The 288,358-nt window shown below is 38.1% G+C and overlaps 1 protein-coding gene across 13 annotated transcripts; it reads right to left on the bottom strand.

Annotated features, from left to right (window-relative positions):
- Positions 1–75,817: 75,817 nt before the first annotated feature.
- On the bottom strand, positions 75,818–264,226 carry KIF21A (kinesin family member 21A). Of its 13 annotated transcripts, XM_055396517.2 has the most exons (38): positions 263,784–264,226; positions 159,529–159,751; positions 159,218–159,400; positions 157,729–157,878; positions 156,456–156,590; positions 155,822–155,989; positions 153,961–154,076; positions 145,073–145,268; positions 144,215–144,404; positions 143,519–143,582; positions 133,619–133,822; positions 128,814–128,852; positions 124,558–124,648; positions 122,215–122,332; positions 121,680–121,868; positions 121,048–121,247; positions 119,612–119,719; positions 116,314–116,382; positions 116,008–116,222; positions 115,711–115,864; positions 115,010–115,204; positions 114,489–114,590; positions 113,577–113,742; positions 113,089–113,109; positions 107,901–107,961; positions 107,465–107,519; positions 104,832–105,043; positions 102,389–102,496; positions 101,055–101,183; positions 98,610–98,648; positions 97,946–97,960; positions 94,264–94,400; positions 92,467–92,647; positions 90,415–90,579; positions 87,015–87,132; positions 85,417–85,587; positions 83,511–83,710; positions 75,818–77,072 (listed from the first exon to the last, which is right to left on the bottom strand). In XM_055396517.2, the coding sequence occupies exons 1-38, from the start codon at positions 263,825–263,827 to the stop codon at positions 76,979–76,981; spliced, it is 5,025 nt and encodes a 1,674-aa protein (XP_055252492.2). In that variant the 5' UTR covers positions 263,828–264,226; the 3' UTR covers positions 75,818–76,978. The 13 variants fall into 13 exon arrangements, with proteins under 13 accessions (XP_055252492.2, XP_055252500.2, XP_055252493.2 ...); XM_055396525.2 differs by lacking the exon at positions 101,055–101,183; XM_055396518.2 differs by lacking the exon at positions 97,946–97,960 and having other exon boundaries at positions 263,784–264,225.
- Between the last annotated feature and the right edge of the window lie 24,132 nt (positions 264,227–288,358).

The following is a 288,358-nucleotide window of genomic DNA, read 5'->3' as shown; positions in this document are numbered from 1 at the left end:
GACCACATTTTGTTAGAAATCTCCACCGTGACCCGTCTGTCTTGGGTGCTGCACAGTGTGGCTCGCTTCCTTGAGTTACACAAAGCTGTGATCCACGTGGTCATTTTGGTTAGCTTTCTTTGATTGTAGTTTTCACCCTTTAAGCTGTGGAATTATAGGTCTATTTCCTGATGGGAGGGACTGGCTGTGGGGAAAACTGGGTCTTACTCTGGTGGGCAGAACCATGCTTAGTAAATCTTTAATCCAATTGTCTGCTGATGGGTAGGGCTGTGCTCCCTCCCTGTTAGTTGTTTGGCCTGGGCAACTCAGTCCTGTAGTCTGTGGGTTCTATGATATGGCTACTGGTGACCTCCAAAAAGGACTATGCCAACACCTGTCTCCAGGATTGCTGCTTCTAGTGCCCTTGTCCCTGAAGCAGGTCACTGCCAACCCAGGCCACCAAAAGAGATCCTCAAGCACTCACAAGCAGATCTGGCTCAGTCTCGTGTGGAATTACTGCTCCTTCGTCCTACCTGGTGCACACAAGGTTTTGTTTGTGCCTCTAAGTCTCTGTTTCCCTCAGTCCTGTGGAAGTTTTGTAATGAATTCCCACTGTCCTTTAAAGTCAGATTCCTGAGGATTTCCAGTCCCTTTGCCAGATCGCCAGGTTGGGAGGCCTGATGTGGGGTCTAATGTGCTTGCATCAGTGGAAGAACTTCTTTGGTATTATTGTGCTCCAGTTTGGAACAACTAGTGCTAACTTTTAGGGAAATTCATGATTTGCCACCAGGGAAGTGGCAATTCCTAGACAATGAGTCTTTAAAAATATGAAAAGCTTTTGAACCTTTAGGGTTGTTTCAAAATTTGTGAAGTTTACACACCACTAGGGCATATTTGAAAGGTTCTAAAGGTTTTTGCCAACTTCTCCTCACCTGTTAAGGTCGCTCTCAGCTGTGACTAGCAGGGACATGACCCTCAAAGTCTCCACATAGCTGGATGACACATGCCCAGTGCCCCAGTTGTCCCACTGCTGTTCCTTGTTGAATGTGTAAACTTTACTCACTGCTGAGTACCAGTCAACATGCCACCTGGTGTCCAGGGCTAAGGCCCTGCTGGAGTTGCCAGGAAGGGGTCCTGGGGAAGGCTGGAGCTGAGGTTGGAAGAGGCCCAGGAGTGGAGGGTTCCCTGGCTTCATTGCTGCTGCTGGCCACCCTGGGGCCATTCTGCCACCTGCAAGGCCCAACACCAGGCTGAACTCTGGCCCTAGCCTTTCCCTGCTTCAGGCTTCTCAGCATTATTGTCCTGGTCTGGTGAGCTCAGTGGCCTTGAGGGTGGTGCACAGTGCTTAGCAGCCTCCCATGCTGCCTCACTAGGAACTAAGGGCATGGGTCACTACCCTGCTCCCGCCTCTGCATCTGCCATAATCTCCATGAAGCTGCTTCCTGTGCAGTCACCACCTCCTCAGGCTCCACTGCCTCCTATGTATACATATGTGCATATATATAGCATATATATATTATAAAAAATTTATAAAAAGTTAATATATAGAACTCTGTTGCATATCCATACATTAATAATGAGTTCTAAGACAGGGAAATTGAGAAATAATCCCATTTACAAAGGCATCAAATAAAACAAAATACCTTAAGAATAAATTTAACCAAGGAGGTAACAGACCTGTATTCAGAAATCTATGACATTGCTGAAAAAAACTGAAGAAGATATAAACAAATGAGAAGATATACCAGACTCTGTATCACTAGTTATCAGGTAAATGCAAATCAAAACCACACTGAGATATCTCCTCACTTCTGAATGAATGTTATCAAGATAACAAATAACAAGTGTTGGGAAAGATGTAGAGAAAGGAAACCTTTATGCACTGTTGGTGAACTCAAATTGGTGCCAGCAAATTTGGAAAACTCAGCAGAGGCCACAGAACTGGAAAATGTCAGTTTTCATTCCAATCCCAAAGAAGGGCAATGCCAAAGAATGTTCAAACTACTGCACAATTGCACTCATTTCACACTTTAGCAAGGTAATACTTAAAATCCTTCAAGCTAGGCTTCAGTAATACATGAACCAAGAACTTCCAGATGTACAAGCTGGATTTAGAAAAGGAGAGGAACCAAAGATCAAATTGTCAACATCCAATGGATCATAGAAAAAGCAAGAGAATTCCAGATAAACATTTACTACTGCTTCATTGACTAGGCTAAAGCCTTTGACTCTGTGGATCACAACAAACTATGGAAAACTCTTAAAGAAATGGGATTACCAAACCACCTTACCCCCTGAGAAACCTGTATGCAGGACTAGAAGCAACAGTTAGAACAGGACATGGAACAATGGACTGGTTACAAATTGGGAAAGGATTATGTCAAGCGTGTATATTGTCACCCTGTTTATTTAATTTGTATGCAGACTATATCGTGCAAAATGCTGGACTGGATGAAGCACAAGCTGGAATCAAGATTACTGGGAGAAATATCAACAACCTCAGATATACAGAAGACATTTGACCTAATGGCAGAAAGTGAAGAGGAACTAAAGAGCCTCTTGATGAAGATAAAAGAGGAGAGTGGCTTAAAACTCTACATTAGGAAAACTAAGATCATGACATCTGGTCCCATCACTTCATGACAAATAGATGGGGAAAAAATGGAAACATTGATAAACTTTATTTTCTCCAAAATCACTGCAGATGATGACTGAAGCCATGAAATTAAAAGACGCTTGCTGCTTGTAAGAAAAGCTAGAACAAATCTAGACAGTGTATCAAAAAGCAGAGACATCACATTGCCCAAAAAGGTCTGTACAGTCAAAGTTTGGTTTTTCCAGTAGTCATGTACAGATGTGAGAGTTGGACCATAAAGAAGACTGAGTGCTGAAGAATTGATGCTTTTGAACTTTGGTGTTGGAGAAGACTCTTGAGAGTTCCTTGGACTGCAAGTAGATCAAACCAGAGAATTCTAAAGGAAATGAGTCCTGAATACTCACTGGAGGACTCAGTGAGTCCTCCTAAGTAGAAGCTCCAATACTTTGGCTACCTGATGCAGAGATGATTCATGGGAAATGACTGACTGAGGGCATCAGGAGAAGTGGGTGACAGAGGATGAGATGGTTTGATGGCATCATCTACTCAATTAACTTGAATTTGAGCAAAATCTGGGAGATAGTGAAGGACAGAGAAGCCTGGGGTGCTGCTGTTCATAGGGTTGCAAAGAGTTGGACCCCACATAGCAACTGAAAAGCAACAATCATTAAGAAAGTCAATCTGACTTTGACGATAAGTGACTTGTTTTGCCTTATAAGTCAAGCAAGCCCCCATTGTTTCAGAATTTTCCTATTACTTTCTTGAGCGATCATTAGACTTATTGTGGTCTCCCAAGTCCCCCTAAAGTTCCCTCTCTATCTACAATTCCTTATTCTGTCCCTATCATATTCCCTCAAACAAAAACAAAAGAGATCAGAAAGCCAAACTCTGACCAGGTAGACTCATGTGTGCACACAGTGTTCATAAAAGGAAACAAAGGAAATCTTGTCCTAAAGATGAGGGAGCTCTTTTATTGCATATACAGTTAATTTTAAAAATCTGGTTTGTTAAAATCATCTTTTCAGAATTCTGATCTGAAAGAAAGAAAATCTTTCTAAGAGAAACTTGCATTTCTCTTCCTTCATCTTTGAAATGTAAATGTTCTGCCTGATCTGGTCTGCTTAGGACATTCTGTGTGTGTGTGTGTGTGTGTGTGTGTGTGTGTGTTTTGAAAACTTGAACTCTGCCATACTCCTTTTGGAAGTGAACTTTCTGGATCTTATTTAGATGCCATCCTCCTCTGTCTCTTATTTTATTTAATTGCCATCCTCCTCTCTTTCTTATTGGGAAGCCTCTTTGCTGCAAGAAGAGGTGACCTTTCCAGGGCCCAAATGGGGCTCTTGTCTAACACTTGGAAATGAATTCTCTGAAGAGACATGGATACTGACAAAGCAAGAGATTTTATTGGAAAGGGCACCCAGGTAGAGAGCAGTAGGGTAACTGAACCCAGGAGAACTACTCTGCTTCGTGGCTGGCAATCTCAGGTTTTATGGTAATGGGATTAGTTTCTGGGTTGTCTTTGGCCAATCATTTTGACTCAGAGTCCTTCCTGGTGGTACACACTTTGCTCAGCCAAGATGGATGCCAGAGAGGATTCTGGGAAGTGGTTAGACACATGGTGTCTCCTTTTGACCTTTTTCTAACTCTTCTGGATGGTGTTGGCTTATTAGTTCCATGTTCCTTACCAGGACCTCCTGTCATAAAATAATTCATGCAAATAGTTGCTATGGTGCCTGGCCAGGATGGGCAATTTTAGTCAGTGTGTGTCCCCTAAAATCTACCCCCTGAGAGACTTCATATTTAAGACATTTTGGGAAACTGGGGCAGAGGTCTCTTTCTTTTGTAATTTCTTTCTGCTGTGCATGGACGTAGTCCTGCCTGGAAGAGCAGAAGTCTCTCTTTACCTGATCTAAGTTGAGGTATTCCATATCTGAAACTGGCTTCCACCTTTGTATTAACAGCAATTTAGCCTCAAACTTTCGGACCCTGTCAGAGATGAAACAGACAGTGGCCAAACAGGAGACCTAATAGAATTTTTATCATCAGTCCCCAGAAACAGAAGGCAGCATTTGGAATGAGCTCTACAGGATATGTGACTTTTTCTGATTGGTTGGTGGTGAAGTAACAGGGAGGTGTTCCAAGAATCTTGTGTTTAGCCTGAAGTTACTATCCTCCACCTAGGTGGGGGCCCCAGTTCTGCAGAAAAACTCAAAGACATTGTTAGATATATTTCTTGAGTAGGAACCAGGACACTGTCCCAAGAACACTTGACTGTTCTTCCCCTGTTTTTGTATCCCCTTCATTCCTTGATCAGCACCTATTTGAATTTTCTCTTTGAAACTTAGCAGTTTCCTGGTGGCTCAGTTGGTAAAGAGTCTGCCCACAATGTGACAGACCCAGGGTCTTCAATCCCTGGGTCAAGAACATTCCCCTGGAGAAGGAAGTGGCAACCCACTCCAGTATTCTTGCCTGGAGAATTCCACGGACCGAGGAACTTGGTTGGTCTACAGTCCATGGGGTCACAAAGAGTCAGATATGACTGAGAGACTAACAATTTTTGGAACTCAGGGAAGGTCATGGAGCCTGAATGAAACCTATATCTTACAAACAAGAAACAGGGAACACAGAAAGGATCTGTGCTTCAGAGCCCCAGAGAGTCCTGCTGAGTTTTAATTCAGAGAACTGGGCAACTATGGTTCTGCAACTTCCTGTCAAATGGGATATAATGTTACCTCAATTTTGAGAACAGACCCTGAATCAAAAGTGTTTTTGAATTTCAAGTCCTGGATCTGAGCCTTATATGATCAAAATCAGAATTCTTTGGTCTGCCATTTTGGTTTTAACAGACCCAATTAGAAGTAGTTAGAGGAGTGACAACTGGAATTTTAATAGACAAAATAAATCTCATTTCTTTTTAGAAGAAATGAGGGGAGACTTATACAGGTATATACCTAGTTTTATAAAAAGTAAGGTTGCAGTTACCAGCTGCCAGCAGACATTGTTTTGAGAATGTCCAGTGACATCCAAGTTTGTCACAATTCAGAAAGCTCAAGTTTTTAGCAGTATAAGAACTAGTCTGATATTACACCCATAGTATCATGTAGCTATTTCCTTGGATGTCTGAACCGTAGCTACTTTATTCTGACTTTTCAGTGTAATATTCCCTTTAGAGGCAAAGGAGACGTCATCATTAACAATGTTAGTGTTTTTCTAGGTATGAGAAGATGCAAGGATTGGGACTCACAAAATCTTTTTCTGAAAATATCTAACTATTTGAAGGCCTGTTCTGTCAGTTTTTCCCAGAGCACAGAGTGTCTCATTTTTTGATTTCCACTCTGAACTGCTTTCAGGGGTGTTGAAGATCAGCATCTTCAGTGGCCATGATATAATCTTTGCAGAAGTAAGTGGCAAGTGATGGTCTTCAGTTGGTATGGCACCTTCATAATCATAAGCTTGACCGTGATTTGGGAGGATGCATTTCATGACCATTTTGTCTCACAGTGCTGAGAATACTCCTTCTCAAGTCTGGCAAAGATTTTGCTGTTAGGCCACTCAATGTGCTATTACTAGACTGGGCCATAAAACAGTAACTCAAATTCTCTGGACCACCTGTCTTAGGAGCCTCTTGGTCCAAGAAAATATTATCTCTTGTTGCTTCCTCCCATATTTACAGTTACATTGTCACAATCATTGATCTAATATAGAACTATATATTACTTTATCAGAGACAGAGCCACACATTTGGCAATGTAAGAAACAGCAATTTTGTAAAACAGATGAAATACAAATAACATAGTGAATAGTATTACTAAAGTCATAAGTAAGAATTAAGCCAAGAACTCCATTAGGTGCAGCCCAGTAGTATCCCAGGTCATCTGAATTAGTCTATATTGTACCAATCCTTATCTTCCAGGGAAATTTTATATTGGCACTGTTTATAAGACACATAGCCCAGTTTCCTAGTGTTACTAGTAATGGTTATTCTTCAGTTCAGTTCAGTTGCTCAGTCGTGCCTGACTATTTGCGACCCCATTAATCACAGCATGCCAGATCTCCCTGTCCATTACCAACTCCCGGAGTTCACTCAAACTCATGTCCATCGAGTCGGTGATGCCATCCAGCCATCTCATTCTCTGTGGTCCCCTTCTCCTCCCGACTCCAATCCCTCCCAGCATCAAAGTCTTTTCCAGTGAGTCAACTCGTCGCATGAGGTGGCCAAAGTATTGGAGCTTCAGCTTTAGCATCAGTCCTTCCAATGAACACCCAGGATTGATTTCCTTTAGAATGGACTGGTTGGATCTCCTTGCAGTCCAAGGGACTCTCAAGAGTCTTCTCCAACACTACAGTTCAAAAGCAGCTATTCTTCGGCCATCAGCTTTCTTCACAGTCCAACTCTCACATCCATACATGACCACGGGAAAAACCATAGCCTTGACTAGATGGACCTTGGTTGGCAAAGTAATGTCTCTGTTTTTTAATATGCTATCTAGGTTGATCATAACTTTCCTTCCAAGGAGCAAGCGTCTTTTAATTTCCTGGCTGCGATCAGCATCCGCAGTGATTTTGGAGACCAAAAATATAAAGTCTGACACTGTTGCCACTGTTTCCCCATCTATTTCCCATGATGTGATGGGACCAGATGCCATGACCTTTGTTTTCTGAATGTTGAGCTTCAAGCCAACCTTTTCACTCTCCTCTTTCACTTTCATCAAGAGGCTTTTGAGTTCCTCTTCACTTTCTGCCATAAGGGTAGTGTCATCTGCATATCTGAGGTTATTGTTATTTCTCCCTGCGATCTTGATTCCAGCTTGTGCTTCTTCCAGCCCAGCGTTCCTCATGATGTACTCTGCATATAAGTTAAATAAGCAAGGTGACAATATACAACCTTGACGCACTCCTTTTCCTATTTGGAACCAGTCTGTTGTTCCATGTCCAGTTCTAACTGTTGCTTCCTGACCTGCATACAGGTTTCTCAAGAGGCAGGTCAGGTGGCCTGGCATTCCCATGTCTTTCAGAATTTTCCACAGTTTATTGTGATCCACACAGTCAAAGGCTTTGGCATAGTCAATGAAGCAGAAATAGATGTTTTTCTGGAACTCTCTTGCTTTCTCCATGATCCAGCAGATGTTGGCAATTTGATCTCTGGTGCCTCTGCCTTTTCTAAAACCTGCTTGAACATATGGAAGTTCACAGTTCACATCTGCTGAAGCCTGGCTTGGAGAATTTTGAGCATGATTTTACTAGCGTGTGAGATGAGCGCAATTGTGCGGTAGTTTGAGCATTCTTTGGCATTGCCTTTCTTTGGGATTGGTATGAAGATTGACCTTTTCCAGTCCTGTGGCCACTGCTGAGTTTTCCAAATTTGCTGGCATATTGAGTGCAGTACTTTAACAGTGAAAGTGAGCAGGAAGTGAAGAGGAAAATTTTAAATTTACAATAACTTCTTGCTCATTCTGCTTCTGTAGCTCAGCTTGCTCTTTCCAAAGTCACAGAAGTCATGTAACATGGAGAAAATGGAGACTTACAATAATGCTAGGAACTCAAGCTTATCTCATTCACCCTTGCTCTGCTTTTTCAGTTGCCCAGCCCCTGTAATCCTATTTAGCCATGCTTGTCTGTATAAAGGTCAGGCATTCTCCCACCCTGTCTTAACTGCTGTTCCCACGTGTGCAGAACCCCTAGTTTAAACCAGCCTATTAACAGCATTGCCCACTGTAGTCTAATGTCATGCACTGTCTATAAACCTTTGTAATCCCTCTGTTTGGCGCTCAGAGCTTGGCGCGTTAACTCCTCTTGGCCTGCTGGTGTAATAAAACAGTTTTCCAACTCTCCAAGCTCAGTGCTTCATTTCTTGACGGTCCAACTTCTGCAAAGTTTCTGGAGGCCCCAGAAAGATTCCAACCATGCCAGCCCCTTGCGCTGCTGGACCAGTGGCTTGGCTGAGCCTGAGCAGAGGAACTTTGAGACAATCGAGGAGGTGTGCCACATGATGGTTTCCCGGTTTCTCTTTCAGACTTGCATTCTGACTCTGACAGCCAAGCCCCAACCGGACTCATTGGAGGGATGGACCAACTCACCAGGAATGGCCACAGTTTAAGGTAAGGGCCCCAGGGTACAGAACCCAGTCAGGTGCCAGAACCCAGTCAGGTCCCGGCTCTAGACGGAAGAGGAGTTTGATCACCTCCTACAGTCTTCAGCAAGAAGACCACCAGTCAGGGACCTTCCCAGAGGGGAGAGGCACTGTGATAAACTCTGGTCTGAATGTGTGTGAATGAGCACCCTGGTTCATACTCAATTGTGTGGCTCCATGGCCTTCGTGGCTACAGAGTCTGCATGGGCCCTAACTTGCGGTTCCATGGAGACCTCATACAGCTCAAAGTGGTGTCTGTCTCTCGGGGACTCAGTCCATCCCTGTGAGTCAGATCCAGATCAGGGGATTATACTGACCCACCAGGGCTAAGAGACACCTAAGTTCCTCATAGGGATGTGGCCAGGTGGGCACTTGAATGGTCTCCTCTTTTCAGGGGGCAACCACCCTTGTTTGCCTTTGCACCACTGACATAGGACAGGATACACAGGAAGAGGGACAATTGGTTACTGATTTGATTTAATAGTTGTGTATGTCCAAATGGCCCTTTTGCCCTAGGGCCCGCCGCCAAAATTATTTTCTTAAAATTTTTAAGGCTCACTTTCCCCTCTGTCAGCTGACTCCTTGAGTCACCTTATTGAGAAATTAGGTTTTCTTCAGAAAACTTGCCACTTTTGCCAGGAAGATCTGTATCTCCCTCTCTCTTGGTACTCTGAGCCAGCCTGTGTGGACTGGCATACTCTGACATGCTCCTGCATACTTTTAGAATCTCATTATGAGGCTGCTTTCCTCTGTCACCGTTTTCTTCATAATCCCCTGATTCCCCGAGCATTTCAGACCCTTTACCCAGGTGAAGAGTATGTATACTGCTCTCTCTGCCTGCTTAGTGTTCTTGAGAGGGTCAATCACCCTAGACCCCTTCTGGAGGCCTACCTGAAGCTATTCCTCTGCAAACCCCATTACAAGGGAACACCTCCTTCAGTTCCCTCTCCCTGGGACATTTAGCAATTAGGGCCATCTTCAAGGAGGCATGTAATCATGCTGTCTAGGAATACTGGGCCTTCCAGAAGTGGCAACATCAGTGTTACCTAGGTTATAAGGCTCCCTCCTGTGCATGCCCCTCTTATTTCTGGTCAAAGAGGTAGATTACATTTGTCAGCATGGGGGAAGTTTCTCTAGGCCAACAATTTTAGATTGCATGGTAACTTTGAAAAGGGCTTTATAGGAGATTACAGAATCAAGATGACGCCCTGGAAGCTCCATAATCATTGTGAGTTTGAATAACCATCCTTTGATGTTGGGTGGCCACCAGAGGGCACCATCGACCTGCCCACCATCCTAGCAGTGTACTGGGTAGTTATCAGGGCACCAGGACATCCAGATCAATTTCTGTACATAGACTCTTGGCTCCTAATAGCACAGACCCTACCCCCATAGGCAAGATTTTGCATAAATGGACTGTACAGAGTTGGGTATTTATGGCTCAAGTGCTCAAAAAGAAGAAGGAAGAAGAAGAAAAAACATATATTCCAAGGAGACCCAGTGGAAAATCTGCCGCTGCCCTTGCCATATATTCCCATGCTCCACAGGTTTCAGCACAACCAGTGTTAGATACTTTTCTGGTCAGTCCCCCACCTCCATGTCCCCTGTGCCACCTCATGAGCAAGACTCCAGCCCAGAACCATTAAGGAGGACAGGGATCCCTGATTCTGGGACCCGGGGAGCCTACAGTCACGTTGAAAGTAGGGGGCCCAGTCAATGAATTTTATAGCAGACACCAGAGCTGAACACTCCGTGGTAACCACACCTGTGACTCCCCTCACAGGCCAAAGAGCAACTATCACTGGAGCCACAGGGGCTATGGCTATCCTCTCATTTTGCAAGGTACACTCATGCCAGTTAGGGGGCCAAATGGCGAATTATTAAATTCTGTACTCATCAGAATGCCCCTTTCCCCTGCTTGGCAGAGACTTACTGACAAAACTGGGAGCACAGATCATCTTCTCCCCCAGGAAGCCTGCAAGCTCACCCTGGGGCGCCATCAGCTCTGAGGATGGCTGTGACCATGCCCAGGGAAGATGAATGGGACCTCTGTTCTTCAGAAAGAGAACAAATAAATCCAACCAGCCTGCTAAAAGAATTCCTTGCTATCTAGGCAGAAAAGGGGCCCTCAGGTTTGGCCAAAACCATGCACCCGTTGTGGTGGACCTGAGGCCAGGACCTGTGCTGTAGGCAGAGACCATATCCAGTACCACGGGAAGCATACCTGGGAATTCAGGACCACATCCAGTGCCTGTGAGATGCCAAAATCCTAATTGAGTGTCAGTCTCCCTGGAACACTCAGCTCTTACCAGTCAAGAAGCCTGGAGGAAATGACTACTGCCCTGTCCAGGGCCTCCACGCCATCAACAACACAGTGATCACCAGCCATCCAGTTGTCCCGAACCCTTACACTCCTGAGTCTTTTAGTCACTCAAGCAAGCTGGTTCACCTGCCTCGATCTCAAATGCTCATTCATCTGCCTCCAGCTATCACTGGGCAGCCAGCCATTGTTCACATTTGAGTGGGAAGACTCCCACACAGGGAGAAAGACACAGCTGACTTGGACCTGACTACGACAAGGCTTCAAGAACTCACCTACCCTGTTTGGTGAAGTCCTGGCTACAGATCTTTCTGCCTTTCCCGGAGAAACCTTGAGCTGCACCGTACTCTGGTATGTGTATGACCTGTTGCTAGCTAGTCTCACCCAAGAGGACTGCTGGAAAGGCACTCAAATCCTACTGGCTCTACTCTCTACCATGGGGTGCAAGGTGTCATGGAAAAGGGCTCAAATCTTAAGATAGGAGGTGAAGTACCTAAGATCCGTCATCTCAAAATGGCATCAGGCACTTGAACACGAGAGAAAACAAGCCATCTGCTCAACACCTCATCCAAGCACCAAGAAAGATGTCCGTGAGTGTCTCAGAGCTGCCAGATTCTGCCAGGTCTGGATACTGGGTTTTTCTGACATTGCCAAGCCATTGTATGAAGCCAAGCAGGGTCTGGTAAGGACCCCCTAGAGTGGGAGCCTAAAAAAGAAAAAGCCTTCAGCGATATAAAGAGCCTCTTGACCAGTGCTCCAGCATTAGGGCTGCCAGATGTGACATGGGACTTTAATCTCTTTGTACATGAGAAAAATCACACTGCACTGCAGGTCCTCACACAAACAGTCGTGCAATGGCAGCGCCCAATTGCATACCTGTCCAAACGACTGGATCCTGTGGCTGCAGGATGGCTGCCATGTCTCCGGACCTTAGTTTCCACTGTGGTCCTGGTCAGGGAAGCTGATAAGCTTATGCTAGGACAAAATATAAAAGTTCCCCATGCTGTTACTGCCCTGATGAACAGCCAGGGGCATAAGTGGCTGACCAACACCAGGATGACACGCTATCAGGGACTGCTTTGCGAAAAATCCATGGATCCACCTTGAGACTGTACAGACGCTGAACCCCACCACCTTATCACCTATGGAGGTGGGAACCCCCAATCATAACTGCCAGGAGGTCATAGTTGAAATTTACTCCAGCAGACCAGACCTGACAGACATTTCCCTCCAGAACCCAGAACTGGGACTGTTCACTGATGGAAGCAGTTTCATCTAACATGGACAACGCAAGGTAGACTGTGCCATAACAACAACCAACGAGACAGTGAAGGCTGATGCCTTGCCTTGGTCAGCCCAACAGCTGAGCTGTGGGCACTTATCCAGGTGCTAAGGTCTGCTGAAGCAAAGTGAGTCAACATCTACACTGACCTGAGGTATGCCTTTGCTACTTTACATGTTCATGGAGCAATTTATGAAGAAAGGGGACTACTGACAGCAGGGAGAAAAGAGATCAAAAACAAAGAAGAAATCCTTCAGCTGTTAGAGGCAGCCTGGAAGCCTTCCCAAGTGGCAGTCATCCATTGCAAAGACCATCAAATAGGAACTGATCCAGTCAGCAAAGAGAATCGATTGGCTGATCAGGCAGCCAAGGAGGCAGCAACCCAACAGAGCCCCACAGTGGGCCCTGAGCCAATCCTTAAGGTCCTCTTGGTACCAGAATTGCCTCCATCTTCGAGATATACCAAGGGAAAAGATCAGTGGGGGAGAAGGAACAAGATGACAGAGGAATAGGATGGTGAGACCACTCTCTCCCCCACAAATTCATCAAAAGAACATTTGAACGCGGAGTAAAGTCCACAAAACAACTTCTGAATGCTGGCAGAGGACGTCAGGCACCCAGAAAAGCAGCCCATTGTCTTCGAAAGGAGGTAGGAAAAAACATAAAAGATAAAAAGCGAGACAAAAGAAGTAAGGACGGAGCTCCGGGGCTTTAAAAAGAGAGAACTTTCCAAACACCAGGAAACACTCTCACTGGCGAATCTGTGGTGAGCCTTGGAAGCTCAGAGGGACACATAACCCTCTTTTTTTTTTTAAGATTTTTCAAAAACCCACAGACTACCCGCCAAACGGTAACTCCCAGCGGAGAAGCAGCACAGATGCCTGCATACGCCATTAACAAGCGGGGGCTGGGCAGGGAGGAGCCGGCTGAACTGCTTAGAGAGAGGACTGGGCTTGAATGCCGCGAGAACAATTTGAGAGAACCAGGGAGAGCAAAGCAGACTGTGGGATAGCTTCCCCACGAAAAGGCGGAAAGCTCTAACCTACGACTCGGCCAGCCCCGCTCACAGAATAAAGGACTGAGCAGAATGAGCCGGCTGGGGCTGGCCCATCCCCCATCCCCCGCCGAGACAGGCAGGGAGCGCAGCCAGAGCCAGAGCGGGCAACCGCGGCCCCAGAAAGGCATCCGATACAAACTTCAGACAGGCTTGTTGCTAGTCAGGACTTCTTGGGCTCGGGCCGGTCGATATCCCCCTGAGAAGGTGCGCCGGTTGTACACCCAGAAAACTGAGTGGCGGGGACTGGGGAGGCGATAAGTCGCAGAGACCGCGCTTGCCAAACACCTGGTCCCCTGAGCTGCTCGGATCAGGGAAGGCACAAAACGCAGGCCCAACCAAGTCTGTGCCTTTGTGGAGTACCTGAGAACCTGAACTTGAGCCGCTCAGACCTGGGAAGTGCATACAACCCGGCGCTGGCCTCAGACAGCTCCCGGCAGAGCAACCTAGAGCCTGTGCAGTATAGACTGGGACAGCATACGTGCTGTGAGCGGGGGCAAACCCAGTGTGGCCGAGACGCTGCGAGCACTCCCCACAGACGCCAGAGATATTCGACTGCAGCTTTCCTCCCTTCCCAGAATAGGACTGAACAACTGAGCCTTAAAAAGTGTCCACCCACCCCCTAGTATCAGGGCGGAAATTAGACACTGAAGAGACCAGCAAACAGAAGCTAAAACAGAGGGAACCACCTTGGAAATGACAGATAGAGACGTCTAGAGGCTACTCCAAGAATAAGACCAAAAACCAGAGGCAAGAGGCTTAAGGCCGAATCCTGAGAACACCAGAGAACTCCTGACTCCAGGGAACATTAATCGATAGGAGCTCATCAAACGTCTCCATACCTACACTAAAACCAAGCACCACCCAAGGGTCAACAAGTTCCAGAGCAAGACATACCACGCAAATTCTCCAGTAACACAGGAAACTAGCCCTGAGCTTCAATATACAGGCTGCCCAAAGTCACTCCAAACCCACTGACATCTCATAACTCATTACTGGACACTTCATTGCACTCCAGAGAGAACAAATCCAGCTGCACCCACCAGAACATCGACACAAGCTTCCATAACCAGGGAACTTTGACAAGTCACCTATCCAACCCCACACACAGAGAGGAAACTACATAATAAAGAGATCTCCACAAACGGCCAGAAGAGGGAAAGGCCACCCTAAGCAAAGCATTATAAGCAAGATGAAGAGGCAGAGAAATACCCAGCAAGTAAAGGAACAAGATAAATGCCCACCAACACAAACAAAAGAGGAAGATATAGGGAATCTACCTGATAAAGAATTTCAAATTTTGGTGGTGAAAATGATTCAAAATCTTGAAAGCAAAATGGAGTTACAGATAAATAACCTGGAGAAAAGGATTGAGAAGATGGAAGAAAGGTTTAAGAAGGACTTAGAGGACATAAAAAAGAGTCAATATACAATGAATAATGCAATAGATGAGATCAGAAACACTCTGGAGGGAACAAACAGTAGAATAACAGAGGCAGAAGACAGGATAAGCGAGCTAGAAGATAGAATTGTAGAAATAAATGAAACAGAGAGGAAAAAAGAAAAACAAATTAAAAGAAATGAGAACAATATTAGAGACCTCTGGGACAATGTTAAATGCTCCAACATTCGAATCATAGGAGTCCCGGAAGAAGAAGACAAAAAGAAAGACCATGAAAGAATACTTGAGGAGATAATAGTTGAAAACTTCCCTAAAATAGGGAAAGAAATAATCACCCAAGTCCAAGAAACCCAGAGAGTCCCCAACAGGATAAACCCAAGGCGAAATACTCCAAGACACATATTAATCAAATTAACAAAGATCAAACACAAAGAACAAATATTAAAAGTAGCAAGGGAAAAACAGCAAATAACACACAAGGGGATTCCCATAAGGATAACAGCTGATCTTTCAACAGAAACTCTTCAGGCCAGGAGGGAATGGCAAGACATACTTAAAGTGATGAAAGAAAATAACCTACAGCCCAGACTACTGTACCCAGCAAGGATCTCATTCAAATATGAAGGAGAAATCAAAAGCTTTACAGGCAAGCAAAAGCTGAGAGAATTCAGCATTACCAAACCAGCTCTCCAACAAATGCTAAAGGATATTTTCTAGACAGGAAACACAGAAAGGGTGTATAAACTCGAACCCAAGGCAATAAAGAAAATGGCTACGGGATCGTACTTATCAATAATTACCTTAAATGTAAATGGGTTGAATGCCCCAACCAAAAGACAAAGGCTGGCTGAATGGATACAAAAACAAGACCCCCATATATGTTGTCTGCAAGAGACCCACCTCAAAACGAGGGACGCATACAGACTGAAAGTAAAGGGCTGGAAAAAGATATTCCATGCAAATAGAGACCAAAAGAAAGCAGGAGTAGCAATACTCATATCAGATAAAATAGACTTTAAAACAAAGGCTGTGAAAAGAGACAAAGAAGGAAACTACATAATGATCAAAGGATCAATCCAAGAAGAAGACATAACAATTATAAATATTTATGCACCCAACATAGGAGCACCACAATATGTAAGACAATTACTAACAAGTATGAAAGGGGAAATTAACCATAATGCAATAATAGTGGGAGATTTTAATACCCCACTTACATCTATGGATAGATCAACTAAACAGAAAATTAACAAGGAAACACAAACTTTAAATGATACAATAGACCAGTTAGACCTAATAGATATCTATAGGACATTTCACCCCAAAACAATGAATTTCACCTTTTTCTCAAGCGCACACGGAACCTTTTCCAAGATAGATCACATCCTGGGCATAAATCTAGCCTTGGTAAATTCAAAAAAGTTGAAATCATTCCATGCATCTTTTCTGACCACAATGCAGTAAGATTAGATCTCAATTACGGGAGAAAAACTATTAAAAATGCCAACATATGGAGGCTGAACAACACGTTGCTGAATAATGAACAAATCATAGAAGAAATCAAAAGAGAAATCAAAATATGCATAGAAATGAATGAAAATGAAAACACAACAACCCAAAACCTCTGGGACACTGTAAAAGCAGTGCTAAGGGGGAAGTTCATAGCAATACAGGCACACCTCAAGAAACAAGAAAAAAGTCAACTAAATAACCTAACTTTACATCTAAAGCAACTAGAAAAGGAAGAAATGAAGAACCCCAGGGTCAGTAGAAGGAAAGAAATCGTAAAAATTAGGGCAGAGATAAATGCAAAAGAAACAAAAGAGACCATAGCAAAAATCAACAAAGCCAAAAGCTGGTTCTTTGAGAAGGTAAATAAAATTGACAAACCACTAGCCAGACTCATCAAGAAACAAAGGGAGAAGAACCAAATCAATAAAATTGGAAATGAAAATGGAGAGATCACAACTGACAACACAGAAATACAAAGGATTATTAGAGAATACTATCAGCAATTATATGGCAATAAAATGAATAACCTGGAAGAAATGGACAAATTCCTAGAAAAGTACAACTTTCCAAAACTGAACCAGGAAGAAATAGAAAATCTAAACAGACCCATCACAAGCACGGAACTAGAGGCTGTAATCAAGAATCTTCCAGCAAACAAAAGCCCAGGTCCAGACGGCTTCACAGCCGAATTCTACCAAAAATTTAGAGAAGAGCTAACACCTATTCTACTCAAACTCTTTCAGAAAATTGCTGAGGAAGGGAAACTTCCAAACTCATTCTATGAGGCCACCATCACCCTAATCCCAAAACCTGGTAAAGACCCCACAAAAAAAGAAAATTACAGGCCAATATCACTGATGAACATAGATGCAAAAATACTTAACAAAATTCTAGCAATCAGAATCCAACAACATATTAAGAAGATCATACATCATGACCAAGTGGGCTTTATCCCAGGAATGCAAGGATTCTTCAATATCCGCAAATCAATCAACGTAATACACCACATTAACAAACTGAAAAATAAAAACCATATGATTATCTCAATAGATGCAGAGAAAGCCTTTGACAAAATACAACATCCATTTATGACAAAAACCCTCCAGAAAGTGGGAATAGAAGGGACATATCTCAACATAATAAAAGCTATATATGACAAACCCACAGCAAACATTATCCTCAATGGTGAAAAACTGAAAGCATTTCCCCTAAAGTCAGGAACAAGACAAGGGTGCCCACTCTCACCACTACTATTCAACATAGTTCTGGAAGTTTTGGCCACAGCAATCAGAGCAGAAAAAGACATAAAAGGAATCCAAATTGGAAAAGAAGAAGTAAAACTTTCACTGTTCGCTGATGACATGATCCTCTACACAGAAAACCCTAGAGACTCTACCAGAAAACTACTAGAGCTAATCAATGATTACAGTAACGTTGCAGGATATAAAATCAACACACAGAAATCCCTTGCATTCCTATACACTAATAATGAGAAAATAGAAAGAGAAATTAAGGAAACTATTCCATTCACTGTTGCAACGAAAAGAATTAAATACTTACGAATATATCTACTTAAGGAAACAAAAGACTTGTACATAGAAAACTATAAAACACTACTGAAAGCAATCAAAGAGGACACTAATAGATGGAGAAATATACCATGTTCATGGATTGGAAGAATAAATATTGTAAAAATGAGTATACTACCCAAAGTAATTTATACATTCAATGCAATCCCTATCAAGCTACCAACGATATTTTTCACAGAACTAGAACAAATAATCTCACAATTTATATGGAAATACAAAAAACCTCGAATAGCCAAAGCAATCTTGAGGAAGAAAAATGGAACTGGGGGAATTAACCTGCCGGACTTCAGGCTCTACTACAAAGCCACAATCATCAAGACAGTATGGTACTGGCATAAAGACAGAAATATAGATCAATGGAACAAAATAGAAAGCCCAGAGATAAATCCACGCACCTATGGACACCTCATCTTTGACAAAGGAGGCAAGAATATAAAATGGAGAAAAGACAGTCTCTTTAACAAGTGGTGCTGGGAAAACTGGTCAGCCACTTGTAAAAGAATGAAACTAGAACACTTTCTAACACCATACACAAAAATAAATTCAAAATGGATTGGAGAGCTAAATGTAAGACCAGAAATTATAAAACTCCTAGAGGAGAACGTAGGCAAAACACTCTCCGACATTAATCACAGCAGGATCCTCCATGACCCACCTCCCAGAATATTGGAAATAAAAGCAAAAATAACTAATGGGACCTAATTAAAAGCAAAAGCTTCTGCACAGCAAAGGAAACTATAAGTAAGGTGAAAAGAGAGCCTTCAGAATGGGAGAAAATAATAGCAAATGAAGCAACGGATAAAGGATTAATCTCCAAAATATACAAGCAGCTCCTGCAGCTCAATTCCAGAAAAATAAATGAGCCCATCAAAAAATGGGCCAAAGAACTAAACAGACATTTCTCCAAAGAAGACATAAAGATGGCTAACAAACACATGAAAAAATGCTCAACATCCCTCATAATCAGAGAGATGCAAATCAAAACCACAATGAGATACCATTTCACACCAGTCAGAATGGCTGCTATCCAAAAGTCTACATGCAATAAATGCTGGAGAGGGTGTGGAGAGAAGGGAACCCTCTTACACTGTTGGTGGGAATGCAAACTAGTACAGCCACTATGGAGAACAGTGTGGAGATTCCTCAAAAAACTGGAAATAGAAATGCCATATGATCCAGCAATCGCACTCCTGGGCATACACACCGAGGAAACCAGAATTGAAAGAGACACATGTACTCCAATGTTCATTGCAGCACTGTTTATAATAGCCAGGACGTGGAAGCAACCTAGATGTCCATCTGCAGACGAATGGATAAGAAAGCTTTGGTACATATACACAATGGAGTATTATTCAGCCATTAAAAAGAATACATTTGAATCAGTTCTAATGAGGTGGATGAAACTGGAGCCTATTATACAGAGTGAAGTAAGCCAGAAAGAAAAATACCAATACAGTATACTAACGCATATATATGGAATTTAGAAAGATGCAAATGATAACGCTGTATACGAAACAGCAAAAGAGACTCAGATGTATAAAACAGTCTTTGGGACTCTATGGGAGAGGGTGAGGGTGGGAGGAATTGGGAGAATGGCATTGAAACACGTATGTTGTCATATGTGAAACGAATCACTAGTTCAGGGTCAATGCATGTTATAGGATGCTCGGGGCTGGCATGCGGGGATGACCCAGAGGGAGGATAAAGGGAGGAGGGAGGTGGGAGGGGGGTTCAGGAGGGGGAACTTAATATAAACCCAGGGCGAATTCATGTCAATGTATGGCAAAACCAACCAATATAATATTGTAAAATAATTTGCCTCCAATAAAAAAAAAAAAATCAGTGGGCTTTAGAGGATGGAGGAACAAAAGGAAAAGAGGGCTGGTGGAAGCTCTCAGACCAAAGACTTTTTGTCCCCAGCAATATAGCAGTCGATCTGGTGAAACAGCATCATGAGACGACTCATTTAGGAAAAACTGCACTAAAAAGTTTACTGAGCCACTACTATTTCGTTCCTAAGCTCCCAACCATGTATACCCAGATCAGTGCTAGATGTGAGACTCATGCACAGAACAATGCCAGCCAAGGACCAAGACCCAACCCAAGGGAGCAGACAGTTGGGACATTGCCCTTTGAAGATTTATAAGTGAACTTTACTGAAGTCAGGCCCTATAGTATTTACTTGTGGTGCTGTGTGCTTCGTCGCTCAGTCATGTCCAACTCTTGCAAACCCATAGACTGCAGCCTGCCAGGCTCTTCTGTCCATAGGATTATCCAGGCAAGAATACTGGAGTGGTTTGCCATTTCCTTCTCCAGGGGATCTTCCTGACACAGGATTCGAACCCAGGGCTCCTGCATGGGCAGGCAGACTCTTTACCAACTGAGCTATGAGGGAAACCCTTTACTTGTGGTAGTCTGCACCTTCTTGGGACAGGTTAAGGCCTACTCCACATGCACTGAACGGGCATGAGAGGTAGTCAAGACGCTACTAAGAGACATAATCCTGAGATATGGGCTATCTCTCTCCATAGGGTCTGACAATGGGCCAGCCTTTGTGTTGGAGATAATCTGGACTTTGTCCAAGACACTGGGAGTTAAGTGGAAGTTCCACACTGCCTACATGCCATAAAGCTCAGGGAAAGCTAAGCACAAGAATCGGATCCTCAAGATTACGTTAGCTAAGCTCTGTTAGGAGACCCAGTTACCTTGGGTTGACATGCTACCCCTAACCTTGTTCCGAATCCAGTGCACCCCAAGGTCCTCAGGCTATTCTCCCTTTGAGATCTTACACAGGAGAACACTCCCAGTGACAGAAAAGCTCAACAGAGACCTCCAACAACTACCTGACTTGGAGATGTCGTGACACTTCCAGGCCCTGGGAAAAGTCTTCCACCTTATCACCCAAGAAGCCTTAGACAGGACACTCATTCCTTTCAGCAATTGGGTTCATCAGCCATGAGATGAGGTGTGGGTTAAAGATTGGAAAAAGGAACCACTTAAGCCAGTTTGGACAGGCCCTCTACGGTAGCCCTGGAGACCTCTACTGCTGTTAAAGTTACAGGTATCACCCCTGGACCCACCACACCAGAGTCAAGACAGCAGCATGACAAGGACATCTGGAAGGCAGTTCAAGACCCCAAGAACCCTCTCAAAGTCTGGATCCAAAAGCTATAGCCCTCACCTACAAAGGACTCTGAGCCCTGCTCTCGTCACTCCAGAAGTTGACTAGTCAACACACGGCAGAAGCTTGAGGATTCTTTGGCCCTGCTCCAGTCACATCCCTGTAGCTGGCTGGTTGATGCACAGCAGAAACTTGAGGATCTGGTTATCAGGATATTAATGGGCTACCATTGTCACCCCTGGACTCTTTCCTGATTGGTATTACTGCCATGCTCTTTGCTATAGGACTGGCCTCAGCTATACCCCAAAAATGGAGTTTGGGTCAGAGGCTGCTGTCAGCTATCTACTATCTCATCATAGTGGGAAGTATCATCCTTATTAGGTGCCTCTTGTAATCACTCTCCAGTCAGCCCCACCCTTGATGAGGGACATCAGAGAGTCAGGGTTATGATGAAACCCTGCCAAATGGATACTGGTTGCACCACTGGCCTTGATGCTTTCTGTGGGTCAGATACAAGAGGTCACTTTGACTACAATCCACCCAGAAGTAGTGGGATTGTTAAGTGGAATCAAATGTTTTGTGTAATAGCAGTTTATATCCTGCTGAGCTGTAGTGGATCAGGAAGTAAAATAGACCCCACATGAACTCCATGTATCCACGTGACTAGATCAGGTCAAGGGGTTACTTGGACCTTGCTTTACATACTCACTTCTTTGCCAAGGAGAGGTCAAGGAAACCTGCATACATAACAAAAAAACTTGTTCTATTTGTCAACAAAAAGGCCAATACATTTGTTTTGACCCCTGGTTCTTCCTAGTGAAAATTGGTTAGAAGTTCGCCACCTAGAAAGGGGCGTCTGTGGAAAGATCAATCTTAGCAACTATTGTCTACAGATAGATGATAAAGGCAAGTTTATAGAAGAAATAACCAGAAAGATGACTAACAGAGCTCATGTCTCAGTCCATACTTGGAAAGGATGCAATCCCAGAGAGCTATTTGGGGAATGGTTTTCTTATCCAGGAATATTCAAAACTCTAGTGGGATTAGTCCTGCTCTTCCTTGGGAACCTGTCTCCTCTTACCTTGCCTCTTGTCATTATTCATGAAAGCCATTTCCAGTCTAGCTGAGGCCATCAGGGACAGGAGGGCTACCACATACCTCCTAGCCCTGAAGGGTTATCAGCTTCTGAGACAAAAAGATCTAGAGTTTGATGCCTTATAAGATTTAATGAGCATCAGGGGGTGAGGGTGGGATGAAGAGGGAAAGTTAAAATTTACAATAACTTCCTGCTTGTTCTGCTTCTGTAACTCAGCTTGCTCCTTCCAAAGTCATGAAAGTCACATAACCTCAAGAAAATGGAGACTTACAACAATGCTAGGAACTGAAGCTTATCTGACTCACCCTTGCCCTACTTTTTCAATTGCCCAGCCCCTGTAATCCTGCCTAACTATGCTTGTCTGTATAAAGGTCAGGCATTCCCCGCCCTGTCCTAACTGCTGTTCCCGCACACACGAATCCCTTGGTTTAAACCAGCCTATTAACAATTAGCATTGCCCACTATAGTCTGATGTCATGCACTGTCTATAAAAACCTTGTAACCCCTTTGTCCGGGCTCAGAGCTTGGAGTGTTAATTCCTCTGGGCCTGCCAGCATAATAAACTTGAGTTCTCCAACTTTCCCGGTGCGGTGCTTTGTTTCTCGACTTCTGCAACAGCAGAACATTTGGAGCCCACACAGAATCAGACACTGACTATAATCCTAAAAATGATATAGCTATAGTAATGAGCTAAATTGACCCTAGACTTAAAAGCATCCTTCAGTTCAGTTCAGTTCAGTTCAGTCGCTCAGTCGTGTCCAACTCTTTGCGACCCCATGAATCACAGCATGCCAGGCCTCCCTGTCCATCACCAACTCACGGAATTCACTCAAACTCATGTCTATCGAGTCGGTGATACCATCCAGCCATCTCATTCTCTGTCGTCCCCGTCTCCTCCCACCCCCAATCCCTCCCAGCATCAGACTCTTTTCCAGTGAGTCAACTCATCGCATGAGGTGGCCAAAGTATTGGAGTTTCACTTAGGCTTATCTTAATAAAGCATAAAAGGCTTGAGAAGTTCTTTGCTGTTGTTTAGTTGCTAAGTCATGTCCACCTCTTTTGTGACCCCGTAGTCTATAGTCCACCGGGCTCCTCTGTCCTTGCAATTTTCCAGGGAAGAAGCGAGCGAGTTGCCATTTCCTTGTCCAGGGGATCTTCCCAACCCAGGGATCAAATCCATGTGTCCTGCATTGGCAGGCTGATACTTTACAAATGAGCCACCAGAGGAGCCCTGAGAAGATCTAACAGATTCTAATTAACTAAAATTTATGTCAGAAAGACATCCAACATCATATTTAAAATAATATAGTAAAATACAGCAATGAATACTGTGACACAATATCTACATGCAATAAAAAATAATTAATTGAATATAAAAATATGGCACATAAGTTGTGGGGGGAGAAGGAAACAATCAATAGAAATATATTCAGAATTTATAGCAATTATGAAACTAGTAAAGAAGGATGTTAAAACAGATATTATAAATATAATCCATATTTTCAAAAAAGTGAAGGAAAAATAAGCACAACTAAAACAGAAATGAAATCTAAAGAACTCTAACATCTCTTATTCTGAGTACAAGAAGAAATGTCTGTAGAAAGTGCTTAGCATAAAGCAGATCCTAAATGTTAGCCTATGGAAAAGGCTAGATGAAGTTCTCATTAATAGGCATAGAGATCCAGTAATTTGAAGTACAGGGAACAGAAAGAGTACTACTAGAACTAGCATTAAAATAAGAGTTGAGGAAACAAACTTAACTGTCACAAATGGACCCAATTCAATTAATGTAATCATTAGTTATTTTTATTGACAATATCCTAACATTAATGCTCTTTTTGAAGTAAATTCTATCAAGACCTAGAGAACAGAGGAATTCAGGCTCCCTGGGTTGGATACTAGTGATTCAGACACCAATCTCAACAACTGGTGTCTTTTAGTGAACTGGAGCCAAGGCTTTAGGATTTTTATACAGCCAGTTTCCCTAGAGTTGGAGGAGACATCATAAACAGGAGTTCACCTGAGGAGTATGACATTAAAACATCTGGGTGTTAGAACTAGTCATCATTTTTTCATTGAGTACCTCCTTCAAGGAAAATAAAGCCCTTTATTTCTCAGGAATAGACTAGTTCATGACCACAGTAGTTCACTAATAATTGTCCTCTATCAGAAAGATTTAAAATAATAATATAATTAATTAAAAGAATATATATTTTAGCCTCATCTCAATTATTTTGGACAGAAGTTTCAATTAAATGAAAAGTTTCTATATACTTTCAAATCACATCTCCTAGTGGAGTTATTTCTCCATCAGGCTCCCTAGTATTTTCCAGTTCAAATTACCAACATAGACTCTAAACATTTATAAAAATTTTTGATTCTAGATAATAATCCAAACTCCACACTTGATTTGAAACTAACATCCCTTTTTCAGCCCCTCCCTCCACAGCTGCCTGGGCATGTTTCTGACCCCATGGTCATGCTTGCTGCTTAAGAAGGGAGAAAGAGTAGCATAAAAGTTCTTACTTCATTTAAAATAAAAGAAGCCTTTGTTTTCAAAATCTCTGGGCAACCCATTTAATGCTAATGCTTACTCTGGGGGAAAATTATGACTGAAATTCCTATAAAGCTGTTGATGGATTCTATTCTTGCTTTTCTCTTATCAGTCCTCAGGTTTCCAATAGTCAACTCCATGGAACTCTCTCTACTGGAATCCCATTGCCCATCTTTTACCAAAATACTCTGGGAGAGCAGCAACTCTCCTTCACTTGGTCTTCAAGTGTGTTAGTGTTAGTAGCTCAGTCGTGTCTGACTCTTTGCGATCCCATGGACTGTAGCCTACCAGGCTTCTCTGTCCATGGAATTATCCAGGCAAGAATACTGGAGTGGGTTGCCATTTCCTTCTCCAGGGGATCTTCCCAACCCAGGGATCAAACTCGGGTCTCCCACATTGTAGGGAGACGCTTTACCGTCTGAGCCACCAGGGAAGCAAAAGGAACTTCTTTCTTGCCCATGAGATTCTCCAGGCGCAAATCAGACAACAGCCAAAGAGCCCTGAAGAATGGGAGGGAGGAAGGGAAGATCACACACAAAGCTTTTCAGGATTTCCACTGAAGCCCCATTCCCTACTGGGCTTGTTTGCAGGATTAGTCATTCTCTAAGACCCAGTGCTCACTCTTGTCCAACTCTTTGCAGTCCCATGGACTATATCCCACCAGGCTCCTCTGTCCACGGAATTTTCCAGGCAAGAATGAATACTGGAGTGGGTTTCCATGCCCTCCTCCAGGGAGTCTTCCCAATCCAAGGGTCAAACTTACATCTCTTGCATCCCTGCATTGGCAGGCAGATTCTTTACCACTGAGCCACCTGGAAAGCACTACCTTGTGCAACTCTCTCCAAAGTATTTCTTTTCAAGTCTCTCCTAAACTCCATCATCCTAACTGTCCAACCATTTTATTCACTTTGAATAGTCTATTGTTTCTAGAAATCTACTAGGAAATTTTTACATCATAGTCTGTCTTCCAAATCGCATTTAGACTATGATATGTATCATAGCTTGATTTTACATTTAACTCTTCCACTTTAACATGTTATTTAAAATTTTTGTTATTATAAAAGTATATTAATTAACTGTAACAAGAAAGCAGACCAAAAACATGGGGAAATTTTCCATTATCTTTAGTCTCTAGCCCAACACCACCTCGATTTCAATCTCCATGAAACAACTAATATTATCAGTTTGCTGTGTCTTGTTCTTTCTTTATTTTTTTTTTTGGCCATGTCACATGGTATGTGGGATCTTACTTCTTCAACCAGAGATTTAACCCATGCCATCTGCAATGGAAGTGTAAAATCTTAATCACTGAACTTCCAGGGAAGTCCCCACATTTACCTACCTTCTTTGTATATAAAGGATTCCATTCTAAGTTTTCTCTTTTGAGATTGTTTGTGGAATTTTTTGCCAACAAATATATGTGTTTTATGTGATCTGATATGTCTATATTTTTCCTTAGGGTTTTCCTTTGGCTCTCTTGCTTACAGATTCTGCCAATTATTTTATTATATTTTTAATTTATTTATTTTAATTGGAGGCTAATTACTTTACATTGTTGTATTTGTTTTGCCATACATTGACATGAATCTTCCCCCGGGTGTACATTTGTTCCCCATCTTGAACCCCCCTCCATCCTCCCTCCCCATCCCATCCCTCTGGTTCATCCCAGTATACCAGCCCCGAGCATCCTGTATCATGCATCGAATGTGGACTGGTGATTCGTTTCACATATGATAATATACATGTTTCAATACCATTCTCCCAAATCATCCCACCCTCGCCTTCTCCCACAGAGTCCAAAAGACTGTTCTATACATCTGTGTCTCTTTTGCTATCTCGTATACAGGATTATCGTTATCATCTTTCTAAATTCCATATATATTCATTAATATACTGTATTGGTGTTTTTCTTTCTGGCTTACTTCACTCTGTATAATAGGCTCCAGTTTCATCCACCTGATTAGATATGATTCAAATGTATTCTTTTTAATTGTCAAGAACTTACTTTAAGTGCTGTGTGATGCTGCCAAGAGAAAGAAAAGAAAAAAATGAAGAAAATAAATTAACTGAAAGAGTACTATGACTTTTCAAAAGATCCACAATATCTGAAAATGAGAATTCTTGCTGTGTTAATTTGGCTAGATATATAACATTAGGGGTGTGGTCGCTAAATTGTGAAATACTATAACAAACTACTATGGAAACTTCCTTTTACACACAAAGATATTATCACTTGTATAGAAAACGGTTATCTTACCTAGAAACAGGAAATGCAATCATTTCCTGGCGGTTCTTCTGTGAGTCTTTGGCAATGGTACATAAATATTAAAAAAGCTAGTATATCAGATATAATAAGAGCTCAGTGTTAAACACTTAAAACTCCTCTTAGTCTGTGGCTTGTTAATTGGGACCACAGAGCAACTTGGTAAGAAAGCTTTCCCATCAACTGCATCTTCTGAGATCATCAGCAATAAAACAAGAATTAAGGTTAAGGCATATAACCCTAAAATGTTGATGCATTTTAAAAATCCAGAGTAGAAAGTGTTACTTAAGCCTGCCAAACAATATCTATTCAGATGCTTGGTAGGAAGGTGATAGAAAGATAGAAAATGCTCAGTGGTGGCAGGAGATCACCACCAGGAGCTGACTTCCCTGAAATCACTGTCCGATAAATACTGACTGAGCCCTTTATTTCATATCTTAGCCCAATGTAATGGTCACTTTTTTTTTCTTTTTTCTTTTTTTTATTTTACAATATTATATTGGTTGGTTTTGCCATACATTGACATGAATTCGCCCCAGGTGTACATGAGTTCCCCCTCCTGAACCCCCCTCTCACCTCCCTCCTCCCTTTATCCTCCCTCTGGGTCATCCCCGAGTATCCTGTAACATGCATTGACCCTGAACTGCTGATTCGTTTCACATATGACAGCATACATGTTTCAATGTCATTCTCTCAAATCATCCCACTCTCACCCTCTCCCACAAAGTCCCAAAGACTGTTCGATACAACTGTGTCTCTTTTGCTGTCTCGTATACAGGGTTATATTTCCATCTTTCTAAATTCCATATATATGTGTTAGTATACTGTATTGGTGCGTTTCTTTCTGTCTTACTTCACTCTGTATAATAGGCTCCAGTTTCATCCACCTCATTAGAACTGATTCAAATGCATTATTTTTAATGGCTGAGTAATACTCCATTGTGTATATGTACCAAAGCTTTCTTATCCATTCGTCTGAAGATGGACATCTAGGTTGCTTCCACGTCCTGGCTATTATAAACAGTGCTGCAATGAACATTGGAGTACATGTGTCTCTTTCAATTCTGGTTTCCTCGGTGTGTATGCCCAGAAGTGCGATTGCTGGATCATATGGCATTTCTATTTCCAGTTTTTTGAGGAATCTCCACACTGTTCTCCATAGTGGCTGTACTAGTTTGCATTCCCACCAACAGTATAAGAGGGTTCCCTTCTCTCCACACCCTCTCCAGCATTTATTGCATGTAGACTTTTGGATAGCAGCCATTCTGACTGGTGTGAAATGGTATCTCATTGTGGTTTTGATTTGCATTTCTCTGATTATGAGGGATGTTGAGCATTTTTTCATGTGTTTGTTAGCCGTCTTTATATCTTCTTTGGAGAAATGTCTGTTTAGTTCTTTGGCCCATTTTTTGATTGGGTCATTTATTTTTCTGGAATTGAGCTGCAGGAGCTGCTTATATATTTTAGAGATTAATCCTTTATCAGTTGCTTCATTTGCTATTATTTTCTCCCATTCTGCAGGCTGTCTTTTCACCTTGCTTATAGTTTCCTTTGCTGTGCAGAAGCTTTTGATTTTAATTAGGTCCCTTTTGTTTGTTTTTGCTTTTATTTCCAATATTCTGGGAGGTGGGTCTTGGAGGATCCTGCTGTGATTAATGTCGGAGAGTGTTTTGCCTACGTTCTCCTCTAGGAGTTTTATAGTTTCTGGTCTTACATTTAGCTCTCTAATCCATTTTGAGTTTATTTTGGTGTATGGTGTTAGGAAGTGTTCTAGTTTCATTCTTTTACAAGTGGCTGACCAGTTTCCCCAGCACCACTTGTTAAAGAGACTGTCTTTTCTCCATTGTACATTCTTGCCTCCTTTGTCAAAGATAAGGTGTCCATAGGTGCGTGGATTTATCTCTGGGCTTTCTATTTTGTTCCATTGATCTATATTTCTGTCTTTATGCCAGTACCAGTTGTCTACAAGAGACCCACCTCAAAATGAGGGACGCATACAGACTGAAAGTGAAGGGCTGGAAAAAGATATTCCATGCAAATAGAGACCAAAAGAAAGCAGGAGTAACAATACTCATATCAGATAATGGTCACTTTTGAGACAATGTTTCTAAATACCACTTGTTGTTCCCCCATGCTGCTGTGATCACATTTCTTCAATTTTACTCTCCAAAGCAAAAAATATAAATTGTAGCTTTATGGAAACTACAGGAAAAGTTGAACAAACTTTTTCTCTATTTTTGCCCATTACTGACTGTTCTTCAATCCCAGTATACTTTGGGATTCTTCTTCAGAAAACTTGTTAGAAAGATGTTCATATGTATATCTTCAAACGTTGAACTCACCTAGCCTACTTATAAAATTTAATATAAGAGGGATTTTGGCAAAGCTTTTTCAAATTAAGGTGCATTTCCTAGCTTACAAAGTTTTAATAAATTTGGAGGGGAAATTATATCTCATTAGCATTACACTACCAACAAAACCACTTCACAAATATCAATCTGTCACAATTCTATTTCACTACTTCTCAGACTTGGCATTACATTGAAGTGATCTGGGACCTTTAAAAATTACTGGTGTCTGGGTCTCATCCCCAGAGCTTCTGATTTACTCTCACCTTGAGGGTATATAAATTTAAAAGTACTCTAAATGTTCAATATCACCTTCATCCAAGTCTACGCCCTGACCAGTAATGCTGAAGAAGCTGAAGTTGAACAATTCTATGAAGACCTACAAGACCTTTCAGAACTAACACCCAAAAAGGATGCCCTTTTCATTATAGGGAACTGGAATGAAAAAGTAGGAAGTCAAGAAACACCTGGAATAATGAGCAAATTTTTCCTTGGAGTACAGAATGAAGCAGGGGAGAGGCTAATAGAGTTTTGCCAAGAGAACACAATGGTCATAGCAAACACCCTCTTCCACAACACAAGAGAAGACTCTACACATGGACATCATCAGATGGCCAACACTGAAATCAGATTGATTATATTCTTTTCAGCCAAAGATGGAGAAGCTCCAAACAGTCAGCAAAAAACAAGACCGGGAGCTGACTATGGCTCAGATCATGAACTCCTTCTTGTCAAATTCAGACTTAAATTGAAGAAAGTAGGGAAAACCACTAGACCATTTAGGTATGACCTAAATCAAGTCCCTTACATTTATACAGTGGAAGTGAGAAATAGATTTATGGGACTAGATCTGATAGACAGAGTGCCTAGTGAACTATGGATGGAGGTTCATGACATTGTGCAGGAGACAGGGATCAAGATCATCTTCAAGAAAAAGAAATACAAAAAATCAAAATGGCTATCTCAGGAGGCCTTACAAATAGCTGTGAAAAGAAGAGAAGTGAAAAGCAAAGGAGAAAAAGAAAGATACATCCATTTGAATGCAGAGTGCCAAAGAATAGCAAGGAGACATAAGAAAGCCTTCCTCAGTGATCAGTGCGAAGAAATAGAGGAAAAACAATAGAATGGGAAAGACTAGAGATCTCTTCAAGAAAATTAGAGATACCAAGGGAACATCTCAAGCAAAGATGGGCTCAATTAAGGAGAGAAATGGTATGGCCCTAACAGAGGCAGAAGATATTAAGAAGAGGTAGTAAGAGTATACAGAAAAACTGTACAAAAAAGATCTTCACGACCAAGATAATCACGATGGTGTGATCACTCACCTAGACATCCTGGAATGTGAAGTCAAGTGGGCCTTAGGAAGCATCATCACTTTGAACAAAGTTAGTGGAGGTGATGGAATTCCACTGGAGCTATTTCAAATCCTAAAAGATGATGCTGTGCCAGTGCTGCACTCAATATGCCAGCAAATTTGGAAAACTCAGCAGTGACCACAGGACTGGAAAAGGTCAGTGTTCATCCAAATCCCAAAGAAAGGCAATGCCAAAGCATACTCAAACTACTGCACAATTCCACTCATCTCACAGGCTAGTAATGCTCAAAATTCTCCAAGACAGGCTTCAGGAATACATGAACCATGAACTTCCAGATGTTCAAGCTGGTTTTAGAAAAGGCAGAGGAACCATAGATCAAATTGCCAACATCCACTGGATCATGGAGAAAGCAAGAGAGTTCCAGAAAAACATCTCTTTCTGCTTCATTGACTATGTCAAAGCGTTTGACTGTATGGATCATAAGAAACTGGAAAATTCTTTAAGAGATGGGAATAGCAGACCACTGACCTGCCTCTTGAGAAATCTGTGCAGGTCAGGAAGAAACAATTAGAACTGGACATGGAACAACTAATTGGTTCTAAATTGGGAAAGGAGTACGTCAAGGCTGTATATTGTCACCCTGCTTATTTAACTTATATGCATAGTACATCGTAAGAAACACTGGGCTGGATGAAGCACAAGCTGGAATCAAGATTGCTGAGAGAAATAGCAATAACCTCAGATATGCAGATGACATCACCCTTATAGCAGAAAGCAAAGATGAACTAAAGAGCTTCTTGATGAAAGTGAAAGAGGAGAGTGAAAAAGTTGGCTTATAGCTCAACATTCAGAAAACTAAGATCATGTCATCTTATCCCATCACATCATGGCAAATAGATGGGAAAACAGTGTCAGACTTTATTTTGGGGGGCTCCAAAATCACTGCAGATGGTGACTGCAGCCCTGATATTAAAAGACACTTACTGCTTGGAAGGAAAGTTATGACCAACGTAGACAGCATATTAAAAAGCAGAGATATTACTTTGCCAACAAAGTTCTGTCTAGTCAAGGCTGTGGTTTTTCCAGTAGTCGTGTATGGATGTGAGAGTTGGGCTATAATGAAAGCTGAATGCAGGAGAATTGATGTTTTTGAACTGTGGTGTTGGAGAAGATTCTTGAGAGTCCCTTGGACTGCAAGGAGATATAACCAGTCAATCCTAAGGAGATCAGTCCTGAGTGTTCATGGAAGGACTGAGGTTGAAGCTGAAACTCCAATACTTTGGCAACCTGATAGAAGATTTGACTCATTTGAAAAGACCCTGATGCTGGGAAAGATTGAGGTCAGGAGGAGAAGGGGACGACTGATGATGAGATGGTTGGATGGCATCACTGACTCAATGGAGATGAGTTTGAGTAAACTCCGGGAGTTGGTGATGGACAGGGAGGCCTGGTGTGCTGTGTTCCATGGGGTCATGAAGAATCAGACATGGCTGAATGACTAAACTGAAGTGAACTGAATACTCAAAGAAATTATAATATAGTAGTCAAATTTATTCATGAGCCTCAGATGTGTAAAATCAAGAAGTTATGTTTGTTTCTAAACTTGATTTCATTTTGTTTTAGAGCTTAATTTCTACTGAAAAATTAACAAAGTTATTTCTGTCTCTCTGGCTTTAAATAATGTCTATGAGTAGGGGAGGATGCTTTGTTTTCTGAAGAAATGCTAAAAACTGTGAAAGTTTAAAATTTCTCACAAGATTTTTGTCTTTTCTCTCAAAGTTTATCCCTCATACCCCTGCTTCCCAAGATGGCTTCTAGTTTTGAAGGACTTATGTAGCTCACTTTGGGAACGGAGAAGAATGAGAGTGTGGTCTCTAGTCTCAGTATCTTCTTAGACATGAATATGATTATGAGTCCTGGTACCACAAATTGTACAAAGTAAATTTTAAAAATTTTTTTAAATACTGTGAAAGAGTTCAATAAATTTTCCAAGATATGTAGCAAAAAAGAAGTGACAGATAATATGAAGGAAAAAGATATAGGATTTGGCAATAAGTTCTGAACACTGATTAAAGCAAGTCCCTAAAATAAAGAACAAAGGGGAACAAAAAAGGCACTACAAAAAATCAAGGTCCAAATATAAAACAAAATTAAATGCAGCATTATTTTAAATAATTAGACCATGCCTTTGCAATAGAAGAGAAGAATTGTAATCAATACATCTGTTGGTGACAAATTAAATTTTACACATTTTGTTATAGTAATATCATTTTCTATACCATTGTCCATCATTTGATTTAACATATGGAAAAATCTTGGTAGATTTGGGTGTGGTTTCTGAACAGAAAATAAATTTTAACAACCTTTAGTATGCTCAGTCTCTCAGTCATGGCCTACTTTCTGCAACCCCAGGGACTGTAGTCCACCGGGCTCCTCTGTCCATGGAATTTTCCAGTCAAGAATACTGATGTGGGTTGCCGTTTCTCCTAATAACCTATATAACAATAAAGCAAAACCTTAATTGATTTTATGGTAGATGAGATCGAAGAGAGGAAGATCAGACAAAAGGAGAAAGATGCCAATATATGTATCTTACACAATGGGAAGTGAAAACACCTAATGGAAATAAAGAAAGTAAGAAACAGAATCAAAGCTTCTGTTTAAAATTACCAAGTTAAGTAATTGAGTAACATAAGAGTAATATAACCATTAGACATAGACAGGAAGAACTAGAAGGAAACAGGAGTCAGTGAAATCAAAGTCTCATCTTTCACAACAGAACTTCCATCAATGTTATCTATTTTACACTTCCATCTAAATTGGTAATTGTTTATTGGTGAAGTAAAAATAGAAAGATAGTCATATTTTCTGGTTCACTGAAGTAATCACCAAAAGGCAAAAGCAGAAATTACCTAAGAGTTTACTTCTAAAGTATGTGTTTGAAGAATAGGTAGGGGTAAACAAGAGTTTATTGCTTTTCATTGTTTACGGAATTAAATTTAAAATTTTAAATTAGTGAAAAGGAGAAAAGAAAATGGAAATGAATGAAGAAATAAAAAAGCAAACCAAGAGTAAATGCACTTTAAAAAATATCAGTTTCCTATAAAATGGATGATGCAACAATTTTGTGCTTTAATGCTAATTTATTCAAGAGTTTCCTGCTGATTCCTAGTGACTTTTTAAAAAATACCAGTGAAATGGAAAATGATGATGAAAATAAATCTTGCTTTCTTCCACTTCATGATATTTTAGGAATAAAGATGTAGGTTCTTTTGTCACTTGAAAGAATAAATCCATCTGTTCCACAGAATTAGTGACAACTTGTCTTCTACCATAAGGGTTTCATTTTATACAGAAGCATGAAATTGCAATTCTGAGGTCTAATTTTCTATCTTTTTATTTTCTTCTTCTTCCTTAAAAAAATACATGCTGACTCTTAGTCAAAAATTGAATTTTACTTGGGTTCACCTCTACTCTTAAGAAAGAAGTTTTTTTTTTTTTTATGAGGAATATAATGGGTTTCTATTATATTGAGCCACATTAATAAGCATTACAGCACAGCACCCACAGATAGGGTCTTACACATTCAAAAAATAAAAGAGAAAGCAAAAAAGGTAGTGAAGTGAAGTCGCTCAGTCATGTCCGACTCTGCGACCCTATGGAGTACAGCCCACCAGGCTCCTCTGACCATGGGATTTTCCAGGCAAGAGTACTGGAGTGGGTTGCCATTTCCTTCTCCAGGGGATCTATCTTCCCAACCCAGGGGTCGAACCTGTGTCTCCCACATTGCAGACAGACACTTTACTGTCTAAGCCACCAGGGAAGGCCCCAAAAAGATAAAAGTCAGTTAAATTCTGACATTTCTGAAAGCATTTTATAATATATTTTATATTTTTAATATAAAATATTTTATAATATTTTCTGACAAAAAATAATATAGACTGTAAAAGTAGTCTGATCTTATTTTTGTATGTATCTCAATACATCAAAGTTTAGAAAATGACTTTTAATGATTGATCTAGGGTGAAGAAAATATACTCTGGCACAAGAGATTAAAAGACAATTGTCAGTAAATAATGGATTTTATTTTTTTAAATTAAGTTTGTAATCAAACCAAGCCAGGTCCTTCAAATCAACAAAGAAGTCTAGCGGCAATTCACATAAGCTTTGACCAGGGAAAATACCGAAATAACATAAGTGGCTAACAGCATTATTGAAAAGATACTTGTATGTTGACAAAACTGGAAGATAATCAAAGATTAAATACTAATTGAACACAAACAAGCCTCAAAATACCTGGGACATTTGAAACTATTTCTGAAATATTCAAGAAGAGATAAGAGTGAGATGGGCCCTTGAAAGCACTTAACAATTCCACCCCACTTCATTTTACCACAGGTAAAAAAATGTTGAGAACGTGGGAAATTACAAAGTCTAGCACAATCAACGGAGAAGGCAATGGCACCCCACTCCAGTACTCTTGCCTGGAAAATCCCATGGACGGAGGAGCCTGGAAGGCTGCAGTCCATGGGGTCGCTGAGGGTCGGACATGACTGAGTGACTTCACTTTCACTTTTAATTTTCATGCATTGGAGAAGGAAATGGCAACCCACTCCAGTGTTCTTGCCTGGAGAATCCCAGGGATGGGGGAGCCTGGTGGGCTGCCATCTGTGGGGTGGCACAGAGTCGGACACAATTGAAGTGACTTAGCAGCAGCACAATCAAATCTGAGAGACATCTCACTACTATAAAGAAACACTAAGACCTCAAGTTTCTCTGTCCTCCCGTTCTATTCAACAACACTCTAGCTATTGCTCTAATTTCCCAGACTGATTCATGAGCAAGGTCTGCATACTTTACTGCTGCTTCCTCACCACTCTTTCTGGTTTGGTTCTTTGTAGCACTCTAACAACCTCCACTTCCTTTACTCTTTCTCACTAAAGTTACTGGTGGCCTCTAACTGGCCAAATATATAGCCTATCTTTCAGTTCTTATTGTTTCTGTACTTTGAGGATTATTATCCACTCTTTTCTTGAAAACGAATTTTCCTTGAAAGGATTTCTCTTTTGCTGGTTCCCTAACTCTGTGTTCTTTTATTTGAAAAATAATTATTGATATCCTATTATGTGCCAGATACTTACAAATTCTGTGAATACAATAGTAAATTAAACAGTCAATGCTTAATCTCACAGAATCTGCATTATAAAGAAGGACATAGAGAAATAAGTAAAACAGTATACTATAAAATGAGAACTGCTAAGAATAAGAAAAATAAAATGGGGAAACTGGGATAAAGAGTTCAAGCAGTTTGGAGTTGTAATTTTAAAGAAAATAGCCAGAAAATGTGATATTTGATACTGACTAAAAACATGAAAGAAGTAAACCATGTAGATTTCTGGGGGAAGATCAATCCTGGAAGAGAAAACATAACTTCAAAGCCCTGAGGCAGCAATGTGTGGGGTATATTAGAAGAACTTCAAGACCAGTGTGATTGGTGCCAAGCAAACACAGGGCAGAGAAATAGAAATTGAGTGAAGAGAGGCATTTGGGAACAGACTATATAAGGCCTTGTATGATCATTGGAGGGCTTCCCTGATAGCTGAGTTGGTAAAGAATCTGCCTGCAATGTGGGAGACCTGGTTTCAATCCCTGGTTTGGTAAGATACCCACTCCAGTATTCTGGCCTAGAGAATTCCGTGGACTGTATAGTCCATTGTGTTGCAAAGAATCAGACATGACTAACTCTCTTTTACTCCAACTGAGGCAAAGAACTCTTTGGGGGATTTTACCAGAGAAGTGACATGAGACGTATTTTAACAGGATAACTCTAGCTGCTCTTTTGGAATAGAATGAAGGAGTTCATGGATTGAAGGAAGAAGATCAGTTTGGATTGTCATATTCCAGATGATAAATATTATTAGTTTTCAGTCAAGGTAAGAGTGAGGTGATAAGAAGCAATTAGGTTCTGGATGTACATTTTAGGTAGAACTGACAGAGCTTACTGCTTTTCAGCCTAAGCAATTGGAAGAATGGAGTTGTCATTTGCTGAGAAGGAGAAGACTCAGATGAAGTAGGTTTTAGAAATGATGATAATAAAATGTCAGATGATGATAAAATATTTATATCTGTTGAAAGAATGAATATCAACCATTCACGGATGACTCCCTAGTATGTTATCCCAATTTAATTTCTTTTCTAAGCTTACAGATTCACCATAATGGCTATGAGATTTTCATTTAGATTCCTCAAACTCAACATACACAAAAATAACTATTCATATTGCTTTGTAAAATAGCATGGCCCTTCATTTCCTGTGAAATAACTGGAATGATCATTTGCTTAGCCATCCAGATCATAAATCTAAAAGTCATCTTGCATTCAATTCTCTTCAGTACGTATATCCCACTGGTTACCAATCTTGCCAATTCTAAATATATCTGAGCTTTATCCCTGCTACCTTGCTTTAGTTCAGCTTCTCAATTTTTATTTCAGAAGGATCGTAATTACTCTTCTTGACTCTATTCTAGCCTCCTTCAATTTATTCTGCTCATCATATTCAGAATAATCCTTCCACTAAGCAAATCTGATAACATTAACATGCCTTCTAATGTTTCGCATGCCCTTTCACTTCCCATTGGATCAATCAGAAACAAAAGATCAATTCAGTCAATGTTTAGTCAGTCACATACATTTGTTAAGTAAATTTGAAACTGTTTTCAACATTTAAAATTGGAATATTTGTTGTACAAAAGTTACAACTCCACTTGAAAAATTCAAGTGTCTCCGGGAGTTGGTGATGGACAGGGTGATGGACAGGTGATGGACAGGAGTGTTGCAGTTCATGGGGTCGCAAAGAGTCAGACATGACTGAGCGACTGAACTGAACTGTAACACTGGACACAAATTTCCACATAGCCACCACAAGGTACTGAACACCACCTACTTCCTATAGACTGGGAATGTCCTGAGCTCCAGCCCCAGCCCATGTCACTCACTTAGGTTATATAACGGTTATTTTATTTTTTGTAAAAAGCAAAATTTGAATACTTTAACATGGCATACAAAGTCATCTAACAGTTATGCATCTTCAGGGCAACCTTTCTGGAATCATCCTCTTCCAGATGCCCCCTCACCTCTGATGCCCATCTCCAACTGACCTCATACTGCATACTTCAATCATGACAAAATCCAAACACACCATGATCTCTTGTTTCCCTCTAGCTCCACATGCTGTTCCCTCTATCTGGAATGCCTTTGAGCACCTTGAAACTCCTACTCATCCATCCAAGAAGAGGCAGGTCCTGATGGGCCTGCAGGCTCATGTCTTCTGCCTTGGTTAGATTAGCAAAGAGTTGAGCCAGTAGGTCTGAATTCGCAAAATAAAAAACTCCTGGATGATACCAGCTGCTAATTTTCAGAGGTTCGGCCTTTCTAACAATGTTACAAATTGTTACATAGTGGCAGGCCACTCCTCTGACCCTATAAGTACAGAGTTACAGGGTTGGAATCTCTTTCAGTTGGAATGTTCACCAGCATATATGCAGCCCTTTGGTCTAAACTGTGGGTCAGTGAGAAATCAGCAGTTTGCATGTTCTCCACTAATGTTCTGCTTGTTAAGATTCCTCCCAATATCTCCCTTTAAAATAGCTGATCCATTCAGTGATCATGGTGTGTGTTTGTGATCCCTTGGCACAACAGCTTCGATTTCCTGCCCGTATTAATTCATAAAGCTTTTCCCAACCTCCCCAGGACGACTCAGATCTTTACTCAGATCAATGGCACTTTATTCATTCCCTAGAGTTCATCCTAACACTTAGAAGATTTATCAATTCCAATGTAACTCTTCTTGTGACTTCATGCTATATATATCTTTATAATACTAATCTAGGCACAAACCATAAATTCAATAAATGTTCATGTGAATTTACTGAATATCAAAGGAGTCACTCAGATAACAATACAGTAGTTATTCATAAGATAAGCAGTGAGTCTTTCCATCTAATTTATTAATAACTGAAATTTATCTGGGAGTACCTCAAGGTACAGCATCTTGAAGCAGAAATTTGTTCCCCGACTGGCAATTAAATCCTGGTTGGGATGGTGAAAGCACTGAATCCTATCCACTGGACCCCAAGGGTCAGCAGACTTGAAGCAGAACCTCTGTTCTTGTCTTCCTTGAGAAAGAATTCAGCAAAGAGGCTTCCCTGATGGCTCAGTGGTAAAGAATCCACCTGCATGCAGGAGATGCAAGAGACCTGGGGTCAATCCCTGGGTTGGGAAGAATCCCTGGAGGAGGAAACGGCAACTCACTCCAGTGTTCTTGCCTGGGAAATACCATGGACAGAGGAGCTTGGCGAGCTACAGTCAATGAGGTAGTTAAAATCATTTATAAGGGAGGGGGGCAGTTTTCCAGATCATCTCTGGCCAATTATCTGGCTTGTGTCCATATTTGATCTTACTCAAGGCCTTCCCTGTTGTGCATGTGCATCTTGTAGCCAAGATGGATTCCAGCACAAGGGTTTCTGGAAGGGTGGCAGGACATATTATGGGCTGGCATCCCTTCCATTCTCTGACCCCTCAAGATCCTTTCTGTGCATGTATGATCTGAGAGGTCTCCTTGACCCCAAGGATGATAATTATGTGGCCTCCTTATACTGAAACAGGGTCCAGCTCCTCTCTGCTCCTGCGTTATCTTTATATTGAAGTGTCTACAGGAGACAAATTTCAACTTCTCAGTCAGGGGCCCAGCTATCTCTTTTCTCAAAATCAATGGCATTAGGTTTCATTTCCTAGTATCATGTTTCTTTTTATTCTTTATGAAATAAGCTTATGGAGTTGTTATAAAAGTTACTTTCAATAAAACATCTAAAAAGTACCTAGCAAAGTGTGGGTACTCAGAAAAAGGATGCTCTTCAGGCAGGCAACATTTGAAGTAGTTGAATACAAATGCTTTAGAATTAATCAAGTTTCCAGACTTGGAGCTGAAACAATCCATAGTCCAGAACAGGCACTGTTGAGATGAATGGACAAGTGAATAGGCAAATCCTGGCTCTGCTTATTATTCTTGGGTTGCCACCAATCTTTTGCACTCACTGTCCACTCTACCTGAAACAATCTTTCCCCAGATGTATTCCCTAATAAATAATTAAATGTTAGTTGCTCAGTCATGTCTGAGTCTGTGATCCTATGGACTGTAGCCCACCAGGTTCCTCTGTCCATGAGATTCTTCAGGTAGGAATAATGGAGCAGGTTGCCTTTCCCTTCTCCAGGGGCTCTTCCTGACCCAGGGATTGAACCCACGTGTCCTGCATTGGCAGGCAGATTCTTTACTGTCTGAGCCACCAGGGAAGCCCATATTCCCAGGGCTCTGTTCAAATGTATTGAGGCCTTCCTGGACAACATAAATGAATTGGAAACCTGGCATTCCCTTTCCTCCTTACTCTACTTTTAACTTCCCCATTTCCCATCCTCCACAACACTATACAGGTAGTTCTCCTCCAAATGAGACTTAAGAGATCAGGGACTTTATGTCCTTTGTCTATTTCTCTATCTCCATTAACAACAGCTTCTGTATGAATGAATCTTGAAGAATTTCGTCATGAATCCTCTTCCTCATCTGTAAAGTAATGGGGAAGAAATAAAAGTACAAAAGCTTTCTAAATGAAACTGTGAGGTAGAGAGAATAGGGAAAAGGAGTCCAAAATGGTGGTGGCTAAAAGACAAGGAAGAGAAAAGCCTGCAAAAATAGAACAGAGGAAGGTTAAAGGAAGGTCCGAGGACCAGAGTGAGGACTGCAAGTAGAACAGCACTCCCGACTAAGCCCAATTTGAATAGGGCAGGCCCAGGGGAAGAAAACATATAAAGAAGGAGCCAAGCACTCTCTCCCTCTCTCTCTCCCACATGAATATGCTCTTTCTTTCTCTCTCTCTCTCTCCCGCGTGTGTATGCTTTTTCTCTCTTTCTCTCTTTCTTCCCCCCCACACACCCCCACATGTGCTAGTGCGCTCCTCCACTGTCTTCTCTTCATCAAGGATGGATTCTCCTGCTATCTTCTAAATAAAACAGAGCTGTAACACTGATTTGTCTAAGAGCAATGACACGGTTTGTTCAAGATCCAAGAGCTGTGACGCACCAAGGGCTTTAATGTCCGCTGCCCCAAATCATTGTTTTGATGAGACAAGAACCAAAAAACATACACTTGCCTGGCATCTATGGTGCCATAACTCAGATGTAACCTGGCTGAAACAACCTCCGTTCGGAAGAGGCCAAGCACAGCAGGAGCCCAACTCGGCAAAAGCTCCCGTGGTAGAAGCAAAACACGAAGAAAACCCAGAGCAAGGGAACTAACAAGAGGCCTATCATGCTGGAGACCAGGACAGCAAAAAACGAACTCAGCAGAAAGCTCACACAGCTCAGCCTCAGATTCCAGAAGACCTCCGGTTAAGGTAGGAGGTCCTCATACCTATGGCTGGAAGGGCATGCCTAACGAAATCATAATTCCTTTACAATCTCTCATTTCTTGTTTCCTTGAAGCCCCCGCGAACAGGTGGGCAGCAGCCGGTGCAACTGAGGGACTCTGGAGAGGCTACTCTTCGGTATGTCCCAAAGGCACCATCTGCTGGGCCCCAGTGGCTGTTACCCAAGCCAGTGGGATCTTCTGTCCTTACTCCTCTCTGTGCCAAGAATCAGGCCCATGAAAACTGTGAGCACCAGTCAGATATTTAGCAAATTTTCTGGCAGGCTATGAAGGGGATTCCTTGGCACGTTTTTCCCACTCCTTTTTCCTACTGTCCTTCAGATTTCTCCCAGAACTCAAGCCACCCAAAACCCATGAAGCTCAGGCCCTGATGCCTCATTGCAAAAATTCATTGAGAGACAAAGTGATAAGTAAGAGGTGGACTTGTTAGGATTCAGAGAGAAGCCACTCTTCAGGGTGTGAACCATTGCCAAGGGAAAGTGCTGGGGCCATGGAATTAGGCCTGGCTAGATTGCAGCCAGGAAATTAAAAGACGCTTCCTTCTTGGAAGGAAAGTTATGACTAACCTAGATAGCATATTAAAAAGCAGAGACGTTACTTTGCCAACCAAGGTCCGTCTAGTCAAGGCTATGGTTTTTTCCAGAGGTCATGTATGGATGTGAGAGTTGGACTGTGAAGAAAGCTGATCGCCGAAGAATTGATGCTTTTGAACTGTGGTGCTGGAGAAGACTCTTGAGAGTCCCTTGGACTGCAAGGAGATCCAACCAGTCCATTCCAAGGGAGATCGATCCTGGGTATTCATTGGAAGGACTGATGCTAAAGCTGAGACTGCAATACTTTGGCCACCTCATGCGATGAGTTGACTCACTGGAAAAGAGTCTGATGCTGGGAGGGATTGGGGGTGGGAGGAGACAGGGATGACAGAGAATAAGATGGCTGGATGGCATCACCGACTCGATGGACATGAGTTTGAGTGAACTCCGGGAGTTGGTGATGGACAGGGAGAACCTGGCATGCTGTGATTCATGGGGTCTCAAAGAGTCGGACACAACTGAGCGACTGAACTGAACTGAGGTTTTGCAAGTGGGGTGAATTCATATGCTAATGAGTGGGAGGATCATCCCAGCCATTGGGGAACCACCCACTCCTCCCTTTTTTGACAGTGTCTTAGAGCTTGAAGCTCAACATTCAGAAAACTAAGATCATGGCATCTGGTCTCATCACTTCATGGGAAATAGATGGGGAAACAGTGGAAACAGTGTCAGACTTTATTTTTGGGGGTTCCAAAATCACTGCGGATGCTGATTGCAGCCAGGAAATTAAAAGAGGCTTACTCCTTGGAAGGAAAGTTATGACCAACCTACATAGTATATTAAAAAGCAGAGACATTACTTTGCCAACCAAGGTCCGTCTAGTCAAGGCTACGGTTTTTCCCGAGGTCATGTATGGATGTGAGAGTTGGACTGTGAAGAAAGCTGATCGCTGAAGAATTGATGCTTTTGAACTGTGGTGCTGGAGAAGACTCTTGAGAGTCCCTTGGACTGCAAGGAGATCCAACCAGTCCATTCTAAAGGAGATTAATGTTCATTGGAAGGACTGATGCTAAAGCTGAAACTGCAATACTTTGGCCACCTCATGCAAAGGGTTGACTCACTGGGAAAGACTCTGATGCTGGGAGGGATTGGGGGAGGGAGGAGAAGGGGACGACAGAGAATGAGATGGCTGGATGGCATCACCGACTCGATGGACATGAGTTTGAGTGAACTCCAGGAGTTGGTGATGGCATGCTGTGATTCATGGGGTTGCAAAGAGTCGGACACGACTGAACGACTGAACTGAACTGAACTGAACTAGAGCTGTCCTGCTACCTCTGGGTGTGTCTGTTGGCTTATAGATTGGGGATTAAGGTTTACTTGAATTTGACTTGTCATCTTTGACCCAACTGATTTTAATTGGTTTCTGTTGTGCCCTTGTTCTAGGTCATTCTTTCAAAGGTTGTGCTCTGCCTCCTTTTCTCCTGTTTCATGATCCTTTCCTGAGCCCCGTCCAGGCCCACAATGTCGCCTCTACAATCTTCTGGAGGGACAACCAGAAAATAGCTGGCCCTTGGAAAGGAAATACTGTATAATATCCAACCCCTCTAGATATTCAGCCCTTCACCTTCCAGGTTTCCTACAACATGTACAACATCAGTATATCTCAGTGAACCCTCTAGGATGGGTGACAGGCACACAATGCCAGTTGGCATCCCTTCAAAGCAATTGGACTTCCAGGGATAATGTTTGCCACTTTGGGAGTAAGTGCTACAGGCCATTTGGGCCCAAACCCTACCACCCTTCTCCTAAAGTTAGAAACATACCCCTAGATCAAATCTCCACTCCACTTTTAAAAAAATTTTTATTTTTATTGGAGGCTAATTATTTTACAATATTATATTGGTTGGCTTTCCAATACATTGACATGAATCCGCCCCGGGTGTACATGAGTTCCCCCTCCCGAACCTCCCTCCCAACTCCCTTCTCCCCTTATCCTCCCTCTGGGTCATCCCCGAATACCAGCCCTGAGCATCCTGTAACATGCATCGACCCTGAACTGGCGATTCATTTCACATATGATAATATACATGTTTCACTGCCATTCTCCCAAACCATCCCACCCTCACCCTTTCCCACAGAGTCCCAAAGATTGTTCTATACATCTGTGTCTCTTTTGCTATCTCGTATACAGGGTTATCATTTGCACCTTTCTAAATTCCATATATATGCGCTAGTATATTGTATTGGTGTTTTTCTTTCTGGCTTATTTCACTCTGTATAATAGGCTCTAGTTTCATCCACCTCATTAGAACTGGTTCAAATGCATTCTTTTTAATGGCTGAGTAATAAGGAGATCCAACCAGTCCATTCTAAAGGAGATCAATCCTGGGTGTTCATTGGAAGGACTTATGCTAAAGCTGAAACTCCAATACTTTGGCCACCTCATACGATGAGTTGACTCACTGGAAAAGAGTCTGATGCTGGGAGGGATTGGGGGTGGGAAGAGACGGGGACGACAGAGAATGAGATGGCTGGATGACATCACCGACTCGATGGACATGAGTTTGAGTGAATTCTGGGAGTTGGTGATGGACAGGGAGGCCTGGCGTGCTGTGATTCATGGGGTCGCAAAGAGTCGGACACGACTGAGCGACTGAACTGAACTGAACTGAACTGAATACTCCATTGTGTATATGTACCAAAGCTTTCTTATCCATTCGTCTGAACAGTGTGGAGAGTCCTCAAAAAACTGGAAATAGAACTGCCATATGATCCAGCAATCACACTCCTGGGCATGCACACCGAGGAAACCAGAATGGATAAGAAAGCTTTGGTACATCTCCACTCTACTTTTATGGAACATTTGGTCTGTTGCCTCTAAACAAACTGTTTCTTAAGCCAATTACTAACTCCTATAATCAGGACCTTGCCCCTTGTAGGCAACACTACTCCACCCAGCCTATTATTAAACCACTTTAATGCCCTTAACAGGGTCAGATAACCCACTCCTTTGTCACTACTTCTGTTATTACCTAAAGTGAGTCTATGACAATGAAATGCTTACCAGGGGAGACACCCTAACCTGCTCTTAAGGAGGATTAGTGGAAAAAATCAGTGACTTACAATCCCTTAGAGTAAGAGGACAAGGCTTATGACTGTTTCACTGTTTCCCAGTCTCAGGGCACAGGCTTGGATTGTTTTACATCATGATATCTATTTCTATCTGTGGTGAACAAACTAGCAATGAGTTACAACCCCTTAATCCTACCTAGCACTGGTCATGCTGGAGACCTTGGGGATGCCCAAACTCCAGTCCAGGGGTCCCAGAAGGTCATCACGCCTCGACCTGCCTAGGGATCTGGTTCTCAAAAGGTTGTCATGCCTCAACTTGCTCGGGGATCCGCCAGTCCCAGGGGTCCCAAGAGGTCTCACGCCTCTACCTGCCCGGGGATTCGATTTCTAGGAGGCTGTCACACCTCAGCCTGCCTGGGGATCTGCATCCTGACCCGGGGACGCCTGGCTCTCAGGTTGCAACAGTGCTGGGTAGAATAAGCTTCAGAAAGACTCACCCCCTAAGGAAGTCCACCCATGGAAACAGAAGGAAGCCTATTACTCATGGGATTGTGCACAGTATCAGCAATAACTCAGGAGCCCAACAAGAACCCCATTGCCTTTCTGGAAAGGCTTAAAGAGGCCCTCCAAAAGTTTACCAATCTGGCCTTAGACTCTTATGAGGGACATGTGATTTTAAAGGACAAATTCCTGTCCCAATGTTCATCAGATATCAGAATTAAGTTACAACAGCTACAGCAGCAGGACCCTATTTAGATGAGATGGTCCAGACACTCACCAGTACTGTTTATAACAGAGAACAGGAAAAGGAGGCCAAGGCCCAGGAGAGGGAGAGAAGGAAAGAGACAATTCATGCCCAGATGCTGGCCGCCCTCCAGAGGAGCCCTATGGCAAACCCTGAGTCCTTGAAGGACAAGGTACTAGACAAATGCCTAATCTGTAGACTGGCGAGGCACTGGGCCAGAGAGTGTCCAAATCGTGACAAGTCTACTAGAATGGCTTGCCACAAATGCCATCAACTGGGACACTGGGCGGGACTCTGCCCTCAGGACCCAAGAGCCTCAAGGTCAAGCGCCAAGCCTTCCCTCACGATGGTTCAAGAGGACTGAAGTGGCCCGCTCCAGCCAGCCAGCCTGTCACAGATAACCATCATGGGGCTGGAGCCAAGGGTGCAACTGGATGTGGCAGGTAGGTCCAAGAATTTCTTGGTTGACACAGGGGCTACCTACTCTGTCTTGATCTCCTACTCTGGAGCCTTCTCCTCCCAAACCTGTACCATTCTGGGTGCTACAGGAAAAGCAACTACCAGAAGATTCACCTGAGCACTTCTTTGTTGCTGGGATGGACAAATATTTTCCCACCAATTTCTGGTGGTCCCTGAGTGTCCTACTCCCTTATTGGGAAGAGATATACTCACTAAATTGGGGGCCACCCTTGTGATGGGAAGTTTTTCAGCCCCTAGAGCCCTACAACTTCTGGTTACTACTGAAGAACCCATTACCCCTTCTCCAATAGAGAGGGACCAAAAACCATGGGAGGACAAAATTAACCCCCAGGTATGGGACCAGGAGATTCCTGGATGAGCCCACCAAGCTGAACCGGTCATCATTATCCTCCGAGATCCCACTTGGTTTCCTAACCGGAAACAACATCCCCTCAAAAGAGAGGCTCGGGAGGGACTACAGCCTTTAATCAATAAATTCTCAGTTCAGTTCAGTCGCTCAGTCTTGTCAGACTCTTTGCGACCCCATGAATCACAGCACGCCAGGCCTCCCTGCCCATCACCAACTCCCGGAGTTCACTCAAACTCATGTCCATCGAGTCGGTGATGCCATCCAGCCATCTCATCCACTGTCGTCCCCTTCTCCTCCTGCCCCCAATCCTTCCCAGCATCAGAGTCTTTTCCAGTGAGTCAACTCGTCACATGAGGTGGCCAAAGTATTGCAGTTTCAGCTTTAGCATCAGTCCTTCCAATGAACACCCAGGATTAATCTCCTTTAGAATGGACTGGTTGGATCTCCTTGCAGTCCAAGGGACTCTCAAGAGTCTTCTCCAGCACCACAGTTCAAAAGCATAAATTCTTCGGCGATCAGCTTTCTTCACAGTCCAACTCTCACATCCATACATGACCTCGGGAAAAACCATAGCCTTGACTAGACGGACCTTGGTTGGCAAAGTAATGTCTCTGCTTTTTAATATACTATCTAGGTTGGTCATAACTTTCCTTCCAAGGAGTAAGCGTCTTTTAATTTCCTGGCTGCAATCAGCATCTGCAGTGATTTTGGAGCCCCAAAAAATAAAGTCTGACACTATTTCCCCACCTATTTCCCATGAAGTGATGAGACCAGATGCCATGATCTTAGTTTTCTGAATATTGAGCTTCAAGCCAACCTTTTCACTCTCCTCTTTCACTTTCATCAAGAGGCTTTGGACTACTAGTCCCCACCCCAATCCTCTCAGTAAAGAAAAAGGACAGAATTTGGTGAATGGTTCAAGATCTCCAGATCATAAATAAAGCTGTAGTCCCCCTCCATCTCACAGTACCCAATTCCTATGTAATCTTGGGAGATATCCCACCCAATGCCAACTGGTTTACAGTCTTGGATATCAAAGATGCATTTTTTTGCATACCATTGGCTAAAGAATCCCAATCAGTGATAAAAAAGATAACCCAGGAGACCTCCCTGGGATGAAAGGAGGCTTTACCAATAGCCCTCCTCTGCACCCAAATCACCCCTAAGGAACAGGTTGGTCTTAGTCCTTATGAGACGTTATATGGGAGACCTTTTGTTTATGTCAATGACCTCTTCCTAGATCCAGAGGTTCAGACCCTCCAGTCTTATACCATGGCCATTGGGCAATTTCAACAGGATATACGCTTGTGGGGCATGAACTAGGACCCAAAAGATTCTAAAGAGTCACCACTATATGCTCCAGGGACTCAAATCCTAATTAAAGTCTGGAAAGATGGGTCCACAAAGGCTCAACGCCAGCCCACATGGAAGGGCCCCTACCCTGTAATACTTTCTACCCCCACAGCAGTCAAGGTACCAGGACATGACCCTTGGATTCACTACTCATGAGTCAAACCATGGAAGAAAAGAGAAGAGGACACTCAATACACCTGTGAGCCCCTGGGAGATCTCAGATACCTATTCAGAACTACTAATGAGTGCCATTCTAATGAACACCCCTAAAATCTGGTTTCTGGGGATAAGATATCTCAGGATAGTTCTAAAGAGACAACACAGCTTGGTAGAGATTGTACTCTGAAAGAGGCATGAGATAAATCTTCTGATCCCCGAACAGGGAAGGACTTGAGCCATCCTAGTGATGGGAATTTAGAATTGGAGTTGGTGATGGACAGGGAGGCCTGATGTGCTGTGATTCATGGGGTCGCAAAGAGTCGGATGCGACTGAGCAACTGAACTGAACTGAACTGAATGCCCCTACTAGTCCTTGTTACACCCTACTGATGCTGCTTATGATTGTTCCAAACATTATCAATTGTCTAACCTGTTTTGTCTCTACTCAGGTCAACAAGCAACAACATGCAGTGCCAGTTCAACAAAGATACAAAACTACAGCCAACCACGGAAAATACCACTCACCCTTAGATGGACACCACTATAAGGACTCTGAGGCTTGAGACTAGCAAGAGGGGGAGGCCCAATACCCCTCACCATCCCAGTTCAGCAGGAAGTAGCCAGAAAGTCCTCGACATCCCTATTTCCAAAGAATTGGGTCTCCCATCTTTTGAGGGGGGAATGTTAGGTAGATTAGGGAAAAAGAGTCCAAAATGATGGTAGCTGAAAGACAAGGAAGAGAAAAGCCCACAAAAATAGAACAGAGGAAGGTCAAAGGAAGGTCCGAGGACCAGAGTGAGGACTGCAAGTAGAACAGCTCTTCCGACTAAGCCCAATTTGCATAGGGCAGGCCCAGGGGAAGAAAACATATAAAAAAAGGAACAAAGCGCTCTCTCCCTCTCTCTCTCCCACATGAATATGCTCTTTCTTTCTCTCTCTCTCTCCCGCGTGCGTATGCTTTTTCTCTCTTTCTCTCTCTCGAACCCCCACCCTGGTCCCCATGCGCACTGGTGCGCTTCTCCACTGTCTTCTCTTCTTCGAGGATGGATTCTCCTGCTATCTTCTAAATAAAATAGAGCTGTAACACTGATTTGTCTAAGAGCTATGACATGGTTTGTTCAAGACCTGAGAGCTGTGACGTGCAGAGGGCTTTAATGTCCACTGCCCCAAATCATTGTTGTGACGAGACAAGAACCAAGAAACATATACTCGCCTGACAAAACTTTATATGATCCATTTCTCTGAGCTCTTAGCCCATTGAACTCAAGAAGGAGCCTTCCTCTTTTATGTTGCTGCTGCTGCTGCTAAGTCGCTTCAGTCGTGTCTGACCCTGTGTGACCCCATAGATGGCAGCCCACCAGGTTCCCCTGTCCCTGGGATTCTCCAGGCAAGAATACTGGAGTGGGTTGCCATTTCCTTCTCCAATGCATGAAAGTGAAAAGTGAAAGTGAAGTTGCTTGGTCATATCCGACTCTTAGCGACCCCATGGACTGCAGCCTACCAGGCTCCTCCCTCCATGAGATTTTCCAGGCAAGAGTACTGGAGTGGGGGTGCCATTGCCTTCTCCATTTTTGTTTATAATTGAGTTCAAATTCTGTGTTGCCAGATAAAACTAGTTTGACTCACCCTCCATATCATGCTGAAGAACCTCTTCTTCCAGACTTACTCCGAGCTGTTAAGCTGGTAGCTAAATCATACAGTGTGAATGATTTGTGTATTCATATAGTTAAGAATTTTATAATCATGATGAATCCAGAAGCTCACTTGAACCAAGTGACTCACTTTGCAGATAAGAGCTATAGAAGAGCAGAGGGCCCAAATGACTTAGGCAAGATGACACAGTTAGTGGCAAAGCCAGGAAAAAAGCTTGGATTGTGGGATCCTAAAGAAGAGAGGCGAAAAGCAAAGGAGAAAAGGAAAGATATAAGCATCTGAATGCAGAGTTCCAAAGAATAGCAAGGAGAGATAAGAAAGCCTTCCTCAGTGATCAATGCAAAGAAATAGAGGAAAACAACAGAATAGGAAAAACAAGAGAGCTCTTCAAGAAAATTAGAGATTCCAAGGGAACATTTCATGCAAAGATGGGCTTGATAAAGGACAGAAATGGTATGGACCTAACAGAAGCAGAAGATATTAAAAAGAGGTGGCAGGAATACACAGAAGAACTGTACAAAAAAGATCTTCACGACCAAGATAGTCACGATAACGTGATCACTGACCTAGAGCCAGACATCTTGGAATGTGAAGTCAAGTGGGCCTTAGAAAGCATCACTACGAACAAAGCTAGTGGAGGTGATGGAATTCCAGTTGAGCTATTTCAAGTCTTGAAAGATGATGCTGTGAAAGTGCTGCACGCAATATGCCAGCAGATTTGGAAAACTCATCAGTGGCCACAGGACTGGAAGAGGTCAGTCTTCATTCCAATCCCAAAGAAAGGCAATGCCAAAGAATGCTCAAACTACCGCACAATTGCACTCATCTCACACGCTAGTAAAGTCATGCTCAAAATTCTCCAAGCCAGGCTTCAGCAGTATATAAACCGTGAACTCCCAGATGTTCAAGCAGGTTTTAGAAAAGGCAGAGGCACCAGAGATCAAATTGCCAACATCCGCTGGATCATGGAGAAAGCAAGAGAGTTTCAGAAAAACATCTATTTCTGCTTTATTGACTATGCCAAAGCCTTTGACTGTGTGGATCACAATAAACTGTGGAACATTCTGAAAGAGATGGGAATCCCAGACCACCTGACCTGCCTCTTGAGAAACCTGTATGCAGGTCAGGAAGCAACTGTTAGAACTGGACATGGAACAGACTGGTTCCAAATAGGAAAAGGTGTACGTCAAGGTTGTATATTGTCACCTTGCTTATTTAACTTATATGCAGAGTACATCATGAGGAACGCTGGGCTGGAAGAAGCACAAGCTGGAATCAAGATTGCTGGGAGAAATATCAATAACCTCAGATATGCAGATGACACTACCCTTATGGCAGAAAGTGAAGAGGAACTCAAAAGCCTCTTGATGAAAGTGAAAGAGGAGAGTGAAAAGGTCGGCTTGAAGCTCAACATTCAGAAAACAAAGATCATGGCATCTGGTCCCATCACTTCATGGGAAATAGATGGAAAAACAGTGGAAACAGTGTCAGACTTTGTTTTTTTTGGGCTCCAAAATCACTGCAGATGCTGATTGCAGCCATGAAATTAAAAGACGCTTGCTCCTTGGAAGGAAAGTTATGACCAACCTTGATAGTATATTAAAAAGCAGAGACATTACTTTGCCAACCAAGGTCCGTCTAGTCAAGGCAATGGTTTTTCCCGTGGTCATGTATGGATGTGAGAGTTGGACTGTGAAGAAGGCTGACCGCCGAAGAATCGATGCTTTTGAACTGTGGTGTTGGAGAAGACTCTTGAGAGTCCCTTATACTGCAAGGAGATCCAACCAGTCCATTCTAGAGGAGATCAATCCTGGATGTTCATTGGAGGGACTGATGCTAAAGCTGAAACTGCAATACTTTGGCCACCTCATGCGACGAGTTGACTCACTGGAAAAGACTCTGATGCTGGGAAAGGTTGGGGGCGGGAGGAGAAGGGGACGACGGAGAATGAGATGGCTGGATGGCATCACCAACTCTGTGGACATGAGTTTGAGTGTACTCCGGGGGTTGGTGATGGACAGGGAGGCCTGGCGTGCTGTGATTCATGGGGTCGCGGAGAGTCGGACACGACTGAGCGACTGAACTGAACTGAACTCCATACCCATTATAGTTAAGTGATGGTTCTCTGTCATTAAAAGGGCTACACCAGGATTTAAATATCTTCCTCTAATTCTGAGTCTGCTCTTTTTCCTACCATAACATCTTCATGGCTACAGTCTTGCTAAGGGCCCTGACAAACCTACCTGAGTAGAAACATAGCTTATTCTTCCAGCAACCAAATATCTCCTGAAACCAAGCAGGACCTTGTGAGGCCTCCTGAGAACAAATCCTCTCCATAATCCCTTACTTCGTTTGTAGGAAAAAAATGCTTCAAGCTCCTCAACCTTCCCTGAATACCAAAGGCAGGTTTAAACAGTTGCTCATCAGGGAAGTAAGGAAAGGCAGAAACAAAAGAGGAGCAATCAAGAAACAATAGTGCAGTGATTAAAGCAGTATCTTAATTCCTCTTCAAGGGATATATATGTAACAATATCTTTGTGTTCTTCTGCTGACACTAAGGCTCCCACCCAGAAGGAGGATGGCAACTTCAGGCTGAGCATGAGATTCCAGGGCCACTGCCCTGTGACGTCACCACTAATTACTCAGAAGAAAGTCACACAGCAGGCAGTCCTCACCCCAAATTTTGTCTATAACACCCCACCCCCCTAAACCACTTGGGAGTTCAGGTATTTTGAGCACAGGCCACCTGTTGCTTTAATTGGCCCTGCAACGAATCTTTCTTTGCTCCAAACTCTAATGTATCAGTTTGTTTAGCCTCATTGTGTGTCAGACACATGAACTTGAGTTCAGTAACACCATAACTAGCTAAGATGGGATTAGTGACAAGATGCAGGCTGAATTCATTGAGTTTAGAAGTAATTCTCCCTTGCCATTTATTCTACAATTTTTGCTCCTTAGGGTTTCATAGAACACGTTGTTGTTGTTGTTGTTCTTAAGTCCCTAAGTCTTATCCAAATCTTTGTGACCTCATGAACTGCAGTGTGCCAGGGTTTCATGTCCTTCACTATCTCCCCATGTTTGCTTAAACTCATGTCTATTGAGTCAGTGATGCCATCCAACCATCTCATTCTCTGTCGGCCTTCTTTCTTTTGCTCTCAATCTTTCCCAACATCAGGATCTTTTCCAAAGAGTCAACTCTTCCCATCAGGTAGTCAAAGTATCGGAGCTTCTGCTTCAGCAGCAGTCCTTCCAAAGAATATTCAGAGTTGATTTCCTTTAAGACTGACTGGTTTGATCTCCTTGCTGTCCAAGGAACCCTCAAGAGTCTTCTCTAGCACCGCAGTTCAAAAGCATCAATTCTTTAGCACTCAGCCTTCTTTATGGTCCAATTCAAATATCCGTACACAACTACTGGAAAAAACCATAGCTTTGACTATACAGACCTTTGTTGGTAAAAATGATGTCTCTGCTTTAACACACTCTGTTTGTCATAGCTTTTCTTTCATGAAGCAACATTTATTTAATTTTGTGGCTGCTGTCACCATTCTCAGTGATTTTGGAGATCAGGAAAATGATATCTGACACCATTTCCAATTTTTTCCCATCTATTTGCCATGAAGTGATGAGACCAGATGCCATGATCTTCATTTTCTGAATGTAGAGTTGCAAGCCAGCTTTTTCACTCTCCTCTTTTTAACTTCATCAAGAAGGTCTTTAGTTCCTCTTTGCATTCTGACATTAAGGTGGTATCATCTGCATATCTGAGGTTGTTAATATTTCTCCTGCTGATACTGCTACTGCTGCTGCTGCTAAGTCGCTTCAGTCGTGTCTGACTCCATGTGATCCCATAGACGGCAGCCGACCAGGCTCCACCGTCCCTGGGATTCTCCAGGCAAGAACACTGGAGTGGGTTGCCATTTCCTTCTCCAAATATTTCTCCTAACAATCTTAATTCCAGCTTGCGCTTCATCCAGCCTGACATTTGCGCATGATTTCTCCATATAAGTTAAATAAGCAGGGTGACAATATGCAGATTGATGTACTCCTTTCCCAATTTTGAAGCAGTCTGTTGTTCCATGTAAGGTCCTAACTGTTGCTTCTTGACTTGCATGCAGGATTCTCAGGAGGCAGGTAGGGTGGTCTGGTGTTCCCATCTCTTTCAAAATTTTCCACAGTTTATTGTGATCAATACAGTCAAAGGCTTTAGCTTAGTCAATGAAGCAGAAGTAGATGTGTTTTTAATTCCCTAGCTTTTTCTATGATCCAACGGATGTTGACAATTTGGTGTCTGGTTCTTCTGCCTTTTCAAAATACAGCTTATACATCTGGAATTTCTCAGTTCACTGACTCCTGAAGCCTAACTTGAAGGCTTTTGAGCATTACCTTGCTAGCATGTGAAATGAACACAATTGTGAGATAGTTTGGACATCCTTTGCCATTGCCCTTCTTTGAAACTAGAATGAAAACTGACCTTTCCCAGTACTGTTGCCATTGCTGAGTTTTCCAAATTTGCTGGCATATTGAGTGCAGCACTTAACAGAATCATCTTTCAGGATTTTAAATAGCTCAGCTGGAATTCCATCACCTCCACTAGCTTTGTTCCTAGTAATGCTTTCTAAGACCCACTTGACTGCACATTCTAGGATGTCTGGCTCTAGGTGAGTGACCACAACATTGTGGTTATCTGGCTCATTAGGACATTTTTTGTACAGTTCTTCTGTGTATTCTTGCCACCTCTTCTTAATATCTTTTGCTTCTGTTAGGTCCTTGCTGTTTCTGTCCTTTATTGTGTCCATCTTTGCATGAAATATCCCCTTAGTATCTTTAATTTTCTTGAAGTGATCTTTATCTAATCTTTCCCTTTCTATTGTTTTCCTCTATTTATTTGCATTGATCACTGAGGAATGTTTTGTTACCTCTCCCTGATATCCTCTGGAACTCTGCATTCAGTTGGATATATCCTTCCCTTTGTCCTTTGCCTTTCTCTTCTCTTCTTTTCTCAGCTATTTGTAAGGCCTCCTCAGACAATCACTTTTCCTTCTTGCACTTCTTTTCCATGGGGATGGTTTTAGTCACCACCTTCTGTGTACAAAGGCATGAACTTCCATCAGTATTTCTTCAGGCACTCTGTCTACCAGATCTAGCCCCTTGAACCTATTTGTCACTTCCACTGTATAATCATAAGGGGTTTGATTTAGGTCATATCTGAATGGCCTAGTGGTTTTCCCTACTTTCTTCAGTTTGAGCTGAATTTTGCAATAAGGAGCTGATAATCTGAGACATAGTCAGCTCCTGGTCTTGTTTTTGGCGACTGTATTGAACTTCTCCATCTTTGGCTACAAAGAGTATAATCAATCTGATTTTGGTATTGAACATCTGATGATGTCCATATGTAGAGTCATCTCTTGTATTGTTGGAAGAGAGTGTTTGCTATGATCATTGTGTTCTCTTGACAAAACTCTGCTAACCTTTGTCCAGCTTCATTGTCTTCAAGGCAAACCCTCACTGTTACTCCAAGTATCTCTTGACTTCCTACTTTTGCATTCCAGTCCCCTATGATGAAAAGGACGTATATTTTTGGTGTTAGTTCTAGGATGTCTTGTAGGTCTTCATAGAATCCTTCAACTTCAGCTTCTTTAGCATTAGTGGTTGGGGCATAGACATGGATTACTGTGATGTTGAATGGTTTGCCTTGGAAACAAACGGAGATCATTCTGTCCTTTTTGAGATTGCACCCAAGTACCACATTTTGGACTCTTCTGTTGACTATGAGGGCTACTCCATTCCTTCTAAGGAATTCTTGCCCACAGTAGTAGATATAATCATTTAAATTAAGTTAGCTTATTCCTATCCATTTTAGCTTACTAATTCCTAAAATGTCAATGTTCACTCTTGCAATATCCTGTTTGACCACGTCCAATTTACCTTGATTCATGGATCTCACATTTCAGGTTTCTTTGCAGTACTGTTGTTTACAGTCTTATAAGACTTTGCTTTCACCACCAGTGAACCAGAGAAGTTGCTCAGTCCTGTCCAACTCTTTGCAATCCCATGGATTGTAGCCTGCCAGCTTCCTCCATCCATGGAATTTTCCAGGCAAGAGTACCGGCGTGGGTTGCCATTTCCTTCTCCAGGGGATCTTCCTGACCTGGGGATTGAACCCAGGTCTCCTGCACTGCAGGCAGACTCTTTACTGTCTGAGCTACCAGGGAAGCCACCAGACACATCCACAACTGGGTGTCGTTTCTGCTTTGGCTCAGCCTCTTCATTCTTTCTGGAGCTATTTCTCCACTCTTCCCCAGTAGTATATTGGACACCTACTGTCCTGGAGGGTCATATTCTACATCATATCTTTTTGCCTTTTCATAATGTTCATGAGTTTCTAAAAGCAAAAATACTGAAGTGGTTTGATAATTCCATTTCCAGTTGACCATATTTTGTCAGACCCTGACTAGCAGGGACATACCCGTCAGTCACTCCACAAAGCTGAATGAGAAGCCCAGTGCCCTGGTTGTCCCACTGCTGGTCCTATTTGGGGCCAAGGTAGAGGTCCTGCTGGAGTTGCCAGGAAGGGGGTCCTGGAAAGTCTGGATCCAATATTGAGGATGCCCATCAGTGGGAGGGCACTGCAGTCTCACTGCTGCCACTGGCTGCCCAGGACATGAGGGTATACAGTTCTTGCCAAATCAAAGTACTCAAATTTCCTATGGCTGCTAGATAGGAACTTCAAAAATTATGAATTTTCTGTCTCAAGATGGCTACTCAATTTAACCATAGCAATTGATTTAATCAAGTGGTAATTCTATTTTAAAAGATTCTAGTTCTACCAATGTTATTGTCAAGTTAAAAAAAAAAAAAAAAAGCACAACATGACAGTTGTGAGTTAAGTTTTATTTGGGGCAAAATGAAGATTGTAGCCCAGGAGAGCAGATGTCATCGCAAAGGAATTTAGTGCTCTTCGAGATATGAGGCAAGAAAGAATTGATCTAATAAAATTAGCTCCTGAAAATACTTAACTATCTGAAGACCTGTTCTGGTTTTCCAGAGCACGGTATAACTCATTCTTCATCTCTTCCCTAAACTCCATTCAGGGTGTATTGAAGGTCAGCAGCTGCAGCAGCACATGAGACAGATGGCTTTCCAGGTGGAGCTAATGGTAAAGAACCCACCTGCCAATGCAGTAGACATTAGAGACACGAATTCAATCCCTGGGTAGGGAAGATGCCTTGGAGAAGGGCATGGCAGCCCACTCTGGCATTCTTGCCTAGAGAATCCCAAGGACAGTGGAGTCTGGTGGGCTACAGTACATGGCGTCACAAAGACTTGGACGTGAATGAAGCGACTTAGCATGCACGTGCACAGAGGTAAATGGCAAGTGCCAATTTGCAGTTGACACAATTTAACCTTCCTCACTCTTATCTTCTGTTGGAATGCAGTTCCAAATCCACCCTAATGTTCGTGGGCAGCCAGAATTATTCAGTTTTTCCCACTCACACCAACTTCAAGTCAGAAAAAATAAATATTGCTCTTCACCATAATCACCAAATTGTAGAGGACATCACTGCCCCCTGGTGGAAAAACTAAAATTTGTTTCTGAGACTGTTCTCATAAAAATAAAAATCTAAGGACAAAAGCTCTGCAAGTTCAACAGGAAAAAAACTAACCCTTTAGAAACCTACAAGTTTAAAAGGTCGTAGGAGCTGGGTCACTATTATCCGATTTCTCTTTTTTCCCTCACTAACCTCTCAAGCACTGATTTAGCCTCTGTGTTGTGCGTTGTCACTCAGTCATGTCCAACTATTTGCAGCCCCATGGACTGCAGCCCTTCAAGTTCCTCAGACCTTGGTTCGATTCCCGGGTTTGGAAGATCTCCTGGAGTAGGGATAGGCTACCACTCCAGTACTCCTGAGCTTTCCATGTGGCTCAGTTAAGAATCTGCTTGCAATGTGAGTGACCTGGGTTCCATCCGTGAATTGGGAAGATCCCCTGGAGGAGGGCGTGGCAATCCACTCCATGTATTCTTGCCTGGAGAATCATACATTGTATCTATCTTGATTTAGCCTCAGTCACCTTAATTAATTCATGTTCAAATGGTCTCTACAATAAGAACCCTAAAAAAAATTTTAGTGTCTGAAAATGAAAATTTAGTGTCTGAATTGAGATGTGCTATCAGTGTTAAATTACCCTAGGTTTACAAAAACAGTGAAAAAAGAATATAAAATATCTCATCAGTTTTTTATATTGATTATATGCTGAGATAATATTTTGGATAGATTGTGCTAAATGAAATATGTTATTAAAAACAATTTTACCAAGACTTCCCTGGTGATCCAGTGGTTAAGACTCTGCCTTGCAGTGTGGGGGATGGCATGCGACAATGAAATATCCTGCATGCCACAATGAAGATCCTGCATGCTGCAACTAAGACCCAACAGAGCCAAATGAATAGATAGATTTGTTTTTATTTAATTAATTTCACTTATCCTTTTTACTTTATTTTAATGTAGCTGCTAAAAATTCTTAAATTACGTATGTTGCTCACATCATATTTCTATCTGACAACACTGGTTTAGAAGAATTCTCCATAAAATGAATGAGTTGAAACCCTGCTCGCATTTCACGTACTTCCTCACCTAACTCTAACCCAGCAGGAGACCTCTCCATGCAAAGGTCAGATCTGTATTCGGTCTGTTTCCCTTCAGGGTCATAGGGTTCTCCTAATATGTTTACACTTACAGTTAAGGTTATCATCTGGTATAAGCAGCAAGGCTACAAAAGGGAAAAGATGCCTCACATAGATTAACTAGCTCTGATAAATGTGTCTTGTCATAGTTCCCACAGATAAAATAATACAATGCCTAAATTATCTTAGCAGAATTTAACAAGCAAATACTGGGTATTCTCAAATAATAACATAAATAAGAGAATACACAAACCCAAAATTAATAATAGTGTTTGTCTTCTATACAGAGGTGCCACTGTATCACTCTAGTTATCTTGTGTCATAATCTTTATTCAGCAGCAAAACACCAGCATTCTTTCTTGTGTTAAATAACTACAAAATAGATGTAATTGGTATCTTTTGCTGTGGAGCTATTTAGTTTCGATAAAATGACAAATTGATAGGAATATATATTCTTTTCTGTGCTGGACAATTGTTAAGAGTATCAAAATTCACAGGTGAATGTCAAGTGTTATCTAGGCAACATTAATAGAGTATAACATTGATAATTTCCTTGCATGGTGACATTTTAATATTTTGAAGTTTTCATGAATCAAAGTTTTATTGTTTTCAATTCTGAATAGGCTTCTTGTTGTATAAGACAAGATTGTAAATTAACAAATTATTTAAAATTTTTGGTTTAATCAGAGTGTTTTCCTTACTGCCCAGTGGCACAGATATTATATGACTTTGTGTTTGTATCATCATTGGTGCAGATTATAGTAGGAAAATCCTATAAGAGAAGGAAGTCTCAACTCAGCTCCACAGATATGGAAGTGACCCTTGACTAGGGATCCTCTCTAAGCCAGAAACTGAAAAACTTAATTTCATCAGATGTATCATCAGTAATCTCTCTGATTAGGTTTCCTCTTGTCCCAGGTAGTTTGATATCTGTCTTAGTTCTATTCACAGTATCCTCTTGCCCAGAGTTTGACAAAAATTTTGATCATGACCCACTGTAAGAAATACCTTTAACATGTAACCAGGACTCAGAGGCAAAAAACCAAATATGTACTTCACCAAAAATATTACCCTTACCAATAAAGATGTTCTCATGTTTTCTATACTACTATTTGTTATCCATTAAAAATATAGTAAATTGGTTTCAAGCCACTGAACTTATTTCAGAACACACTAAGTGTTGGAACCCACTGTTAGAAAAACACAACATTAGTTTCTTTTGAAAATGGGAGGAAGAGAGCTCTCCAAAGAATATTTTTTTTAAAAAAACACCTTGTTCAGTCTTTGATACTATAATTAATCTTTTCAATCAATGAAAATTTTACTTCATGATATGGCAACTATTTATCAGATCTATTTGAAAATTTAAATGAGTTTTATTCTTAAGCTGCAAAGAAAGGAAATCAATCACATTAAAAAGGATAAATAACAGGGAGGGAACATAGCTCCACCCATCAACAGAAAATTAGATTAAAGATTTACTGATCATGTCCCCATCCATCAGAACAAGACCCAATTTCCCCCTCAGTCAGTCTCTCCCATCAGGAAGCTTCCATAAACCTCTTATCCTTCTCCATCAGAGGGCAGACAGGCTGAAAACCACAATCACAGAAAACTAACCAATCTGATCACATGGACCACAGCCTTGTCTAACTCAATGAAACTATGAGCCGTGCCATGTAGGCCCACCCAAGACAGACGGGTCATGGTGGAGAGTTCTGACAAAATGTGGTCCACTGCAGAAGGGAATGGCAAACCACTTCAGTATTCTTGCCTTGAGAACCCCATGAACAGTATGAAAAGGCAAAAAGATAGGACATTGAAAGATGAACTCCCTAGGTTGGTAGATGCCAAATATGCTACTGGAGATCAGTGGAGAAATAACTCCAGAAAGAGTGAAGAGATGGAGCTAAAGCAAAAACAACACCGAGTTGTGATGTAACAGGTGATGGATAAAGTCTGATGCCATAAAGAGCAATATTGCATAGGAACCTGGAATGTTAGGTCCATGAATGAAGGCAAATTGGAAGAGGTCAAACAGGAGATGGCAAAAGTGGACACTGGCATTTTAGGAATCAGTAAACTAAAATTGACTGGAATGGGTGAATTTAATTCAGATGACCACTATATCTACTACTGTGGGCAAGAATCCCTTAGAAGAAATGGAGTAGCCATCAAAGTCAACAAAAGAGTCCAAAACGCAGTACTTGGATGCAATCTCGAAAACAATCGAAAGATCTCTGTTCGTTTCCAAGGCAAATCATTCGATATCACAGTAATCCAAGCCTATTCCCAATCAGTAATGCTGAAGAAGCTGAAGTTGAATGGTTCTATGAAGACCTACAAGACCTTCTAGAAATAACACCCAAAAAAGATGTCCTGTTCAACAGAGGACTGGAAAATAAAAGTGGGAACTCAAGAAATACCTGGAATAACAGGCAAATTTGGCTTTGAAGTACAGAATGAAACAGGGCAAAGGCTAATAGAGTTTTGCCAAGAGACAACATTGGTCATAGCAAACACCTTCTTACAACAAAACAAGAGAAGACTCTACACATGGACATCACCAGATGGTCAATACCAAAATCAGATTGATTACATTCTTTGCAGCCAAAGATGGAGAAGCTCTATACAGTCAGAAAAAACAAGACCAGAACCTGACTGTGGCACAGACCATGAACTCCTTATTGCCAAATTCAGACTTAAATTGAAGAAAGTAGGGAAAACCACTAGACCATTCAGGTATGACCTAAATCAAATCCCTTACTATTATACAGTGGAAGTGAAAAATAAATTCAACTGATTAGAACATTTAGACAGAGTGCGTGAAGAACTGTGGATGGAAGTTCATGACATTACACAGGAGGCAGGGATCAAGACCATCATCAAGGAAAAGTAATGCAAAAAGGCAAAATGATTGTCTCAGGAGGCCTTACAAATAGCTGCAAAATAAGAGAAGCAAAAGGCAAAGAAGAAAAGGAAAGATACACCCATATGAATGCAGCATTCCAAAGAATGGTAAGGAGAGATAAGAAAGCCTTCCTCAGTGATCAATGCAAAGAAATAGAGGAAAACATTAGAATGGGAAAGACTAGATATAGGGCACATGGCTGAAAAAAGACACATGGCAAAGGCGCACCCATAAAGATGGCGCCTAGTGGATGTCAGGAGGGCGCTGCCCCAGATAATCACAAAAAATTGTGATTGGCCCCTGAACACTTCCCCTTGCATGAACAGTGCATGATCACCCTAGACCTTTGTTGTGACGTCAGTGCGTGATGACCTGACCTTTAATATGATTGGAGCCGACCACAGGAAGTCCCTTGCAAAATCCCCACGCTTGCCTTTATACAGGAGAGCTTGTAACAATAAAGAGGAACTGCCTTGACAGAACCCCCGCCGCATCTGAGTGTCCTTCTCCAGCGAGGAGGGCTGCAGGGCGGGCGGCCAGCTCAGCCTTCCCCTGGGGTTTCCTCCCCACCACTCCGGTGCGGGGAGGCAAAACGGGCTCCACATCTGAGGCTGAGGACTCGCCGACGCCTTGCTCTCCCCTGCGGCGCCACTGGGGGAGAAACAAGGGGACTCTACAACTAGAGATCTCTTAAAGAAAATCAGAGATACCAAGGGAATATTTCATGCAAAGATGGGCACGATAAAGGACAGAAATGGTATGGACCTAACAGAAGCAGAAGATATTAAGAAGAGGTGGCAAAAATATACAGAAGAAGTATACAAAAAAGATCTTCACTACCCAGATAACCATGGTGGTGTGATCACTCATCTAGAGCCAGACATCTTGGAATGTGAAGTCAAGTGGGCCTTAGAAAGCATCACTACAAACAAAGCTAGTGGAGGTGATGGAATTCCAGTTGAGCTATTTCAAATCCTGAAAGATGATGCTGTGCACTCAATATGCCAGAAAATTTGGAAAACTCAGTAGTGGCTACAGGACTGGAAAAGGTCAGTGTCCATTCCAATCCCTAAGAAAGGCAATGCCAAAGAATGCTCAAACTACCACACAATTGCACTCATCTCACACGCTAGTAAAGTCATGCTCAAAATTCTCCAAGCCAGGCTTCAATAGTACGTAACCCCTGAACTTCCTGAAGACCAAGCTGGATTTGGATAAGGCAGAAGAATCAGAGATTAAATTGCCAACAAATGTTGGATAATCGAAAAAACAAGAGAGTACCAGAAAAACATCTACTTCTGCTTTATTGACTATGCCAAAGTCTTTGACTCTGTAGACCACAGCAAACTCTGGAAAATTCTGAAAGAGATGGGAACACCTGACCTGCTTCTTGAGAAATCTGTGTGCAGGTCAGGAAACAACAGTTAGAACTGGACATGGAGCAACAGACTGGTTTCAAATAGGAAAAGGAGTACGTCAAGGCTGTATATTGTCACTCTGCTTATTTAACTTATATGCAGAGTACATCATGGCTGGATGAAGCACAAGCTAGAATCAAGATTGCTGAGAGAAATATCAATAACCTCAGATATGCAGATGACACCACCCTTATGGCAGAAAGTGAAGAAGAACTAAAGAGTTTCTTGATGTAAGTGAAAGAGGAAAGTAAGAAAGTTGGCTTAAAACTCAACATTCAGAAAACATTCAGAAGATCATGGTATCTGGTCCCATCACTTCATGGCAAATAGATGGGGAAACAGTGGAAATGGTGACAGACTTTATTTTGGGGGGCTCCAAAATCATGAAGATGGTGATGAAACCATGAATTTAAAAGATGCTTGCTCATTGGAAGAAAAGTTATGACAAACCTAGACAGCATATTAAAAAGCAAAGACATTACTTGCCAACAAAAGTCCATCTAGTCAAAGCTATAGTTTTTCCAGTAGTCATGTATGGTTGTGAGAGTTGGAATATAAAGAAAGCTGAGTGCAGAAGAATTGATGCTTTCGAACTGTGGTGCTGGAGAAGACTCTTGAGAGTCCCTTGGACTGCAAGGTGATCCAACCAGTCCATCGTAAAGGAAATTAGTCCTGAAAATTCATTGGAAGGACTGATGCTAAAGCTGAAACTCCAATACTTTGGCCACCTGATGTGAAGAGCTGACTCATTTGAAAAGACCCTGTTGTTAGGAAATATTGAAGGCAGGAGGAGAAGGGGATGACTGAGGATGAGATGGTTGGATGGCATCACTGACTCAATGGACATGAGTTTGAGTAAACTCCGGGAGTTGGCAATGGACAGGAAGGCCTGGGGTGCTGCAGTCCTTGAGGTTGCAGAGTCAGACACGACTGAGTGACTGAACTGAACCTTCATCATGGGATTCAGTGACATGTCAACATTTTGTATCATTAGTTTCTAAATCAAATTTTGTTTTAGTGGCTCTCATAGGCCAAGTCTGTCACATGCCATGCTGGCCATAGGAGGAGGTGGGGAAAATGAGTAATTGTCACCTAGAGTAAGAAATAAAATTTATAAGATGGAAATATCTCTAACATAGACAATTTTTCAAAGGTGCTAAGAAATCCAAAGGAGTGGCAAATGGTGGAGAGTGGTCAGAGTAGAAAGACCCTGAGCTCACCTTCTCCAGTGAGCATACCAAAATTGCAACTATTTACAGAGAGACCGTTGATGAGAAAGACCAGAAGATTAGCAGAAAGTATCTACAACTAAACGCATGAAGAAGGAACCACAATGAGACAGGTAAGAGGAGCAGAGATGTGGTACAGCCAAGATCCATTCCCCTGGGTGGGTGACCTATGAACCCAGGAGGATAAATACAATTGCAGAGGATCTCCCCAAGGAGTAAGTGGTCTGAGCCTCATATCAGTTTCCCCAGCCTGGGGGTCTTCAGCCAGTAATAAGAGTCCCTAGAACATTTGGCTTTGAAAGCCAGCAAGATATACTTTCAGGAGGTCCAGAAGACTCTTACAGGACACACACTCCAGGGCCCAGGGCAAAAGCAGTAACTTGATAAAAAAACCTGGGTCAGACCTACCTGCTGATCTTGAAGAGCTTTCCAGAGAGGCAGGAGGCAACCAGAGCTCACTCGGGACAAACACATAGGTGGCAGCCATTTTGGGGAACTTGTTCTACCATGTAGGTGCTGGCACCGTTAAGCACCATTTTGGAATCCTTCTCTATCTTATTAATGCTGGGACCCAGCCATGCCTTCCAGACTCTCAGCACCAGTACTTAAAGGCCTCAGACCAAGTGGGTAGCCAGTCATGAACACAGCTCCACTCACTAACAGGGCAACTGCTTTGAGACTTCCCATTCTCACAGCCACCCAGGGACACAACCTTGTCTTCCAGAGGACCTAAGACTTTGCCCCACCCACCAACATTCTGAAACCAGCTTCAGAACCCACAGAGCATTGCTTACAGAGACCCCAGGACATAGCTTCTCTCACTAGTGAGTCCAGAAATACCTCCTGGACTGGCTTTACACACCAGTGGGCAGGCATTAGCCATATGAATCCCTAAGCCCTTACCCTTCCCACCAGAGGCAAACACTAGCCCCCAGAACACCTGCAGCCCTGCACCTGCCATGTAAGAATCCATCCGACCCACCAGAAGGTCTACACCAGTTCTTGGACCCCAGGCCCTGCTGCCAGTTCTCCTAGGATCTGACTCTGACCACCACTGTGTCAACATCAACTGACAAGACCCCATCCAGGCCTTGACCCCACCCACCGACAGGCCAACACCAGTTCTGAAACACCATGGACTCTTTACTAGGTGCCCCAGGATCCAGCCCCACTCACCAGCAAGCCAAAACTAGCATTGAGATACCCCAGATTCTACACCCAGTAAGTTGGAAACTGGTCTCACTCACAAGCAGGCTGACACTGACCCAGGACACCCAGGCCTGCAGTCAACCACCCCAGACCATGTTTTCAGACACCACATGGCCAAGTGGTGGCCATGGTGGTAGTCCTAGACACAGGACCTTCTATGGCTCTACAGAAAGCCGCCTAATAACCAAGTCTTGCCAACCAGTGGCCAGAAGCCTCTGTAAAAGCTGGGCCTGGCAAACAACCAGATTGGAGGTTTCAGACTGGAAACAAGCAATGCCTACCAGAAGGTCAACAGTAGTTATCCCGCAAAAGAGAAGGACCCACCCAGCCCACAGAAGGAGCCCATGAAAAAACATATAGCTCTGGTAACCTGAGGAGAATGTGCTGCTGGCACATAGAAAGTCTCCTAATCCTAAAAAAATACTTTTTTTTTGGAAGACTTCTCCAAGGTCAGGAAACACAATCAACCCTGCCAAATACAGAGAAATAAAATCAGCAAATTAGGCAAATTGAGTAAACAGAAAAATAGGTTCCAAATGAAGGAAAAAGATAAAACTTCAGAATAACTAAGTGAAGGGGAGATAAGTGATCAACCCAATAAAGTGTTCAAGGTATAATCATGGATGCTCAAAGAACTAGGGAGAAGACTGGATGAACAGTGTGATGTTAAAGTTTAAATAATTAGAAAATATAAAGAAGAGGCAAGCAAAGTGGAAGAATATAATAAATGAAATAAAAAATATACTGGAAGGAATAAAAAGTATATTAGATGATACAAGCTTCAGCAAGCTGGAAGACATAGTCAAAATCAGTAAGCTGAACAGAAAAATGAATTAAAAGAAATGAGGACAGTTTAAGAGACCTGTGGGACAACATCAAGTGTACTAACAATCACAATATAGGGATTCCAGGAAGAAATGACAGACATAAAAGGACAGAGAACATAGTTGAATATAAATAACAGCTGATCACTTACCTAAATTGGAAAAGAAAACAGACATCCAGGTCCAGGTATCACAGAGAGTTCCAAACAAGATAAACCTAAAGAGCACACCAAGATACACTGTAATTAAAATGGAAAAACTTAAAGATACAGAGAGAATACTAACAGCAGCAAGGGAAAAGCAACAAGTTACATGAAAGGAAACTCCCATAAGGCAATCAGCTGACTTTTCAGCAGAAACAATTCAGACCAGAAGAGTTGTACTGCATAATACATTTAATGTACTGTATGATACATTTAAATGATGAAAGGGGAAAATGTACAACCAAGAGTACTCTACTTGGCAAGGCTTACATTCAGATTTGATAGGGAGATCAAAATTTTACAGACAAGCAAAAGCTAAAAGAGGTCAGCACCACCAAACCAGTTCTATGACAAATATTAAAGGGACTTCTCCAAGCCAAAAATACTATAAATGTGAAAATTATGAAAGGAAAAATCTCATTTGTAAAGGAAAATATATAATATAATAAAGGTAGTAGATCAAACATGTATAAAGCAAGTAGGAAGATTAAAAGGCAAAAGTAATTAAATTATCTATATTCACAATAAATAGTTGAGGGATACACAAAGAAAAAGAAGTAAAATATGTCAAACAGTAACTGTTGGAAGGGGTACAAACGCAGGGATGTTAAAATGTGCTTGAGCTCAAGAGGTCAACAACTTAAAGAAATATATATACATACACACCTCATGGTAACTACAAACCAAAAAACTATAGTAGATTGTAGAATATGCACAAAAATTAGGAATCCAAACATATCACTAAAGACAGTCATCAAATCACGAGAGAAAAAGAAGACGAAAAAAAGAAAAGAAACATAAAAACCACCTAAAAACAATGAACAAAATAGCAATAAGTATATACTTATCAATAATTACTTTAAATTTAAATGGACAAATTGCTACTATCAAAAGACACAGAATGGCTGAAATGATACAAAAAAAGACCCATCCATATGCTGCCTACAGAAGACATACTTCAGACTTAAAGACACACAAGAGACTGAAAATGAGGGGATGGGAAAAGTTATTTCATTCAAACAGAAATGAAAAATAGTCAGGGTAGTATTACTTATACAAGACAAAATAGACTTTAAAATAAAGACTGTAACAACAACAGCAACAAAACCCACAAAGAAGGCCATAACATAAACATAAAAGATAAATCCAAGAAGATAGAACTATTATTTCTATAAAAACATTCAAAAACTAAGATCATGGCATCTGGTCCCATCACTCATGGCAAATAGATGGGGAAACAACAGAAACAGTGAGAGACTTTATTTTCTCGGGTTCCAAAATCATTGCAGATGGTGACTACAGCCATGACATTAAAAAGCTCTTTACTCCTTGGAAGAAAAGCTGTGACAAACCTAGACAGAATATTAAAAAGCAGAGACATTACTTTGCCAACAAAGGTCCATCTAGTCAAGGCTATGGTTTTTCCAGTAGTCATGTATGGATGTGAGAGTTGGACGTTAAAGAAAGCTGAGCACCGAAGAATTGATACTTTTGAACTGTGGTGTTAGAGAAGACTCTTGAGAGTCCCTTGGAATGCAAGGAGATCACACCAGTCAATCCTAAAGGAAATCATTCCTGATTATTCATTGGAAGAATGAATATGCTACTAAACACCCAGTTGGTTACTAAAGAATGCAAAGAAGAGATTTAAAAAAAAAAATACCAGGAAAAAATGAAGAGAAAAATAATTATCCAAAAATCCATGGGAAGCCGCAAAAGCAGTTCTAAGAGAGGATTTTTATAGTGATACAAGTTTAACTTGGGAGGCAAAAGAAACTTCAAATAAGAATTGAATCTAGCAGCTAAATAAATTAGAATAAGAAGAGTAATCAAAACAAAATTAATGAAAGGAAAGAAATCATAAAGATAGGAGCAGAAATAATAAAATAGGCACTAAAGAAACAATAAAAAAGATCAATGACCCTAAGAGCTGGTTCTCTGAAAGATCAACAAAATTGATAAACTTCTAGCCAGACTCATCAAGAGAAAAAGAGATAAGGACAAAATGAATAAAATCATAAAAAAGAGAAATTATAACCAACACATCAGATATAAAGGATCATAACAGATTGCTATGAACAATTATACTCCAATAAAATGGACAAAATAGAAGAAATGTAAAAATTCCCAGAAATGTATAATCTCCCAAGATTAAATCAGGAGGAAATAGAAAATGTGAACAGATTACCAGTAAATGAAATTGAATCACTAATAAAACAACTCCCAACAAATTAAGGGCAATGATCAGATAGATTTATAACTGAGTTCTAGCAAATATAGAGAGAACAGTCCATATCTTTCATTCTCTAATTATTCCAAAAAATTGCAGATGGATGAATTATTTGAAATTCATTCTACAAAGCCAGCATCACCCTGATACCAAAACAAGACAAAGATAACACAAAAAAAGAAAATGACAGGTCAATCTCCCTGATGAGCATAGATGCAAAAAATCCACAAAAAGAATATTAGCAAAGTGAATTCAAGGAAGGTGGGATGACTTGGTACATTGGGATTGACACATATATATCACCATGTGTAAAATAGATAGGGAAGCTGCTATAAAGCATAGAAAGTTCAGCTTGGTGATCTGTGATGACCTAGAGGGATTGGATTTGGATGGGGTGGAAGGCAGGTCCAAGTAGGAGAGGATGTTTGTATGCATATAGCTGATTCATTTCATGGTACAGCAGAAACTAACACAACATTGTAAAGCAAATATTTTCCAATAAGACATAATAATAAATTTAAAAAATACATTGAAAGGATCACACACCATTATCAAGTAAGATTATCTCCAAGGATGCAAGAATAGTCAAAGTCCATATATCATTGAATGTGAAATACCACATTTATAAATCAAAGAATAAAAACCATATACTCATGTTACTACATGCAGAAAAAGTTTTTGACAAAACTCATTTATGATTAAGAACTCCCCATAAAATGGGTATAGAGGGCGCACACCTCGACATAATAAAGTTATATAAGACAAGCCTACAGTGAATATCATACTCAACAGTGAAAAGCTTAATGTATTTCCTTTAAGATCAGGAACAAGGCAAGCACACCCACTCTTGCCACTTTTATTTAACATAGTATTGGAAGTTCTAGCCAAAACAGTTAGACATGGAAAAGAAATAAAGGAATCCAAATTAGAAAGGAAAAAGTAAAACAGTCACTGTTTTTAGATGACATAGATAGAAAATCTTAATAATGCTACCAAATAACTACTCGAACTTGTCAATGAATTTGGTAAAGTCGCAGGATACAAAATTAACATACAATAATCTGCTGCATTTCTATACACTAGCAACAAACTATCAGAAAGAAATTAAGAAAACAACCCCATTCATAATCACATCAAAAATAAAATACCTAGGAATAATTCTAAGGAGGTAAAAGACCTGTACTTGGAAAACTATGAAATAAATTGAAGAAGACACAAACAAATGAAAAGATACACTGTGTTCATCAGCTGGAAGAATAGTTAAAACGACCATACTACCCAAGGCAAGATACAGATTCAATGCAATCCCTACCAAAATGCAGGTAGCATTTTTTCATAGGACTAGAAGAAGTAGTTCTAAACTGTACAAAAATACAAAGGACCCCCAAATAGCCAAAACAATCTTGAGAAAGGACAAAGCTGGAGGCATAACACTCCCTGAGTTCAAACTATACTGCAAAGATACAGTAAGAAAAAAAAACTCAATATGGTACTGCAATCTATGGGGTGGCAAAGAGTCAGACATGACTTGGCAACTGAAAAATGGACACATAGATCAATGGAAGAGAAATGAGAACTCAGAAATGAAAGAACACTTGTACAGGCAATTCATATATGACAAAGAGGACAGGAATATGCAATGGGGAAATGCATGCATGCTAATTTGCTTCAGTAATGTCCAAATCTTTGCAACCCTCAGGACTGTAGCCCTCTGGCCTCCTCTGTCCATGGGATTCTCCAGGCAAGAATACTGGAGTGGGTTGCCATTTCCTTCTCCAGGGGACCTTCCCGACCCAGGGATGGAACCAGTGTCCCTTAGGTCTCCTGCACTGGCAGGCACATTCTTTACCACTAGCACCACTGGTGGGGTTGGCTGGCAATGGGGAAAAGTCTCTTCAATAAGCGGTACTGGGAAAACTGGACTGCTACATGCAAAAGAATCAAACTGGACTACTTACTCTCTCACACCATGCACAAAAATAAATTCAGAATGAAATGAGACTTAAATGTGAGGCCTGAAACTATAAAACTTCTAGAAGAAAACAGGAAGAATATATATATATATATTTTTTTTTTTAGGAAGTATATTTTTGACATCAATCTTGGATGTTTTCTGACAGGGAAGCAAAAACTGGAATTAAAAAATGGGAATACATCAAACAAAAAATGTTTTTCATAGCAAAGGGAACTATCAACAAAAGGAAAATGCCTCTTACTGAATGGGAGAAGATATTTACAAACAATATATCCAATAAAGAATTGATATCCAAAAAATACAACAATTTTATACCATTCAATATCACAAAAACAAATAACCTGATTAATAAATGGGTAAAGGATCTAATAGATATATTTGCAAAGAAGAAATACAGATGGCCAACGGGCACATGAAAAGATACTCAGCATCAATAATCATCAAATAAATGTAAAGTAAAATCTGCAATATGATATCTCATACCTGTCAGAATGGCAGATAACAAGCAGAAAGTGTTGGTTGGTGAGGGTGTGGCAAAAAGGGAACGCTTGATCATAATGTGAATTGATGTAGCCACTATGGAAAATAGTATGGAAGGTGCTCAAAAAATTTATAAAATAAGACTACCATCAGTTCAGTTCAGTTCAGTCACTCAGTCGTGTCCAACTCTCCGCGACCCCATGAATCACAGCACGCCAGGCCTCCCTGTCCATCACCAACTCCCGGAGTTCACTCAAACTCATGTCCACAGAGTCAGTGATGCCATCCAGCCATCTCATTCTCTGTCGTCCCCTTCTCCTCCCGCCCCCAACCTTTCCCAGCATCAGAGTCTTTTCCAGTGAGTCCACTCGTCGCATGAGGTGGCCAAAGTATTGCAGTTTCAGCTTTAGCATCAGTCCCTCCAATGAACATCCAGGATTGATCTCCTTTAGAATGGACTGGTTGGATCTCCTTGCAGTATAAGGGACTCTCAAGAGTCTTCTCCAACACCACAGTTCAAAAGCATCGATTCTTCAGCGATCAGCTTTCTTCACAGTCCAACTCTCACATCCATACATGACCACGGGAAAAACCATTGCCTTGACTAGACGGACCTTGGTTGGCAAAGTAATGTCTCTGCTTTTTACTATCAAGGTTGGTCATAACTTTCCTTCCAAGGAGCAAGCGTCTTTTAATTTCATGGCTGCAATCAGCATCTGCAGTGATTTTGGAGCCCAAAAAAATAAAGTCTGACACTGTTTCCACTGTTTTTCCATCTATTTCCCATGAAGTGATGGGACCAGATGCCATGATCTTTGTTTTCTGAATGTTGAGCTTCAAGCCAACCTTTTCACTCTCCTCTTTCACTTTCATCAAGAGGCTTTTGAGTTCCTCTTCACTTTCTGCCATAAGGGTAGTGTCATCTGCATATCTGAGGTTATTGATATTTCTCCCAGCAATCTTGATTCCAGCTTGTGCTTCTTCCAGCCCAGCGTTCCTCATGATGTACTCTGCATATAAGTTAAATAAGCAAGGTGACAATATACAACCTTGACGTACACCTTTTCCTATTTGGAACCAGCCTGTTGTTCCATGTCCAGTTCTAACTGTTGCTTCCTGACCTGCATACAGGTTTCTCAAGAGGCAGGTCAGGTGGTCTGGGATTCCCATCTCTTTCAGAATTTTCCACAGTTTATTGTGATCCACACATCAAAGGCTTTGGCATAATCAATGAAGCAGAAATAGATGTTTTTCTGGAACTCTCTTGCTTTCTCCATGATCCAGTGGATGTTGGCAATTTGATCTCTGGTGCCTCTGCCTTTTCTAAAATCTGCTTGAACATCTGGGAGTTCACGGTTCACATATTGCTGAAGCCTGGCTTGGAGAATTTTGAGCATGACTTTACTAGCACGTGAGATGAGTGCAATTGTGCGGTAGTTTGAGCATTCTTTGGCATTGCCTTTCTCTGACCTCTTCCAGTCCTGTGGCCACTGCTGAGTTTTCCAAATCTACAGTTCCACTGGGTCCTTATCCAGATAATGAAAATATTAATTGGAAAATTTATATGCACACTGGTGTTCGTTGCAGCACTATATACAGTAACCAAGATATGAAAGCAACCGTAGTGCCCATTGATAAATGAATATGTAAAGAAGACATGGTGTATGTGTGTGTGTACACATAAACACTCGCCATATAAAAAAATGAAATCTTGCCACTTGAAAGAACTTCAGTGGACCCAGAAGGTATTATGCTAAGAGAAATAAGTCAAACAGAGAAAGACAAGTACTGTATGATTTTGCCTATATGGGATACCTAAAAAACAAAACAAATGAATAAGCAAAACAAAGCAGAAACAGTTGCAGATGTATAGAACAAAAATGCAGTTGCCAGAGGGCAGGTGGATCAGGAAGGAAAGAAATGGGTGATGGACATATAAGGGGTATAATCTTCCAATTTCAAATTAATTTCAAATAATATTAATTAATATTTCAAATTAATTTGAAATTAATAATTTCAAATAATAATGTGGGGGTATAGTCAATAATTATGTAATATCTTAGTATGATGACAGATTGCAACTAGACGTATCATGGTGATCATTCTGAAGTGTATAGAAATATGAAATCACTAGACTGTGTAATAGGAACTAGTACAGTATTGTAGGGGCTTCCCTGGTGGTGCTAGTGGTAAAAAGTCCGCCTGTCAGTGCAGGATATTTAGAAGACTCAGGTTTGATCTCTGGGTCCGGAAGATATCCTGGAGGAGGGCATGGCAACCCACTCCAATATTCTTGCCTGGAGAATTCCATGGATGGAGGGGCCTGACAGACTCTACAGTCCATGGGGTCACAAAGAACTGGACATGACTGATGCGACTTAGCACGCTCACACCCATAGTGTTTTAGGTCAATTATATTCCCCACGAAACAAACAATAGAAAAGAGATCAGATTTGTGATTATTAGAGGTGGGGTTAGGGAGAGGGGGAATTGGATGAAGTTTGTACAAAGTATACAAACTTCCACTTATGAGATAAATAAGGACTAGGGATGTAATGTACAACAGATAGTTAAAACTGCTATATGCTATGTATGAAAATTATTAAGAGAGCAAATCCTAAGAGTTCTCATCAAGGAAAACATTTTTTTTCTGTTTATTTAATTTTGTATCTATACGAGATTATGGATGATGTTCATTAAACTGTCATAACCACTCCATGATATATAAAACTCAAATCATTATGCATACATCTTAAACTTATACAGTGCTAAATGTCAATTATATCTCAGTTAAACTGCAAGAATAAAAGAAAAAAAATGTGGTAACTACTAGATCCAGACTTAGGATCCTTTATGTGTTTATACTCAGCTTTTCTTTTCTCTTGGCCTTCAGGTATGTATGGAGGAGGCAAGCAAGTACAAAAGTTACACACTGTCCAAGTGCACATTTGCAGACTTTTTAGCATCTTAGTGGAGATGATAGAAAGCAAGTGCAGCAAGAGTGTCCTGCTCAGTGGCTGCCATGTCACCACATGGGATCCAGAGACAACATAAAATCTGTATTAAATAAAATTCTGATCAAAAATTTCAATTATTCACAGAAAAATTGGATACTAATGATAGATAAACTATCACTATGCCATCTCATCCAAATCTTTCCATTCAAACAGCTATTTTTATCACATTTTTAAAAAAGGTATGTGAAAGAAAATATTGTGGTACTTAAAATTTTGAATTTTTAGTGAAAAATTACATGAAGCCAGTTTCCTGAGCTACTAATAATTTTTAAGGAAAGAAATTCATTATTTTTTAGTGGCCTTACATAACAAGGAATGGATATCAAAGGGCACTAGGACATAGGCACCCCTTGTTCAAATTAGAAGAAGATGCTTTTCTTAACATAGTTTTTCCTCCGTGTGCTGAAATTATCATTGTATTCTTTTACTTTTAATAACAAGTGACTTAATGTCATCTAAACTTTTAACAAATGTATAAATTGATCATGTCTAAAAGTGAATGGTATCTCTTTAGTTGTGCAGTGCACAATCTGTGCAACCATGTTTGGTAGCTGAGACACTCCCTCTGTGCAGAAAACCTTTTCTAGAGTGTATTTTTTTAAAGCTCTCTGTAGCAGTATGCGTTATTGGCTGGACTGCTTTAACAAAGGATCTTAAAATTCAGTGACTCAAAAAAGATACAAGTTATCTTTCTCTGATATAACAGTTCAGCAAATTATAGCCTATGAGCCAAATTTGGTGCCCAGCCTCTTTTTGCATGGTCCTCAAGCTAAGAATTTTAAATATTTAAATGTAACAAATAATAAAAAATCAAATGTATGACAGGAGAAACATATGACCACAAAACCTGAAATATTTATTATTTGGCCTTTTACAAAAAAAAATTTTGCTGACCCCTAGCATATCCCATGGATGGAGGAACCTGGTAGGCTGCAATCCATGGGGTCGCGAAGAGTCAGACACGACTGAGCGACTTCACTTTCACTTTTCACGCATTGGAGAAGGAAATGGCAACCCACTTCAGTGTTCTTGCCTGGAGAATCCCACGGACACGGGAGCCTGGTGGGCTGCCGTCTATGGGGTCGCACACAGTTGGACACGACTGAAGCAACTTAGCAGCAGCAGCAGCAGCATAAAAGTTGTTGGATGCTCCAAGATAGGAAAGAAGCTCTGTGCCACAAGGTCACTCAAGGACTCAGATTTATTCTAGCATATTGTTCTACTACCCTCACCCAGGATGTCATCTTCATCTGTATGGTCAAGGTTGGTACATTACCACTATTTCCACATCCTAGTCATTGCAAAGGGTACAGTTAAAGTAAATGTCAAGCACTTCATTTTTAAAAATAAGACCATAGGTTTCATGTATCACACCCCCTTGAATCACATGGCCAGAAACATGGCATATTGCCATGGTGTACTACAAGGTTTGGGGGAAATGTAATCTGTGTGCACAGCCATGTGCTCAGCAAAAATTCTCAGACTTCTATTACTAAAAAGTAAGAGAGGCAATAACTGGTAGTGGGTAACTACCCATTAAAGTGAAGTCACTCAGTCATGTCAGATTCTTTGCTACCCCATGAACTGTATTCCACCAGGCTCCTCTGTCCATGGGATTTCCCAGGCAAGAATACTGGAGTGGGTTGCCATTTCCTTCTCCAAACTACCCATTAAGTTGGACATACTTTAACACCTGAACCACCATCACCATATCCCTTTATACTTCCAGCTCACCTCCTGCAATACCTGCCTTCCATTTCCTCCCCAAGTAACCAAGGTTGCTATTATCCTAATCATTATGGGAATATTTTTTATTTGTTTAATCATCTATTTTCAAATCCCTGAACTATACAGTTTAATTCCTTTAAATAGTAAGTTTCCTTGGTTCCTCCAGATTAGGTTATGGTTTACACTTTTCAAGAATACTTCACATCTTGTGTGTGTGTTAGTCACTCAGTCATGTCTGACACTTTGTGACCGCATGGACTGTAGCCCACAAGGCTCCTCTGTCCATGGAATTCTCCAGGTAAGAATACTAGAGTGGGTAACCATTCTTTCTCCAGGGGATCTTCCTGACCCAAAGATCAAACCTGGTTCTCCTGCACTTCAGGCAGATTCTTCAATAGTGAGCAAAAAAAAAAAAAAAAAAGGAATGCATATGTAATGCTGGATAACAAAAAGATGCCTTTCTTTAAATCACACAGATAAAATAAACTTTTACAAACAGTGCCCATTTTCATATTATTAGGAAAAGAACAAAAGAATAAAAATTATTCATAGCAACGTGTTTATTTAAGCCCTAGCAAAGCCTTCATTTACAAGCAAATATTTTTTGGGGAAAAATCACAAGACAATATTTTCAAGTGTCATGTCACTCACATAAAAATTAAACTTGAAGAATTTACAAATTAATATTCTGAGCAGGCATAAATTATACATCCTTTTCCAAAATCCAATCTACAAATTCATAGTTACAACATAAGACATTCTCTCTTTACAGTCTACCTATTTACATAGCTTTTCCCACTGCAGATGATAAAGTTCTCATCATAGCTACCAAGGTTTGCAAACACAGTATAATTAAAATATATTTAGCAGCATATAAAAATTAGATTAAAAGGGAAAGAAATACTACTATTAAATAAGAATGAAATTAAAAGGTGGATAATAGAAACAACTCCATAGGAAAATAGATCAAAATATATTTCTGTTAGGACATCAAAAATGTTTCCCATCACAGAATGTATGCACAGCACTAATAAAATAATTTAACAGCATTTTAGTCCTGAGCACACAAAATAGCACTGCAAAACTTTGGTCAATACAAGTAAATGTCAACATCTAACACAATCTGTTTAACATTCTTTGTTAGTAGATTAAAGTCAAATCCATTTTATGAAAAATCACCGTCAATAATATTCTCACATCTTTTTCATTACATTAAAAGAGTTTTAAAATTTGGGAACCCTCTGGAGACTGACATAAATACCAGACAAACCAATGTTTGACTAACATTACCATATGCTTTAAATATGTAAATCAGCCGAACAGACTATATGAATAACAGTGGGTGGCATTGTATTCTAAGTGTATTTTCTGTCACAAAAGCAGACATTTTGCATTTCAGATAATTTGAAGATTTTTTTTATAGATAGGCACAAAAATCCAGCCACGATGAAAGTGTGAATCAAGCACTGTATCAATTATAGGTTATATATGCATTGGTAGATATTAAAATTTAGCACATAGGGTACACAATTTTATTAGAATACCATTTATATTCAGTAGTTGGATTCATATATATTTTCCAGTTAACTCCATTCACAAATTTTTCCCTAATAAATGCAGGACAAGATTTTCCATAAAGAAGATAAAGTATTATCACAGTATTCAGCTTCTATCTTCATTCATGTTTAATTACTGGCAATATCTTCCCCCAAATCTCCTGTGTCAGAGATTTGACCATCTTGCAAATTTCGAGTCTTCCAAATTCTCACAGTTCGATCACTACAAAACAATAAATTAAAAATGAACATGTGAAAACAGGTGGAAAAATACAGTTCTTAGAAATACTTATCAAGAAACATTTACAGAAAAGGTCTTTAATAGATATAGATAAAAATATACATTTTTCCATAGGTATATCAAATAGTTACCCATAATAATGAAATTAAAAAGTTCATTAAAAATAGTTACGTTCAGGTGAAATCAGCATAAGCCCACAGAAAAAGCAGACAGCTACTAGGAAATAGTCAAACACTCTACCTATCATAGAACATAGACAATTCAATGCATTTCTGAGAAAACTTACTTTTATTCACCTAACATGTAGGTTCTGGGTACTAGTCATTAGACAGTTACATTTCTCCCGGCTCTAGAAAGACAGTGTTGCTTTTCTCCAATTTCTTAATATACCCAAAGCCAAAGGAAAGAGTTGCCATAAAACTGTATAGTTTAAAAGCATTTCAAAGATTATGTAGCATATTTTGAGGATATAGAAAGTTTAGTGACTTGTCATTGTAACATTGCAGAAGACAGAGTTGAGCCTAGAATCCAGGCTTTCTAGTTTGTAATCAATAATTTCCTCACCCCTAATTCTTACCACATGGGGGTAAAAAATCACATTTTTTTCTGTTTTTTAAATCTACATGAGATGATGGATATTAACTAAGCTTACCACAGTAATCATTATATGTGTAAGTCAAGTCATTATACTGTTATACCTTAAACAGTGTTATACGTCAGTTATAAATCAATAAAACTGGGGGAAAATAATAATCTTTCACCAGCTCACACAGCACAGATAACTGAAAACAGCAAGGGGATACGTTCATTTGTCCACCCATTTATTCATTCCATTTATTCATTCAACTATCCATTCAACAAATGTTTATTGGGAACTTACAGTGTCCAGATGACACCACCCTTATGGCAGAAAGTGAAGAGGAACTCAAAAGCCTCTTGATGAAAGTGAAAGAGGAGAGTGAAAAGGTTGGCTTGAAGCTCAACATTCAGAAAACAAAGATCATGGCATCTGGTCCCATCATTTCATGGGAAATAGATGGCGAAAAAGTGGAAACAGTGTCAGACTTTATTTTTTTGGGCTCCAAAATCACTGCAGATGCTGACTGCAGCCATGAAATTAAAAGACGCTTACTCCTTGGAAGGAAAGTTATGACCAACCTAGATAGCATATTAAAAAGCAGAGACCTTACTTTGCCAACCAAGGTCCGTCTAGTCAAGGCTATGGTTTTTCCCGTGGTCATGTATTGATGTGAGAGTTGGACTGTGAAGAAGACTGATCGCCGAAGAACTAATGCTTTTGAACTGTGGTGCTGGAGAAGACTCTCGAGAGTCCCTTGGACTGCAAGGAGATCCAACCAGTCCATTCTAAAGGAGATCAGTCCTGGGTGTTCATTGGAACGACTGATGCTAAAGCTGAAACTCCAATACTTTGGCCACCTCATGCGACGAGTTGACTCACTGAAAAAGACTCTGATGCTGGGAAAGGTTGGGGGCGGGAGGAGAAGGTGATGACTGAGAATGAGATGGCTGGATGGCATCACCGACTCTATGGACATAAGTTTGAGTGAACTCCAGGAGTTGGTGATGGACAGGGAGGCCTGGCATGCTGTGATTCATGGGGTCGCAGAGAGTCGGACACGACTGAGCAACTGAACTGAACTGAACTGACAGTGTCCCAGGCATTATTCTAGGTGCTTGGGGTCAATTAAAAGTAAATAAATAAATAAATAACAGAATCCTATGCCTTTGTAGATCATCAGTTCAGTTCAGTTCAGTTCAGTCGCTCAGTCGTGTCCGACTCTCCGCGACCCCACGAATCACAGCACGCCAGGCCTCCCTGTCCATCACCAAAAGGAGACAGACAATAAAACACAATAAAAATTATATAGTTTATTAGAAAGTAATAAACGTGACAGAGAAATTAAAGAGTACAGCAAAGGGGATCAGGATCAGAAATGGTAGGTGATAGGAGAGATTACAATTGTAAATAAAATCGCAGGGTTATTCTTACTGAGAAAGAAAAACGTTAGAAGATCAGGATATCTGAAGGCACTCTGGGCAAAGGTCTTAACGCTGGAATAAGCCTAATATGTACAAGACCAGCAAAGATATTATCAGTGCTGTAAGAGAAGGAGCATGCCAGAGGGTATTAGAAGGTTAAGATGAGAGATAACAAATGCTCAAAGGGTTTAGATCAAGTACAGCCTCTACTTTAGATAAAATGGATGATCAATACAAGTTTTTGAGCAGAGATAGAACGAGATGATCATAATTTTTAAAAAGTTTTAAAAATTACTCTGGTGTTTGTGTTGAGAATAGACTACATATGGGCAAGGGACCTTTAGGAGGCTATTGTAGTAATCCAAGAGCTGATGGTGACTAGGGTCAGTGAGGTAACAAAAGGCAGGGTGAGAAAATCAGATTCTAGATATAATGTAAAGGTAGAATACCAACATAGTTTGCTTATGAATTGGATATGGAGTATGAAAGAAAGGGAGGAATGAAGGTTCCTGTACTGAGCAACAGAAAAAAAAAAGAGGAGCCATCAGCTGACATGGAGAAAGGCACAGGATGAGAGGTTTCTTAGGAAGGCTGGGGGTTCAGTTTTGGACATACAAAATCTAAGATGAGCAAACTTCCACTACTAGTCATGACAGAGTAACCTGTGCCAGGTTAACACTTCTGTGAGTCAACACAAAGTGAAAACTTGACAAAATATAAGGAACAACTATTTTCAGAAACTGGGGGATGGATACTTTAGGCCTGTAATTCCTGAGAAAAGGGAAACAAGAGAAGGTGAGCTCTGTGATGGCCCTGACTTTCAGTCTGGAAGCACTTGCCACACTACAGCAAGAAAGAGGGGAAATAAACAGAAGACCACAGAATCAGTTGAAAAGAGAGTAATAAAAATCTGGGAAGTGTGAAATAGCTGTAATTTATAAAACCAAATAGAGAAGAGGGGAGAGGTATGCAAAAAGGACTATGGAATTATAGGGAAAAACATTCCATTAATCTACATACATAGGGGTCCCCTAACGTCTTTGACTGAAGGCTAAGCTGCACATGAGTAGAGTCAGACTATACGGCCAGACCAAAACACAGCTGTGAGGGTCAAGTTCTGACCAGTAAAGCAGAGAATAGCATCAAACATTCAAGACATTCAGTAAAAACCCGACTTGAAGTCTCAAAAAGATGAGCTGAATCACAAGTAACATACATAACTTTAAAAAACCCCAACTGTCTTTAAAGGAATAAAACAAAATCCAGATACTCAAAACACAACACTACAATGTTCAACATTCAATAAAATATTCAGTTCAGTTCAGTTCAGTCGCTCAGTAGTGTCCGACTCTCCGCGACCCCATGAATCACAGCACGCCAGGCCTCCCTGTCCATCACCAACTCCCGGAGTACACTCAAACTCATGTCCACAGAGTCGGTGATGCCATCCAGCCATCTCATTCTCAGTCATCACCTTCTCCTCCCGCCCCCAACCTTTCCCAGCATCAGAGTCTTTTCCAGTGAGCCAACTCGTCGCATGAGGTGGCCAAAGTATTGCAGTTTCAGCTTTAGCATCAGTCCTTCCAATGAACACCCAGGATTGATCTCCTTTAGAATGGACTGGTTGGATCTCCTTGCAGTCCAAGAGACTCTCAAGAGTCTTCTCCACACCACAGTTCAAAAGCATCAATTCTTTGGTGATCAGCTTTCTTCACAGTCCAACTCTCACATCCATACATGAACACTGGAAAAACCATAGCCTTGACTAGACGGACCTTGGTTGGCAAAGTAATGTCTCTGCTTTTTAATATACTATCAAAATTGGTCATAACTTTCCTTCCAAGGAGTAAGCGTCTTTTAATTTCATGGCTGCAATCAGCATCTGCAGTGATTTTGGAACCCAAAAAAATAAAGTCTGACACTGTTTCCACTGTTTCCCCATATATTTGCCATGAAGTGATGGGACCAGATGCCATGATCTTTGTTTTCTGAATGTTGAGCTTCAAGCCAACCTTTTCACTCTCCTCTTTCACTTTCATCAAGAGGCTTTTGAGTTCCTCTTCACTTTCTGCCATAAGGGTAGTGTCATCTGCATATCTGAGATTATTGATATTTCTCCCAGCAGTCTTGATTCCAGCTTGTGCTTCTTCCAGCCCAGCGTTCCTCATGATGTACTCTGCATATAAGTTAAATAAGCAAGGTGACAATATACAGCCTTGACGTACTCCTTTTCCTATTTGGAACCAGTCTGTTGTTCCATGTCCAGTTCTGACTGTTGCTTCCTGACCTGCATACAGGTTTCTCAAGAGGTAGGTCAGGTGGTCTGGTATTCCCATCTCTTTCAGAATTTTCCACAGTTTATTGTGATCCACACAGTCAAAGGCTTTGGCATAGTCAATGAAGCAGAAATAGATGTTTTTCTGGAACTCTCTTGCTTTTTCCATGATCCAGTGGATGTTGGCAATTTGATCTCTGGTGCCTCTGCCTTTTCTAAAACCAGCTTGAACATCTGGAAGTTCACGGTTCACGTATTGCTGAAGCCTGGCTTGGAGAATTTTGAGCATGATTTTACTAGCGTGTGAGATGAGTGCAATTGTGCGGTAGTTTGAGCATTTTTGGCATTGCATTTCTTTTGGATTGGGATGAAGACCTTTTCCAGTCCTGTGGCCACTGCTGAGTTTTCCAGATTTGCTGGCATATTGAGTGCAGCACTTTCACAGCATCATCTTTCAGGATTTGAAATAGCTCCACTGGAATTCCATCACCTCCACTAGCTTTGTTCATAGTGATGCTTTCTGAGGCCCACTTGACTTCACATTCCAAGATGTCTTGCTCTAGGTGAGTGATCACAACATCGTGATTATCTTGGTTGTTAAGATCTTTTTTGTATAGTTCTTCTGTGTATTCTTGCCACCTCTTCTTAATATCTTCTGCTTCTGTTAGGTCCATACCATTTCTGTCCTTTATCGAGCCCATCTTTGCATGAAATGTTCCCTTTGTATCTCTAATTTTTAATGCTTCATTGATGCTATTTCTGAGATACATTTTTTAAGTTTCATCACTTTTGTTTATTCCCTTAGAAACTTGTTTGTCCTTTACAATTTGTGGGAAATGATACCCCTCATAGCTGTGGGACACTATAAAATTATTATGACTCACTGAGATCTGATCACTGAGGTATGATGTAATTTTTTTTTCCATGATACAGTTTTATTTTGAGAAACTGAAAATGTCCTCAGTTTACCTATAGTGCATCAGATGCAGATGTATTTACCATGTAACATAAAATCAGGAAAATAACCAATAGAATCAGAAGGCCATAGGCTTTGATGTATTTTAGAGATGAGAGAAAGTAAATTTAAATGAGACAAGGGATTCAGTTGAAACAGCACAAACAAAAAGAGACAGTACAGAAATTTAGCAGAAGTTTCTAAATAAAATCAGGGAATTGTGTATTTAGGACAGATGAATCAAGAAATGGCTCAATAAATTAAGTAATGTAATTAGTACACAAATGACATATGGAGATTTTCATGAGAAATCACATTTTATTTGAATGAGATGAACACCTCACATTATAGTACATATGATTTCCTTTCCAAAAGTACTTATACATAATGTATTATGATATAATACATATTATGTCATTTTTATGGTCACATCTCTACACCTTCTTCAAGCACCGTCTTAAATGTCACTTTCTCACTAAGATCTTAATTGTCCACTCTATTGTGCAAGCCCTGTTCCCTAGTGATGCTCTCATCTGCCTTCTCTGCTTGCTTTTTCTCCATAGTATCTCTTACCATGTAACATATTTTACTTATTCATTTTATTTTCTTCTCCTTAGAATGAAATTAGGGTTTATATCAGTTTTGTTCAATTCTCTATCCCCAAGATTCTGGAACAGTGCCTGGCACACAGGAGATTCACAATGAATGAGAAAATGAGCAAATAAATTAATCAATTCAGCCATTCTAAGAGGGAGGGAGTAAATATTATTACTATGTACTTAGATTTTAAAGGAGGTGGAAGAGGCATAAAATATTTTTTTTTTTTTTTTTATGATTTGGTCCAAATGTGAAGAATGAGGCAAGTTTGATGCCTTTTTTGGAAAGACAATTTAGAATTTAATCACTTCTGAATGATTTTTTAAAAATTAAAACTGCTACAGGAAGATCTGGTAGCAGACTTCCTAGTCTAAGCAGACAGCTGATACAGCAGTAACACTATTATCATATAACCTGGGGAGCCCAAACTCGGTGACCACGGTGCATCTCAGAAAACATAAATAAAACATTATAAACAGACATTGGAATAGCTGTAATAAAAGAAATATTTCATATGTTCTACATTTCCAAATATTTACAACCTATAGCATTTATTAAATCTGAACACAAGTAACCAATAGGAAAAACTTACTCAGCTGCAGTAAAAATGTGGGTGGAATTAACACATATGGCATTGATAGGACTCTCATGACCTTTCATCTCTCCAACTGGCACAAAGGTATCTATGTTCCAGAGTTTCAAAATGCCCCCTCTGCAGCCACTGAGTAAAACTGGGTGGCCTGGTACCACTTCCAGGGCACAGACCCAATCCTTATGTGCATTTGGAACTTGCTGAGAGAAAAAAGAAAAATTAGCAGCTTAAGGGAAGCCTTTCAAACTGACATTTTCACACCAAAATAAGTTACCAAAGTTTTATTGACAAATTCAAATTTTGGAACACTGAATTGGTCTGGAAATGATAAAAATTATTTTCCATTAAGTCACTCTTAGCAATTTAAACAGATAATCGTAATTTGCTCCTCAATTTAATTAACTAGTTATCATCAGTGTTATCAGTATTAAAGGCCTACAACGTTAAAAAAATCTATAGACTCTAAAACACACTGAAAGCATACAGAATTTTTCAAACATCACTTCCTCTTCAAAGGAGTAAATATCTCACCTTTCTAGAAAATGTATCTCACACAACAAGTTTGAAAACTACACCTGGTATGTAAAATATAAGGACTGTCCCCTAAAATAACTGCCTTAAATTTTGAAAGAGAACATAGAGGCCTAAAGCTTTTTGAAGAAGGCTGGAGCTAACCTACATGTTTCACAATGTGTAAACAATACTTATGGGCTTCTCTGGTGGCTCAGTGGTAAAGAATCCACATGCCAACCCAGGAGACTCAGGTTTGATTTCTGGGTTAGGGAGACCCTCTGGAGAAGGAAATGGCAAATTTCTTGTATTCTTGCCTGGGAAATCCCGTGAACAGAACAGCCTGGCAGGCTACAGTCCACGGAGTCAGACACGACTTAGCGACTAAACAATAACAACAAACAATAATTATAAGCTCAGACTATATGACCACATTTTATGCATATATATATTCTTATATATAATATAAAAGACACCCTAGAATGTATATCTATAAAAGAAAAGCTTTTGAGTGCAATATATGTGCCTGTTGCCAGTTTTTTCTATTAACATTCATGCTACCTGTTCTTTTTTTTCATCTGATTGTAAGCAGGAAAGTGTGAGCAATTGCAATACATGCATACACACTCATACATTTATAAGAAAAAGCCTGAAATTGAGAACAATTCCTCTGGGAATTAGGAAAAGCTACTGATATTTGATTATACTGACAAAACACTTTTTCCCAACTATCATTCTATAGGAAATGAGAGAACCACCATTCTTGGATGTATGAAAATGAGATGAAGAATCATTTAGATTGCTTTGACCTTAGCAAAACTTAGTACTCTGTGGAATATGTGTGAAAGTATTGAAAGTATTAGTTGCTCAGTCATGTCCGACTCTTTGCAATCCCATGGATAGTAGCCCAGCAGGCTCCTCCATCCATGGAATTCTCCAGGCAAGAATACTGGTGTGGGTTGCCATTCCCTTCTCTAGGGGATCTTCAGAGCCCAGGGATCAAACTTGGATCTCCTACATTACAGGTAGATTCTTTACCATATGAGCCACCAGGGAAGCCCTTGGAATATGTGTATATAAAAACAAAACAAAATGAGAAACTGACTTCTTCACTCCAATCCTGTATTTAGTAAACACATGCACAGGGCAGTCCCAGAGCTTCCAATTCTTATCAGAGTCTATTCTTCTCTTATCTACGAGATATCATTAAATGTCTAATGTTGCCCTTTTCATAATTAGTAACTCTGGTATGTGATAATGAAACACTTTTTAAGAGAAAGCCCTGATTGATACCATCCCTAAATGATGAAAATCTACATAAAGACTCTTCACTTCTTATTAGCATACTGATGACTTAGAAGTACCCACTCCATCACATGAAAAGGTTTTGAATTACCTGCAGAAGATCTTTTTGAGCTAAATCCCATTTCTTGATTCCATTATCTCTGGACCCACTAAATAGGTTATCCCCATGTATGGTTAATGCTTCAATGCCATCATAATGAGGGGGCTCAAAGTTGTGGGTTGGACTCACAGTTCCCAGGGCCCCTTCAGTTACATCAAACATCTAAATAAAAGCAAAATGAAAGTAGTCATCCTATTTAACTTACAAATAAGCACCTTAGGTATTCATTCATAGAAACACGTACACATGTATATTAACCGAATGTGACTTGTTTTGTTATAAATATTTTACTAACAAAAATATTAACAAAAATAACTTGCTTTGAGTGACTCAGGATGAACCTGAGCCCTGATTTTCACATGTCACATGCTTACATGTTTGTAAGCTCTTAAGAAAGACAACCAATTTTTTCATGTATAAGTGTACAAATGATATGTTAAATAATAAAAATGTTACATATAACAATCCAGTTGAAACTCAAATAAATGATATGATTGTTATTTAAACACATTAGGCAGCTCTGCAATCTTGGTGGTCATCACAAATTTTCCAGAGCTGCTATTCAATTTCACTCACCTCAGTTGCCCTCATTTCTTTTAACTACTGAACTTGTGAGTTCCTAAAAAGTCTAGTATAACCAAAAATAGACTTTCTGGACCACCACTCCCCCTCACAGTTACAAAAGTTTCCTTTTATTCTCAAACATTCTCTTACCCTTCCCTTCTTTCCAAAGTACTAAAGTGTACTTACTTTTTCTCAAGGTTCACATCTTTGATCTGATCTCTTTTTAATCTGATTCACCAATTGCTACTACTTCACTCTTCACACTTTCCCTCTCCACTAAGCCCATTTTCTAACCAAATAAACATGCTCAAGTCTACCAATACAAAATCCTCTTGCAGTAACCATTCTATTTTTAAGTCATTAACCCACTTCTCATCTCATAACACAAGTTTCTAAAAAAAGATTACTTACACTCTTTCTGTCTCTCTTTATAACTATATTCTCTTTTTGTTCCTGTTGGTCCTTACAGGATTCCCCAAGGCTGAGTCATATCAACCTCTCTCCTTTGGTCATATAAGTACTCCTTAAACATCTGCTTCTATTTGAATGGTTCTGAAACATATGTGTCTAGTCATAACTTATCCTGGACTTTGTACTTGCCTTTCAAATAGCATATTGGCTTACATGAAGAGGTCCTCTATTAGTATTTCAAATTTAACATCTCCAGAATCAAACTTTTCATGTCTCCTCATCTTATCTGCTACTTGCATAAAACAAACCTGAAGATCATAATATGCTCAGTATAATAGATGGTGACGATGAGATTTAAGCATTAGTTGGATGAACTAGGTAAAAAAAAGTCTTTAAAATCCCTCCCAACATATCTTCTATGAAAAAGTGAGAACACATTTTTAAATAAGACAACAAAATCAGGAACTGAGTGAGGAAAAGATCAGGAAGAAAAAGTAAAGGCTAGAAATGAGAAAAAAAGAACTGACTAAGAGAAAAGCATCCTAGGTACATCTGAATACTTCAAACTTATCATTTAATAGGAGAATATAATTCAATAGCTTTATCATACACACTTTGATGTAATGGTCCTTGGAGCCAGTGATGATTAGATCTTGTCCATTAGAAATCTGATCTACAGTAAGACACATAACAGGACCTAGATGTCCTGTTAACTTTCCTGTGGACTGAAACCTATAAAAAGAAAGAAAAATAATTTTGTTTGAAAATATTTCTTAGTATGCTGAGACTAAGTCTCAACAAAAATAACAGTCTTTGCTAAAACTGTTCTTTTTTAACTCCACCTCTATGCAACTCTCCTCAAATTGAGTCAAAAAATAGCCAAACTAATTGATTATCTGATGGAAGTTTGGGAATCTTAAATAAGTTATTCCAAAGTGACTGATGTCATTCAGATAGTAAAAAAAAAAGCATCAAAAGTCCAAAAACTTGCCTAGGGCTAATTTTAACTCCAACCTAAATCCAGATAAACCTTAATCTGTTAAATATCTCAACATGTTACAAACATATGATTGATTTATTAGGGTCAATTTTAAATTTGACTAAAACAACTAGGTCACTGATATAATTAGAAAATAAAAATTTGGAGAAAGTAAGATTACTTTATTATACACACATATATTTTCATATATACACATATATGTACATCCATCATATGTACGCATGTATTATACACATACACATATGCACACATTTGTACATCAGAAAACATAGTCCATTTCATCAGTTATTACAAAGATATGAAAAATGGCCAGGAATATATATGACTGGTAGAAAAACGTGTGATGTCCATTGTTAGGAGGTGGCAATGAACCTTTGTTTCATAATCCTACCTCAAATCAAGCAGCTGGAATACAGAGATATATCTGGCTTCTAGAATATTACTATTTCTTGTAACTCTTTTTTATAGTTTATTCATTAAGATGAATCTGTGTTTAATTATGTTGTTGAAATCAAGCAAGTTTCAAAGGATCTAACTTTTCAGCAGACAAGAAAGTGTAAAAATTTTTAGAAGCTGGTATCTTTTCTGCCTCATGTCATGATGTTGAGTATCTTCCTTCATGGTACTCTGAATACAAGTCAAGTTTAATATCCTTAAGAATAAACCCAGTTTTCATCACATTCCACATTTTCTTAAAGAAGCACTGTTTTCAATTTTTTATTTCTAAAACGGTACTCATGACTGTGTTTCTTCTTTCTCTACTCATTTATTTATCTATAAATTATGCTTATTATACTTTTTCAGCTAACCATTAAAATGGTACAAGTAACAAATAGTTACCCTCAAAATTTCTAAAATAAATTTCCCTTTGATTTACCACTTCTAAATGGGATTATTTACCCTTCTAAATGGGATTATTACCTGAATTACCAACTTTACTCAGAATCTTGTAAGTGGCCTTTGAAGTGAAGTGAAGTGAAGTTGCTCAGTCATGTCTGACTCTTTGTGACCCCGTGAACTGGGGCCCACCAGGCTCCTCTGTCCATAGGATTCTCCAGGCAAGAATATTGGAGTGGGTTGCCATTTCCTTCTCCAGGGGAGCTTCCCGACCCAGGGATTGAACCCAGGTCTCCTGCATTGCAGGCAGACGTTTTGACCTCTGAGCCACCAGGGAAGCCCCAAGTGGCCTTTATTCTCCATTACAAGATGAGTTCTGAGAAGGTGGACATCAAATTTGTCTTGCGCAATCTATATCTCCAGTACCTACCATAGTGTTGGTATAATTGCTGCCACAATTGATGTGAATAAATATTTGTTAACTAATAAATAAATATTCCCTTGCTGCCAACATTTTAAGAACTGAAAAAAATCTAAAATAAACACTCAAGTGAAGGATGAAAGCTCCTACTTCATGGTAAATAAAAATTAAATCAAAGATGTAATGCATGGTATTCTCTTTTTACTCACTTCATCTTCTTAATACTTCATCATATATACATATATAATTTTATATTTATAAAAATCCTGTGAAGATTTATGATCAAACTTATTCGGTTTATAAACTGAAAATTTTGAAATATAAGATGCATAAGTGATGTTCAGTTCAGTTCAGTTCAGTTCAGTCGCTCAGTAGTGTCCGACTCTCCGTGACCCCATCAATCACAGCACGCCAGGCCTCCCTGTCCATCACCAACTCCCGGAGTTCACTCAAACTCATGTCCACAGAGTCAGTGATGCCATCCAGCCATCTCATTCTCCGTCGTCCCCGTCTCCTCCTGCCCCCAACCTTTCCCAGCATCAGAGTCTTTTCCAGTGAGTCAACTCGTCGCATGAGGTGGCCAAAGTATTGCAGTTTCAGCTTTAGCATCAGTCCTTCCAATGAACACCCAGGATTGATCTCCTTTAGAATGGACTGGTTGGATCTCCTTGCAGTCCAAGGGACTCTCAAGAGTCTTCTCCAACACCACAGTTCAAAAGCATCAATTCTTCGGCGATCAGCTTTCTTCACAGTCCAACTCTCACATCCATACATGACCACAGGAAAATCCATAGCCTTAACTAGATGGACCTTGGTTGGCAAAGTAATGTCTCTGCTTTTTAATATACTATCAAGGTTGGTCATAACTTTCCTTCCAAGGAGTAAGCATCTTTTAATTTCATGGCTGCAATCAGCATCTGCAGTGATTTTGGAGCCCAAAAAAATAAAGTCTGACACTGTTTCCACTGTTTCTCCATCTATTTCCCATGAAGTGATGGGACCAGATGCCATGATCTTTGTTTTCTGAATGTTGAGCTTCAAGCCAACCTTTTCACTCTCCTCTTTCACTTTCATCAAGAGGCTTTTGAGTTCCTCTTCACTTTCTGCCATAAGGGTAGTGTCATCTGCATATCTGAGGTTATTGATATTTCTCCCAGCAATCTTGATTCCAGCTTGTGCTTCTTCCAGTCCAGCGTTCCTCATGATGTACTCTGAATATAAGTTAAATAAGCAAGGTGACAATATACAGCCTTGACGCACTCCTTTTCCTATTTGGAACCAGTCTGTTGTTCCATGTCCAGTTCTGACTGTTGCTTCCTGACCTGCATACAGGTTTCTCAAGAGGCAGGTCAGGTGGTCTGGTATTCCCATCTCTTTCAGAATGTTCCACAGTTTATTGTGATCCACACAGTCAAAGGGATGTTACAAAAAAATAATTCTTTCAAAGGTACCGATGCAACTAACATGAGAATCTTGTTCTCTTCCTAGTAAACAATGCAACTTATTGACAAATATTAATAAAGTTTATTTTCTTTCATATACTTTTTTCCCCAGCAATGGAGATTAAAAGAAAGAAAATTTTTGAGTGTGCTAATGAGGATAGATGAGACATTTAGGGGTGCTGAATCAAACAGAAAAATCTAGGATTTTATATTAACTTCTGGGGTTATATAAATTAGATTGCACCGGCACTAATATTAATGTGTGAAAACTGCATTTGCCATATACAGGAAGTACATTTTCTTTAAAATTCTACCTTTTAAGATCCCACATTCTGACAGCATTTCCAGAGGCTGCATAGAGGAAAGTCCCAGTTGGGTTTAGCGAAATTTGATTGATCTGGTTTTCCCCAGAAGGAATAGCAACTGTTCGGCTAGTACTTGCAGAACAAGCATCTCCAAGAGTAACCTGACCTGAAGACCTTTAACAGAGACAAAACAAAGTAAGTCACAATTCTGGACAAAAGTTATTCATCAGTTCAGTTCAATTCAGTCGCTCAGTCGTGTCTGACTCTGCAACCCCATGAATCACAGCATGCCAGGCCTCCCTGTCCATCACCAACTCCTGGAGTTCACTCAAACTCATGTCCATTGAGTGAGTGATGCCATAGAATTCCTTAAATTCCCAGAAAACTGGCTGCAGGCAACACCCATGTTCTTTGGTCACTGTATGCACTACACCTAGCACAGCAGTTCACATGCACAAAGGTGGCACTAATAAATGAACACTTCGAAAGATAAATGAAAAAAATGAATGAAGAAAATAAGATGACATGACTTAAACTCTTACTTTGCAAGTTATAACACTAGGAGTTTGGGGCTCTATTAGTCACTGTGCCATGCTCAGTCATGTCTGACTCTTTGCTACCCCATGGACAGTAGCCCACCAGGTTCCTCTGTCCATGGAATTTTCTAGGCAAGAATATTGGAGTGGGTTGCCATTTCCTACTCCAGGGGATCTTCCCAACCCAGGGATTGAACCCACGTCTCCTGCATCTCTGCACTGAAAGACAGACTCTTTACCACAAAGCCACCTGGGTATCCAGGCTCTGGGCCCTATTAGAGATGACTTAAATATGATTCAGAAAAGACTAGATGACAAAGATAACAAAACTCAACAAATGATGTGGGCATGTGCTCAGTCGCTCAGTTGTGTCCAACTCTTTGTGACCCCACAGACTGTAGCCTGCCAGGCTCAACAAATGATACAGTGCCACAAAGTTAATTCATTTTCCTGCAGCTTGCAGAAGTCCAGTGAGGAACAAACCAATATTTCTTTCATATATAAGATATGACCCTTCGAGTAAAAGTTTTTGTATACTTTAACCCAATCATATATGGATTGTTAACTATGTGGAAAAGACTTAAACATGATTTATTTCCTCAGCTAAATTCTAAATAGCAAATATATTTTTCAATTTTGAATCATTTTATTAGCTAACTTCTAAAAAATCAAGCTACAATCAACATTTTCAAATTATTTTAATGAGTCAACTGGATTGGTAAATTTCTAAGATAGTGCTTTTTCCTATAAAATTTCCCTCAAGAGACCTATATTCAGCATAGTAAATAATTAGTAGTCTCAACATATAAAATAGCACTTAAGTGTTAATAATCTTCACTCTACAAATTAGTAAAATTAGCCATCCTTATGCTCCTTTCTCTTATTTAAACCAATAGAATTCATCTTTTAATTAAAATTTTAATTACGTGAAACAGATCATCAATCTTATTGGATAAAGAATCATTATTTGCTGTACGTTTTAAAGACATATATAATAACAGATGCAGAAAACAAATTTATTCTCCAATTGTCCAATATACAGTTATGAAACACAGGCTAACATCAAAGCAGTGTAAGTCTTAAGAAAAACACTCCTCAATTATTCAGTTATTCAATAGATGCTAACTGAATTTTGCAAGTACTTCTTAATGGTCTGTAATGGTGATTTCGGCCATTTTCCAAGGAGTGGCATTCATTCGAAACAAGTAATGTAAATCATTTTACTACATCAAGTAATAATGAAAATTCAGCTCCTTAGTTTTGGGGAGGAAGGAAATATGAAATGTGTATTGAGTCACAGATTAAATATGACTTCTCCTTTTCTGTTTAATATTGAACTATTGTATTTTATTTTCTCAATATTTTTTCACCTTATGTTATATACATTCTTATTGTAAACATTTTAATGTTCTTTGCAAGTAGACAGGTATAAATAAACAAAAATGCATATATAGACCTATCTTTTCTTATATTTTATAAACAAGAACTATTTGCCCCTTATGCTATTTGCCTCTAAGCTACTTACGTTAGCGTTCGAACACACTTTGCTGAATCTCTGATATCCCACACCTTAATATAAGATGTTGACACAGTGAAGACCAAACTTGTATAATTACAATATTTTACAGATACCACATTGTTGGGATGACCTCCCAGTGACATTATCTCCTGCCCAGTCACCAGATTCCATACTTTACAAGTACGATCTAAAAGCAAACAAAAAAGAGGAAATATTGTCAATAAGAACTAAATTAGATTCTCTTAGCAATAACAATTTCTCTATGAGAAAATATGAGACAAGAAAATGGCAATTATTTAATTAACTTGCAATAGCATCCTAACTCTATCCTTGACACTTTGCAGCAGGTTCAAGGGCAAAGTAGGTATAAGGATTAGATGAAAGCTAGGATATCTGGTGTATGAATCAAGTGGCAATAAAGAATAACTATACAAAATTTTAAAATAGACATATTGATAGTCTTATTTCAAATTGCCCCTGAATTTAAGATGGCCATCCCAAATCAGCCTCTTCAAAATATTTTGTTTTGATACTCTCTTACCTACTCACAACACTCCACATGCAGAACTACATACACATTTCTTTTCCAGCGGTCACTAACTGACTTCATTAACATAATCATAAACATGATCATAAAACTATTCTATTCAATACTTTCCCTTTCTGACATAAGTATCTAATTATCCTGGAGAAATAAATTTGAGTTATTAGAAAATTATACATTTACGGGGCAATTTTTTTTTTAATTGGGGAATTGCTTGCTATTATTTACAAGTGCTGGCAAGAGTCTTCCCTTTATCTTGTAATATCCTTAAATGCTAAAAGACTTTAACTAGCTTCCCAAATTCCTACACATGCTTCCTTCTCATCTTTCCAGCCTCATTATCCATCACTTCTACATATAATCTACTTTTCAAGCCAACTGGATTTAGTTTCCAAAACCACTTCTACCTCCATGTATCTGCTTACACTGTTCTACCTCCATGTATCTGCTTACACTGTTCTACCTCCATGTATCTGCTTACACTGTTCTACCTCCATGTATCTGCTTACACTGCTCTCTAATCTTGGTTGCCAATTTTTATTTGCCAATATCCAAATAATCCAGTAAGGTTCACCCTAAGTGCCTCCTCATCAAAGCCTTCCTTATTTTTCACAATTTAGCATAATCTCTTTCTCTTCTGAAACCCCAAATATTCATGTATAACTCTTCAAATCATTTATAGTTAATTTCTAGTTGCCTGCAAGTGCAGGTTTGGGGGATATGCAGACCTAGGTTTCTAATCCTGGCTCTTCCACTTACTAGCTAAGCTTATCTGGAAAAATCATTTAATTCCTGGAATCTTCAGCTTCTTGATCTGTAAAATGAGGATGCAACATTGGCGTTGTTGTGAGAATTAAACGAGATAAAATTTGCATAGTGGCGAGTATAGTTTCAGACACTTATTAAGTGCTCAAGAAATGTTGGTTGCTACCCATATTATTCCTTTACCACACTGTATACTGTAATGGCCTTTTATGGATTTATATATAGCCTGTGTTACTAAGCTCAGGGCTTTGCATGCATTACGTGCTCAATTACCAAATCGAGATATATTCCTTCACCATTCTATTCACATAACATCAACAGAGATTTTTCTTCTCAACTATGTAATGATTTTATATTTTACATAATTCAGCAGTTGAACAATATTATCTTTCAGATTCCTATGAGTCTTAAGCAGCTTGATGTATTTCAAAACCTGTTAAAATGTAATCATTAAAAAGATCTGTTAAACATTCACATGACACAACTCTTAGCACCTTTTGATCCAGTGAAAAGAAGATCATCAGTAGAATCCACACAGAGCACAGCTTTTGTATGCCCTTCAGCTATGTGAATACACTGAAGTGGAGAAGTTCTGATTCCTTTTGAAGCTGGAAACGGGTTGATTATGCCCCTGAGGTGGTGGGAAAAATAAGATTTTCTTCAGTAGCTATATCATGAAACTATTTTTTATTTCCCTGACTTTAAGAAGTTGTTCTAAATAATTGGTACTATATAAAAACCAGAGTCGGACACGACTGAGTGACTGAACTGAAAAACCAGATTGCTTCTTGTCTTTTTTTAAAGCAAAGGGACAAAGTGTGAAATTATAATAGTAGTGATGAAGTGCATCAACTATTTAGGAATCAGCTAGCAGCTGTATTCTGCAAAGAGCAAAGTCAACAATACATTTGAATTTTCTCACTAACAATTTTATCTCTTCAAAATTTAATGAATATTGGGAGCAATTCAAATATAGTAAATTTATGAAAAATAAGAAGTATTAATGATGGAAAACTGGAAGATGTAACTATCAGACTGGAATTCTATGTCAAAAAAGACATTTTAAAGATGGTATAATATATACTACCTAAAATACTAAGAAAGCAGATTTCAAACAAATTTGAAGAAATACAATAGAAATTTAAAGGGAGAATGGCTCAAAAATAACAAAAGCTTTTAAAATTCTAACAATCTCAAAGAAGATTTTTTTAAAAAGAATAAGATATTAAAAGAATAGTGATGCTCTTTGGAGCTTTTTCCTAAGTTTAATATTTTTTGAATTTCTGCTTTATGCCACTGGACTATGAACTGTGGAAATGTTAAGTTTATCAAAACACTGTCCCTATCCTAAAGGAGTTTAAGACAGAATCTAAATTGAAATAATTGTATTGGGAAGACTAAAAATGAGAGTGAATTAAGAATGATAAACATATATATATATATGTATATAAGTTAGATGTATCTTTTCTCAGAGCAGGAAGAAAAGTTATGCTGAAATATGTACATTTTATGGGCTTCCCAGGAGGCATCAGCCGTAAAGAACCTGCCTGCCAGTGCAGGATACGTGAGAGATGCGAGTTCAATCCTTGGGTCAGGAAGATCCTCTGGGGGAGGGCATGACAACCCACTCCAGTATTCTTGCCTGGATAATCCCACGGACAGAGGAGCCTGGAAGTCTACGTTCCATAAGGTCACAAAGAGTCGGACATGACTGAAGTGACTTAGCACACATGTACGTGTGTCCATTATATAAGACAAATGGCCTAATATTAGGACAGATTCAGAGATAAAACTGTCTGTATCCACATTCTTGATGAATGAGAACAATCTTTAAGATGCCAGGGACAGAAATAATTCAGAAGAAATGTGAGCCCAACATAAGTTAGAACTGACAATGGAGACATTCAATGAGTTCAAGTATTTCTATTTTTAAAACATTATATCACAGGATTTTGAAAGTATATATCATTGTGGAGGCAAAATCATTGTTGGTATGCTAAGAGAATCAAGAAAGGGGATAAAACATGTAGATCCAATATTCCAGAAAGGAGGAAAAAAAAGTGGATTTCAGAAATTACAGATGGGTAAAACTTGTTGAGTTTCATAGAGGGAAACTATTAAATAAATAATTACAAAAATTACAAACATCTAACTGCCCATGAGTAAGTGATAACATCTCATGGGAAGATTTTTTATAAAATTAGTAGGCAGCAAACTAGGGTAATGTCATATTCATAAGGTATATTGACTCCAATAAAGTCCATACAAAAAGCTTTTCAAATGATATCCCTACATACATGGTGGATATGTTTGAAATTGTTGTAGTAAGGTAGTTCCATCAGTGGCTGAAAAGTTACCCTAGAATCAGTGTTCCTCTCAATCTGGAAAAAGGTCTTCAATATCTAGTCAGTCTTTCTACCGAACTGAAGGCAGATATGGCATGCTTACTAAACTGACATATTAAAGAGCTAAATTGTCTAGAAAATTATTCCCCAAATCTGTTCAAGTATGTACTTAGCACTAAAATATTCACTGGATAAAATTTAAACATAAAATTTAAGCTGAAGATAGAATGCTCCAAGTAGGAAAGGGGCTTAATTAGATTTTAAAAGCTAAAGAAATTTGTTTATTGAATACAAGATCAATGGATCAACAATGTATGATTCCTCTAACACTATTTTCAATAACTTCTGAAATATAAGTAAATATTTCAGGAGAAAGAAAGCAATAGAACTACTATACTCTGCCAAGGCTACATCTGGAATGAAGTGGAATTCTAGAGGCCACATTTTAAAAAGAGCTTTGAAAACCTGGAGATTTTTCAAAACAGTAGAAGCAAAAAGAAGGATCTGCAGACTATATCACATTAGAAACAGATTAATCTAAATCTATTGAGCTGATAAAAAAACCTTCATTGGAGAGACCATACAAAAGTACTAAATATTTAAAGAGCTGTCATATGCATGCAAAACAGATGTACTGGATTAATGCTAGTATAGCTCAAGAGGACTGATGACAGACCAATGAACAAAAATTTAAAGCGGTAATAAATTAGGCTCAGGATTAATAAATATTTATTTTTAGGATTTAGTTATAATGATTTCAAAAAGTAAAGGGAGTTTCTCATCAGCAGAAATAAGACCAGGAACATGGATGGATCACATGGATCATCCATCACATGGATGAATAACTACAAAATCTAAAGTATTATTTGCATATACACATTAACTTGAGATCCTTGAAATTAATGCTCAGTAATTTGTGGGTTATCTAAAAATTTAATCAGGTTGAAACAGAAATTGTAGCAAAATCTCCTCAAAAGTCTAAAATTGCCATTTTGAAATCCTATTATGTGGAGTTTATAGTTATGAACTGAAGCCATCAAATTTTAACTGCTGCTTCAGATGTTGAAAAGTTATGACCTAATGCATAACCCATTGCTATAATACTTCTAAAACACTACATATACATGTATGTATATTTTAACAAGTTGATTATAAAGAAAAGAATTCATTTTAACAAGCTTAGAGCTGTTTTGATCTGCACAAAGGCAGATTAAATGACACAAATCATCCTAAGAAAAAAGTTAAAATGGTACCCTTGGTTATTTAATACTATGTCTCCGAAGATTTCCTTCCTTCAAATTACTATCTTTATCCCAAGAATCTACTAATGTCCCCTTGATGACATAACGTTAATTCAACACAATTCTGCCATGTGAAAGGTTGTAAAATAACAAAGGTAAATATCTGTTTCCAATAACTTATGTATGGCACACCTTAGAGACCAGGATGTCTCTTTTTCATTCTTATGTATTTTATTTATTCAGAATTCTGAAGAAAATAATTTCAACATTAAATATATATTATAATCATTAGATAATGAAAAATACTCTAAAATATTCAGATTATTGGGGCTAATTTTTATAGCCATTACCTGATACAAAAGATAATATTAATAGAAAAAATATAAAAATTGGAAACATAAGTCAAAGGTATTTCTTTCTCTATTAAAAATCTATTCACATTATGAAATATATAACTCAAGTTTAATATTGCAAACTTATACAACAGATCTGATGTGAAAGAGAAAAAAATGCTTTTTGGTCCATGAAAAACTAGTAAAGTCTTGTAATACTGTGAATGATATTAATTTCCTCTCCCTTCCCCTGCCTACCTTCTGGAGGATCTACTGATGATCAGGAAAATGGTCATGAAACATGGGAAAGTAGTGCAAAGAGAAAGGAGACAAATTGATTAGTAAGGACAGGAAATGAAAGGAAAAAAAAGAGAAATTAAGGGTCCTAAAAATCCATAACATGAAAAAATGCAACATTATTTTAAAAACAGCATCTAAAATGCTTAAAATATTATGTTTAAAAAATTCTTTACTTTCTATATTTTATGTATCACAGTATACTTTTGTCCCCTAGCACACCTTTTGTTTTAAAATCACAGAGCCTGCCATAAAGTTTTATTTAAAATCAATAAATCAACATGAAAAAATACCTTATTCACTTCCTACACTTTGAGGTGGAAAAAAAATGTCTGATGAAGAGCAAACTTTGACATTAATTTTCATAAAACTTAATTATAAAAGTTTTAAATTATAGACAGAATACAAATGGCACAAGTTTTATACTATTATATTTAAAAAGTTTGCCATTACCTTGAAAGCTATGACCTCACAAAAGTATATTAAAATTAATTTTTAAAAATATTAGTGCATTTATATGGCTTACAAGTTATGAGTGCAACAAAAATGAGACTTGTTTAAAGTTTCTTGGAAGGCATTTTAGAACATCAATGAAATGCCAGAACGTAGGAAAGATAGAAAGTACCTGTGTACCTCCGACAGAGAGGAATCACTTTCATCAGACCTACAGTGAAAGAGTTAGAATTATGAGGAGAAGAAAACAGATGTCAACAGGTAAAGACACTGAGACTGAACAGATTCAGTACTATGAATAACAGAAATACATTTCCTTTACAGTGCATTCCTTTTCTATTTGCATAAACTGTCAGCAAATTCATTGATAGCCAAATTAGTTAAAATTTTATGCTTATGTTTTCTTCCAAAATTTTTTTTGGGGGGAAACTTTCTATTACTGATCCACATAACCTAATCTACTCTCACTTTCTAAAATAAGGCCCTGAAGAGGAATAGCATCAAGCTAGTGAAATACATCACCTCAAGACTCTAATTTGACTAGTACTAGAAAACTTTTTATGTCTCAATAGTCATTAATGAATTTTATTCCTCTTGATAATTACTTTATATTTAGACTCTTCATATGGAAGTTGCACAAATACATCATATGTATACATGGAAAGCAAATCATTCAAAATTTAATAACCTTGGATTTTAATTCATCTCAAAAACTAGGAGTTCTTCTGACTAGGCAGTCCCTTAGGAATAGTTAGGAGGTTTTACTGGAATTTTAAAAATAGATGAGCTACTCTCATCAGCCTTAACCTGAAACCTCCAGGACTGACAATAAGTCTAGTTACTATGAAAATCTATTTAACTTGTATTATTATATAATATCTTGGGTTGAGCAACAAGTTGATTTGGGCTTTCCATAATGTCTTATGAAAAATTCCCAAACAAACTTTTTAGTCATTCTAATACTTGGGAAGAATGGAGACAAAGTGAATGCTGGCATATTATGTAATCAGAAACAATGTGTAGGACCTAATTCTACCTGGTAAAATATGCTAGTCTCAAAAAGGAGCCCAAAGAAAGTGATTCAAAAGGTAGGTGAAATTTTTGAAAGTGTGGTCAGTTATTCTAAATTTTACTTTATAGACACGACAACAGAGTCAAATGATTGGTAACTCATAAACAATTTCAGAAAATATGGAACTATGATTAGATCATCAAGATTATCAAAAGACTGACACAAAAATTTTATGACTGTGAATCCAAGGGAGACAAAATTTAGTAATTCTTCATACTGCTAGTGAAAATGGACTTCCTAAAGATATTCTTAATGTTTTACTCTTTCTCAATTAAATAAGAGATAGGATATAACAATTTTCTCTTTTAAATACTTTTTTAAAAAACCTATCTAGATCATTTTAAAGGACATGTCTATCTACTGCTAAAACTATATTAAAATCTAATAAAAGTGTATTCATAAATTAAGTAGATTAAACAATCTTTCAAAATGATGATGTGCTGATGTACATAGAGCCATTTAGCATGATCTAAACATGCGGAGAAGGCAATGGAAACCCACTCCAGTACTCTTGCCTGGAAAATCCCATGGGCGGAGGAGCCTGGTAGGCTGCAGTCCATGGGGTCTCTAGGAGTCGAACACGACTGAGTGACTTCACTTTCACTTTTCACTTTCATTCATTGGAAAGGGAAATGGCAACCCACTCCAGTGTTCTTGCCTGGAGAATCCCAGGGACAGGGTAGCCTGGTGGGCTACCGTCTATGGGGTCGCACAGAGTCGGACACGATTGAAGCGACTTAGCAGCAGCAGTGGAAGCAAACATGTCAGACGGATCTTAAACAATACCTTATAAATTTGAGAAACTGATATTATATACAGGGAGATTATAGCATAAAAAAACAAAGAACTGGTGTGGGATACTGAATATCAAGTAGGTATATTATCCACAATGTTATCATTCAAACTCAAAGCAGAGAAGTCAGTTAATAAATACCTTACAGCAACACTGTTAGTAGGAAATTCTTGCAAAAGAGATTCTGGCTCAATGTGGGAATATTTTTTCACTTCAAATTTAATGAAAATTATATTTTCCATCCCTCTCCAACTTCTCTTCTCCAACAACCCAGAGTTCTATCATCCACCCATCAAAGTACTCTTTTACCCATACACATATGACAATGGTTTTAAAAGATGATAAATGCACCAAAAGTAAAATAATTTGCCTCTTTTCAGGGCAGGCTATCTGGGTTAGAGGCTTTTATGGGCTCAATAAAGCTGAAGAATCTCAAGAAATTTAAACTTCAAGTGATCTCAAAGATTTTCAATTCTAATTTACTTGTAAAAAAAAAAAAAAAAGGCAAGACAAGCATGGAAGTACAGCTATGCAAATCCATAGCAGGGAATAATGTTCAGCAGGAAAATAAATTTCTCTAATTTTGTCTATATGGCTCATTTTCCATTGGAAAAATACATTAAATATGGGAAGAGTTTAAAAGTCAGACTCCATCTCCCACACAGAGAGAGGCTAAATGTTTTCTGCAGACTATACTGAAAGGTTCAGAATATTATAATGAATAATTGGGGCTCTTTTACATGATGACTTACTTATCCTGCTGAACTGATGTGTTTCCCTGAGAAACAGTAAGACGATTAAAAACATTCAGCTCATTACGGGGCCGGCTTGGTGGGGAAGGAGGAGGTGAAAGACTAGCCTCTGAGGTTCCAGAATCTGAGCTACAAGAAAAAAAGAACATTACATAGGTGGCTTTAATTGGCTTTAATTTGTTAGAAATGTTATAAGAAACATGCTTTTATTTTTTAAAAAAAGCTTTTCATTATAGAATTCCTTCCTTTCATCCTCTCTTCCTTTTATATAAGATAAAATGTACTCCAAACAATTTCACTGAAATTTTTTTCCACTGAATTTTGTCACATTTGGACACAAGATGGCACTACAGAAAATGTCAGCTAAAATCTAAAGTCAGTATAAATAAAGCAAATCAAATTTAAAATGATACAATTTGAGAGCTGAGACCAAGTTGTTCACTTTACAGATGGGAAAACAAACCCTGAGAGTTTAAGAAGAATTTGTCTATTCAGCTGATTTATTCATTTATTTTTAAATTACATATTTGTCCCATCCCCTACCTCCTGCTTATAATTATGACATTCAATTCAGTAGAAACAGGTAAATTCCATCTCTAAATACAGGAAGAAGGTTAATTAGAAGAGTAATTTCCATGATATTCGAGTCAGCTAAACCAGTGGTCAAAGTAGAGAGTGTGCATGTTGGTACAAGGGAGGAAGACGGTACAAGATCATCTTCACAGGTACAGAAAACATATGAAAGCTTATTTTTATAATAAAAAAATTTGCTTTACCAATACTTAAATATAAATTAGCATTGATATTCCTACTCAAGACCATGTCAGGAATCTACCTGCCATATGTAGCTCCTGAGGTGGCCTAAGGGACCTCTCACTATGCCACAGAGTAGAAAGGTGATAGTGGTTCTAACCCATTTAAAACTTTCTGTCTGTTGTGTTATTGTGATTGACAAATGTCCAGGTAAGTGGATCATCAGATTATACTGTGTACTGTTAAGTAAGCTAACCCTTACAAAACATACAAATAGCTATTAAACTAGTTTAACAAAAAAAATGATGATCGTTATCAATTTAAACATAAACGAACAGAAATAAAATGGCACAATGGCACATATCTTCTAATACTAGATTTCTGTTAATCACTTTAAGGAGGTGAAGTCAATGTCAGTTTTATCAAATAACAGTCAAATTAATTTCAAAATTTTCTATAAGACCAAGTCACAATCCCAGAGTAAGCCTGAATATGGAAAATAATTTCACCATTGTCCCTTAGCATCTAAAGGCATCAGACATTTCACACAATCTACTAGATAAAGAGCATGAATAGCTTACTGTTTTTGTTCCTTTGCCTTTGATTTTTCTGCTTTCTCATATGCCTTTCTCCTTGTTACAGGGGAAGGCTCTGGTAGCTTTTTTTCTGACATGGATGACTGCCTGGAACTAAGAGAGAAGATTCTTCAATTATCTGATTTTAAATAAATATACATAATTTGGCAGATATTCAATTTTTAATAGAGTAACACCTGGAATTTGAGAAAGATTATTTGGAAATGAAACAGAACTAGGATAGGAAAATATCATGAATTATTTTTAATTAATGGGATCTTGACAACAGTATATTTTAATTTTTAAATTGGTAATCTTGTCAAATATACATAACCATTATCTTTGAATGTAAACATCAATGCTATATTGCCAAATAGCTAAAATAATATTTTTTACTTTAAATACAAGTGTTTAAAAACATAAGTGTATAAGTTTGATTAAATTGCTTCAATTGAGGGAAAATTGTCTTTACAGTTTTGCAATAACAAAAATATTAGAATATCAGAGTATGAGAAACAATGAGATTTAATGAATTAATATTTACACACTCACAAAAGAATACTACAGGTAATCACGAAGAACCCACAATTATTTTAGTTAACTAGTATTTAAGCATTAGGTATATAAATTTTAGTACTAAAAATACTTTTGTTTTATTATAGACTTTAAATGTTGAGTAGTATGTAATTAATAATTTAAGACTACGATTTCTGTGCATAGTGGTAATGAATTTTAATTGAAAAAAATTAACTTTTGCTATCTTTGACTGGTTATATTAGTAAAAAAAAAAAAAAAATTAGCAAGTGGGATCCCTAGAACGGGCTTACAATGATTCCTATTTGAAAGTGAAAACTAAATATAATTAAACTTTATGTGCCTGATTTTTTTAATTAGAGGAAAACATATTTTAGAAGTTCTGCATTATTTAAATCATATGGCCCACTTGAGTAAATCATTTTACTTCATGCAATAGAAGTCATATACTAATGAGTTATAAGAGTTACTGTACCAAGCATATGACCAACTGTTAAATTTATATAGAACTATACAAGCATCTTAATTTATGAAAACTTGATAATAAATCATGTGAAGAGACAGTGTCTAAAAGATATTTTCTACAACCTGTCATGAATGATACATTTTTAAAACGGGAGAAAAAAAAAAGGTAACAAGGAGGTATTACCTGCATTCTGGAATCCAGGTCATAGATTTAGTCTTGAAGTTCCAAAAGTCTCTATTCATCTGATAGACTAAATGCTGAACACATAGTAGTCTCTAAAATCTGTTCTCAGTTCTATATCACTACCTTCACCAAAAGCATTTTTTCTACTGTTATCAAAAAAGCACTGAAGCCATAAGCTATACTGGTTAGCAATCTCTAATAGCAAATCCAATTATTAATTACATAAGTCACCTCAAGCACATGCAGGATAGTTCTGTCATCATTAATTTTGGAACTAAAGGTAGCAGATGGGCTTACTGAATGGAAGACAATGAAAATACCTTCATAGGATAAAAAAGTTATGGGAAACAGATATTCAGGTTGGGGTGGGGAGTTTGTTGTATTTCGTTATTTACAGAGTCATATAGTGTTTACCACTTTTTGGCAATATTTCTCAATGAAGTGATGCGTTCATTCAATAGATCATTTGCAAGATCATATGTGAGAATTAGTTTGAAATAAGGCATTAAAAATGTTTGCCAAGTGAACGATTGATATAATTTTAATATAACTAAGAAAAGACATATACACAAACACATGCTGGCCTGTGTAGGGAAATCTTTGTTCTCAAGATAATAATAAAAAATTTCTAAATAAGATTTGTTTTGACAGGAATTTTTTTGTTAAGATTATCACAGAGGAAAGAAGAAACAGTCCCTCCTTCACATCTTTAATAATGCAGTATTCACACTTTGTGTGTACACTCATCCCAGACATGCAATGTACTTCAAGGGAAAGAGTTAGGAAACTTCAAAATGTATTGTTTTTAACTGGTACTCGTACTTTTCTTTAAGAGTTTCAGCCAAGGTTTATTATCCTGACCAGGCTCTTAGAACTAGGGTTTAACATAATTAAGAGCAAATTTAAGAGTCTTTTAAAGCTTCTGTTTATATAGTGGTTTTATAGTTATAACTTTAATTTAGGTGTTTCTAAATAAATTTTGCCTGTAATTTATAACTCAGCCTTTATAAAAACTATAATCTTTAAGAAAGACTCTGAAAGTTAAATATCAGACAAAGCAATTCAACCAAGAACATCTCATTTAAATTATTTTGAATGTGCAAAAATTAGGGGATAAAACACCTAACAGAAATTACTTTGAAAACTAGAGATCTTATTTACATAAATTTTTAAAAATAGAAATAAGAAATTAGTAACATGCATTTTTTTTTTTTTTTTAAAGAAAAGGCAAAAGAAAGGAAGTTAGTGTAGCTGGGCCAGACTTACATGCTGCCTATCTTAGAAGGGAAGCCAGACTGGGGAGGGAGCTCTTTTTCCCTAGCAGAAGTACTTGTCTCTGTATTCATTCCAATCTCTTGCCCTTCTGCAACAGGTGTAAGAGGGCCAGGCAAGGAGGCATCTCCTGTACTAGTGTCTGAGGCTAGTTCACTGCTATCTGCATACAGCAATTCCATTTGAGTGGTGGTTCTCCTTCGAGCCTAGTCAGAGAATGGAAGGAAAAGCAATCATATGCAAACTTCTGCAGAGAAGATGATTAGGCAATAGAGATTTAATATTAGTTTGAAATAGGTAAAACATTCAGCGTGTCTTTCCTAGCAAGTGTGTCAAACACAACATGTAAGATAGTGACAAGCCAGAGATAACAGCCAGCTGAGAAATTTAGAGGTCATAATAATAGCCAATGTTTGTATTATACTTATTGTATGCCAGAAATTCTAAATAATTTATTCTATTAGTATATACTATTATTATCCCAATTCACAAAATGAGAACTAAAGCACAGGATAGCTAACAGCCCAAAGTCAAACAGCTAGTAAGTGGCAAAGTCAGATTCAAAACCAGACAATCTGCCTCCAATATTATTATGCTATTCTGATACTAATGGCCAGCTTTCTCAATATATCATTTTAGAAAAAAAAAAAGAAAAGAAGGAATAAAGAAATTAAACCAAAAGACTGTTGCAGTGGCATTCAATTAAATTCTGATCTTTCCCAGGCTTGGATGACTTATTTAATATACATTTTAATATATATTATATAATATATAAATTTAAATTTTACATACCAATTTTTACATCTGTTTCTCCATTTTTATGACCCTGCTCCCCTGATGCCCTAACTGGCTGTTTAATCTCCCTGATGGATATCCAACACCAGTCTATACCAGTTATTGGCAGCATGGTAAGGCAGGTAAAGGTTACTTTATTTATTTAAGCACTCCCTTCCATACTCCTAAAAAAACAGAGACTCCTTTGTTGTTAATACTTAGAGCTGGCTATTATCACTAATATATTAAAAGATAATCAAAGTGTTTACCAGGTTATAAACCCCTAAACGGTAGACACCCTGTTTTATTCAACCTGATGTGTCTTGCATTTAATGTAGTGATGGTACAAGTGTATTTAAGATATATAATCAATTTCATTTCTTCAATGAGTGAAAATAAATATTAGATCCTTTTAAGCATCTACAGGCTTCCCTGGTGGCTCAGACAGTAAAGAATCTGCCTGCAATGTGGGAGACCGGGGTTTGATCTCTGAGTCAGAAAGAGAAGGAAATGGCTACCCACTCCACTGTTCTTGCCTGGAGAATTTCATGGACAGAGAAGCCTGGAAGGCTACAGTCCATGGGGTCGCATAGAATCAGACATGACTGAGCAACTAACACTAGGCATCCATGCAGTTTCAAAGGAGTGATAGATATTACCAGAAAACTTTTTGAAAAAGGAAGCGCTGCAGGCCAGCTTTTCATTGTATCAGTTTCCCCTACTGCCAACTGAATCATTTTCATGGGGATTCATAATCACAGTGGTTTTTAAGGAGATGACCTTCAGGTTACCACTTCACATCTCTCCCTGGATTTCACAGAGCCTGAAAGACCGTTACTTTAAGATATTCTCTCCTCCACGTTAAGACTCAATCCAAACTATACTAGAATATTTTCTTTGAGATTGGGTAATTTCTGGTCACTTAGAACAATCAAACTCAAACCACATGTCACCAAACTGGTAGCTCAAGGACCATACATAAAGCTTGGAGATGTTTTTCAATTGGCTAGCTCAATATTTTAAAGAGAAGGAAATTCTCCATTAAAATCTATATTTAAAGCTACTCATGAAAGAGTTGAGGATCTGGTAGTCTTAGGCCCATATTCCATGATGGCAAAAATAAGCATTAGTTAGTGATGCCTATTTGCTTTAGATGGGCCATGTCCACCTTAGGTAATCATAATGATTCCTGTTAATTATCTTATATCTAGCCAAATTATTTATCTATATTACCGGGCGAACCACTGTGGGCCTTATATCCATCCTGTGCATTAGTACAGTACTATTCTTTCAGGTCTCAATTTCATCCATTCATCCAACAAATATTTACTAAGCACTGCAAGAATTCTCTGTTTTCAAACATCTTAAAATAGATAGTTAACTCATCTAGTATCAAATGCTACCAACACGCAATCTGAAATATACCATGTTGTTTCTCACACATGTAACAGCATGTATACTTTATTTTTTTAAGCTTTACAAATATGCATTATAGTCTCAATTCTTAATACAATATGATGATTAAGAGTTGGTCTATTCAAACCATCTCAAAATATGTTAAAATAAATAAGAAACTTAGGAACATATTAGAATGTTAAAATTTCAAAAATCTCCTGTTATTCTATTTTAAGCATTATTCTCCATAATCATATCTTACCTAGCAGAAAAAGTACAAGAATACAGTAAATAACAAGTTTCACCAAGGAGAAATTTGTCAATATAAATTCTTTTCAAGGGAGAATATGATAAAGAACTAAATTTCTATCATGGAATCTTCGCCCAAGGCCTATGCCTTTAATAGTGATAATAAAGAACATCAGAAAAAATGTTTACCTGGTATTTTCTATTCTTACCTTGCTTTTTGGTTTCACTTCACCACAAAGCTTCATAAGGTCTGAAGACAGTGAGCTGTGTGCAAATAAATAATTAATCATATGAATAAAATGAAACAATATAGAAAACTATAAGTTTTAAATTATTAAGAGTTGGTTAATAATGAGTTTAAGTATGGAAAAAAATTTTATAAGCCTATGGAAAACACAGAAAGACAATATTTAAAATAAACTAATCATAGTTCATTTTCCTTCCTTAAATATCTCAGTATTTTATTTTAAAATTTTGACGGTTAAGCATTACTCAGTTTGCCTTTCATATTACTATTTCTACTGTTCTTCACTTAGCCATAAAATCTAAAATTATTTGTTCTATATTAATTGATTCAACAAGATAAAAGTATTAAAAATATTATAGAAACAAGTCAACTTATTAAGTTTCTAAAGGTTCTCTTACCTTCCTTCTGATCCTGGGCTGTTTAAAGGTACATCCTCATCAGTGCTGTCCTCTACATTTTCTAAAAAAAAAAGTCCAAAATGTAAGTATTATCCATGTCACACTTTGAATGACTGTAATGCCTATACTATAATAAACCATCAGTTTATTATGGTTTATAATAGACCATCAGTCTGAGGTCTCTCAACATGGGCACTTTGGTTTCAGTAACTGAGTCAAAATAGAAATGTAAAAAAAATTCTAAGAAACTCTTTTTATTATATGTCCTAGGATGAGAAAAATGTGTTCAAGATAGGAAAACCATGAGTTGAATGATAAAATAAAGAAGAACAGCATTCACAGTATGGAAATGAGATCATGTATTTATCTAAGTATGTGTAATTATTTGAATATATTTTCAGAGTATGTATTTATCCCACACCATCCATTTATTCCATGTATGATAAACCATTGAGTAAAACATGAAAGATTAAAGTAAATGCTGCACAAGCTCAGTAGACTGAGGCAACATCAAAAAATACATAAGTGTAAACATATATGTTGTATTTTATCAGTATTACAATGTACTTATAGATTTTCTTCTATTTTTATTTTTGTTTTCAAATAGAACGAGAGTATGTGTTTGTGAAGGTATTCAGAAGTTACACATCAGCATGCAGCTCATTCACATGTACATAAAAGCCTAAAACTATAGGTTTCCATGCGATAGTTTTATAAATAAATACAAACAAACCACTGCTATTTCAGAACAGTAGCACACTGATGAAAAGAGAGGAAAAGGCAAACATATAAAACTAGCAGAAAGTCAGTAAATAAAACATTCACTTAAAGTAAGTTATTTAAAATGTCAGTGAGCCCCTAACACAGGTGCAAATTTCCAAAACTTATACAATTTATTATAAAGCCATATCACAAAACTAAAGGCAATATTTTCAATGATATATGTTAATTAAAATATGTAGGATTAATCTATTTTTAACTTTTACTTTTATATCATACAGGTGTATTATGCTCATAAATCATATTCTTAATTCCTTTCTCAGATGCTCCCATTCTTCCTCCCTGTTTAGCAGACAACTGGATAGAAATTCAGTAATAAATGATAGCATTATCTAAAATGGAGCCCATCTAATAGGACCCACAAAAAGGGAGTTTACTTTCTGAAATGAGGAAAATGGTGGTCTTGAGGCAATTTGTATCTCAAAGCCCATACTTAGAAGCTGGAGGATGTGCTTCACAGACAGGATATTGAGCGCTAATGTAACTGAATTAGTTAATAACATAGAAAATGGAAAGAAATGACAAATCTAGTCTTTATTTCCCCATACATAAAAGCAAAGATTGACTAGTAATTATCTTGTAGGGAATGATGAAACCAGTTAGAATATCAAAAATCATATAAGTGCTTAGTAAAAATTACTTAGCTCCTGCATATGCATGTATGCTTTATTTAGAGATGATTACAGTTTGGCATAACTAACCTAGCAGAAGGTAGAGCCCTTCACCGAGACATTCACCAAATCACACACCTCTTCAGGACTGAGCTTTATCTGTGGCACTATGGCCATCTGATCTGGGCAGCAGGATATGCCACCATCTCACTGCTCTACTTTCACCTCTTAAGAACATAATTCCAGCCAAGTGTCAGCTTCTTTTCTCATCACTAAGCATTAAAGCTAAAAGCAGTGAGATTTAAAACTCCAAAATGTCTTAAAGTCATCCATATCGGTACATAGTTGCGTAATCTCACGTCACTAGAAGCTAACCAAACAGTTATTATTAAAGTCTTATATTAATATAAATACATATGGAGAAGAGTTGACATAGTGTTGCAGGGAAGAGTCAATTATGACTCCACATTAGATCTGTTTCTTTTACCTTAACCTTTGCTTACTGTTGATTTTGTTCACTAAAGGTATACTGTCCCTACATAATGGCCTGCCTCAGGGAACCCTGCCCCTCTGCTTGAATGTTAAACCAAAATGCCTTTATTCAGGATCCTGTCCACCTGTGGATGACTATAGAAAGCAAGAAATTAACATATCCCCTCCTCAAGACTGGCCATTCCAAGTGATGTTTGCAAGGTTAATGGCCTTTTTACTTCATTTCCTCACCTCTCCCCATTTCTGTTCTATAAAAGAACCTGGCATCCAGATCCTGATAAGACAATTATTTTGAGACATTAGTCTGCCTCTTCTCAGTCAGCCAGATTTCTGAGTAAAGTCGTATTTCTTGCCTCAACATCTCAATCTTAGTTAATTGGTTCATTGTGCAGTGATCAGAGGGAGTCTGGACTGGGTAACAACAGCAGCCCAAGACTACTATCCTTAGAAAGGCGTTCTTGCAAAGTTGGACTTTGTTGTCTGGAAACTTAGCTCTCAGAATTTCTCTAGTCACCAGTTAACTAATATAGTTCATTACACCTAGAATATTTGTGCAAACAATATGGCTTATGCTGAGAATTCCTGCTTTCCTTCCAGAATCTGGAATTCTGGTACTACTATACAAAAGGAAAGTATGTGACTGCTGCTGCTGCTAAGTCACTTCAGTCGTGTCCGACTCTGTGTGACCCCACAGACGGAAGCCCACCAGGCTCCCCCGTCCCTGGGATTCTCCAGGCAAGAACACTGGAGTGGGTTGCCATTTCCTTCTCCAATGTGTGAAAAGTGAAAGTGAAGTCGCTCAGTCGAGTCCGACCCTTAGCGACCCCACGCACTGCAGCCTACCAGGCTCCTCCATCCATGGGATTTTCTAGGCAAGAGTACTGGAGTGGCTTGCCATTGACTAGTACCCAGTAAAAACCTCAGGTGCTGAGTGTCTAATGGAATTCCCTGGATGTGAACAATGCACTCATGTGGCTGCACTTTCATTCCAGAGAGAAATGTATACTCTGTGTGATGATTCCTGGAAGGAAAAGGGCATAAGAAAGCGTGGATATGGAGTCTTCCTTACTCCATCTGCATCTTTTCCTTTATAATACTGTTGTGTATCCTTCCGACATTGCTCTCATTAATCTTTGCCATGAATATAATTGTATGAATCTTGAATCTTCTAGCAAATCCCTAAAGGTAGGGAAAGATCCTAGGAACAACAACATAAACACAGGTAGAGGAATAAGAAGGGGAAAATAAAGGTGTTCTTCAATAGCTACAACAACACACACCTATTAGCATGGAGTACTGGCCTCTAACCTTATGTTCATCATCCCAAGTCACATACTTGTTACTCTAGGGCACCAACCTGCTTGAAGTCTTCATACATATAATGCTGTGGCTAAATGTCCATGCTTTACCTTACTCATTGCCAAGAGTGACTCATCTGCCTAGCACCCTTCTACCTTGTCTCTTGCCTGGCTAAATCTTTTTCTTCCTTTATGTTTCAGCTCAAATTTTACCGGCTCCAGAAAGCCTTCATCAACTCTTCCATTTCTGTTAGGTAGCCCCATTCTGTGGTCCTATAATTCCCTGTACATATCTCAAGTCTCTTCCCTGTCACACTCAGTAAGGTATAGTCCATGAGAGCAAGATTCTGTCTCTTATTTATCTCTGAATCCCAGCACCCAGCCCAAAGCTCGAGATAAATTGAAATTAAACAAATGTGTTTTTTTTTTCTTAAAGCAATGTACATATGACCATCTAGTTTGTATGGATTTACTTCCATGTTTTTCTCCTTCCATGCTTTTCTTCCAAGCACTTCTGGGTCTAGATTATGGCCTTAGGGAAAATTTATGTCATGAGGAACAGGTTGTTATCAGTTGAATGTGTTCCTCTTCTCTGTTTTCACCCTTCTTTAAGCTATAGATAATTGAAAGTTGTGAAGAAGCAACAACACGCATCAAATAACAGTTTAATATTTTCTGCACAAAATGACATCAAAGAGGGCACTGCATTTTTTCTTCCAAGTTAAAAGAGATAATAGACTTAAATAAGAATTTACTTATTACTGCAAGTAGAGCCACTAAGATGAAGAAGAACAAAGAAAAGGCAGAGGAGCGGGTGGGAAGAACAAAAAGAAAGAGGGTGAAGAGGAAGAGGAGAGAAAATATGCTTAATAACACATGGAATGGCAATAATTCTCATTATATTTCAGGAATTTTGGCAGCCTTAACATGGTTCTTTAATATGATCAAGATTTTCTCTACCTGTCTTTGTTATAGCTTGAACAGGTTAAAAGTTCACATCTATATTATTGAGTTGATCTCAAGGAAGTATTATTTTGAGATTTAACACACAGGGCAAACTAAGAAAGACCTAAGAATTATCAAATAGCTCAAGTATTTTATTTGTGTAACATTCTACCATTTAAAATAAATTCAGATTCATAGACTGTTTAATGATCCAGAGAGGTAATTACATTAATCTTTCAGCCACATTCCTCTCCTTCAAGAAAAATACTTTAGAAAACTTTTGACAGCTGTGTGATTAGGAAAAAAAGTTAGGATCAGATTTTGAAATAATTTTAAATAAAAACTGTTCAAAAATAATCATTCAGGAGAACTGCAAGCAATAAAATTACCCTGATACTCCTGATCTTTCCTAAATATATATAAATGCCAGGAGAAGCTCAGATAGTATTCATGGGTAGGCATAGAGGCAAGAGGTCGAAAATATCAATATTCAAACATCTCTTAAGCTCTTTCTAACTTGAACATATTATAATTATAAATATTATTTCAATCCATTCATGTAAAATTCCTTGGATAGCTTTATTCAACTTACAATATTAAAATATATGTACTTAATTCTATAAAATTTAAGAATAGCTGAGAATCTATCAAAAATAAACCAAAGACATTATATATAAAAGATATATAACACAGAAAGATATTTATGAGGGTAAAATGACAAATGCAAAATGGATAGATTTTAAAACTAAAAAGGAATATATATCCCATTTTTCCCTTCAAGAAATAGAAAGAGGGGCTTATGAAACTAGAGCCAAAACTGGAGTTCAAATGATAAAATAGAAAATTATACTTCTTTAAATATCTAAGAATTTAAAAATCAAGAAATGTGTAAGACAAAAGACTTAGTATGTTTGTGGTCACAGATACATTTCAAAAAAGATCATGCAAAAACCAGCTGGCTGCCAATAAAAATGTTTTAAATAAGATGTACCACAATTAGTGTACATGAACAATTAGTAATTCATGCAGCTGTAGGGTACACAGAAAGCTAAACATACTTACCTAATGGTACGCTATCTAGATCTGTATAAATAACAGCAAAAAGGAAACAAAAAGCAATACTCCAATCAAAACAGATCCAATGTTAAGAACTCTCACATAAAACAAGATTATGTACCATTTATAAGATACGTAGAATAGATGCCATAGCAAACACTTATACATTTATTTTTAAGACAGTTAGATATGCAGAATAAAGTAATGAAACTTGGTTAATAATTTAAACAACCAACTCAGAAACACTGTTGATCATTTTTAATTCATAAAAATTATTTGCTTAATAATGCTAAGGTTACTAATCATTTCTTGTAATGACAATATTTACATCCCCCCAAATTTATACATGCAAATTAAAAAAGGAATAATTATTAAAAGCATAAGTAAATACAGCATCTATTCAGTTAAGCTATAGAGGAAAGAGGTAGAGTACAGCATACTCAAAGAGCAAAGTTACCATGCAATTTATTTAATTAAAATTTAATCCCAATTACCTTGTAAAGCATGACCTAGTAAAGCATCTAGCTCAGGATTTAATTCTGCTTTCTCTTTCAACATATGGAATAAGAGCTGGTTTTGTGTAGCACTTGTTATTTCAGTTTGTTTAAGCCGACCTTCGAGTACTTTAATTTGAGCCTCTTTCTGGGCAGCCTGAAGACCCTATAACATTCCCCCACCAGAAAAAATATATATCTTAGATCACACAAAACAGAATCAACTACATGAAGATCTGTATCAAATGGCAAATGCATATAATGTTGGACTTTGACATTAGATAGACCTTGATTCATCCTAGCTCTTCTGCTTGCAAACTCAGTGACCCTGAGCAAGTGCTGGCTAGCTATTAGTATCAGAGGAATCTTCCTGATTCTCAGTTTCCTTGTATTCAAAATAATAAAATAATATTTATTCCATGCACATTGTAAGGATTAAGCAAGAGAACAAAACTAAAGGTTTAGCACAGTCTCAGTGTGGAGAAAAAAGGTGAGTCAGAAATCATTATCATCTTTAATATTTAAGCAGAAATTGCTTAAGATAAAGGGAGTGCAACTATATATTTTCCTGACTTTTTGAGTTGTAAAGAATCATTATTAAATCAAAATTATAACACTGAGTTTGTTTGCACACTAAGAGATTTTTCTTTTACCTTTTCCTTTGTTAAAGCAAAAAAGAAATGATTCTTTGTTTACCTGTTCTAATACACAAGCATAATAGATGAGAAGTGAATGGAATTGATGTAAATACTGACTTTTCTTAACTCTAAAGAAAGATAAAAGGAACACTTTCCATTGTAAAATAATCTTCCTCCTTATTACAAAGGAAAGGGTCATTAGAAAAAGATAAACAAAACTGTAATGAATTAACAAAAGTTTAGGTTTTTCAATAACAGCGTAGTTAGATCTTACCTTATTGATGCCCATTGACAGGAAGTGATCTAGAAGGTATCGGGCTTCTGTAAGTGTGCAAGCATTAATGACTGCAGTGACATCCAATGTTTCTCCTTCTTCCTGCATCAAACCAGCATATGATGTATCGTTACCTTGAGCTGAATTTATTTAACAGAAGACAAACCCTATTGCTTCATCCATTTATTTGATATTATTGGATTAGCTAATGAGACTTCTCAGAAAAGCATAAAAAAATCCCTACTCTAAGAAACATATGGTCTACTTTAAAAGATAAAACATTTGGGCAGTTAAGAATTCAAGGTGGATTAATAAGTGATATATATGTTTTATCAATGATAAATAACATCACACAATCAGCAGAGAAATCTAGAAATCAGGCAGGAAGGGTATACATGCAAAACCTGAGAATTATATTAAACCATAGATTAAAAAGTCCCTTCATATAAAAATTAAAAGTGCTTTTAATGACAAAAAATACAAAAATACTTCTCATTAAACATTTTTTCTCAGTTACAAACCTTTGCTTCTTCCATCTGCATGATATTGGCTTGACAATCAGAAATACTGTCATTGATATAATCTATATTAGCAGTTAATGACTCCATCTCCTCATTGATGTTAATCACATTTTTATCTCCTTCTCCATTCTCCTTAACTATCTTTTCCCTTTTCTTTGAAAGTTTCTCTCGTCTTTTTGTGAGTTCTTCCCGTTGCTATTGAGAAAACAGATTAGACTTTAAGAAATTATGTTCATCTCAGATCTTGAGAACTTTATGCCAAATGAAATAAGTGAGTTACAGAAGGGGTAAATATTGCTGGATCCCACTTCTGGGAAGCATCTAAATAGTCAAATTCACAGAAGCAGTAAACAGAATGGTGGTTACCAGGGATCGGAAGGAAGAGGAAATGGGGAGTTACTGGTCAGTGGATATAAAGTTTCAGTTATATAAGATGAGTAAGTTATAGAATTCTTTACAACAATGTGCTTATAGTTGAAAACACTGGGCTACACATTTTAAAATGTATTAAGAGGGCAGATCTCATGGCATCTGTTCTTACTACAATTAAAAAAAAATGATGTTCATCTATTCATACACAATGCAATCACCACCCCCCAAAAAAACACAGCTTGGCAAGTATTCAATTTACCCAGCAAACAAATGTAGAAAACAAAAATTAACAGCTCAGAGAGCGCAAATCTACTTTCTACTTTTCACACCTTGAGCAGCCTATTCATATCAGCCTCCATATTGGAAATAGTCATTTTCTGCATGATGATGTCTGTGACCCTGCGTTCAAGAAGCTGCCATTTCATGCGAGCTGTTTTAGAAGTAAACACTCGGCCAGTCAATCCTTTCCTTTGATATTTCTTTCTATAATCATATGAAAACACACAAACATAGTTACTCATGTGCTTGTTTGATTATGTGACGCCAAATGATGAGCTGTTTTTCATTTAAGTCCAACATCGAGTGATATAAAGATTACATCAGTAGGAACAGAAGAACATGCTTACCTGGTTCCATTTGCTGTGGGTGTAGGTAAGGCCTGGACTCTTGCCACAGGAATTCTCATTTTTTGCTGGGCTCCAGCTCTTAATGCATCTGTTTCTACAGCAGCTGCACTGGAACCTGTGTCCTGAGCAGGAGTATCAGATGAGCTCAACTTCCGAGTGACTTTCCCAGCCACTTTATCTGACATGGGCCTTACTTGCCGACGAAGAGCTGTAACCTGAAATAGCAATGGAGACTGACTCTCTTAGTCTATAGAACTACATTATTTATTTCAAAGCCAGAATGTTTCCTCCAAATGGTCAACTTGCCTCTTCCGTTTTGCGACGAAGAACCACTTCTTGGTTTCTCTTTTGGGCTTCTAGAAGTCTAAGTTGATGCTATAAAATAATATTGAATAAGTTAAAATAGTAAACTGAAAGATAAAATACTTCTTGCTTCTTCATCATCGCTGTCCCATTTCACTGGGAACTGTAAGAATTCTCAGCAGCATCTGAGCTAATAATCTCCTTGCATCCATTACTATGGACTTCGCAGGTGGCACTAGAGTTAAAGAACCCACCTTCCACTGCAGGAGACATAAAGAAGCACAAGTTCTATCCTTGCGTCAGGAAGATCCCCTGGAAGAGGGCATGGCAACACACTCCAGTATTCTTGCCTGGAGAAAGCCATGGACAGAGGAGCCTGGTGGGCTACAGTCCATGGGGTCACAAAGAGTAAGACATAGCTGAGTGACTAAACACAACACAGCAGCAATAAAGAGCTTACTATAGGCAAGTACCTTCCTAAACACTTCACAAATATCTCATTTATGTTTTGGTTGCTGGCTGAGGCATGAACAGGAAAAAACACAACTTAGAATATTTTCAATAGAGGCACCTTACAAGGTATACAATAATTATAAACTCTGGTTTAAATATAGAGAGAACACATATTAATTGTATTAGCACTTTATAATAACTTTGGAAATACTATGTTGGTCAGTAAAATTAACTGGCTACCAATTTGTTTCTAGGTAGTCTATATGATAAAGAAAATTATTAATTATTTTAAGCCATTTTATAGGGATATAATTTAGGAAATAATTTTGGACTAAAAATAAAACATGTTCTGGTTCTGTCATTTATTTAACTCTGTGATCATGGGCAAAGCTTTGGAGTTGGACTTGATCACAAACATCTTTTCTAGGACTTTAACTCTGTGATGTAACAAATAACTCTCTATGTTGTGCATCCCAAATTCAAACAGATGATTCATCTCAAGTTTATATATATTCTTATCTTATCAGATAGGAATTCATTGAGAAAAGGACTCTGTCTTATCACTGCGACATCTTGACTATACAATAATAGACATGGAAGAAAAGCTAATAAATCTTTTTAAATTAATGAACTATCCAAAACTAAAATTAACCTATAGTTTCAAGCTTGTTACTGAATTTAATTTCTTCATATTAAAAATCAAATCTCAAGCTCATTCATAATTTTTGTATGAAGTACACAATATATTTGGTTCTCTAAGGGTTCAAATTGAATATTACAAGAAACACTTTGCTGCTACTGCTAAGTCACTTCAGTCGTGTCCGACTCTGTGCGACCCCATAGACGGCAGCCCACCAGGGATTCTCCAGGCAAGAACACTGGAGTGAACACTTTTGACAGGAGTAGAATATGCACACAAAGCAACACATTAAAGAGAGGAAAAAGTCTGAAATGGTAGCTTTTTACATGAATAGCCAGAAAAGAGACATCATATGTGTGGATAAAATTCAAAAGTTCAGTCCTGGGAATTAATCGTTCAATATTGATCACTCTATACACCATATGCTGTTGTTGTTTAATCATTGTGTCCCACTTAGTAATAAAGAAATAGGTAGCATACACTGTAAGGAAACCATACCTGTCATCCAAAAATTTCATTAAAAATGAAATAAATAGCCTAAAAGTCAAAACAACCAAAGTGCCCACCAATTGAAGAATGGATTAGCAAAACATGCTCTGTACATATAGTCATTAAAAAAAAATGTACTACTGATATATGCTATAACATGGATAAACCTTCAAAATATACTAAATGAAAGAAGCCAGACACAAAAGACTACATATTGTATGATTCCACGTATATAAAAGTCTAGAATAGGCAAATGCATAGGCAGGAAGTAGATTAGTTGCTGTCAGGAGCCAGGGAAAGAGAGGAATGGGAGTAATTGCTAATTGGTCTGGGGTTTCTCATCAGAGTGATGAAAATGTTATGGAATGGTGATTGTTGTACAAATTTGTGAACATACTAAACACTTGAATTGTATAGTTTAAAACTGAATTTTATGGCATATGAGTTTTATCAATTTTTTAAAAAGCAGGAAAAAAAGAACAGACCATATGCTAGAGTGTGCTTCTACCTGATTTCAGTAACAATGTACTGATATAAACAAAATCTAAAATCACCAGGTATTAAAAATGATAAAATAGACTGATTATTAAAATACATTAATATCTTGGGAAAATTAATAAATACATATAGTTATAAATATGGGAGTCATCTGACTAACATATTTATTTTTCTATCTCATTAGTCATTCTCTAGCTCCCTATTTTATCTTTAGCTCACAAAACAGATTCCTATTTTCTAAAATATCCTGTATATTCATGTTTTATTCAGGGAGAATTTAGAAAAAGTTGGGTGAGAAAAATGGAATAAAGGTTGGAACCTAATTGATATTGTGGTAAAGAAGGTGATGGCTCCTTTTTAAAAAAAAAAAAAAGTCATAAATAACTATATTGTCAAAAATTTGGAAAGAAAAAATTCCAGTCAACTATAACCTATAATCTTAATACAACCACATTTAGCATATTGATATGCATCTTTTTAATTTTTCTGTCATTGTAAATAAGCGTTCATATATAAAATGTTACTTTACACTTAATGTTAAATCATAGTCATTTTTCATTTTACTATGCAGTTTCCAAATCCTAATTGGTAACAGATGAATAAATAAATACCTATTAAATGGAATGAATTATAATTATTTAACTGTTACCCCTACCGTCACACATCTTAGTTGTTTTTACATTTTTCATTACTATAAATAATCTAAAGTGAAGATTTTAATATACTGTAATGTAATTTTTCTTAGTTTAAATTATTTGCTTAGTCTGAGTTCATGGAAACATAATTCTTGGGTCAAAGAATACAAAAATTTGTATAGCCATTAGTAAAGCCTCTTCTAGTTAAGTCTGGTTATTACTATTAAGTCTGGTTATTATTAAGTCTTAAGGAATTTTCATAAGAATCTCTATCTCTGGAACTACCTTAAAAATCACTATTTTACTGCAACTACTTCCTTGGTCTCCCCAGAAATAATCAGTTATTATTTGCCACTTTCTTCCAGTTGATCATCTAGGAAATAAGCCTCCAATAAAACTTATAGTAATATTATACTGCTTTTCATAAATTTTTGTATTGAATTACTATAATCTACATACTATAATAAATGTCATAAATAAAAATGCTTTATTGTCCCTCTTTTTAATAAAGTTATCAAAAAGTTTCTTTCATTTATTGAACAATATTATTGACGTACAGTATTTTTACATAACTGAGTCCACTTACATCTCTTTTACGTTGATCCTTTTTCAGTTGCGCAATCTCTCTGTTTCTTCTAGATTCTGTCAATCGGGCTTTTTCTTGTTCTTCTTTCATTTGTTTCATTAAGCGAACCTAATAGGTAAATATACTGTGATTACCCTTTTACAATATTCATTAAATAAATCACATGTATGGAAGTATACTCAGGATTCTGAATACTGAACAAGAAAAAATGTGGAGTTTTGCAACATGTTAAATGGTCAGTTCTTATTTTTGTAAGATTAATGTATTTATATTTTGAATACACTTCTAACATATCAATCCAGTGAACCAGTGAAGATGCTCAGTCGTGTCTTACTCTTTGGGATCCCATGGACTGTAGCCTACTAGGCTCCTCCATCCACAGAATTTTTCAGGCAAGAATACTGGAGTAGGTTGCCATTTCCTTCTCCAGGGGATCTTCCCGACCCAGTGATCGAACCCAGGTCTCCCACATTGCGGGTAGACACTACCCTCGGGGCTACCAGGGAAACCCTTTTTGACATATTAATACTTCTATCAAATTACTTACTGTTCTAAGCTTTTATATTCAATGCCCAGGTGTTTTATTACTAGAATAATTTTTTGGTATTTAAGTTATTATCAGTAGCTGTGTCACCTTGAACTAGTTACTTAATCACTCCATGCTTTGGTTTCCTAATGTATAAAATGGAGGTAATATTTCTATGGGATTGGATTCCTTTGAGAATTCAATGAGTTTATACCCACACAGTGCCTATAACAGTGCCTGGCACATAGTAAGCACTTAAGTTATTTTAGCTATTTTTGCTGTCATCAGCAATTATACAACATAATTAACTACTTTTTCAATCATTTCCACACTTCCTATTTTAAGGAAACTATGTTGATTTTCATGGCAAAATGTTAAGAATAATCTATTCTAAAACAAAAACAACAGATAAGAATACACATACTCTCTTTGGTCAAGGGAAAAAAACCTGCAGTTCTTTATGCATGGGAACAATAATTACCAAATTCAAGATAGTTGTTACTTCTAAGGGAAAGGAGACTATGATCAGGAAGGGATATAGGAGGGTTTGTACATATCTGTAATATTTAATACCTTAAACTAGACACTGAATATATTGTTCATTGTTATTATCTCTTTTTGCATGCTTGAAATATTTTTACTTTTGCTAATCTGTGTAAGAGTTTTAAGAAAATAAAGATAAATATCTATTAAAGTCAGAGAAGTCCTACTAACCACATGATTTTCAGCCATTTAAAAGAAAGACTCTGATAATGGATAACTACAGGAAACAACTACTAACTGCCAAAAGGAAATGCATCATTTCTAGGTTACAGAAAGAATACACAATACAGAAAGAATCACAATAATATTTTTGGTCCCAAATGACACACGATTACCATCAAACATTAATTGAAAATATAATCAATACCTTAGTTTTCTTCATTTCCATCACATCCTGCTGTAATTTCTTCAATTGTTTTTCATATTGGGACTGATTTTTAAGCAACCTTGCATGCTCTTTCTGAGCTGCCTGAAGTCTCTGCAGTTCTTTATTCATGGCTTGCAGTTTCTTTTCATATTCAGACCTAACTTTTTTTGCCTTTTCTTCTGAGTAAGATTCCACTGAGCCTAAATGACCAAACAATATTTGTATTTGTTTTTGTGAGATACAGATATTTATTTTACAGATTTATAATTCATGACCTTAGAGAAGAACTACCTCCCAAATACAAACCTCAGGAGGCCAGGGTGTCTTTTAATTACCCTCTCTTTTAATATTGATTCTTACTTAACAGCTATTGAATTTTTATCTTTCTAATTTAAAAATGTTCCCAGCATAAATCAAGGCATTAAAACAATTAGCCACAACTTTTGGGGGGAAAAAAATAGCCTAGACAGATACTACCATGAAAAAAACAAAATGAACAGTAATATTTAACATAATAAGATAAATTACCGTTTAATGTGACTTATAATTTTTTTCTTGTAAAGGAAGAGAAGATAAAAATCTAATGTGACAATTTAGTCTGAACTTTAATTTGAATTAAATAAAATTCTTACCTAAGTTTTGAAGCACTTGGTCTCTTTCAAGCTGTGTGTCCCGAATTTTATGTTGTAACATCATTAGCTTCTCTTCATACTGTTTTTTCAGCGTCTGCAGTCTTTTCTGGCTATTTTCTAGTTCATCAATCAGCTTTTGCTTGATTGCAATTTCACAAGTAATGTTTGCTAAGTCTGCTTGATAATTGGCTAGTATAAAAGAAAAAAATAAAAATACTGGATAGGCTATAATCAAAGCATGAAAATCATCTCTACATTCAAGTATTCACCTGGCAGCTGTAAGGAAAATATTCTGAATATACCAAAAACTAAAAAAGTGGCAACAAGATAAACAGTGTTCATGTTGGGTAAGGAAAAGAAACACCACTGGTTCCAAATAAAAATGGAAGTCACATACTGACTAACTAGTATAAGAGACGAACCTGAGTCTTGGAGGGCATACAAGGATGAGATGGAGAGGGCTAAGATTTTTCTGTCATGTTTTTTAAACAATTTCCCAAAACAAATTTTTGTCCTTGCACCAAAGGACAAATACCTTTTTCATCTGATTCAGAATCTGATTCATCAGAGCTTTCACCCCCTTCAATGTCATCTTCTTCCTCCTCCTCTTCCTCTTCCTCATCTTCATGATCACTCATTTCTTGACTTTCTTCCTAAAATGTGATGTGTGTCCATTAATAGCACAATATTGGGAAAGTAAACTGATTTCCTCATTAAGAGAGACTACACAACAGAATTAGAAGAAAAAATTTTACAATTTGTATGGAAACACAAGACCTCGAATACTCAAAGTACTCTTGAGAAAGAACAGAGCTGGAAGAATCAGGCTTCCTGACTTCAGACTATACTACACAGCTACAGTCATCAAAACAGTATGGTACTGGCATAGAAACAGACATATAGATCAGTGGAACAGGATAGGAAGTCCAGAAATAAACCCACACGCTTACAGCCACTTAATCTATGACAAAGGAGGCAAGAATATACAGAGTGGGGGTGGGAAAAGACAGTTTCTTCAATAAATGGTGCTGGGAAAACTGGACTGCTGCATGTAAAAAAATGAAATTAGAACACTCTCTGTCATAATACACAAATATAAATTCAAAATGGATTAAAAACCTAAATGCAAGGCCAGATACTATAAAACACTTAGAGGAAAATATAGGCAAAACACTCTTTGACATAAATCACAGCAAGATCTTTTTTAATCAACTGCCTAGACTAATGAAGACAAAAAAAATACACAAATGAAACCTAACTAAACTTATAAACTTTTGCACAGCAAAGGAAACCATAAACCAAAAGATAGCCCTCAGAATGGGAGAAAATATTTGAAAATGAAACAATTGACAAAGGATTAATCTCCAAAATATACAAAGAGCTCATGAAACTAAATATTAATATCAAAAAACAAACACTCCAATCGAAAATGGATGGAAGACCTATATAGAAATTTCACCAAAGAAGACATACAGAAGGTCAAGAAAACATGAAAAGATGCTCAACATCACTAATTATCAGAGAAATGCAAAATCTCACACTGGTCAGAGTGGCCAGCATGAAAAAAATCTACAAACAATAATGCTGGAGAAGGTGTAGAGGAAAGGGAACTCTCTTACACTATGGGTGGGAATGTAAATTAGTACAGGTGCTATAGAGAGCAGTATGGAGGTTCCATAAAAAACTAACAATAGAGCTATCATATGACCCACCAATCCCACTCCTAAGCATATATCTGGAGAAAACCATCACTCAAAAAGATTCATGCTCCCTGTTCATTGTAGCACTATATCTAATAGCCAGGACATGGAGACAATCTAAATGTCCATTGGCAGAGGAATGGATAAAAAAAATGTGGTGCATATATACAATGGAACATTACTCAGTCATAAAAAAGAACAAAATAGTACCATTTGCAGAGATATGGGTGGATCTAGAGATTGTCATATGGAGTGAAGTAAGTTAGAAAGAAAAAATATAGTATATTAATACACGTATTATTTAGAAAAATGATACAGATGAATTTATTTGTAAAGCAGAAATAGAATCACAGATGAAGAGAACAAATGTATGGTTACCAAGGAGGTGAGGAGAGGTGGGATGATTTGGAAGATAGGGATAGACATATATATATACTACAGATAACTAATGAGAACTTGCTGTACACCAAATACCAAATGGAAGTCTACTCAATGATCTATGGTGACCTAAATGGGAAAGATATCTAAAAAAGAGTGGATATATGGATACATATAACTAACATACTCTGCTGTACAACAGAAATGAACAACACTGTAAAGCAACCACATTTCAGTAAAAAAAATAAAATAAAGAAAAAACAAAAAAACCAAAATCAGTTAGAATTTTTCTTTTTCCCTCAATATTATGGAGAGTGCCTAGCAGTATGATTTAATTTTCTCCCGCCTCTATTATGATACTTCACATATTAAAATTTGCAATAAAGTCTCACTGAATAAATACAAAAAAGAGAGACTGCGTGATTATAAAGTATAAGAGCATAAAAATTTCACTTCTTGTTAGAATATATCAATACACAATTTTAAGGTTATTTTATAATAACTTTGTCTTAAATCAAAGAGTACTTTATCTCTTAGTACTCTATCATCCCATAGAAAATGTTTTCATAATGCATAAGACTATAAGTTGCTAATATTTCATAGCTCATTTCTGAAGAAAATATTTCATAGCTATTTCATAGCTCTTCATTTCTGAAGAAAAGAAATCCTCAAGGAAACAGTTTAAAATGGATGCATGATAACTGACTCTCTTTTCTACATATAGGTTAGTATAGTTATCAGCAACCAAGAATAACCTAATCCAGGGACTCAAAATTCCAGGTTCATTCTTTGATACTTACAACGTCTAATTCAATGTTTTCTCTTTCTGAAATATTCTTTTCTTCTTTCTTCTCTTGGTCAGTGTCTGTATTATCCTCTTTACCAGCCACACTTCAAAAAAAAGAAACAAAAGTGTACAGTATTAAAGAGGAAAATTGTTCACTTTTCTCCTTGCAGAATTTTAAAAACCATCAATTATTTCTGAAAACAAATGAGAGGAGTTCATCATTTAACAAAGAGCAAAGTTATCATGTCTGATGCTTCAGAGGAAAATAGAAACTGCCATTCAACTCATAGTGTAATGAATTTATATGAATGGAGAAAATCTTATTTTCTAGAAACACTGAGGAATAGATTATACCCTGGAGCATGACACCTGATAAGACAGCCAAGAACTACTCACAGTAACACTCAATAAGCTAGAATGCAGGCAAACTAATTTCAATGGAAATTAAAAATAGTTTTGTTTTCTCATCTAAATATATAAATTTTTTCTCATCTTAATATAAAGATATAGAAACTTCATTTTTATTGATGTCCTAGTACATTTAAGGATAAATGTGCCCACGGTAGGTTTGTTGCCACTGGGTGCATCTGTCACTGTGTTCAGATTTCCCCTGGTAATAGCACCGGCTCTTTTCTCTTAGGTCATCCCTGTAGCACAAGGCTATTTTTCATAATGTTTTCACAGAAATGGATCTCCGCACATCAAAACTGTCTGAAGTTCAGCCTGACCACCGATTGAATAGGAAATTCCAGGATCTGCTACAAGATTCACCAACCAATCAAAAGTCTCATTTTCGGGTATCAGTACAACAGCTCTAACTGCATACTGATGTCAAATAATGTTATAGCTAAACTACTTCAGCCCTAGTGGCCATGAGAAAAAGAAGACTCCACAACAAGAAAAAAATTTAAATAGTTAAGTCACTCTGACCCTTCTTGGTTTAACAACCATGATCAATTACGCACAGAAGTTATACTTCTGTTCGTCAGACTCATATATTTTTATCAAGCCACATAATATTAAGAAAATGAATTTCAAATGAATCTACATGTGAACATTTTCTTCTTGTGCTTTAGTAAACTTTTTTAATCATTAAGAATAAAAAGAATACTTGAATAAAGCAATATTCTCGAAATAAAATTTCCTTAGAAACAGTTTAAAAATTTTATCAGAATATCTTTATAACAGCTATCATTTCTTTCAGATATTCTGCTACATTAAATAACTGCCCTAATACATGGACTTATTCTTAGCTTCTAGGCTAAAAAATTAATATTATGTAGGCCCTGCTATTATTATTAATCTGTAATGTTTAACTCTAGGTCCCAATTCTCAGAGATATTTTTGAACTCAGAACAAGATGAATATAAATACTTTTCCTTTGAAAATTCTTAATTTTCAAAATTTTCATAATTCTTAATTTTCAAAATTTTCATAATTCTTAATTTATGTTTATTTAGGTAGTTATTTCTTTAATTTCTCTCTTCCCCACTAGACTTTAAGACTCGTGAGGGTAGGGATCATGTCTGTTTGGCTCAGCATTACATGCCCAGTACCCATGGTATGTGCATAATAAATGCACATGAAGGATTTATTAAACATATTCATCCCTATGACTGTGCATGAGCATCTCTGTTTGGCACCTCTGCCTGAGTCTCACATACTAATTATGTTGGAGTAAAATTGTACAGATGCGTGGAATACAGCACATCTCTAGAGTAGAAACTACTAGCAGGAATATCAATTAACTGGAGAGGAACCAAGTACACTACAGCAAGATTACATGAGTGTGTTAAATCACTTGTTAGAGAAAAATGCTGAACATACTTGAATGCCTGTCATACATCACTTAGGATGTTGATTTTCCATCATCATGCATTTCAAGATGGAAATTTAGAAAGAAATTCCCCTTCATCCAATCATCTGACTCAAAGACCAGCACCATGTACTCAAGCAGTGCTATACTTGAGATAGACCTAAGGCTTAGAGCTAGGAAAAGAGCATGTGTATGGAGATATTTCTTACTCCCTCTTCTCTGAAGTTTCCCTTCCTCACCTGCAACTGTTGCAACATACAATTTTTGTTATTATCAGTTCCTTCATTACTTCAGGTTCCAGCACAAATTTCCTTTTATTCAGGTTTATAGCCATACAACCATCTTATTCCAGATACTTGACCTAAAACACCCTCCTACTTCCTCCAAGTCACCAGAGTCCAGCTCAACAAATCTGTTTGTGCCAATTCTGATGCAGAAAAATCAGCAGTAAGTTTGTTATTAATTTACCCTATATCACTTAAAAGCTTCAACTTTAAAGTACAATTTGATACTTAATGATTATTATACAGCAATTATTCACGCTTTCCTCAATAAACTGGGGAAATTTTATATCTAAAATAACTGTCTAAGCAGCAATGAAAAATATGTAAGTTTGCACTTTACATAGAATCAGAATCTTTGAGCTGGAAGACGTGATGAAATGACTTAAAACCTTTGACATCTTGACAACCAACGTCAACATCTCTGTTGGCAACGAAAAAAAGAAACTTTGCCCTGGGGAAGTTGATCAACTCAAGGGGACGTAAATCCAGGTGTCATGACTCCAAGGCCAGTATTCTAGAACATTGCCTCAAAGTTCGGTTCACAGAGACAGAAGCATCAGCATCATCCAGGAGCTTGTAAGATATGTAGAATCTCAGGCTCCACCTCAAAATGAAGTCAAAATCTTCATATTATCAAACTCCCCAGGTTATCTACATGCACATTCATGTCTAAGAAGCCTTGTCCTAAAACACCAAATAATTCTGCTTTTGTTATCCATTAGGGATCATATAAATATTAGAAGCAAACTATGTTCATTAAGTACATTTAAAGGACTTAACTACTTGAAGGTGGGAAAATGTTTCTATTACACTACTTAAACTGTATATTTTATTTTGACCTTTCAAAATAGAAAATTTTTCACATTTTATTGCCCTGATTTAATCCAATGATAAACATAATATCCTAAACATAATTAGGTGAGTCCTAAGATGACTTATAGATAGATAGAATTATAGTCTAACTATAGAATATATTAAATAAGTTTTGGAATAAATTATAGCAACTTTAGAATACAAGCTTCCCTTGTGGATCAACTGGTAAAGAATCCGCCTGCAATGCAGGAGATCTGGGTTTGATCCCTGGGTTGGGAAGATCCCCTGGAGAAGGGAAAAGCTAGCCACTCCTGTATTCTGGCCTGGAGAATTCCATGGACTGTATAGCCCATGGGATCGCAAAGAGTTGGACACAACTGAGTGACTTTCACTAGAATACAATATGTAGAACATAATTGTGGAATGTAGATTATTAAATAACTTAAAATATAATTTTAAGGTTTCAGCTATTTAAATTAAGAAATTAGTTTAACTAATTGTTGCAAAATAAAAGTTCTCAAAAGGCTTATTTTAAGTAAGAAAATTTATAAAGTGGTGCTTCTAAAAGATTTAATATTCTTTTGAAATCAGTTTATGTTAATCATTTTGATTATGTAATTAGGAGATGTTTAGTAAAATCAATAGAGAGAATTTCTAATAAGTAAAATAGTACTTGACACATGGTTAAATAATCATAATACTAATGAGTAAACTGCAAATTTTTATTATATTGAGAGTTCAGAAGTGTGTTCCTAAATTTTGCTCAAATATCCAATGGAAAAAAAAAGGAAAAGATCCTGCTTTTGATGTTCATTTTAGATACATTTAAATAGCAAAACTTGTTTTTCTTATTCAACCTTAAATATGCCTTATAAATCTTGTCTGTAGCAAGGCCACAGTTTCCTTTTGCCTTGTCATTTTAATGTTGTTTTCCCAACAAAGATACATAAAAGAAGGAAGTGAAGAGAAGGAGTCCACCCCTAACTTAGCATGTGCTGCAATAAAATGTCAGTTCCCACCAAATTAATAATTCTCTATTCACAGGATTCCAAAAGATATGTTCTAAAAGTCTAATGGTGGGGTTCTTGGGTCATTTTTAGCCATAAAAATTATAATAGTCTATACTAAATTCACATGAAATTGCCTGAATTTTAATTCATATAACTGGTGTGGGTTTTTTTCTCAAAAAGTAGTTTTTATATTTTCAGTGTTTTTGTTAATTTTATAAGATCATCATTATTTTTAGGAACACCAAGCTAATATAGTCTGAAATATAATTCTACAACACATATCCTTGTGAATGGCAACTAAGTATTTAAATGACATTTTAATAAAAAACCTGGAAAATATTCCAACCTTCTTTCTTCTCGATTGCTTTCCTCAAGTTTCTGTAGCCTTCAAAATCACGAGGCACAGTATTGGAAGGCCAAGCCAATGAAGGACAAACCAGACAGTAAAAAGCGAAAGTGATAAGAAGGTAAAAATGATACATGAGCTTGAAGACTTTAAAATAAATTTTAAAAGATATCATCAAAGGACAATACACAGTAAAAAGGCAATACATTTTGTATAAATAAAAAGTAAGTAGAAAAACAAGCAGCAATATATCTAAGAAGAGTATATAGACTATCAGTTGAAATTACTCAGCAGTAAAATGTACATTCTCAATTTATGAAGCTGATAAATAGTACGAGTATTTGGATGCCATTGCTTTTCTTAACCTGAAATGGATCAATTTTCTCAGCTTCCAAAAATAAAAGAAAAGCTCACTTTCAATGATACTGTCTTCCTTTAAAACCTTTAAAAAAGACTTTTTTATGGCATCATTTAAAGAGCTTCGAAAAGTAATGCCTTTATACCATAATATGAAAATACCATTAATACTATATACTAGGATACTAATTTTTAAACTTGTTTTATATTTTAATACACTACACATGAACATCACTAAAAATTCTATTTCAGAATTATATATGAAATGGTATTATGGTCAAATGAATATGGTTGTTATGATATCAGTGGAAAATTATAATTTTATTAACTGAAATTAATATCACTGTACTAATTACTAGACTATCAAAAGGTTATATCTAAGGCAAAGGCTGCAGTAAAATGGGAAATGTAGTACTTTTCATTAGTAAGATTATTTTTTAACCAGGAAACTATGAGAAAAACTATAAATATGTATTTAGAAGTTTGAAGTTTAAAGAATATTCAGTACACAGAATTGGGAATCTTTACTCAATGGAATGTACTGAATACCCATTATCTCTCATGTAGACAAAAAGATAGAAATAGATGTGCTAGGCTCTGATTAAGCATATAGCAATCTTGACATAGTACACTTCTGTCTGCAATTCCAAAAATACTTTTCAGAATCATCAATATTTTTAAGTAAAGAGATGGAGTCTTAGTAATGCATCATTTCATCAAGGCATTTCTCATTTTAATTTTATAATGTGATTTTAATTCACAGGTCTGTGATTGTTTTCACAATCAACTTATAAACTGCTGTTGCAAGAAGAGACTAGCAATCTTTCTGAGAAAAAATTTTGCAGTGATATTCATCAGGGATCAAAATGTCCAGTATAATGGCTAAAAAAGGGAAAGAAAAGCCATTGCTTAAGAAATCTCTCTAGAGTTTCTAGAGTTTCAACCTGACACCACTAAATACAAACATAATGCAGTCTGATGAATGACAGAATTTTTTATTGATATAATGCAAATCATTTAAAGCTAGATATCCAAAATATGGGGATTATAGTGTAAAAGGCAAATTTTATTTATCCATATACACAAAAAAAGAAAAAAAAATCTAGGCTTATAGTGACTGTAATGAGCTATATTGGCTCAAAGAATATGGTTCCCTGGCAAACAGTCCTGATTTTCTATTTTCAACATGAAGAAATTTTGTTTACCTTACACAAGAGAGCTATATTAAAACACATGGATGATATGAGCTAATAAACAGATAAACTTTAGATGCCTCCCCAGTTGCTTCTTTAAAAAAAAAAAAACAAAAAACTGCAATCAATAGTTCCAAAGACAGTAGAGGGACAGAGATGTAAACTAATAATCTGGTAATTCTCCATAATTTAAAGGAGTACGGTCTTTATTTCATTTAGTTCCATTATTATGTTCTTCCAAAGTTAAATGGGGTGTGGGGCCTGTGACAAATCTTGCTAACCATTCTAACATTTGTATAACTAAATAATAGAAATAGGCAATGTTGCCCATTCAATTATTCTTCCTTACCTGCTTACTGTCTACACTTGGATTATTTTACAGTTCAACAGAAAACAAGCACAGAAAGGCAGAAGAGCCAACCTTTAAACCACACATATTAACAATTGGTTGTAGTTTAGATAAAAACTTTGATGCATAAGAGGGTGAAACATTCACATAAAACATGATTTAGGGCATATTCCTTGAAAACAAACATAGCTTCTGACTTAAAAATGATATAGTTATCATTCTTCCAACCAACACTTACAGTGTCAGAAGCCCTGTAGTAACTACAACCAAATGCTAACAACACAAAACAAAGTAAATTAAAAGACACGGAGCTTCTAAAAAATTTGCAGATTCAGTGGGAGAAACGAAAGCAGCTATGAGAACTGGGACAACTGAGCAAAACTGAACCTAAAGGCCAAACTCCAGATAGGTTTTGGAAACTCTCAACCAAAAAGGGGTGTTAAAAAAAAAAATCTTCCCTACACCATTTAATTTTCATGAGATTGCTGCCCACATTTTCAATAGTTGGATTAATGCTTTCTCTTTCAAAATTACAAATCTCCCTAGAGGAATCTTCTTAGTTATAAGTCATTTCCACTGGCATGAGTTCCTTTAGTCAGATAGCTTTGTTTCCAACTTTGAATTTAAGGAGATGAGAGAAGTAGATGATTTTGAAATTGGGAGTGCTTTGGACTAGGGAAGAATTACATGAGAACTGACCTCATAAGGGAGGAATGAATCAAGGCACCATTGGGACACTAAGTAGGAATAAGAGAGATTGGCTAAGGCAGAAATTCATTTTTTCCCTCTGCTACTTTCCTTTCCCTATTCCTTTTTGAATTGCTTGTATTATGCTATAAAATGAATAAATATCATGTTATGTGTATGAGTTAGGAAATCTGGACATTATACATTTGTAATAATTTCTAGAGAAAAATTAGTTCCAAGTTGCAAACAATTTTAAATGGAACTCACTGTATATGCAAAGTTGAGGTAGCACCAAATCTTGCAATGCTCTATTTGATAAATAAATAAATATGCAGCAAGTAAGACAACTCAACCAGAATCAATACATCTAAACAGGACCTACTGCCTCCAAAGAGTTCCTACAGAGACTAATCACTAACTTCAGTAAAGTTGCTATCATTCTAAAGATTTCTGGACCTCTTTGTTTATTATTTTTGTTTCAACCGTAACAAAAGACCCATTAGCTAAAATGAGAGCTTACTAACATTTTTAAAATAAGAATTTATATTACGTATACATACAGCTAAAAGTTATTGGTGATAAATGAAATGCTTTATCAAGCTGATTAAAATAGTAATATTTATCAATCAAAATGCTTACAACTTTGCATTGTTACAAAAATAACCTGTATCAGAGGTATTAATTTATGGTATCTATGATCACTATAAAAATGTCAAAAGAGCCTAGGTTTCTAATGGGATCCCTATTATTTATTATTCATACCCAACTGGTGACTATGGTAACATATCTAAATTTACCTCAAAATGAAAGAGCAGAATCAACTCATGACCTTGAGAAATATATCCTTGCTTACTGTTCATGAACCCAAACTACCTACACCTTTAAAAACAAGTCATACCATTTCACATTTTGACCAACTACACAACTGAATTTTACAAATAAATGATAAGTTATATGCAAAGGTCTCATTTTCATTTCCACAGTATGTTGAGTCACACCAGTTTTGATAATTCTGTGAACACTATTATAGTTTTAAGTGCCCTACATAAAAACTCATCATGATATATTTCTAATGCTGCCATAATCAACCACTCATGAGCAATACCTATTAAGACATTAGTATCTCAAGGATGCAATTGCAATTACAATGCTCCTAAGACCATAGATGTGCAATTCCTGGTTTTAATTATTCTTTTTTTTTGTAATTATTCTAATAATCCCTTCTTAACTCAAGGACACACAGCAGAATTAATTCTGAGAGTCTGAACCTTTAACAACTTTAGTCAACAGACTTTTCAAGGAAGATATGCCTGGTTGCCAAAATAAATGTCTAAATAAACAGAGCAAAGCAGCACTAGATCAAATATCAATAATAATTCTACAAAGTGCACTTCCGAAACAAGCTATTTAACAAATAAGATATTCTATTCCCCTTTGGAATATCTAGCCAAAAATGCTTAAAATTAATTTGACCAGCATGTTTAAAATATATTCTATGTAAGTAATTTGACTGCACCATAGAATCAATATGTAAACATGTACACAATTTACGAGGTCTTTACCACTCGCACATTACATGTGGTTATAATTTTCCTCCTCTTCTTTGCATCCAGTTGATTTCAGAGGGAGATACTACCAGGATGCAAGGAAAAGGAAGCTTAGAACAGTGGTGAAAAGCTGAGTAACTCCTTGTTGGAAGAGTCAGAAAGTCTGAAATAACATAAATAACTTTGACATAATCAAATCAGAAGTCCTGCTGAAAATACTTAAGAGACCAAATGACATTAAATGACAGCCTGATGAATTAATTTAGCCTTTAGTTGAACTAATCTAGACAGGAAGCAGAATATATCAGTGAGACTATTTAACTGCATTAGAAAATGGAAAAAAATGAAAATACTAAGTAATGATAGAAAAGCTTTGCAGAAAAAATGAATGGAATGCAAAGACAGCTATTTGAAGAAATAATAAAATAATTTCTAATAGTAATTTTACCTTGCCATAGTCTAAATAAAATTCACTACCGTATTATTGTAATTAAATTAATTTTTTACATATAAGGAAGAGATAAATCTTTAAAAGTATATAATTATAATCTATGTTAAATGACACTTCATTTTTTAATATGAGGTTATATATACTCATTGCAACTGCAAATTAAAATATCCTTAAAAGTGAGAAGAATAGAGATTCATATAGAAGTGATTTTATAACACTACCTTTTTTTCTTCTTCTTTTCTTTTCTTTTCAGCTTCTCTAAATCTTTCTTAGCTAGGTCTATAATCTCAATGGTCTCTTTATCTGAGGATACTATAGAAGGGGAGAAAGCTGATGATCCGCTGAAATATGGTGATCTTGATGTGGCTCTTGTCAAGTTTTTCCGAAGATTTTCATTCACTGCTTCACTTTCTAATAATTTTGCCCTAGTGAATAAAAATATATTTCAGTTGTAAACATTTTATTACTGTGGAAATAATACATAACATAAAATTTACCTCTCTGTCTCTTAGATGTACAGTTCTACAGCACAAAGTACATCCACACTGTTGTACAACCACTGCTACCATCTACCTTCAGACTTTTCTATCTTCTCCAACTGAAACTCTGTACCCATCTTATAAAATACACTATAACCTCTCATTCCCCTCTCCTCCGAGTCCCCAGCAAGTACTATTCTACCTTTTATCTTTGCAAACTGGACAACTCTAGGAATAAATGGCGAACACATTAAATGAGTTGTTTTGCAAGCTAAAACATTTCCCAAAACGTATTTCAACACTGCTACAAGCTACAGTTTTTTAAAAAATGTGTTCACAAACTTTAGTGTTTGAGATATTTTTAAAACTTCCCTGATTAAATAATTATAAATTTGAAGTAACATCTGTGCTCAAAAGTGCAAGTGATAATTAGATTACTGGCATTCTGGCCAATAGACATTTGTTATTCTGGCTTTGTAAACCCATCATTTAAACTTAAAATGTAGAAGCAGCATGGGTCCCTTCCTTCCATTCGTTATTCATCATGTTATAATAACGTTTCCAAATAGTTAGTCAAACATACCCCTAACTGGTTGAAAGATATCTGTTTCCTGAATATGGTAAAGGAAAAGACAAAATCACCAAGGAAACCTGAGTCTGATAATTGAAAGCATTCTTTTGTTTGCTCAAATGGTCCTCACAATGACAGGAGAATAATGCAAGTGCTGTTAGTAAAACGCAAAAACACTGAATGATGAAATCCTAAAAGAACCTTGATTCTTGAGATTACAAGGGATTCAAAGACTACTCTAGGCCAGTTCCTTAAGTTCATTTAATTTAAATTATCATGAACATGATTATAGATCTCAATATAATACATTTCCCAGGTCAATTTGGAGCAAGGATGACTGAACGCATGCTAAATAGCTTCGCTGGTGTCCAACACTGTGAGACCCTATGGACTGTAGCCCATTAGCCTCCTCTGTCCAGAGGATTCTCCAGGCAAGAATATTGGAGTGGGTGCCATGCCCTTCTCCAGGGGATCTTTCCAATCCAGGGACAGAACCCACATCTCTTATGTTTCCTGCATTGCCAGGCAGGTTCTTTACCACTAGCACCACCTGGGAAGGCCAAGAGTGACTGAGGCAGAGCTATAAGGAGAAAATGCTATATGCTAGTTCTACTACTAGCATGTACTCCTCTCTGTCTCAAAACTATATTACTATGTACTTTCGCATAAGTTCAAATATTTCAGAGGAAGATGCTAGATTATTTGCAGCTACTGAGCTCTAGAAGACACAGTCAGCTCTGTTTTTTCACTGTCTACCAAAATTATTCCTGACACCACTGAAATCAGTTAGAGACAGAATATACACAAATCAGTGAATATATTTTATATGTTCTATATATTCTTTAATGAAATTGTTTTACTTTATATCCAGTCGCAACAGCTACAATGTTTTAAAATTGTTAAATAGCTTAAATTTTAAATGTTTAAAATTGTTTAAAATTTAAATGTTTAAAAGTGTTAAATGTACACACTTCTAAATTAAATGATTTCAAAATCAATTTAAAGAAAATTCTGAATATAAGGCTGTTATTTTTTAATAAGAAGTCAACCTAAGTATAAAAACTCAGCTTAAAGATAAAAACTCAAAGTCAAAATTTACACTTTTTCATATTTTCAATATCTAGCTAGAGCCCGAGTACATAATAGTGAATGCTAAGAATGACTGAAAATACAAATTAGGTATCAATAATGACCTGTTTTTAATTGGCTCATTTATATAATAATCAGATAATCTGTGTTTATTAGTACCAGATTTTAACAGTTTGCATTTGGTAAGGGCATATTTTTAATGCTTCAGTCCTGGTGCTAATAAAGGCTGAAACCCTTAGGGCTCACCTCCAACTCCACTAATCCCACACCACACTCCCGCTTTCTGTGAGGGCTGTAGAGATAACATCTCTTTGCAATTTCTTCTCTTTCCACTTACCCACCCACACATTTGTTGCTGTCTGCATTTCATTAAATTGGAGACCAATCAGTGAGGCATAAGGAGAAGTACACAGGAAAACTGACAGTTCAATCTCAGCTTTATCACTCACTGAACCCTAAAAGATGCTGCTGCTAAAGCTTCCACTTTTTCTTCCATAAAAGAGATGAAAATATATACTTCTCTAGCACAGTTATGAGGATGATACACAATGAATTTAAAATTTATCTGGGAACATTTTAACAAATAGTAACTATTCTTATTTAAAAATTGAAAAAATATAATTATCTAATTGTAGGTGTTCAGTTAAATCAACTACAACCATGAGATAGTACTCATGGAGCCCTGCAAAACTCATGTTAGAAAAAATATTTAATAGCATTTTAAGATGGCTGGATGGCATCACCGACTCTGTCGACATGAGTTTGAGTGAACTCCGGGAGTTGGTGATGGACAGGGAGGCCTGGCGTGCTGTGATTCATGGGATCGCAGAGAGTCGGACACGACTGAGTGACTGAACTGAACTGAACTGAACAGAATATCATATTTCAAAGAATAGATAGCAAAACAATATATACAATGTGATAAAAATTTTACAAAAGTATGCATTGAAAAAAATAAATATATTTTGTGATATACAAAAATGAAACATCAGTTCTTAGAATGATGACTCTGGATGATTTTAACTTTTTTAATACTTTTCTATATTTTCAGAAATTTCTACAAAAACTTTAAACCTCAGAAAACTAGGATTAATTAGTGACTATTATCATTTCACAACAAATAATGTGATGTATAAGTTTATTAAAAGGTAACTAGTAATTTTATAATTAAAATGATAAGACTTAAAATATAAACATTCCCATGTGGGGCAATACATTGACATAATCTGCATTAAAAAGCTGTGAATGAATGCCTTTCTAAGAGAAATTATTGATTAAAATATGGACTAGAGTAGAATTTGGTAGATAAAAATACAATGTGAGAACTTATAACTAAGTAGTAATAACATGTTAGACCTTTATAGCATTTTTCAATTTAAGATTTTATATATCCTGTCCTTTTATTGGAGCCCCAAAATAATTCTTTCCTCTTCATGAATCACAGTTTTGTCATGGCAAAGGGGCTTGTGTAACTCAATGAAGCAATAAGCCATGCTGTGCAGGGCCACCCAAGAGGTTCATAGTTCATGGTTCAATGTGGTCAACTGGAGAAGGGAATGACAAGTGGTGGTTTAGTCACTAAGTCATGTCTGACTCTTTTGGACCCCACTGACTATAGCTCACCAGGCCACTCTGTCCATTGGATTTTCCAGTCAAGAATACTGGAGTGGATTGCCATTCCCTCTCCAAGGAGTCTTCTCCACCCAGGGATCAAACCTGGTTCTCCCGCACTGCAGGGAGATTTTCTACCAACTGAGCCACCAGAGAATGGCAGACCACTCCAGTATTCTTGCCACAGGAAACCCACAAACAGTGTGATAAGGCAAAAAGATATCACACTGCAAGATGAGCCTCCCAGGTCAGAAGGTGTCCAGTGAGCTACTGGGGAAAGGCAGAGGGCAATTACTAACAGCTCCAGAAAGAATGAAGAGGCAGGGCCAAAGTAGAAATGATGCACAGTTGTGAATGTGTCTGGTGGTGAAAGTAAAGTCCAATGCTATAAAGAACAATATTGCATAGGAACCAGGAATGTTAGGTCTATTAATCAAGGTAAATTGGATGTGGTCAAGCAGGAGATGGGAAGAATGAACATCAATATCTTAGGAATCAGTGAACTAATATGGATGGGAATGGATGAATTTAATTCAGATGACCATTATCTTTATACTGTGGACAAGAATTCTTCAGAAGAAACAGAGTACTCCTCATAGTCAACATAAGGATCTGAAATGCAGTACTTGGGTGCAGTTTCAAAAACGACAGAATGATCTCAGTTCATTTCCAAGGCAAATCATTCAAAATCACAATAATCCAAGTCTATGATCCAGCCACTATGCTGAAGAAGCAGCAGCTGAATGGTTCTATGAAGACCTATAAGACCTTCTATAACTAAAACAAAAAAGAGATGTCCTTTTCATCAAAGAGGACTGGAATGCAAATGTAAGAAGTCAAGAGATACCTGAAATGACCAGCAAATTTGGCCTTGGAGTACAAAATGAAGCAGGGCAAAGGCTAACAGAGTTTTTTTAAGATAACATGCTAGTCATAGCAAACATCCTCTTCCAACAACACAAGAGATAACTCTACACATGGACATCACCAAATGGTCAATACTGAAATCAGACTGATTATATTTGCAGCCAGAGGTGGAAAAGCTCTATATAGTCAGCAAAAACAAGGCCTGGAGCTGACTGAGGCTCAGATCATCAGCTGTTTATTGCAAAATTCAGGCTTAATTGAAGAAAGTAGGGAAAACCACTAGGCCATTCAGGTGTGACCTAAATCAAATCCCTTATGATTACACAGTGGAAGTGATGAACAGATTCAAGGGATTAGATCTGGCAGACTGTGCTTGAAGAACTTCAGTTCATAGTACTGTTCAGGAGATGGTAACCAAAATCATCCCAAAGAAAAAGAAATGCAAGAAAATAAAGTGGTGTCTGAGGAAGCTTTACACCATCACTTCTTGGGAAATAGATGGGGAAACAGTGGAAACAGTGTCAGACTTTAATTTTTTGGGCTCCAAAATCACTGCAGATGGTGATTGCAGCCATGAAATTAAAAGACGCTTACTCCTTGGAAGGAAAGTTATGACCAACCTAAACAGCATATTAAAAAGCAGAGATATTACTCTGCCAAAAAAGGTCCGTCTAGTCAAGGCTATGGTTTTTCCGTGGTCATGTATGGATGTGAGAGTTGGACTGTGAAGAAAGCTGGGTGCCGAAGAATTGATGCTTTGAATTGTGGTGCTGGAGAAGACTCTTGAGAGTCCCTTGGACTGCAAGGAGATCTAACTAGTCCATTCTAAAGGAGACCAGGCCTTGGTGTTCATTGGAAGGACTGATGCTGAGGCTGAAACTCCAATACTTTGGCCACCTCATGAGAAGAGTTGACTCATTGGAGAAGACCCTGATGCTGGGAGGGATTGGGGGCAGGAGGAGAAGGGGACGACAGAGGATGAGATAGCTGGATGGTATCACTGACTTGATGCACATGAGTTTGAGTGAACTCCAGAAGTTGGTGATGGACAGGGAGGCCTGGTGTTCTCCATTCATGGGGTCACAAAGAGTCGGACACGACTGAGCAACTGGACTGAACTGACCTGAACTGAGTAAAGAAGAGAAGCAAAAAGCAAGGGAGAGAGGGAAAGATATACCCAGCTGAACGTAGAGTTCGAGCATATCAAGGAGAGGTAAGAATGCCTTCTTAACTAAACAGTGTAAAGGAGTATAAGAAGACAATAGAATGGTCAAGACTAGATATATCTTCAAGAAAATGGGAGATAACAAGGGAACATTTCACACAAAGATGTGTAAAATAAAGGATAGAAATGGCAAGGACCAAACAGAACAGAAGAGATTAAAAAGAGGTGGCAAGAATACATAGAAGAACTATACAAAGTGCCTGGCTGGATGAATCACAAGCTGGAATCAAGATTGCCAGGAGAAATATCAATAAACTCAGATATGCAGATGATACCACTCTAATAGCAGAAAGGAAAGAGGAACTAAAGAGCCTCTTTATGAAAGTGAAAAAGAAGAGTGAAGAAGCTGGCTTAAAACTCAACATTCAAAAAACCAAGATCGTGGCATCTGGTCCCATCACTTCATGGCAAATAGAAGAGGAAAAAGTGGAAGCAGTGACAGATTTTATTATCTTGGGCTCCAGAGTCACTGCCGATGGTGACTGCAGCCATGAAATTAAAAGATGTTTGCTCCCTGGAAGAAAAGCTATGACAAATCTTGACAGCATATTGAAAAGCAAAGACATTACTTTGCCAACAAAGTTGCAAAGTTCCGTATTGTCAATGTTATAGTCTTTCCAGTAGTCAAGTATGGATGTGAGAGCTGGACCATAAAGAGGGCTGAGAGTTAAAGAATTGTGGTGCTGGAGAAGACCCTTGATCATCCCTTGGACTGCAAGGACGTCAGACCAGTCAATCCCAAAGGAAAGCAACCCTGATTATTCACTAGAAGGACTGCTGCTGAAGATGAAGCTCCAATACTTTGGCCATCTGATTCAAAGAGCCGACTCACTGGAAAACACCCTGATACTGGGAAAGACTGAAGGTAAAGGAGAAGGGGGCAACAGAACATGAGATGGCGAGATAGTATCACTGACTCAAAGGGCATGAATCTGAGCAAACTCTGGGAGATAGTGAAGGACAGGGAAACCTGGCAAGCTGTAGTCAATGGGGTCGAAAAGATTTTAAAATGACCTAGTGACTGAACAACAATAACAACAAAAATTCTTTGACACTAGTGGGCATTATCTCATTTTTACAAATGAACACTAAAGATCAAAGATGTTAGGTAATTTGTTCAAGTTCATACACTTAATAGACAGAAGCTTAAAATTTTCAATCCAGGTAACAATTTAAATTCAAAGCTTATTTAAGTTTATTCCATATGTAAATTACATTTACATGACAAATTACAGTACTGAGATTGTAGAAGAATACTCCTTATGAGTGGGACAAACTGAATTAAAGAGCCATCAAATAAAAGTTGGGAAAGTGGAATAAACTCTTAACCCATATCACAAAAGATTTGATGACCAACCGAACTCAAGGCCTAAGAGTCATCATTGTTCTCTAGATGACTTAGGCAATAGTCTTAACTCAAGAACTTAAAGAAAAAAAAGATATAAGATGCTTCTGTTAGCTACTAGAAGGAATAGAAATGATTTAGTCAGTTTTCTAGGAAATAGTGACACTAGTCAAGCCATTCACCAAATAGTGAGATCAAGCTTAGACCCAGTCTTAGAATAGCAGGAAGGAGGAGAGAAAATGTAGCCCAAGAACCAGAGTATGGATCAACCTGACAACTGACCAATGCCAAGAAAATAAAAAAAGATAAAAAGAAGCAAATAGGAGAAGAAAAAGTATCTTTAGGTACTAAAAGAGATTAGTTTTGTCAGAAGGAATGGTAAAGACAGACTCTAAAGAGTCAGGAAGGACTGGAGACTGGTCAGAGAACAAGGTTTTGGCAGTGGGCAGGAAAGATCATTGCCAATAAAGATGGAAATTACAAGCCCAGGTTGGGTTGCTGACCAAAACTATAACCTAAGGCTCCAAAGTTCTCCATCAAAAAGGTAAAGTTTGGAAATATACAAACAGAATAAATTCAAACTCAACATTCAGAAAACTAAGATCATGGCATCTAGTCCCATCACTTCAAGGCAAATGGATGGGGAAAAAATGGAAATAGTGACAGACTTTATTTTCTTGGGTTCCAAAATCACTGCAGACAGTGACTGCAGCCATGAAATTAAAAGACGCTTGCTCCTTGGAAGAAAAGCTATGACAAACCGAGGCAGTGTTATTAAAATTTAGCAGAGACATGACTTTGCTGACAAAGGTCCATATAATCAATGTTATGGTTTTTCTAGTAGTCATGTATTGATGTGAGGGTCTCACCATAAAGGAGGCTGAGCACCAAAGAATTGATGCTTTCCAATTGTGGTGCTGGAGAAGACTCTTGAGAGTCCCTTGGACAGCAAGGAGATCAAACCAGTCAATCCTAAAGGAAATCAATGCTGAATATTCATGGAAGGATTGATGCTAAAGCTCCAATACTTTGATCAACTGATGTGAAGAGTCTACAAACTGTAAAGGCCCCTGATGCTGGGAAGATTGAGGGCAAGAGGAGAAGGTGGCGACAGAGGATGAGATGGTTGGATGGCATCATCACCTCAATGGATATGAGTTTGAGCAAACTCCAAGAGATAGTGAAGAACGGGGAAGCCTCGCATGCTGCAGTCCACAGGGTCACAAAGAGTCAGACATAACTGAGTGAACAACAATTGGAGTATCTTTGGGATTGGGGGCGGGAGGAGACGGGGACGACAGAGAATGAGATGGCTGGATGGCATCACCGACTCCATTGACATGAGTTTGAGTGAACTCCGGGAGTTGGTGATGGACAGGGAGGCCTGGTGTGCTGTGGTTCATGGGGTCGCAAAGAGTCGGACACGACTGAGCGACTGAACTGAACTGAACTGATTTCTACATCAGATGTTTTCTCATCAGTTTTTACTTTTTGAAGCATTTAAGGGATCTGGTGTGCCTTATGGAGGCAGAAATAGTAGAAAAACTACTCATCTCTGTTTAAGTATCTCTAAAATAGCTACAGGAAGAGAAAGGGAAAGAGAAGACAAACACAAGATAGAGAATTGTTAGGGTAGCTGTGAAAGATGATCTTTCACTTGATTATTTTCTGCATATGGATAGCAGAAGTGAGTTCTGATTTATTTAGATGCTCCCGATGGAGCTGACTGTAGTTTTACTTCAAGAAAGCAGCTCAGCCAACTGGGCAAATAATGGAACCTGAAAATATTACAGAAATAATTCTTGTTCTTGATCATCTTTCTGACCTTTATTCTCATAATCTGTGCTCAGTGGTCCCCTCCACATTCCCACAACAGGTGTGGGTGTTCCATTTACCAATTCTGGTCATCCCATTTACAACATGTGACTATTTATGTAAGTTGACCCAAGTAGGCTGTAAACTCCTTGTTTATGTCATACTTGTTCAATCCATGGCGTGATGCTTGGCCTACAGTGAGTATTTGCTGTACATGTGTGAAATGTGAGTGATGAATGAGCTTTATATGTACCAGGGGCAGGCAAATTATACGGATGCAATAACTCACTCATAAAAGACAGCTGGGGAAGTATAAAGGAACAGGAGTAATGGGAAATTTTTAAAATTAGGGATGACTTATTGGTATTGAGCATTCCCAAATGGAGGGTGAGGAGTACAAGGAGGCAACTCCATGACATCAATTATGCCTATCCTGATATAAGGTTTGGTAAGTTTCTAATTAAGGGTATAATAACTAGAGTAGTAGAAGAACACAGGAAGATAATGTGAGAATAAGAAAGTAGTTTGTGACATTATGTTCCCATATGTTTCATTACAGGTAAGTAACTATTCCCTTGGTGGCTCAGAGGGTAAAGCATCTGGCTTGCATTGCAGGAGACCTGGGTTCGAGCCCTGGGTCGGGAATATCCCCTGGAGAAGGAAATGGCAACCTACTCCAGTATTTTTGCCTGGAAAATCCCATGGATGGAGAAGCCTGGTAGGCTACAGTCCATGGGGTCACAAAGAGTCGGACAGGACTGAGTGACTTCACTTTGGCTTCAATTTGACCTATTCCCCTAAAGTTAACCTGACCAAAGAGGTGACCAAAATATCACTGTGAATAGTTACAACCCTATGGACTGTAGCCAGCCAGGCTCCTCTGTCCATGAAATTCCCCAGGCAAGAATACTGGAGTGGGTTGCCGTGCCCTCCTCCAAAGGATCTTCCCAATCCAGGGATCAAACCCACATCTCATGTCTCCTGCAGTGGCAGGCAGGTTATTACTAGCACCACCTGGGAAGCCCTACACAAAATAAGCCCAACAAATAAATAGTAGCAATAATACTTCACTGCAAAACCCAAATATGTGCATTATATATTGCAGAATATAAACTATACCTGAGATCTTCAATTTCTTTAATATAATTATGAATCATATTACTAATCTCCTCATTCCCTTCACCTGCAAGAAAAAATAAGGAAAGGGGGAAAGAATAAACTGGGAGATTGACATTGACATATATATATATACACACACCGCTATATTTAAAAATAAAAATTGACATTGACATATATATATATATACACACCGCTATATTTAAAAATAGATATGAACCTACTGTATAGCACAAGGCACTCTATTCAGTTCTCTGTAATGACCTACAGAGGAAAAAATCTAAAAATGAGAGAATATATGTATATGTGTAACATTCACTTTGCTGTACAGCAGAAACTAACACAACATTGTAAATCAACTATATGCTCCAATAAAAGTTAATAAAAAAAGAATTTCCTTTAAAATTCAACAGAAAAGAATAAGAGAAAAACAAGGTTATGGAAACAAACAATAATGCTTTGAAACATAATTTAAACAGCAAATTTCCTGCCCTTAATTCCATGAGCAGAAAGACAATATGATGAAGCAAAGACACATTTCATTTCTATAAGAATGTATTATTTATAAATTAAACATTAACTTAAAATCACAGAAACTGACATCTTTACTTCAACTATTCCATGAAATTAAAAACCATGAAGACTATTTCCTGCCCTCCAAAAGTAATCCCTCACTCATTCCACAGTCTACACACAAACCTGCTCGGACAAGAACTTGGTTGGCCTGGTCACTAACAAGCTGTGTGATTCTGGTCCTCAGTGCATCAACTGTCTCTTGCATGGCTTTAATTCTTACACGCAGGTTGTTATTTTCAGTCTGTAGCATTGCATTCTCATGAAACATGTCATTGATGCTTTCCACACCCTCTTCATCAATTATTCTTTTGCCCTAGAAAAGAAAAGTTATTTCCTTGTTGGCTGAGATGTTCTAACTAGAGTTTTGTTAAAGGATACTGCTGCTGTGGCTGCTAAGTCGCTTCAGTCGTGTCCGACTCTGTGCGACCCCATAGACGGCAGCCCACCAGGCTCCTCCATCCCTGGGATTCTCCGGGCAAGAACACTGGAGTGGGTTGCCATTTCCTTCTCCAATGCATGAAAGTTAAAAGTGAAAGTGAAGTTGCTCAGTCGTGTCCAACCCTCAGCAACCCCATGGACTGCAGCCTTCCAGGCTCCTCCGTCCATGGGATTTTCCAGGCAAGAGTACTGGAGTGGGGTGCCACTGCCTTCTCCGAAAGGATACTGTAGGACTGTGTAATTCTACAACCAAGAGCCCTTTTGCCTTAATAGCCTCAAGGCAAGAGTTCCTTTTCCCTCTACTACATCACTTCATTGAGCATGTCACTAAAGAATTTGATTGAGAAAGTAGTCTTTTGAAACAAGAGGCTGACCAAGTTGTTAGACTGAACATTATTTAAAGGTTACCCACAAAGAAAACCATAGAATTCTACCCCTAAAAGGAAAGATGTCACCATTATGACAAGAGACTCCAGAGACATATGTGAAAGCCATCACAGAAAGGTATCACTGTGTACACAAAATGCAAAATCATTAACTTACTGTTTTATACTCCATAAGTTCCATCTGAAGTCGTGTTATCTCACTACGGAGCGCATTGATCTGCTGACTAGCTCTGTCTTGATTGACCATTACTTTGTTCTTGATATTTCTAGCTCGATTGGCATATTTCAGGGTATTTAAAGTTTCCATAAAATCTCTGTCTGAAGGGCTGACACATGCTATCATGATTGTTTGGCTGAAAGATACAAAAAAATAATTAATTAGGTTTAGAGATAAAAGCAAATAAAATGCCAAAATAATCATTTTAAATACCTGTCTTTTGAATAATATCTACTCTTCAAGATACCAAAAGATTGATATTACCAAACATAAAAATAAAAGCAAATTTTAAAGCCTCAATGCTATCTTAAGGAAAAAGATTTTTTTATATTGTCACTTTTTGACACCTAACACCGTGAGAAAGCAAAAGTGCATAAATTTATTTCTCATCTCATCTTTTTTACAAAAAATTTTGAAGCAATATACACAGAATAATTCTAAAAATTAATCTAGCTATGAAATGTTGAAATTCAAAACCCATTGCTTTCATTATCTGCTTAATATTTCAGGATTTAAATGTTTTCTTTTTTTAAATCACTTGCATCCTGATCTTTTTCTTAGCAAAATATTTCACACAAAATTCTATCACCTGTTGAAGAAAAGTACTTAGTATACCCATATGTTTCGCAATATGAAATATCATTTGTGATTGAGTGGTCAAAGTACCAGAAATTTCCGGTTAGATTACACAGGAAAAATGTGAAACATTATTTTACAGTCAGGATGAATTGCTTTATCAACCAAAGAATAAGATGATAAAATCCTTATTATGCCTAAGAAACTTCTGTCAATGAATCAGATGTGGAAATTCTAATAGGCACTTACATACTTCCAATTAAGGATGTAATTTACCCAGGCTCGTCTGCAATGTACACCTATCAATTCTAATCTATGGCCTCCTAGCTCCTGTTCCAATGTTGCCTTCTCCCGAAAATTTCAACAAAGCATTCATAGTACCCCTTTCATTTTTTTTCAAGCTTTATTTTTATTCATTTTAGAGAATATGTAGTAATGTCTCATTGTGTTTTTTCCTAAATTGTAAAAATGTTTACACAAGTTTTAAAGGTTACCTTCCATTTACAGCCTTGAGCTTATTTTATATCCAACAGCTTGTACCTCCCACTCCCCCATCTTTATACTGCCTCCCCCTACACACACCTGGTAACCACTAGTTTGTTCTCTGTAAGTCTGTTTCTTTTTTGTTATATTCACCAATTTGTTGTTTTTAGATTCCACATATAAGTGATGTCATATACTATTTGTCTCTTATTTCACTTAGCAGAAAGCCCTTCATAATTACCCTTTTAAAAAGGGACCCATTCCATCTATCTTTATTCCTTTGTGAACTCTTGCTCATCCTTACCCTTAGTTTTACTATTATTCAAGATTGAATTTAGATATCTTCTAGTCTAAGAATCCAACCCTGAGCTTGGCTATACTTTGTCTGCTTCCTCATACCCTCTGCATACCTATTCTTTATGGATAAAGATTATGACTATATTACAATTTTATAGATCCAAACTCTTAGATACTAAACTCCAAGAGGAAAAAGATCATCAAATATTTTTTATTCATCAGATTATTTCACACAAAAGATATCTGGAACATATTCAGTTCAATTCAGTCGCTCAGTTGTGTCCGACTCCTTGAGACCCCATGGACTATAGGATGCCAGGCCTCCCTGTCTATCACCAACTCCCAGAGCTTACTCAAACTCACGTCCATCAAGTCGGTGATGCCATCCAACCATCTCATCCTCTGTCGTCCCCCTCTCCTCCCACCTTCAATCTTTTCCAGCATCGGGATCTTTCAAATGAGTCAGTTCTTTGCATCAGGTGGCCAAAGCATTGGAGTTTCAGCTTCAGCATCAGTCCTTCCATGAATATTCAGGACTGATTTCCTTGAGTAATGACTGGTTTGATCTCTTTGCAGTCCAAGGGACTCTCAAGAGTCTTCTCTAACACCATAGTTCAAAAACATCAATTAATTAGTGCTCAGCTTTCTTTATATTCCAACTCTCACATCCATACAATATTACTGGAAAAACCATAGCTTTGACTAGACTAGGACCTTTGCTGGCAAAGTAATGTCTCTGCTTTTTAATATGCTGTCTAGGTTGGTCACAGCTTTTCTTTCAAGAAGCAAATTTCTTTTAATTTCATGGCTGCAGTCACCATCTGCAGTGATTTTAGAGCTCCCCCCCAAAGAGTCTGTCATTGTTTCCATTGTTTCCCCATGTATTTGCCCATCTATTTGGAACATATTAGCTCATTGTTATTTGTTTGGAACATATTAGGATTTGGAACATATTCAGTTCGGTTCAGTTCAGTCCCTCAGTCTTGTCCGACTCTTTGTAACCCCATGAATCACAGCACACCAGGACCCTCTGTCCATCACCAATTCCCGGAGTTTACCCAAACTCATGTCCATCAAGTCGGTGATGCCATCCAGCCATTTAACATACTCATACATAACAGTTCAGTTCAGTTTAGTCTCTCAGTCATGTCCGATTCTTTGCAACCCCATATTAGGTCCCTAATAATTGTTCATATATCATGTGTATATTTATTTATTTGAAGTGAGAAGTTAAAATAATTCATGCACCTCTGTTGATGAAGAAGATAAGGTAATCCAATAAGAGTGATGATCATGAATACTAATTAGAGGTCAGTACTACTCAAAGTGTAGTCTCCAGTCCAGTGCCAGTCTGGGAAATTCATGACAAGGATAGAAATTGAAAGCAAGCATTTTAGAAACTTTTACAACATTTGAACTTGCTGTAATCAATGAACTCATTTTATTGAATAGCATACACAGCAGTTCTAGTGTTTTCAAACTCACATAATGGGATAAGCTGAATACAGTCATGTACAATATCAATCCACCACAACTGGGAAGTGGGAAAAGTAGAGAACTCTCCTTTACAAAAAGTACTGGGTTCAAGTGCTTAAGAATAGTGAAATTAGGAATGAGAGGAGCTAACGTCTATCACATAGGAAAAAGGTCACGTATTAAATAAAACCCAAAATGCACAAATTTCAAGAATAGTTTTATGAAAAATGTTTTTAAAATGAAAGTGGCTTATTTTTATATAATCATAACTGTCTTAAAGAAACTGATGTAACTTAAATATATTAGGTTGGCCAGAAAGTTCCTTTGGTTTTTAAGTAAAAATTAAAAGACACAATTTTCAATTTCACCAAGAACTTTATTGAATGACATATTCACCATTTTGTTCCACTACCTTCTGCTGCTTTTCATGCAACTTCATAATTCCAACTTACCAAAACTTTTAATCTTCTTGAGTCAAGAACTGTTCCAGGTGCTTTGTATATTCCTTCTAGGGAGCTGAAATTTTCTTCATTAAAACAATTTTGTAAAGATTGAAATAAATGGAAATCTGAAGATTCAATATACAGTGAATACAATGGATGAATCAGAACTTCCTAAACAAGCAATCAATTTTTTGCCTGGTCATCATAGAAACATATGGTCTAGATTTATCCTGATGGAAGATTATACATTTTCTGTTGTCTAATTTCAAATGCTTTTCTTTGAGTGTTGCTTTCAGTTGGGAGCAGAACTTGTTGGTATTAATCACTTGGTCTTCCAGAGGAGCTCATAAAAAGGACTCCCTTCCAATCCCACTATATACACAACATCACCTTCTTTGAATGAAGACTGGCTTTTGGTGTGGTTGGTGGTGGTTCATTGCACTTGCCTCATGGTCTCTTCCATTTCACATCATTTTACAGTATCCACTCTTCACTGCCCATTACAATTTGTTTTAAAAACAACATTTGATTATGTTTAAGTAGAAAATAGCATGCAGAAATGTGGTCAAGAAGGTTTTTTCACGTAACTTATGTGGAACCCAAATATCAAAGCGATTAACATAACCAAAGGAAACATAACCAGAGGAAAACAACAGAATAGGAAAGACAAGAGAGCGCTACAGGAAAATTAGAGATACCAAGGGAACATTTCATGCAAAGATGGGCTCGATAAAGGACAGAAATGGTGTGGACCTAACAGAAGCAGAAGATATTAAGAAGAGGTGGCACGAATACACAGAAGAACTGTACAAAAAAAGATCTTCATGACCAAGATAATCACGATGGTGTGATCACTCACTTAGAGCCAGACATCTTGGAATGTGAAGTCAAGTGGGCCTTAGAAAGCATCACTACAAATAAAGCTAGTGGAGGTGATGGAATTCCAATTGAGCTACTTCAAATCCTGAAAGATGATGCTGTGAAAGTGCTGCACTCAATATGTCAGCAAATATGGAAAACTCAGCAGTGGCCACAGGACTGGAAAAGGTCAGTCTTCATACCAATCCCAAAGAAAGGCAATGCCAAGGAATGCTCAAACTACCGCACAACTGCACTCATCTCACACACTAGTAAAGTCATGCTCAAAATTCTCCGAGCCAGGCTTCAGCAATACATGAACCGTGAACTTCCAGATGCTCAAGATGGTTTTAGAAAAGGCAGAGGAACCAGAGATCAAATCGCCAACATCCGCTGGATCATGGAGAAAGCAAGAGAGTTCCAGAAAAACATCTGTTTCTGCTTTATTGACTATGCCAAAGCCTTTGACTGTGTGGATCACAATAAACTGTGGAACATTCTGAAAGAGATGGGAATCCCAGACCACCTGACCTGCCTCTTGAGAAACCTGTATGCAGGTCAGGAAGCAACAGTTAGAACTGGACATGGAACAACAGACTGGTTCTACATAGGAAAAGGAGTACGTCAAGGTTGTATATTGTCACCCTGCTTATTTAACTTATATGCAGAGTACATCATGAGGAATGCTGGGCTGGAAGAAGCACAAGCTGGAATCAAGATCTCCGGGAGAAATATCAATAACCTCAGATATGCAGATGACACCACCCTTATGGCAGAATGTGAAGAGGAACTCAAAAGCCTCTTGATGAAAGTGAAAGAGGAGAGTGAAAAAGTTGGCTTGAAGTTAAACATTCAGAAAACTAAGATCATGGCATCTGATCCCATCATTTCATGGGAAATAGATGGAGAAACAGTGGAAACAGTGTCAGACTTTATTTTTCTCGGCTCCAAAAACACTGCGGATGCTGATTGATTATGAAATGAAATTAAAAGACGCTTACTCCTTGGAAGGAAAGTTATGACCAACCTAGATAGCATATTAAAAAGCAGAGACATTACTTTGCCAAGCAAAGTCCATCTAGTCAAGGCTATGGTTTTTCCAGTGGTCATGTATGGATGTGAGAGCTGGACTGTGAAGAAAGCTGAGTGCCAAAGAATTGATGCTTTTGAACTGTGGTGCTGGAGAAGACTCTTGAGAGTCCCTCGGACTGCAAGTAGATCCAACCAGTCCATTCTAAAGGAGATCAATCCTGGGTGTTCATTGGAAGGACTGATGCTCAAGCTGAAACTCCAATACTTGGGCCACCTCATGCGAAGAGTTGACTCACTGGAAAAGACTCTGATGCTGGGAAGGATTGGGGCAAGAGGAGAAGGGGACGACAGAGGATGAGATGGCTGGATGGCATCACCGACTCAATGGACATGAGTTTGAGTGAACTCAAAGAGTTGGTGATGGACAGGGAGGCCTGGTGTGCTATGATTCATGGGGTCACAAAGAGTCAGACACGACTGAGCGACTGAACTGAATTGAACATAACCAAGATGGTACAATTGAAATTCAGTGGTTGATTTTGATATTTTGAGTGTGTAAGCTATCTGTTGCATGGTATCACATGGATCTTTCTCAATTAATATCTTGATTTGTCCACTATCAACTTCAACTAGTCTACCTGACCATAGAGCATCATCCTGAGAGAAATCTCCTGCATACATCTTATCAAATCACTTTGACATATTCAGTCAGTCTCAGTACATTTTCCATACACTGCACAAATTGTTTTTTGCATTTCAGGTGCATTTTTACTTTTCTTGAAATAATAAAGCATAATATGCCAATAATGTTCCTTTTTTCCTTCCACCTTCAATATTAAAATGACTACACAAAAATTCACTAACTTTGATAAGTTTTTGTAATGCATGCTAATATGACAGTTATCATGATACCGTCTAACAAAATTATTTCGAATGAAGTAAAGACAACCAAGCACTACTAGAGCCATCTTATGGAAAAATTAACAAACCTTTTGGCGACCCAGTATTAGGAAGTTCCCTGGTGGTCTAATGGTTAGGATTCAGGGCTTTCACTGATGTGGCCCAGGTTCAATCCTTTGTCAGGGAACTGAGATCCCATAAGCCATGCAGTATGGCATAAATAAATAAAGTTACTTATCTTATATGTTATTATATCATATTATATTTTTCATCAGGGAGGAAATATATCACAATATTAACAATAGTTAACTACAGGTAAATACAATTAATTTTTATTCATATTTTATATTTTCAGAGTTTTTGCTATAAACTTTTTAAGTATTAAACATTATAAACATATAAAAGCCAGGTTGTTTTTTTTTTTTTTTACAGTTAAAAGTATTTTTATTAAAAAAAGCACAAATGCAAAGAAATGAACAGAGGAAAATTTATGCGTCGAACCTGGACTGGTCACTTATGATAATATACATGCTACAATTCCATTCTCCCCAATCATTCCACCTTCACCCTCTCCCACAGAGTCCCAAAGACTGTTCTAAATGCCTATGTCTCTTTTGCAGTCTCTTATACAGGGTTCAGGTTACCATTTTTCTAAATTCCATATATATGCGTTAATATACAGTATTGATGTTCTTCTTTCTGGCTTACTTCACTCTGTATAATTGGCTCCAATTTCATCCACCTCATTAAAACTGATTCAAATGCATTCTTTTTGATGGCTGAGAAATACTCCATTGTGTATATGTACCAAAGCTTTCTTATCCATTCATCTGCAGATGGACATCTAGGTTGCTTCCATGTCCTGGCTATTATAAACATTATAAACATATAAAAGCCAGGTTGTTTTTTTTTAAAAAAAGTCACCAAATTGTTCATATAAATATATGCAACTTGTTTCCACAAATTATCTTTGATCTAATTTTTCTTTAAGAGTAATTTGTATAAACATCACAAAATGAAGACGTTTTGTTCTCTAATGCTTATACGAAGTACAATGCTTTTGAAAGAGGAGACTAATCTCACAATTTTAAGAGGGTGACTGAAAATGGGACTGGGGTTCCCTGGTGGTCAGATGGTAAAGAATCTGCCTGCAATCCAGGAGACCTGGATTCAATCCCTGGGTCGGGAAGATCCGCTAGAGAAGGGAATGGCCACCCACTCCGGTATTCTTGCCTGGAGAATTCCATGAACAGAGGAGAAAGGGATTAGAAGAAAGGAGTTACCACCCACACAGTTGGCTCAGACGGTAAAGTGTCTGCCTACACTGCGGGAGTCCTGGGTTCGATCCTTGGGTCAGGAAGATCCTCTGGAGAAGAAAATGGCAATCCTCTCCAGTATTCTCACCTGGAAAATCCCATAGATGGAGAAGCCTAGTAAGCTACAGTCTGTGGGGTCGCAAAGAGTCGGAGACGACTGAGCGACTTCACCTTACCTTACCTAGGAAATGGGTGAGGAATATCTGAGATTCTTCAGCTGTAGCTTAGATAAACCTGAAGAGGAATTCAAAATCCATAGTGCAAATATCTTAGATTATTACAGGGCAAGCAAACTCTCAGAAGTACTGAAGTATTCCAAAGTATTAACACTGGTAAGGGGAAGATGTTTACTACCTCTTCTTTGTTACAAAACAAAGCTATGCTATAAAGCAAAGAAATAAACACAGTAAAAGGCTACAATTTAGCAAACATTAATAATTTATATTTGGCTTAAAAAACAAAAATTTTTGTCCAGTTACAATAAGATTCAGATTGATATTGAAAGTTGAATGGAAATATAGAACAGAAGAAATATGGATAAATGGAAGCAATACAAAGGATATGCTAGAAGAGAGATGAGTCAAAACAATGCCAATATTAAAAAAAGAAGCAATATAAAAATGATACTGTTAAATTCTATAAAACAAAACATTATTTCCCAATCCATCCAACCTCAGCCCAAATAAATTCAACATTATCAAAATTCTTTGAATAATAGTTGTTCGAAGAGAAAATTGGCAAGTTTAACTACTGGATTGTTTTACAGCGTCAGTTTGTATGTAACACTGAACTATGCGAAGACTGAATTTAAATGCCAAAAATGTTTTCACTTTGAAAGCCAAATGCTGATGTTTATAAAGAGGAGTGCATTACCAAAAGAATACATTTAGCTAATGAAACATATCAGGATGATGCAAAGTACAGAAGAGGAGGAATATCAGCGATTCTGGCGAAGTTAATAACGAGCAAACACCCTATATTTCATTCAATTAATATTTATAAAGTTTTCCAAAGATGTAAAAAAACGTTTAATTTTTAAGAGATTTGTAAAAAAATTAATAATATTTAAATTATTTTTTAAATTACATAGAAGACAGAATTTTTCAACAAAATTTTACTAGGCATCAAGTATGTGCCAAGCACTCAAAATTGAAACTCTGTATAGTAGAGAGAACATATGCCAAGTGACTGAATAAATTACTTAATCTCTCTGAATTTGAATTTTCTTATCTATAAAATAGGAATAACAATACCTACCTCAAGAGATGTTACAAGAAATATGTGAAATGACATGTGAAAGCACTCATGCACTTGAGGCACTTAATAACTACTAGTTCCTCATTAATTTATTTTATAGAAAACAATTCTTAAAAATCACTTTTCAAACATTTTAAAAATAATGAATAATTGAAATCCAGGACTATGGAGGATAAACACTTCTACATACCTATTGCCCCCAAGAGAATCCTGTAGTAGTCTTGTCAGCTTAGAATCTCTATAGGGAACATGAGTGGCCCTCTTGCTCTTGTCTCCCAATGCACTTATTACATTGCCAAGTGCCAACTAAAAAGTAGAAAGAGAGAGAGGAAAATGATAAAAATGTACTAATTATAACACTTTAAAATAATGAAATCTTATAGAAAATAATACAAAGATATGGCAGAATTGAGACCACTTCTGTTTGGTTTTATAAATATCTATAACTCACAAATACTAAAACATCTATGAAGAGATTTTCTTTAGAAATAGGAATGTTGTAAGATTGATGACTTTTAAACCATTCTTAGAATTATCAGAACATCATGAGGTATCTCTCACAAAACTGCCAATTCATGTTGCAAATTCTCCTCAGCTCAATGAAGAAATAAATTGCTAGTTAACAATTTCATGGAATGTTTTTGTACTATATCTTCCTTATATGAAAACAAAATTTCTTTTAACCACAATAAACATATCAGTATGGTATCTCTAAATAAAGTATTATTAAGTACAGCAGCACTTAGAAATTCAATTAATCTATGTACTAAGCATCCAATATTTAAGAAATTAAGTCAAATTGTAGCACTCTTTAGTCCCTCCTCCTGCCACCCGCTTCTACTTTTCCTAGTCACTGAACTAGCACCTACAGCATAAGCTTTCCTAAATGCTTGCCATACTCGCCTATAACTATGTTTCTGTTAGAGCCAATGGATGCTGCAAAGAATGCATCATCATCACACTGTGTCTTAGTCCCCCTTTTCTAGAGTCTGCAGTTTTAGCCACTGGTCACACTGAACCTCTACCATACATCTGAACATGTTTCAATAGCCTAAACAAGAAAACTGAGCAATGGCTTTTGTCTTTTCCAAACAGCACAAAGGCAAATACCATACCGTGATTTTATATCTCAAGAAATTCAAAACAATACATAAAGTCCAGAATCCTGCTCACTCACTCCTCTGACCACAATATTCAACCATATGGTGGAAGCATCAGGATGCATGGATGGAAAGAAGATTCTCTCTAATCAGTCTCAGCTGATAATTCCCCCACAGGAGGGTTATAATCATGTAACAGCAAATATTGGGCAATGACCAAAAAAAGGACCATATGCTTGGATCCCCTGCTCTAGGAAGAAAGGGAGAGAGGCAAAGCAGAAAACACCTGTTCTGATGCTGTCAGCATCACAGAAATTGACAATGCCATTACTTTTAAGCAGGAACAAAGAACCACTTTTATAAAGAAGTCAATAAGAAAAAAAGATTACATAAAAATTTGGTTCAAAACATTTTCTTTCAGATAATAGAAACTTTAGGCTAACTCCAACACAAGGTGCTTTCCAATCAATCAAAAACACCACTAGATGGCAGGGTATTAAAGTTAATTCCTAAAATGAGAAAAGTTATCATTTTGAAACAATCATTATTAAATAACATGTTATTATAATTTCCAAAATAAAGTCTGTCATAAAGATGTTAACATAAAACTACTTTAAAGGTCATCCCATATAATATTTAATATTAAGAGTATATTTTTAAATTTGAGAAGAATTTTTAAATCATTTCTATTATATATATACATATCTTATGCACACATCATAAAATTTAAACCAATTAATTTTTTACACTTGAAGAAAACTTACAATATGAGAAGGAGAAAAAAGCTGACAGCCTGACATCAAAATTCAATTCATTATTCATAAGTTTACAGTAACTTTCATTTCTCAGCTCAGTGTATGAAGGATTTCCACTTGGGTATTATATATTATAAAACAGAAAAGGATAATAAAATAACCCTGATATATTCCCAGCACAAAGTCTTAGTCTTACAAGTCCACAGTTGATGGAAATGCCTTCTTTTGCTCTCTCGCCCGTAGCTCCAGTACGCTTCAGTCTTTCTGAACCTGCCAGATCAACAAAATGGAACTTTGCAGTCAGAGTTTCAAATTCATTCATCTGTGATGATTCAGAAATCACTTTATTATCAGTTGCAGTTTCCTGTAATTGAGGAAAATAATTGAAAATACCTTATTAATGTGACACTAAATATCCTTCAACCCCATCTTGCCTTCATTATTCACATAGCCAAGTATAGGCCTGTAGTCAAATAAATATGAGCACAAAAATGCCTGTTGCAACTAGAAGCTTAGACAAAGATCAAAAAAAGCTATCAACTGAGGCTTTGCTTATATTGAAGAGAAATTTGTAGCATACAGCCCTCAAAAACAAAGGGTCTCAAGTAACTAATCCATCACCATACTTTCTGGCTACTGCAGACATATAGTCAATTTTTAATTTCAAAATTTTATACAGCTGGCCAGCTTTAGCTTAAATAAATCCAGGGACATCTCATTAGGAAAAGGAATGATTAAACAAACTAAATTTGACACAAATATTCTCTTTGATACTCATGTGATTTTATAGAAATGAAACCTGAAAGTTTAAGATATTAGAACTAACTCACAGCATCTATTTGGGGACACATTCTGGTTTGACACAAGTGAATGGTAAAAATGGCATGTGAACGAGAGCTCTGAACATTCATTTGGGTACTAGCAGTTGTCCGAGATAAAGCACCCAGCTTCAAACACTGCATCATCTGGAAAAGGGAAAGAAAGAGGGGTTTTACTTGAAAATACTTAAACTAAATCTACTCAATCGTAAGTCTGAGCTACTGGTTAAAATTCATCGTATTAAAAGATGTACAAGAGGTAGACTGTCTTATTATTTTATTTACAGGCACTTTTTGACCAGAAAGTATAACAGTGTTTGTTTTTGTAAATAGGAGAAAACACTGAGATTCCATTGTTTGCCATTTGCTGATGTCTGCAGCTTCTATTTCAAAACTATTACAGTAGAACACTTTGGAACAAACTGAGCAATAACTGGAATTACTCAGGCTCTTCTGTATTTTCTTATTTGTAACTCTTTTACTGTTGACCACTCCATGTGACTTGCAGATCTTTGTTCCCCATCAGGAATTGAACTCAGGGCCAAGGTACTGAAAGCACTGAGTCCAAAACACTGGCCTGCCACAGAACTCCCCAGTGTAAGTTTTTTAACAGTCTCTCTTTAGGAGCCATAATTCAGGACTACATGATGTTGTTGTTTAGTCACTGTCATGTCTGACTCTTTTGCGACCATGAACTGTAGCCTGCCAGGCCACTCCTCTGTCCATGGAATTTCCCAAACAAGAATACTGGAGCAAGTTGCCATTTCCTTCTCCAGGGGATCTTCCCGACCCAGGGACTGAATCCTTGTCTCTTGCATTGCAGGTAGATTCTTTACCACTGAGCCACCAGGGAAGCCCCACAGCCTCCATGTGTTATGGCAAAAAGCACAAAGGACTGTGGTATCATCCTTCACTTTAAATTATCTAACCCTCTTTTTCTAGGTGTGAAAGGAAACTCTACATACAATGCTTTACATTCTTTAGATGTTATGATAAATGCACTGACTTTATCACAACTGTGACATTTTTAATAATAAAATCCTAGGAAAAATGATGAAGATAAAATTTTACCTCAGTGCTACTCTTTAGGATACAAATTTCATATGGTGAGCAGCAAAGCTATTAAATAAAGCCAAATGTGCTCTATTTTTTTCCTTTGGCCGTGACTCGAAGCTTGCAAGGATGGAACCCATGCCTTCTGCATTAGGAGTGCAGAGCCCTAACCCTTGCACCACCAGGAAATTCCCCCAAACATGCTCTATTTTAACTATAACATAAATGTCACCTCGGATTCTGTATTCACTGTCCGTGTCGTGACGCCTACAGTATAAATTCCTCCAGCTGAATCTTCATGAATCCTTATATTTGATTTTTTAGTTTTTGCATCAATATCACGAGTAGTATCAAATAAGTCAAGAACCTCTTCATTATATAGCTATCAAAAGAAGTAAGTTTAACATTAGCCAAAATTGCCTCATGGTTGTTTGAAACATACCTTAAAAGTTCTTCTAAATGATATATTTATTCAAAATAACACATAAAAATGACCACAAATAAAAATAAATGCCAGATTTCTTTACAAGAGTAAGAAGAGTAAAAGACTTAAAATTGACTAATGAGTTAAGGACTAGATAAAATGATCCACTAACCCTCTGCAAGAGATAAATATTTATAAATACAAGTACATTATGAAAATATATGTATCAAATGTAGACAAATCCTAAGCTTGAAAATTTAGGGAAGGTTTTAAGAATTTTTAGTGTTTGAACTAAAAATATATTTTCTTTGGCCCTACAACCCTTTTTAGTGTATCTAAAAATTAATACTTAGTATTTTTGCAAGATGAGCAACATATCAATAGACTCTGATGAGATTGTGCTACCTTATAAGAGGATGTATACACCAAATTTTCTATCAATATTCTTAAAGTCATAATGCCTAATAACACAGGGTGAAAGGGAAGATAAAAGAACACTGTTTCTTTTCTTTTTCCATCATTAGTTACCATTCTTTTGGTAGAAACACATAATTATATTCTTGGTTTTTATTAAATTGGAATGTCCATTAAAACTAGCAGTAAGATAACATGTTAATTTGAATTGTTTTCTACTTTGTGCTATATAATGCTGAATAAAATGTTTCATCAATTATCAAAATGATTTGCTTAGGTGATCTAGACTACAATTAGACTAGAACGCTCGTTGGACCAAGCATACAGAATTATAACGGCACTGTCCACCCAATTGCAATACTGCTTAAACCTTAAATGTCTCCTTACTAGCATGACCTTCCTACCAGCTTAGACTGCCCTAAATTAATCCAAACCTGCCCTAATCTTTAGATACTGCATTAAAATACCCACATATCCTTATAGTAATACCAGTTTCTGCAGCCAGACTAGTGCTGAAGCATCAATTGTATTATTCCTCATATTCTCTCCCTCCCTGTTGGTCTGAGTTACTGAATTCCTAGCACTTTATGAACCTAACTACATTACAAAAGTAATTCTCAGAAAAGAAAAAAAAAAATCTGAAATAAATATTAATTGTTTTACTCTATGGATGCTGGTCAAATATCTATAATCTTAAATGCCAGTAAGTAAGGAATACTTATTACCTATTATCTCTTGTTATTAGTGCCTATGTTAATTTACTCAAACAACATTTATTGAATACCATATGCCAAGCACTAAAATGGAAGCTGGACTATAAAGTCAGGACTATGGTCTTAAGAATAATATTTAAAGGAAACTAATGACACAGTTAAACCATTACCTCTAAGAACTGGGCATTCACTTTAAAATCTGGAGGAGGAAGTCCATTTTTAATGGAAGTGTGTTTTTTTTCTTCAATACTCTTGAAAAGATGTTTAACAGCACGAGAAATAATACCCTGTTCTTCCTCAATGATGTTAACATCAAATCCTGTTCCCATTGTGTATGTTTTGCCAGCTCCAGTCTGAATAAAAGAATGGAAAAAAATGGATGCTTGATCTTAATAACAATCTCAAGCAACAAAAATGAAAGTGGAACTGAATTAACACTTCTGAAAAGTTACAGCTTCTATGAAAATAACTTGATACTTACTTGTCCATAAGCAAAAACTGTAGCATTATATCCTTCAAAACAACCCTCAATTAGTTTTTCTATACATTGAGTGTAGATCTGCTCTTGCTGGGAGTCAATGTCAAACACATAATCAAAAGTGAAAGCTTTATCCTTGCCTAGGAAGACTTGAGGTTCTCCAGGTGTTACAGATGTACAAATATGGCATCCTTCAATCCTTTCTTTGGCAAGCTGTGGTCTTATTCTGTGAGGAAAAAAACAGGAAGAAATAAAATAAGATACAATAAATGGAAAAAAACTGAAGAAGTAGGATTTTGAAAATCCTAGCCAAATCTTTTTAAGTCACAAATGTAATCTAGTATTTACACCTGAGTTGAAAAGTTTAAGTTAAATAATACTGAGTTAATTTCAATATAAGTTACTTAATCCAAAAAAATCATGATTAAGAGTAAAATTAATCTTAAAATTAAGTACTTTTATGAGTGAATATCTTTTCTCAACTCTGTAAGAAGTAAAGACTCAGTTAAGTAAGTTCAACTACCAAAACACTATTTATTGTTATCTTTTAGATTTCTTTTCTTTATTTCCAGAGAGGATGATATCCAAAAATGAGAAGTTAAGAACATAGCAGTTATTTTAATACCCGTGACTCACCATTTTTTGAAAACTCTTCACTAATGGTTCCCAAACTTATTTGACCATAACCTTCTGTTAGCTTAACATATTTAAGCATAACCCCAGAATATACAATCGCACATTGTATTCACTTATAAGTATATGCATGTACCATATTGATATGATATACACAAAAGCAGAATTTTGAAAAGAAAGAATTTAAAAATAAAAACACAAAAAAGTTCTAAATATTTTCTCTCCAAAACTACTGAATCATCATTTACATCACAGCATTATACTTGACCTACACCCAACTCTCATACTTCAGATTCTAGGACCTTCCTCTTATGCGTTAGCATCCTGATTTCAAGGCCTGTTTTTCAAAGAAGGAAAGTAAATACGGAGATATGTTACTAACAGAACAAAGCAAAATCTGGCCCTGTTTTATTCACTCCATAAACAGGACCATCAGGACATACATGTCATTGATTTATTCTACTTGGGTTTTTAAGAGGTTCCTATTTGCCATGCAGAAAAAGAAGCAATTTAAGGAAGAAAGTAAAGACAACCAGTAATAGAAAATAGAAAATGATACAGACAGAAAATAGAAAGGATTTTAAAGAAATCTCATTTTCTGAGATACAGAAATAGAGATCTATGGAAGTAGAATGAGTTCATCTATTTATTAGAAATAAAGCCAAGCCTAAGTCCAGATCACCTGTTTTAATGCTTGGTAACACCGAGAAGCGACTGAATTTCTGTAACCCTGGTTATCTTAAACAGAATTCAGTACTAGCAAAAAAGTGTTAAGTAAAGAATCTTTGGGATTGGAATGAAGACTGACCTCTTCCAGTCCTGTGGCCACTGCTGAGTTTTCCAAATCTGCTGGCATATTGAGTGCAGCACTTTCACAGCATCATCTTTCAAGACTTGAAATAGCTCAACTGGAATTCCATCACCACCACTAGCTTTGTTCGTAGTGATGCTTTCTAAGGCCCACTTGACTTCACATTCCAAGATGTCTGGCTCTAGGTCAGTGATCACATTATCGTGACTATCTTGGTCGTGAAGATCTTTTTTGTACAGTTCTTCTGTGTATTCTTGCCACCTCTTCTTAATATCTTCTGCTTCTGTTAGGTCCATACCATTTCTGTCCTTTATCGAGCCCATCTTTGCATGAAAAGTTCCCTTGGAATCTCTAATTTTCTTGAAGAGGTCTCTTGTTTTTCCTATTCTGTTGTTTTCCTCTATTTCTTTGCATTGATCACTGAGGAAGGCTTTCTTATCTCTCCTTGCTATTCTTTGGAACTCTGCATTCAGATGCTTATATCTTTCCTTTTCTCCTTTGCTTTTCGCCTCTCTTCTTTTTACAGCTATTTGTAAGGCCTCCTCAGACAGCCATTTCGCTCTTTTGCATTTCTTTTCCATGGGGATGGTCTTGGTCCCTGTCTCCTGTACAATGTCACGAACCTCCGTCCAGAGTTCATCAGGCACTCTATCAATCAGATCTAGTCCCTTAAATCTATTTCTCACTTCCACTGCAAAATTCTCCAAGCCAGGCTTCAGCAGTATGTAAACCGTGAACTCCCAGATGTTCAAGCAGGTTTTAGAAAAGGCAGAGGCACCAGAGATCAAATTGCCAACATCCGCTGGATCATGGAGAAAGCAAGAGAGTTTCAGAAAAACATCTATTTCTGCTTCATTGACTATGCCAAAGCCTTTGACTGTGTGGATCACAATAAACTGTGGAACATTCTGAAAGAGATGGGAATCCCAGACCACCTGACCTGCCTCTTGAGAAACCTGTATGCAGGTCAGGAATCAACAGTTAGAACCGGTCATGGAACAACAGACTGGTTCCAAATAGGAAAAGGAGTGCGTCAAGGTTGTATATTGTCACCTTGCTTATTTAACTTATATGCAGAGTACATCATGAGGAACGCTGGGCTGGAAGAAGCACAAGCTGGAATCAAGATTGCTGGGAGAAATATCAATAACCTCAGATATGCAGATGACACTACCCTTATGGCAGAAAGTGAAGAGGAACTAAGAAGCCTCTTGATGAAAGTGAAAGAGGAGAGTGAAAAGGTTGGCTTGAAGCTCAACATTCAGAAAACAAAGATCATGGCATCTGGTCCCATCACTTCATGGGAAATAGATGGAAAAACAGTGGAAACAGTGTCAGACTTTGTTTTTTTGGGCTCCAAAATCACTGCAGATGCTGATTGCAGCCATGAAATTAAAAGACGCTTGCTCCTTGGAAGGAAAGTTATGACCAACCTTGACAGTATATTAAAAAGCAGAGACATTACTTTGCCGACCAAGGTCCGTCTAGTCAAGGCAATGGTTTTTCCCGTGGTCATGTATGGATGTGAGAGTTGGACTGTGAAGAAAGCTGATCGCCGAAGAATCGATGCTTTTGAACTGTGGTGTTGGAGAAGACTCTTGAGAGTCCCTTATACTGCAAGGAGATCCAACCAGTCCATTCTAAAGGAGATCAATCCTGGATGTTCATTGGAGGGACTGATGCTAAAGCTGAAACTCCAATACTTTGGCCACCTCATGAGACGAGTTGACTCACTGGAAAAGACTCTGATGCTGGGAAAGGTTGGGGGCGGGAGGAGAAGGGGACGACGGAGAATGAGATGGCTGGATGGCATCACCGACTCTGTGGACATGAGTTTGAGTGTACTCCGGGAGTTGGTGATGGACAGGGAGGCCTGGCGTGCTGTGATTCATGGGGTCGCGGAGAGTCGGACACGACTGAGCGACTGAACTGAACTGAACTGACTGAAAGAATCTTATTTATTTATGCAATTTTCCCTTCTTCTGTAATAATGATGTTTTTCTTCCATAAGGTCTTCAACTTCAGTGATTTGTTTTCAGAGCATGCAATAATCAATGGGGAGCTGGCTAGGTACTGCGGAAAGAGTAATGAAGTGGTCCATAGGAGACTTGGATTCTATTACTTCTCTCACTCTGTTGTTATCATGTGGTCTTCTCTTGGAGCTCCAATTTCCTCACCAGTTGACAGAAACTATCATTTCCAAGATTCCTTTCAGATCTATCACTATTTGTCTGAAGAACACTGAGGAATAATATTTATATACTATTAAAAAGATAAAAAAAGATCTTCATGATCAAGATAATCACAATGGCGTGATCACTGACCTAGAGCCAGACATCTTGGAATGTGAAGTCAAATGGGCCTTAGAGAGCATCATTACGAACAAAGCTAGTGGAGGTGATGGAATTCCAGTGGAGTTACTTCAAATCCTGAAAGATAATGCTGTGAAAGTGCTGCATTCAGTATGCCAGCAAATTTGGAAAACTCAGCAGTGGCCACGGGACTGGAAAAGGTCAGTCTTCATTCCAATTAAAGAAAGGCAATGCCAAAGAATGCTCAAACTACTGCACAATTGCACTCATCTCACACACTAGTAAAGTCATGCTCAAAATTCTCCAAGCCAAACTTCAGCAATATGTGAACCGTGAACTTCCAGATGTTCAAGCAGGTTTTAGAAAACGCAGAGGAACCAGAGATCAAATTGCCAACATCTGATGGATCATGAAGAAAGCAAGAGAGTTCCAGAAAAACATCTATTTCTGCTTCATTGACTATGCCAAAACCTTTGACTGTGTGGATCACAATAAACTGTGGAACATTCTGAAAGAGATGGGAATCCCAGACCACCTGACCTGCCTCTTGAGAAACATGTATGCAGGTCAGGAAGCAACAGTTAGAACTGGACATGGAACAACAGACTGGTTCCAAATAGGAAAAGGTGTACATCAAGGTTGTATATTGTCACCCTGCTTATTTAACTTATATGCAGAATACATCATGAGGAATGCTGGGCTGGAAGAAGCACAAGCTGGAATCAAGATTGCCAGGAGAAATATCAATAACCTCAGATATGCAGATGACACCACCCTTATGGCAGAAAGTAAAGAGGAACTCAAAAGCCTCTTGATGAAAGTGAAAGAGGAGAGTGAAAAGGTTGGCTTGAAGCTCAACATTCAGAAAACAAAGATCATGGCATCTGGTCCCATCACTTCATGGGAAATAGATGGAAAAACAGTGGAAACAGTGTCAGACTTTATTTTTCTGGGCTCCAAAATCACTGTGGATGCTGATTGCAGCCATGAAACTAAAAGACACTTACTCCTTGGAAGAAAAGTTATGACCAACCTAGATAGTATATTAAAAAGCAGAGACGTTACTTTGCCAACAAAGGTCCGTCTAGTCAAGGCTATGGTTTTTCCAGTGTTCATGTATGGATGTGAGAGTTGGACTATGAAGAAAGCTGATCGCTGAAGAATTGATGCTTTTGAACTGTGGTGCTAGAGAAGACTCTTGAGAGTCCCTTGGACTGCAAGGAGATCCAACCAGTCCATTCTAAAGGAGATCAGTCCTAGGTGTTCATTGGAAGGTCTGATGCTGAAGCTGAAACTCCAATACTTGGGCCACCTCATGCGAAGAGTTGACTCACTGGAAAAGACTCTGATGCTGGGAAGGATTGGGGGCAGGAGGAGAAGGGGACGACAGAGAATGAGATGGCTGGATGGCATCACCGACTCGATGGACATGAGTTTGAGTGAACTCTTGGAGTTGGTGATGGACAGGGAGGCCTGGCACGCTGTGATTCATGGGTCGCAAAGAGTTGGTCACGACTGAGCGACTGAACTGAACTGAACTGATAAAATTATAAGAAATAAGTGTTTCTTACAAGAAACTATATCCAAGGACTATAAAAACAGCCCATTGTAGTAAGCAGCTTTGACTTTCTGGTTCCACATTTTATTGATGAGTTGTCTTTCTCAAAGTTAATATTCCCTTCTTTCCAAACTCCCCTTCTCCTGTCTCACTCCATCCATTCATGGGGATAAAAATGATAAATACCATCCTCCTCAGGAGAGTCAATGGAAAAAAAACAAATCCCCCATCCTCCTTAGCAGAATCACCATCTTGTCTGTTTCCAGTTAGAAGAGTCAACTTCAATTACTCCCTATTCCCCATTCTATCTATCCAACCTATCTATAACAACTATTAATTTTCTCAGAAATAGCTCATCCATTTTCTTCCCTTCCTCACCTAATCAAGCCACCATTATCTCTTACTTGGATTATTGCAAAAAGTCTTCTCACCAGAGAGCCTGCGTCAAATTTTACCCCCTATCAATCTGTTCCACAGATTGGTACAGATATGTATAAAATATGAAGTTGATATATTTGTAAAATATGAAGTTGATATGATATTTGTAAAATATGGTTGATCACTGCCTTGCCTAAAACTCTGTGTGTGTGTGCTAAGTTGCTTCAGTTGTGTCAAACTCTTTGCAACCATGTTGACTATAGCACACCAGGCTACTCTGTCCATGGGATTCTCCAGGCAAGAATAATGGAGTCGGATGCCATGTCCTCCTCCAGGGGATCTTCCAGACCCAGGGATCGAACCCACATCTCTTATGTCTCCTGCATTTGCAGGTGGATTCTTTTACCACTAACCCCATCTGGGAAACCCAAAGACCCTCTAGTATATCCTTAAATCACTCTGCAGTCTCCTCTTGCCATGGTTAATCTTCCCATCAAAGGACTTTGGTTAGTGATTGTAGTTGTGGTGACGGTTTATTTTTAGCTGGTTTCACTAACAAATTATGCTTTCTCTAGCATCTATGCTTTCAAATATGATTTTCTCTCCTGGACATTCTTCCTTCTCAATTCCCAACTCCTTTTCCCGCCTGAACATCTCATTTTCAATCTCTGTTTAGATTTCACTTCTTTCAGAAGCACTCACCTAATTCTGCAATCCACCATAAAGTCATATCTGAGCCGAGGCTGGGTCTCCTGAGAGCTATCCCATTTATCCCAAAATTCTGCTCTCTCCCTGATTTATAGCTGCACTGTGAAATTTAATAAACTCCATGTAATAAAACAGATAAACATAAAAACAACTAAATGAAAATGAGCACTAGGCTACTGTTTGAAATCAGTGCCCCATTAATTTTAAGTAAATGACTATAACCACAGGCCATCTTATTTGGCTATTAAAATATTTTTAATTTAGTTTCAACATAAAGAATAAGCACTATTTGAACTGCAGATAGCACAGCCAATTTTAGAATGCCAGTGTCATTCAGAATTTACCTAACCTCTACTCACCTGCTTATTATCCTTGCTAATGGCAAGGAGGAGTGCATTTGAAAGATGGATGATATGTAATCATACCATCTGCATGGGTGGGGAGAGTGACTTTAAAAACCAAAAAGATGGGTGGAACCCTTTTCTACCCAAAACAGGCAATGGCAGCTTCCCAGCAGTCTGAGCAATTCCCACCTAGGAGGGGATGGTCTTTGGCACAAGCAGATAATTGGAAGCTGACTACACTTCAAAGTTCAGAGATAGATTCACCTCCTCAATTCCCTTTTGAAAATTCAGATTATAAACTCTCCAAATCCCTAAACTTATACTCAAGTCAGGAATTCTCAGATAGTCTTAACCCAAACCAATTAACCTACTTTAATAATGCAGTCTGAAATTTACATAGCAACAAGCTTCTATTTAAAAACTATAATTTGATGTTATAGATAGACAAGATAAACCACCCTTCTGGGAAAAACAAGAATAAAACTAAAATTTGATAATTTATTACTTTACATATTTTGAAATACCTTCTTAGTTTTTTTACATAAAATTAAGAACATTAAACATACTCATCTAATCCCATCACTAAGCAATAACAAAAAGCCTTGCAGGCTCTTTTAAATGTTTGTAATCAAACAGCCAGATACATTAATATTTGAAACTACTTCTTAAAGAAAAAAATATGCATAAAACTTACATCATAAATATTTAAGATATTCTAATACTACACAGCAATATTTAAAAAGCCAACAACAATGTGGGTTCTATCTAAAACAGTAATTTGCTAATGGAGATGGGTTTTTTCAAATGTTACAGTAGACACGAATATAGGCAAGGTGGGGCCATTATGGAAAACAGTGGCAGTTTCACTAGAGAATGTGCCCTGTTTCTTAGCATGAGGCACTGAACCTTTAATCCTTTCTGGGCTATTGACCAACAGGGTGGGATCTGAAAGGGGAAAATCCATGGAGAGCCATACAGAAATAAATGTACTTTGTTATAACTAGTTTTTGAAGGTTGAAGGTTTGAAACAAAATATGATACAAGCTGTCAATTATTCAGTTTGAAGATAAAAGGACACAAACAAATGTATCCATGTTCTGAATCTTTCCATCAGCATATAGCAGCCTTTTAGTTTCTGTTCTCACACTTTATTTAAACTGCTTAGACAGAAGGTACCAATGACCTTTTTATTTCCAAATACAATGGATCCTTTTTAGTCTTCATCTTACCTGACACATTTGATCCTATTCACAACCAGTAGGGGAGGAAAAATCTTTTTTCCTCTACCCTTCTAGATTCTCCTGACTAGGACCCTTTTAATAAGACAGATTAACAAAATAAAAACAAGTTTATTAACTTTTGTATCGTGCATATACATGGGAATATTCAGTGATGAGTAAATCAAAGTGTGGTTGCAACTTGAATTTATATAGCATCTCAACAAAAAGAAAAAGGACTTTGAGTTTCTTGTACAGTAAACTGTCAGAATATAAATATGTATAGAAACTAGTGGAAGACAAAGGCTAATTAAGTAAACTTTATTATGCAGGATCCTTTGGTGCAGTCTCTGGTGATTAATTTCTGTCCTTCTTGGAGCAGAGCAGAGGGAGAAAATCCTGCTTTTTGGCAAATATATGTTTCTTTTAATTGCCTTAAATCCAAAACAATTCTTATGTCAAATTGGCATATAATGGGGTGGCGTTTTCTGCTCCCTACAAATACCATATTTCTCAGGAGTTGGCTTTTGTGACATTCCTTCTGAACTTATCTTTTCCTCTTGTATCTCATATACCAAGCTGTCTTAAAATATCAGTGTTTTCCTGGCCACTAAAGTGTCCCAATTATTTAGCATGGTATGCTACAATTCCACTCTCAAATCTAGTTACATTACTCAGCTATATCAAACCACTGATCATTTTTTAATTAACTAACTACATACTTTCATTCACTGTGCCAACCTACATGCTTTTCTCTCTACCTAGAATGCTGGGCCTCTATGGTCTCTGCATAGCAACTTCCTTGTAATTCTTTAAGACCTAACTCAAATATCAGTACATTTATAAAGCTTTCCCTTTCCTCCCAAACTCGAATTAATCTATGCAGTTTATACAAGATTTTAGAATGTGACAAGTTGCTTCAGTCGTCTCCAACTCTTTGCGACCCCATGGGCTGTAGCCTGTCAGGCTCCTCTGTCCATGGGATTCTCCAGGCAGGAATACTGGAGTGGGCTGCTGTTCCCTTTTACAGGGCATCTTGCCAACCCAGGGATCAAATCCGCATCCCCTGTGTCTCCTGCATTGGCAGGCGAGTTCTTTACCATTGAGCCAACTGGGAAGAGATTTTAGAATAATAGATATCAAATTGAATTCTTATTGATCACTAGGAAATGAATTATTTGAGAACTAAGAATATATCTTATTCAATCATAAAATTAATTCAACAAATGTTGATTGACTGACTCCTATAAACTGTTCTAGTTATGAGGGAGGAATATTCCAATACTGGGCATGTGATTATCATAGTAACTTAACTTTTTCCCCATCACTCTACTCTGTTACTAGAAACTTGATCTTGAGCAATCATTTAACAAATTTATGTCTTAATTTTCTAATCTATAAAATGAATACAGGAGCCTGTATTTAATACTCCTAAAGTTCTAACTTCAAGTTCTATTTTAATTATTCCCTTATGAAAAGGAAAATGCTGACTTTAAAAGGTATCAACAAACAACCTTTTTCTTTTGCCACACCTTATATCCACCATTAGTCACATTACTCATTCCATATTCTTTATAGTTCCTATTATTCTCTCCAGTTTTTATAGCAATTACTACTGTGGCCATAGGGACAAAGAACTTCCTTCATAAAAATATGGTGGCTCTTTGCAGTGGCAGTATCCAGTGAAGACTAGAAGAGAATCTGAGAATAAGACCAGTAAATTTCCTTAAATTGGGTCTTGTTTTTTATTCTCTGCTTAAATAATAATCATAACCGGATTTATTAAATAAGCTAAGAGGACTAGTTCAAGATGTCCTAGATAAGACAGAAAAATAAGACAAGCATATTTGGCAGAATTGCACACAATGTGGTCAGTCACATTTGATTTTTTGTGGCCACATGGATTGTAGCCTGCCAGGCTCATCTGCCCACGGAATTCTCCAGGCAAGGATAATGGAGTGGGTGGCCTCTCCTTTCTCCAGGGGATCTTTCTGACCCAGGGATCAAATCTGGGTTTCCCACATTGCAGGCAGATTTTTTACCATCTGAGCCACCAGGGAAGCCCAGTAATATTTACGGTCTAATTTTGCCAAATATTCTTGGAAGAAGCATCCTACCATGAGACCTTAGCACACCTACACATTCTTTTTTTTAATTTTTAACTGAAGGATAGATGCTTTACAATGTTGTGCTGGTTTCTGCCATACAACAACATAAATCAGTCATAAGTATACATATGTCCCCTCCCTCTTGAATCCCTGAAAATTCTTGCTCAATATGCCAAGAATGCAAAATCCTGGCAGCTCTTCTCATGGATCACTTCTCAAGGTTGCATTTGCAGCAAGCAACCTTCAGGGATAATGTCTTCCTCCTGACAAAGAGTTGGCTTGCTTCAGCAAAACAATGGAAACAATGAATAAAAAATAAAAACAGTGAATTCCCAAGTTCAGTGTTTCTTTTCCTTCCTATTTCATGGAGATATAATTGGCACATACGTGCATGCAAGTTGCTTCAGTCGTGTCCAACTCTTTGTGACCTTATGGACTGCAGCCAGCCAAGCTCCTCTGTCCATGGGATTCTCCAGACAAGAATACTGGCGGGGGTTGCCATACCCTTCTCCAGGGGATCGTTCAGACCCAGGGATCAAACCTGTGTTTCTTATGCCTCCTGAATTGGTAGGCAGGTTCTTTACCACTAGTGAAACCTGGGAAGCACAATACCTGACATACAGCATTGTATATGAGGGTTTCCCAGGTGGTGCTAATGGTAAAGAATCTGCCTGTCAATGCAGAAGATGCAAAAGATGCAAGTTCAGTCCTTAGGTTGGGAAGATCCCCTGGAGGAGGAAATGGCAACCCACTCCAGTAGTCTTGCCTGGAATAATCCCATGGACAGAGGAGCCTGGCGGTCTACAGTCCATGGACTTGCAAAGAGTTGGACACAACTGAACACACACACACACATTGTATATAAATTTCAGGTATACAATATAATGATTTGACTTACATAAATCATGAAATACTTACCACAATAGTTCAGTGAACATTCATCATCTCATATAGGTACTAAAGATACAGATATTAAAGAAATAGAAAATATATGTTTTTTCCTTGTGATGAGAAGGTTGCTATTTCTTGATATCCCACTGTTTGCACAGCATCCATGTAACAGGTCTACCTGCATTGCCTCTTTTGGATTAGGGGTTCAGGGGTGGGGAATCAGTTCCAATCACCAGGAAACTTATGATGCTTAGTGTGTTGTGAAATAATAAAAACTCTCTGCCTCTAACTCAGGAATCCTTTGTCTTCTGCCATGACACATGAAGCAGTGAAAAGGCTAGCTTGTTTACTTGTAAACAGGATAAAATCCCAGACTCTGTACAGGTCTTTTTTTAGCTTTTATTTTGTTTATTTGGCAGCACTGGATTTTAGTTGCAGCATGTGGGTCAAGTTATTTTCATTTTTCCCTACAAAGAGAAAAGGAATAACACACAAAATGTCATCCTTTTTGCCGTAGGCCATTGTTAATCTCTTGTCCTGTTAGAAAATGCCATCGACCCTAATCTACTGTTTCATGCTGCTGCTGCTGCTAAGTCGCTTCAGTCATGTCTGACTCTGTGCGACCCCATAGATGGCAGCCCACTAGGCTCACCCATCCCTGGGATTCTCCAGGCAAGAACACTGGAGTGGGTTGCCATTTCCTTCTCCAATGTGTGAAAGTGAAAAGTGAAGTCACTCAGTCGTGCCTGACTCTTAGTGACCCCATGGACTGCAGCCTACCAGGCTCCTCTGTCCATGGGATTTTCTAGGCAAGAGTACTGGAGTGGCATAATCATGACAAAATTTTCCATTACCTAAATGTCTTTATAAACTGTCTCTTCTCTTTTTGCTTGAGTTATTCTGATCTCATCCCCATGTGATTTTGGTAGTTGTCTAGTTTACTCAATAATCTGACCCGATTCCCATTTTGTGTGGCTCTTTTACTTGCAGCTATCTGTAACTAGCCCATTTGGCACCTTGTGAACACCTTTGTTCTTCTTACAGGACACAAATAAATCTGTTCCCTCAACAGATCTTTTGCCTTTTAAATTTGTCAGTAGATGACCATTATTAGTGAACAACACTTGTTAGTATTCAATGTGATATCTTAATGTGAATTATAGCCTATTAATTTCCTCTGTTCTATTTCTTAAAAGTTAGGGCATTCTGTCACCACGACTAAGTGACTGACTTTTTGTCCCTTGTTTGATTCTCTCCTAGTTCATTCCAGTTAGTAGACACCACTAAGAATTTTCATTACTTTAACCCTCTGCAGTCTATTCTAGAAGAGACATTCTGACACACAAGAGGAACTTGCTACAACATTTGTAGCCTTGTTGATTTATTTTCCTAAAAGAACAGGCACTGCCTTAATCATAAGTAACACAAATCCACAAAAATCTTCACCTAAGTGGATCTTTAATTACAATGATGGTTGAAGGGAAGAAGCATATTTCTTCAAGACATTCATGAAAGACGCACACCTAAATAATTCCACTAAAGAGATTAATTTTGAAAAAAGTCTAAGAACAATAAAGAGCAGCAGTGTGTACCAGGGATCAGGAAGTATACACTTCTGTGAATAACAGAAATGGTGAGAACATACTTTTTAATACATTAATGATGAATCACTTTTTAAAAAACTGCTCAGAAATCTTATCCTAACCTGTATGATTAGCTATGTATCCTATTGCCTCATCTCTCTACGGTCCAGCTAACTCGAATTTTTCCTTAGTTCAGTTCAGTCACTCAGTCATGTCCAACTCTTTGCAACCCCATGAATCACAGCATGCCAGGCCTCCCTGTCCATCACCAACTGCCAGAGTTCACTCAAACTAACCTCCAGCGAGTCGGTGATGCCATCCAGCCATCTCATTCTCTGTCGTCCCCATCGCCTCCCATCCCCAGTCCTTCCCAGCATCAGAGTCTTTTCCAGTGAGTCAACTCGTCGCATGAGGTGGCCAAAGTATTGGAGCTTCAGCTTTAGCATCAGCCCTTGCAATGAACATCCAGGATCAATCTACTTTAGAATGAACTGGTTGGATCTCCTTGCAGTCCAAGGGACTCTCAAGAGTCTTCTCCAACACCACAGTTCAAAAGCATCAATTCTTCGGCGATCAGCTTTCTTCACAGTCCAACTCTCACATCCATACATGACCACGGGAAAAACCATAGCCTTGACTAGATGGACCTTGGTTGGCAAAGTAATGCCTCTGCTTTTTAATATGCTATCTAGGTTGGTCATAACTTTCCTTCCAAGGAGTAAGCGTCTTTTAATTTCATGGCTGCAGTCAGCATCGGCAGTGATTTTGGAGCCCAAAAAAATGAAGTCTACACTGTTTCCACTGTTTCCCCATCTATTTCTGCTCAGACATATAGATATTCAATTAAAATACTTAAAGCAGAGTACATAGTCTCCTAGCTCAGGCAACACAACCAACCTGCTTAATACACACAAAAAAACTTATAGAAAATAAAGAAAAAAAATGAGGAGGCAGAAGAATATGTTAAAATGAAGGAACAAGGTAGGATCTCAGAAAAAAAACTAAACAAAATAGAGATAAGCAATCTACCTGAGAAAGAGGTCAAGATAATGATCATAAAGATGATCACTGAACTAAAGAGAAGAAAATGTGAAACAGATAATCACAGTGAGAATTTCAACAAAGAGTTAGAAAATAATAAAAAAGAAGCAATCAGAGCTGATGAATATATTAACTGAAGTGAAAAATATACTAGTGGGAAACAACAGTATGTTATATGACCTTGGCATACCAAGTAGTTTCCAAATTGGTCAACATTTAAATTCTTTGCCTATTTTCATGAAAATCACTGGATCAAGAATGTCATTAAGTGTGGTTATGCTGCTGCTGCTGCTGCTAAGTCACTTCAGTTGTGTCTGACTCTGTGCGATGCCACAGATGGCAGCCGACCAGGCTCCGCCGTCCCTGGGATTCTCCAGGCAAGAACACTGGAGTGGGTTGCCACTTCCTTCTCCAATGTGTGAAAGTGAAAAGTGAAAGTGAAGTTGCTCAGTCGTGTCGGACTTGTAGCGACCCCATGGACTGCAGCCCACCAGGCTCCTCCGTCCATGCGATTTTCCAAGCAAGAGTACTGGAGTGGCTTGCCATTGCCTTCTCTGGTGGTTACGGTAGAGGTTCCTTATTAAATCTATTACAGTACATATTGAAAATAAGCTTTAATGTAGGGAAATAAATGTCTCCCATTTGATTCTTAAAACACACACACACACCAGATCAGCAATCTTGAAGACAAAGTAGTGAAAATCAGCCACGCTGAAAGGGTAAAAAGGGGGACTTTAAAAAATGAGGGACAATTTAAGGAACCTCTGTGACAACATCGAGAATACTAACATTTGCATTATTAAGGTCCCAGAAGGAGAAGAAAGAGAAAGGGGTAGAGAGCCTAGTTGAAGAAATGATAGGTAAAAACTTTCCTGACTTGGGGAAAGAAACATACATTCAGGTCCAAGAAGCACAGAGTCCTAAACAAGATGGACCCAAAGAGGTCCACACCAAGATACAAGTAAATGGCAAAAATTAAACAGAGAATCTGCAAAGCAACAAGAAAAAGCAAGTCATTATAAACAAGGAAACTCATATAAGATACTTGAATTTTCAGCAGAAATTTTGAAGGCCAGGAGAGAATGGCCCAATATATTCAAAGTGATGAAAGAAAAAAACATACAACCAATATTATAAGAATATTCTATCCAACAAGATTATCATTCAAAATTGAAGAAGATAAAGATTTTACAGACAAGCAAAAATGTAAGACTGTGTCACCAATAAACTGGTCTTATAAGAAATATTAAAGAAACTTCTCTAAGTAGAAAAAGTCACAAATAGAAATAAAGCAGTTATGAAAGGAAAAATCTAACGGTAAAGACAAATATAAAGGTAGTAGGAAGGCTAAAAGACAAAAGAAGTAAAAGTACTACCTTGAAAAGTAAAATCATTAATACCCACAATCATTAGTTAAGGGATTCACAAAACAAAAAAATATAAAATATGACGTCAAAAACATAAAATGTTGAAATGGGTAGGGGATAGTAAAAATGAAGACCTGTTATAATGTGTCAAACTAAGAGATTATCAACTTAAAATAGACAACTATATACATAGGTTGTAATATATAGGGTAACCACAAATTAAAAACCTATAAAGATACACAAAAATAGAAAAAAATCTAAATAAAACTCTAATGGTAGCCATCAAATCACAGGGGAAAAGAACAAGAGAAGAGGAAATGAACAGAGGACAGCTACAAAAATAACCAGAAAACAAGTTTAAAAGTTGCAATAAGTACATATCTAGTAATAATTACTTTACATGTAAGTGGACTAAATGCTCCAATCAAGAGACAGAATGGCTAACTTGATTTTTTTAAAAAGACCTATTATATGCTGTCTACAAAAGACTCTCTTCAGATCTAAAGGCACACAGAAACTGAAAGTGATAGAAAAATGTATCCCATACAAACGGAAATCAAAAGAAAATGAAGGTAGCAATACTGATATCAGACTTTGAGAGACAAAGATATTATAAAATAAAGGTATCAATCCAACTAAAAGATACAACAATTACAAATACGTATGCACTCAATATAGAAGTACCTAAATACATACAACAAATGTTAACAAGTATAAAGTGGAAATTCACAGTAACACAATAAAAGTAGGGGACTTTAGCACCCCACTTACATCAATGGACAGATCACCCAGACAGAAAATCAACAAGGAAACACAGGCCTTAAACTTCACATTAGATCAGCCTGGGAATTAACAGATATACACAAAATATTTCATCCAAAAACAGCAGAATACATTCTTTTCAAGAGCATATTGAGCATTATCCAGGACAGACCTCATGCTAGGCCACAAAACAAGTCTCAATAACTTTAAGAAGACTGAAATCATGTCAAGTGTGTTTTCCAGACACAATGGAATGTGACTAGAAATCACCTAAAAGAAAAAAAAAATTCTTTAGCCATAAAAAAGAATACAATCTTGCATCTGCAACAACATGGATGGATCTAGAGGGCATTATGCTAAGTGAAATAAATTGGACAGAAAAGGATAAATTTCATATGATCTCACACACATGCAGTATCTAAACAAAGAAAACAAAATGAAAAGATATTCATAGATACGGGGAATAAACTGGCAGTTGTCAGACAGAAGGAAGAGTGAGACTGGGCAAAATAGATGAAGGGTATTAAGAGGAACAAACTTACAATTATAAAATGAATAAATCACAAGGATATACAGCATAAAAATATAGTCAATAATACTAGAATAACTTTGAGGACAAACAAACTATAATGACTTTGAGGACAAACAAACTAGGCTTATCATAGTGATGATTTTATAATGCATTCAAATGTTCAATCATTATGCTGTACACCTTAAACTAGTATACTATTGTATGCCAACTAGCTAACTATACTTCACATACAAAAAACAGAAACCTGCTTTTTTGTTAATATTGTTTTTCATTTAAAATAAAGCCTACTAATGATTATTAGATCTATTGTTTTATAGCGATCTTATATTACATGTAGAGATATACTAGACAGAACTCTACTAAAGTGCCATTCCTAGTAACTTTGGTTTCTAGTCATTGCAGTTAAGCTTCCTTACACTATAGCAGGATAACCAGTGGTTCACAGGATGAGTTCAGACAAGAAAGCTCAACAGAAGTTGACAGAAGTTGAAGTTTATAAACCTGATTTTGGATTGCAAAATCTCCACTATTGCTGGACAAGACTACCCCAAACATGGACAGACACTACCATGAGGAAGGGAGGTAGAATGTGGAATGTGGGTTTTTTCCCCTCAAACAACACTGGATTCCTAACATCTAAATTCATTTTCTATTGCTATGTATCAAATTTCTATTAGCTTAGGGCCTAAGACAATCCAGATATATTATCTCACATTTTCTATAGATAAGAAACTCAGGCTGAAATCTATGGTCAAAGTCTTATCAGGCTCAAATCAAGCCATCAGCTGGGCAGCATTCTCAGAGTTTCAGGATTCTCTTCCAAGTGAATTCAAGTTGGTGAAAAAAATTCATTTGCTTGCAGTTGTAGGACTAAGGTTCTTTTTTCCCTGCTGCCACATGAGGAGCTCTCAACTCCCACATTCCACTGTCAGGTTCTAGCTGTATGGCCCTCTTAGAACATGACATCTTATTGCTTCAAAACTACCCAGAAAAAGTTCCTGCTCCAGTCTGAAGCTGAGTCTTACATAACATAATGCAATTATGGGAGTGACTTCTCATCACTCTTGACAAATTCTACTGATTAGAAGCAAGTCACTGATACCGCCCACACTGAAGCAGAATAGATTCCAGAATGGCATGAACACCATCCCTTTAGTGATGATCCAATAATCCAGGCAAGGATCGCTGAATGTCACCTTAGAGTTTCTCTGCCATGGTCAAGAAAGTTCTTTCTCAGAAAATGTGATATTTGATTAGACACTTTACGAATGGAGAATCAACTATGTTAAAGCAATGGGCTAAGGAGGCATCCACTGGGAATACAGGGAAGGGGAAATGGGATAAGGAAGAAGACAGAACTGAAAATGACTCCTAGCAGTAGCCGTATTAGTTATCTTTTCATTTCATCACTTGGTGCTAATGAATGCAAATAAAGATACAGTGTGAGTTTTATAAATCCAACTATCCAAGTTCTCAACAATTTCATACCCCAAGAGGTACACATTAAGCTAAGAGACACAGGAAAAATGATGTATGTCTTACTGGAGTGGCAACTTTATAAAAAAGCAATGTACTCTTGTTAAAAACCAAACATACCTATAGAATGAGTATATGAAATGGAGTACAATCTAATTTTTCAGATAAAACTTGAGGCCTCCCACCAAGAAATTTCCAATTTGAGAGGGTATTACACATGTTCTCTCTCTGTAATTAGGGGAACTTTGGTGGAAATGCTTGACACTCAATGCTCTTTTGCTTCTAGTCTCTACTTCAAACCTCATTAAATATTAATGAGGGGAAATAACAAATCTTAAGAAATAAAATTTCCAGCACATAATCTCAAATGTAATACACATGAGCATATTTACTGCAGTCTTTACCAGACAAGTTACAGACTAAATTGTTAAAAAGACATTTAAATGTATATATCATGCAGTCATCCCATACTGGAGTCTTGGGCATTGTTCAGTTCAGTAGAGTCTCAGTTGTGTCCGACTCTTTGTGACCCCATGGACTGCAGCAGGCCAGGCTTCTCTGTCCATCACCAAGTCCCAAAGCTTGCTCATACTCATGTCCATCGAGTCAATGATGCCATCCAACCATCTCATCCTCTGTCATCCCCGTCTCCTCCTGCCTTCAATCTTTCCCAGCATCAGGGTCTTTTCCAATGAGTTGGTTCTTCACTCACTGAAGTGGGGGCCAAAGTATTGGAGTTTTAGCAGCAGCATCAGTCCTTCCAATGAATATTCAGGATTGATTTCCTTGAGGATGGACTGGTTGGATCTCCGAGGAACTCTCAAGAGTCTTCAACACCACAGTTCAAAAACATCAATTCTTCAGTGCTTAGCTTTCTTTATAGTCCAACTCTTACATCCATACATGACTACTGGAAAAACCATAGCTTTCACTAGATGGACATTTGTTGGTAATGTCTCTGTTTTTTAATATGCTGTCTAGTTTGGTCATAGCTTTTCTTCCAAGGAGCAAGTGTCTTTTAATTTCATGGCTGCAGTAACTGCCTGCAGTGATTTTGGAGCCCAAGAAAATAAAGTCTCTCACTGTTTTCATTGTTTCCCCATCTATTTGCTGTGAAGTGATAGAACCTGAAAGAACCTGCCATGACCTTAGTTTTCTGAATGCTGAGTTTTAAGCCAGCTTTTTCACTCTCCTCTTTCACTTTCATCAAGAGGTTTTTTTAGTTCCTCTTCACTTGCTGCCATAAGAGTGGTATCATCTGCATATCTGAGGTTATTGATATTTCTCCCAGCAATCTTGATTCCAGCTTGTGCTTCATCCAGTGTGGCACTTCACCTGATGTATTGTGCATATAAGTTAAATAAGCAGGGTGAGTACTTAAAAAGCAGAGACATTACTTTGCCAACAAAGGTCCGTCTAGTCAAGGCTATGGTTTTTCCAGTAGTCATGTATGTATGTGAGAGTTGGACTGTAAAGAAAGCTGAGCACAGAAGAATGGATGCTTTTGAACTGTGGTGTTGGAGAAGACTCTTGAGAGTCCCTTGGACTGCAAGGAGATCCAACCAGTCCATCTAAAGGAGATCAGTCCTGGGTGTTCACTGGAAGAACTGATGTCGAAGCTGAAACTCCAGTACTTTGGCCACCTGATGTGAAGAGCTGACTCATTTGAAAAGACCTTGATGCTAGGATTGAGGGCAGGAGGAGAAGGGGACAACGGAGGATGAGATGGTTGGATGGCATCACCAACTCAATGGACATGAGTTTGGGTAAACTCCGGGAGTTGGTGATGGACAGGGAGGCTTGGCGTGCTGCAATCCATGGGGTCGCAAAGAGTTGGACACGACTGAGTGACTGAACTGAACTGAAGCAGGGTGACAATATACAGCATTGACACACTCCTTTCCTGATTTGGAACCAGTCTGTTGTTCCACGTTGAGCACTGTATTAAAGGCTTTTTGTTCACTGGTTGGTTGGTTTTGTTTTTTGAAGATCCAAATGCTGATCCTGTGTTTTGTCGTGTAAATTTTTAACAATAGTCCAGTCTATTCTTTCATTTTTCTTTAAAAACATTTTACTATTAATAAACTTTTTATCTGAATATCCTGCATATTTCAAGCCTCCTTGCAGCTAGATGTGGTCATACGGTTAAGTTTGGGTTAATGTGAACAGTTAAATAGAAGAAATGGCTTTCTCTTTTTTTTTCCCCCTCTTCCCAGTGCCTGAAATGCAGAGTGATGGTGGTGTATCATCCTGACTCATGTGGACAAGAGCAACACTCAAAGTATGGTAGAGCAACAAAACATTAGTATCCTGGATCTCCAATACAATGGAATACAGCTCTGGGCTGTGTGTACCCAGGCTGTAAGGTGGAAGGCTCTATTTTGATTAAGTCTTTGTAATTTGGGGTCACTGTTAGAGCAGCTGAACCCATTTCCTAACTAACACAGAATCTGATAGCTGCCCTATCAGAACCTGGGCTTTCCAGGTGGCTAAATGGTAAAGAATTGCCTGCCAATGCAGGAGACGTGGGTTTGAGCCCTGGGTCTAGGAGATCCCCAGAAGGAAGAAATGACAACCCACTCTAGTGTTCTTGCCTGGAGAATCCCATGGACAGAGGAGCCTGGTAGGCTACAGTCCATAGGATCACAAAAGGTCAGACACAACTGAACGTGTGCATACATGCTATCCAAACCTACAATATGTGGTACTGACTTGGAGACTGAACAGTAGGTGATGATGAACAGAAAGCAAGATGATAAGTTTGCTGACTCTTGCTATGCCACAGCAAAATGTTTAGTAGAACTTTCATCTTGAAAGTACTTCAAAAGTAATAACTAAGCCTCCAGCTTGAGAAAAAGTGAGTGGAAAAAGTATGAATGGTAGTTTATGCATGGCTAACTTTTTGATCCTTCCAACATTAAAAGATATAAACTCAACCTAAATAAGGAAGTCTTAAGCAGATATGGCGGAGAAGGCAATGGCAAGCCACTCCAGTACTCTTGCCTAGAAAATCCCATGGATAGAGCAGCCTGGTAGGCTGCAGTCCATGGGGTCGCTAAGGGTCGGACACGGCTGAGCGACTTCACTTTCACTTTTCACTTTCACACATTGGAGAAGGAAATGGCAACCCACTCCAGTGTTCTTGCTTGGAGAATCTCAGGGACGGGGAAGCCTGGTGGGCTTCCATCCATGGGGTCACACAGAGTCGGACACGACTGAAGTGACTTAGCAGCAGCAGCAGCAGCAAGCAGATATGGAATAGAATTCAGTACTGCTCATCCCACCTACAGGTGAAACCTAAATTGACTGAGTGTCTAGTGAGTATGTGGCTACACTGGGTTTTAAACCTAATTCTTCTATATTCCAGTCACATGTAGTTAAACAAGAGGTTCAGAAGGTACTGCTTAAGCTGATGTGAACCTGAGATTCCAAGAGTTCAGCAGTCAATGGGATTCAGCCCAGCAATCAGGAAGATATTAAGAGAACTTCCTCCTCATGTAAGCCTCAAGATAACTGACCCTGATTTAGAAACTGAGGGATTTGCTAAACACAAAGGCCAACAATTAAAATCCAGTTATTTATCTAGGAAACAAAACTGAATTGATTAACGTTTGGCTATATTTACTTGCACTTGAAATTAATCAGTATAAATAGGCAGAAAATGCAGTAAGGTTTTGAGGGGATGTACTACACACACTCTGTGCTCTGAAAAAACTGGCAGAACAGGCCTTCAGATAGTCAGATCTTTTCAGAAAAAGGTTTTATGAGTTCCAATTCTTGCATCTTCTCATACCTAGAAAAACACTGACGTCATTAATGGTGACGTCTGCTTTAGCTATTAAACAAATTTTACAATTAAAAGTCAAAATAGAGTAGCCATGGTTCAGACATCCTGGAAAATAACTATTTCCCAGATATCCTGAAAAATGATATTATGGGTGTGATTTCAGATTAGACGCTGTAACCTAATGTAAAACTTAATGCTCCTGTAATGCATTTTTGCTTCTGTACTTTGCTTGCTGCTTGCTGCTCATAGTACCAAAGTTACTCCATTTTAGATAAGGTTGTTTTTAAGTAAAGATTCCTAAAATTGTTTTTGAGTAAGGCTGTATAAGGAGAAGGAAATGGCAACCCACTCCAGTGTTCTTGCCTGGAGAGTCCCAGGGACGGGGGAGCCTGGTGGGCTGCCGTCTATGGGGTCACACAGAGTCGGACACGACTGAAGTGACTTAGCAGCAACTACACACACTGGCTTCCCACTTGGCTCAATGGTAAAGAATCCACCTGCCAATGCTGGAGACGTGAGTTCCATCCCTGGGTTGGGAAGATCCTCTGAAGGAGGGCATGGCAACCCAGTTCAGTATTCTTGCCTGAGAAATTCCATGGACAGAGATACCTGGCAGTCTCAAGCCCCTGGGGTCTCAAAGAGTCAGATATGACTGAGCAACTGAGCACACACACACAAACAGAGACTATAAAAGCTTATAATTGGTCAACACAAAGACAACCCTCTAGGCTCTCTTACCTGCACTAGAAGGAAGTCAACTTTGAAAGCCATCTAATCCATACAAAAGGTATAATTTTTTAAGGCCCACTTTAGATCTACACTTGGAGAATAACAGACAATAAAGAATTTCCCAAAGGACAAGGTCAGGAACCATGGAGAAAAATGATTTCCCCCCAAGGCAGAGGGACAAACTTGCCAAGGGGACTAATAAAGAAACTTTTCTACTACAAGGATAAAAATCTTCATGATTCCTACACACAGGATTTGACCACTGCGCAAAGAGTCAGACACGACTGAGCAACTGAACTGAACTAAACTGAAGGGACTATTAGGCTTCCCATCTTCCCCTTTTCCAAATGGGAGTGTCTTATTCTGCTTCTCTTCTACCTCTGTCTTTTGTATGTGTTACCTTGCCTCGTATTTACCACTGGATATTGGATGTGTATGTGGGGGGAGGCGGGAGGGGGAGCAGATGCCAGATAAATTGACTTTCAGATCAGATGTGCCAAACATAAGAAGTAATATCAGGGATTGCGAAAAAGAATAGACCTCACATTACACAGATATAATGAATTATGAGAAGAATGAGACTTACAGACGGAGTAGATAAGTTTCACACTCAGGAGATAAGAGTGCACATAGCAGAAACTATTAGATGTCTGCCCAAACCCATGTTCTTTTTTCACAGTAATGAGAATTTTAGCTAGGTATATAGTATCCTTCACTGCCTAGCTTCCTTTGCTGCTACACATGGTGATATGACTGAATTCTGCCTAATACAATGCAGCTCAATTCCTTTGAAGAAAGGATAAAGTCCTCCCTTTTTAGTTCTTGATGGGAGGTAAGCATGGTGGTCTCCGTCCATAAACAAGATCAACATCCATGGGACAGCAAAGTGAAAATATGGAAGGTGACCGGGTCTTCTCCAGGGGTTCCAAACTCTGGGAATTAATGCCTGATGATCTGAGGAGGAACTGATGTAATAATAATTTAAATTAAATACACAATAAATGCAATACACTTGAATCATGCCCAAACCATCCCACCCTCCCCAGTCCATGGGAAAACTGTCTTCCACAAAAACTGTCTCCAGTGTCAAAAAGGTTGGGGACCGCTACTGCATATTCCTTGCTAATTTTGGAATAGCATAATAATTTCTATCGTATCTAAACGACTGAGGCTTTGGATCTCTGTGATAGCAGCAAAGTCTGCATCCTTATACATGTTTATAAAACTATACCATGAAACTTTTCAACACATTGTATAGATACATGTAGAGACACATAGAATAGATTTAAAAGCCTAATCCAGCTAAACTGTTCAGTAATTTGGATCATGACTCACTACTGAAAGAGTTAACTCTGCAGATTGACATGAAGCCCGGGGCCCTCAAGGAGTAAGGGGTCCAGGTCTCCTCTTCAAGGAGGAGAAAAGGGTCCAAGAAAAGGAGGAGAAAAGGACAAACTTTTTCCTACATTGCTTTATCTTAGTAACATAGACATTTTTTCTTAAACTCTGAGTTGTTATTACAACAATCTTTAAGACTAACTTTCTTTAAGCCCAGAGCTAATGATTACTCAACAAAACAACTCATCTTGCTCAAGGGTATGTTTTTTTTCTTAAGCTCTGTACTAATGATTATATAATAACAATGTATCTTGCTCAAGAACATGTTTCTTCTTCTTAACAAGAAACTTGTGACTAATCTTGTTATATTAAGATGTATGTTGTGGCAGTGTGTCTAGTAAGAACTTTCTAGGGCTGCAAGGAGATCCAACCAGTCCATTCTAAAGGAGATCGGTCCTGGGTGTTCATTGGAAGGACTGATGCTCAAGCTGAAACTCCAATACTTTGGCCATCTCATGCAAAGAGTTGACTCACTGGAAAAGACTCTGATGCTGGGAGGGATTGGGGGCAGGAGGAGAAGGGGACGACAGAGAATGAGATGGCTGGATGGCATCACTGACTTGATGGACATGAGTTTGAGTGAACTCCGGGAGTTGGTAATGGACACGGAGGCCTGGTGTGCTGTGATTCATGGGGGTCACAAAGAGTCAGACATGACTGAGCGACTAAACTGAACTGAATTGTTAGTTCTAATCTTGTTAATTTAAGATTTAAGATGTATGTTGTAGGAGTGGGTCTGGTAAAAGCATATAAGGACTTGATAAGATTAGCGAGTGGGGCACTCTCTGTCCCCCGTCTGCCTATTTCAGAAGCTTTCTCTGTCCTTTTTCACAGTAATAAAACTTCTGCCACACAAAAGCTCTGAGTGATCAAGCCTGTTCCTGGTCCTGAAGCTAAATCTTCTTCTTCAGGGAACACAAATCTGACATTATTCACTTTAAGCTATCACTATGGTAATTCTGTATTTTCTAAACCCATTTGCTACAAAATAATAATAGTGACTAAAATACAGTGATAAATTACCATTTGCTTTAAAAATTTAAGAAAACTAAACAGTCAAAAATCTCACTGAAATGAAATACTAGAAATTCTATAATAGAAATTGGTAAGCACAATAAAAATGCTCTGAATTATAAAATTTAGGAAATAATCTGTCAAGGTGACATTTCTTAATATATAATTTTTTTATTAGTACATACGTGTTTTAGAGTCATTAGAAATGAAATTATTCATCAGTTCATTTCCTCAATTAAAAAAATAACTTTAAAATGAAAATACCTGTAGTATAAATTTAATATTAGCTTATTATTTATTTATATATAGTCACTTAATATGTACTCAATAAAAGCTATATTCACATTGCCTAAAAGTCCAGAAACAAAGAAAAAAAGTTAGGAAAAAAACATATATGTGTTTATGTGTCACAGCACAAATTATGCTTTTCTTATATCTTTTATTTTTTTTTTTAAAAAGAATTTTATTAAAAAAGCACAAATGCAAAGAAATGAACAGAGGAAAATTTATGCGTCGAACCTGGACTGGTCACTTATGATAATATACATGCTACAATTCCATTCTCTCCAATCATTCCACCTTCACCCTCTCCCACAGAGTCCCAAAGACTGTTCTAAATGCCTATGTCTCTTTTGCAGTCTCTTATACAGGGTTCTGGAGAAGGAAATGGCAACCCACTCCAGTGTTCTTGCCTGGAGAATCCCAGGGACGGGGGAGCCTGGTGGGCTTCCGTCATGGGGTCACACAGAGTCGGACACGACTGAAGTGACTTAGCAGCAGCAGCATACAGGGTTCAGGTTACCATTTTTCTAAATTCCATATATATGCGTTAATATACGGTATTGATGTTCTTCTTTCTGGCTTACTTCACTCTGTATAATTGGCTCCAATTTCATCCACCTCATTAAAACTGATTCAAATGCATTCTTTTTGATGGCTGAGAAATACTCCATTGTGTATATGTACCAAAGCTTTCTTATCCATTCATCTGCAGATGGACATCTAGGTTGCTTCCATGTCCTGGCTATTATAAACAGTGCTGCAATGAACATTGGAGTACATGTGTCTCTTTCAATTCTGGTTTCCTCGGTGTGTATGCCCAGGAGTGCGATCGCTGGATCATATGGCAGTTCTATTTCCAGTTTTCTGAGGAATCTCCACACTGTTCTCCATAGTGGCTGTACTAGTTTGCATTCCCACCAACAGTGTAAGAGGGTTCCCTTCTCTCCACACCCTCTCCAGCACTTATTGCATGTAGACTTTTGGATAGCAGCCATTCTGACTGGTGTGAAATGGTATCTCATTGTGGTTTTGATTTGCATTTCTCTGATGATGAGGGATGTTGAGCATTTTTTCATGTGTTTATTAGCCATCTTTATGTCTTCTTTGGAGAAATGTCTGTTTAGTTCTTTGGCCCATTTTTTGATTGGGTCACTTAGTTTTCTGGAATTAAGCTGCAGGAGCTGCTTGTATAATTTGGAGATTAATCCTTTATCAGTTGCTTCATTTGCTATTATTGTCTCCCATTCTGAAGGTTGTCTTCTGCTGTGATTTATGTCGGAGAGTGTTTTACCTACGTTCTCCTCTAGGAGTTTTATAGTTTCTGGTCTTACATTTAGATCTTTAATCCATTTTGAGTTTATTTTGGTGTATGGTGTTAGGAAGTGTTCTAGTTTCATTCTTTTACAAGTGGCTGACCAGTTTTCCCAGCACCACTTGTTAAAGAGACTGTCTTTTCTCCATTTTATATTCTTGCCTCCTTTGTCGAAGATAAGGTGTCCATAGGAGCGTGGGTTTATCTCTGGGCTTTCTATTTTGTTCCATTGATCTATATTTCTGTCTTTATGCCAGTACCATACTGTCTTGATGACTGTGGCTTTGTAATACAGCCTGAAGTCCGGCAGGTTAATTCCCCCAGTTCCATTCTTCTTCCTCAAGATTGCTTTGGCTATTCGAGGTTTTTTGTATTTCCATACAAATTGTGAGATTATTTGTTCTAGTTCTGTGAAAAATATTGTTGGTAGCTTGATAGGGATTGCATTGAATGTATAAATTACTTTGGGTAGTATACTCATTTTTACAATATTTATTCTTCCAATCCACGAACACGGTATATTTCTCCATCTATTCATGTTCTCTTTGATTACTTTCACTAGTGTAAATTGTTTCCCTTAATAAACATTTTTCTCATTTGTAAAAAAAAAAAAAAATGCAGAGAAAGCCTTCGACAAAATTCAACATCCATTTTTGATAAAAACTCTCCAGAAAGTGGGAATTGAAGGGACATACCTCAACATAATAAAAGCTATATATGACAAACCCACAGCAAACATTATCCTCAATGGTGAAAAACTGAAAGCATTTCCCCTAAGTCAGGAACAAGACAAGGGTGCCCACTCTCACCACTACTATTCAACATAGTTCTGGAAGTTTTGGCCACAGCAATCAGAGCAGAAAAAGACATAAAAGAAATACAAATTGGAAAAGAAGAAGTAAAGCTTTCACTGTTCGCTGATGACATGATCCTCTACACAGAAAACCCTAAAGACTCTACCAGAAAACTACTAGAGCTAATCAATGATTACAGCAAAGTTGCAGGATATAAAATCAACACACAGAAATCCCTTGCATTCCTATACACTAATAATGAGAAAATAGAAAGAGAAATTAAGGAAACTATTCCATTCACTGTTGCAATGAAAACAATTAAATACTTAGGAATATATCTACCTAAGGAAACAAAAGACTTGTACATAGAAAACTATAAAACACTAGTGAAAGTATATCTTTTAAGTATAGAAATTTGATTTGTGCATTTGAGTGTTATATAACAATAAAAAAAATACTCTATCATCTATAACACAGCTTTCAAAAGAGCAACATGCGATATAAATTGACAGATACTATGTTTCATGGTGCACTAGCTGGCTGTCCTAATGGGCAATTATAATATATGCTCCGCACAGATCTATTTTCATTGGATCTGCTTGCCATGGCCCCTGAACAGAACCTTTATAGGACAAATAAGCCAATAAGCATTTAAACTATGAAAGAACTTTAGGGCAGACACATTTACCATAAATGGGTATCTTCCATTAGCCTTCAGGGCATGCTGAGATTCTAGGGGTACTGGGAGACTGACCAACCTCCTTCTATAAGCAAATGACTCCTGGCACATCCTTATCATTACTTTCTTGAAGTACAAGGCACTTTTTCTGAGCTATCTACTTTTATAAAGATGAAAAGCCTTTAAATTTGAAATTCACAGAAGCTTAAATAATTTAATTCCATTTCAATTGATGATTACATGTTGTAAAGATCTTGTGGGATGTCATGTAATCTAGGATTTGAAGACAACACTTTCTTCTTCCCTTATTCCACCTACCCCTACCACACACCTTACCTTCATGTGGTATATCTGTCTTTATCCCACACAAATTTCCACTCAAATTATACTTTTCAAAATATGCTTTGCTGCTGCTATTTAGTCACTAAGTTGTGTCTGATTCTCTGAAACCCCATGGACTATAGCCAGCTAGGCTCCATGGTCCACGGGAATTCCCAGGCAGGAATATTGCAGTGGGTTGCCATTTTCTTCTCCAGGGAAAATTATGCTTTCAGTTCAGTTCAGTTCAGTCGCTCAGTCGTGTCCGACTCTTTGCAACCCCATGAATCGCAGCACGCCAGGCCTCCCTGTCCATCATCAACTCCTGGAGTTCACTCAAACTCATGTCCATCGAGTCGGTGATGCCATCCAGCCATCTCATTCTCTGTCGTCCCCGTCTCCTCCCACCCCCAATCCCTCCTAGCATTAGGGGATGTTAAAAACTGTAATATCTCTCGCTTATCTTGTTGTGTCTCTCTTCTCCCATTTAGAACTATGCTTTCCACCTTACAGGTTCTTAGATGGGTGGGAGAGGGAAGACTATGGAAACAATTCAAAATGGCAAAAAACGTATTTACAGCTGTGTAATCCACCCATGGTACAACCTTTATACAGTATGAGTATTCAGTTAATTCCTCCTATATTTTCATGAAAGTTATTCAATACATAGCTGACTGGTTTCTTAGAGAAGGGGAAAACAATTTGTAAGCATTTAATGAGATGACTAACAATATTGATGGAGATAATATTTATCATGTCCACTATATATGCCAGTCACTTTTCATATAATAGTTTGTGCCTGCAGCCACAGCATGCCTCTACCATCATTTCTCCTAGTTTCTATTCATACAACTGTTGGCCGGTCCTCTCAGTTTGCAGTGATGTATATTTTGTTGTACATAAAGAAGGTTACCCTAGTTTTGCTCACCATTTCTTTGAAGAATCTCACTGAACACTTGCATTGCAATCCAACAGTTATTCCATTGTTTCTTTGTGGAAAACTCAGCACTTATGCACCTTTTATCAATCATTTGTATTTGCAGATAGTGAAATAAATGGCAGTGTCCCGCCAAAGTGCATGACACTTGGCACAGTTCCCTCAGCTCAAGGAGGCAGCTGGTGTTCTCATTAGCTGAAACCAATTGAAGCACAGTGTACTCACATTCAAGGAACAATGCACCACCATCTGTTGGGCTGGCTCTCATTGGTAAAGAGCATAAAATAAAATTCCGATCATGAAAAAATATATACTATAAAGGAACTATACTAGATGTTATATATGCAAGGATTATCATTTCAAAAGAAAATATTTCAGAAACAAACAGCAATACAGAATCTGTTGTGTACTAAACTTTGTTTTTGATCTTCTGCAGATGTTTCAGCTGCACTAGCATCACCTTCTAATATTTTTATCTATCCCAGCCATACCTGGAAAGAGGGATGGGCTCCTGGTGCTGCCCTGGAACTGCAGCAGCATGGAACCAGACATGGTCTGACAAAACTCAGAGGCCCTGGCCCCTACCACTGCTTATAGATTCAAAAGATGAACTGCTCCATAGGTTGCAGGATCTGGCTTCCCAACAGCTGCCCAAAGGGCTGAGAGGAAAAACCCAGGAGGACAGGAGGCAAATTCTGATCAATAAATGACAAGAGAGAGGAAGAAGAGGCAGATAAATTATTCCACTTTTTTCCCTCCAAAAGATGACTGTAAAGTGAGTGTCTCCACAAAGCTTATCAAGAGACATCTCTAAACACATGCCTATGTTTTCAATTCAATATGTATACTTTACTATCCCATCTTCAAAGCTTTGCTTAATTTTTCCCTCAGTTTTGTTAACCTCAGACTGTACTCCTGGCAAAGCATCAGCATGCTACTAGGCTTTGCCTCAGCTCTGTTGTCTAGGAAATTAGGGTAAAATAAACAGCATTAAACTAACTGAAGCATCTTTTCTATATTTTCCCCAAAGGAACAAGAGTGAAGAAATAGCATTTTAACTACCACTGTGCATACAGTGGAGTAAGGAAAAAAGGAATTAATATAGGTTGAACATTTACAGTATACCTGAAACTATAATGGATTTTCAAGTTATTTCACATAATCTCATTTAATCCTCACAATATACCATGTAACTTTATCACTAGAAAACAAGGAAATATAAGAAAAGAGGTTAGGTTTTTAGTTTGTATATAATACTGAGTTCAGCACAGCAGAACAGGCATCACAGCTTGGATTCAGTATAGTAGTCAGTCAGCTGCTCTGGTGGCTCAGATAGTAAAGAATCCACCTGCAATGCAGGACACCAGGGTTTGATCCCTGGGTTGGGAAGATCCCTTGAAGAAGGAATGGCTACCCACTCCAGTGTTCTTGCATGGAGAATTCCATGGATAGAAAAGCCTGGCAAGCTACAGTTCATGGGGTTGCAAACAGTCGGACGGAACTGAGTGACTAACACTGTTCAGTGTTCAGATGAGTCCAGAAGTTGAGAATCTGCAATGCTAAACCAAACTGCAGGAAATCCTTTAGTCCTCTTTTTCCTCTCATACTGAATGTGTTGTTTCATCATTTTCATTTCACTATTAAGATGCTAATCAAAGCTCAGAGGTAGCCAAACAGCACTTTTACTAAACCAATTCTGGAAATTCAGCAAAGCATGCAATACAGATGTCATCATCATATCAAATGTCAGTCTTTGTCTACCTGCCTTGTTAAGGACAGAATCTGTTGAGCTTCTGCTAATTCAACTTCATTTTCTTTAACAAGGTCTTTGAAGGAATAAGGCTTCCCTGGTGGCTCAGATGGTAAAGCATCTGCCTGCAATGTTGGAGACCTGGGTTCAGTCCCTGAGTTGGGAAGATCCTCTGGAGAAGGAAATGGCAACCCACTCCAGTACCCTTGCCTGGAAAATCCCATGGATGGAGGAGCCTTGTATGTTACAGTCCATGGGGTTGCAAAGAGTTGGACTCGACTGAGTGACTTCACTTCACTTTAAAGAAACAAACTGTGGTTCTATCTAAGCAATCTCCATAACTGTTATTGACAAACCAATTTGCAAACAATCATATATAAATAAATTATTAGCTTGCAATTTTTCAGACAGAAAGATAAATGAAGAAAAATGAAATGAGTATACAAAATCTATGGGATAATATAAAAATCGCAATAAATACATAATAAGGGCTCAAGAAGGAGAGAAGGAGATAAAAATGAATTTGAACAAATTTTAGCTGAAAACTTCTCAAAACCAAAGATAGAAATAGATTTAGGTATACAAAGCACAGAAGGTCCTAAACAAGATAAACCCAAACAAACCCACACCAAAACTTATCATAATTAAACTGGTAAAAGTTAAAGAGAAAATTCTAAAGGCAGCAAGAAAAAAAACAAACAACCATTTACAAAAGAACCACTATAAAGGTAACAGCAGATTTCTCTGCAGAAAATTTGCAGGCCACATGGCAGTGGCATGATATATACAAAATCCTGAAAAAGAAAAACTGCAATCTAGGATATTCCACCCAGCAGGATTATCATTTAGAATAAGAGAGATAAAGGATTTATCAGACAAGCAATAACAAAAAGAATTCAACAATACTAAACCTACCCTGAAACTCCAATACTTTGGCCACCTCATGTGATGAGTTGACTCACTGGAACAGACTCTGATGCTGGAAAGGATAGGGGGTGGGAAGAGAAGGGGATGACAGAGAATGAGATGGTTGGATGGCATCACCGACTCGATGGACATGAGTTTGAGTGAACTCTGGGAGTTGGTGATGGACAGGGAGGCCTGGCGTGCTTTGATTTATGGGGTTGCAAAGAGTCAGACACAACTGAGCGACTGAACTGAACTGAAACCTACCCTTAAAGAAATGTTGAAGAGTTTTCTCTAAATGGAAAAGAAGCAAGAATCTATAGGAAATGGGAAATCTCATTAAGAAAGGCAAATATATAACAAGGATTAAAGATCACATAAGTCAGTATGTAGATTAGAAAACAAAAAAAATAAATATGAAAGCAATTATAACCACAATAGACAGTAAAAAGACAGGCATGAAGATATAAACCAAGACATCAAAATCATAAAATGTGGGGGAGGGGTGAAATGAAGCTCTTTTAGAATTTGTTTGAACTTGAATGATTATCAGTTTGAAGCAAGTAGATATAGTTATGGGCCAATATACATGAACTACCATGGTAACCATAAATAAAACCTACAACAGATTCACAAAAACCAAAAGAAAGGAACTCAAATATTCTACAAAAGAAGATCATCAAACTGCAAAAGGAAACACAAAAAAAAAGAAAGGAAGAAAGAACTGCAAAAATCAACTGGAAAACAAGGGAAATGATGGCAATAAGTACATACCTATCAATAATTACTTTAATGTCAACAGACTAAATGCTCTGATCAAAAGACACAGGATGGCAAATTGGATGGAAAAATAAAAGATCCTGTAATATGCTGTCTATAAGAGACTCATCTCAGGGTGAAAGACACACACAACACTGGAAGTGAGGGGATGGAAAAAGATATTTCATGCAGATAGACATTGACAAGAAAGTGGGGGTAGCAATACCTATATCACATAAAATATACTTGAAAACACAGGCCTTAAAGGAAGACAATGAAGGGCATTATATAATAATAATAAAGAAATCAATACGAAAAGGTATTCCATTCATTAACATATACATCCAATACAGGAGCACCTAAATACGTAAAACAAATACTAACATAAAGAGACATTGACAACAATACAATAATAGAAGGAAACTTTACCATCCCAGTGACGTCAATGGACGTATCACCCAGACAGAAAATCATAAGGCAGCAGAGGTCTGAAATGACACAACAGACCAGCTGGACGTACTTGTTACCTACTGGACACTACATCCCCCCAAAAGGAAAATACATATTGTTCTCAAGCTCACACAGAACATTCTCTAGTAAAGACTACATCCTAGGTCATAACACAAGCCTCAACACATTTAAAAGGATAAAGTTGTCTTTTTCAAACTATCACAGAGAATGAAATAAGGGAACACACCCAAATTAATTTGATGAGGCCTGCATTATTCTGATGTAAACAATAGACCAAGGCAATACAAAAGAGAAAATTACAAACCAATATCTTTGATGATTATAGATGCAAAAACCCTCAACAAAATATTACCAAAAGTTATCCAATAATACATAAAAAGCATCACACACTATGATCATGCTGAATTTATTCCAGGGTCACAAAGATGGTTCTAAATATGTGAATCAACCCATGTGAGACACCACATTAACAAAAGGAAAGAAAAAAATACCACATGATTTTCTCAATATATGTAGAAACTGAATTTGACAAAACTCAATACTCATTCATGATAAAGAGTCTCCTCAAAACAGGGACAGGGGGAACATACCTCAACATGACAAACACCATTTACAAGAAACACACAGAAAACATTATTCTCAGTGGTGAAAAGCTGAAAGCCTTCACACTAAATTCAGGAACAAGACAAGGATGGCCACTCAAACCACTTCTATTTGACACAGTACTAGAATGACCACAGTACTCAGAGAAGAAAAATAAAATATATCCAAATTGAAAGAGAAGAAGTAAATCTGTGACTACTTGTAGATGACAGGACACTTTATATAGAAAACCTTAAAGTCTATACACAAAAACTATTATAGTGAATAAATGACTTCAGTAAAATAGCAAGATAAATATACAGAAATCTGTAGTGTTTCTATACATTAACAATTAACTATCAGAAAGTTAAAAAAAGTTTAAAATTTCTGCAAAATATAAGTAATTAAAATAACTAGGAATAAATTTACCAAAGGAGGTGAAAGAACTATATCCTGTACGTTATATTGATAAAGGAAATTGAAGATGATAACAAAAACTGAAAATATACCCCATGCTCCTTGCCTGGAATATGGTTAAAATGGCCATACTATTCATGGCAATCTACAGATGCAATGCAATTCCTATCAAAATACCCATAACATTTTCCACACAACTAGAAAAAAATAATCCTAAAGTTGGTATGGAATAACTAAAGACCCAGAATTGTCAAAGCAACCCTGAGGAAAGAGAACAAAGCTGGACTATAATACTGCCAGAACTCAAGATTATACCACAAAACTACAGTGATCAAAACAGTGTGATACTGGCACAAAAACAGACACATAGACCAACAGAATAGAGGCAAGAGCCCAGAAAGAAGTCCACAAACCTATGATCAAATAATCTATGAAAAAAGAAGCAAGAATATACAATGAAAAAAAAAGTCTCCTCCATAAGTGATGCTGAGAATTTTAGAGAGCTATGTATAAAATAATGAAATACAACAATAAATGCAAAATGATTTAAAGACCTAATTCTAGAAGAGAACATATGCAAAGCAATCTTTGACATAAACAATAGCAATATTTTCTTACATCAGTCTCACAAGGCAAAAGAAATAAAAGCAACATAAACAAATGGGACCTAATCAAACTTAAAAACCTTTACACAACAAAGGAAATAATGAACAAATAGTCAACCTTTGTAATGGGATAAAATATTTGCAAATGATGGCACAAACAAGTGGTTAATATACAAAATATTCAAAGAGCTTATAAAACTAATACAAAAAAACAAATAAATAAAAAATAGGGAGAACTTTTGACTAGATATATTACAAAAGAAGACATACATATGGCTAATAAGAATATGAAAAGATGCTCAATATCATTACTACTAGATAAATGTAAATCAGAACTTCAAATTACTTCACAACAGTCAGAATGATCTATCATCAAAAAGTTACAAATAATAAGTGCTGGAGAGGATGTTGGTGGGAAGGTAAAATTATGTAGCCACTATGGAAAAAGTGTGGAATTTTCTTTGCTATTGTTCAGTCACTCAGCCGTGTCTGGCTCCACGACCCCATGGACTGCAGCATGCCAGGCTTCCCAGCCTCTCACTGTCTCTCTGAGCTTGTTCAAACTGATATTGATTGAGTTGGTTCATCCAACCACTTCATCCTCTGTCAACCCATTCTCCTCCTGCCTTCAATCTTTCCCAGCATCAGGGTCGTTTCTAATCCGTCTGTGCTTCACATGAGGTGGCCAAAATATTGGAGCTGCAGCTTCAGCATCAGTCCTTCCAATGAACACCCAGGATTGATCTCCTTTAGAATGGACTGGTTGGATCTCCTTGCAGTACAAGGGACTCTCAAGAGTCTTCTCCAGCACCACAGTTCAAAAGCATCAATTCTTCAGCGATCAGCTTTCTTCACAGTCCAACTCTCACATCCATACATGACCACGGGAAAAACCACAGTCTTGACTAGACAGACCTTTGTTGGCAAAGTAATGTCTCTGCTTTTTAATATGCTATCTAGGTTGGTCATAACTTTCCTTCCAAGGAGTAAGCGTCTTTGAATTTCATGGCTGCAATCAGTATCCACAGTGATCTTGGAGTCCAAAAAATTAGTCTGACACGGTTTCCACTGTTTCCCCATCTATTTCCCATGAAGTGATGGGACCAGAAGCCATGATCTTTGTTTTCTGAATGTTGAGCTTCAAGCCACCCTTTTCACTCTCTTCTTTCACTTTCATCAAGAGGATTTTTAGTTCCTCCTCACTTTCTGCCATAAGGGTGGTGTCATCTGCATATCTGAGGTTATTGATATTTCTCCCGGCAATCCAGCTTGTGCTTCTTCCAGCCCAGCGTTCCTCATGATGTACTCTGCATATAAGTTAAATAAGCAGAGTGACATCATCTTTTAGGATTTGAAATAGGTAAGCTGGAATTCCATCACCTCCACTAACTTTATAGTGATACTTCCTAAGGCTCACTTGACTCACACTCCAGGATGTCTGACTCCAGGTGAGTGATCACACCATCTTGGTTACCTGGGTCACTAAGATTGTTATTTTACAGTCCTTCTGTGTATCCTGGAGAAGGAAATGGCAACCCACTCCACTTTCTTGCCTGGAAAATCCCATGGACGGAGAAGCCTGGCAGGCTACAGTCCATGGGGTTGCAGAGTTGGACATGACTGAGTGACTTCACACTCTGTGTATCCTTGCCACCTCTTTTTAATATCCTCTGCTTCTGTTAGGTCCATACCACTTCTGTCCTTTACTAGGCCCATCTTCGCATGAAATGTTCCCTTGGCTTGAAGAGATTTCTAGTCTTTCCCAGTCTACTGTTTTCCTCTATTTCTTTGCATTGATAACTTACGAAGGCCTTCTTATCTCTTGGAATTCTTTGGAACTCTGCATTCAGATGAGTATATCTGTCTTTTTCTCCTTTGCCTTTTGCTTCTCTTCTTTTCTCAGCTATTTGTAAGGCCTCCTCAGACAGCCATTTTGCCTTTTTTGCATTTCTTTTTCTTGGGGATGGTTTTGATCACAGCCTCCTGTGAACCTGTGTCCATAGTTCTTCAGGCACTCTGTCTATCAGATCTAATCCCTTGAATCTATTTGTCACTTCCACTGTATAATTGCAAAGGATTTGATTTAGGTCACACCTGAATACTTACTTTGGGTTTCCCTACTTTCTCTGAATTTGGCAATAAGGAGTTCATGATCTGAGCCACAGTCAGCTCCCGGTCTTGTTTTTGCTGACTGTATAGAGCTTCTCCATCTTTGGCTGCAAAGAATATAATCAATCTGACTTAAGTATTGACCATCTGGTGCTATCCATGTGTAGAATCATCTCTTGTGTTGTTGAAAGAGGATGTTTGCTTTGACCAGTGCATTCTCTTAGGAAAACTCTATTAGCTTTTTCCCTGCTTCATTTTGCACTCCAAGATCAAATTTGCCTGTTACTCCAGGTATTTCTTGACTTCCTACTTTTGTATTCCAGTCCCCTATGATGAAAAGGACAACTCTCACAAACTTGGTAATTTCCTAAAAAACTAAAAATAGAACTATTGCTCATTCCCTCCTAAAAGAGCAATAAATTGCAACTAGCTGTTGAATAATCATTAACAGCAGGATGCTGGAACTCACCAAAAATATACCCAAAGTCCAAAGACAAAGAAGAAGCTGCAACAAGACGGAAAGAGAGGCACAAACATGATAAAATCAAATCACATACCCAGCGGGTGGGCAACCCACTATCTGGAGAACAATAATACCAAAGAAGTTCTCCCATAGTTGTGAAGGTTCTAAACCTCACATCAGGCTTCCCAGCCTGGGATCTGACAAACGGACTGGGAATCTCCAAGGAATCTGACTTTGAAGTCCAATGGGATTTGATTACAGGACTTACGGAGGACTGGGAGAAATAGAGACTACACTATTGGAGGGCATAAACAAAATCTTGAGTGTGTCAAGATCCAGGGGAAAGGAGCAGGGACCCTACAGGAGAATGAACCAGACCTACCTCCTAGTGCTGGAGGTTCTCCTGTGGAGGTGTGAGTTGGCAACGGCTCACCATGGGGATCGAGACATTGGCAGCATCAGTCCTAGAAGGGGTCCCTTGGCATAAATCCTCTTGGAGGTCATCATTAACGCTGCCATAGAGCCCGTAGCCCACAGGGCCGGGTCAATTCAGGCCAAACAACTAATAGAAAGGAGCACAACCTAACCTTTCAATGGAAAATTAGGTTAAAGTTTTACTGAGCACAGCTCTGCCCACCAGAACAAGACCTAGATTTTCCTACCAGCAGTCCCATCCCATTAGAAGGCTTATACAAGCCTTTTAGCCTCAACTTCCAGAGGGCAAACAGGAGTAAGAAGAACAGTAATTCCACAGTGGCTAGAAAAAAGCTACATTACAGAAAGTTAATCAGGATGACAGAGCAGAGAATTATGTCCCAGATGAAGGGTCAATATAAAACCCCAGAAAAACACCCAAATGAAGTAGAGATAGATAATCTTTCAGAATAAGAATTCAGAATAATGATAGTGAAGCTGATTCAGTATCTCAGAAAAGAATGGAGAAGATACAAGAAATGATTACCAAAGATATAGAAGAACTAAAGAACAAATAAACAGAAATGAATAATACAGTAGAAGGAAACAATAGCAGATTTACTGATTCAAAAGAATGGAAAAGTGATCTGGAGGACAGGACTGTGGAAATCATTGCCACAAAACAGAATTTAGAGAAAAGAACGAAAGGAAAAATGAAGAGACCTTTGGGACAATATTAAACACACCAGCATTCACACTATAGAAGCCCAGAAGGAGAAGAGAGAGAGAAAGGACCTGAGAAAATATTTAACGAGATAATAGCTGAAAAGTTCCCTAACATGGCAAAGAAAATATTCAACCAATCCAGGAAGCACTGAGAGTCCCAAGCAGCATAAACCCAAAGAGGAAAACACCAAGACACACAATAATCAAAATGATGAAAACTAAAGATAAAATATTAAAAGCAACAAGTGAAAAACAACAACATACAAGGGAATTCCCATAAGGTTATCAGATGATTTCTCAACAGAAATTCTACAAGCCAGCAGGGAATGGCATGATATATTTAAAGTGATGAGAGGGAAGAACCTACAGTCAAGAATCTTCTACCCAGTAAGATTCTCATTCAGATTTGATGGAGAAATCAAAAGCTATCCAGACATGCAAAAGTTAAGAGAATTTAGCACCACCAAACAAGCTTTACAATAAATACTTAAGTAATTTCTCTTGGCAGGAAACACAGAGAAGGAAAAGACATACACAAAACAATTAAGAAAATGGTAACAGGATCATACATATCAATAATTACCTTAGCTATAATGAACTAAATGCACCAGCCAAAAGACACAGACTGGCTGCATGGATGAGAACATGTGCAGATCTGCACTTCCACTCACAGCGTCTCTACTGAACCCCCCAAATCGTATGTCACTATTTTATATTGTTAGGTTAACCATGTTTCCATTATGGCTTGCAATTGTAATTATCTTTTATTTTTTGTCTGGCTATTGATTGTGAAAACTGATAAACATCATTTACTACTGTGATTATGTAATTATTATTCAATAAATACCATTCTATTATGAATGATCAATGGATAATAATAGAACTCTATTATTTAATTAAAACTATCATTTAATTTAAAAAATTGTAGTCACTATTTAAAATCCAGATGCAAAACAGAATTACCTTGGAATTTTTTGAAAAGTAGAAATGCCCAGATATTGCTACAATTCTCCAGAGTTCCAGATGTGTTTCTAAAGAGCAGCCATGTTTAAAAACAATGGGACTATATGATGATCTTTTACTTTTATCTAACTTGCTTCATTTTTTCTATTTCATAATCAGTACTCCCATTTTATTTACTTTGTTTTTCAACTTCTCCATCTAATTTTGTTGTTTTGTTGTTGTTGTTTCTAATCAAGCTAACTTCAATGTATTTTAACTACTGAAATCAACCTAAGAGTTGGTTAACTGCAAGAAATAAATTTGAGAGGAGTTCTGTGAAAAATTTTCACTTCAAACTCAGGATATAGAGGGGTGCAATGACAAGGAAAGACAATCCTAGACCGGAGATATCAGATAACTGAAAAGTAGGAACTACTGTTTATATAGACTAGTCATCTGGCTTTTTTCTTTTCTAGATGTTTATCCTTCGGGAATATATATGAATGAATAATAAACACATAGAGGTAAACCTACACAGCCTCAGATTTGACAATGTAGTCCTAGACACAACACCAAAAGCACAAGTAGTGAAAGAAAGAGTAGATAAAGTGGGCTTGATCAAAATTTAAAGCACTGTGCATCAGAGAAGATTACCAAGAAGGTGAAAATACAACCTTGAGAAAAGGAGGAAATATTTGTAAATCATGTATCAGATAAGGGTCTAATATCCAGAATATGAAGAGAACTCTTACAAATCAAAAATAAATAACCCAAAATAAAAATGGACAAAGGATCTGAATAGATATTTCTCCAAAGAACTGCTTCATCTCCTTAGGGAGATATAGGGAAATATAAATTAAAGCCACAAACAGATACCATTACGTATCCAACAGGATGAGTTGTGATTAAAAAAATAAGATAGGAAAGATAGGATACCAAGTGTTGACAAGGATTTGGAAAAACTGGAATCCTCATATACTGCTCATGGAAATATTAAATATTAAAACTACTCATCAAAAAAGAAAACACATGTCCATACAGAGACGTGTGCAAATATACACAGCAGGATTATTCAAAATAGCCTAAAACTTAAGAACAATCCTATATCCAATCAAACTGTGAAGAGATAAAGTACAGTATAGCCAGCAAACACATTATTCAGTTCAGTTCAGTCGCTCAGTCGTGTCCGACTCTTTGTGTGATAAAAACGAAGGAACTATTAACACATGCAACAAAATGAATGAAACTCAAAAACATATTACAAATGAAACACCTCAGCCTCAAAAGACTAAATATGATATGATTCCTTTTATTAAACGTTTCTAGAAAAGGCAAAGCTATAGAGACAGAACAGGCTTTCCTGGTGGCTCGGCGGTAAAGAATCCACCTATCAATGCAGGAGATGTGGGTTCCAACCCTAGGTCAAGAAGATCCCCTGGAGAAGGAAATGGCAACCCACTCCAGTATTCTTGCCTGGAAAATCTCATGGACAGCTGGGTGAGCTACAGTCTGTGGGGTCACAAAGAGTCAGACATGATTCAGCAAATAAATAAACAACACTGCTAATCCACTTTAATCAACTCTTTTTCATAACATTTAATAATCTCTAACATATTACAGTGTTGTTTGGTCTTTAAGTCAAGTCTGACTCCTTTGGGTCCCCAGTGACTAAAGACCACCAGGCTCCTCTGACCATGTGATTTCCCAGGCAAGGATACTGGAGTAGGGTACCATTTCCTACTCCAGGGGATCTTTCTGACCCAGGAATCAAATCCACGTCTCTTGTATCTTCTGTACTGGCAGGCAGATTCTGTGCCACCTTTCAGTTAGGAAGCCATTATATTAACCTATAGTTGGGCAAAAGCATCTAATACAAAGCCTATTTTATAGAAAACGATTGAAAAGCTCATGTAAATTATTGAATACTATACTGAAAGTAAAAAACAGAATTGTTCTAAGTATAACAACTGTTCCCTCCTCTGATTAAATAGTTGACTGGGAGCTGTGCAGCAATGCCACTGCATCACATCAGAAGTGTATACCCTGCTGCATTTTATTAGCCCAGGAAAAGATCAAAATAAAGTACAATTTCTGCTGACTGCATATTGATTTCACCCCATCATAAAGTAGAAAAATCATTCAAATCACTGTAAGTTGGGGACCATCTGTATTATAGTCACTCAAATATTTGCTGAATAAACGAAATTTAGGTTCCCGCACATCTGCCCTGAAGTATACATCTTCCCTAGTTCTCAAAAAAAAAAAAAAAAAAAGGCAAATTAACATTCGGGATCTACTGGCCCATGGGCAGCCCAGTCCTTTACTCATGGCCATAGCAACTTGAGTAGTGGGAAAAATAATCTAACGGCAAACAATGCCCACAATGATATAAATAGCTATAGACTGCGTTTATAGACTTAACACAATGTTAGGTGAAGTGAGGAAATTCCTCAGTTTTGGAGTATGACATACAAAGTTCTGTCTGCCTCAACTGCAGCCTGCAGCCACCCACACAAATCTAACATAATACTATTAGATGGATTTTTAAATTGTATCCCAAGGTGCTTTTATTTAGCCACAAGTCAAATTCACAACTAAAAAGCATTCTTCCAACTGGAATTTTAGCTGTAAACTCAAAGTAACGGACAGATTCTTATTTATCCATGGTGCCAACTTTACACAGTATTCAAAATATGCACTGTAGAGGACTCTGGGCAATTTACAACCTATGTTTAAAGAAACCATCTTAAGGAGGAAGGGTCATTGATTCTTGTAAACCAAGAACTGGCCATCTTTAAGATCAAATGACAGCTCATGAATAAGTTTTTACAAGAGAACATGCATAGAAATATAAAGAAATAAGGAAAACAGACCTCTAATAGAAGACAATACCACAATTCCTTATCTGTCAAACAAAAATAAGTAGTATCTAATCTGGTTATTACTCAGATAGCAGTGAGACTAAAATGAAATTATTAGAAGGTACTTAAGAGCCCAAAGAGATATGTATATATTTTGTACTTGTAATATACATTTTTTACGTTGTTCTCTTATCCTTCCTCTCAGATTCCTTGTAGACAGCAACTCTAATCTTTGCTCTGAAATGCTAAGCATTTACCAAACCACTATGCCTAAGGGTTCTCCATATATCAGTACCATCAAAGAAACATGTTTAGTAGAATAAGAATTCTAAGACAAAATATTAAAGTCTTTTTCTCAGTGCAAGATGCTTATCTTTATTCCATTATATTTAAAAAATAAATCTTATGTTTTGCAGATTTTAGCACTCTCTATATACGAATGCTTTCATCTCATTATGACAACCAAGATGAAGGAAATGGAATCATGCATAAATGAACTATAAGAGAAAGAGGGAGAACAGACTTGCTTAAGGGAATTGAAATGTGGGGAATATGCCTTTTTAGACACTATTAAGATGCTAATGTTTTTACTTTGTGCCAGTCACCTGAAATATTTTAACATATTTATGTTAGCCACTGATGATCCCTCAGTTTAAGACTGAAATCTTAAAAAAAAACCTGAGAGATAAATTTCAGAAAGAAACCAGCTTAGATACATGCCGTGTTAACTAAACAGCTTAGAAGTTCATTAAGCTCATTTATTTGTCCTACATTTTTCGAACACTGAGTTAGATGCATGGGGCACAGGATGACTATAAACTAGTAGAGGATAGAAGCATGAAAATGAACTACTGCAATACTGTGCAATATGTGGCAATAACAGAAACCTATATGAAGGTTATGATAAACCTGGTAAAAAAGAGAGAGTTATTTATTCCACAGACAACATTAATGAAAGGTAACAAAAATATCCCACATTATTTGAGTACAAAATACTGTTCTCTCTCTTAAATTGCTAAATAGCCTTCTCTATTTTCTTTAATTGTTTTCTTGCTGGAGCCATCATCTCTCCTCAGAGACATTCCCATACAACGGACATTACTGTATTTCTAAAACATTTGTCTGATTATGTTACTCCTTATTTTAAAACTTTCTATTCAAACTCTTTATTATGCTATGTACAACTTCAGCATGTCTTTCTACAAATCTAATCCATCCTCCAAAGTTCAGACAGTGACCACCCTAGCATTCTAGCCCATACTGAATTTTTCCTTCTCTGAAGTCCTACATCATGTATTTATTGGCTCTCTAATTCATTTTATTCTAAATTCTATCTTGTCATACACTGTCCTCTGCTATTTCTTTAATGGTAAAATTTTTCCCATATAGAATATAAAATCTTTAATCTCCAAATCCACTATTTGTACTTGTTTTGGAAAAAGCATAAATTCCATAAGTACTTGTTGAAATACATGGTAACTATTGCAAAAATTATTCTTTAGTTGATTTATCATGTAAACATAGGTTCAAAAATGATAAAGTTAATCATCTTTATGCTATCAGATAAATTTAAGAAAGTTATTGTATATTATTTAAAAGTTAATATTTATTACATTGTTAACTCTCTCACATAAAATGTTGCTTGACAGCCAGGTTAGTAGCTTCATGGCCTTTATAATCACAACTTTTCCTTATACTTATATTATTTCTTTAAAGAAGAAAAAGAATCCCACTATTTTTAAGTGAATGCTCCAAAAATCATTTGAATCCATATTCATTTATTTACTAAACAAATACTTATTAGATAACTACTATGTGCCAACCACTAGAAGAACACTGAATAAAACAGATTAAAGTATTTAACTTCAAGTAGCTTCGATTCTAGTTAGGAGGAAGTCAGCAAATATAATACCCAATGGTGATAAGTGAAAAGGAAAAAACTAAAGCAGAAAAGGGAGTAGGGGATCAGGGCTGAGGAAGCAAGCAGGTTACTCTTTTATATATAGTGGTGAGAGAGGGTCTCACGATTAGTGAAATAATACTTGATATAACAATTGAGCAAAGGCTTGAAGAAAGAGAAGTCCTGTAGATATCTGGAGGAAGAGCATTAACAGACAAAAGAGAACAGCAAGTGTAAAGGTCCTCTAATAAGCACTTGCTTTTAAAAATATATAAAGATGAATAAAGTGTATAGTTTGTAAGACACAGGTAAACTTTAAAGGTGTGCCTTTAAAGAAAAGTAATTACTGAATAGCTTGTAAGACACAGCTAGAATTCATAAGACAACTTGAATACACAAATGGAAGTAGTAAGTAAAGCATGCATCCCTAAACAGAGATAGGAATGTAAGAAGGACCAAGAGAAACCTAAATTCATGTAGCACCAAGTATTGAAGAGGCTCTAGATATGTGATCCTGATCCACTGACAGTATACATGAATACTAAATAATCATAAGACATGAGGTATTCTTTATGTACAATGTCTTAATTTGGTTATCCCACGTGTTCTTTGTCTGAGAAATACAAAGAAAGCAGCTGCTTAGTGATCTAATTGGCAAGCTACAGTTAAGGTCAGGCATACTAGACCTGGGGCTCTCTTGTAGAGCAAGCATATGGCACCAGTACTACCAAGGCTGGGCCTCTCCCTCACTTCAATTCTGGTCCTCTCTGCAGTTAAAGCAGAGGGAAAAAGCATAACAAAACTGTGTATCTCAAAATGAAGGGAAATGTGGTCCTAGACTTTCTTGTTGTTGTTGTTCAGTCACTAAGTCACGTCCGACTCCTTGCAACCCCATGGACTGCAGCACGCCAGGCGTCTCTGTTCTTCACTATCTTCCAGAGTTTGCTAAAACTCATGTCTATTGAGTCAATGATGTTATCTAACCATCTCATCCTCTGCTGCCCTCTTGTCCTCTTGCACTCAATCTTTCCCAGCATCAGCCTATTCCAATGAGTAGGCTCTTCACATCAGCTGGCCAAAGTATTGGAGCTTCAGCTTCAGCATCAGTCCTTCCAATGAATACTCAGGGTTGATTTCCTTTAGGATTGACTGGTTTGATCTCCTTGCTGTCCAAGGGACTCTCAAGAGTCTTCTCTAGCATCACAATTCAAAAGCATCAGTTCTTTGGCACTCAGTCTCCCTTATGGTCCAACTCTTACATCCATACATGACTACTGGAAAAACCACAGCATTGACTACATGGACCTTTGTCACTAAAGTGATGTGTCTGCTTTTACGATGCTGTCTAGGTTTGTAAGAGCTTCTCTTCTAAGGAGCAAGTGTCTTTCAATTTCATGACTGCAATCACTGCCCACAGTGATTCTGGAGCCCAAGAAAATAAAATCTGTCACTGTTTTCACTTTTTTCCCATCCATTTGCCATGAAATGATGGGACTGAATGCCATGATTTTTGTTTTGTGAATGTTGAGTTTTATGTCAGTTTTTTCACTCTCCACTTTAACCTTCATCAAGAGGCTCTTTAGTTCCTCTTTGCTTTCTGCCATAGGGGTTTTGACATCTGCATATCTGAGGTTGTTGATATTTCTTCCCACAATCTTGATTCCAGTTTGTGTCATCCAGCCCCGCATTTTGCATGCTGTACTATGCATATAAGTTAAATAAGCAGGGTGACAATATACAATTAACATATTCTTTTCCCAATTTTGAATCAGTCCATTACTACATGTCCACTTTTAACTGTTGCTTCTTGACCTGCACAGGTTTCAGGAGGCAGGTAAGGTGGTCTGGTATTCCCATCTCATTAAGAGTTTTTCATGGTTTGTTGTGATCCACACAGTCAAAGGCTTTAGTGTAATCAATTAAGTAGAAGTATATGTGTTGTTTTTTTAAATTCTCTTGTTTTTCTAGGATCCAATGGATGTTGGCAATTTGATCTCTGGTTCCTCTTCCTCTGCCTTTTCTAAATCCAGCTTGTACATCTGGAAGTTCTTGGTTCACATACTGCTGCAGACTAGCCTGAAGGATTTTGAGCAGTTCCTTGCTAGCCTGTGAAATAAGCACAATTATCTGGGAGTTTGAACATTCTTTAGCACTGCCTTCTTTGGGATTGGAATGAAAATTGACCTTTTCCAGTCCTGCAGCCACTGCTGAGTTTTCCAAATTTGCTGGTATATTGAGTACAGCACCTTAAAAGCAACATCTGCTATGATTTTAAATAGCTCAACTGGAATTCCATCACCTCCACTAACTTTGTTCGTAGCAATGGCAAGCCACTCCAGTACTCTTGCCTAGAAAACTCCATGGATGGAAGAGCTTGGTGGGCTGCAGTCTGTGGGGTCGCTAAGGTTCGGACACGACTGAGCAACTTCACTTTCACTTTTCACTTTCACACATTGGAGAAGGAAATGGCAACCCACTCCAGTGTTCTTGCCTGGAGAATCCCAGGGAAGGGGGAGCCTGGTGGGCTTCCATCTACGGGGTCACACAGAGTCGGACACGACTGAAGTGACTTAGCAGCAGCAGCAGCAGCAGCAGCAATGCTTCCTAAGGCCCACTTCACTTCACACTCCAGGACGTCTGGCTCTAGGTGAGTGACCACATCATCATGATTATCCAGGTCATTAAGACCTTAATGCATAGTTCTTTTGTATTCTTGCCACTACTTCTTAATCTCTTCTGCTTCTGTCAGGTCCTTGCCGTTTCTGTCCTTTATTGCTACGGTCTTTGCATGAAATGTCCCCTGGTTATCTCCAATTTTCTTGAAGAGATCTCTAGTCTTCCCCATTCTGTTGTTTACCACTATTTCCTTGCGTTGTTCAGTTAAGAAGGCTTTGCTATCTCTCCTTGCTATTCTCTGGAGCTCTGCATTCAGTGGGTGTATATCTTTCCCTTTCGCTTCTCTTTTCTCAGCTGCTTGGAAGGCCGCCTCAGACAACCACTTTGCCTTCTTGCATTTCTTTTTCTTGGGGATGGTTGTGATCACCACTTCCTATACAATGTTATGAACCTCTGTCCATAGCTCTTCAGGTGCTCTCTCTACTAAATCTAATCCCTTGAATCTATTCATCACCTCCACTGTATAATCATAAGGGATTTGTTTTAGGTCATATCTGAAAGGTCTAGTGGTTTTCCCTACTTTCTTCAATTTAAGCCTGAATTTTGTGATTTTCCTCTATCCACAACTGTCTTTACAGTGCTGGATGTTCAGCACCTACTTTAGGTAATGGAATAGGAAAATAAAGTCTGGGAATCTTTTAAACACTGGATCAGGAGGGTCTTCAACTGCTGCTAATTTCTTGCTAACTACAGCCAATTGCTCTGTCCCATACTATCACTGGGTACAGAAATAGAGAAAAGATGATTTAGTATGAAACCCTTCTTCCGGGGTTTTATCTTGTTCCTTCATCTGAAATATATTCATCTAACACTTCATTTTGTCTAAATTTCTATTTGTATTTTGGGGATAGTTACATTTCTCAACCTGGAGAAGTGGCCCTCTGTAGGTGATATCCTATGCATCCCAGCAGTACACCTCCCTCTCATCACACAAGGGTCAGGGACTATCTAGTCCTAGGACAGTGACAGGCCAGTCGGACTGAAGGTTTCTTGCTTTGGTGTCTGCTCCCTGGTGGGTAGATCTGGGCCCTGGCCATTTGGTAGATAAGGCCATGGCTAGGGGGTTTGTCCAGGGATGGCTGTGGCTCTAGAAGTCTTTAGGCAGCTGATGGGTTGGGGGCTGGGTTCCTGCCTGGTTAGTTTTTTGTCCTGAGGAATCCCAACACTGGAGCCTACAAATTGCTGGGCGGGGCCACATCTTGGTCCTAATAAGCCAAGCAAAATATCCAACTCTGGGAGAATTCACGCAGATGGATTTTCCCCAATATGTCTACCACCAGTTTTTATGACCCCAGGGTGAGCCACAGTACCCTCCTACCCCAGGGCTCCCCAGCAGACCCTCCAAGATCAGCAGGTAGGTCTGACTCAGGCTCCTATGAAGTTACTGCTTTTGCCCTTGGGTCCAGTGCATGTAATATTTTGTGTGTACCTTTTAAGAGTGAAGTCACTGCTTTCCCCAGTCCTTAGGAACTCCAGCATTTAAGCCTCATTTCAAAGCCAAATGCTTTAGAGGCTCCTCTTCCCAATGCCAGACCTTTAGGCAGGGGAGCCTGATGTGGGGCTCAGAATTCTCACTCCTGTGGGAGTGCCTCTGCAATATAATTATTCTCCAATATTCTGAAGAATGTCTTATCTTTAAAAGAAAACAAGAGAGAAATGCACCACCAAAGATATGCACAAAGACAGCACATCAGAAACCAGAATCAAAAGTAATCTAAAGAGAAAATGGTTAATTATACCAAAGGAGTAAAATATCTTTTGTATTAGTTTTATCAAGTTTCATGGAAACAAGGAGCTTTATAGAGTTATATTAAAGGAAACCAAACTAAAAGATTAATTTAGACTAAGAGAATAAATATTTATTGAGCATTCACCTTTTGAAAAGTCCTATGTTTGACACTGGTGAGAAATAAAGGTAAGGCAAGAATTCATTCTCACAGAGCATGCATTTCAGAAAACATAGACGCAGTCCTTTAAAAAAAAAAAGCAAGACAAAATAAGTACTGAAAAGGAGAATCAAAAATGTGTTCTAGGAATCAAGGGGAATTACTGTTAAAAGGAAATCAGGAGCCAATATTTTATAATAACTTTAAAAGAAGTATAATCTACAAAATTTTTGAATCACTATGTGTATAGTTGAAACTAATATAATATTGCACAACTATATCTAATGAAAAAATAAATAAATAAAAATACTTTTTAAAAACCTAAACTTTTTAAACTATAAAAGTAGGGGGGCAGAAAATCAGAAAAAGGTCAGAGACCTTTTTTAATATAGTATAGTAAAAAGGAAAACTAAAACATTTGTAAAGAATATTTACTACAGTTAGGAAGCTGTAGTTTTCAGAAGAGCCAAAAGATCTGAGAATAATATGGGAAAATAAACTTGTTTCTGGGTCAAAACAAATAAGAATAGATGGAAAGTAGAGTGTTTAAAGAAACAAATTTTTGAAATTTTTTGCCAAGTTTCTCTATTTATAAGTTTTGAAAAACATTTAGCAACGTGACCCAAATTCTGAACTATAGTTACCTCATTTGTAAAGTAACTTAGTTACTGCATTTGTTATGATGATAAAGTGAAACAGTGAGTTTTTACAAAGCAATATAGCCAGAGCACAGATAGTAAAGTAACTGCCTGCAATGCATAGCTTCCCTTGTAGCTCAGTTGGTAGAAAACCTGCCTGCAAGGCAGGAGACCTGGATCTGATTCCTGTGTTAGGAAGATCCCCTGGAGAAGGAAATGACAACCCACTCCAGTATTCTTGCCTGGAGAATCCCATGGAGAGAGGAGTCTGGCAGGTTACAGTCCATGGGGTCACAAGAGTCAGACACAACTTAGCGACTAAAGCACTACCACCATAGCCAGAGCACAGATCTATCTGCCTGCAATGCAGGAGACCTGGGCTCGATCCCTGAGTCAAGAAGATGCCCTGGAGAAGGGAGTGGCTACTCACTCTAAGTATTCTTGCCTGGAGAATCCCATAGACAGAGAAACCTGGCAGGCTACAATCCGTGGGTCGCTAGGAGTTGGACACAACTGAGCAACTGACTAACACTTTCACTTTCACACTGAAAAAAATGCTTCAGATGAAAATTTAGCATTCCATGGATTAAAAGGATGCTCATAATAATATTTATCAACAATGGTAAAAGGCAAGTTCCCATAATTCTACAGATACTAAGACAAGTCAGAGAACTTAAGTGTTTGGTGGAGGAACACTTGTCTAAGTGTCAAACACTAAATAAAAATCAGTGCCTAGAATATCAATCAAAACCATGTCTTCACAGGAAGTGTATAAAGTGTTTCCTCTTCTTAAATTCTTCTCAATTTTTTTTTCAAGAAAAGTATTTTGACAGACACTTACCTTTGGAAATGGAATTTCAGGATTAATAATGAATACTTATCAATTATACGTAATACAAAGAGAATTATATAGACACATGAAAATCAATGTATTTGGGTCAGTCACAGTTGATCCAAAACATCTTTCGAACATCTGAGTCAATACACTTTCTTGCCAAACTAGTTATGAATTGCAAATACACAAACGTGCACAGAAATAGGAAGCATATTTAAGATATAAAAAGAAAATTATTTGTATATTGGTAAGACAAAAACAAAATCAAACAAAACTAGTGGCACAAAAAACTATATTGGGACAGTTAAATAATTAACATAAGGAATAATCTGGTTCTAGGAAAAGAAAGGTAATTATGTCTCTTAGGAAATTTTACACACTTAGGAAGGAACACCAAATACATTTTATTTTATATAACACAAAAGAATCTCTAGTAGACATATACCAGAATATTGGAAATCTTTCTGAACTACCAAAACTACTTGGATAGAGCAAGAGGTCAGTCATTTCTTTTTAGAAAGAAAGGCAAAGAGAAAGTTATAATAGTAATTTAAAGGTCTGTTAGGTTTAGAAACATTTTCTTCAGATATTCCCTAAGGGGTTCTATATTTTTTAAAAAATAAATGGAATTTTTTTCATATTTACTGAAAATTTAGTTCTATCCTGGTAACACACATTGTATTACTGAAAAAAGTGTGCATATGACTTGAAATTTAGAAAACATTCTATGATGAATTACAAAATAAAATCCCAACCATTATATGATTGCTGTGTTTCTTCATTAAGCACTATTTGGCATCTGCTTGTGAGAACTGGGTTAATATATGTATTCATGACTCAAGAATATGTGTCATCAGAAATTAAAAATCAAGAGCCCAATAGTGAGCCTTTCCCATTTTAAGACAAGAATATACACCAAAATTCTTCAAACACTCCCTCTTGACACAAACGCCTGAAGGTCTTTCATTTATCTATCCATTCATTTATCAAACACTTGTTGAACACCTGGATTCTCTTTGCAAATGAGTAAGGTAGGCAATTAGAATACAAAGATATATACAATCCATGTCCTTATATTGCCCAGTCTAGAGCTTGTAAGATAAAGCATATGTACTGTCTAAACCTGTGCTAAAATCTAGTCAGTGTATTAACTTTTCTAATTATTAGAAAACTTCAGCCATGTTTGATGATGTATATGTATGTGTATATGCAGTAGATATACAGGCATACCTCAGAGATATTGGAGGTTTCGTTTCAGACCACCTCAATAAAGTCAATAAAGCACATCACACAATTTTTTTGCTTCCTAATGCATCTAATAGTTATGTTTACACTATACTACAGTATATTAAAGTTTGCAATAGCATTTATGATCAAAAAATGCAAATATCACAATTAAAAAATATTTTAGTGCTAAAAATGCTAACCATCAACTGTTATAGTAGTAACATAAAAGATCACAGACTGATCACAGACCATCATTACAAATATAATAATGAAAAAGTTTGAAATACTGCAGAAATTACCAAAATGTGACACAGGAACACAAAGTGAGCTGCTGGAAAAATGGTACTGATAGACTTGCTTGATGCAAGGTGGCCACAGATCTTCAGTTTATAAAAAATACAATATCTGAGATGCAATAAAGCAAAGTGCAATAAAATTATATGCCTGCATTCGTGTGTATACCTGTGTGTGCACACATACACACATACACTAACATATGCTTTTTAAAAAAATCTTCAATTCTAGATAGCTTATATGGCATGATATGAAAAGAGCCCTGCTCTAGGAGTCAAGACATACATTCTAGTCAGCTCAACTGTTTCTTAGCTACATGACCTAGGGCAGGTCACAACTTTTACCAACCTGTTTCTCAACACATAAAATGAAAGTAATTATACTTGTTTTACCTACTTCACAGGCTTGTTATGAAGATCAAATAGGAAAAAATATAACAATGTATATTCAATTGTAGTTTTATTGTTTTTTTCAATAGTCATGTATGAATGTGAGAGTTGGACCATAAAGAAGGCTGAGGGCCAAAGAATGATGCTTTTGAACTGTGGTGCTGGAGAAGCCTCTTGAGAGTCTCTTGGACTGTAAGGAGCTCAAACCAGTAAATTCTAAAGGAAATCCACCCTGAATATTCATTGGAAGTCCTGATCCTGAAGCTGAAGATCCAATACTTTGGCCACCTGATGTGAAGAGCCAACTCACTGGAAAAGACCCTGATGCTGGAAAAGACTGATGGCAAAAGGAGAAGGGGGCATCATAGGCTGAGATTGTTAAATAGCATCACCAACTCAATGGATCTGAGCAAATTCTGGGAGACAGTGTTGGACAGAGGAGCCTGGCATGCTACAGTCCATGGGGTCACAAAGAGTCACATATGACTTAGCGACTGAATAAGAACAATAAATTAAACTATAGAACTCGATTCAAATTTAAAATGTATTATAATGCAAATATGTGAACTTGTTATTTCAATTTTGCAAAGCTTTTAAAACTGCTAAATACCATCATGTAAGTTTTTCAAGCAATCTCAGCTTAATAGCAAAGTCTTAATTCCTTTGAAGAATAATGCTGAAGATGTAATGAGATTTGAGTTAATGCTGCAGAACAACCACTTGGCCAAAGTTTCTCAAAGAAGCAGATATATCCTAATCACTTAGGAGCTGTTAAACATTGACTTGTAAATCTGATTTCTAGAAGGTTGAGTTTGGGAATCTACAAGCTATCAAGTACCCAGGAGATTATTTACACACATTAAAATATAAGAGCCACTAACCTATGGCGAAAGATCACCTTATCCTTCTGCCTTTATTATCCAATAAGATTAAGAAATAAAGCGTTTTGATTAGAAAATAAAACATCACATAGAAATACAGCTGCATTTTCCAGCTTCCTAAAAATATTTTATTTAAAAAATAGTGTGTTAAATAATATGCTTAAGAATAACATTAAGAATAAATTAGTTTCACAACTTAAATAGTGCTAAAAATAAAAACTACACCCAAAAGCAATTGGGAAATATACAATAAGCATTTTGGACCATTAATATAAAGTCTTTTTTTCTGCTGAAAGAAAACAATTTAGTATAAATGCTACTAACTTCTTGCAATGTCACACAATCATCGTGGTTCATGATAGAGATGGCAAGATAAAATTATATAGTCAATAGTTCTGCAAGTATGCTTTCTATAATTTCAATGATAAATGAGAATTCTTACATGTTTCTAAATTGAATTTTCTATAAATACACACAAAGAAAGTAATGAAATTCTAAGAGCTCTTCTTGGCAAATTAAATATAAAATTAGTAATACCTACCGCTATTGCAGTAAAAATAGTACCTGTTTTATAGAGTTGCTGTGAAGATTACCATGATTATAACTATGATTATCATATCTTAAATTCATCCCTTACCTTCATGCCTTCCTATGCCTACCACATTTTTCTAATTCCCATTATAGCAATCTCAAAACAGTGGCAAATTCCTAGTCTCCTAGAATAATTCCTCATTCTCCCTTGAACCTCCTCCATTCAGGCATTTGTCACCATCATGCACTGAAAACTCACTATTCCAAATATTATACATTCTTTACTGAACCAATATAAATTTCAAATGCACCAATGTTAAAGAAATTCTTCTTATGTAAACTAATTTTTCAAAAGATGTTTCTTTAAGTAAAAAATAGATAGTGGATGCTATTCAAATATGTAATAGAGAATTTAAAGCTATTTATGCAATAAAATTATAGTTATGAATTTACATTTAAATTGTCTTAATATTAAATGCTATTCTAAAAGTGAAAAGATTAATTAGAAAAATATATAGAATTTGTTGTCCAAAAAATATATCTTTAACAAAGCAATTATAACATTTTTAAGGATGTCAGTATAAAACACACATTTATATAGTAAAACTATGTAAGATCTTTTGTAAGATTTTATCCATCTAATAAAACTGAAATGCAGAAAAATTTAAATAGTTGAATAAAAGCACTGCTAAAAAGCTTCATACAGTTCTTAAGCTATTCCTTACATTAACTTTTAAGAAACAAAAACCTATACACACTTTTCCTTGCAGCTGCTTTATAAAAGTGTATATAAAGTTCCAAAACAAACTATGAAGAAAGGCCCTATATTACTTCTGCATGTCTCTCACTAACAGACGTTTCTCTGTTTAAAACAGAGGGCCTCCTGTTCACTGAAATGACTAACAACGTGGAGTTGGTCATTCTTAAGTAGGCCATAGGGGAAAAAAATGTGCAATTAGAAAAATAATAAATTTACTCAAATAATGAACAAAATAGTAACAAGACAGGTACAAACCTTATCATTTTAATTTTGTAATTAATATTTCATTTTGTATACAAAGATATTTTCTTTATTTCATATATAAAGTACATTTCTAAATATTTCTTCCCTGGCCACTCTTCTTGTTCAAGTGACAAAGAAGGCTTAGAATATTCAAAAAACACTCCTGAAAGTTCTAACAGAAACCTGAAGTTACAGAACATAGCCTGTTAAAAAAATTATTCTTTTACTCCCCAACATCATCCTGCCCTACTAAAAAAAAATTTTTTTTTAAATTTTCTAATTTCAACAAATTTCCAAGCAATACATTTGGTATATAACATGAAAATAATTCAAGGTCATTACAATATGATTATATTTCCCTTAAGCATGACTGAAATGTATTTTCTTCATAAGGAAATGTACAAATCAATGTTTCTATCTACCGAGGAAGCACATCTACACAGGAAGCACAATTCAGAGACAAGGAATTCAAAGTCTCAGTGAATACAGCACAGTACTGAAATCAATAGCTCAGTTGGTAAAGAATCCGCATGCAATGCAGGAGACCCAAATTCAATTTCTCGGTCTGGAAGAACCGCTGGAGAAGGGATAGGCTACCCACTCCAGTATTCTTGGGCTTCCCTTGGGACTCAGCTGGTAAAGAATCCTCCTGCAATGCGGGAGACCTGGATTTGATCCCTGGATTTGGAAGATCCCCTGGAAAAGGGAAAAGCTACCCACTCCAGTATTCTGGCCTGGAGAATTCGATGGACTGTATATAATCCATGGGGTTGCAAAGAGTCGGACAGAACTGAGCAACTTTCACTGAAACCAGAAATGCTAAATGTTTATCCTGTTGGCATTGACACACATTTTAATGCCCTATGATCACTTCCCACTGAAGCTATCCATGTTGCCCAAAGTGTTCACTCCCTCCCTTGAAGGGACAAAGCCTGTGATCTAGGTAACCTATTTATTGAGTTCCTTATCTCCCTTTTCTCTCCAGTAGCCACAATCCCCACTTTAAATTATGATCACAGTCTTCAAATGAGCCCTTAGCACTACCAGCGTGCTCATCCATACCCAAGTGAATTCACTCACACACTGTACAAAATAACCATTTCTTCTCCAACATATCCAACTCTACTCTAAGCTGATCCCCTTGTTTCTTATTTCAATGAGAAATAGAAGCTGTCAGAATAAGTCTCAAGTATTTTTCCACTCCCAAATCTACACACACACTTTGCTGTTAAAATGAATGCACATTCCCTGTTCCTATCAAAGGTCAATTTCTCCACATACAGGCTGCATTCCATCATTTCTCACCTTGAAAACTTTATTCCTGGAAATATCCCTTCAACTCCTGCATTCTTCCCTCCCTACTAGATCACTTTCAGCATACAAACATTTTATAATTGCATTCCTATCTTTATGCCTCAGATTAAATGGGAGTAAAAATAGTACCTATTTTATAGAGTTGCTGTGAAGATTACTATGATTATAATTATGATTATAATATCTTAAATTCATCCCTTACCTTCATGCCTTCCTATGCCTACCACTTTTTTCTCATTCCCATTATAGCAATCTCAAAACAGTGGCCAATTCCTAGTCTGTAACTCCTCATTCTCCCTTTAATCTCCTCCATTCAGGCGTTTGTCACCATCATGCACTGAAAACTCACTTGACAAATACACTAATGACTACCATGTAACCAAATCCAATACTCCACCCTCAGTTCTCAAGGAAAAAATAGCCAACACACAATGGAAAAAATGGAAACAATGACAGACTTTTTTTGGGGGGGGCCTCCAAAATCACTGTGGATGGTGACTATAGCCATGAATTTACTCTTTGGAAGAAAAGTTATGACAAACCTAGACAGCATGTTAAAAAACAGAGATATCACTTTGTGACAAAGGTCTGTACAGTCAAAGCTATGCTTTTTCCAGCAGTCATGTACAGATGTGAGAGTTGGACCATAAAGAAGGCTGAGTGATGAAGAATTGATGATCTCAAACTGTGGTGCTGGAGAAGACTCTTAGGAGCCCCTTGGACAGCAAGAAGATTAAACCAGTTAATCCTAAAGGAAATCCACACTGAATATTCATTGGAAGGACTGATCCTGAAGCTAAAGATCCAATACTTTGACCACCTGAAGAGCCAACTCACTGGAATAGACCCTGATGCTGGGAAAGATTGAGAAAAATGAGAAGGGGGATGGATGGATGACATCACTGAGTCAATGGACACAAGTCTGAGTAAATTCTGGGAGATGGTGAACGACAGGGAAGCTTGGCGTGCTGCAGTCCATGGGGTTGCAAAGAGTCAGACATGACTTAGCAACTGAACAACAACAAATTGAACACTTACTGTCCTGCAGACATGCTCATCTAACACTCAGGATAACTCTGTGGGACAGATACTGTAATTATGTCATTTTAATGAAGAAACCAAAGCACCATGAAGCTGAGTAACTAACTCAATGTCACGGTTTACTCAATCTCTCAGCAAGTTAAGACAAAATCCCACAATTTGTCTCTACTATCTATTTTAATAAATATACCCTACTCAGTTCCTTCACAAGCCATAAACCAATGTCCTTGTGTCCCTACACTATACTATTCACAATGATTCTCAATCTTAATTCCATGCCCATTTCAAAGAAAAATCTTCTACTAGTCTTTTACACATGTACCTAGCTTGAAATCAATAATGTCAAGAAATGTCAATAAAAATGTCAATAATGTCAAGAAATAGAAGAAGGAATATGTAGCCAATAATCAACAGAAAAAGTGGATAATGGAAACAAATCAACAGATCATCAAGATGTTGGAGCGAGCTAGGAGGATCTTAAAATAACTATTACATATATATTTTAAAGAGGGAAGAAAAGATTTACCAAATAGATTAAAAGAATTTCAAGGGAGAATTCGAATTTTAAAAAAGATGAATAATCTGTAACTAAAAAATACAATATCCAAAATAAAAAAACTAATTAAACAGGTTTAATAGCAGAGGATGAGACGGTTGGATGGCATCACCGACTCAATGGACATGAGTTTGGGCAAACTCAGGGAGTTGGTGATGGACAGGGAGGCCTGGTGTGATGCGGTTCATGGGGTTGCAAAGAGTCGGACATGACTGAGCAACTGAACTGAACTGAGACAAAGAAGACATGTCTGGCTAGCTCAAAGACATATCAATAGAAAATATACAATCTGAAGCACAGAAAGAAAAGAGTGAGAAGAGAACAGAGCATCAGGAAGATATGGAACCCACTCAATATATCACATAAATGTAACTGGAGTCCCGGGAGGAGAAAAGCAAGAAAATGAGACCATAGAAATACTAGAGAAGACAATGGCCAAAAAATTTACAAAACTATAAAAAGACATAAGCGCAGAGATTTAAGGAACTCAATGAACCCTAAGCAAATAAAAGACAATTTATGGCAAGAAATAGCACTAAAGATACGGAAGAATATTTCATAATAATTACAGGAGTGTAATAGAACAAGGCCCACCCTAAAATGTCCATGCCCTAATTTCTGGAATTTGTGAAAGTGTTACCTTATGTGGCAAAAAAGGACTTTGCAAATGTGAATAAATTAAGGATCTTGAGATGAAAGATTTTCCTGTATTACCAGGAATCAGACATCATGTAGACATAATCTAATCATAAGAGTCTTAAGATAAAAGGCAATGTGAAGATGATAGCAGAGACTGAAGATGCTATTCTGCTGGCTTTGGAGATGAAGAAGGGGCAAAGAGCCAAGGAATATAAGGATTACAACAGCAGAAGCTAGGAAAAGCAAGGAAAGGAATTCCCCTCTAGTGCCTCTGGAGAACCTTGGTTTCTACCCAGAGAAACTTATTTTGGACTTCTGATCCCAAGAACAGAAAGATAATAAATTTGCATTTTTTTAAGCTACTAAGTTTGTAGCATCTTGTTACAGCAGTAGTAGAAAACTAGTAAAAGGCTCCATAAAACAAGAAAATAAAATAAGCCTGAATGCCTCCACCCAATAATATGACTTTAAATATAAAAAGCAAAAATTGATGGGACAAGCAAAATCAACAAATTCATTATCACAGTTGAAGAATCTTAGTTCACATTTCTTAGCAACTAGTAAAATAAGCACATTTTTAAAAAACAGTAAAGAATTAGAGGTTTCCCTGGTGGCTCAGATGCTAAAGAATCTGCCTGCAATGCAGGAGGCCTCAGTTCAATCCCTGGGTCAGGAAGATTCCCTGGAGAAGGAAATGACAACCCACTGCAGTACTCTAGCCTGCAGAATTCCATGGACAGAGGAGCTTGGCAGGCTATAGTCCATGGGTTTGCAAAGAGTTGGCCACGACTGAGTGACTCTCACTCACTTAAAGAATTAGAAGATTTAAGCAATCTTGACTTATTTGATATTTATAAAATACTAAAGGTGAATATTGTAGAACATACACTTGTTATATATGCATACAACCTTTACCAAAAGAGGCCATCTGCTGGGTCATAAAGCAAGTCTCTACAAATTTCAGAGAACTGAAATCACACGAATTATATTCTCTGACCACAGTGGAACTAAACTAGAAATAAACAACACAAAACTCTAAAACTCCTAAATATAGAAAATTAAATTACAGAGCTCATTCTTCCCCTTCCCCTTGCACCAAGTTCTTGTATATCAGAAGCTTGAAAGGACAGAGAAAGAGAGGGAGAATGATTCTCCTTGCTCAAATGTCACTGCCCTCATTCAGACTCATCTTTGTCCTTAACACTGCTCTGTTCGATATAAAGCCTTCTCTTTTGCCTTTTCACCAATTCCTGTCTGCCTTCATGGCCCAGCTTTTAACCTTGTCTTTACCTTGAAGCGGTTCCTAATGATCTCAACTTACCCTCACTTTTAAACTAAATATTGTCCATGTCTCCTTTAGCCTTCAATTTCCTCTTAAGTACTTTAAAAATATTTCACATGTATAAACACTAATTTTTCAATAACAATGTCAGTTATTTAATGATATAATCTATACCTTCTGACTTTCTACTCATGCACCAGCAACGTGACCATCAGCTGGGAGATCTTGTTAGAAATGCAGAGTCTCAGATCTCATGCCACTATTAAATTAAAATCTGCATTTTAACTAACTCTTAAGTGACTTAAATGCTGAAATTTGAAATGCTATGCCTTACAGTCATTCTTTTTGAAAGCTGAAACTGAAATTTAATTGCTCAGTTTAGTTAGTTGTTAGTTTAGTTGTTAGTTGCTCAGTCGTGTCCAACTCTTTGCCACCCCATGGACTCTAGCCCACCAGGCTCCTCTGTCCATGGGATTCTCCAGGCAAAATACTGGAGTTTGCCATTTCCTTCTCCAGGGGATCTTCCCAACCCAGGGACTGAACCAGATTTTCCCACACTGAAGGCATTTATAACCATCACAATAAATTATATATAGAAGCAATTCAATAAATATAATTCAAAATAATCTAAAAACATATGCATGCTTTTACATCTTTAACATACAAAGAGCACACAATAAGTTTAGGATCAGGAAATCTTTTAGGAATGCTTCCTCTATTTTGCAGGGAAAACACCAGTCTTGACCTCTTTGAACTTCTTAAAAAAATTAATATGGCACCTGAGAATATACCATAAAGAATAAGTAAAATTTCATTATCTTGACACTGTTCAGTTCAGTTCAGTCGCTGTCGTGTCTGACTCTTTGCGACCCCATGAATCACAGCACGCCAGGCCTCCCTGTCCATCACCAACTCCCAGAGTTCACTCAAATTCATGTCCATCAAGTCGGTGATGCCATCCAGCCATCTCATTTTCTGTCGTCCCCTTCTCCTCCCGCCCCCAATCCTTCCCAGCATCAGAGTCTTTTCCAGTGAGAACTCATCACACAAGGTGGCCAAAGTATTGGAGTTTCAGCTTTAGCATCAGTCCTTCCAATGAACACCCAGGACTGGACTCCTTTACACTGTAGTATCTAAAAATCTTCATTTCTAGTTTAAACAGATAAATTGGTCGTTTATATTGCACGCCCAGTTTCTTACTCCAATTTTGGAAACAACTGTTTAATCCTTCCCTCCTGCTCCTACCTATTCAATGCTATTTCACTTAAACAAAACATCAACATCTAATCCCGGAGTCCCTTTGGCCAGGTAGGTTATTCAGGGATAAGGAAGAAGTGTGTCCAGACAGATGCCCACTGTCATACCTCTCTTTGATCTAAAAGAAAAAATTCAATTCTGATGGATCATAATTCTGAAGTCCTACAAGGAATAATTAATTCTGATTTCTTCAAAACGGGTGGTAAAACTAAAAAAATCATATACATAACAGAATACAAAAATATATTCAGACTATGCCCTTTATCAGAGAAGGCAATGGCACCCCACTCTAGTACTCTTGCCTGGAAAATCTCATGGATGGAGGAGTCTGGTAGACTGCAGTTCATGGGGTCGCTAAGAGTTGGACACGACTGAGCGACTTCACTTTCACTTTTCACTTTCATGCATCGGAGAAGGAAATGGCAACCCACTCCAGTGTTCTTGCTTGGAGAATCCCAAGGACGGGGGAGCCTGGTGGGCTGCCATCTATTGGGTCACACAGAGTCAGGCATAACTGAAGTGACTTAGCAGCAGTATGTCCTTTTTATTGTTATAATAATAATTAAGGCCATTAAATGTGACATATAGAATTAAGGCTATATTAAAATGTAAATAGTTAATTAAATTATTTTCCCATAGGAAGAAATTTGACTGTCCTGACAGATAAAATCAACAAAATATCATACAACAAAATAATAAAGCTATTTGTTAAAGCTAATAAGACTATTGCATCAACACCCACAAATTGGGCATAAACATACTGTATGCTTGATTTTATAAAGGTTCAGATGTACTTGAGTTTAACTAAATATCTACTCTATAAGAACCTTAAAAGAAAACATGGTATATATAACAGATTGACTAAAATTTATAAGATTATCCTTTTATATCACTGTAAATTAAAATTTGGCACAACTTTAGGGGCCTTGTTTGGATGGCTCAACATCCTTTAAAATAAAAAGTAGGGACATTTGAATTGATATTTTCTTTTACATTACATATAGCAGAAACATTCTAAATCTTTCTATAGACTTAAGATATTTTACTAAAAGATTTAGACATAATTATTCTTTCTATTGCTAGAGACACTAATATAAAGATTATGTTTCACTCAACTGTCTTTTTTATTCTCTTCTCCCCCACATTTGTTCAATGAGAAAAGTACAGCTAGCTGTACATAATGCAGACTAAAAATGATCACTGCTGCTGCTGCTGCTAAGTCACTTCAGTCGTGTCCGACTCTATGCGACCCCATAGACGGCAGCCCACCAGGCTCCCCCGTCCCTGGGATTCATGAGACCATTAATTGCCATTACAACACTGTCTGGTGACTTTATCTTCAAAAGATCTAGCTGATATTTGGTTGACAACTGTATATTCTAAACAAAGAAAATCATTCTTTAAAAAAAACAATTTAAAAGCTTTTAAACAGCTCTTAAAGAATTCTACATAGGCTTGGTAAACATTTAATTCAGCTAAACATAGGGCTTCCCAGGTAGCTCAAACGGTAAAGAATGTGCCTGCAGTGCGGGAGACCTGGGTTCCATCTCTGGGTTGGGAAGATCTCCTGGAGAAGGGCATAGCAACCCACTGCAGTATTCTTGCCTGGAGAATTCCATGGACAAAGGAGCATGGTGGGCTTCAATCCATCCATGGAGTCACAAAGAGTCGGACACAACTGCGCACTAACACACACAGCTAAACATAAGACCTAAAGACCAAAATAGATCCATGAAGACTTGATAATCAGGGGATGCCAGTAGCACCAAACAACAGGAAAAATATTCATGCATGTAGGCAAATACATAACTAAGCCTAGCAGGAGGCAGAGAACAGCAAGAACGAGGGCAAGCAACAGGCAGAAGTCTAAGCAGATATAGTGCAAGTATGCTGGCAGGAATCAGAGGTTCAATCACAAACATTTATTTTATAACAAAAAGTTATACAGTCAGTCAACAAATATATACTGGATATCTCTTCTGAATTAATCACTGTCCCATGGACTAAAAAGGCTGAGGAGCTAAGTCTGTGGAGTCACAGAGTCGGACATGGCAGAACATGCTCCACCACCACCACCACTACCACCCAGACCCTGGTGATCCAGTTATGAATAAACAAAAACAACCGCTTACAGGAGCCTGTGCTAAACATTCTGTGAATGGAAGTGCTGCTTTTGTTGAAGTTAGTTCAAGAGACAGTTTAATGATGAACTAAGCAGTAAACAAAGGCAGTAACTAAGACATATGGATCAACAAGACAGTACAAAATACCGAAGCGGTGATCAAGGAAGCATTCAGTTCCTGGAATCAAGCTACTGAAAACCTAGTAATAAAGGTTCAATTCATCCACCAAAAAAATGTATGTCTATACTAAATATTAGAAATTAGAAAGATAAAACAAAACTGACCTTCTGAGCCACTGGAGCTCAGGATGGCCTGGTGTTTAAGAACAGATCTATCCTAGAGTTTGAGGTAATGATAATGTGCAAGTGTTAAGTAACAACTTCTATGAGTCGAGATACACAAGAGCAAGAAGACAGAGATAAGTACAAATGTGTTCAAAGCAGTGCTTTAAGAAAGAATAATCTGATGGCAATGAAACAGATTAGAGAGGGACATAATATAAGGCAGAGGGCATAATAGGAAGAGCATGTGATGGAACTATAAGGAAACCTGGCTCTAGTCCCTGTTCTTTTATTACTCTGACACTTTCAGAGTCTTTGTTTTGTCATCTTTAAAACAGGAAAAAAAAAAAAAACAAGCTGATTAGAAGGTGCCTAAAAGGCTTCCCAGAGAAGGCAATGGCAAGCCACTCCAGTACTCTTGCCTAGAAAATCCCATGGATGGAGGAGCCTGGTAGGCTGCAGTCCATAGGGTCGCTATGGGTCGGACATGACTGAGCGACTTCACTTTCACACATTGGAGAAGGAAATGGCAACCCACTCCAGTGTTCTTGCCTGGAGAATCCCAGGGACGGGGGAGCCTGGTGGGCTTCCGTCTACGGGATCACACAGAGTCGGACACGACTGAAGTGACTTAGCAGCAGCAGCAGCATCAATCGGCTTTCTCGGTGGCACTAGTGGTAAAGAACCCGCCTGCCAGTGCAGAAGATGGAAGAGACACTGGTTCAGTCCCTGGGTTGGGAAGATCCCCTGGAGGACGGCATAGTAACACACTTCAGTATTCTTTGCCAGGAAAATCCCATGGACAGAGGAATCTGTCAAGCTCCAGTCCACACACAGGGTCGCAAAGAGTTGAACACAACTGAAGTGGCTTAGTACACATACAGCAATGAGGATTTACTCTCAACCTGCAAAGAGTTATACAAATGTTACTTACTACAATCATTAGAGAAAAAAACCATAGCAAAAGGTCAGTCGTTAAGCAGTAAAGACCATAACTAGAGCAATCACAACGTCAATTACTAAGGACTGGCAAGGAGAAAAGTACAAGAGACACCAATGAGAAAGAAGCAGCAAGATTTGGCAACAACCAGAGGTAGGTGAAAAGAAGAGAAATTTTTAAAATGTAAGTATCAGAAGACACGATGACAATGGGCACAGTAATGAAAAACTATTACAGTATTAAATTGTGGGAAAAAATGTTAAACATGAATATAACATCTAATAATACTAAAACCATGTGTGTGTGTTTAGTTGCCCAGTCGTGTTCAACTCTCTGTGACCCCATGGACTGTAGCCAACCAGGCTCCTCTGTCCATAGGATTTCCTAAGCAAGAGTACTAGAGTGGGTTGCCATTTCCTCCCCCAGGTCTATTGCATCTCCAGCATTGGCAGCCTGGTTCTTTATCACTAGTGCCACCTGGGAAGCCCAAAACCATTTAAGATGGCATAAAATTCTCAGTCCAGTTCAATTCAGTTGCTCAGTCATGTCTGACTCTTTGCGACCCCATGAATCACAGCACGCCAGGCCTCCCTGTCCATCACCAACTCCCGGAGTTCACTCAAACTCATGTGCATTGAGTTAGTGATGCCACCCAGCCATCTCATCCTCTGTCGTCCCCTTCTCCTCCTGCCCCCAATCCCTCCCAGCATCAGGGTCTTTTCCAATGAGTCAACTCTTCACACGAGGTGGCCAAAGTATTGGAGTTTCAGCTTCAGCATCAGTCCTTCCAATGAACATCCAGAACTGATCTCCTTTAGGATGGACTGGTTGGATCTCCTTGCAGTCCAAGGGACTCTCAAGAGTCTTCTCCAGCACCACAGTTCAAAAGCATCAATTCTTCGGCGATCAGCTTTCTTCACAGTCCAACTCTCACATCCATACATGACCACGGGAAAAACCATAGCCTTGACTAGACGGACCTTTGTTGGCAATGTCTCTGCTTTTTAATATGCTATCTAGGTTGGTCATAACTTTCCTTCCAAGGAGTAAGCGTCTTTTAATTTCATGGCTGCAATCAGCATCCACAGTGATTTTGGAGCCCCAAAAAATAAAGTCTGACACTGTTTCCACTGTTTCCCATCTACATATACATATATCGCCTCATTTTTGGATTTCCTTCCCATTTAGGTCACCACAGAGCACTCAGCAGAGTTCCCTATGCCATACAGTAGATTCTCATTAGTTATCTACTTTATTCATAGTATCAGTAGTGCATTTATCTTAATCCCCATCTCACAATTCATCTCATAACCCCCTTTCCCCTTGATATCCATGTTTGTTCTTTATGTCTCTGTCTCTATTTCCAATTTGTAAATAAGATCGTATAAACCAATTTGTTCAAATCCACATATATGAGTTAATGCATGCTATTTGTTTTTCTCTTTCTGACTTACTTCACTCTGTATGACAGACTCTAGGTCCATCCACACCTCCACAATGACCCAATTCTGTTTCTTTTTATGACTGAGTACTATCGTATTGCAGCCATGAAATTAAAAGACGCTTACTCCTTGGAAAGAAAGTTATGACCAACCTAGATAGCATATTAAAAAGCAGAGACATTACTTTGCCAACAAAGGTCCGTCTAGTCAAGGCTATGGTTTTTCCCGTGGTCATGTATGGATGTGAGAGTTGGACTGTGAAGAAAGCTGATCGCCGAAGAATTGATGCTTTTGAACTGTGGTGCTGGAGAAGACTCTTGAGAGTCCCTTGGAATGCAAGGAGATCCAACCAGTCCATTCTAAAGGAGATCAATCCTGGGTGTTCATTGGAAGGACTGATGCTAAAGCTGAAACTGCAATACTTTGGCCACCTCATGCGACGAGTTGACTCACTGGAAAGGACTCTGATGCTGGGAAAGGTTGGGGGCGGGAGGAGAAGGGGACGACAGAGAATGAGATGGCTGGATGGCATCACCGACTCTGTGGACATGAGTTGGAGTGAACTCCGGGAGTTGGTGATGGACAGGGAGGCCTGGCGTGCTGTGATTCATGGGGTCGCAGAGAGTCGGACACGACTGAGCAACTGAACTGAACTGAACTGAACTATTGTATTACATATCACATCTTTATCCATTTCTTTGCTGATGGACTTGCTGTTTCCATATCCTTGTTTGGATAGGTGACTCCACATATGGTTTTTCCATATTCTGGCTATTATAAATAGTGGTGCAATGAACACAGGTGCATGTTTCTTTCTGAATTATGGTTTTCTCTGGGTATATGCCCACTACCAGGATGGCTGAGTCAAATAGAAGTTCTATTTTTCATCTTTTTTCAATTTTTTTCATATAAAAATAAAAATATATTTTTCATCGTTTAAGCAACCTCCATACTGTTCTCCATAGTGGCTGTACCACAAACCATGTAAGAGGGTTCCCTTTTCTCCATACCTTATCCAGGATTTGTTGTCTATAGGATTTTGATGATGGCCATTCTGACAGGTATGAGATGATACCTCATTGTAGTTTTGATTTACACTTCTCTAATGACTAGTGATGCTGAGCATCTTTGCATGTGTTTTTTGACCATCTGTGTGTCTCCTTCGGAGAAATGTCTATTTAGGTCTTCCGTCCACTTTATGATTGGATTAACTTTTATATATAGAAAGAGAGCTGCATGAGCTCTTTGTGTATTTTGGAGATTAATCCTTTGTCAGTTGCTTTGTTTACAAATATCATCTCCCTTTCTGACATTTGTCTTTTTGTCTTGTTTATGATCTCCTTTGCTGTGCAAAAGGTTTTAAGTTTAATAGGGTCCTTTTTTGGGGGGAGCAGTTATTCTCTTTACTCTAGGATCAAAAAAGATCTTGCTGCAATTTGTGTCAAAGACTGCTCTGCCTATGTTTTCCTCTAAGAGTTTTACAGTGTCCACCTTTACATTTAGGTCTTTAATCCATTTTGACTTTCTTTTCATGCAGGTGTTAGTGAGTGTTTAAATTTCATTCTTTTACATAAAGCTGTCCGGTTTCCCAGCACAACTAATTGAAGAGGATATCTTTACTCAAATGTATATCCTAGACTCCTTTGTCATAGATTAGGTGATCATAGGTGCATAGGTTTATCTCTGGGCTTTCTATATTGCACCACTGATCTATATTTCTGTTTTCGTGACAGTACCATATTGGATTGATTACAGTAGCCCTGTAGTATACTCTGAATTCAGGGAGCCTGATTCTTCCAGCTCCATTTTTTTCCCTCAAGATTGCTCTTGATATTCAAGGTCTTTTGTGTTTCCATACTAACTAAATTTTTTGTTGTAGTGTTGTGAAAAATGCCATTCATCATTTCATAGGGATTACCCTGAATCTGTACATTGCTTTGGGCAGTACTGTCATTTACACAATGTCGATTCTTCTAATCCAAGAACATGGTAGATCTGCCTCTTTGTGTTGTCTTTCATTTCTTTCAGCATAATTTTGTAGTTTTCTGTGTACTGGTCTTTAATCTCCTTAAGTAGATTTATTCCTAGGTATGTAATTTTTAATGTTGCAATGGTAAAAGGGATTATTTCCTTAATTTCACTTTCACTAATTGATCTTTCATTGTTAGTATAATGAATGCAAGAGATTTCTGTGTTTTAATTTTGTATCCTGTGATTTTACTAAACTCCTTGATTAGCTTTAGTAGTTTTCTTGGTGACAGCTTTAGGATTTTCTATGTGTAGTTTCATGGCACTCTGCAAACAGTGACAGTTTTACTTCTTTGCCAATCTGTATTCCTTTTATTTCTTTATTTTTGATTGTCATGGCTAGGACTTCCAAAACTATGTTGAATAATAGTGGTGAGAGTAACCACCTTTGTCTTGTTCTTGATTTTATAGGAACTACTTTCAGCTTTTCACCACTGAGATTAGTGTTTGCTATAGGTTTGTCATATATGGCCTTTATTATGTTGAGATAGGTTCCCTCAGTGCCCACCTTCTGTAGAGTTCTTATCAAAAATGGGTGTTGAATTTTGTCCAAAGTTTTTCCTGCATCTATGGAGATGATCATATGGTTTTTATTCTTCAGTCTGCTGATGTGGCATAAGCCTGGCGTGCTGCAGTCCACGGGGTCACAAACAGTCGGACATGACTGAACAAAAACAACAATCACAAATTGCTTGGCAGATACTGATCCTTGCATCCCTGGGATAAATCCTATTTGGTCATGGTGTATGATCCTTTTAATGTGTTGTTACATTCTGTTTAGCAGTATTTTGTTGAGAATTTTAACATCTATGTTCATTAGTGATACTGGCCTGAAATTTTCTTTTTTGTGTTTTCATTGTCTGTTTTGGTATCAGGATGATGGTGGCCTTCTAGAATGAGGGGGAGTGTTCTTTTCTCTGAAGTTTTTTGGAAGATTTCAAAAGGTTAACTCTTCTCTAAATGTTTGATAGAATTCACCTGTGAAGGCATCTGGTTCTTAACCTTTGTTCACTGGAAGACTTTTGATCACAGTGCTTATAACTTGTCTGTTCATATTTTCTATTTCTGATTCAGTCTTGGAACATTGTACTTTTCTATGAATTAGATCATTTATCGTAGGTTGTCCATTTTATTGGCATATAGTTACTGATAGTAGTCTTTTATGATCCTTTGTATGTCTATGGTGTTAGTTGTAACTTCTGTTTGATTTCTAATTTTAGTAACTTGAGTCCTCTCCCTTTTTTTCTTGATGAATCTGGCTGAAGGCTTATCAACTGTGTTTATCTTCTCAAAGAACCGCTTTTAGTTGCACTGGTGTTCACAATTATTTTCTTCATCTCTATTTCATTTATTTCTGCTATGACCATTATAATTATTTTTCATCTACCAACTTTGGGTTTTGTTTGTTCTTCTTTCTCTAGTTGCTTTAGGAGTAAGGTTAGGTGGTCTATATGTGATTTTTCTTGTTTCTTGAGGTATTGCACTGCTATAAATGTCACATTTAGAACTGCTTTTGCTGCCTTTTGTAGGTTTTGGAGTGTCATGTTTTCACTCTCCTTTGTTTCTAAGTATTTTTTTTATTTCCTCTTTGATTTCTTCAGTTATTTCCTATTTAGCAGCATATTGTTTAGCCTCCATATATTTCTGCTTTTTACACTTTCTTCCCCAGTAATTGATTCTAATCTCTTAGTACTGTGGTCAGAAGAGATGCTTAAAATGATCTCAGTTTTCCTAAATTTACTGAGGCTTTATTTGTGACCCAAGATGTGATCTATCCTAGAGAACGTTCCACATGTACTTCAGAAGAAAGTGTATTCTGCTGCTTTCCAATGGAATTTCCTATAAATACCAATTAGCTCTACCTGTTCTAATGTGTGCAATTTAAAGATTCTTTCTTCTTATTTTCTGTCTGGATGTTGGTGTAAGTGGAGTGTTAAAGTACCCCACTATTATCGTGTTACTGTCAGTTCCCTTTCTATGGCTGTTAGCATTTGCTTTATGCATTGAGGTGTTCCTATTTGGGTGCATAAATATTTACCATTGCTATATATTCTTCTTGGGTTGATCCCTTAATCATTATGCAGTGGCCTACCTTATCCCCTTCTACCAATCTTTACTTTAAAGACTATTCTGACTGATATCAGTACTGCTACTCCATCATTCTTTTCATTTCCATTTGCATGGAATATCTTTTTCCAACCACTCACTTTCAGTCTGTAGTGTAGGTGTCCCTGGGCCTGAACAGGGTATAGACAATATATATATATATTTGGGTCTTGTTTTTGTATCCATTCAGCCAGTCCAGGTCTTTTAAAGTATTTCATCAATTTACATTTAAAGTAATTATTGATATGTATGTTCCTATTTTGTTGTTGTTTAGTTGCTAAGTTATGTCCAACTCTTTGCAATCCCATAGACTGCAGCTTGCCAGGCTCTTCTGTGCTCCACTGTCTCACAAAGTTTGCTCAAATTCATATACATTGAGTTGGTAATACTATCTAACCATCTCATCCTCTGCCTTCCACTTTTCCTTTTTGCATCCATCTTTCCCAACATCAGAGTCATTTTCAATGACTAGGCTCTTCGCATCAGGTAGCCAAAGTATTGGAATTTCAGCTTCAGCAACAGTCCTTCCAATGAATATTCAGGGTTGATTTCCTTTAAGGATTGACTTGTTTGATTTCCTTACAGCCCAGAGGATTCAAGAGTCTTCCCAAACACCACAACTCAAAAGCATCAGTTATTAGGAACTTAGCCTTCCTTATGGTCCAACTGTAATATCCACACATGACAACTGGAAAAACCATAGCTTTAATCATATGAACCTTTGTCAGCAAAGTGATGTCTCTGCTTACTAATACACTGTCTAGGTTTTTCATAGCTTTCCTTCCAAGGAGCAAGTGTCTTTTAATTTCGTGGCTACAGTCACCATCCAGTGATTTTGAAGCCCAAGAAAATAAAATATGTCACTGCTTCCATCTTTTCCCCTTCTGTTTGAATGTTGAGTATTAAGCCAGTTTTTTCACTTTCCTCTTTCACCCTCATCAAGAGGCTCTTTAGCTCCTCTTCACATTCTGCCATTAGAGTGGTATTATCTGCATATCTGAAGTTGATGGTATTTCTCAGAGCAATCTTGATTCTGGCTTGTGAGACATCCAGCCCGGCATTTCACATGATATACTATGCTTAGAAGTTAAATAAGAACGGTGAACATATACACCCTTGTCTTACTTCTTTCCCAATTTTGAATCAGTCAGCTGTTCCACATTGGATTCTGAATGTTGCTTCTCAATTCACATACAGGTTTCTCAGGAGATAGTCAAGGTGGTCTTGTATTCCCATCTCTACAGATTTTCCACAATTTGTTGTGATCCACAAAGTCAAAGACTTTAGTCATGAAGCAGATGTTTTTTCTGGAACGCTCTTGCTTTATCTATGATTGAACAAATGCTGGCAATTTGATCTCTGGTTCCTCTGCCTCTTTGAAACCCAGCTTGTGCATTTGGAAGTTCTTGGTTCACATATTGCTGAAACTGGCTTGAAGGATTTTGAGCACAACCTTGCTGGCATGTGAAATCAGCACCACTGTATGGCAGTTTGAACATTTATCATTTCTCTTGTTTGGGTTCAGAATGAAAACTGACCTTTTCCAGTCCTGTGGCCACTGAGGAGTTTTTCCATTTGCTGAAATACTGAATGCCACACTTTAACACCATAAACTCCAAGGATTTTAAATAGCTCAGCTGGAATTTATCAGCTCTACTAGCTTTGTTCACAGTAATGCTTCCTAAGTCCAACTTGACTCTACATCCCAAGATTTCTGGATCTAGGCGAGTGACCATATCACTGTGGTTATCTCGATCATTAGGACATTTTTTGTATATTCTTCTGTGTATTCTTGACATTTCTTCTGCTTCTATTAAGTCCTTACCATTTCTGTCCTTCATCGTGCCCAACCTTACATGAAATTTTGCCTTGATAGCTCCAATTTTCTTGACAAGCTCTCTAGATTTTCCTATTCTATTGTTTTCCTCTACTTCAATACACTGTTCATTTAAGAAGGCCTTCTTATCTCTCTTTACTATTCTCTGGAACTCTGCATTCAGTTGAGTATATCTTCCCATTTGTTTCTTGCCTTTTATTGGTCTTCTTTTCTCAGCTATTTGTAAAGCTCCTCAGACAACCACACTGCGTTTTTGCATTTCTTTTTCTTAGGGATGGTTTTGGTCACTGCCTTCTGCACAATTTTACAATCTTCCTTCCATAGTTCTTCAGGCATTCTGTCTACCAGATCTAATCCCTTGAATCTATTCTTCACCTCTACTCCATAATCATAAAATATTTGATTTAGGTCATACCTGAATGGTCTAGTGGTTTTTCCCTACTTTCTTCATTATAAGCCTGAATCATAAGGAGCTCATGATCTGAGCCACAGTCACCTCCCTATCTTGTTTTTGCTTTCTGTATGGAGCTTCTCCAACTTGGCTACAAAAAATATAATCAATCTGACTTGGATATTGATCACCTGGTAATGTCAATGTGTAGTCAGCTTATGTGTTGTTGGAAGAGAGTATTTTCTATGATCAGCATGTTCTCTTGACAAAACTCTGTTAGCTTTTCCCCTTCTTCATTTTGCACTCCAAGGCCAAACTTGCCTGTTTTTTCAGGTATATCTTGACTTCTTACTTTTGCATTCCAATCCTCTATGATGAAAAGGACATCTTTTTTGTGTGTTAGTTCTAGAATGTCTTGTTGTCTTCATCAAGTCAGTCAACTTCAGCTTCTATGGCATCAGTGGTTGGGGCACAGACTTGGATTACTGTGGTGTTGAATGGTTTGCCTTGGAAAGGAACCAAAATCATTCTGTTGTTTTTGAAGTTGCACCCCCATACTGCATTTCAGACTCTTTATTGACTATAAGGACTATTCCATTTCCTCTAAGAGTTTCTTGCCCACGGTAGTAGGTGTAATGTTAATATGAATTAAACTAGATGAACATTAATTCCAATCCATTTAGTTTTACTGATTCCTAAAATGTCAACATTCAATCTCGTCACCCTCTGCTTGACCACGTCCAATTTACCTTGATTCAGGGAACAACATTACAGATTCCTATGCAATACAGTTCTTACAGCACTGGACTTTACTTTCAAGACCAGACATATCCACAACTGAGTGTCATTTCCACTTTGGCCTAGTTGCTTCGTTATTTCTGGAGCTATTAGCAATTGCCCTCCACTATTCCCCAGTAACATACTGAACCCCTTCCAACCGGGGGCCTCATCCTCCAGTGTCTTATCTTTTTGCCTTTTCATTCTTTGCAACCAAAGATGGAGAAGCTGTATACAGTTAGCAAAAACAAGACCAGGAGCTGACTGTGGCTCAGATCATGAACTCCTTATTGCCAAATTCAGACTTAAATTGAAGAAAGTAGGGAAAACCACTAGACCATTCAGATATGACCTCAATCAAATCCCTTATGATTATACAGTGGAAGTGAGAAATAGATTTAAGGGACTAGATCTGATTGATAGAGTGCCTGATGAACTCTGGACGGAGGTTCGTGACATTGTACAGGAGAGAGGGACCAAGACCATCCCCATGGAAAAGAAATGCAGAAGAGCGAAATGGCTGTCTGAGGAGGCCTTACAAATAGCTGTGAAAAGAAGAGAGGCGAAAAGCAAAGGAGAAAAGGAAAGATATAAGCATCTGAATGCAGAGTTCCAAAGAATAGCAAGGAGAGATAAGAAAGTCTTCCTTAGTGATCAATGCAAAGAAATAGAGGAAAACAACAGAATAGGAAAAACAAGAGATCTCTTCAAGAAAATCAGAGATTCCAAGGGAACATTTCATGCAAAGATGGGCTCAATAAAGGACAGAAATGGTATGGACCTAACAGAAGCAGAAGATATTAAGAAGAGGTGGCAGGAATACACAGAAGAACTGTACAAAAAAGATCTTCACGACCAAGATAGTCACGATAACGTGATCACTGACCTAGAGCCAGACATCTTGGAATGTGAAGTCAAGTGGGCCTTAGAAAGCATCACTACGAACAAAGCTAGTGGAGGTGATAGAATTCCAGTTGAGCTATTTCAAGTCTTGAAAGATGATGCTGTGAAAGTGCTGCACTCAATATGCCAGCAGATTTGGAAAACTCAGTGCTGGCCACAGGACTGGAAGAGGTCAGTCTTCATTCCAATCCCAAAGAAAGGCAATGCCAAAGAATGCTCAAACTACCGCACAATTGCACTCATCTCACACGCTAGTAAAGTCATGCTCAAAATTCTCCAAGCCAGGCTTCAGCAGTATGTAAACCGTGAACTCCCAGATGTTCAAGCAGGTTTTAGAAAAGGCAGAGGCACCAGAGATCAAATTGCCAACATCCGCTGGATCATGGAGAAAGCAAGAGAGTTCCAGAAAAACATCTATTTCTGCTTCATTGACTATGCCAAAGCCTTTGACTGTGTCGATCACAATAAACTGTGGAACATTCTGAAAGAGATGGGAATCCCAGACCACCTGACCTGCCTCTTGAGAAACCTGTATGCAGGTCAGGAAGCAACAGTTAGAACTGGACATGGAACAACAGACTGGTTCCAAGTAGGAAAAGGTGTACGTCAAGGTTGTATATTGTCACCTTGCTTATTTAACTTCTATGCAGAGTACATCATGAGGAACGCTGGGCTGGAAGAAGCACAAGCTGGAATCAAGATTGCTGGGAGAAATATCAATAACCTCAGATATACAGATGACACTACCCTTATGGCAGAAAGTGAAGAGGAACTCAAAAGCCTCTTGATGAAAGTGAAAGAGGAGAGTGAAAAGGTTGGCTTGAAGCTCAACATTCAGAAAACAAAGATCATGGCATCTGGTCCCATCACTTCATGGGAAATAGATGGAAAAACAGTGGAAACAGTGTCAGACTTTATTTTTTGGGGCTCCAAAATCACTGCAGATGCTGATTGCAGCCATGAAATTAAAAGACGCTTGCTCCTTGGAAGGAAAGTTATGACCAACCTTGATAGTATATTAAAAAGCAGAGACATTACTTTGCCAACCAAGGTCCGTCTAGTCAAGGCAATGGTTTTTCCCGTGGTCATGTATGGATGTGAGAGTTGGACTGTGAAGAAAGCTGATCGCCGAAGAATCGATGCTTTTGAACTGTGGTGTTGGAGAAGACTCTTGAGAGTCCCTTATACTGCAAGGAGATCCAACCAGTCCATTCTAAAGGAGATCAATCCTGGGTGTTCATTGGAGGGACTGATGCTAAAGCTGAAACTGCAATACTTTGGCCACCTCATGCGACGAGTTGACTCACTGGAAAAGACTCTGATGCTGGGAAAGGTTGGGGGCGGGAGGAGAAGGGGACGACGGAGAATGAGATGGCTGGATGGCATCACCGACTCTGTGGACATGAGTTTGAGTGTACTCCGGGAGTTGGTGATGGACAGGGAGGCCTGGCGTGCTGTGATTCATGGGGTCACAGAGAGTCGGACACGACTGAGCGACTGAACTGAACTGAACTGAACTGAACTGTTCATGGGGGTCTCCAGGCTAGAACACTGGAGTGGTTTGCCATTTCCTCCTCCAGTGGACCACGTTTTGTCGGAACTCTTCTCTATGACCCATCCATCTTGGATGGCCCTACAGAGAATGGCTTATAGCTTCACTAAATTATGTAAGCCCCTTCATTAGGACAAGGCTGTGATCCATGAAGGGGATGTTCCAGTTACCATTTTATTGTTTCTGATTTGTTTTTGTAGGTCATTTTTTTCTCTTGTGTTTCTTGCCTAGATAAGTTCTTTTAGCGTTTATTGCAAAGCTGGTCTGATGGTGCTGAATTCTTTAGGCTTTTGTATGTCTGTAAGATTTTTAGCTTTTCTGTCAAATCTAAATGCTGGTAAAGTAATCTTAGTTGTAGGTTTTCCCCTTTCATCATTTTAAATATATCCTGCCACTCCCTTCCAGCCTGCAGAGTTTCTGCTGAAAGATAGCTGATAACCTATGGGGATTCACCTCTATCTTACCTGTTGCTTTTTGCTTGATGCTTTTAATATTCTTTCTTTGTATTTAATCTTGATAGTTTGATTAATATGTGTCTTGGATTTGACTATTTTTTTTTCCCATGTTAAGGAAGTTTTCAACTACAATCTGTTCAAATATTTTCTCAGACCCTTCTCTTTCTCTTCTTCTGGGACTCCTATGCTGCTGCTGCTGCTGCTGCTAAGTCACTTCAGTCGTGTCCGACTCTGTGTGACCCCATAGATGGAAGCCCACCAGGCTCCCCTGTCCCTGGGATTCTCCAGGCAAGAACACTGGAGTGGGTTGCCATTTCCTTCTCCAATGTGTGAAAGTGAAAAGTGAAAGTGAAGTCGCTCAGCCGTGTCCGACTCTTAGTGACCCCATGGACTGCAGCCTACCAGGCTCCTCCATCCATGGGATTTTCTAGGCAATAGTACTGGAGTGGCTTGCCATTGCCTTCTCTGGGGACTCCTATAATCAATGTTTAATGTTGTCCCAGAGGTTTTTAAGACTGTCTTGAGTTCTTTAATTCTTTATTCTGTTCTGAGCAGTTTTTCTGCACAAATTCTAGCTTTTGGCTCACTTATGCATTCTTCTGCCTGTTATTCTGCAATCGATTCTTTCTAGTGTATTTTTAATTGTATTGTTCATCACTGTTTGTTCTTTAGTTCTTCTAGGTCATTGCTAAACATTTCTTGTATTTCCTCCATTCTATTTCCAAGTTTTTGAATCATCTTCACTATCATTACTCTGAATTCTTTTTCAGGTATATTACCTATTTCCTCTTCATTTATTTGGTCTTGAGACTTTTTACCTTGCTTGTTCATCTGCAACATATTTCTCTCTCTTCCTGTTTTGTCTAACTTTCAGTGCTTGAGGTCTTCCTTCTACAGGTTTCAGGGTCATAGTTCCACTTGCTTCTGGTGTCTGCCCCAGGTGGGTGCTGCTGCTGCTGCTGCTAAGTCGCTTCAGTCGTGTCCAACTCTGTGCGACCCCATAGATGGCAGCCGACCAGGTTCTGCTGTCCCTGGGATTCTCCAGGCAAGAACACTGGAGTGGGTTGCCATTTACTTCTCCAATGTGTGAAAGTTAAAAGTGAAAGTGAAGTCGCTCAGTGTTGTCTGACTAGTAGCGACCCGATGGACTGCAGCCTACCAGGCTCCTCTGTCCTTGTGATTTTCTAGGCAAGAGTACTGGAGTGGCTTGCCATTGAGGTTGGTCCAATGACTTGTATAACCATCCTAAAGGGAGGGATTGGTGCCTGCATCCTGGCAGGTTGAGCTATTTCTTTTCCTTTTGAAGGAGAGGCAATGTCAACTGGTGTGTTTTGGGGTGTCTGTGATCTTAGAGCAGCATGGCTTTGTGTTCCTATCTTGCTTGGTATTTGGTGTGGGATGTTCAGCACTGGAGCCTACAGCCAGTTGGGTGGAGCCAGGTCTTGGAGCTGAGATCAAACTCTGGGAGAGCTCTTGCCAATTAATATTCCCTAGGACTGGAAATTCTCTGGCATTCCAGAATCCTGCACTGAGAGCTCACACAGCACAGGTTCAGGCCTACCCTGGCCTCATAACCAAAACCCAATAAGCCACATGGCTCTGCAAAAAAAGGGGGGAGGAAAAGAAAAGATAAAAGAAGATGGGGAGGAAAAAAGTAGGTAGAATGAAAACAGACAAAATCTAAGACAAATAAGAAAGACAAAAACAAGCAAACAATAGCAATTAAAACCAACCAGATGAGCAAACAAAAGCCCAGACAAATGGTAAAAGATCAAAGAAAACCAAACAAACAAACAAAAGAAACACAGGCACAGACAAAATAAGAAACAAAAACAGAAAAAACAAAAAACAAGAGAATAACTGGACAAACAAAAGAATCCCAAGACAAAATCCAAAAAACAAAACTAACAAAACCAAAAAACAAAAGCAGAATGCAAACTGAAGGATAAAGCAATCAAAACACACAAAATGATTTTTAAAATTTTAAAAAGATTAAAAAAAAAAAAACAAATAAAAGAAAGGAAAAAAGGTAAAAACATAGAACAAAGAGAGAAAAACAAGGGAAAAGCACAGAACAAAAAATCAATGTAGAAAGAGAAATACAAAAAATAAAAAATATATTAAAAATGAAAACACAAAAGATAAAAAACAACAAGAGAAAGACGACAAACAAAAACAAAACAACAAAATAGTAATAATTATATTCTCCTAACGTCTCAGCTGCCAGTATCCTTTTCTCCATTGTGAGTCATCTCCACCTCCTCAGGATGCTCTCTAAAACTTCTAGGCATTTCTCTGGTTCCTCTGTGTGCACTGTGGCAGGTAGCTCAGACTCTAACCTGGCCTAATACCCATGGGTACTAGACCCCCAAGTCTACTGCTGCTATAGCTATACCAGTTTCATTTGTGAAAACACTGACTGTCCATTCAGATATTCCATAGATGCAGGGCTTACCAAGCCAATTGCAGGGTTGAACTGAACTGAATCAGTGGTTTGTGTAGCTGCACAGAAATATTTTTGTTCCTCTTCCTTAGTCACCCCATCCTGGGTCTCAGTTGTGATTTTAGCCCCACCTCTGTATGTGGGCCCCCCACAGGAGCCTCCTCCCAAGGCTACCCTGGAGCATTTGTACCCTATCTCACCCCTGTGAAGACAGGGTACAAATGTGGCACAACTGCCTGTGTCACAAGGGCCTGGTGATGAGAGGTGTGTAGGAAAGCCACAGGCCACAACACAAGAGATCCAGCACTAATGGGAGCCTTTCCTAGTGCCTGGGAGCAGGAGTGAGGTCAGCCTTTGCTGGGGCTTTTCTTAGCACCTGGAAGGGCAGGTGTCCAATGAGTGGGGAGAAAGAGTCTACAATGGTGGCTCCATCCCTGTGTGTCACTCAACAGTAGCATCTTGCTTCTGTGGCAGTCTGGATTTCCCCCAGAAGCATTCCTGGTTGCAGATTTCCTCCCTCCTATCCCCTCTGGCTATCTCCTCACAGGCAAGAGTAGTCTTTTTCATGGGTTTACTCTTCAATCCCCATATTTCAGCTCTCAGACTCCATGTACACTGCATGTCCCAGTCTGGAACATGCAGGGCTGTGGCACAGACCATCTGTACAAGTCTCACTCTGTCCTGTCTGCCACAGACCAGCTGTTTCACACTCCTCTGGCAGCCTCAGATGTTCTCCTTCTGTCTCAACCAATCCTCTGCTGGTGATAAGGTTTCCCCAGACGCAGGAACCTCTCCTCTGCTTCAACTTCCATAATGGTCAGAGCATCATGGAAAGAAGGTCTGCTCTTCAGAATGGTCATATCATACTGGTCCACATTATTAATCAAAACACCAATGTAATCATACAGGCATTACATAATTTAAACAGATTATGTAAATTAAACAGATGGACACAGATCCCATCTCATTTCCTCTCCTCTTCTTTTTTCCTTCTTGGAGAAGGAAATGGCGACCCACTCCAGTATTCTTGTCTTGAAAATCCCATGGATGGAGGAGCCTGGTAGGCTGCACCCCATGGTGTTGCAAAGAGTCGGACACAACTGAGTGACTTCACTTTCTTTCTTTCTTTTCATCCTACTGAGATATGTGGGAATCTTTCTTGTCCATTCCAGTGTCCAACATCTGCCAGTGTTCAGTTGGTGTTCTGTGAGAACTGTTCCATCTGTAAATGTGTTCTTGATGCATTTGCGAAGAGATGAAGTCCATGACTTCCTACTCCTCCACCACCTTGGTTAACCTCCTCAGCTGGTCATTTTTTAACTTATAAAGGGAAACTGCAGTGATGCTTCTTCATATTACTTTGCAAATGTAGTGAACAAGGAAAAGGTATTGTTTCCTTCATCTTGTCACCTGTTTGGTTCTGGCAAGGCTATAGTCAACAAAATAACCCTTAATAACTCTAGATTTGATGGTCAGAGCATCATGGAAGGAAGGCCTGCTCTTCAGAATGCTCATATCATACTGGTCTTCATCATTAATCAAAACATCATTGTAATCATACAGTCATTACATAATTTAAAACCTGAACACTAGGTTGGTGCCAAAGGGATGGGAAAAAATTGTATAGACAATGTATAGACAATGAAAAATTGTATAGACAATGAAAACAACACACCTAAACACAAATATGGAATGACAAGGGTTCTACCACCTCGATTACACTGGTGGAATTCAATTAGGTGCCCCTTCTGTGCAATGCCTAATTCTATCATTTAGATGAGCAAAGTGTAACTGGACAGAATAGCATCCAGAAAACACTGGCTTTGTAAGGTCTGATATATATCTGGATAAAGATGATTAGTAATAGTTTTGAGGACCACCTACTTAGTAATTCTAGGAATAACATACATACATGAAGTGACACATTGAGTAATGAAAGGCATAGCATATAATGTTGATCAATCTCCTCCAACAGTGCAATTGCTTCTTCTCTTAACTTAGATATCTGATACATAAAAACAATATAGGGTTTCCTGGGGATATTTTATTAAGTTCATTGTCTGTTGACCCTATCTTATTATAATACCTGACCTGAAAACATAAACATGAGGGCATTTGGAAATACTGGAAAACTGCAGAAGCAACAAAAATTATGAACCAAAGCCATTTAATTCTTCAATGGCTTCAACCAAAGCCAATGTTCTTCAATGACTGGTGAGTATTTACAAGTATTTACAGTAGCATCAGTGAGAATTAACAAATAATAAATAAAAGAAAGGCCTGGTTCTGAAATAAGAACTAACTGCTTAGTATCTATGATGATGATATTTCATAATTATATTTTATTAATAAAGCACTTTGAGCACCCAGGAATCACCAAGAATTTAGCAATAATATGGTACAAACAGTGGAACTAAGGACATGTTCAACTGCTTAATTGCCCTTAATATTTTTCAAGGAGTTACTATGTATCAGAAACTATACTTAGAATCTATTTCTGTTACTTTATTTGCTATTTGCTCAACTATCTTTTAAAATTCTGGTTATTTTCTCCTCTCTTTAGAGAAAAGATACATTATCTACCTTGTATGTGAAATCAATGCAATGAATGGATTCATATGAGTAAATAGAGTAGTTTTGTTAAATGAATCAATTAATTACAAAACAAATTAATGAAAAGAAAGAAAAGGAATGATAAGATATAGTAATAGCAATGATACGACACGATATAATAATGGTACGGTATACAGTATGCTATGGTATGGTACAGTATAGTATAGTATGGTGCAGTGGTTGTTGTTCAGTCACTCAGTCGTGTCTGACTCTTTGTGACCCCATGGGCTGCAGCACACCTGGCTTGCTTGCCCTTCGGCTCCCAGAGTTTGCTAAAACTGATGTCCATTGAGTCGATGATGCCATCCGCCCATCTCATCCTCTGCACCCTGCTTCTCCTCCTGTCCTAAATCTTTCCCAGCATCAGTGTCTTTTCCGATAAGTCAGCTCTTTGCATCCAGTGGCCAAAGTATTGGAACTTCAGCTTCAGCATCAGTCCTTCCAACAAATATTCAGGGTTGATTCCCTTTAGGGCTGACTGGTTTGATGTCTTTGGGACTCCAAGGGACTCTCAAGTGTCTTCTCCAGCACCACAGTTCGAAAGCATCAATTCTTCAGTGCTTATGCTTCTTTATGGTTCAACTCTCACATTTGTACAAAACCATAGCTTTGATGATACAGACCTTAGTTGGCAAAGTGATGTCTCTGCTTTTTAATATACTATCTAGGTTTGTCATAGTTTTTCTTCCAAGGAGCAAGCATCTTTTAATTTCATGGCTGCAGTCACCATTGGCAGTGACTTTGGAGCCCAAGAAAATAAAGTCTGTCATTGTTTCCATTGCTTCCCCATCTTTTTGCCATGAAGTGATGGGATGGGATGCCATGATCTTAGTTTTTTCATTGATGAGTTTTAAGCCAACTTTTTCACTCTCCTCTTTCACCTTCATCAAGAGGTTCTTTAGTTCCTCTTCAGTTTCTGCCATTAGGATGGTGTCATCTGCATATCTGACATTATTGATATTTCTCCCTGCAATCTTGATTTCAGCTTGTGATTCATCCAGCCCGGTATTTCACATGTTATGATAATGACAAGGTAATCCAATGTTATGGTATGGCATGATATGGTAATTGCGTCCAATTACCATACAGTAATCATATGGTACAGTATGATATGGTGATGTAAGAAATGTCTTGGAGATGGTATGATATTGGGATAGGATGGTAATGGCTCTATTCTGAAAGTCCCAAATCCATGGATAATCTGTTGACAAGTTCCTAGAGTGGTATAGTAGCAGGAATGTTTTGGAAACTGACTCATCACTTTTAAAGACAGACAGAATCTTGGAGGAAATCTAGTCTAACTTTCATTTTAAATATAAGTCCAAGAGAAAATATGTGATTTACCTAATGTAACAAAAAAATATGTGTTTTGCCTAACGTAACTCATCTAGTTACTAGAGGAAGCAGGGTTGAGCCCTAGGTCTTCTAACTTTCATTCCTCTAGTATAAACAGCTCCTCTTTTTCACTACTCCCTTGGGATCTGAGTGGAGTTCCTTTATGAAGGAGACATACTGACCAGCAATACTTACTATGATATCATTCCACTAATTCATATAATAAAACACTAGCAGTTATAACAAAGAATGGAATTTTTCTTATTGTTTCATAATTTCAACTACAAGCCTCAAGAAAAGTTTCTAGACATATCCCTACAGCATTTACAAAGAGTTGACCAAACCAGCTCATCAACTATCAGTCCTAACCTCTTATCTTCAGGTTATTTAAAATAAGGTTCAAGATCCATGGTGGAGATACTTTGAAGAGAATTCACAGATACAGAGAACACTGTCTTCTCTTTTCCTTTCCAAAATATAGTAAGGCAAAATTTTTCTCCTCTATCAAAACAAGTGAGTGAGTGGTCCAATGTTTTCTTTACTTACAGAGCTATAAGAAGGGGACTGTAGCATTTCACTTCTGCAGAATGCAGAGTATCCCATCTAAAATGCCCATATCACAAAGTTCAGGCCCATCTCAGAGTGTCCAGGAGCACTCAGAGAGGAGGGGCGAGAGAATTCCTGGGAAAATCTAATGTTTGTCTTTGGGAATCTAGGTACTGTTATATATGAAGATAGGAGGTCAAAAAAAAAAATTGAAGGGTAGTAATTGAACAAGCAAGTTGCACATCTGCTATTTAACAAGTCACAGATATGTGATATTTCTCATTGTTCAAGTGGACAAAAACAAGAGCAGCCAAACAATAAGCCATTTCACAGGAATTCTGCCAAGGAAAGCTGACTATCACCGAGGCACATGGACATTCAGTGTCACAGGCTATAGGTGTATGAGGAGGATAGAAGGGAAAAGGAGACAGAGCATCCCTCAAAAGGTCAAGCAGAGGGTGCAACTCTCATTACAGACGTAGTAAGGAGGTTGTCCTCAAGGGGTTGCTCTACAAAGAACCCAAGGGCATAATGGTCAGTTAGTAAAAGCCAAGGAAAAAAACTACAAAGAGCACTGAGAAGAGAAGTACAAAGAATATGAAGTTTAAAAAAACCCGTTCTTCATTAAATGTCTCCCCAGTCCCTCTTTGGAAGGCCCAGAAGAGGCAGACAGAGGCCTCTCTTTTATTATTGCTACCTGATGTTTCCCTTTTTAGAGAAGCTTTTTAAGGCAGCTTTGACTCTATTGAGCCTCTCAATTTTATCTTTATTTTTATTGCATTAATACCTGGTATGTATTAGTTGCTTTCTTTATGATTATTCTGTTTATTTTGCTAACTTTTTAAACTGGCTGTATACTTGTATACTCATTGCTTTTCCTTTTTATGTAAAGTCTACTACCTTTAAGGCCTCAGTGGATAATGTTTTCCATATCCTGTAGGTTTTAAAATTTCGTATTTTTGTTATCTTTCTGTAATAGTGTTGTTCTTAAATGCCATGTACTCAGTGAGTGATATAAACACATTGTAAATTTCAGTTTTCTAATAAAAAAAAAAACAGTTATATAGGCTTTAAGAATCAGATATGAGAATATCACTTAATGACCTAGGAAAATACTCAGGAAATTTAAAAATGTGAAGTGGAAAAAAAAAGATGAAAAACTATATATGCAATAAGATATAATTTTATTATTCTATATAAATAATATGAGACTATATTTTTTAAAAATATGGGTTTCTCTGGTGGCTCAGATGGTAAAGGTGGCTCCCTCCAATGAGGGAGACCTGGGCTGGATGCCCAAGTTGGGAAGATCCCCTGGAGGAGGGCATGGCAACACACTCCAGTATTCTTGCCTGGAGAATCCAGTGAACAGAGGAACCTGGTGGGCTGCAGTCCATGCAGTTGCAAAGAGTCGGACATGACTGAGCGACTAAGCCCAGCACATATTAAAATATAATAAGTAGACATATGTTCCTATCGGGATAGTGAAATTCCTACAAATTTTCTAAAATGAACAGAAAATACTTTTCATAATCAGAAAAAATACACTATTAAGAATGCTTGCAAGTAACTTTGTGGAAAAATATGAAAACGTTGACTATTACTATCAAAATCAACTTCTATCTTCTTTTCAGTACCATTAGTACTGTTCTGAATCTTGCAGCCAAAAGCAGTTGCTTTAACAATATCTGATGATGAGAAATATAACAATGCTTGAATTTCAGGGCCAGGAAGATAAACTGGCCCATATTATGTTCACCCAAGATTGTCAAATGAGCTCTCTACATGACAATAACAGCAGAACCCTGCTACCAGAATATAATCAATTGCCCTTCCACTTCCTCTCAGTGGTGTCACCAGCTAACTCAAAATTTTCATTACTCACTTTCTACCAGCCCCCAGGAACACCAGCCATCTAAGATCTTCAAATTGCTCTTTGGTTCAAAATATAGAAAAAGCTCATCAAATCCGTGTTCACCAAACTAGCCATCAGAAGTCCAAGCGTTCCAAATCATCCTTCAGTATAAAAATGCTCATTCAATAACTACCTTGCATAGCATCCAATTTGGTCCCATCATCTATCCCTCACTTCCTTTCTAAATGCTATGTGTTAGAAATTACAATCCATCAGCAACAGTATAGACCAGTCATTAAGCCTGAAACAAGGGCTTCCCTGATAGCTCAGCTGGTAAAGAATCTGCCTGCAATGAAGAGATCCCGGTTCGATTTCTGGGTCAGGAAGACCCACTGGAGAAGGGATAGGCTACCCACTCCAGTATTCTTGGGCTTCCCTTGGGGCTCAGCTGGTAAAGAATCTGCCTGCAATGCAGGAGACCTGGGTTTGATCCCTGGATTGGGAAAATCCCCTGGAGAAGAGTAAAGCTACCTACTTCTGTATTCTGGCATGGAGAATTCCATGGACTGTATAGTCCACAGGGTCACAAAGAGTTGGACATCACTAAGTGACTGTCACTGTCACTTTCACTTCATTTTCACTGGCTGAAACCAAGTTCACCAGCCCTGTCACAGCTATGTGACCACAGGCAAATTGCTTAAATTCTCAATTTCCTCATTCATAAAGTGGAATTAATAATAGTACCTATTTTCCTTATCATTAGGTTTATGTGAGCTAATGTGTATTTAGAGTTTAGAACATTTGATTCTGCCACACAATGAGTGTTTGATAATTCATTTATTTTTATCAGAAAACTCACCTGTACTCTCAACATAAACCTTACATTTTCATCCCAAGGATGTGGCTCTTACTGAAGTGCTCCCAAGTAAGGTTATTTTTTCTTTCACATTTTGTATGTATAAGACACTGCCTGGAGGTGAGGTTTCTTCTTGCTCCTGAGTGCAGTTTCCAGTCTATCATTCCTCTTCCAAAGATCCCATCTTATTTGAAGCACCTGTAGTCAGATCGTGCTACAAGCTGCTCTTTGCCACACTGCCTTATCCACTGATCTCACCATGGGCCACTCTATCAGCTACTTCTATCACCACTACTTCTTTCAGCATTCTTAGTAACCTCAATTCCCTTAGGTAATACACCCAACAATTTTATCTCACAGTTCTTTGGCCTCCTTAACACCAGTTTCATTTTTGTTAAAAAAAAAAAAAAGAAGAAGAAGATGATGATGATGCAGTCAGAAGAGTTCTACTCCATCTTCATCTTCATGCTTCCAGATCCAAACTATATTTCATCTATACCCACAAATTCTGGGAGATTTTACTGTTATAATAGAAGCGTCACTGCTTCTATTTAAGGCCACTCTGTCAACTTTTTCTCCTCAATCTCATCCCTCGTCTCCTTCCCAAGGACTTCACTCCTACAAGTGTCTCCTCTTTTTTTTTTTTATACCATCCATCTAAACAATTTACTTGATTTTTCTCTTTCCCTTACACTCTTTATCAGCAAACCCTAACAATTCTATCTCCAAAATACACCTCAGATCTACTGTTTACCACCTGTACCACTCTTGTTTAGTCCAAGCTGCTTCCATCTGTCTCCTGGAACAAAATAACAGCATTCTCACTGGTCTTCCACCTCTATTTTTAACTCTTATAACATAGTCCATCTTCTATATAGCAACAAGTTATCTTTCTAAAATGTAAATCATATCTCCACTTAAAGCTTTCTAAAGCCTTCCCAAAAAATTAAGTCCAAAATTTCCATTCTAGACTACAAAGCCCTACACAGTCAGGCCCCTGCCTATATCTCTGTTATTATTTCCATCCTCTTTTTCATTTACTATATCTGGCTATCCTACTCTTCTTACCATCCCACTAACCATATCAGCTTATTTTTCATGGCTTCTGCATTTTCTTTTGCATAAAATGATGTTCTCTCTGATCTTCTCATTGCTTATTTTTCTATATTCACATTTAATTCAAACGTCTCCTTCCCAGTCATGACTAACTACCCTCAAGCAAACTGTCTTATCTTCTCCACAGAACTTATCAACATCTGAAGTTACCTTTTTTATGTTTATTGTCTCTATCCTTACCCAATGTTAACTTCTTGAAAGTAGAAACACTTGTCTTATATCTATATCCTTAACACCCAGACACTCTTTCTGGAACATCAATGGCAGTCAAATATTTCTTGACAGACTGATTAAAGTCTCCATAATAATCAGGAGTAGACTATATTTTTCTTCTCTGGTATTGAGGGCCAGCTCTGACATGCCTGGGGTCAGGAACGTCCCCTGGAGTAGGAAATGCAACCTGTTCCAGTATTCTTGCTTGGAAAATTCCATGGATAGAGGAGTCTGATGGCTACAGTTCATGCGGTCACAAGTCAGACAATGCTGAACAACTGAGCATGCACTTACATGTCTACTGATGGGTTAAGCATTTCACAGAAAAGGACAAAGAAAAAATAAAAGTACCCCTGCTTTTAAATAATTCAAGATCCATTTAAGGAAGAAGAGCTACTAACCCAAGTTACTAAAATACTACACTTGACCCTTGAATAACACAGGTTTTAACTACGCCTGTCAACTCACTTTAAAAATAAATAAATAAATAAACATGTACTACTGTACTAAACAATGCAAGATCAGTTAAATCCATGGATGCAGAACTACAGATGAAAGGGCTGACCGTAAAGTTATATGAGGATTTCTGACTGCAGGGAGGGGAAGGTTGGCGACTCTAACCTTGGTGTTGTTCAAGCATCAACTGTATTTACAAAGCAAGCTATCATGTTCCATGTTAGACTTACATATGTATACACAGTAGAAATCGACGAGAGGAATCCTTAGGGAAAAATAATTCAATTAATATGAGTATATATCATTTTACAGATGAGGAAACTGAGGTTCAGGCAGCTCAAACAATTCACCCAAAATTAAAAACTAGGAAAGACAACACTACCACTACAATATTGTAAAGTAATTAGCCTCCAATTAAAATAAATTAATTTTTTTAAAAAAACTAGGAAAGAAGTCAAGTTCAAACACACCTCTTGATGTCAAAGCCCATTCTCCTCATAGGAACCTGTTTCGGGCAGGTCCTTATAACAAAAGCTCACTACTATGAAAGATACATCTACCAGAAGTAAGACTATAATATCTGTCAGGGACACCTGGAAGTCTATAACTTCACCAATATTAAATTCCCAAAGGGCTTGAGTCCTTGAGTCTTGAAATGTAAAACAGATCATCAGTTCCCTGAAAAAAAAACAGAGCCTATTACCCACAGGACACTAGGACTGATGAAGTAAAAAGATTAACAGTTAACGAAGGGATTTCAAATTTTATTCAAACTATCCTTAGAAGTGAAATGTTTTAGGAAACTTTCCATAGAAGCTTCCTGCCTCACTCAGATCCAAGCTAGCCACTCTGAATGAGTTATTAATTATACAGGAAAAAAATGTGTGTTTATGTGTGAGTGAGCACAGATGTGCATGTATTCAAGTCTTTTTATGTGCAAATGAGCTGTTGTCTAAATTTCTGCAATTAATATCTGATGAAAATAGGATGAAATTTATGGAAAGGGATTTTTTTAATGGAATGAGCATGAAAATTAGGAAAGATGAGAAAGGATAAGTAACAGAGGGGAAATAAGCAAATAGATGAACATGCCTATGTTAAAGATTAGGAGAATGGAAAGATTAGACATCATGGTACAGATTATTAAGACTTTATGTTGCTGTTTTGGAAAATAAAGAGTCATTTTTCTGTGTTAGAAAGTATGCTAATGTGATCACAATGTCTATAGAGGTATGCCACTCTAATAACTTGCATGTAATGTGTTTAAACTTAATTGTTGGCACAGTTCATGGGAAAGCCATCTTATAACCCAACTGGACCGAGTTTCTCAAGGGCAAATTCCACATCTGATTCATCTTGCATTTCCCAGTGCCTAGCACTAGTGTTTTGAGTGTACTTAATTATAGGGGTGCAATAACTAATAATTGAATAGGGCTAAACTGAGATACATTGAATTTACTTGGTCAAATTGAATTAGAATGGTCAGGAATGGGAAATATTAATTATCCCCACAAATACACTTTTATTTCTCCATTTTAGATACCAGAATATACTTACTTAAGTAACTTCTGTTCTACATACAATGAGCTTAGAGTAATAGCCCTCTTTTTACACTTTTATTATCTATACTTTACAAAGATGCTGTAATATACATAGCAGAAGTATAATCCGCTTTATACATAGATGAAATTGAGTCATAGAGAGACATCATATTATTTTTCCACAGGATTACTTTTTATATTACTGCCACATAAAAGTGAGTCAGTGGAACAAAGGAGATCTGAACTCAAACTCCAAAATCATTATTTTCCTCACCAAAGTTCACCTTAAAAGATTCAATCATAAAAGCAAAATTATGTAATATACAAATAAACATATTTGATAGTCAAAAAAGGCACAAAGATGACTGCTTTTAGAAACAGAAGTTCCTGTAACTGCATTCTTTTTTCACATAAAATAGACAGCATGGTTCTTATCAGAATGTTCAGAGAACAAACATATAAGCAAGGGCAGGGAATCTACCGGATGATTTTGCAGAATACTTATCCTCAGTTACATTATCTCTACCGCTGTGTTTATTGTTTTGATAACTGGTATTTGTAGTATTTTTCTGCTTGTCAAAGACAGCAAGTGGGACTAGTTTTAAGTGCTAAGGCAGTCTTAAGTCATCTTCAATGGTTCACTTAACTTTCTACTACATATTTTTTAAACTCGATTTGTCATCACACTGTTTTATCTTTTTTTTTTTTTTTTACCAACTGAGCTATCAGGGAAGCTTTTATCTCACAGTAAACCAATTTGTGAAGGGCACAAAAAGTATTTATTTTACCAGTTCAATCAAATTTGTTTTCTAAATAGGTTCGTTTCTAAAAGTGAAACTTGTTTTCAAGATCATTTACGTTTCTGACTTGGTTTTGTCGATCCTGTATCACTCCGAACCTGTTTTTCAATGCAAACCAAACTAGTCATCTAGTCAAAGGTTTCAGTGGCTAGTATTATATAAAAAGACCTGGTTTTTGAATAACATCCTAAGAAAAAAAGAGTCGCAAATTAATTTTATCTCTTCTTTAATCACAGTAATTAAACTAAAAATTTGCAAAATAACATCTCATAATATGAATTACTGAAAATGGAAGGCTAAAATTAAGCCAATGTCTTTTTAAGTTAGCAAGGGAACTCAGTCACCTGAAATCTTTCAATTACCTCACATTAGGCATGGAAATAGTGAGATGGTTTCCTAGAGATCATTTATAAAGTGAATGTGTATGTGTGTGTGTATACGTGTGTGAGCGTACATGTGTATAAGTACATGTAAACTGAGGACATGAGCATGTGTGTATTTCTGATCACTTTTGGGGTCTTAGTAAAACTTCTGTTGGCTTAAGAAGAATGTGCTCACGTTAACAATATAGCAAGGAATATACTTAAGAGTTTAAGGATTAAGGTGTCAGTCAGCTCACCTTACCAGGTGAGCAGTTGGAAATCAATCAGTATTCCCATGTCCTTAAGGATAAACAGGAAAGAAATGTAATTCTTTATTTACAAAAGAGAACAAAGATTATTAATAAAATATTTTATTCAACCTGGTCAAGAAAGCATAATGATCTGCCTTGACTTTCACAACTCAATACATTCATAAAGACAAACAATGGTATTCATTCTACCATATAAATACAATGCTGATAACATAAGCTGGTAACATGAAGGTCATATATTATTTAATATAAATGTACTCTTACCATCCTTTCTTACAGCTTTATTGAGATATTTTGTTGTTGCTTTTGTTCAGTCACTCAGTCATGTCTGACTCTTTTAAGACCCCTTGGACTGTAGCCGGCCAGGTTTTCTTCTGTCCATGGGATTTTCTGGGAAAGATTACTGGAGTGGCTTGCCATTTCCTACTCTGGAGATCCTCCCAACCCAGGAATCAAACCCAAGTCTCCGTCTCCTGCATTGCAGGTGCATTTACCACTGAGCCATGGGGAAGCCCTTAGTGAGATATAATTAACAAAATCATAAGATATTTAAAGTTTACATTATGATGATCCTGATATAAACATGTGAAAGTGTTCCTCCCTTCAATTCACACAATCATTACCTCACATATGTGCCATTATTTTAAAAAGAACATTTAAGTTCTCCCAGCAAATTTCAATTATGCAACACAATGTTAACAACTATAATTGCCATGTTATATATTAAGGTTTCAAGACTTATTCTTCTTACAACTCAAAGTTTGTGCCCTTTTACCAGTCTCTTCCTATTTATTCCATATCCCATTATCCCTTTGCTTTGTCTTTAGAAACAGACATAATACATTGTAAAATGGGGCTTCAAGTAAAGACTCAAAAGAATCCCTGCTAAAGAAATAAATTTTTGCAAGTTAATGACTACAACTGACATTTATCAAGGCCTACTATATGCCACTGGAGAAGGAAGTGGCAACCCACTCCAGTATTCTTGCCTGGAAAATTCCATGGATAGAGGAGCCTAGTGGGCTACAGTCCATGGGGTTGCAAAGGGTTGGACCCAAGTGAGCACGCACACAAAATGACTATATGCCAAGCATTATTCTGAGTGCTTTATAAATATGCCAACTAATTCTCACTATCTTATGAGTTTAGTACTCTTATTTCTCCATTTCACAGAGAAACTAAGGAGAACAAGAGCTCACCAAAGAAATTATCCAAATCTTGAGGTGATTAGAAAGAAACTGTGGTTGGTCACTGTAAGTCTTATCTATAAGAGGAAAAAGCGAGATTTAAAGATGTGTGTGTGTGTGTGTGTGTGTGCACGCGTGTGTGTGTGTGTGTGTGTGTGTACACACAGAGAGATGGGAGGAAGCAGGAAGTGAAGGAAGGAGCAATAACTGAAAAAGTAATAAAGAATCTAACATCTCCCAAGTGCTTCTAAATGCAAGACATTTATAACATTCATATAATCTTAATAGTCTTATCAAGAGGTATTAACTCCATTTTACAGATGAAAAAATAAGGGTCATAAGGATTAAGTGGCTGTCCTAAAATTTTGAATTCCAATCTTTGTGACTAAAATCCAAACTCTTTTCAATAAGCCATGCTGTAAAGGAAAATAAAATTAAGGCAAGGATAGAGTAAAGGGATAATAAAGAATGCAAATCCATAAAAAAGACTGGAGATAAACCAGCTTTTAGTTCTTTGATGGATACTGGGATAAGACAGAGCACTACTGTCGCAGAGCTATGATGCTTTTAAACTAGAATGCAGGGCTGTCAGAAGCCAGAACAGCTATTTGATTTCAAGAATCAGTGCCTTTGATCCCTTCAACATTATTCTTCTTGCCTACCCTATATCATTGTCAGGAAATCTGCTATGAAAAAAAGCAATGGCCAATTCACCTAGATTCGCTAGTCCCATACAGAGCAATTGCAGAGTGCATACAAGTGGCCTGGCCTAGCTCAGCACACAGTCTATGGACAGCTTTACCCAAATTGAGATGCCAATCCATCAGTATACATATGTTACATGGCCACAGCAGAAGCCAAGAAACATTTTCACATTGATGTAAAGGTAGGTACAGTTCAGGCGTGACTAAAATTTTTCATTTCAAAATGACAGCCAAGAGAACCACAGATGAGGACTCAAAACTTCAGTCTCCTAACAATCCCAATGTATCATTTTTGACCAAAATATCATAAAGACAAGTTGAGAATCTTTTCCAGCAACTGAGATTAAAAAACAAATATCATTTTATTTTGTTTATGAACATAAATATATTTTATACTATATTGGTCAGATTCATCAACATCTAGTAGATTTCATCTTTATGGGGGGCAGGGGTGTGTATATCTGTGTGTTTATGTGTTTTATGTCAATCCCTTACCAAAATCAGAGTTTGTTGATTTCAGGTAAAATCTGTTTCAAAACATACTGGGGCCTCCAGGTTGGCATGGATTAAGGGAGAAAGAAGGTTGGACAACTAGCCTGGCCAGAGGCCTAGGTGACATGGAAGTGAAGTAAGGTCCAGAGTGACCCAGGCTTGATCACTGGCAGCACATGTACAAAATTAGATTCAACCTGGTAGTGACTTCCAGTTCTAAGCAGCCCACATGAGTTGAAGGACACCACAGTTAGAAAACAAAAATGGTTTTTTCCCCATCACCGAAAGGAGGCTTTCAATAATTTCACTTACTTGAGTGGAAAAATTCTTGTTTTACTCTATAAAGTGGTAAATATCAAGCTATAAAAGTGTGTACACATTGCAGCAATTTTAAAAATATAAAAGTATACGTAAGAAAACAGATTAAAAATAAATATACCAAAATGCTAGTAGCAATTATAACAGGGTGGTAACCTATAATTGATTGCTTTTCTCATCTTTTCTCAGGTATTTTTTTCTAATTTGATTACATTATTTCATTAACAGGAAAAGAAATAAAAATAACTTATGAAATTAAAAGCTGATCTTGAAGACAGACTATGCCTGCAAGATCTATTTTCTGCTTCTAAGTGTTAGCCTTTTTTAAAAATGCTTTCAGCTAAATTTTCATATAGATCTGTCAATGAACTCTGCAGGAGCATTGCCCATCAACTCTAGGTATGAGAAAATATATATATAGAAAATTTAAATTGATTTTCAAAATTCTATGTTATTATTACTTCAGGTCTTTTTACTTAGTTTACGCCTTAAGATGCTCTTTAATCCACAGCTTGGTTTAGTATATTGTTGCCAAGATTGATGAGAGAAAACAAGACAAGCATTAGCAACATTTTCAAAAATCTGGTGCAAGCCAGTTCAGAAGGAAAATTCACGTTATTATTAACCAATTTAGTCATCAGTGTCTTACATCAGGTTAAGCAACTAACAGCAAATACAACAATATTATTGTTAATCTCACAAAGTATATTGTATTAATTGTAACTTTATAAACACTAAACACCATGCCAACTGAAAGTCTTATGTGGGAAAAGAAAGAATAAAAATGGTGGATTATACTAAACTATATAAAAAGGAATTTGGTAAACTAGAGAAGGATGGTATGTGATTTACATGTGAAAACAAAATGAAAACTAGGCGACTGTTATAAAGGAAGGTTTTTAACTATTTATATACATTTCTGCTATATTCATAGTGGTATAAGTAATAGGCACTCAGAAAGCAAAAGAACAGATACAACACCTATAATGTACTTCACAAATTCAATTTATGGATTACATATTAGAGAATGACTAATCTAATTGCTAGAGTTTGGAATATAACCAATATATTCATTGGTTATACATCTAATTCATCACTAATAATATTACTGCCTGTGTTTGTATAAAAACTATTTTCCAAATGATTTCACATGGTTGTCTCTGCTGATCTTTTCCCAAGTCCACTGAAGTAAGTGGATATCTATACACAAAGCCAAGTTTATCATTGGTTAAGACCAAAACAGTTTTCTAAATATCCAAAGTTCATTCTATCATATTGCTTCCAACAGCTTTAATGCCTCTAACTTATGTGATTCTAGTGCACAACAGACATTCAATAATTATGTAATAAATGAATGAATTTTGATCTAAAAATAGTAAATAAGATTATAAAGAATACAACTAAGAGTAGAGGTGCCCCATGCCTTATTAGTACACCATGTGCTCAACATACCACTTCATAACAGTTACTACAGCCTGACCCTCTCCAAGGCTCCTTGCTCCTGTTTGCTGAAAGAAAAAGTCTCTATTCTGTGAAGCTATGTCAAATAATGTGAATATCTACTGTGAAAAATATAACTCATCATCCTACTCAGAAGAACTGATATTGTGATTTCTAAGTGACAGACATAGCTCCCCAAAATTGAGAATAAGGTAAAGTCCAATCCCAAAATCTAAAATTATACTACACACTAAGAGATCCAAAGAGTAGGGAATAAACTTTAAACTATCCTTGCTTTAGCCCCTGGGTGGGTTCATGATGCCCACCTTGCTACACCCAAGTTTGAACAACTTCTTGGTTTTCTTGCTCTTATTGAAGAAGTAGATGGACGTGTAACAGCACCCAAGTAAGTTGACCTTAAGATTAAATCCTGAATGGCCTTCATTTCAAATCTGGACATGCAAATACCACCTTGTTTCAATTCAGTAAATACAGTGATTTTCAAATCCTCTAATAGTGCTGTCAGTATATTAGCATCTTTTTTTAAAAAAAATGTCAAATATTCTCTCATGTTGGGGGACATTTCAAGTCAAACAGTGAAAATCATCATATTGTGTATACCTCTCACACTGGAATTTTAGAGAGAGAAAGAGAGAGAATCAGATAAATAAATAAATAAGGCCCCAGAAGGAAGAAATTCCCCTGCATAAAGTCTAGAAAGGCTTCAAGCAGAGGTGGGATTTAGGGTATTTTTTGGATGCAAGGCCAAATGTATGGCCAAAATGTGTTGTATCCTTCATCTCCTTCTAAAGTAAGGATAGAAGGGACTGATGCTATTTAAAAGTTTAAGAACCACCTTTCTAGTGAAGTAATTCTCAAAGTGTTTTATTTTTAAACCACTCAGATGTCTACCTCCAGCCCCAATTTCAGATCCCAGTAAATATACCACACTGACCCTACTCTATCTCCATCTTTCCCCACTCTCCAGTCATCTCCCCGACAGTGAGGTTGTCACTATTAACGGAACGTGCTCTAATCGTCAAATCTATTGAGGCAGGGAAAAAAAATGTAAGAACCAAGGTGACAGCAAAGGGAGAAGGCCACATGTCCCAGGCCTAGCATTCACCAAATTCTATTTACATGATTAATACTATTTCCAAATTAAGCTACCCAGATATTGTATTTCTGTGGTTGTTAAAGCATTAATGTAGTACGCGCATATGCTGAAATCAGTCTGTTTTAACAATTTTTATAACCTAGTGTTGGCATTTTTTCACACTTTAATATAATAGGAACCTTAAAATATAACCTGGATTTCTACTCCCGGGATCCCTCTCTCTCTGACTCTTGAGAGGTCCTTCTTAGAATCATTGGTCCAGTTTCTAGAATTGAGGCAATCATAAAGCCAAAATAAAGGGCACTGAGATTGGGGGCACTCACGTAAATGTTAAATTAAATTTTTAAAAGGGCACTTGAGGGATTAAAACTGTAGTTTACAAAATACAAATTTATTATATTTCTGGGATGTTTGCCAGCAAAACATAAAATCCTAAAAAATCCAAAGCAACAGTCAACAGAAGACCTGAGCTGATAGTTGTAGGACCTCGAGCAATTCCCTCAATCGCTCTGGGTCTCTGTTACCTCAATTATCTTGAAGGGGCTTCAACCAGCTAGTTCCTTTATGGTCCCTTTCAGTTTTAAAAATCTATTTCAAATCCAATAATTACAGAGGTACTAAAAGTTATGTTCAATATATAAATGTCTAATAATTTCAAAACAAAGGAATCTCAAATATAATTCTTAAACATTAAGAACTATCTCATAATAATTGTAGAATTTCATCAAAATGGTTCCATTGGCTATGTGTCATTTGCTTCAAATAAAGCCTGAGCCACGAGAAAACTATTTTAACACCCTGAGAAGATTAAATAGTTAATCCACTGGGAAACCAAGTTCAAAGACAGAATTCACAAATCCGCTCTCCAGAGAGAAGCATTACAAATAACAAACATCCATTTTATTTTTAATAAAATCATTTTAATGATACACTGAATACAAATGGTACCATCTAGCATGCATTTGCACTGATGTGTCTTTCTTCCCAAATCTGAAACTTAGATAGTTTCATATCTAATGTTGACAGAAAATAACAATTTATAAGTCAAGGTCACATAGGTGAGCTATAACATGTCTTGGGGGAAACTATCCATAACAATGGATATTTCAAGTTCATTTCTTTGAGGAGAAATGGATGAGAACTGGAAGATTGGGCACATTATGAAATTAACTACCAAGATAATTTCTGCTTTCATGGCTTCACTAAACTGGAATTTCTAGTGCATCATTTACAAACCCATAATTATGCATCAAAATATTAACTAATTAGCAGGTAAGAGAGTAAGAGCTCAAGGGGTAGTAATAATTAGACATGAAATCTGAACTTCTGTGGAGTTCCAAATAACAATCAGGCCTCCCACACTGTAAACTTAATAAACCTTATCTGAAGAAAAAGTATCAACTCATATTTAAATAAATAATTTCACTGACTTTAAGCTCATATCATCTACAAGCTCTTTAGTCTCCTCTGTTTCGTTTCCTTTACTTTATGATCCAAACACAAAGACATACAAGTAGGGTACACATGCTACACATACAAAAATGGAAATATCTTTCTAACGCACAGGTTTTGAAGTCCAAACTTCATATGACATATGCTTGTAAGTGGGGCACAACTTCTGTCTTTTAAGTCACTGTCCTTGAGGAAAGTATGAACTAAAAAAATGCTACTGAAGAAAATAAGAGACAGATAAAAACTAAACTGCAACAACTTTCTTTAATTTCTAGGTTGTGTTACTGATATGTATTGTGTTAGACTCAATATAGTTTGTGCACTAAAAGAGCCTCACATTGCTAGGTCTAAGCTCCGTGAAAGTGGGAACCACGTCTGTCATGTATATTCTATATCCTCAGTAGTAGGGAAGTGTTCTGCACATAGTAGGCACCTAACAAATACTTTATGCATAAAGGAAGGAATAAACAAATGATCGAACAGCAGATAACCATCTGTTTCCACAAAGTATTTCTAAAAGCCTTGCTTATCTGTCTCTACATTCTTTAGACATTAAATTGTTTCAAATAAGTTACATCACATGTATATTCGTGTTTTAGCCGGAAAGATCCTTATTACATTGACATTAATATGTGAAATATTTTGAAAACATTTGGAAATATTATTAAGAATAAAGAAACAGGTACCAGAGGCCTGAGTTTGAGTTCCATTTCTGGTATTTATGGCTGAGAAACCTTGAACAGGTCACCTAGTATCTTTGAGACTCATTTTTCCATCTGTTCCGTTCCGTTCCATTCAGTTGCTCAGTCGTGTCTGACTCTTTGTGACCCCATGATAGGGATAATATCTGTCCAGCCCACCTCATATGGTTTTAAAGTATATTAAACTATTGCATATTTATATTACATCCAGAATTGGACAAAGAGACCACAAAAGCCGAAAAGTTTCCTCTTAAGTAACAGCAGTACCTGCAATAAATATATTGTGAGAAAGTCAAGTTTAAAATGTTAAAATAGTTCCTTCCTATCAATAAAGAGGCAGCACTAGTGCCAACAGTTTGGCTAACAACAAAAAAGCATACATTTAATATATTGCATATGGAAAGTTCTTACAACCCTTAATACCTCAGCATGAGGAAAAAGAAAAGTTCCAGGAGATCACATTGCAAATCAGTGCCAGTGACGGACTCAAAACAGAGCATTTACAATCCAATCAGCACTTAATCTAGCTGAGCAATGTCACTTCTTAAAATTGCTGTAGTAAGGTAAAGAACACAGCAAATTAAACAATATTACACTCTAATCTGAACTTGCTGTCAAGGATATGTCCTGTTCTCTGCCAAAGCTAAGCAAAAAATCGTAGCTCACAACCACATAGACAATGACATGAAAACACAATGGTCCTTTCTGTATCTCTATTTTCCTTCAGTTCCTCTCATATTTTGAAAGCTAAAATTCTTGGGGAAAAGTTTCAAATATTATATCAGCATCAGACATGGAAAGTATGAATTGTCCAGTCTTCTTGCTTGGCCCCACAGCAGGTGCCTTGCAGCAAACACTGCACTTTCCTTCACATCATTCATAAAGTTCCAGAAGAAAGAAAGTGAAGTCGCTCAGTCGTGTCCGACTCTTTGTGACCCCATGGACTGTAGCCCGCCAGGCTCCTCCGTCCATGGGATTTTCCAGGCAAGAGTACCAGAGTGGGTTGCCATTTCCTTCTCCAATGAAGTTCCAGATTTAGAATTCAAAATGTTTGAGTTTAAAATGTTAACTGAATGGTTCAATTCAGTATACTACTTAGGCGATAAGAACAGAATACGCACTAAACCTCATTGCTCACTTTTGTAGATGGAATCGATCAGCTTACTACGTTTTCTAGGAAATCAGTTACCATCAACCTATTACCCGTAGCTTTCTATACGTATGCAACCCAGAGGGAAAAATGTCACTGTTAAATCAAATCTTACATGGATATACGTGCATAGATACATATGTGTGTGTGTGTTTATATATACAACCACTCTAAAAACAGACACCCAGTATTTTGGTATTTTCTTAATCTACAGAAAATACCAGATCTATGATGTGGTGGCTGTGAACAGTTTTTTGGTTTTTCACTTTTTTATTGGAGCCTAGTTGCTTTATACTGCTGTATCAGTTTCTACTCGACGGCAAAGTGAATCAGCCATACGTATAAATCCCCTCTTTTGGGGATTTCCTTCCCTAAACAGGTCACCACAGAGCACTGAGTACAGTTCCCCATGCTATAGAGTAGGTTCTCATTAGTTATCTATTTTATACACAGTAAATCCAACAACCGCTGGATCATGGAGAAAGCAAGAGAGTTTCAGAAAAACATCTATTTCTGCTTCATTGACTATGCCAAAGCCTTTGACTGTGTCGATCACAATAAACTGTGGAACATTCTGAAAGAGATGGGAATCCCAGACCACCTGACCTGCCTCTTGAGAAACCTGTATGCAGGTCAGGAAGCAACAGTTAGAACTGGACATGGAACAACAGACTGGTTCCAAATAGGAAAAGGTGTACGTCAAGGTTGTATATTGTCACCTTGCTTATTTAACTTATATGCAGAGTACATCATGAGGAACGCTGGGCTGGAAGAAGCACAAGCTGGAATCAAGATTGCTGGGAGAAATATCAATAACCTCAGATATGCAGATGACACTACCCTTATGGCAGAAAGTGAAGAGGAACTCAAAAGCCTCTTGATGAAAGTGAAAGAGGAGAGTGAAAAGGTTGGCTTGAAGCTCAACATTCAGAAAACAAAGATCATGGCATCTGGTCCCATCACTTCATGGGAAATAGATGGAAAAACAGTGGAAACAGTGTCAGACTTTGTTTTTTTGGGCTCCAAAATCACTGCAGATGCTGATTGCAGCCATGAAATTAAAAGACGCTTGCTCCTTGGAAGGAAAGTTATGACCAACCTTGACAGTATATTAAAAAGCAGAGACGTTACTTTGCCAACCAAGGTCCGTCTAGTCAAGGCAATGGTTTTTCCCGTGGTCATGTATGGATGTGAGAGTTGGACTGTGAAGAAGGCTGATCGCCAAAGAATCGATGCTTTTGAATTGTGGTGTTGGAGAAGACTCTTGAGAGTCCCTTATACTGCAAGGAGATCCAACCAGTCCATTCTAAAGGAGATCAATCCTGGGTTTTCATTGGAGGGACTGATGCTAAAGCTGAAACTGCAATACTTTGGCCACCTCATGTGACGAGTTGACTCACTGGAAAAGACTCTGATGCTGGGAAAGGTTGGGGGCGGGAGGAGAAGGGGACGACGGAGAATGAGATGGCTGGATGGCATCACCGACTCTGTGGACATGAGTTTGAGTGAACTCCGGGAGTTGGTGATGGACAGGGAGGCCTGGCGTGCTGTGATTCATGGGGTCGCGGAGAGTCGGACACGACTGAGCGACTGAACTGAACTGAACTGAACTGAATGTGTATGTGTCAATCCCAACTTCCCAATTCATCCCACCATCTAATTCCCTCTTGGTATCCATATACTAGTTCTCTACATCTGTGTCTCTATTTCTGCTTTACAAATAATATTATACCATTTTTCTGGATTTCACACATATGCAGTAATATATGATATCTGTTTTCCTCTTTTCTGACTTACTTCACTCTGTATGACAGCCTCTAATCCATTTATGTCTCTGCGAATGACACAATTTCATTCCGTTTTATGGCCTAGTAATATCTGTGAACAATTTTTTTTCTATACTCTTTCTCATGTTTTTAAAAACCTGTAGAGCAGCACTATTCAATAGAAATATCATGTCAACAACACTACATTTAATTTTAAAATTTCTGGGAGCCACATTTTAAAAAAGGAAAAGTAGATGAAATTATTATAATTTTAATATTTTATTTAACTCAACATATCAAAATACCATCATTTTAGTATGTAATCAATATAAAGATCATTGATATATTTACATTCATTTTCTTATACTGTCTTTAAAATCAAATATATATATGTAACACAGAAAATACATGTCAATCTGAAGACTAAATTTCCATCAGAAATACTTTATAAGTATTTAGATTTGATAAACTTTACAGTTAAAAAATAGGTCCATATAACTACATTGTTCCAGGCATACCTACAAGCTTTCCAAAAACTAAAGGGACAGTTTTTAAATTTAATTAACATTAAATAAAATTTAAAATTTAGCTTCTCAGTAGTGTTGAAACCAAGCAACCCTTCAGGGTCTTCCTAGGGACAGACACACCCCACCCTATGTCACCAGGCTCTTGTTTGCAGAAAAGTTTTAGCCGTCCCCAAGTTCTTAAGAGCATATTTAATCAGAGTAATGCAGACAGAAAGGAAAACAGTCAAGCAAGACAAAGTACTAACAGTTCTATTTGTATTAAAACTAAGTCAAAGGCCACTAGTTCCTCCACAGGGCTATAGATAATATTCTGAGCTACATCCCAGAGTGGTTTTACAGATACTAAAACCCCCACCAAGTGGAAAAAGTTAACCTCATGCGGACCACAAGCAGGTAGACCCCACACTAGTTGGAACCAGAAGGTTGATGATGTTAACTCCTGAAATACCAAAATGTTAACTCCTGTTACCTCACCATCAACCAATCAGAAAGATACCCAAAAGCTGATCTGGCACCCTGTGACCCTGTCCTTCACCTTGCCCTTAAACACCCTTCCCTGAAAGCCATCAGGGAATTTGCATCTTTTGAGCGTGAACTGCCCATTCTCCTTGCTTGGCCCCATAGTGGGTACCCTTCAATAAGCTGTCCTTTACTTCACCACAACCTGGTGTCAATAGATTGGCTTCGCTGTGTGATGGAAGAGTGAAACCAAGTTTGATTTGGTTACAGCATTAATCATAATTTGAGTGCTACATGGGGTTGCATAGTGGTGGAGGGGGGTCCTAAATCCACATCTACACAATGAAAGAAAGATACCCTACAGAACACCTCCATGCTGCAGTGCTAAGTGGCTTCAGTCCTATCCGACTCTGTGCGACTGCATGAACTGTAGCCCGCCAGGCTCCTCTGTCCATGGGATTTCCCAGGCAGGGATTCTAGAGTGAGTTGCCATTTCCTTCTCCAGAGGATCTTCCTGGCCCAGGGATTGAATCTGTATTTCTTAGGTCTCCTTCATTGGCAGGCAAGCTCTTTATAACCAGCACCACCAACATCTCAGATATACTCTACCCAAAGGCATTTTTCAGAAATTGAATTTAAAATGTTCTCCCAAAATAAGAAATTTTCTATTTAACTTCTTTTTCCAAAGGTCATATAATATGACCCAGGCATTTATTTTGAGAAACCTAAAATACAGTCATCAACTTTAACACATTGGTCAATCTCCATATCTGATAAAACATAAAGACCTCTAGGACACTGTGCATTTACACAAGTACAGCCAACTTTCTATTACTTGCTATCCCATTCATTGAAGGGTAAAAGTTAATCAAGTGTTCTGATCATCTGTGTCTATGTGTTGATTTATTTACCCTGCTGATAAAGTCTATCACAAACTGGAAAGTAAGACTGGAGGTCACTGCAAAATTTAAAAATCAGGAAAACAGTTTAGGTAAGTTCAGTTTTCCCCTTTCTGAGCTCTATCTTTCCTAGAAATATAAGGCATAAAAGTCCTGTCAAAGTCATTCATTTTTAATTAAACTAGTTCAGAACCAGGAAAAGGCAAGAGACCTTAAGCTAAGTAAAGGTTTGAAAAGGATGTTCTTGCCTCTCACCTGTATGGATTTAATGGTTAAGAATTTGAGCTAGAGTCAAGCTGTCTAGAGTTAGAACGCTATTTCTGCCACTTGCTACCAGTTTAACTTGGGGAAGATCACCTAATCCTTCTATGTCTCACCTGTAAAATGGCCATAATAATAACAGACCTAAGTCAAAGATTGTTATGAGAAATAAATGCAATTTCACAGCATATAAAACACCTTAACACACAGCACTGATCCTGGCACATACTGTGTGTCCAATATTATTTCTCTTTTTAGCTCAGAGGTTAGGACAAAAGAGATGGAACTTAATTTCTATTGTAAATGGAAATAAATGTCCATATACTTTATAAATACAGAAGTGCTATCTAAGCTATTCTTATTCTATGCACAGTAAGTTTAACCAGTGAATCTATTCAATGTATTTAATAAAAATAAAATAGACCCTCAAAATATGGCTTACTTCACACTGTGTTTTTATAAAGCCTTTCTCCAACAAACAGACCCACACATATTTCCTTTTTAAAAAGCTAATATGCATATAAAAAGCAAATATAAGTTATTTATCTGTCAATATCACTTTGGGGTGATTCATTACTCTGTTTATCTCCATTCCAAGCAGCATCAGTTTTAACTGCATGGTCAATAAACTACCCTATTATATTCCACAGAATTCACAGATAAAAATATTAACTCTGTAACAACAGCTTCTTTCTCTGATAGCCAATTTTTTATTTTCATTACTATTTTATGCTCCTTCTTCACCTTCTTTGACCAGATCTGCTGATTAACAAAACTGCTTCTTATTGAGTTTCCTCTCTTTTTCCTTCCCCTTCCTCTGTGGTGGTAGAATCACTAGCAAGTGTTAAAAGGCCAAAAGAGAGATAGCAACAGTAAACAGGAGAAACAACTAATCCAACAACTGAACAAATAGTCCTAGAATAACCAGAGAGGCCAAATTAAAACTTCAAAAGTTTTATAACAGGTCATAAAAATGTCACCTCCATGGGTAGTTATCTCCTGGTCTGTAAAGGGAATGAAAAATATCTTTGAAATTCATCTTATTCTTTAGATTGATTAAAATACAAAGCATATATAAAACTACCATTTCTATAACTAACAAGATTTGTCACTAAAATAACTATTGAAATGTTGACATGATGGGATAAGAACAGCTTTTCAGAAAGACTACGAGTGGAGAATTTTAAAAAATAATTTCTCAGAGAAAACAGATTATCTTTATAATCCTATAATGTGTACATAAAGAGAAATGAATTCACAGTAAAGTATCAGCGCTATAAAAGAAACGCACTTATTCTACCATGAAGCCTTCATTAATATTTCAGTGATGATGTTGCAATTTTCCATGAGCAACTGTCAGAGCTCCGCTTCTCGATACGTATCAAAACAATCCATATTACGTTCGATTCTCATGTATCTGTCCTTGACCAAATTACAATTTTGATGTATCTAGTATTTAAAAACTTACACTCTGGAATGTGTCATTTTATATTGTAACCACCCGGTTGAACTTCAGGATGTTTCTTTTTCACCACTCCCTCATTTAACCCTTCCACTTACTGAAGAGTCTTCTTGCTTCTACAGACTGATCACTAAAGAATTTTCCCTTAAATATAATATCCCTTGCAATGCCAGAAATGTCTCCAACACCCACACGCTGCTGCTATCTAGTCCCCGCCGGTGCTTAACAAGACGTCCATTTATTTGCACAGAGATCTAGACCCCCGCGGTTGGCAGCGCTGTGCTGAGGCTTTGTCTCCTGCCTACGAAGGCCGGAGTGGCAGGTACCCGTAAAGACAGTCACGCTGCAAATACAAGAAGCGCACCACAACCCTGGAGAGAGGCAGCTCCTCTGGGCAAAGCCCGACAGGCGATTGCCCAAGGCGGCCAAACCTGAGGCAACTGTTCCTCGGCTGCGCGACCCGGAGAGGGCAGAAGGCGACGGCTTCTCCCGCTGAGTCAGGACGCCCCCCGGGACCCGGCGCCGAGCAGCCGCCCGTCACCTGCAAACGCCAGGGGGCCGAGGGCGCGAGGTTTTCCAGCCAGCACCCGGCCTCGCGCGCCAGGCCGGCGGGCACCCGCGGGCTCGGTTTGCCGAGCTGCAGGGCCCCCGCCGGGCGGCCCCTTAGGTCCCCGCAGCGCGGCGGCCGGTAGCCCAGGTCAGGGCAGATCCATTCAGGGAGCCCGCAGCCCGCCCTTCGCCGCGTCCGTCCTTACCTGACAGCCACCCGCACCGAGCTCTCGTCCGGGGCGCCCCACATGCCGGCGGCGAGCGACAGCGGGGTCCCTGGGCCTCTGCACCGCAGAACTGAGGCGCCGCTGGAGCCGCGGCGCTGGCGCTCAGGAGGCTGGAGCTGCAGGGGGCGGTCGGCTCACCTCCGCCGCACTCCAGCCATGTTGGGCGACTGAATGGAAAGGTGGCGGCGGCTCTGAGGCAGGAGGAGGAGGAGGAGTTGGTGATTCACTGCTCGCGGGCGCCCGCCCCTTCTCCCCAGCTCAGCCCTCAGGACTGGGGCGGAGACGAGGCGCGCTGAATGGCGAGCTCGGCGGTGGCGGCGGAGCCAGCAGGCCGTCGGCGGCCTGCGGCTGGCCGGGTGAGTGCGCCCTGCCCCCTCCGATGGGAACGCGGCCTGCGGGCGGCCGGGCTGAACCCTCCACGCCTGCCTGGACTCTCCCGCTGCTGGCCCGCACTGCGTCAGCGGCGGCCGAGCTGCCGGCCCCACCTATAGCGCTGCCCGGCCTGCGCCCCGCCCTGCGCTCGGTGGGCACTGCCAGGCGCTGCTTGCCGGGAGGCGCGCGGGGGAGGGATGCCGGCCGCGGGTTGCCCACGCCCCGGGGTGACGGGCCTGGCGCCCTTGCAGGCTGTGAGAACGCCACGGCAAGTGCCCGCCCTGCTGCAGCCTGCGCCTTCTAAAAGCAAAGCTTGATTCCCCAGTGCAGAGCTTGCATCTACCCGCTGCCGCTCAGGTTCGCCTTTGTTTCCACCCTTAGCTTATTGTCCTCGCTCCAGCTTGGACTCTGACCCTTATCCCCAGCCCCTTCTGAACGCCCTCCTTCCCAGGAGTCAGTCATTCATACTAAACCCAGCTCCCCGGTTTGACCACTGCCTCTGAGCAGCTGGGTTGTTCTGCAGTCCATCGCCTGTGGGATGTGGTAATGATTGACTCTTGAGACCCTTGAATGACTTTCTGTTAAATCATTTGTATATTGGTAAATGAACTGCACCCTGGTACTGCCACTAGTCCCCAGAACTGTATATTCACCAAGACCTGCTGTGTAGTACATCCTTCTCAACTGACTTTCTTTCCGTTCTGGCCTTCAAAAAACACCTCCCAATCCCGTGATTATATCAACATTGACCCATTGTGATTTCTGCTTGTGGCTATTGTTCTTCCCCATGCCTTTAGATAGCTCTGTGGAAACAGCCTTTATTAACTTTGCCACAGAGTATCTTTTGTGGGTTGCCCCGTGTGTGTGTGTGTGTGTGTGTGTGTGTGTGTGTGTGTGTGTGGCTTCATATGAAACAGTATAATACATTAAATGGTTCCATCCAAATAAAGACACTGACCCAAGTACCAACAATGGCACATGTAATCATCCATATCAGAGATACAACAGCGTGGGTCAGGGGCAGTGGCACACATTGGGACATACAATAAGTGTTCAATGATCTTAAGTGAAGGCCTATGTGATATGTCATAATAGAAGTTTTAAATTTATTCCATCCCTTAACCTCAATCCTCTTCTGAGCCCTAACAGACATATAAGTAGGAAGTAACTGAACTGAACTGAACTGAACTGAAAGAGGGCAAAGATGGTGAGTATCTTGTGCAGATCAAATTGGTGGCAAAGCTCTCCAATGGCTGCCGGCTGGAGAGCCTCCTTTCCTTCAGTGTTTTGTCTGTGAACAAATCAGAGCACAGTGTCCTCCTTCCCTGGCAGTCCCACATTTGGGTGGATCCAGTCTGGCCATCTTGCTTCTTTGATTGATAAAAGCTACAAGATAGGCAAGTAAAGTCAAACAAATATAACAAGAAAACTGAAAAAAAATGTATAATTTAAAACCTTTTATTAAAAAAAAATTATCATTTAAAATAGCAGTAGTACATTCATATCACAAACACAAGTGTCACCAGGAGCCAGACAAGTAATTTAAGTGAGTGGAGCAAGCAGAGTGAGAACTGTGCTAAAATAGAGAACATAGGCATCCTACAAAGGCAACCACCCTTCTTGGCTCTGGTCAACTGGAATGCAGACCCAATGCTGCCAAGCTTTTTGTTTGCTTATATATTTGTTAATTCTCAAGAGATAGAGAAAAGTAAGACTTTTATGTGAAAATTCCTTAGTTTTAAACATCAATAACTAATTCAGCACTATATTTGCATACTATGCAAATCAATCAAAATAGGTCTGGGGCCAACTTCAATCCCAGGCCATCAGTTTGGAAAAGTGAAAGTGAAAGTCACTATAGTCCATGGAATTCTCCAGGCCAAATACTGGAGTGGGTAGCCTTTCACTTCTCCAGGGGATCTCCTCAACCCAGAGATCAAACCCAGGTCTCCCATTTCGCAGGCAGATTCTTTACCAGCTGAGCCCAAGGGAAGCCCAAGAATACTGGAGTAGGTAGCCTATCCCTTCTCCAGCAGATCTTCCCAACCCAGGAATCCAACCAGGGTCTCCTGCATTGAAGGCAGATTCTTTACTAACTGAGCTATCAGGGAAGCCCACATCAGTTTGGAACTTGCAGAGAAAATATTAACACCAGTAATTGCCGTGTCTTTGGATACATGTTACGTATGGATTCAGGAAGAGGTAACATAAAAATTCAAATTCCCATTGTGATTGAGTCAGTATTTTTCTCCCAAATTTCAACATTTTTAAATCAACTATATATTTTTTATTTGCTTCAGATTCCTTGTGTCTGGTATAACCCCTTTCCTTTTGAATCTTCTAATTAATTACCTTAAGTTGAAGAAGATTCCTAGGAAAGAACTTCTACCATAAGAGTAAAAATTCCTTTCCCAATTATTCACTCAATAGATATTTAATAAGTGCAATATGCACGTGATGCTGGGAGCTAGTTATATGGAAAGAATTAAGACTATCTAACAGTTCTGTTCAGAAAGACAAATTTGAAAAGCTGTAAGTGCAATAATAGAAATTATGACAAAAGTATGATAAATTCCATCTGGAAAGGTGAGGAGTTCTTCAGGTATAGACCAATCAGGATCATCTCTCTGCGTCCACTATTGTATTCGCACTGCAAAAAAAAAAATGATTTCTTAAAACATAAGTCATCTATGTTATTCCTCTGCCTGAAACATTCCAATAGCTAACTAACACAAATAGAATGAATTCTTCTAGATTCAAAGCTCTTCACACTCTGGCCTCTCCAAACTCTAACCTTATCTTATGCCACTCCAAATTTTAAAAACTACTTTTTGGCGAAACTAGCCTTTTTTCTGTTTCTTGAAAACAGTTTCTTTGCCTTAGGACATTTGCGCTAACTGATCCCTCTACCTGGAATGTTTTTTCCCTGAATCTTCCCTTGGTTGGCTTCTTTTGGTCTTTTAGATGTCAGTTTAAATGCAACCTCTTCAGAGGGACCTCTCCTGATAATTCAGTCTAAAGTAGCACTGCCTCTAAGCCCAGCTCACATGATTTGCATGGTCCAGTGCAAAGTGAAAATGCAGAGTGTCTTATTGTAAAAGCAATGTAATAATGTTATTAATGTTAGTAAAAAATAAAAGCTTTTTCCTTTCTTCTGAGTTTTCCCACTTGACTTGTCATGATTTTTCTTTTTTTTTTAACTTTTTTTAACTTTAATGTTATTTTCCATAGAGAGAAAATAAAATTTTTAATTATTGGCAAAATTTACTATTCATCTTTATATTGTTTAATGCCAGCTTTTAAGTATGACTAGAAAAGCACTTAACTCATTTGTGGAATTTATAAATTATACAATTCCTCTAAGATGGCAGAGATCTTTTCTGTTTTATTCACTAATGTATCTGTAGTTCCTACAACAGTGTCTGACATGTAGTACAGGTCATTAAATGTTAGCTGAATGACTATGTGACTTTGGGCAAGATGCTTCTTGTATGTATTTTTGGCCTTATGAAGTTGTTTTGTAGATTGAGAGCTTTGCTTATCACATGTTAATCACAGCATTAACACAATAAGTGCACAATAAAGTTAGCTATAAAAAGAGCTACATACTTATTTAATATACAATATAAATATATTTATAAATACAAATTGTTTTACAAAGCAGGTGCTGATGCTTTAGCTGCACCTGCCTAAGGTGTGTTTGGATGAAAGATACCTTCAAGCTTCCCAGATGGTGCAGTAGTAAGCCAGAAAGAAAAACACCAATACAGTATATTAATGCATATATATGGAATTTAGAAAGATGATAACGATAACCCTGTATACGAGACAGCAAAAGAGACACAGATGTATAGAACAGTCTTTGGGACTCTGTGGGAGAGGGCAAGGGTGGGATGATTTGGGAGAATGGCACTGAGACATGTATATTATCATATGTGAAACGAATCGCCAGTCCAGGTTCGATGCATGATACAGGATGCTCGGGGCTGGTGCACTGGGATAGAGGGATGGGATGGGGTGGGAGGTGGGAGAGGGGTTCAAGATGGGGAACACATGTACACCCGGGGCAGATTCATGTCAATGTATGGCAAAACCAATACAATAATGTAAAGAAACTAGCCTCCAATTAAATAAATAAATTAAAAAAAAAAAGAATCTGCCTGCCAATGCAGGAGACACAGGAGACTATGGGTCAGGAAGATCCCCTGGAGGAGGGCATGGCAACCCACTCCAGTATTCTGTAACTCACCAGGCTCCTCTGTCCATGGAATTCTCCAGGCAAGAATACTGGAGTGGGTAGCCATTCATCTCTCCAGAGGATCTTCCTGACCCTGGGATTGATCCCAGGTCTCCTACACTGCAGGCAGATTCTTTACCAGCTGAGTTGTCAAGGAAGCCCAGTATACCTTAAACAGGCATCCAAAAGAAAGCTAAACATGCACGAGAACAACCATCACCAGTTTTTTCCTTCTAGACTTTCTACTCTGTGTTTTTTGTTTGTTTTTTGGTTTCCACATTCTAATCAGTCATTAAAAGTTATTTGCTTCTTCCTTTATGCTTCTAGCAGAAAGATTAAAAGAAATACTACTGATTACAACTCTATGTGCAAACAGCTGGTTTTGGAAGAGCATGCCCAGACAAATATCTCCTCAGATATCTTTTTGAAAAAACCCTTTAGAAGACTAATCCTTAATACCATAATCAGAAATATCAATTTTCCTTCAATGATTAGATTTTTAGTACATTGTCCCTATTATTAACAGTGCTAAGCATGTATAGGGCTTTTCCACCATGCTAGTGAAATGTGTTAAGTGACTGACATGCATTATTTCACTTGATTCAATGATTCTAGTAGATGGGTACAATTATCACTTCCATTTTGCATATGAGTAAACAGAAGCCTCCCCAAAAACCTCTATTAAAATCTTGTCCATGTGTCAGGCCCAACTCAAAAATTACTTATTCAGACTTTTCCTGATTTCACTCCTCCTCTGGACCAGATGTATATTATTTTTCTTCTTCCAGATCTTTGTACTTCATTTATGTCTTTGTTGTTGTTGTAATCATTACTTTTTAACTCAACTAAATCATAAATTCCTAATGGGTGGGGTTTGTGGAAAATTCTAGAGTGCAGCCAATGCTTCCTTGTATAAATCAGTGATTACCAGAAGGACATGGTATGCTTTCAGAACAGAACAAGTTTTCACTGTAGATCACCTGCTGCCCATTGGTAATGGTCTCAGAGAAGACTGTGTCCTGACCATAGTGTCTCTTAAAAGTGGCATGCAAACTATCAGGAAGGAAACCAGAACACCTGAGCTGAGAAAATGTAAGCACGATTTCATTAATTTTGGAAACAAAGGACACTTTACAATTCTAGTTCACCTCTTTCATTTTACAGATAAGGAAACAGTTTCTGAGAGAATTGATCACCACACCAGTTCCTCCTGTTCCCAACACAAACACATATTACACAGTAAATTACTAGCAGAGCTGAATAAACATCCAAGCATCTTAACTCTCTGTTCTGGACTCTTTGGTCTTCACTCTTGGTTTCATTATACATTTTATTTTGGAGACTTAGAAAATCTCAGCCTAAACTACAAGTGTTTGCATATGAAGAATATATTATTGAAAAGTGACACAAGGAGAGCTTACATACTTATTGTAGTAGTTTCTCTCATGATAAAAGCAATTTAACATCTTGTAAATTTATTTTTAATGACTCATAACATTACTAAAAGATCAACCTTTTACCTGTATACACTTTTTTCATTTAGGTTTTTTTTAAATATTGGTGAGAATTATTTTTGGGTGGAAGACAAACGTTTGAGTGACTTTTTTCTTTCTTTGGCTCTTGCTTGAAAATTTAAAAATAACATAAAACACTTGTTCAAAAACAAGTGAAATTTTTCTTCTCAGAGAAAAAAATGGCAGGTAGGTAAACTCCTCTTTATTAAGAATAAACAATTAGATTATACTGAGGTTATATTTCATTGTTTACACTTAAAATCAGAATTTGAAATCTAAAATTTCATTTAAAGTCTTGGACCTGAATTCCAAATCTAAGAGAAATTCAAAGAATAAAGACTCTTCTCTCCAGTCTCTCCAGGACTTGGACTTTTGCTGAGTTTTCAGCATATGTGTATTGCATGCAACTTGATTACCCCAAAGTACTGGCCCAGTTAATTGCATTCAAATGCAAATTACAGCTATTAAGTCATGCTGGTCTTGAGCCAACATCTTGTGCCAAGCTAGTAAGAGGAGTGTGTTTTTTCTAACTGTGCAGGACAGAACTTGATAAGCCATTTGGCTCATCATTCACTAAAACCTCATTCTTTGTGTGTTTTTTTTTTTTAATTTGGAAATATAGAACTCAATCACCGAAGATAATTTTATTAGCTTTTTTAATTGTAAACATTCCACTGTTTACTAGCCCATCCTTTTTTACTTATTCATCAGTACCACCAACCCCATATCTGTTGATTGAAATTACTGCCTTCATTTAATTTTTATTGGGGTACAGTTGCTTTGCAATGTTGCGTTAGTTCCTGCTGTACAGTGAAGTGAATCAGCTATATGTATTCATATACTCCCTCCCTCTTGGACCTCCCTCCACCACCCCCATCCCATCTGTCTAGGTCACCACAGAGCACCAAGCTGAACTCCCTGCACAATAAAGCAGGTTCCCACTAGCTCTGTTTTACGCACGCACATCAATTCCAAATCTCCCAGTTCATCCTCCATTGCCTTGCCCCTTGTCCACAGGTTTATCCCCTGTGATTGCATCTCTCCTCCTGCCGTGCAAACAGGTTCTTCTGTATCATTTTTCTAGATTCCACATACATGCATTAATATACGATACTTGTTTTTCTGACTTACTTCATACCGTGTGACAGACTATAGATCCATCCATGTCTCTACAAATGACACAGTTCTGTTCTTTTTATAGCTGAGTAGTATTCCATTGTATATAGGTACCACATCTTCTTTATCCATTCATCTGTCAGTGGATATTTAGATTTTTTCCAAGTACTGGCTATTGTAAATAGTGCTGCAATGAACATTATGATGCGGTGTGTCTTTTGAATTAGCATTTTCTCAGGGTATTTTCATGGGTCGTATGGTAGTTCTATTTTTATTTATTTATTTTTAATTAATTAATCTATTTTTATTTTTTTTTAAGGAACCCTGATACTCTTCTCCATAGTGGCTGTATCAATCTACATTCCCAACAGTGCAGGAGGGTTCCCTTTTCTACATACCCTCTCCAGCATTTATTGTTGGTAGATTATTTTCTCTTTTCTAAACATTTTCTTTTCTTGTTACCTCTACATGGGTATTTTTCAAATTCTCATAGTTCTGAATACCCTGAAACCAAAAGATTAATGAAGTTCTGGGTTTTTGTCCTTAATCTATTTTTAAAAGACCTAAAGCAGTTAAAAATATGAAGTTGAAGTTAATTATAATTTATAGCTATATGGTAAATATTTTATCAACTTTTGCAAAAAAATATACTAAGATTTATCTCAATAAAAGTATCCATTTGGTAGAATCAGTGCATTTTAAGGGAAAACACAAGAAACTTGCCTAAATCAATGTCAATTCAGTTTTTAATTCCTTGATTTGATCAGTTTTCACAGTAGACTCTGCCAAGAAAAGCCTCCCGGACAGGAGAAACTGGTGACATTTGTATTTATTTTATAATCCCAAGCCACCTCTTCAATTTTTGCAGAAGTCCAAAAGGGAAAAATTATTTCTGTTAGGACAATTGTTGTTAAACTTTCTTTTTAGCCAAACATAAAAATTTAAAGGACTTCTTTCTACTTGTGACATTGGCAACAGAGATATGTACACAGTAAGATGTCAATGGACAGTAAATTAGCAGCAAGTTAATGGCAGCTGCTAAATATATTTCCTTATGCATACACCATAAAATGGTGTGTTTCAATATCAAAGAGAAATAACATGGGTAGGATCTGGAAAGCAGAGGAGTTTAGACTGATGAAAGTAGAATACAAGACGACATTTAAATATGTATGACAAGATTTAATATAATTATACTTATTAATATAATTTATTGTCACCCTGCTTATTTAACTTATATGCAGAGTACATCATGCGAAATGCCAGGCTGGACAAAGCACGAGTTGGATTCAAGATTGCCAGGAGAAATATCAATAACCTCAGATATGCAAATGACACCACCCTTATGGCAGAAAGCAAAGAGGAACTAAAGAACCTCTTGATGAAAGTGAAGAGGAGAGTGAAAAAGCTGGCTTAAAACTCAGCACCCAGAAAACTAAGATCATGGCATCTGGTCCAATCACTTCATGGCAAATAGAAGGGGAAACAATGGAAAGTAACAGGCTTTATTTTCTTGGGCTCCAAAGTCACTGCAGATGGTGACTGCAGCCATAAGATTAACAGATGCTTGCTCTTTGAAAGAAAAGCTATGAGAAACCTAGACAGCATGTTAAAAAGCAGAGACATTACTTTGCTGACAAAAGTTCATCTACTCAAAGCCGTGGTTTATCCAGTAGTCATGTATGGATGTGAGACTATGAAGAAAGTCTTTCTTTGGACTATAAAGAAAGCTGAGTGCTGAAGAATTGATGCTTTTGAACTGGTGTTGGAGAAGACTCTTGAGTCCCTTGGACTGCAAGGAGACCAAACCAGTCAATCCTAAAGATCAGTCCTGAATATTCACTGGGAGGACTGATGCTGAAGCTGAGACTCCAATAGTTTGGCCACCTGATGATAAGAGCTGACACATTAGAAAAGACCCTGATACTGGGAAAGATGGAACGGCAGGAGGAGAAGGAGATGACAGAGGATGAGATGGTTGGATGGCATCACCAACTCAATGTACATGAGTTTGTGCAAGCTTGGAGAGCTGATGATGGGTAGGGAAGCCTGGTATGCTTCAGTCCATGGGGTTGCAAAGAGTCAGACGTGAGTGAGCAACTGAACTGACTGCACTGAGTAAGACAGAAGCAGTATTTTAAAATATGTAAAATAAAATTTTAAAAAGCATTATGAGTCTGATCCAAGTCTGTGAGATGAATTTGGGAGGCTCACTCAGGCAACCATATCATACTAAATAAATTATGAAATGGTAAGGTCCTAAACTAGGCATCTTAATAGACTATGGTGAAAATGCAGAACTAGGACTGAGAATTGAAAGACATCCTTAGGGAATAATTAATAGAAATTAGCAATATTGAGAAATAAAAGGGGATTTGATATTAAACTTCAGGCATAAGCAAGAAAAAGGTGGATAAAGAGACCACCAAAAGGATGCATCAACTGGAGAGAACAAGGGAGATATGTCAATTTTCCAGTAGTCATGTACGGATGTGAGAGCTGGACAATAAAAAAGGTTGAGCGCCGAAGAACTGATGCTTTCAAACTATGGTGCTGGAGAAGACTCTTGAGAGTCCCTTGGATATCAAGGAGATCAATCCAGTGAATCCTAGAGGAAATACACCCCAAGCATTCATTGAAAGGACTGATGCTGAAGTTGAAGCTCCAGTACTTTGGCCACGATTCAAAGAGCTGATTCATTGGAAAAGACCCTGATGCTGGGAAAGATTGAAGGCAGGAGGAGAAGGGGATGCAGAGTATGAGATGGTTGGATGGCATCATTGACTCAATGGACATGAGTTTGAACAAACTCCAGGACACAGTGAAGGACAGGGAAACCTGGCATGCTGCAGTCCATGGGGTCACAGAGTCGAACACGACTGAGCGACTGAACAACAAGAGAGTCCTTCAATCAAATACTATGAATTTATAAAGTAGTTTTAAAATATCACTAAATGCAAGTGTCTATGAAAAATTAATAGTCTTAGAAAGAAATGGAAAATTTATTTAAACCAACCTCAGTATTATAACTCAGGAGATAGTCTTGCAGAGAGCTTTGAGAATTGTTCTGAAGAGGTAAAGCAGAGGCCAGTGTATATGTGATTTTTGTGAAGGGAATATGTGCAATCATAGAGTCACAAAGAGTCAGACACAACTGAGCGACTGAACTGAATGGGCAAACAAGCACATATCTTGCTAGAAGGTCACTGTTATTTGAAAGGAATATTCATGTTAGTTAATGGTTTTAGTGCTTTTCTAAGTATTGGGAAGAGGCATGATCAAAAATTTTCTCTGGAAAATATCTATCTGAGGGCCAGTCCTGTCATTTTTCACAGAGCACAGAGTGTCTCATCCTGATCTTCACTCTGAATTCCTTTCAGGATGTATTATAGGTAGCAACTGCAGTGGCTAATGACTGGATGGATTCTTGTAGAACTGGATGGTGGGCAACATTCTTTATTTTACATTCTCCTCCCTTTTTATCTTAATTTCGATCAAACTTTAGGAGACATCTCACAACCAATTTGTCCCCAGGCACTAAGAATGCTTATTCTCAAATCAGGGAAGAATTTCATTGATAGAACACTCAATGTTCTATTCCTGGGCTAGGTCATGTTGTGTGCATGCGTATTCTTTGGAACCCCATGGAGCCCTGCTGGGCTTCTACCTTTATAAGATTGAGAAAGGAATGTCACCTTCTAAGGAATTACGTGCCTGGCACCAGAAGTAGAAAAATTGATCTTTATGGTTGAGAAGGTATTTCTGCCATTGGCACGGTCTGGTTAACACAATACAGAATCACAATGCACATTAGAAGGGAGGGAAAGCCCAAAGGACAAAGAAAATGTTTTATGTTTAAATTTTTCTTGTCTTGCCTTAATATTTCTGAGAAGGCAATGGCAAGCCACTCCAGTACTCTTGCCTGGAAAATCCCATGGACATAGGAGCCTGGTGGGTTACAGTCCATGGGGTCACTACAAGTCGGACAAGACTGAGCGACTTCGCTTTCACTTTTCACTTTCATGCATTGGAGAAGGAAATGGCAACCCACTCCAGTGTTCTTGCCTGGAGAATCCCAGGGATGGCGGAGCCTGGTGGGCTGCCATCTATGGAGTCACACAATCGGACACGACTGAAGTGACTTAGCAGCAGTAGCAGCAGCCTTAATATTTGAGTTTTTATTTCATCCTAGGTAGCTGAGATAATAATTGCAGTGTTATTAATAATTGGGTGGAAGGAAGAGAGAGCTCATCTGGTAGAAGAAAGCAGAAAGAAAAAGTGAATAGTCAAAGATTTGGGATGAAGAAATATGAGAAAAATAAAGGTAGAGACAATGTCAAATGGTGGGTAGAACACAAGCATAAAGGCAATGGAGATATAAAGGGAAAAGAACAGAGGAATCAATCAATGGATCTATCAGATCAACACAGCTAGTTGTAAACATAGAGGGTAGCTTTAGAAGGACAGGGGAATGGAGAGCTAGCTGTCCAGGGGGCTAAGGATTGTTGATAGGAAGGCAAGAGGACAGTTATTCCCTTGAGGAGTTTGTAATGAAGATAAAAAAGAATTTGAACTAAATTTTATTTCTACTTATAAGTCATTAAATCAATTCAAAAATTGTTTTAGTGCTTAAATAACATCATATTTAAAACTACTTTCATTAATTTATCTCCATTTTAACCCTTATGTCTTTGGCCAAATTCTGCCCAATCTTGAAAGTGTTCTGAGGCTCTTCTTTATACCTTCACACTTCAATTAGATCAAAGAGACCCCTTTTGAATATTCACATTGAACTTGGGCATTATTAAAGTTATTAATTTTCTTCAAATTTATCTGTTTAACAGTGTTTCTTCCACTAGATTGTAAGCTCACTATACTTATATCTCCAAACAATACATATTATTTGATACTTAGTAAATGTTCACAGATGACTAAAAGTCCTCCTTTATTGTTCTTGAATTCCAAATAACAATTAATAGTTGACTGTGCTCTTTATCAATGAATGGCAACCCACTCCAGTACTCTTGCCTGGAAAATCCCATGGACGGAGGAGCCTGGTAGGCTGCAGTCCATGGGGTCGCTACAAATCGGACACGACTGAGCGACTTCACTTTCTCTTTTCACTTTCATGCATTGGAGAAGGAAATGGCAACCCACTCCAGTGTTCTTGCCTGGAGAATCCCCAGGACGCAGGAGCCTGGTGGGCTGCCGTCTATGGGGTCGCACAGAGTCGGACACGGCTGAAGTGACTTAGCAGCAGCAGCAGCAGTGCTCTTTTATTCCTGAGATACGTGCTACATTTAAACCAGTAATTCAGGTGACAGTATTTTGGACTTCTTTGCAGGCCTTCACTTCCCAGTTTGTAAGGTTTGAAACTCACAAGTCTTGGTCCAGTGCCCTTTTCTCTTTCCTTTTTATACTTTATTCCACTGCTTAAATTCAATCTGTATGGTGATTACTACCCATTCATACAACCATTTATTCAGTAACTATATGTTGAGTGTCTATAGTGTGTAAACCAGTTTTAAGAACTGGAAATACAACAGAAAACAAAATGCACAAAATTTTTGCCTTCGTGCAGCTTGCATTTTTAGGAGCGAGAAAGACAATAAGCAATATAAACACAGTATAATACATGTTTAATGATGATTAATGCTATACAAAAAAAAGGAGTATACAGAATGCATGGGTGATGGTAATGTTTTGTATTTTAAGTAAAATAATCAGGAAGAATCTCAATAAGAGGATGACACTGAGTAAAGACCTGAAAAGAAAGGATGAGACATGAGGAAACTAGAATAACATCCCTGATAGAGGGAACAGTAAATGCAAAGACCTGCAAGTGAAAACACATCTGATGTTTGTTTAAGGAGCAATGAAGTAGCCAATATGACTGGAGCCAGGAAGAAGAATGGAAAATGAGATTACAGAAGTGGAGGATGGTGATAGTACAAGGTAGAAAAGGCCAAAGTGTCATCAAATTGTCATGCAAGGTAGATCTTGTATGCCACTGAAATCAAGGAGTGAGATAGAATGCCATTGGATCACACTGAGCTAAGTAATAACATAACTCACTATGTTCTAATAGAGTCACTATGAACAGTGGGTTGAAAATAAACTGAGAGAAGCTAGCAATAGAATGTCGGAGATGTTTAGGCAGCTATTGCTGTAATCCAAGCAGGAGATGATCTGACCAGTACCAGTAAAGGGAGTGAGAACAGGTCAGATTCTGGAGATATACACACACATTCACACACACACACACACACACACACACACACACGAATGTGTGTTTTGTTTATAGTTTTTCATTTTGAAATAATTTTAGGCCTAAAAAGAGTTGCAAAAGTAGAACAAAGGGTTCCCTTATGTTCAGCTCCCTTAATACAATAGCATATATAAATATCCCTGTAGATCAGGAGGAGAAGGAGGAAGAGGAGAAGGGGACGACAGAGGATGAGATGGTTGGATGGCATCACCGACTCAATGGACATGAGTTTAAGTAAACTTTGGGAGTTGGTAATAGAAAAGCCTGGCATGCTGCAGTCCATGGGGTCACAAAGAGTTGGACATGACTGAGCGACTAAACTGAACTGAACTAATAAATATCCCATAATTATCAAACCAGAGTATCAACATTATTACATACTGGAAATACTCTTTTTAAAATAAATTAAGGAGAACAATATGGCGGAGGAGTCAGTGGACATGGAGTACATCTCTGTCCATGGATATATCAGGAATACACCTTCAGACACAGAAGTGCATGCAGAACACCAGCTGAGAGCAGACAGGAGTAACTCACTAGTGGAAATGAATATATAGAACCACGCAAAACTCTGTAGGATGAAGGAACTAGGGGGAAAAACAAGAGTGTTAGTAGAACTGGGCCTGCCCTCAGTGCATGGGGGAACTGAAGCAGGGGTCCAATCTTCACATTGGGGCAATTGCCTGAGTCAGAGGAGAAACATTTAAGGCTGGAAGTGAAATAGCTAATCTGTGGCAGCGTCAATGGATTGAGAATCAGACATTCCTTGCCGCAGCCATATATACCCCAAACAGGGATGCAGGTCCTCTGGAAGGCGCAGCAGCTAGGAGCTGAAATTTAGAGATTGTGAAGCAATCTCAGGGCGAGGGCTGCTGTTGACTGTGATCAAGGGGATGTGAGGGAGGAGATTGTGGTGTGAAATGCCTGTGGAGGAAAGCCGGAGAGCCATGGACGCAAGGTAATACTGCTGAGTCACATGTAGGGGGTGGAACCATCACCACATCCTCTCTCTCCCCACATGCCAGCATTGGCAGCTGAACAATAGAGAGGCTGGCCCATCAACTCCTGACACACTGAACTACAGGGTAGGACACAACCAAGGGTGCTCCTTTAAGTAACTGATGCGCAGAGCTACAGAGTAGGACCCTACCCAGGGTGCCCCATTAAGTGCCTGACGTGCCAATCTAGAGTACGACCCCAGTTGGGGGACAGGGCGGGGGGGAGCTGCCTCTGTGCCTGATGCACCGAGCAACAGAGAAGGACCCCAGGCAAGGGAACCTTCTAAGGGAGCTCCGCCTGAAAGGACAGAGCTACAGAGAAAGACTGGCCAAAGAGGCCTTCTGATCACCCGATACAAGAGGCTTGAAAAAAAAAAAAGACTTAGATAGAGCCATAACTCCTGCGGCAGAGGCAATCCGTGTCCCTGCACACTTTGCACTGCCAGTGTTCTCACAAGCCAAGCAGCCACACCACCTTTATGTTCAACTCTCACTGGGCAGAGCTGCCACAGGCAAAAAAAAAAAAATCTTGTGTCTATATGTGCAGGTTCGCTTCCATCACGTCCAACTCTATGGGACCCTGTAGAGTGTGGCCTGCAAGGCTACTCTGTCAGGGGGCTTCTCCAGGCAAGAATACTGGAGTGTGTTGGCCAATACTGGTTGCCATACCCTTCTAGAGCACTGTATTTCCTGCCGCCCTAGCTGCCAACCCCCCTGAGTACCTGATGCTGCCAGAACCCCTGTGACCCAAGCAACTTCACCACCTCCACACCTAGCCCTCACGGGGGAAAACCCAAGTCCTCCAAGGCAGCCTCAGGTGCAAACCCCACAGGCAAAGGTGAAAATAAAACCACAATTGAAACCCAGGGGCAGTGTGGCTAAGGAAGAAGACCCAAAACCTTCCCACCAAATGTACAAGCTGCAGATTAAATCCACACGATCAACTAGGCAGACTCTGTGTCTATGGAATAAATAAAAGAACATTGAGAGCTCCCACAAAAGAAAATACACTAGTTCTGATAACTGTGGACATTGGAGGCAAGGACAGATAGGAGTAGGACCAGATTAGAAACTGAGCTGCCCCCACAACAGGTCCAGAGATCAGCACAGTGTTGGAGGGCATCTTAGGGAGGTGGGGTGTACTGTGACTCTGATAGAGGGAAAGGACTCTGACAGCAGTGACTCAAGAAAAATATTTATTATTCTTATGTTTTCACTTGTTCTGTAGATTCTTTTGGATTTTTTTTCCTTCCCCTCCACCCCCATTGTTGTTGATTTTATTGGCACTATGAAATCTAATTAAGCTTTTGAACTTTTTTTTTTTTCACTCACATTTTGTAGTCATAAACCTCTGCCTCTACATTGGGCTTTTGCAGTACTGTGGAGTTTTCCTTTTTTTTTTTCCTCTTTCTTTTTTAATTTTAATTTTTAAAACCTCTTATTATTTTTTCTACATTTATACTTTTGTTTGCTTTTCCTACTATTCTTTTTTCCCCTTGCAACTAATCTTTAATGTATATAAATCTTCTTTATCTACCTCTATTTAACTTCATTTATCTATTCTTTCTTTTCTTTCTCTCCTCTCCTCTCAACATTTTTGTTAGTTTCATTTTCATTGCTTTATTCCCCAATTGGCACCTTGCTTTAATTTTGTTTTCTAGTTTGTGCTTTAGTTAGTTTTGTTCTTAACTGGTAGATACAATTTTCGGTATCCTTTGTTAGCCAGGTTAATCTATTGTACTTTATTTTTGTTGGACTGCTTTGATTTTGCTTATGGGTGTATATGTATATGTGTATATTCGGTCACACGTTTTATTGTTGTTATAAACCTCTGCCTCTATTTTGAGCTTTTGCAGTTCTGTGAAGTTTTCCCTTACTTTTTCCTTTTTTTCTTTCTTCTTCCTTATTTATTTCTTTTCTCTTTTTTATAACTTTAATTTTTTAACCTATTATATTTTTTCTACATTTATTCTTTTGTTTGCCTTTTCCATTCTTTTCCCCTTGCAGTTAATCTTTAATGTATATAAGTCTTCTTCATCTGCCTCTTTTTAACTTTGCATATCTATTCTTGCTCTCTTTTCTTTCTTTCCTTTCCTCTCAACATATTTGTTAATTTTGTTTTCTTTGATTTATTCCCCAATTGGCACCTTGCTTTAGTTTTGTTTTCCAGTTTGTGCTTTAGTTAGTTTTATTCTTAACTGGTAAATATAATTTTTGATTTCTTTTGTTCATCAGGTCAATCTACTGCACTTTTTGTTGGACTGTTTGACTTTGCTTATGGGTATATATGTATATGTGTATATTCCATTATTTTAATTATTGTTTGCCTGATTTTGTAACTGCCATTTGTCTAGGGTTCATCTTTGGTTTCTCATTTTTGGGTACTTGTTTTTGTCTCACTTAATGCCATAACAAACCACTTGTGGAATCTTCATTCCTGACCAGAGATCAAGCCCTGAACCTTTGGAGTGGTAGCACTGACTCCAAGACCCTAGACTACCAGAGAACTATCCCTTAGAGAGTATCAAATAGTGAGAACTCACACAAAGGAAACCACTTGAATACAAGACCCAGCATCACCCAACCACCATTATTACCCTATGTAGGATGCCTCAACTAAACAACAAGCAAAACAAAAATACAAACCCAATCATCAGCAGATAGGATTACCACCTCACTCAACCTTGCCCATCAGAAGAAAAACAAACAAACGAACAAACAAACAAAAACTCAGCAGAAATCTTGCATGAAAAGCTTGCACAAACCACTGGACCAACCTTAGGAGGGAAGAAACCAAAAGGAAGTAAGAATTCAACCTTGAAGTCTGGGGAAAGAAGACCTCAAACACAATAAGTTTAAAAAAAAAATAATGAAAAGACAGAGAAATACTACACCAATGAAGGAACAAATTGGAAACACAGAAGTCCAAATAAATGAAGAGGACATAGGCAAACTACCTGAAAAAGAATTCAGAATAATGATAGCAAAGATGATTAAAGCCTTGAAAACAAAATGGAGAAAATGCAAGAATCAATTAAAAAGACCTAGAAGAATTAAAGAATAAACATACAGAGACAAACAACACAATTACTGAAATTAAAAACACCCTAGAAGGAATCAATAGCAGAATGTCTGGAGCAGAAGAACGAATCAGTGAGCTGGAAGATAAAATGGTGGAAATAACTTCTGAAGAGCAGAATAAAGTAAAAAGAATGAAAATAACTGAGGATAGTCTCAGAGACCTCTGGGACAATATCAAATGCACCAACATTCAAATTGTAGGGGTCCCAGAAGAAGAAGAGAAAAAGAAAGGATATGAGAAAATTTTTGAAGAGATTATAGTTGAAAATTTCCCCAACTTGGAAAAGGAAATAGTCAATCAAGTCCAAGAGGCACAAAGAGTCCCATACAGAATAAACCCAAGGAGAAACCCTCCAAGACACATACTAATCAAACTAACAAAGACTAAACACAAAGAAAGAATATTAAAAGCAGCAAGGGAAAATCAACAAGTAACATACAAGGGAAACCCCATACATTTAACAGTTGATCTTCCCATGGAAACTGCAGGCCAGAAGGGAATGGCAGGATATATTTAAAGTACTGAAAGGGGAAAATCTACAACCAAGATTATTATACCCAGCAAGGATCTCATTCAAAATTGATGGAGAAATAAAAAGTTTTACAGACAAGCAAAAGTTAACAGAATTCAGTACCACCAAACCAGCTTTACAACAAATGTTAAAGGGACTTATATAGTCAAGAAATACAAGAGAAGGAAAAAGATCTACAAAATCAACCCCAAGCAATTCATTCCACACATCAGTGTTGAAACACCAGAACAGCTGTCAAATTATCTTCAAATTAATTTATGTCATTAAGATTTTGGAAATATTTGAGTGTTTAGTTAAAAAAAATTAACATAGCAAATCAATACATTAATAGTGTAATGCGTTATATGCACATGCATTTTTCTAAAAGAATACTTCCCCAGATAATCATTTTTTACTATTTCTGTGAACCTGATAAAGATTCCATAGAATAGTGTGGTTTCCAAATTAAGATAAAAGAACAGGCTGGGGGACTTTCCTCATGGTCCAGTTAAGAATCTGCCTTGCAATACAGGAGATGAGGGTTCCATCCCTGGTCAGGGAACTAAGATCCCACATGCTTTGGAGCAACTAAGCCTGCATGCCACAACTAGAGACAGTCTGTGCACCCCAGCAAAAGAGCCACATGTTGCCACAAAGATTCCTCGTTCTGCAAGTAAAGCCTGATGCAGGCATATAAATAAGTCAATCAGTTAAAATTATACATGAATAAAATAAAATCAAAGCATAGTTTTATATGTATGTTTCTAAGACACATTATTTGTTATCTCCATACCTGAGATTTCCTTGCCCTTTTCAGAGTTCTCTATCCTCTTAAAAATTTAAGCCTCCTGTTCAAACTTCCACCTTGATCACATCCATATTATTTGTTCTCTGTCAAATCTTTGTCCTCTTGATGTATTCTGTTCTTTATCATTTGACTGAAAACTCTACTTGGGGTTTTCCTGGTGGCTCAGACAGTAAAGAATCTGCTTGCAATGCAGGAGACCCAAGTTCAATCCCTGAGTTGGGAAGATACCCTGGAGAAGGGAACAGATACCCACTCCAGTATTCTTCCACTTGACTGTAATTTCCAGCAAAGCCTGTGTCTTATTCACTCCTTTGCATCCAATGTCTACCATGGTGCAATAGCACAAGGTAGATGTTCAAGAAATATTTACTCAATAAAAGGATAAATGAACACCACTTTCTTCAAGCCCAAACATTAACTAACACAAACTTTAGTTAAGGAAAATCTGCTATTCTTGGAGCATAGGTATACCAATAAGTTTTTGCACCTTTACTGAATATCCAGGGAATGCAGATGTGCCCAGGGGTTCTATTTTGATCCTGTTATTTTTTAATTTGAAAAACAGCTCAGGATAACATGTAAAAAAAGATGTGGGAAGTTTTATTATGCCAAATATCTCTCATATTCTGAACTGAGAATTTGGACTCAGATTCTAAATATAAATAAAATGTTATGAGTTTTCATAGGAAAAAAAGCAGTCACATGTGTACCATAGTGCATTAGTAATTTTTATTGCTTCTCATATTTTCTTATACCCCTCATTAATACATATTTGATGCTTTTATTTGGTAACGCATAATAACATTATCTGATTATTTAAAATAATTTCAATTTCTTAGTTAATCTAAATACCAAATTATTCTGTTTGTTTTTTCCTAGTGGGTGGAATGCTTTTAAAATATCTTGTTTCTCAAAGTCCAGGCTCTGTACTTCCCATGTGGAACTCCAAGCCTAAGGTGAGGCCAAGGCCAGGACAGCAGTACCAAGACAATGTGCATGAAGTCCTTGCTGCCATCACTAGAGTTGTGGTATCCAGCATCATCAGATACTGAGGGACATAGACTTTGAGAGAAAATCCAGTTGATAACCTTGAATGACAATGGCTATAAGGCTCCTTGTCATCCCAGCCATAATTGGCACTATTCTGTGTGTCATTCTTTCTAGAAAGAGTAGGCAAGTGGTATGCCCCAATACACTGGGCCACTACTGCCTGTATTGCGCCAACCACTGTGAACACACTGAAGTGGCACAGCTTCTGCTTTATTGTGGGCTAACCTCCGAGTGGCCAGATACTACTTAGAGACTAAACAACAAACCTCAGAGTGGCAGATGATGACACCATCTCTGGTCAGCCCAGACCTGAAGGTTATTTAGGATGAAAATATGACCTAATGCCCAGGAACAGTGACTGTTATAGAATGAATATTGTGTCCCCCTTCAATTTATACCCTGAATTTCTAGACCCCAGTGTGTCAGTATTCAGAGATGGGGCTTTAGAAGATGTTTGGGTTTACATGAACTCACAAAGTTGGGATCCCCATGATGAGATTCACCTCAGTCAAGTTCAGTCGCTCAGTCATGTCTGACTCTGCGACCCCATGAACCACAGCACACCAGGCGTCCCTGTCCATTACCAACTCCCAGAGTCTACCCAAACCCATGTCCATTGAGCCAGTGATGCCATCCAACCATTTCACCCTCTGTCATCCCCTTCTCCTCCTGCCTTCAATCTTTGCCAGTATCAAGGTCTTTTCAAATGAGTCAGCTCTTCGCATCAGGTGGCTACAATATTGGAGTTCAGTTCAGTTCAGTCGCTCAGTCATGTCCGACTCTCTGCGACCCCATGAATCACAGCACTCCAGGTCTCCCTGTCCATCACCAACTCCTGGAGTTCACCCAAACTCATGTCCATTGAGTCGGTGATGCCATCCAGCCATCTCATTCTCTGTCGTCCCCTTTTCCTCCCATCCCCAACCTTTCTCAGCATCAGAGTCTTTTCCAGTGAGTCAACTCGGCGCATGAGGTGGCCAAAGTATTGCAGTTTCAGCTTTAGCATCAGTCCCTCCAATGAACACCCAGGATTGATCTCCCGCAGAATGGACTGGTTGGATCTCCTTGCAGTCCAAGGGACTCTCAAGAGTCTTCTCCAGCACCACAATTCAAAAGCATCAATTCTTCGGTGATCAGCTTTCTTCACAGTCCAACTCTCACATCCATACGTGACCACGGGAAAAACCATTGCCTTGAATAGACGGACCTTTGTTGGCAAAGTAATGTCTCTGCTTTTTAATATGCTGTCTAGGTTGGTCATAACTTTCCGTCCAAGGAGTAAGCGTCTTTTAATTTCATGGCTGCAATCAGCATCTGCAGTAATTTTGGAGCCCCAAAACATAAAGTCTGACACTGTTTCCACTGTTTCCCCATCTATTTCCCATGAAGTGATGGGACCAGATGCGATGATCTTTGTTTTCTGAATGTTGAGCTTCAAGCCGACCTTTTCACTCTCCTCTTTCACTTTCAACAAGAGGCTTTTTAGTTCCTCTTCACTTTCTGCCATAAGGGTGGTGTCATCTGCATATCTGAGGTTATTGATATTTCTCCCAGCAATCTTGATTCCAGCTTGTGCTTCTTCCAGCCCAGTGTTTCTCATGATGTACTTTGCATATAAGTTAAATAAGCAAGGTGACAGTATACAGCCTTGACGTACTCCTTTTCCTATTTTGAACCAGTCTGTTGTTCCATGTACAGTTCTGACTGTTGCTTCCTGACCTGCATACAGGTTTCTCAAGAGGCAGGTCAGGTGGTCTGGGATTCCCATCTCTTTCAGAATGTTCCACAGTTTATTGTGATCCACACAGTCAAAGGCTTTGGCATAGTCAATGAAGCAGAAATAGATGTTTTTCTGGAACTCTCTTGCTTTCTCCATGATCCAGCGGATGTTGGCAATTTGATCTCTGGTGCCTCTGCCTTTTCTAAAACCTGATTGAACATCTGGGAGTTCACGGTTCACATATTGCTGAAGCCTGGCTTGGAGAATTTTGAGCATGACTTTACTAGCATGTGAGATGAGTGCAATTGTGCGGTAGTTTGAGCATTCTTGGGCATTGCCAATATTGGAGTTAGTGACTTTTAAAAAGAGATACCAGAAAGCAGTCTCTTTTCCAGTGTGCACAAAGAAGAGATCATATGAGCAACCAGCAAGGAAGCAGCCATAGGAAGCCAGGAAAGGTTCTCACCAGGCATATGTCAGCCAGCACATTGATTTTGGGCTCTGCAGCCTTCAGAAATGTGAGAAATAAATTGCTGTTGTTTAAGCCTCCCTGTCTGTGGCATTTTGTTATGGCAGCTGAGCCACTTTCATAAGAAAGTGACCTGCTTACCTACTGGATTACCCCTCTTCCATCTCATACTGCCTCTCAATGGTACTCATCTGGATGTCCATGCACTGCCCCATGGTTAGCTTCCATATGCAGGGTAGAAAACTAAGATTGAGAAAGAATTAATCAGATTATCTACTCTTATTTTTTAAGAAGCCACAGTATAGGTAAGAGGCAAATTTGAGGAGATGTGAAGTGCAAGTGCTCAAACCTGGACAGATGACCAAATTCCAGTTTATTCATGTGAAGATTCCTATTCCTATGGGAAGAAAAAGGGAGACCCATTTCTCATTCTATACAGAAAAATAAACTTCTAGAGTATTAAATACCCACATATAAAAAACAAAAGTATATAGATATTAGATGAAAATGTAAAACATGTGACATAAAAGCCATAAAGAAAAATCTTGACAAACTTGAGTACATAAAAATTTTAAACTAGAACAAAAAGACAACTTGAACAAATTTAAAAGATAAATAAAAACTAAGGGAAAATACTGCTCTATATTACAAAGGATTAGTATCCAGGTTGTTATAAAACTCCTATAAATCATTATAAAAACACCCAGAAAATTTATAAAATGATCAAAGGATATGAATTGACCCATCAGATAATACCAAAAAACAAATAAACAAAACAACAACACTACCAGCAACAGCAACATAAAACATACATTCAAGAAGATACCCTTACTAATAATTAGGAAAAAAGAAAGTAAAATGGTAAGTCAATAGCATTTTTTATCCTTCAGTTTGTTAATAATAATAATAATAATGACATTCTGGGGGAATGTCCAGTGCCAGCAAAGGTTTGGTGCTCTTAAGGACTTCTTACAATGTACCAAGCTCTCTTTCTAGTATTTTACATATATCAACACATTTAATTCTCATAAAAACCCTGTAGGTAAGTGTCATATTGTCATTTTCAGTTTACAGTTGAACTGAGGGACATGTTGTTGTTGTTATTCAGTTGCTAAGTCATATCTGACTCTGTGACCTCATGGACTGTAGCATGCCAGACTCTTCTGTCCTCCCCTATCTCCCAGAGTTTGCTCAAATTCAAATCCTTTGAGTCAGTGATGCTATCTACCTGATGGAACATGTTTTAGTGACATATACCAAGATCTCACAGTTTGTAAGTGCTTCTCTATTCAACACTTTTAACCATTAGACTAGACTACCTATAAGTTGGTAGTGGTTTCTCTGGATGGCAGTTTGGCTGTAATGAAAATTTTTAAATGGGCACACAAGCTGTTGAGTCTTGAGTAGTCTGGGATCTGGAATTAAATTAAATTCCAAATTAAATTAAATTCCAACTTAGGTTGGATCTGAACACCACTAATTACTAAGCAAGTCAGTTTACATATCTGAGTCCCAAAATTTTTATCTTTAAAATGGTTATATAACTTTTCCTAAGTGTGTTGTGAGAATTAAAGTACATAATGTACATTAAAGCATTTTTCAAACTGAAAGCATTGTAAGATATTCTTAACATTTTACCGATTTTTTGTTCTTTAGGGGAGCATCTCTTCTTGGTGTTTGAGTGGTTGAGTTTGCTGAATAAAAATATTTTCATGTAAAACTAGTAGTTTTTTCCTATTTGGTGATTCCTGTAATTTCTTTTTTCTTTAAAAAAAATTTTGGACTTGGTCATCATTATTTATTCAAAACTAAATACTAACATGAGAATTCACTTGAGAAAAGAAGTGGCAAACAGAGAAAAAGGACTCATAATGATTTCCCTTCATAATTTGTCTTTTCCTTAGGATTACTTAACATGCACCTTTGTGAATGAACATTTACAAAATAGTACAGCAACATGTAACAGAGTTAACATTAAAATAAGACAAAATTATAGTAAAGTTCTTGAAAGTAAAAGGTTATTTGGTGTCAGACAAGGCCTAATTCATATCTGGTTTTCTTTAGTTTCTTAAAATAGAAATCACACCACCTACAAGAAAGGATTATCTTGGAGATTATTTAACATAAGTAAAATGTTTATTATACACAGGCCCTGGCATAAAGTAAGTGTCTATGCTATTAATTCTAGCTTCAAAGAGTAGTCAGAAAAGTAGAAAAATTAGCACTCTTCAAAAATCAAATAGGGATTCAGTAAAGTGTACTTTCAAAAAATGTGTTCTAGAAGAAATGTGCTTAAAATATGCTTTAAGAAAGAAAAAGTAGAAATAATATTTTTCAAAATACTACTCTCATTTAGAATGGGAATCTTTACACACTGGAACAAAGGAATCTGAGAATGTGATGACAGCA

Source organism: Moschus berezovskii, chromosome 6 (genome assembly GCF_049115385.1).
Source record: "Moschus berezovskii isolate FMDL1 chromosome 6, NW_MosBer_1.0, whole genome shotgun sequence".
NCBI lineage: Eukaryota > Metazoa > Chordata > Mammalia > Artiodactyla > Moschidae > Moschus > Moschus berezovskii.
Note: the sequence above shows the minus strand (reverse complement) of the source record. Positions and strands in the feature narration are given on the sequence as shown.

Excerpts from the sequence above, each read along its gene's own strand:
- KIF21A (XM_055396517.2), bottom strand. The coding sequence starts at position 263,827 with ATGTGGGGCGCCCCGGACGAGAGCTCGGTGCGGGTGGCTGTCAG. Across the intron at positions 133,823-143,518 it reads AAAGAAATTGAAGATCTCAG|GGCAAAATTATTAGAAAGTG; the intron begins GTATAGTTTATA and ends TTTATTCACTAG. Across the intron at positions 107,520-107,900 it reads AGCCCAGGATCAGAAGGAAG|CTCACTGTCTTCAGACCTTA; the intron begins GTAAGAGAACCT and ends ATTTGCACACAG.